The 288358-nt window shown below is 44.6% G+C and overlaps 4 protein-coding genes, 2 non-coding genes and 3 pseudogenes across 8 annotated transcripts; 8 read left to right on the top strand and 1 right to left on the bottom strand.

Moving 5' to 3' along the window:
* Positions 1 to 10787: 10787 nt before the first annotated feature.
* On the top strand, positions 10788 to 11390 carry LOC142431481 (eukaryotic translation initiation factor 1 pseudogene; annotated as a pseudogene).
* A 4527-nt stretch (positions 11391 to 15917) lies between these two features.
* Positions 15918 to 16081, top strand: LOC142432803 (U1 spliceosomal RNA). Its single transcript, XR_012780913.1, has one exon. It is a non-coding gene; the product is annotated as a U1 spliceosomal RNA (small nuclear RNA).
* Positions 16082 to 21585: 5504 nt separating this feature from the next.
* On the top strand, positions 21586 to 60717 carry FA2H (fatty acid 2-hydroxylase). Its single transcript, XM_075536737.1, has 7 exons — positions 21586 to 21855; positions 47913 to 48011; positions 55624 to 55766; positions 56515 to 56621; positions 58468 to 58640; positions 59265 to 59517; positions 60638 to 60717. Exons 1-7 carry the CDS (start codon positions 21586 to 21588, stop codon positions 60715 to 60717), a joined length of 1125 nt encoding a protein of 374 aa, XP_075392852.1.
* A 5960-nt stretch (positions 60718 to 66677) lies between these two features.
* Positions 66678 to 92004, top strand: MLKL (mixed lineage kinase domain like pseudokinase). Of its 2 annotated transcripts, XM_075536384.1 has the most exons (11): positions 66680 to 66941; positions 70840 to 71274; positions 73165 to 73227; positions 73592 to 73772; positions 77903 to 78000; positions 80543 to 80678; positions 81477 to 81558; positions 83631 to 83782; positions 84276 to 84325; positions 84567 to 84707; positions 91235 to 92004. In XM_075536384.1, exons 2-11 carry the CDS (start codon positions 70842 to 70844, stop codon positions 91267 to 91269), a joined length of 1371 nt encoding a protein of 456 aa, XP_075392499.1. In that variant the 5' UTR covers positions 66680 to 66941; positions 70840 to 70841; the 3' UTR covers positions 91270 to 92004. The 2 variants fall into 2 exon arrangements, with proteins under 2 accessions (XP_075392500.1, XP_075392499.1); XM_075536385.1 differs by lacking the exons at positions 83631 to 83782; positions 84276 to 84325 and having other exon boundaries at positions 66678 to 66941.
* Positions 73782 to 77893, top strand: LOC142431447 (iron-sulfur cluster assembly 2 homolog, mitochondrial pseudogene; annotated as a pseudogene).
* Positions 92005 to 98883: 6879 nt separating the features above from the next.
* On the top strand, positions 98884 to 131909 carry RFWD3 (ring finger and WD repeat domain 3). Of its 2 annotated transcripts, XM_075536544.1 has the most exons (13): positions 98884 to 99107; positions 108395 to 108776; positions 109829 to 110031; positions 111686 to 111777; positions 113463 to 113654; positions 113753 to 113844; positions 116065 to 116179; positions 116644 to 116878; positions 122127 to 122277; positions 123785 to 123961; positions 126205 to 126419; positions 128116 to 128327; positions 129955 to 131909. In XM_075536544.1, the coding sequence occupies exons 2-13, from the start codon at positions 108406 to 108408 to the stop codon at positions 130096 to 130098; spliced, it is 2199 nt and encodes a 732-aa protein (XP_075392659.1). In that variant the 5' UTR covers positions 98884 to 99107; positions 108395 to 108405; the 3' UTR covers positions 130099 to 131909. The 2 variants fall into 2 exon arrangements, with proteins under 2 accessions (XP_075392659.1, XP_075392660.1); XM_075536545.1 differs by lacking the exons at positions 98884 to 99107; positions 108395 to 108776; positions 109829 to 110031 and adding an exon at positions 110054 to 110340.
* Positions 129522 to 129628, bottom strand: LOC142432821 (U6 spliceosomal RNA). Its single transcript, XR_012780926.1, has one exon. It is a non-coding gene; the product is annotated as a U6 spliceosomal RNA (small nuclear RNA).
* Positions 131910 to 144583: 12674 nt separating the features above from the next.
* GLG1 (golgi glycoprotein 1) lies at positions 144584 to 282838 on the top strand. The gene is made up of 26 exons (XM_075536242.1): positions 144584 to 145019; positions 222556 to 222588; positions 225617 to 225703; positions 228770 to 228985; positions 233175 to 233378; positions 234684 to 234755; positions 235484 to 235667; positions 237043 to 237257; positions 246547 to 246668; positions 248102 to 248203; positions 252364 to 252520; positions 254935 to 255072; positions 259399 to 259485; positions 260762 to 260824; positions 261535 to 261648; positions 265407 to 265495; positions 267077 to 267194; positions 268310 to 268402; positions 269735 to 269872; positions 270827 to 270950; positions 271420 to 271562; positions 271759 to 271860; positions 273633 to 273740; positions 275070 to 275190; positions 275746 to 275852; positions 277407 to 282838. Exons 1-26 carry the CDS (start codon positions 144612 to 144614, stop codon positions 277572 to 277574), a joined length of 3513 nt encoding a protein of 1170 aa, XP_075392357.1. The 5' UTR covers positions 144584 to 144611; the 3' UTR covers positions 277575 to 282838.
* On the top strand, positions 164665 to 165120 carry LOC142432335 (large ribosomal subunit protein uL23-like; annotated as a pseudogene).
* Positions 282839 to 288358: the final 5520 nt, after the last annotated feature.

The raw sequence follows: 288358 nt of genomic DNA, 5'->3' as shown, positions 1-288358 counted from the left end.
ATACATGGCTCACCTTTCTAGTTCTCAGATTTCTTGGTTTCTGATGGTCGGACCAGGGTGCAGCTGCTTTAGCCAGTTCCCTGTTTCAGCTGGTAAGACTTACTTCCTACATGGCATCCCTGAGGAGAAGCCACATGGACCCACCCTGATGCAGCCCTGGGTGTTGGAGAAGCCGTGTGGAGACCCCTGCCAGCGCTGAGATGCTTACACACTCACTGATTCGGCTTTCCTCCTGCAGTCGGTGTCATTGCATGTGTTTTTGTGAAATGGAGGAGGTCTTTGTGGATTGGTGTTGGACATATGGGTTAATGTTGGACTTGTGGGCTTGGGCAGCACTGGGTTGGGCTACTTTCTCAATGTACACTTACCCTTTATATAAAACTCTCTCTTATACAAAGGAGTTTCTGTGGAGTTGTTTCTCTAAAATACCTAGACTAACACACACGAAGAAAGCAAAGGTCATTTAAAAGATAGGAAAGAAAGAAAATGTCAAAATGATGTCAGAAGAGACTCTGAAACTTGCTTTTAGTCATAGAACTAAAGCAAATGCAAGAAATGGTGAAGTGACAATGTTGAGCAGAAAATTCCAGTGGACGGTTGTCAAAGAACGTCTTGAAATGTGCAAAGACTTTTAGTTAGAATTTCAAAAAGAACACTCAGCATATCTCACCCTGAAAGAACTGAAGGGGAAAAAAATCCAGCTTAGAATGAGCTGATTCTATGAGCAAAGTAGTGAATGATGTAGGAAGCATTCGAAGAAGGATGAAATACACAATCACTGTACCAAAAAGAACTGGTCACCATTCAGCCTTTTCCAGAGGTAGCATATGATCAAGAACCGCTGCTATTGAAGGAAGAATTACACGTTTCATTGAAGGCATTAGCCAAAAGTAAGGCCCACGAATTGCTGGAATAACAACTAAAATGTTTCAACATGTTGATGAAGCTCTGGAAGTACTTACTCGCCTATGCCAGGAAATCTGGACGACAACTACTTGTCCAACTGACTGGAAAAGACCCATATTTGTACCCATTTTAAAGAAAGGTGACACAACGGAATGCGGAAATTATTGAATGTAACTAATATTACAGGGAAGTAAAATGTCACTAAAGATAATTCAACAGTGATTGCAGCAGTATATCCGCAGGGAGCTGCCAGAAATTCAAGCCCGATTCAGAAGAGGGCACGGAGCAAAAGGATATTATTGGGGACATGAGCTGGATATTGAAGCAAAGCAAATAATATGAGAAAGATGTCAACTTGTGCTTTAAAGACTATGCAAAGGCTGTCACTTTGAGGACTAAGGTGGACCGGCCCTAAGCCACCGTATTTTCAGTTGCCTCCTACACATATGAAAGTTGCTGTTCTCAGGTTGATCCCATAGAGATAGTTCTTAAAAGAGATAGTGCTCAAGGGAGAAAAGTTTACTTTTGATGAAGTACCATTTCTTTCCTCTTGTGTGGCGCGTGCCTTTGGTGCCCATGAGCGGTTCCATGGGGAGAGTGGTGGTCTATTGGATTATGTGTTAGGCTGCTAACCAAACAGAGCAGCCATGCCGTGGCAGAAAGATGAAGCGGTGTCTGTTGTTAGGTGCCATCTTGTCAGTGCTGACTCACCGCAACCCTGCTTACCACAGAAATAAACACTGCCAGGTCCTGCATCATCCTCACAATTGTTATGCTTGAGCCCATTGCGGCAGCACCGTGTCAGCCCACCTGATCAAGACCTTCCTCTTGTTCCCTGCCCCTTCATCTTCCCAAACATGATAGCCTTCCCCTGGGACCGATCTCTCCTGATGACATGTGCAAAGCACGGGACACAGAACTCCCCATCCTTGCCTTTAGGGAGCACTCTGGCTGTACTTCTTCCAAGACAGATGTTTGTTTCTTGGAAGTCCATGGAACATTCAATATGCTTTACCAATGCCATAGTTCAAATGCATCAGTTCTTTGGTTTTCCTTATTCAATGTGCAGCTTTCACATGCATGACAGGCAATTGAAAATACCATGGCATGGGTCAGGCTCACCTTAGTCCTCAAAATGACATCCTTGCCTTTCAACACATTAAAGAGGTCTTGACCGCAGGTTTACCCAATGCAATGTGTCATTTAATCTCTTGACTGCTGCTTCCGAGAGCATTGGTTGTGGATCCAAGCAAGATGAAATCCTTGACAACATTAGTCTTCGTCTCCATTTATCATGATGTTACCTATTGGTCACGCTGTGAGGATTTTTGTTTTCTTGACACTGAGGTGTAATCCCTGCTGAAGACTGTGGTTCTTCATCAGCAAGTGCTTCACTTGCAGCAAGCAAGGTTGTGTCATTTGCATATAGCAGGTTGTTCATAGACCTTCCTCCAATCCTGATGCTGAATTCTTCTTCATGTAATCTAGCTTCTCTGATGATTTGCTCAGTGCACAGATTGAATAAGTATGGCGAGAGGATGCAACCCTGACACCTAGCTTTCCTGATTTGAAACCACGTAGTGTCCCTTTGTTCTGTTCGCACATGGATCAACTGTCTCTTGATCCATGTACAAATTCCACATGAGCACAATGAAGTGTTCTGGAATTCCCATTCTTCTCAAAGTTATCCATAGTTTGTTATGATCCACACAGTCAACTGCCTTTGCATAGTCAATAAAACACAAGTAAACATCTTGCTGGTCTTCTCTGCTTTGAGCCAAGATCCATATGGCATCAACAATGATATTCTTTGTTCCATGTCCTCTTCTGAATCCAGCCTGAACTTGTGGCAGCTCCCTGTCAATGTACTGCTGCAATCATTGATGGATGATCTTCGGCAAAATTTTACTTTCCTGTGGTAGCAAAGATAGTGTTCTATAATTTCTGGATTCTGTTGAGTCACCTTTCTTTGGAATGGATAAAAATATAGATCTCTTCCAGTCTGTTGACATACTGACTGTCTTCCAAATTTCCTGGCAAAGACAAGAGAGTGCTTCATCAACTGTTTTAAACATTTTAATTAGTATGCCATTAATTCCTGGAGCCATGTTTTTTACTAATGCTTTCAGTGCAGGTTGGACTTATTCCTTCAGTATTGTTGATTCCTGTTCATATGCTACCTCTTGGAATGGTGGAATGCTGACTAGTTCTCTTTGGTACAGTGACTCTATATAGTCTTACCTTCTTTTGGATGTGTCTTGCATCATTCAATATTTTGCCAGAGAATCTTTCAATATTGCAACTCAAGGCTTGAATATTTTTTAACAATTTATTGTGGCTCATACAATTCTTTTCACAGTTCATACATATACATACATCAATTGTATAAAGCACGTCTGTACATTCTTTGCCCTAATCATTTTTTTCCTCCTCTTTTCTTTTTTTTACATTTTATTAGGGACCCATACAACTCTTATCACCATCCATACATATACATACATCAATTGTATAAAGCACATCCATACATTCCCTGCCCCAATCATTCTCAAGGCATTTGCTCTCCACTTAAGCCCCTTGCATCAGATCCTCTTTTTTATTCCCCCTCCCTCCCCTTTCCCCCCTCCCTCATGTGCCCTTGGTAATTTATACATCGTTATTTTGTCATATCTTGCCCTATCCGGAGTCTCCCTTCCCCCCCTTCTCTGCTGTCCCTCTCCCAGGGAGGAGGTCACATGTGGATCCTTGTAATCAGTTCTCCATTTCCAACCCACTCACCCTCCACTCTCCCAGCATCGTCCCTCACACCCTTGGTCCTGAAGGTATCATCCACCCTGGATTCCCTGTACCTCCAGCCCTCATATGTACCAGTGTACAGCCTCTGTCCTATCCAGCCCTGCAAGGTAGAATTCGGATCATGGTAGTTGGGGGGAGGAAGCATCCAGGATCTGGGGGAAAGCTGTGTTCTTCATCGGTACTACCTCACACCCTAATTAACCCATCTCCTCTCCTAAACCCCTCTATGAGGGGATCTCCATTGGCCGACACTTGGGCCTTGGGTCTCCACTCTGCACTTCCCCCTTCATTTAATATGGTATATATATATATATATATATATATATATATATATATATATATATACATATATACACATACATATATACATATACACATATATACACTTACATCTTTTTTTTGCATGATGCCTTATACCTGGTCCCTTGGCACCTCGTGATCGCACTGGCTGGTGTGCTTCTTCCATGTGGGCTTTTTTGCTTCTGAGCTAGATGGCCGCTTGTTCACCTTCAAGGCTTGATTTTTTTTTTCTTACATTCTTTCCATTTAAGATACACTGAGTGTGTTCTTCCATTTGGGATTTCCAACACTAGGTCTCTGCACAGTTCATTATTATACTTTGTCTTCTCAAGCTGCCCTTTGAAGTTTACTGTTCAGCACTTTGCATCATTTCTTCCATTTGCCTTAGCTACTCTACAATTAAGAGCAAGTTTCAGAGTCTCTTCTGACATCCACTTTCTTTTTTTTTTTTTCTGACATCCACTTTCATCTTTTCTTTTTTCCCCCCTGCCTTGTAAATGAATTTTGCTTTTTTTTTTCTTTCATTTTTTATGTAGTGAGACTTTATTTCATTCAGACATAGTGATCCTGACTGTTCAGGTTTAGCCAACCTCGCTCATTTTAAAAATCATTTTATTGGGGACTCATACAACTCTTATCACAATACATACATACATCAATTGTGTAAAGCATACCTGTACATTCGTTGCCCTCATCATTCTCAAAACATTTGCTCTCCATGTAAGCCCCTGGCATCAGCTCCTCATTTTTCCCCTCCCTCCCCGCTTCCCTCTCCCTTTTGAACCCTTGATAATTTATAAATTAGTATTTTGTCATATTTTACACTGTCCGACATCTCCCTTCACCCACTTTTCTGTTGTCCATCCTCCAGGGAGGAGGTTATATGTAGATCCCTGTAATCAGTTCCGCCTTTCGACCCCCTCTCCCTACACCCTCCCAGAAGTTTGCTTTCTTCATGTGTGATGTTCTTGATTTCATCCCACAGCTCACCAATTCTTCTGTCATTCATACCCAATGTATCAAATCTGTCTTGAGATGTTCTCAAAATTCAGTTGGGATGGCCTCAAGGTTGTATCTTGACTCTTGTGGACTTGTTTGATTTTCAGTCAGCCACTGACCTGGTTTTCGCTGCTGGATATTGAGCTTCTCCATTGTCTAATCCCACAAATGTAGTCAGTTGGATTTCTGTGTAGTCCATCTGGAAAAATCCATGTTATAACACTTTTTTTGTGCTGTTTTAATAGGTATTTGCTATGAACAGTTCACTGGTTTTGCACAATTCTATCATGTGATCTCCTGATTCATTGTTAGTACCAAGACCATATTTTCCAACTACCATTTCTTCCTCTTTGTTTCCAACTTTTGGGTTCCAATCATCAATAATTATTAATACATCTTGATTGCATGTTCAAGACTGAAGACATTGGTAGAATTCTTTAACTTCATCATTAGTTCTTGTATATGGTGCATAAATTTGAATGATACCTTTAATGATTGGATTTCCATGTATTTGGTTAGACATTATCCTATTAAAGACAGCATTGCACTTAAAGATAGATCTTTTTTAAAAAAAATCACTTTATTGGAAGCTCTTATAGCTCTTCTAACAATCCATACATACATCCATTGTGTCAGGCACATTTGTATATATGTTGCCGTCATCATTTTCAAAACATTTTCTTTCTACTTGAGCCCTTGGTATCACCTCATTTTCCCCTCCCTTTCCCACCACCCTTCTTCCCTCCCTCCTTCACGAACCCTTGATAATTTATAAATCATTATTTTCATGTCTTACACTGACCACTACTTCCCTTCAGCCACTTTTCTGTTTTTTGTCCTCCCACCCTCAGAGGAGGTGTTATACATCGGTCATTGTGATAGATTCCCCCTTTCAACCCCCACCTTCACCTTACTATCCTGGTATTGCTACTCCCATTATTGGTCCTGAGGAGTTTATCTGTCCTGGATTCCCTGTGTTGTGAGCTCTTATCTGTACCAATGTACATGCTCTGGTGTAGCCAAATTTGTAAGGTAGAATTGGGGTCATGATAGTGGGGGCAGGAAGCATTAAAGAGCTAGAGGAAAGTTGTATGTTTCTTTTAAAAAAATTAGTTTATTTTTTATCATTTTATTGGGGGCTCTTACAACTCTTTTTTTTTTACATTTACTTTATTTTTTTTAACACTTTATTAGGGGCTCATACAACTCTTATCACAATCCATACATATACATACATCAATTGTATAAAGCACATCTGTACATTCTTTGCCCTAATCATTTTCTTTTTTTTTCCTTTTCTTTTTTTACATTTTATTAGGGGCTCATACAACTCTTATCATAATCCATACATATACATACATCAATTGTATAAAGCTCATCCGCACATTCCCTGCCCCAATCATTCTCAAAGCATTTGCTCTCCACTTAAGCCCTTTGCATCAGGTCCTCCTTTTTCCCCCTCCCTCCCCGCTACCCCCTCCCTCATGTGCCCTTGGTAATTTATACATTGTTATTTTGTCATATCTTGCCCTATCCGGATTCTCCCTTCCCCCCCTTCTCTGCCGTCCATCTCCCAGGGAGGAGGTCACATGTGGATCCTTGTAATCAGTTCTCCATTTCCAACCCACTCACCCTCCACTCTCCCAGCATCGTCCCTCACACCCTTGGTCCTGAAGGTATCATCCACCCTGGATTCCCTGTGCCTCCAGCCCCCATATGCACCAGTGTACAACCTCTGTCCTATCCAGTCCTGCAAGGTAGAATTCAGATCATGGTAGTTGGGGGGAGGAAGCATCCAGGATCTGGGGGAAAGCTGTGTTCTTCATCGTTACTACCTCGCACCCTGACTGACCCATCTCCTCTCCTAAACCCCTCTATGAGGGGATCTCCAGTGGCCGACAAGTGAGCCTTGGGTCTCCGCTATGCTCTTCCCTCTTCATTCAATATGGTATATATGTATATATATATATATATATATATATATATATATGTATATATATATACACACACACACACACACACACACATATACACACACACACACATATATATCTTTTTTTTTTTTTGCATGATGCCTTATACCTAGTCCCTTTGGCACCTCGTGATCGCACTGGCTGGTGTGCTTCTTCCATGTGGGCTTTTTTGCTTCTGAGCTAGATGGCCGCTTGATCACCTTCAAGCCTTTAAGACGCCAGACACTATCTCTCTTGATAGCCGGGCACCATCAGCTTTCTTCGCCACATTTGCTTATGCACCCATTTGTCTTCAGTGATCCTATCATGGAGGTGTGCAGCCAATGATATGAATTTTTGTTCTTTGATGCCTGATAACTGATCCCTTTGGGACCACTCGATCACACAGGCTGGTGTGTTCTTCGATGTGGGCTTTGTTGCTTCTGAGCTAGATGGCCGCTTGTTTATCTTCAAGCCTTTAAGACCCCAGTCACTATCTCTTTTGATAGCTTGGCACCATCAGCTTTCTTCACCACATTTACTTGTTTACCCGCTTTGGCTTCAGCAGTTGTGTCGGGAGAGTGAGCATCATAGAGTGCCAATTTAATCAAAGAAAGTATTCATGCATTGAGGGAGTGCTTGAGTAGAGGCCCAAGGTCCTTCCGCCACCTTAATACTAAACCTATAAATGTAGACACTTAGATCTATTTCCCCATCCTCATATATATGTTTGCATGTACATGTCTTTGTCTAGACCTCCATAAATGCCCCTTGACTCCCAGCTCCTTCCTCCATCTCCCTTGACTTTCCTCCTGCTCCACTACCATGCTCCGTCCCCACCTGGGCTACAGCTATACCTCTTGATCATGCAACCTTACCCTTGATCATTGCTCACCTTACCCTTGATCATTGCAACCTTACCCTTGATCATTGCTCACCAGGCCTGCCACTCCCCCCTCACTACCACTTTGGGTCCCATGTTGTTCCCTTGTCCCTGTGTTTGTTAACACCACTTCCTTACCCCCCTACCCCTCCCCCACCCCAAGTCCCCCCGGAACTGTCTGTCCCATTGTTTTTCCTCCAGATAGTTCATCCAGCCTGTCCTACTCAGACAGACCTGTGGAGACACTAACATGCACGAAGACAAGACAGAGGAAAACAAAGCAACAGTATACAACCAGACAACAAAACAACAAAAACAAACCACTGACAAAGAACAAAACAAAACACTTCACAAAAGAAAAGCTTGTAGTTTGTTCAAGAATCGTTTGCTGGCCCTTAGGAGCGTTTTCCAGTCCAGTCTGTTGGGGCACCACGCCCTGGCCCCAAAGTCCACTTTCAGCATTCCCTGGGGACCTTGCCACTCCATTCCCTTGCTGTTCCGCTGCACTCCCCCAGTGCTTTGCCTCGGTATGGTGGGATCAGGTCAGGTGCCATTCCCACACTGTGTCTCCGGTGCTGTCCCCTGTATCGCCCTTAGTCACTGAGGGGCATCATATCTCATAGTAGGGCCAGCCATGTTGTTTGTTACAACTCTTATAACAATTCATACATACATCAGTGCTATACAACATCCTGACTGGCTCGTCTCTTCCTTGTGACCCTTCTGTAAGGGGATGTCCAATTGTCTACAGATGGGCTTTGTGTCTTCACTTATTGCTTTCCCCTCCCCATTCACATTGATAGGATTTTTTGTTCTGGGTCTTAGATGCCTGATACCTGATCCCATCAACTCCTGATGATCACACAGACTGGTGTGCTGCTTCCATGTGGACTTTGTTTCTTCTCAACTAGATGGCCGCTTGTTTATCTTCAAGCTTTAAAAAAGACCCCAGACTCTATATCTTGATAGCTGGGCACCATCAGCTTTCTTCACCACATTTGCCTATGCACCCATTTTGTCTTCAGCGATTGTATGGGGAAGGCCTCACCATTGATTTTAGATCACTTGTTGTTCCCTTGTCACTGGGTTTGTTGGCTCCCCCTTCCTTTCTCCTGACTCTCCCTCTCCCATGTCCCCCGAAAACATCAGTCTTATTGTTTTCTCCTCAGGATTGTTTATCCCACCTATCTTAGAAGTCCTATCTTGAAATGTCTTTTTTTGACGATGAACGCAATGCCATTCCTCCTGATTGTGTCATTCCTGGCATGGGAAACCATATGATTTTCTGATTCAGTCTGGCCACTACCAGTCTATTCAGCTCACCGACACCTAGAATTTTTAATGACTTCCTATTTTCTTAGGTTCATATTTTGTATTTTCCAAGTTCCAATTTTAAAATGATGTTTGCAGCTGCTTTGTTCTCATGTTGAGTCATGCCCCCTTTGTCAATGAAGGTCCAAAAGGTTTTACTTTCCCGTGTTTTACTCCATCCATGTCATTATGGTAGACTTTCTTGAGAAGGCAGATGTTTCTCAGTCATATTTTGAGTGCCTTCTGACCTAAGGCATGCATCTGCTGGCACTATTTGTGACAGTGCTCTGCTTCTGTTCATTCGATTTCAATATCTGACAATATTCCGATACCATCCATGAGGTTTTTAGTGACTAATCCCTCCAAGTGGATAGCCTCTTCCTTCTTCATAGTCTATTCTTAGTCCGGAAGCTCCACTGAAGCCTGTTCATTTTGGAGTGACCCTGATGGCATTTGAAATGCCAGTAACATCGCTTTTAGCATCATAGCAACATACAAGCCACCATATTACAGCAAGTGGTGAGACGAAGCAGTATCTTCTATAAAGATTAACAGCCTCGGGAGTCCAATGGAGTCATTGAAATGGGCTCGGCCACAGTGGGTAATGGGGTCATGGGGACAGTGGGGGTCAGTGGTAGAATCCTTGCCCTCCTTATGGGAGACTTCCACTCATCTACCAGTTCATTGTACTGTGGTGGCCTGCATGTTGCATGAAGCTGGGCACCTATGAGGAACAGGTTTCAGTGGAACTTCCAGCCAAAAAACACACTTGGGAAAATGATTTGTGGGATGTCATCAAGAACACTGCACATGAAGAAAGTGTAGGGTCATGAAAAAGACAGGACGGGAAGAAAAGACCAAAGGAGATGTCAGAAGAGACTCTGGAATTTGCTCTTGGAAGTATACTAGTTAAAGCAAATGGAAGACATGAAGTAAAAGAACTGAGCAGAAAATCTCAAAGGGCCGCTCCAGAAGAAAAGTAATCTGTCATAATGCAATGGGCAAAGGCTTGGAGTTAGAAATCAAAAGTAAAGAACATGCTCAGCATATCTCAAGCTGAAAGAACTGTCCAATCTTCATGTTACACGAATGAAGGATTCAATGGGCACAACATCAAAAGACTTAGCATTGAAAGAAGATGGAAAGGATAGGGAGTCACAGTACCAAGAGAATTGGCCGGCTGTCAATCATTTCAAAAGGTGGGGTGTGTTCAAGAACCAATGGTCTTCAAGGGAAAAGGCTCCGCTGTACTGACGGCATCAGTGAAAAGCAAAACTCCAGGAAAGGATAGAATACCACTTGGAATGTTTCATAAACAGATGCAGCTAGGGGAGGGAGGGGAGAAAAAAAAAGAGGGCCCGATGCAGAGGGCTTAAGTGGAGAGCAAATGCTTTGAGAGTGATTAGGGCAAAGAATGTACGGATGTGCTTTATACAATTGATGTATGTATATGTGTGGATTGTGATAAGAGTTGTATGAGCCCCTAATAAAATGTAAAAAAAGAAAAAAAAAGAAAACGATTAGGGCAAAGAATGTACAGATGTGCTTTATACAATTGATGTATGTATATGCATGGATTGTGATAAGAGTTGTATGAACCCCTAATAAAATGTTTAAAAAAAAACCAAACAGGCCCAGTCACTGAGCCGCCGCCGAGGACTCAGCAGCCTCCCCCTCGAGCCCCCTCGCTTCCCGACGCTCCGTCCCCCCTGCCCGCCTTCTCCAGCCGCCGCCTTCCGCAGGCCGTTTCCACCAAGGAAAAGGAATTGTATCGTATGTCCGCTATCCAGAACCTCCACTCTTTCGACCCCTTTGCTGATGCAAGTAAGGGTGATGACCTGCTGCCTGCGGGGACAGAGGATTATATCCATATAAGAATTCAACAGCGCAACGGCAGGAAGACCCTGACCACTGTCCAAGGGATCGCTGATGACTACAACAAAAAGAAGCTAGTGAAGGCCTTTAAGAAGAAATTTGCCTGCAATGGTACTGTGATTGAGCATCCAGAATATGGAGAAGTGATTCAGCTCCAGGGTGACCAGTGCAAGAACATATGCCAGTTCCTTGTAGAGATTGGACTGGCTAAGGACGACCAGCTGAAGGTTCATGGGTTTTAAGTGCTTGTGGCTCACGGAAGCTTAAGTGAGGATTTCCTTGCAATGAGTAGAAAAATTCCCTCTGTCCCTTGTCACAAGTTTAAAACCTCACAGCTTGTATGATGTAACCATTTGGGGTCCACTTTTAACTTGAACTAGTGTAACTCCTTCATGCAATAAACTGAAAAGAGCCATGCAAAAAAAAAAAAAAAACAGATGCAGCTCTGGAAGCACTCACTCACTAATTCATCGATGCCAAGACCATTGGAAGACAGCTACCTGACCCACCAACTGGAAAACACCCATGTCTGTGCCCATTCCAAAGAAAAATGACCCAACAGAATGCAGAAAATTTTGAACAACACCATTCAAATCACATACACATAAAATTGTGTTGAGGATTGGTTTTAAAATAATTGCAGCGGGGGCACGGCGCCGTGCCGGCAGCTCCCGCTTCCCTTTTCCCCTTGCTGGGTGAGAGGTGTCTATGGGGCACCCGCCGCCGCCGCCGCCGGGTGCAGTCTATGGCGAGGAGGAAGAGGAGGAACGAGCTCAGCGACACAAGTACACAAATAAAGGATAAAATACTTTATGAATCAGATCTTCAATCAAGTATAATATTTTGATGCTTGGCATCTAGACCCTTTCTGCCCTCACTATGCCAGCAGCAACCGTAGATCATAGACAAAGAATCTGTGAAGTTTGGGCTTGCAGCCTGGATGAAGAGATGAAGAAAATTCGTCAAGTTATCCGGAAATACAATTACGTTGCTATGGACACCGAGTTTCCTGGTGTGGTTGCACGGCCCATTGGGGAATTCAGGAGCAATGCTGACTATCAGTACCAACTACTGCGATGTAATGTAGACTTGTTAACGATAATTCAGCCAGGACTGACGTTTATGAATGACCAGGGAGAATACCCTCCAGGAACATCAACGTGGCAGTTTAATTTTAAATTTAATTTGACGTAAGTAGAAAATAAACATCACCTAAAAAAGAATTAAAGAATAATTGCAGCGGCACATCCACAGGAAGCTCGAGCCAGATGAGAAGAGGATAGGGCATGAGGAATATCATGGCTGATATCAGGTGAATTTTGACTAAACGCCCAGAATACTAGAAAGACGTTTATTTGTGTTTTACTTGCCATACACAGATATTTGGGGATTATAACAAACTAAGGAGAACACAGACAAGAATGGAAATTGTAGAGCACTTAATTGTGCAAAGGCACCAGGCACTCTGTGGGATAAAGATGAGTCTTTCGCTCCCAGGAAGAGTTATGGTTTCAGAAACCACAGGGGATGCTCCCCCCCCTACCCTGTAGGTTCACTGTGGGTCGCAATTGACTTGATGGCAGTAAGTTTGGTTCAGTCTTTTGTTTTGTGCTCAATGCAGAACCTGAACATAGAAAAAGTCAGTCGTTTAAATAGAATGAGAGGATACTGCATAGTTTCAAATCAAGGAAGTTATACATCAGGACGGTTGCGTTTTCGCCATCCTTACCAATCTGTTTGCTAAGCACATCGACCTAGAGGGTGGCCTACGTAAAGAACTCAGCAACAGGATTTCAATACATAGGCAAAGGTGGGAGACACTGTTGTGGGGGGAGGTCAAATGCTCACAGGCATCTTTCCTGGAAGCAGTCCCTTCCAGACTGCTGTCTCCCCACACCACAGGAGTGGGCCTGCTCCCTGCTGCTAGAGACAATGGATCAATGGTCTCTATCAGTTGAGCCAGGGAACAGGCCAAGTGATCTGTGGCATCCAAGGTTAGGCTGCCATCCTGTACCTAGGATCCACCCATCTTGTCACATCCCAATCCCTCCTCTTCCTATTGTGTATATGTCCCTAGACCACCCTCTCATTACTGTATTACCTATAGCACAACCTCTTACTGTGACGTATGTCCTCACCTGTAATTAGGGGGCTTGCATGTCCCCAGAGGATATAAAATGCCTGGGCTAGCATTAAACTCTCTCCCTCCATGTGGACCACCAAGTGGGGCTGAGGTGAGCATGCTCCCATGAATCGTTTTTGACTCCATTTATTTCAATACTTCTATCTCTCATGCTCTCTATAGCTTTACTATGATCTTTACTTATTTTCGCTCTACAATTGCACCTACCGGACCTGTGATGATGTGTTCGGGGCGGGCTTCCCCTGACACACTGTCTCACGTATTTGGGCTATGTTATCAGGAGAGAACCCAAACCCAGTGCCATCGAGTTGATTCTGACTCACGATGACTCTAGATAGGGTTTTCCAGGCTATAAGACTTTACAAGAGCAGGAGTGGCTGGTGGATTTGAACCTTGGATTTGGCAGTTCACAGTCCAATGCTTACTTGACAGCACCACCAGAGTTCCATTAGAAAAGGCCAGTCCCAGAAAAAAAAAGACATCGTGTTTGATAAAGTGTAGGATCAGCGAAAAGGAGGAAGATTCTCAACGAGATGGATTGGCATAGTGACTCCACCAATGGGCTCACACGTAACAACTCTGAGGAATGCTCAGGACCAGGCAGTGTTTCATTCTGTTGGGCATCAGGCCACTACGCGTTGGAACGAACAGCAGCAGCACCAATGTGGGAAGCCCCAGTTTGATTTTCGGCTAGTGTACCTTACAAGAACAAGTTTCTGTACAGCTTCCAGACCAAAGTCGCCATGAGTTTGGAACAGACTGGGCAGCAGGCAGAGCAATAATTTCTTAATGTGAAGTGTATGGGTAGAATTCATGGGTTCTCGAGCATCAGTGGGGAAAGCTGTGAAATCTTTGTTTTCACTAACCTCTCAACTACGAATGTAGCCAGTAAACAAAACACGGTAGCATTAGCAGCACCAATAGGAACCAAAGATTCTTTCATGATATGCTTCAGTTCTTGAAGGGCCCTAGAAGAGTCCATTGTGCTCATCACTGCCAAACTTACTAGATCTTTTCTTTTTAATCATTTTGTGGGGCGCTCTTACAGCTCTTATCACAATCCATACATCCATCCATTGTGTCAAATCTATTTGTACATTTGTTGCCATCAGCATTCTCAAAACATTTTCTTTCTACTTGAGCCCTTTGTATTGGCTCCTCATTTTTTCCCCTCCTACAACCTCCCTCCCCTATGAACCCTTGATAATTTATAAAAAAATTTTTCATGTCTTACACTGACCGATATCTCCCTTCACACACTTTTCTGTTGTCTGGCTCCCTGGGAGGGGGTTATATATATAGATCATTGTGATCAATTCCCCTTTCTCTTCCCACTTTACCCTGACCCTTCTGGTAGTCTCTACTCTCATTATTAGTCCTGAGGGGTTTATCTGTCCTGAATTCCCTGTGTTTCCAGCTCTGATCTGTACCCATGTACATGCTCTGGTCTAGCCAGATTTGTAAGGTAGAATTGGGGTCATAATAGTTGAGGGGGGGGAAGCATTAAAGAACGAGAGGAAAGTTGTATGTTTTCTTGGTGCTATACTGCATCCTGATTGGCTCATCTCTTCCTTGTGACCCTTCTGCAAGGGGATGTCCAATTGTCTACAGATGGGCTTTGGTTCTCCACTCCGCCCTCCCACTCATGCACATTGATATGATTTTTGTTCTGAACTGAACTAGATCTTGTTAAAGGAGCCACGGTGGCACCGTGGGTAAGCATTTGAGGGCTAAACAAAAGGGGGCCAGTTCAAACTTACCAACTCCTCCATGGGAGGGACGTGAGGCAGTTGACCTCTATAAAGATGACAGGCTTGGAAACCCAGTGGGGCAGTTCTACTCTGTCCTAAAAGTCGCTGAGTCAGAATCACCCCCCCCCCTGCGACACACACACACACACACACACACACACTCGCAACAGACCTTGCTGTTGTCAGAGTCCACTCTGACTCGGGGAGACTCGTGTGTGGATGAAACTGCTCCACAGCATAATGGCAGCTGTGAACTTTTGGGAGCAGATGGCCCCGCCTGCCTTCCTGTGCCGCTAGTGGAGCTGAAGCCACCAACGCTTCCAGCTACTTAGCCATTTGCACCACCCATCTTCCTGCATGTATTTTAAAACAATATTAGCAGCCAAGAGCCACAGCTTCATTAGGCTGCGAAAAGAATTGGTGACACACAAAAAATTAAGAATCCCCATGAGGGATTTGGTTTTGAAGAGAAATGAGACTGACTTCCTGGAGCCTTGTCTCCCCTCCTCAGGAGGCCCACAGTCTTCCCAGGCTGGGGAAGCGAGTCCTCCAGCTATTGACCAGGGGTGGGCACTGTGCTCCAGGCCTTGGGTGGTGCTTCCCAGACTCAGCCTCGAGCTACAGCCATCCATCGCACCATCATTCTGCCGTGACGTTCTCAGGAGCCTGAATGCTGATAATCCCATCCTGCTCCTCGCAGGGCCTCAAATTCAAGCCTATTTCTCTGTGCCTTCCAGCAGGCTCCGGCACGCGTGCCTCAAATCACATGGTTCAAATCACATTGCCTCTGTTCAGATGGGGCTAAGCTATGCTAGGCCATCTGCTGGGCCAGGGTTGGAGAGAGCTGAGCAAATTCCTGAAAGAATGAAACACATTAAGCAGTGTGTTCCTAATTAACACAGAAGAAAGTAGAACATCCAGGAGCCTAAATGGAATCAACAAAACAACCCAGCGGACTTCGAAAGTGACTTCTTCCAACTACTTAAGCAAGAAATAATAACCGAATACTTACCTGGCAAGGGAGATACCATGATCACGAAGGTGGTTTTCCCAGGGCGAGGCTTATCCATTGCACTCCGGATGTGCTGACCCCTGCGATTTCCCCAAATGTGGGAAACTCGACTGCATAATTTGTGGTAGTGGGGGACTGCGTTCGCGCTCTCCCCTGAAAAAAAAAAGAAAGAATAACCGTCTTATGCAGACATTTCCAACGTAGTGAACAAGGGGACAAGCTTCAACTCATTTTATGAGGTGAACCTTGATATAAAAACCTGAGCATATTACTAAATTCCCTCTCAGGAGACTAGTACAAAAACCCTAAACAAAAATGTGAGCAATCCCAAATACTGAGATAGAAACAAAAGGGTAATTTATATGAAAGGATTTCCAAAAGTTCATGGAAAAAGTCCATGATCTTTTCATCCCATTTTCCCACAAACTTTTTTCCCCCAGAACTAAGATATGTCTTTTTAAAAAATCATTTTATTGGGGGCTCGTACAACTCTTATCACAATCCATACATACATCCATTGTGTCAAGCACATTAGTACATTTGCTGCCATCACCATTCTCAAAATATTTGCTTTCTACTTGAGCCCTTGGTATCAGCTCCTCATTTTCCTCCCTCCCTCTCCCACCCCCCTCCCCACTCCCTCATGAACCTTTGATAATGTATAAATTATTATTATTTTGTCATATCTTACACTGTCCAACGTTTCCCTTCACCCACTTTTCTGTTGTCCATTCCCCAGGAAGGTTATATGTAGATCTTTATCATTGGGTCCCCCTGTCTACCCCACCTTCCCTCCACCCTCCAAGTATCGCCAGTCTCACCACTGGTCCTGACGGGATCATCTGTCCTGATTTCCCTGTGTTTCCAGTTCCTATGTGTGCCAGTGTACATCCTATGGTCTAGCCAGATTTGTAAGGTAGAATTGGGATCATGACAGAGGGGAGAGAATGTATTTAAGAAGTAGAGAAAAGTTGTATGTTTCATCGTTGCTACCCTGAACCCTGACTGGCTCGTCTCCTCCCCGCGACCCTTCAGTGAGGGGGTGTCTAGTTGCCTACAGATGAGCTTTGGGTCTCCTCTCTGCACTCCCTTTCATTTACGATGATATGACTTTTTGTTCATTGATGCCTGATACTTGATCCCTTTGACACCTTGTGATCACACAGGCTGGTGTGCTTCTTCCATGCGGGCTTTGTTCCTTCTGAGCTAGATGGCCGCTAGCTTATCTTCAAGCCTTTAAGACCCCAGATGCTATATCTTTTGATAGCCAGGCACCATCAGCTTTCTTCACCACATTTGCTTATCCACACGTTTGTCTTTAGTGATCATATCGGGAAGGTGGGCACCCACTGATATGATTTTTGTTCTTTGATGCCTGATACCTGGTCCCTTCAGCCCCTCGTGGTCACAGAGGCTGGTGTGTTTTTTCCATGCCTCACATACTTTTTATAGATCACCACCAAGTAATATTTTTGAGAACACAAAAGTTATGGTTAGTGAACTATAATTAACCACATTAAAAGGCATAAAAGGGGAATCTCATACTTATCTCAGTAGATATACAAAAATCGTATTTGACAAAATGCAACATCTACTCTTGAAAAAACAACTCAACAGAGCATAAAAGAGAACTCCCTTAAAGTGAACCACAACGGTGACTGTCACTCATAGGACCCAATGGGCTAGAGTAGAACTTCTTCCCCAGAGAGTTTTTGAAACTGTAAATCTCTGTGCAACCAGACTGCCTCATCTTTCTCCCTCACAGTGCCTGGTCACTTTGCACTCACCTTTTTTTTTTTCTCTTCCAAAGTTGATTTGATTTTTATTTATTTTTTTAATCATTTTATTGAGGACTTGTACAAGGCTTATCACAATCCATATATGCATGCAGTGTGTCAAGCACATTTGCACATATGCTGTCATCATCATTTTCCAAGCATTCTCGTCCCACCTGAGCCCCTGATATCGGCCTCCCATTTATTCCCCATCCCTCCCTCCCCGCCCACCCTCCCACATGAACCCTTGATAAGTTAGAGATTATTTTCATATCTTACATCATCTTCCATTGCCCCTCACCCACTTTTCTGTTGTTCATCCCCCTGGAAGAGGGGTATAGGTTGATCCTTGTGATCAATTTTCCCTTTCTCCCCCAACCTTCCCCTAATCCTCCTGGTATCTCTACTCTCCTTGTTGGCCTTGAGCTCTTATCTGTAGCAGTGTACACGTTCTCCTCTAATCTGATTAGTAAGGTAGAATTGAGGTCATGATAGTGGGGTGAAGGAAGCACCAAAGAACTAAAGGAAAATTGTGTGTTTCATCGGTGCTGTACTGCACCCTGACTGGCTCACCTCTTCTGCACTGACCTTCTTATGTGCCATCAGTGCACTTTTTAAAAAGTGGGTACAGCAATATCATATCCAAAAGTGACATTCTGATAGAATTTACCAATCATTAAAAAGACAAGAAGACGATCCCTTCAGGACCAAGGGTGTGAGTGGCGATACTGGGAGGGTAGAGGGACGGTGGGTTGGAAAGGGGGGACTGATTACAAGGATCTCCATGTGACCTCCTCCCTGGGGGATGGACAACAGAAAAGTGGGTGAAGGGAGACGTCGGACTGGGCAAGATATGACAAAATAATTATTTATAACTTATCAAGGGTTCATGAGGGACGGGGGGAGCAGGGAGGGAGTGGAAATGAGAAACTGATTCCAGGGGCTTAGGTGGAGAGCAAATGTTTTGTGAGTGATGAGGGCAACGAATGTACAGGAGTGCTTTACACAATTGATGTATGTATGGATTGCGATAGGAGTTGTATGAGCTCTTAATAAAATAATTAATAAATAAATAAAAAGACAAGAAGAAATTATAGGACATTTCATTCAATATTGTATTAAGTTAGTGTAATGAAGAATGAAACAGAAAAACACTGTCTTCATCTGCCTGATTCTAACTCAAAGCAGCCCTCTGTAAGGTTTCCAGAGCTGGAAATCTTCATGGGAGCAGGATAGCCTCATCTTTCTTCCAAGGAGCAGCTAGTGGCTTTGAACAGCAGACCTGGCAGTTGCTATGAGTCAGAACTGACTTGATGGCAGTGAGTTCTTTTTTATTTTTAAATGTTCTTTTTCTTTTTTATTTTTAATTCACTTAATATAGATGCAGGAGTTTACATACAGATATTTATATATATGTATATGCACATGGATTAGTATACATACACACACGTGTTTCGTTGCTCCATCCTCTGAGAGGGTCTCTAAGCAGTTACATCCCAGTATCAATGAGCAAATGAACCTTCATATTTTGGTTTCTAATATGATTTCCCAATAAAGGGAACCTGTTGGAAGACTCACTGATTCCAGGACCGATGCAGGAAATATGTAAAATGAGCCTGAGGCCTCTTGTAGTGCCAGAAAGTAAGGAAATACTAAAATAATAAAAACCCACAAAACCACACAACACACACAGCGATGAGAGCATGTCAGAGACACCAGTGTCTTAAGTGGAGAGCAAATGTTTTGAGAATGATGAGGGCAACGAATGTACAGGAGTGCTTCACACAATTGATGTATGTATGGATTGCGTAAGAGTTGTATGAGCCCCCAATAAAAGGATTTTTTTTAAAAAAGGATTGAGGCATTAGGAAGGTTGAGAACCACTGAGATATGATAACAAAAGCTTGAACAGTATAAGACAAAACAGAACCTCATAAAAAATACTTTTGCTCATCAAAGAACTTTATCAACCAGGTGGAAAGATGTCCTACAGGCTGGGAGAAACATTTCTGAAGCCATTCATGTTATAAGGTCCAAAAGTATATGTAAACCTTCTACCATTGAGCAACAAAAAGACAAACCCAACCAAAAAATGGGACTTAGTTCAGTGAACAAGATAGTCGAGCCAGCAAGCACCTGAAAAACTGCTTAACATCATTAGCCAGTACTCACTGCCACAGGGTCAATTCTGCCTCCTCTAGACACTACATAGGGTTTCTGAGGCTGGAAATCTTTATTGGAGCAAACAGTCTCATCTTTCTCCTCATGAGCAGCTACTGAGTTTGAACTACTGACCTTGAGGTTAGCCGCCCAATACTTACTAACTGGGCCACCAGTACTCCTTTCAATAGCCATCGTTATTGCTGCGGCTAGGCACTGAGTCAGTTCCAACGCATCGCGACCCTGTGCACTACAGAACGAAACACTACCGGGTCCTGCACCATCCTCACAATTTTTCCTATGTGTTCAGGAAGATACAAACCCAAACCCCAAATGAAGTACCTAACCGTTTGCTGCTGCCGTTTGAATGATCAAAACAGGAAACAGGTGTCGGTGAGGTTATGGAGAAACCGGGACCCTCATCCACATCCACTGCTGATGGGAATGTGACGTGGTCCGGCCACTGTGGAAGGCGGCTTGGCAGTTCTTCCAAACGTTGTGCAAAGACTTAGCTGATAGTCTAGCAACCCAAGTCCAGAAGTGGAGAAAGGAGCACTCCTGTGCATTGCAACACGTCTCGCAATCCGCAAAAGGTGGCATCAGCCGCTGCCCAGTGGACGAGAGGGTCAACAGGATTCAGTGTGTACATAGAACAGGACACGATTCAACTGTGATGAAGAACGATGCTCTGGTGGCCAAGCGTGAGAGTCTCGGGGGCCGTTCTACCCTGTCCTCGATGGTCGCTCGCTCACGGCCCACCAGTCGATTTCCACTCATGACAGCCCTATAGGCCAGGGTAGAACTGCCTTGGTGAGCTTTTCCAAGACTGTAACTTCGAAAGGCGTAGAAAGTCCCCTCTCTCTTCCGTAGGGCGCCAGGTGGTTTCCCCAAGTCAGGGTGGGCCCCAGAGCAATGAGTGGAATGAGGGGTGGGGGTGGGGGAAGTAGAGTTTTAGTTTGCGGGCACTGAGTTTATGTGAATGATGGTGGGATGTTTTCGACTCTAAAATTTAGAGGAAGATAGGAATCATGGGGGCACCACACGAAAAATGTCACGAAGTGTAAACGCGGAAGCCGTGCTGGGGAATGTTTGGGTCTGTATATTGGAAGGACAATAAAAATATTTTCACAATCGATGCCCAAAAGGCAGTTGCAGACGTGATCGCAAAACTGCACCGCGATCCTGCCTCACGCAACCAACCAAAGTTGCCTTTGCCAGACCAGGTGGCCAGCCTGCGCTGTGGTTTGTAGAGGTGGTTTAGTTTTAATATCAAAGTAGTGTTTCTCACCGGCACTGAGTTACTGGCGCCCCACTACATTTCGCATTCCAAGTGAAGCGCCCCGCACCCCGCCCCGCCTTTGAACAAGCAGTAGTGATTCCTATGATGACTGACCTGCTCCGGGCCAGCCCCCGCCCACCACCTTTGCTTTCCACCCGCAAGGGGACACACCCTGCAGCGCGCTCTCTACCTGCTCAGGGCCACCTGTGGATGGCACGTAGCGCCCGTCTGGCCCCTCTAGAGTTTCCTGCCGGCCAATGGGGCGGGGCCGCCTCCCGATTCAGGCCGCGTTCCGTGGAGCGGCCAATGGGAGCGCGGCATGCAAATGAGCAGGTGCGGTGGCGGCGGGCCCGGCGCGGCTGCCTGGGTTCAAGGGCTGTTAGAGGCGCGCTGGGCGGCCGCCGAACAGACGCCGGGCTCCGAGCTGCGAGCAGTCAACTCCTACCATGGCCCCCGCTCCGCCACTGGCCGCCTCCTTCTCGCCCGCCGACCTCCAGAAGCGACTGGCGACCGGCGACTGCTGGGTCCGCTGCGGGACCCGCCTCTACGACCTGAGCGACTTCGTGCGACACCACCCGGGAGGCGAGCAGCTGCTGCGGATGCGGGCTGGCCAGGACATTAGCGCCGACCTGGACGGGCCGCCGCACCGGCACTCGGCCAACGCGCGCCGCTGGCTGGAGCAGTACTATGTGGGCGAGCTGCGACGGGACCCGCAGGTACACCAGGGCTGGCGACCCTCCGCACGCACCGCCACCCCTCCCCCCTCAACCCCTGCCCCCGTGAACCCCGTTCACCAGTTTTCCAGAAGGGACCCCAGGTGCCACGCTCCTCCCCGCAACCCCTTCCTCTCTCTCCAGTTAACAGGCCACTCGCCGCCCCTGTCGCTGTCTCCTGCTGCTGTCTGCGACCCTCCTCCATCCTCTAATTTAACCCCATCACCTATTAGCTAGTCCCCTTCCCCGCCTGCACCTCTGCCATCGGACAACCTGGTGTTGTTTCTTGCCACAGCCCCTGACGCCCTCTGCCCTGAGCTGCGCCTCCTTAGCAACTGCTCCTCACTGACATTCAGAGGAGGGGTCCCAAGGGTCCCGTGTCTTCCTTCCCGCTCCCACTTCATGAAGCGCACTTGGGCAGCTCCCTGCAGCTCGCCCGGATTTCTCAGGTGCACTCAGGCTCAGCTGGGTGTGTTCCCTGGACCTCCTAGGCTCCACCATCTCTGGTCCTCAACGCTGGTCTGGGGGTCTTAGAGAGGGCAAGGGGTCAGTAGGTTGGCGCAGAGGTGAAGTCCTCAACCTCTTTGAGCTCAGACTGCATGCTGCCTTGTACCTCACTGAGCAGTACCTGTTCATTGGTATGGGAGCCACCAAAGACCCCGGGGGAGATACAAGTGGAGTTTTTATATATATATATATATATATATATATATATATATATATATATATATATATATATATATATATATATATATATATATATATATGTTTTTATTCCCAATTTAGATTGTGGAAACTGAGGCTCAAAGAGGCTGGATAATTTGCCCAAGGTCAAACAGCTAGCTAAGGGGAAAAGGAAACATATCTAGCTCCCAAATGGATCCTGTCTCCATCTCAAGGACTTTCAGGCAGGAGAGATAGACCCCATCCCCATTCCCAAGACTCCTGGTAGACATGGTCCACTGGCAGACAGACTTCCAGATCTGGCTGTAGGACTTGAGATAGTGGGGCCACCGTCTTTGGATATGAATCAATGACTGGTTGAATCTGGCTTTCGAGATGGACTTAGCAAGAGTTGTCAAGTCTCTGGTGAAAGTCTCTACCTCTCTCTGCTCCATGTGGCTCCTCCGTGAGCTTGCCTAAATCTGGAATCATTCATTCCTCGTTTAGTCATTTCGTGGTGAGGGGACTGTGCCAGGCACTGGGGAGATACCAATGAACAAGACCAGGAGCTGACAGGCTAAGGGGAGGGGAGGGAAGGTGTTAATTGCATGGTGCTGTCAGAATATGGCTCAGGGGTACCGTCCCCAGATTGGAAGGGAAGTGTTTAAGGAGAGAACTTTCTTGGAAAACGAGCACTTATGTCTAGAGCTAAATGATGGATAGGACTTGGGTGGGGGGTGTCGACATTCCAGAAGAGGGAGAGAACAGCATGTGTGAAGACTGAAGGGAAAGACTCTAGTACAGTGAAGTCACAGACAGACTGGTGTGTGTGACTTTGAGTCTGGTGAGCGAGGAGGGAGGAGGATGTGTGACAACACCCATACTCTAACCATGCGGGGCCGCCAAGGCTGTGGTTTGGGACTGGATTGGAAGAGGAAGCCGGGGTGTGGCCTGCTCATATTTGCATCTCTGGAAGAGGGCTCTGGCCACAGTGTAGAAAGAGTACAGGCCCGGGGCAGAAGCAGATGTCAGGAGGCCAGGACCCACTATCCAGTCCAAGCAAGAGGTCACAGCAGCTTGTGTGTGGAGACTGTGACCAAGGGACAAGAACTCCCAGCTAGAATGCCAGGACTTGTCATTCTGTGGCAGGAGCCCAGTGTAACCTTGGAAGTTGATATTTGGAGTCCACTCTGGCAGACGGGATTGAAGGCTTTGCCGTAATTGCAACTAATGTCAAGTGCAGGCAATCAGGGATGTTGGCGACTAGCAGACTTGAGACTGCCTAGCTCCAAGGCCTATGCTGGCTCTGGTTGGCCCCACCTTCCTGTTTAGCAGCTACCCAGTACCAAGGTTTGGTTTTCTTGGCTTGGCTTTGCCTTCTGTGTCCCGTGAGAGGACTCCAAGAGAATGCTGAGCCCACATTTGCTTCCTACCCTTGAGGTTCTGGTGGGGCCATAGTGTGGCACCATTGTGAGGGCTGTCAAGTTAGCGCCAACTCACAATGATCAGAGCGGAACACTACCTGATCCTGTGCCTTCCTCACAATGGCAGTTTACTTGGAGCCCAAGGTGGCACCACTGTCACAGCCCATGTCTTTAAGCATATTCCTCTTTTTTGCTGACCTGCTACCAGCCATGATGTCCTTTTCCAGGGACTGATCCCTACTGATAACTTGTCCAAAGTAAATGGGACAGTCTCACCATCCTTGCTTCTTAGGACCATTCTGACTGTCCTGCCCCCAAACCAGGTTTGTTTGTTGTTCTCCTTACTCCTGGGCCCCCAGTCTCAGGCCATGGGAAGAACCATACGTGAAGACTGCATCTGAGAGCCCACCACCCAGTACGTCCAGTTGTTTACCGGCATCTGTCAGTCACTTTCTCCTCCAGAATCCTACCTAAGGCTGTTTTTAAATTGGAGGAGGGGAGAAATACGGGATAGGGTTATCCTTTTAGAAGGATACCCTTTCTTAAAACTTGAATGCGGACATGACATTTGTGCTCATCTCTAGCTAAACCTTTCTAGTACCTGCCAAACTGCCCTTCACCTTCCTTTCCCCTCCTGGAGGCCCAGTACTGCTGATACCTGTGGAGCCTGGAGCCTGGCTCCTGCAGTGTGAGGAGCCAGACGGTGGGGTGGGGCACTGATGGGGCAAGGGAGTGCCATTCACTGGCTCTGCTGTTTGGGCTCATATTGTCATGGCTTTCCAGCCAGGACACGTCTTTCCTAGCTTAGTCCTTGGTCATCTGGGTTATGGAGCCAGGCTGTGACGTTTCCATAAGGTTTGACCTCGTGTGTTTCCCCTCTTCCCCACTTGGACACACCCCACCCGTAAGCACACTGACACATACATTCACACTCACAAGGCACACATACGAAACGAGTCAAACTTGTTTGAGGATAAGGTCTGCCAAGGTCTTGGACTCTGGGAAGCCAACAAGGGCAGCTGATCCCTCCCTCTCCCTGTCCTGGAGGGTCAGTGGAGGCTAGCTCCTTGCCCCACGCTCCTGGAAGGACAGGGGAGGCACAGGGAGTGTGGAGCCCATTTATTGAGTTGTAAACAGTATTTTTTTTTTTTTAAAGAAAAGAACTTGGGATCTGAAAGTCAGAGAGAGTGTCTTGCAGACTTTGGCCATCACAGAATCGCTGACACAGGGTGGTGGTGGGTGCTTTCTCCTCTTGAACTGCAGTGCAGTAGGTTAAGTGTTGGGCTACTAACTGCCAGGTGGGAGGTTCAAAGCCACCAGCTGCTCTGCAGGAGTCCGGTCTGCTCTGACAACATGTTGTCCAGCTGCAGAGACTGCAGGGAGCAGTTCTCTGTCCCCGTATGGGGCCACTCCGGGCAGAATCGGCTCCACAGCAGTGAGTTTGGCTGAGTTTGGTTTGACCCACGCTAGTGAACATGTATCTTTACATCGGTTCCTTCTCAGCAATCGTGCCGGTGAGACCGCCAGTTCTACTCCCGGATGAAGCTGGGCGGGCCTGTTGGCTGCCTCTCAGACGGCCTGTGTACAGGAGAGGCACAGGCCGCCCTTGCAGCCCTGCCACCGCCACAGTTGCTGGGAGCTTGGGCCTGTGGTTGGGGACACTGCATGTCTGAGGTGCCTCCCAGCCTGTGGGCCTCCCCCTCCAGCACAGCCCCAGCCTCCGATCCTCTTGTGGTTCAGAGGGTCTCCATTGGCTAGTTGTCGGCAGGTACTCTCCAAGTGTTTCTTCTTCTTCTCCACTTTTTGGTTGTTGTTTTTTTTTAATCATTTTATTAGGGGCACATACAACTCTCATCACAACCCATCCATACATCAATTGTGTAAAGCGCATTTGTACATTCCTTGCCCTCATCTTCTCCATTTTTTCTAAAGAGTTTTATTGGCACTTCAACCAGTTGTGCAATTGTTACCACAGCCCATTCTAGAACATGTTCTTCCTTGTACTCATCTTCCTTGTACTCATCGCTGTTATAGGGGAATGATTTTTTTTTAATTGTGGCCAAAATATGCACAATAAAACATTCTCGAGGGAGGGGGGAGCGGGGAGGGAGGGGGAAAAAAAAGAGGACCTGATGCAAAGGACTTAAGTGGAGAGCAAATGCTTTGAAAATGATTAGGGCAAAGAATGTACGGATGTTCTTTATACAATTGATGTATGTATATGTATGGATTGTGATAAGAGTTGTATGAGCCCCTAATAAAATGTAAAAAAAAAATATTCTCCAAATCAACACTTTCTATATGTCTAATTTGGTGCCATTGATTAGACTCTTCTTGTTGTGCAACCATTATTGATGTCTTTTCCTAAATTATTCCACCACCATTACATAAACGCAGTGTCCCCTAGACAAAAACTCTGTCGTTCACCCAGGGTCAACTTTGGTTTCTTTCCTTCTTTCATTTTTACTAGCTTTCTGGATATAAAATTCACATATCACACACTTCTACAGTTAAGTTGCTGTAAAAAGAGTTGTATATACATCATCACAGTCAGTTTCTACTGTTCCCTCCCCCTTCCCCACATTCATTGTTTGTTTACTCCTTGATTTCCGCCCCCCCCCCCCCACTCCTACTCTCATCCCCAATAAACCACTGCCACTCCTGTGCTTCATCAACTGGGAAACCTAATAAACAATAAAAAAGAAAATGAAACAAAGGAAAAAAATTAAGAATAAGAAAGGAAAGACCACCTACAATATGTAAAAAGCAGGAGAAGAAATTTCTGTCGTGGAACAAGTGAGAGATAGTTAAGCCTTGAACAAATTCAGGTTGGGTGAACAGGGAGGTCAGCTTACCCAGTATCACATTGTGCCATTGTTTGGTCCACCCTAATGCAGTTTACAATACTCTCTGTCTGGTGGTAAAGATGCTTGAGTCCCTCGCCTGTGACTAGAGGAGATCTGCCAGAGGCCTGATCTGACTAGACACTCTGCAGATGGATTTGGGGCTCCCACTGTCCTCCATAGCCTTCTACAAATTGGGTGTTCACAATTTAAGCTCTGATAGTTTTCCCTTCACCCTATTTGGGTTTTGTTATCATCATCTTTGAATCGCACAGGCTGGCGTACTTCTTCGATGTACACTTAGTTGACGCTTCATTTAGCTGGCTGCTTGTTTGAATACAAGCCTTTAAGACCCCAGACACTATTCCACTTGATATCCAGGCACCCTCCGGCCCTTTCTTCTTAATCCGGCATCCTCTGGACACTTCCCTGAAACCTGCCCCGCCCAGCAGGGGTTACCCAGGACAAGCAGCTTCCGGCATCCCAGACCTGCAGGCCACCGCAGCAGCTCACACTGAGAGGCAGGAGTGGGACATGCAGAGCTATGAATGTGGCAGATGCTCTTGCCTGCACCCCTAAAATCACCCTGCTCCCCACCAGTGGAGTACGCACCCCACTTTGGAAAGTGTTGGTGGTCTGTGGGCCATGTCTGGTAGCTCTCATCACAGTCCCAGAGGGGGGCGAAAACTGTCAGAACATGGCCCCCCTGGCCTCTCAGACACACGGAGCCTCATGAGGCCTTCCCACGGGCAAGCATTGTACCCCACCAGTCATAGGAGACCTGTCTGTCTCTGAGCAGATTCTGTCACCTGGGACTCTTGTCCCTCTGAGCTTCAGGACATGAGCATTTAAGCAGGGACAGGAGATGGATGCAGGAAGATGTGGCGTTCCCATCCCACCCCAGGCTCTGGGACTTGTCAAGTGGAGAACTCAGCTCCAGGCTGGTGCTTGGGAACTGGCTGAGCCTGAAGAGTAGAGTGGCTGTGAGGCGTCCGGGCAGACGGCTTCCTAATCCAGGCTGCCAAACCGCCTGGCACTGCCAGGGTTGTTTTCTCTTAGACGGGGTGCTGTGGTGGGTCACAGCACTGGGCTGCTAGTCACAAGGTCAGTAGTGTGGACCCACCAGCAGACCCGCAGGGGGAAAATGAGGTTGTCTGCTCCTATACAGATTTCCAGCATTGGCGATCCCATAGGTGAGTCTTCCTTGGAGGTCAGCATAGGGGACAGTGAGGCTGTGAGTAGAACCTCAGGGACAGGGTTGTTGTGGTTCCATGGTCACCCTAAGTCGAGCATGGCCTTCAGCAGCCCCTTAGACTCAACCCTGAGTCAGGGGTGAAGGGACTCTACGACCCAGAATTGGAGGAAAGTCAGAAATTAGCGTCCCCTAGGAGCTCTGTGCATAGTGGTATGTGTTGGGTCACTAACCATCAGCTGCTCGGCAGGAGAGAGATGCGGCTTTCTACTCCTGCAGAGAAGTACAATCTCTGAAATCCACAGCGGCAGTGCTCCCCTGTCCAATAGGGTCGCTAGAGTTGGAATTAATTCAATGGCTGTGAGCTGGGGGGAAATAAGAAGGCAACAGGACCCCCAGGAACACGCGAGAGTGATGGGCTTTGGGAGAGTCAGAAGGGTTCTCCTTTATTTGGACAGACAGCGGAGCCCTCATGGCACGGTGATTAAGCGTTGGGCTGCCAACTGCAAGGTCAGAAGTTCGAAAACACCAGCCACTCCTCGGGGGAAAGACAAGGCTTTCCAATCCCAAGAGTTGCCCTTCCAATAGGGGCAGTTCTACCCAGTGAGTTGGGGTTGGGTTCTCGCTTTCCGCTTTGCTCTGAGTCAAAAATTAACTCACAGCAGGGGGTCTCCGTTGTTCCTGTTTGGGATTCTCTCTTTGTTCCCCTCTAGTCTCTCTTAAATCCGAGTGCCCTAGTCAGGGACCCCGGCACCTTCACCTTGCTAAGCCTGATGGCTGGCAGCATTTCTTAGCATGGCTGACACTTGGCTTCCTTCCCTTGGCTCCTGGATACTAGACTTTGCCTTTCTATCCGTCTTAGCATCTTACTGCCTGCTAGGATAAATTGCCACCAGTTTACTCACTGAAAGCAGCACAAACTTGCCCTATTATCAAGATAGCTTGCTTGAGTTCTGGAGGTCAGAGGGCTAAAATGAGTCAGCAGGGGAATGCCCCTTGGTGGGGGCACAAGGGGGAAATCCATTCTCTTGCCTTTTCCAGCTTCTAGAGGCCGCCTTCTAGAGCCCATTCCTTGGCTCAGGCTCCCGCCAGCTATCACATTCCTCTGATTCCAGATTTTGTGGTTGTCTCATCTCCCTCACTGCTTCAGTCTCCCCCTCCCTCCTGTCTCCCTCATTTACTGGTCTAAATAGCCGTGTCACTAATTCAGGCACCCCAGTAAGAGTACATGATCATCTGCCCAAGCCCACTAACTCATCGCATCTACAAATCCACTTGGCCGTGCCAGATAACAACATTTCTAGATTCCAGGAATTGGGATAGAGACCTCTTTGTTGGATTATGATTCTGCCTGCCATGCCGCCTACCACCCTTGTCATTACTTCGCAGCCTCCACTGCTGGCTTCTCACTTTTCGCATCACAGAAATGGGCACAAATCCAGCTCAGTGCTACTGCTCCCTCTGTTGTAGGTATCCCCTTCTGTTGCTCCCACTCCAACCAAAATGGTGAACAGCTCCATCAGGTTCACGCCTCCACCCAGTTGACAACTTCTCCCTAAGGTGCCTGCTGTCTCCACCTCGATCACCTGTCTCTGAGCATCATGTAAACAGAAGGGTACAGCCTGGCTTCCCACACCCACGCCCTGTCTGGGGGATGATCCACCGCTTTCCTTACTCTTAATACCAACTGCCTCCATTGCCTCCTGTGGCTCAGAGACTTTCTGAGGCTGCTGTGATTGTTGTTAGCAGCCAAGGGGTCGGTTCCGACCCATAGCGACCCTACGTACCACAGAACGAAACACTGCAATCCTCACAATTGCTCCTGTGCCCGAACCCATTGGTACAGCCACGGCGTCAACCTAGCCTGTGGAACGCTTCCCAATTCTTGACTGCGCACGCCTCTGTGTCAGCATCTAGGCCTTGCTTGCTTACTTATTGGACTCTCCACTACATGTCTTTTCATCTCTGCTACACTGGAACCTCTCTGGGGCCTGGCATGTTGGCTTCTCTGGAACGCACCAGCACAGCGGTGGGTGCCAACAGAAACTAATACAAGTTGGGCTGGATGGATGAGCCAGCTGCTTGGAAAGCCGGAGGGTGTCCACGATGAAAGAGGAAGGGGGCAGTGTGAGCACGCACACAACGCCCCGAAGGATGTGGGGCTGTCAAGTGATTCACTCATTTCTGTCTTTGCCCTTGGTGGTTAGGGGCCACAGGGAGTGGCAAAGGTCTTTGGTGCCAAGCCACTGCAGTTCACCCCTCTCCACGAGCCACCTACCAGTGTGAGGAGTCAAGCTGACTGTAGAGATGCCCATTGAAAGCCCACAGTGCCCATAGTAGGTGAGGCTGTAAGGACCCGGATGACTCGGGCCGCCTGGATTTCCTGTCTCTTGTACTTCACCTCTGTGTTCAGGTATCTAGGAAACATCAAGGCCCAGAGCTGTGGTCCTCCTGCACCTCTAGCCATGGTCCATCTGAGGTGGTCGAAAGACTCTCCTGACCATTTTGTCCGCAGTCTTCCTTTCCGATGCAAAGAGAGCTCAGTCATAATCATGAACTGTGAACACCCAAACTGGTACCCACAGCCCTCACAGAGTTATCACTGAGCACCATCAACTTCGTGCTGAGGATTTTACTCTCCTAAACATTGCCCTAAAGCACAATTTTCCAAATACCTGGGGTTGGTTTGCCTTTGTAACCTTGATCGGAAATTGCAAGGTATTTAAATACCCGACCCACACAGTGAATCTGGGAGGGACCTGTGTTTGACTTACTGGAACTACTACAATTCATTCAAAGTGTCTTGAAAGCCTGCGGTCAGACAAGGAATCGCTGGAAATTCGGGCGCTGTGAGTCCCCGTGTCTCGGAGGGGACTAGACAATCTGCATAGATCGTCGTGGGGAGCAGTCATAGCAAGCCCCGTGTGCTCTGGCCTCTCAGAGGGAGAGTCGGTTTCTAGTGCTCACCTTTCAATATGGCCCGGCAGGACCTACCCAACATTGCTGACCATCGTACGGTGCCCCTGTTTCCTGCTGTGAAATAGAGTTAGAGTTCTGAGGCATCTCCAGTTAAGAACTTGCTTTAGGTTATAAAATTTCAAATGTTAATAATCTATAATCCCAAATAAGTAGCCCTGGTGTTTCATAATGATGAAAGTGAATGCATGGCAGCATCGTTCACTAATAAAGATCAAAGGAAAATATCCAATTAAATCCTTTTATTGGGGCCTCGTACAACTCTTATCACACACAATCCAAGCATCTATCCATTGTGTCAAGCACATTTGTACATTTGTTGCCATCATCGTTCTCAAAACATTTGCCTTCTACTTGAGCCCTTGGTATCAGCTCATTTTTTCCCCTTCCTCCCTACCCCCTCATGAAATCTTGATAATTTGTAAATTTTTATTATTTTTTTTATGTTTTACACTGTCTGTTGTCTCTTTTCACCCGCTTTTCTGTTGTTCATCCCCCCATGGAGGGGATTATATGTAGATCATTGTGTTCGGTTTCCCCTTTCTCCCCCACCTCCCCTTACCCTCCTGGTATCAATATTCTCATTATTGGTCCTGAGGGGTTTAGCTGTCCTGGATTCCCTGTGTGGTGAGCTCTTATCTGTACCAATGTACGTGCTCTGGTCTAGCCAGATTTGTAAGGTAGAATCGGGATCATGATAGTGTGGGGAGGAAGCATTAAAGAACTAGAGGAAAATTGTGTGTTTCATCATTGCTACACTGCACCCTGACTGACTCATCTCTTCCTTATGACGCTTCTGTAAGGGGATGTCCAGCTGCCTACAGATGGGCTTTGGGTCCCCACTCCGCACTTCCCCTCATTCACAATGGGAAAATATCCGATTTTTAAGTCTCTGCCTTGGAGAGAGAAGGACGCCTGAGCTGAAGTTGTTCCCTGAGCCCAGCACAGAGAAAAGAGCACACTGGCCTGATGACAGGGTCGTTTTCTCTTAGACGGGGTGCTGTGGTGGGCCACAGCACTGGGCTGCTAGTCACAAGGTCAGCAGTGTGAACCCACCAGCAGACCCGCAGGGGGAAAATGAGGTTGTCTGCTCCTATACAGATTTCCAGCATTGGTGATCCAAGGGGTCGGTTCTGCTGGGTCGTGTAGGGTTGCTATGACTTGGAACTGACTCATTGGCAGTGAACTTGGTTTTCGAGTTTTCTGTTATCTGAGGCAAGATCTTTTGGAATGCCAAGGGTAATGACTTGTGGGTGGAGGTAAAGGTGATGTAAACAGAAAATATTATTTCCTCCTGGAGCCTTAAGTGAAGAGTACTTGTATCCTAGATACTAGATTGCTTAAAGTGAATCTTCTTAAAATTAAGACCAAAATTGCACAATGGGAAAGGAGGTGTGTGTGAGGAGGGTAACCTTGATGCTCTTCAAAAACAAACAGAACCCAGTTTTTCCGAATCTTCAGACTATGATCCATTGATTTGGGAAACGTCTCTGTGTTTGCCAAGGAATGGGGTTGCCCTTTGCCACTTGATCTTCAGGAAGTCAGATTAAAACTACTCGGGTCACAGTGACCCCCGTGAGCTAAGAGAAACCCATGAGAAGTTTACCTGGCAGCTTCCACGTCTTCCGAGAGCTGCCCTGTCCATTTCCATTTGACCCCGCAGTGGACGGGGCAGGCGGCAGCTCTCCCATTCCACAGCTGAGGCACGTGCACCTCGGAGAGGTCCTGGAAGGTGGATCGTCAGGTGCCCGGCGTTCCACCGCATAATCCACAGCAACGAGCCTTAGGGGTGAGATTAAGCCAAGAGGGGACCAACGCCTCCCTGAGTCAGAATCGGCTTGATGGCCGTGAGTTTGGTTCTGTTATTGCGTTGTTTGTTTTTCCGGTCTCTCCGACTGGCTCCAACTGAAGTCAGGCGTCTGACGAGAGGAGTTTCAGGCCCGGGTCTGGTCTTGTTTGCTTTCCGGAGCTCATGAACTCCTTCGGTCTCCAAGGATGGTGTGTGGCAAGGCGTGCACGTCTCTGTGAGGGAGACTGCCAGAGGGAGCATGCGTGCCTTGGCCTGCACGTGATCCCTTCCCTGCCCACTCAGTTACCCATTAACCAAAGGGTCAAACACTCTGACCTCCCGGCTGCTGCTCTTCCCGGGGTGACTGTCTGGAGGTCACCGTGTGAGATGGTTGATGTGTTGGCTTGGAAAGGTCCCTCGGGATTACAGCCATCTGGAGGTCCCTGTTTGCTGTGGTTGTACCCTGAAGCCTTTACGTTAGATGTGTGTCATTTACCTGACTCAGAGGAGTGCTTCCTTTATGGGCAACAGAGAGGGGAGGCCCCTCCAATGTACGTGCAACCTGAGATCATGGTGACCCCTCAGAATGCACCTCCCACAGGACCTTGTACTCACGAGGGGTGTCTGATCTGCTGGGGGTCATTCCCCACTGACTAAAGCGAATAGGGAGGGAGGATTCTAGGGGGTGGACAATTCACTCTCTCCCTTTAAGTCCAGAAGGACATTGGTGGGTCAGGAAGGCAGTAAACTAAAGTCTTTCTCCTGTGTCTCAACTTGCTGCCATTGAGTCAACGCTGACCCGGAGTGACCCCCTGGGAGTGTCTGAGATGGTAACTGTTGAGGGGAGTAGAAAACCCAGTCTTTCTCCCGAGGAGCTGCTGGTGGTTTTGAACTGCCGACCTTGGGGATCGCAGCCCAGCATGTGACCACCACACTACCAGGGCTCCATGAGGGGCTTTTTAAGACCAAGTGATTTCACCGTCTCCCGACCTCATCATCCTTCCCAGAAAAGCTGTCGGTACCAGGAGCCCAGTGGCACAATTTCACCAGTGCCCCCCGGCAGAGCCGGCCGGGAAGGGGAGCACCTAGGTGGTGGCGGCTGCCTCTCCTGTCCAAGATGGAGGTCACAGGAGTAAGCATGTTAAGCAGGACAACTGAGGACTGCAGTTACCTCTGGAACACCAAGCTTGAAGAGGTGCCCTTCGGAGGGAAAGAGCCTTTCAAAACCTCTCCAGGTTTGCCTCGGTTGGCCCCCTTTAAAGGGAGTCGCTGAAGTGCCTGCTGGGACCCGTTCGAGGCGACGCTGGCACATTGGAGCCCCTCACACAGGTTTCTGAGCAGAGTGTGCTGTTTCACAGGACTCGGGGGAAAGGAGCGGGGGGGGGGGGGTTGTGCTTTGGCTTCTTCTTCTGCCCTTTAACTCGCCCACAGAGGTCCTTCCTCTGGACCTTGGATGGAGTCAGAGCTGCTCCCCCATAGGTTGGTATGGTAGTCCCTAATCTGGTGTCATTTAAGGATGAAGAGTGTAGGGGTGGAGTCTAGTCTGTCAATCTGGAGATGGCCAGTGAGACTTCTGTGGACATGGCCTTCTCCTGAGAATTCTGGGAAATCTCCTTGGAGGCAGAAGACGACACCTCTCTCTCGCTGCGACTCCCTGGGAGACATTGCAGAAGACAAGCCACATGGACGCAACCAGACCTCGGAAGCCGGAGAAGCCACAGAGAGACCCCTGCCGGCACTGAGAAGCTTACAACGTCTCTGGACCCAAAGACTTCCTACCCACTGGCTTGTGCTCGTCCTGCCTTTGCCTTCATTGCATGTGTTTCATGAGTCTGAAGAGGCTTTATAGATTGATATCGGACATATGGGCTAATATCGGACTTATGGACTTGATCTGGACTGAGGTGTTTTCTCAATGTTCAATAGCTCTTGTATATAAACCTCTCATATATATATATATATATATGGTGTTTATGAATTTGGTTCTCTAGTCTACTGAGACTGACACAGTAGGAACAGCCTAGCGGCCAGATGTGGTGCCCTAAAGGTCAGGCAGTCTCCTCAGAATTGACTGGTCTGTCTGAGAGGGATGTGGCAGAGATGGTATCATGGAATTCGCACCTGCAGAACACCTGTGCGTTGAGAGAGATTACAGACTGGTTCAGAAGCCCCCTGTTTCTACTACCTGGTCCCAGCTCCACTGAGCCCTGATAGGAGTATAAAGAGACTCCTGGGTCAAGGGAGATACAGCCCAGGGGCTGAAAGGTGGAGACACAGGATAGAGAGGCATGGATGTTGGGGAGACAGTGAAGAGAGAGAGAGACACTTTCACAGGGCCAGGCTGCTGAGACCCTGTGGTGATGTCGACTTCCCCTAGGTGTCCATGGTGCAAGACTTTCCCCAAGAGTCAGGGAGGAACTAGATCCCGGCCTCTTTCAAGTCCAGTGCATCCCAGGCACTGTCAATTTTATTAGCATTGATTAATGTTCATGAACAGCATAAGTGAATACTCATTAAAGGTACACTAATTAATGCTCATGAGAGGCATTTCATCAGAGACCAATGACAAAGGTTTCTCACATTCAGCAATGTTCTCTGTGTAAAGGAAGGACAACACAGTTGATTATTAATAATAGACTTGCTTCCCCGCCCTTTTCTCTATCAGGATAATTGCAGGTGAGCATAGTTTGCAGAAATTAAGAGTTCTACAAAAGGTGAGGAGAAAATGGGTTTCTCTTCATTGCATGTCCTCCTATAAATACCATCAACAGTGTCCCGTGAAACTCATAAAGGCATTTCACACAATATTCCCGCTCGTGGCAGCCAATCCACAGAGAGGACCATGTGGCCGGCCCTACTATGAGACACAACATCCCTCACTGACCCATAGCTCTACAGGGGACAACACTGGAGACAACATGCGGGAATTGCACCCAACCTGATCCCACCACACCAAGGCAAAACACTGAGGGCGTGCAACAGAACAGCAAGGGGAGCAGAGCAATGTAGTCCCCGGGGAATACTAAAACTAGACTTTGGGGCCAGGCCTTGGCACCCCATGAGAGTCAACCGAAACCACTCCTAAAGGCCAACAAACAGTCCTTGAACCAACTACAAGCTTTTCCTTGTTGTTGTTGTGTTGTGTTTCGCTTTGTTTTGTCATTGGCTTTTTGTTGTTGTTGTTTTGTTGTATACTGTTGCTTGGTTTTGCTCTGTCTTGTTTTTGTGCATGTTATTAACTCCACAGGTCTGTCTAAATAAGATAGGCTGGATGAACAATCTGGAGGAGAAAACAATGTGACTGGCAGTTCCAGGTGGACATGGGAGAGTGGGAGGTAGGGGAAAGGAAGTGGTGTTAACAAACCCAGGGACAGGGAACAACAAGTGATCCAAATCGATGGTGAGGAGGGCTTAGGAGGCCTGGTAGGGCGTGATCAAGGGTAATGAAACCAAGAGGAATTGCTGAAACCCAAATGAAGACTGAACATGATCGTGGGACAAGAGGAAAGTCAAAGGGAATAGAGGAATGAGGTAGGAGGCAAAGGGCATTTACAGAGGTCTAAATACAGGCATGTAAATATGTAAATCCATTTATATATGAGGATGGGGAAATAGATCTATGTGCATATATTTATAGGTTTATTATTAAGGTAGCAGATGGACATTGGGCCTCCACTCAAGTACTCCCTCAGTGCAAGAATACTTTGTTCTATTAAACTGGCATTCCATGATGCTCACCTTGCCAACACAGTCACTTATGAACAGAGTGGGTGCATAAGCAAATGTGATGAAGAAAGCTGACAGTGCATGGCTATCAAAAGACATAGCACCTGGGGTCTTAAAGACTTGAAAGTAAACAAGCAGCCATCTAGCTCAGAATCAACAAAGCCCACATGGAAGAAGCACACCAGCCTGTGTGATCACAAGGTGCCAAAAGGATCATTTATCAGGCATCAGAGAAAAAAATCATATGATTGTGCGCTCACCTTCCCAATATGATCGCTGAAGACAAATGGGTACATAAGCAAATGTGGTGAAGAAAACTGATGGTGCCTGGCTATCAAAAGGTAGAGCGTCTGAGGTCTTAAAGGCTTGAAGGTAAACAAGCAGCCACCTAGCTCAGGAGCAACAAAGCTCACATGGAAGAAGCACACCAGCCTGTGTGATCATGAGGTGTCGAAGGGATCAGGTATAAGGCATCATCAGAACAAAAAAATCATATCATTGTGAATATAGGGGTGTACAGAGTGGGGACCCAAAGCCTATCTGTAGCAACTGAACATCCCCTCACAGAAGAGCCGCAGGGAGGAGACAAGCCAGTCAGGGGACAATGTAGCAACAATGAAACATACAACTTTCCTCTGGTTCCTAAATGTTTCCTCCTCCCCACCCCACCACCACTATCATGATCCCAATTCTAACTTACAAATCTGACTAGACCAGAGCATGCACGCTGGTACAGATAGGAACTGGAAACACAGAGAATCTAGGACGGAGGATCCCTTCAGGCCAGTGGTGAGAGTGGTGATACTGGGAGGGTGGAGTAGAAAGGGGGAGCTGATTACAGGGATCTACATATAACCTCCTCCCTGGGTGAAGGACAACAGAAAAGTGGGTGAGGGGAGACGTCGGACAGTGTAAGATATGACAAAATAATAATTTATGAATTATCAAGGGTTCATGTGAGACGGGGGAGAGGGAAGGGAGGGGGAAAATAAGGAGCTGATGTCAGGGGCTTAAGCGGAGAGCAAATGTTTTGAGAATGATGAGGGTAGCGAATGTACAAATGTGCTTTACACAATTAATGTATGTATGGATTGTGATAAGAGTTGTATGAACCCCCAATTAAAATTTTTAAAAAAGGAATTTCATACATGGATGTACTTAGTTTATTTTCCCTCTTTCCCATGTGAAGGAAATACACAATATACTGGGCTTTTCAACTTACTGCCTCCCCCTGCAGATCCCGCCTCCCCCACCCACTTTGTGCTTCTTCCCGTATCAGCAGTGTAGGTTGACTTCATTCTCTTTAACAGTTGTTGCAGGTTTCATCTAATGCTGTAAGAGACATTCATGTATAGGCAGTTTCATGTTTTGCATATATTTTTAACGTAGATCCTATGAAGGAGCCTTGGCGGTGACATAGAACTAAGCATTGGGATGTTTGGTCATCGTAAGGTCAGCCATTCAAAACCACCTGCTGCTCCTTGGGAGAAAGACCAGGCTTTCTACTCCTGTGAAGGTTAGCCTCAGAAACCCACAGGTGCAGTTCTACTCTGTCCCCTAGGAGGGCTGTGAGTCTCACTGACTCGGTGGCAGAGAGTTTGGTTTTGGCTTATAGATAGTGCACATTTTGTACTTTTAATAGACGTTGCCAAGTTAACATCTTAAAAAGGTGGTTCCAATTTCAACTTCCTTTAAAAGCACCTGAGAATGCCCTTTTGCCTATGTTTGCTAATGGGAATGGAGGTTCCCTGTTAGCATTTCGTTTGTATGAAATGCCTGTGGCTCTGTGGGAGAAAAGGCCTTCTGATTCCCTTCTGTGAAGACTGGCAGCCTGGGAGCCATCTGGGGCAGGTCTAGTCTGTCCCGAGGTGCCACCATGAGTCAGAATCCACGCCATGGCGCATGGTGCCACCTGAAGCATGAGAGAGGTGGAAAGCATTTTTACCCGTGTATTTAAACTACTTGCACCTTTTTGGCAAACTGCCCGTTCATGTCCTTTGCCCATTTCTCTATTGGATAGCTGTTTTTTTCTGAATGATTTATCATTCCACCTATCTAGAAAGAGTATTAGCCCATATTACTGTGTTTCCTGCAGTTTCGTTTGCATTTTGATTTGTTTCATGTTTTCTGTTTCCCCATTTCTAGAACCTTCCCATTTTTCATGTAGCAAAATAGACCATATTTCATTATTCATAGAAAGACTAAGATTTTTTTATATTAGAAGCAGAAATATTTTAATGGCTTTATATCTGTTTTTGAATTTGTGTATATGATTTTTAATGATTTTTTAAAAATCATTTTATTGGGGGCTCATACAACTCTTATGACAATCCATACATACATCAATTGTGTACACTTTATATTTTAATGATAAACTTTTAACTTACAAGGGTATTTTTAATATATGGATCAAGGTAAGAATTTTATATATACACACACACATATATATTTTTCCTTTTCCATATGATTGATTTGTGTTCCTATCACAGTTATGGAACAATTTCTCCTTTCCCACTGACTTAAAATCTACCTCTATCACCTATTGATCATTCTGGTTTTGAAATTGATTCTGTACTGGTGTACTGGTGGCACTGTTTTGTCTGGGGTTTAGCCTTTGGTTTTTCCCACTCTGTTTCATCCCAGGCAAGAGTCCACTCCATGCGCAAAGGCGAGAGGTAGGACAGGGCAGAGAGTAAGTGCTGGCTGTGCTGCTGGTGCCTTGGAAGCACAGTGAGCTGACTTGCAGAGGCTGTGGTCCCTGAGGCCAAGTTGCTGGAGCAGGGACCAAGGGCCTCAGGGAGCCCACGCAGCCAGGGACCCCAGAAGCAGCCCCAGGAAGGTTCCCAGTGGGTGTCCAGGCAGTCCTGGAATGTAGCACCTTCAGCCCAAGAATGCCATTGGGTTTGGGATCAGGAGGGGAGCAGACAGGCAGCAGCTGGAAGGCAGGAGGCCGTTGGGTTCTGTGAGTCTTTCCTGCTCAGTGACCACAGCTGGAGGAGGAGGAACCTGCAGGTCCCTTTTGCTGTGTCTGAGCTACTCTAGGCGAACAGTGAAAGGACGCTGGTGTGTTTGCGTCACCGGGAGCCTGGCCCCGTTCTGGAGAAGCCCGGGGATCTTCTTGTCCCTCTGGCAGAGGGAACTGGATGCCTGCCCCACCATTCTCTTCATCCAGATTGCACGAGGGACTTATGAAAAACAGATTCCTGGGACTTTCTAGAGTGGTGGAACTCTGCTCTATCTTCATTTTGGGCTTTTGGCCAGAAGGAGGTGAATATTTGACACAAACCATCAAACATCTACTTACCATCTGTGTTTTTTATTACACAAAGGTGATGCCTAGTTGTTGGGTTTAGTTTAGTTTTTTAAAGGAAGGCAGATTGATACAAATTTGGTAATCACCCCAAAGGATATGTTTTCTCAATTGCAGGTTAGATGTTATTACTTACAAGCCTCTTAAAGATTGCTTTAAAAAGTCACATTGAATGAAAATAATAAATCTGTAACTGATCAAGGGTTCGTAAGAGAGGGTGGGTGGGGGAAGGAGGGGGAAGAAATAGGGAGCTGATATCAAGGGCTCAAGTGGGAAGAGAATGCTTTGAAAATGATGATGGAAGCATATGTGCAAATGTGCTTGACACAGTGGGTTGTGATAAGACATATATGAGCCCCCAATAAAAGCATTTCATAAAAAAATGTTAAAAGTCACGTTGAAGTGTGAACAGTAGACTCTAGGTAGTGAAGGTACAGATGTTCATGGTGATCATCTTTCAGCTTTGCTGAATGTTCGAAATGTTCCTTTATGGAATATTAGAAAAGAAATACCACTGTGTAGTGGTATTGTGGACATCACATGTAGATAAGCTTTCACAGGATGAAAATGAAACAAAATAATTGCACCTGTCTGGTGACTTGCAGCCGAGTCACAATTCCAAGGGTGTCACTCAACACTTCTGTCACTCAGACATCTTCCACCCAAAGTCAAAACCAAACCCAGTGCCATCAAGTTGGTTCCAACTCACGGTGACCCTACAGGACAGAGTAGAACTGCCCCGTGGGTTGCTGAGGCTGTACATTTTTATCAGAGCAGAAAGCATCGCTTTTCTGCCGTCGAGCAGCTGGTGGTTTCAGGTTGCTCACCTGGAGGCTAGCCGCCCAAGATGAAACCCACCGCGCCACCAGCCTCCGCGTCACCACCGGAGCTAGTTTCTAAAACTGAATATGCCCCTCCAGAGCACATCATTTTCTTTCTGCCTAAGTTGCAGCCAAATAGGACGGATTCACACAGAGAATCCCGTGTGAAGCATTTGATGATTCAATTGAGTGGAGAGAAAAAAAAGCAACAAAAACACACATGCACGTATCCAAGGAGTAGAAACCACCCACGTGACCTGCACAAGATGGACAATCTGCCAGGCTCGTTCTTGTTGCCGTTACTTTGTTGTGACACTTACTGCTCTCCATCCCGTCGTTGGCCATTTGGTAAATAAAATAATAGCTGTTTCCCCCATTAAATGATTACTGTGCATACTCGAATATAAGCCGACCCAAATATCAGCTGAGACATCTAATTTTACCACCAACACTGCATTAAAGATGTGCTGAAAAACTCGGCTTATACGCGAGAGTATATGGTAGATTATAAAAGACAGCCTTGTCTTAATCTTCTTTGCCTAGACACCTCCAATTCACTCCAAAGTCCCCAGTGGCTTATTGGGGAGCACTATGAAGTTGCGTATCATATCCTTGCGTTATCTGAGTAGCATCTACCTGGTCTGAAGTGATCTTTTGTATATTCCTGAGAGTGGTCCTGTTTTTGTCTCGGTCATGCTTTCGGATACACTAATTTCTACCTTTTTTTTTTTTAACAACCAAATTCCTAATCTGATCATTTTCTCCATTGTACATCCACTCCTGTTTCATTGGCCTGCGGTTTTCTGTTTTATATTACTGTTCTGGCACCCACTGGGTTAATTTGTTGATTCTTTGTTCCCTTTTTCAATTTTCCCGAGAAAAACTATCTTAGATCACTGGTTTGACCCCTTCCCCACCCCTTCCAATGTACGCATCTAAAGCAGGGGTAGGGAATCTTTAATCTGCCGAGAGTTCTTTGGAGATTTATAACGTCTTCTGATGCCATTAACCCACTCCTAATGTGATGGTTGGGATGGCTTCTTGGTGGTGAGACCTGTGATGTTAGCTGGTCTTTCTTTTTTTAATCATTTTATTGGGACTCGTACAACTCTTATCACCGTCCATCCATCCATCCATCCATCCATCCATCCATCCATCCATGTGTCAAGCACATTGGTACATTTGTTGCCATCATCATTCTCAAAACATGTTCTTTCTACTGTGTTAGCTGGTCATCTGACCAGAGATGGCCCTCGGGCCAGGTGTTCCCTGACCCTGATCTAAAAGGTATGGATTTCCCACGCAAGAAGTTTGGATGACCTGCATTTTTATTATTTTATTATTGAAGTCACTGTTGGGTTTTTGCCTTGTTTTTTAGTGCCCAGGGTAAATGTCTTCCTTGCTCCTGAAAGGCAAATGTAGGACGCTGTTCCTGGCATGGTGCTGCTGCTGTCCTTGTTGGGGCCACACTGACCCTCTGGTTTCCTAGGCTGCAGAGCCACACCCCTCAAGGGTGGCAGGGCCTGGCTTCTGCAGGGAAGGTGGGCAAACCCAGGGCAGGTCTATTGCTTCTGGAGGACACGGGGTCCACTTGTTAACGCAAAGCCTTCTCTACCAAGCAGCACCTGGGCCAAGGAAGGCCCCCTGGGCGAAGACGTGGCTGTGTCTTTGCTCTCGGCTCTGCCTCTTCTACCTGTCCACTGAGCCACCTGGTGCCCCACCTTCCTTCGGACCCTGCATGGGGTGGGGGTGGGGGGCAGCTGAGCACCAGCTCCCTTCCAAGAAGGGGTTTTCAGGCAAGAGGCGGGCTGGGGGATAAAAGGCCATCTGTCTGTCCAGTGGTGCCCAGCCCCGGCTCTCCCAAACAACATGCCTTTATGTGGCGCCCCCGCCCTCAGCACACTGCCTCCTTTCACGCCGCCACCGCCACTGCCACCTCTATGGTGGACTTGTTTGTCTGCAGGGTCCAGCGCAGGCTTTCTGTTGTTCTCTCTCTCTCTCTCTCTCTCTCTCTCTCTCTCTCTCTCTCTCTCTCTCTCTCTGCTCCGCTCTCCCTCCCCCACCCTCCCCAAGCAAAGCATCTCTAGGGACCTCAGGGCCTGGGGTGACAAGGAGGACTTGGGCGTAGTGGAGGTGAAGGTCAGGGGCTCAGGAGCCCCCCAGAGAGCAGAGCATGAGGGTGCCAGCGGGGGCAGGTCTGGAAGCTGTGCCTACGGTCGGGGAGCGCTTGAGACCTGGAATGAGTGACTTGGTCTCCTTGCCTCAGTTTCCCCCACTGCTCCACACTGGCCTCTCAGGGAGAGTTGTGCCAGTATCCATGGCATCAGTGAGCTCACAGTGGAAGTGGCAGGGCTCCCCAGGAGCCGCATGATGTGGGTGGGGAAGGAGAAGAGGTTGGCAGCGGTGGTCAGTGGGACCACATCCACCGGGGGACAGCTGTGCCTGGAGATGACCTGAGATGAAAGAAGGCTTTGCCAGCTGCCAGGGCTGCCATTGGGCGCGGAGAAGCCAGGGCGGGCACTGCCATCTCGCTGGCTGCTTTCCCTCGTGGCCCCGGCCTGGGGAGAAGGGTCTCACCAGTTTGCTTTCAAGTTGAGTCCAGCTCCCGGTGACCCCTCGAGTGTCAGTGGACCTGGGCTCCACAGGATGGCCTGACTTTACATGATCTTGCTCCTGTTGAGAACACTCCACAGCAAAACACACTCCAGTCCCATCACCGGCGTGTACAATTCCGGGACGCCGATGACACGCTTCGAGTCGTGTGGCCATTGTCACCTCCGAGTGGTTCCTCTCCCACTAATGCCAGCTCGCTGCCCACCAAGTTCCTACTGAATCTTGTCCATTGGTTCCCAGAGAGATGCTCTGCAGAGAGCAGACTCCTCGGGCAGGCAGACAGCTTTTACTCATTAAGTTAAACTATCGTCGGGTTTTAAGAAGCCTTCGGGGACAGTTTTGGCTTAAGGTTTAAAGATCATCTAGGGACAATCGCTTCAGGAGTTCACCCAGCCTCCATGCTGCCCCAGAATCCTCGGGGTTTTCAGTGGCTGATGCTCGGGAAGGAGATGACCAAGCCTCTGGGTAGACTCGAACCCCTAACCTTTTAGTTAGCCGCCGCGCACGTTACCAACTGGTACCACCCAATGACTCTGGGAGACTTCAAAGAGCACAGATAACCCTCCGTGCACCGCCACGCTGCTCCACAAGCCTGCAACTCCTCCGAGGGAAGAACCCGTCACCCTTGCCCCTTGCTGACCTTCACTCCTCATGGAAACACAGGTTGTGGAAGACTGGGGACAGCTCCATCCCTGCCTGCACTGTCCACATGGGGTGACCTCTGCAGGCCTTGGGCCCCAGCATCGACCCGGCGCGCTTCCCCGATGTCAGGTGTAAACATTCACCAAATATGGAACCCTGTGCTCTGGCGGCCTCCTTGCCACCAGCCCGGGCCTGACCACATGCTGCTCCGTTTACCTTTGGCTTCCCTTCCTGAAGTGGAGAGGCCAGGAGAAGCCACGATCTGGGGGCCGCACCAGTCTTCAGAACCACCCCTGTTGCCCTAGGACGGCAGCCTCACGTCCCTAAGGTGGACTCCACCCATGTGACGGACCGGTGGGTTGGGCATCCCTGTCAAGCCGCACTCGCTAACACGTGCACTGAGCACTCGTATGCACGCCAGCATAAGGCTCACAAAAGCACACACTTCTCTTTTTGTCGTTTGGTGCCATCAAATCATTTCTGGCTCTTAATGACAGGCTCCCGGTGTACAGAAGAACCAAACACTGCCGGGTCCTGCCCATCCTGCCCGGCCTCGCTGTGTTTCTGAGCCACTGAGCCAAGCTCACCAACACGCATTGTTCCATCAGAAGAGTGTCCAAGACCTTGAAGAGCGAGCCCTTCGCAGGTTTTTCTTTTGAACTTCCCCTTGGCTTGCTTCCACCATCGGGAGAGGCTATTAAATAATGCAGTGTGGAAGTTTCCAGGACGCTTTTTTTTTTTCTAAGTCTTCTGAAGTTTGGGTTGTACCCCAGTGCCCAGGAATGACCTTTCCACATTCTGATTCACGGATATTGTGTGTGGAATTTAGGAGTGAGCCCAGCTCAGCGGTCAATAGACTAGGAGCAGGGCGATCTGGAAGGCCCGGGCCAGATGGCCGGGTGGGTGCCTGCAGAAGCCCTTTCCCGAGGTTCACAAGCGGGGAGCTCCGGCATGGACTGGGACCCCCTCATTGCACGGGAGAGCCCTTGTCTTGTCTGCATGTAGAGAGTGCTTCTTGCTGCCATCAGGGGTAACCCTAGAGGACAGGGTGGAACTGCCCCTGTGGGTTTCCCAGGCTGTCAGTCTCTATGGAGTAGAAAGTCCTTCAACCTCCTGAAATCTGGTAACTTGACCCTGGGGAAATAGCCCGTGAAGTCACCCCAGGGTGCTTCTTCGGCCCGAGAGAAGCTTGCTCCCAGTCTCCTGGCTTATTGGAGATGTGTGAAGTCACGTAATAATGACTCGGGCTTCTGTCCGGGGAGCTGCGGTCTCCATGAGACCACTCGGCAAACACTGTGCATATGCGCCCCCCTGGGAATTTGTGTGTCAGTCATTTCTCTCACAGAGTTCCTCCCTAGTGACCCTGCGGCCTGCAAGCTGTGATTAAGCTGGGGCCAGAGGAGGAGTGGTCTCTGGGACTCTGGTCTTAAAGAAAAGAACATCTTCCCCTCTGTCCCCATGGGCAGTCGTGCCCCAATCCTCCATCTCAAACTTGGGCTGATTGATGATTTGAGGGAACCCCCACCCGGGACAATTCCTGACTGCTCCCTGCTGGGCACATAAGCCTATGAGCCACGCTTCTGCTCTGCCTCGTTTCTTCCAGAATATTCTAAGTTGAATGAATGAACCTCTTTTAGGAATGCACTTCCCATTTTTTAGCCAGCAGATCTCTGTAATTTTTATAAGAAAAATTGAGATCAAGCAAACATTGAACAGATTTCCTGTTGCATGTCAGTTAGAGAGGCCCCCTATCAACACACTTGAACCAAAAAAGCACATTACCCAACACAACAACAAAGGATGCATAGGGTCATTCTCCTGCATGAATAAAGACTTTAAAATAGAAATTATGGTCTTTAAAATACCAGTGTAAAAAAAATACCAGTGTAAAGTTGACACTCCCCACCCTTGGAAAGAACTACCTTTATTCTGAAATCATGTATTCCTTTGATATTTGGCATGAAATTTTCTTTTCATTAAATGGGGAATCTTGGTAAAGAAGCGGCCATCTAGCTCAGAAGCAACAAAGCCCACATGGAAGAAGCACACCAGCTTGTGTGATCACGAGTTGTTGAACGAATCAGGTATCAGGCATCATCAGAACAAAAATCATATCGGTGTGAATGAGGGGGAGTGCAGAGTGGAGACCTAAAGCCTATTTGTAGGCCATTGGACATCCCCTTACAGAAGGATCTTGGGGAGGAGATGAGCCAGTCAGGGTGCGATGTAGCAACGAAGAAAACTACAACTTTCCTCTAATTCCTAGATGCTTCATCCTCCCCTTATATCATGATCCCAATTCTACCTTACAAATCTGGCTAGACCAGAGGATATACACTGGTACAGATAGGAACTGGAAACACAGGGAATCCAGGGTGGATGATCCCTTCAGGACCACAGGTGTGAGTGGTGATACTGGGAGGGTTGAGGGAGGGTGGGTTGGAAAGGGGGAACTGATTACAAGGATCTACATGTGACCTCCTCCCTGAAGGACAGACAGCAGTAAAGTGGGTGAAGGGAGACGTCGGACAGGGCAAGATATGACAAAATAACAATTTATAAATTATCAAGGGTTCATGAGGGAGTTTGGAGTGGGGAGCAGGGAAGGAGGGGGAAAATGAGGAGCTGATGCCAGGGGCTTAGGTGGAGAGCAAATGTTTTGAGAATGATGAGGGCAACGAATGTACAAATGTGCTTTACACAATTGACGTATGGGTTGTGATAAGAATTGTATGAGCCCCTAATAAAATGATTTAAAATGTTTATAACCAACCTAACCTTCTACATATACAAAAAATAAATGGGGAATCTTTTTTTAAATCATTTTATTAGTCTGACAGACGTTGGCTTTGTGGAGAGCGAGAAGGGGAGGCCGTGAGCAGGGCCCCCTGGGATGTTCTCAGAGTAAAGCAAACTGAGAAGGAACAAGATGACCGAGCAGGGGAGATGCCATGCTGGGATATTTAGGACGTTGCACTCAATGATGAGCTGTGCACCCCTCTTCCTTGTCTTCAGAGAACAGCGTCGCCACACCCACTAAACAGACTGAGACCCACAAGCCAGTCAGCACCTCCAGCGCCCCCTTGATCTGGCCTACCTATGGGTTTTTCTGGAACATGCCAGCATAGGCCACTAGCACCCTCAGGTCCCCATGGGCTCCTCTGGAAGCAAACGTAGGAATCGTCCCAGTAGCAATTTCATCTGGTTGCTCTCTTGCACCCAGTGCCCAGGACCCCTCCTCTGTTGTTCATTAGTCACGGGGCCTCAGCGGGCAGGACCCATTGGCAAGGGCTCTGCCCGCCCTGCTGACAGGGAGGCCTGAGTTTGACTTGCGTGCTGGCCTTGACTGCCTGGCCTCACCCCCTATGACGACAGAGCCAGCTCAGCCTGAGTGATTTTCCCAGCACATTCCATTTCCTTCTGATTTTACCTCGTCTCCAGTTGGGTTTAACCTTGAGCCCACTTGGGCCAGCCCTGCCCTGTGGGTCCTGTCCCACACAAAGCTGCTGGAGAACCTCTCTCTCAACCTGCTGGAGAGTGTCTCTGTCTCTTTCTCTCTGTCTCTCTCACTCTCGCTCTCTGTCTCCTGGCTGTGGCTCCTTAGAAGCTCCTGCCCATGACCCCTCAGACTTTATTGAATTAACTGAGGAGGAGAAAGGTAGACAGTCAGCAGGCATGACCCAGTGATCCCTGCCAAGGGTCCCGGTTGCCACCCTGTAACTCCTGGCCTGGCACCAGTGAGGACTGGGCTGAGCCCCGCTAGTAAGCCCCCTTCCCCAAAGCATTCCCTCCAACAGTTTCCTGGGCCGACAGCCCCGCCCTCCTCGCTGCTGTGGGCGGAGATCCACTTCAGACTTCTCTGCTTCTGGGGAGAGGAAGATGCTGAGAAGCATGTCACCCCCAATGTTGTCTGTGTCCAGAAATGCTCGGTGTCCTCTGCCCAGGCATCCACCTGCCTCCCAGCGCATTCCATCCCCCTGGGGTGCAGCCCCCCCGGGGCTCAGCTCTCTCCCCACCCACGGTCAGTAATCGCCCTGTCTTCTCTTCTCTTCTCTTCCCAGGGTTCCGCGGAGAACGAGGCCCCTGCCCCATGCTCTGCAGAGAAGCAGAAGGCAGGCCCCAACATGGAAGCGAAGCCTTGTGAAGCAGAGTGGGAGCAGGTAGCTGGCGCAGGATGGAGTGGGGTTGGAAAGAGTGAGAGAAACCCAGAGGTAGTATGGGGCTGGGGATAGAAGGTTCTGGAAGGAGGAACAGAAAGGGGCCAGGCGCAAACCCTGGGGGAAGTGGAGTTCTGACTTCAGACTGCGTGGAATTCTAGTGGAGGAATTGGCGTCCCTCCCTTCATCCACTGGTCAGCCTGCACACCCTCAGCCCCACCGCACCCCTACCCCACCCTGCCCTGAAGCGGGCAGCCTCTGCCATTTGCCACCCCCACCTCCCTTTCCACCGCCTCACCCTGCCTTGTCAATCCCCATCTGCCTTCCCACTCTTGGGGCCAGCCTCCTAGGAAATGGTATGGAAAATTGCCCCGCCCGGTCCCCTGCCCCTCAGCCATCCAATTCCTAGCGTGACTTTTACGGAACTCTTAGCCAGTGCCCCAGACTCTGGCTCTGACCAGTTCTATTGTATCAAGTCAACAACGGTGTGGCTGGGTTATATTTATCCTCATCTCACCCAGGAGGGAGGACCATGAAGTGCCTGCCCAAAGCCAGGCTGTGGTTGGCTGCTGAGCCCCCTGGTCCCCTCTCCCCTTTACCTTGCTCCTGCCCACTCTTCTGTCCCTGCTACCGCATGGGGTGGGGGTGCGGAGACAGATGGGGACTGTGGCCACTAGTCCTCTGGGTTAAGCAGGGGGACACATGGGAGAGGAGGCTGTTGGTCTTGAGTCTGTCCAGCTCGGGAGTCCCAGGTAGACTGCCTAGGACAGACCTGCAGCCAGCCCCCAAATTCATCAAGAGCCTCCTTCCAAGCACCTCCGAGCCAGATACTTCTGTTGGCCCCTTGAATGCTCAGAACTTGGGGAGTCACAGCCACAGGGATCTAGTCTACCTGGCTGCCCTAGGTTCGGGCCCTGCTGCAGCAATCAGCTGGGCACTGACCTTCCTCGCTCAAATGACCGACCCACCTCTCAAAACTAAGGCTCAAGAAGGACAATAAATATGCCACTGGGGCCAGTGACCAGGTCTAGGGGGATGTCGAGCGAGCTCTCTCTGAGCTGCTGGTACTCAAAACCCCAGCATCCAGCTCCAGCCCAGAACAGCCCCTGAAGCTGGGGTCTGGGCTTTGGGTGGACAGTCTATAAACAAGAGCTTTCTCTCTGGCATGGGAGGGGCTGCTGGCAGCAAGGAGTTTCCCTCTCTCCCCACATTTGTTGGGTGTCGCTGGCTCATCTGAGCTCCCCACGGCTGCCCTACAAAGTGTTCCGGGCTCCTGGCCTTTCTGCTGCTTGGGGGAGCTGGGGAGCAAGAGGCCCTCTCCCCACCCCAACCACATGCCCTTCCGCCCACCCTCATGCCAGGGCCAGCCGCCAGCCACATTCTTGGCACAGCCCTTCTCCCTGGGGTAGGGATAGCCCCCGCTGGGGCTGCGGGGCTGGGGGACAACTGCAGGGCAGCATACTGAGGAAAGGGCTTTGGGCCACACTTCCCCTACCCTGAACCTGCTTCCTGGACCCAGACCTGTTGCTTGGGGGTCTTCTGTTCACCAAAGGACACCCCTCACCCACACCCTGGCTTATCAGCCTTGCCCAGAGCAGTTTCTAGCCACCGCCTCACCCTTTTTCACATCACTGCTGTTTTTCTGCTCAACCTTCCCGGTGGCTGGGTCTCTCTAGACCTCAGGTTCCACAAGGGAAAGGAGCGCCCAGGGGTCCAAGGTAGCCGCGCCTCCCGCCACCCACCCAGCCTTGTACAGAGACCAGCAGGCCTTCCCCACAGGGCCCCTGTGTCCCCAAGCCTCGGGGGAGGAAGGCTGAGACAGGCCAGGAGCAGGTGCTGGCCCAGGAAGAAGAGATATTTGTGTGACCAGGCCAAGGGGCCCTCGGGCGCAATTTGTCTTCAGTCTCTTCCCTCCTTGTGGCACCCCAAGCTGCCATCTCCTGCTGTCCTCTCCTCTGAAAGTCAGTTCCCCTTGGCCAGTTGGCACCAGCAGTCCCTCCTCCCGGGATCAGGACAGGCGAGAACCGAGAAGGTACTCCATGGCAGTGCACGTGCCAACTCACCCAGGGTCAGGCACACGGGGGAAGTTGCAGCTCTCACGAAGGGTCTGGAGGGGCTATTAGCTGGTTGCTAACTGCAAAATCCGACAGTCCGAAACCACCCGCTGTTCCTCAAGGAGGAGGGGTTTATCTATCCTGATTTCCTGTGTTGCGGGCTCTTATCTGTAGCAGTGTGCATGCTCTGGTCTAATCCCATTTGTAAGGTAGAATTGAGGTCATGATAGTGGGGGAAGAAAGCACCAAAGAGCTAGAGGTCAGTTGTGTGTTTCATCGGTGCTATACTGCACCCTGACAGGCTCATCTCTTCCCTGTAAGCCCGCTATATGAAAATAATAATCTATAATTTGTCAAAGGTTTGTGAGGGAGGGTGGAGGGGAGGGTGGGTGAAGAAATGGGGAGCCAATATCAGGGGCTCAAGTGGGAAAAGAATGCTTTGAAAATGATGATGGCGAAGGGATCAGTTATCAGGCATCAAAGAACAAAAATATCATATCATTGTGTGCTCACCTCCATGATATGATTGCTGAAGACAAATGGGTGCATAAGCAAATGTGGTGAAGAAAGCTGGTGGTGTCTGGCTATCAAAAGATAGAGTGTCTGGGGTCTTAAAGGCTTGAAGGTAAACAAGCAGCCACCTAGCTCAGAAGCAACAAAGCCCACATGGAAGAAGCACACCGCCTGTGTGATCATGAGGTGTCGAAGGGATCAGGTATCAGGCATCAAAGACCAAAAAAATCAAAGCATTGTGAATGAGGGGGAGTGTGGAGTGGAGACCCAAAGCCTACCTGTAGGCAACTGGACATCCCCTTACAGAAGGGTTGCAGGGAAGAGATGAGCCAGTCAGGATGTATTGTAGCACTAAGGAAACACAACTTTCCTCTAGTTCCTAAATGCTTCCTCCCACCCCACTATCATTATCCCCATTCTACCTTACAAATCTGGCTAGACCAGAGGATGTACACTGGTACAGATAGGAACTGGAAACACAGGGAATCTAGGATGGAGGATCCCTTCAGGACCAGTGGTGAGACTGGCAATACTGGGAGGGTGGAGGGAAGGTGGGGTGGAAAGGGGGATCTGATTGCAAGGATCTACATATAACCTCCCCCCTGGGGACGGACAACAGAATAGTGGGTGAAGGGAGACATTGGACAGTGTAAGATATGACAAAATAATAATTTATAAATTATCAAGGGTTCATGAGGGAGGGAACAGCGGGGAGGGAGGGGGAAAATTAGTTGATACCAAGGGCTTAAGTGAAGAGCAAATGTTTTGAGAGTGTTGAGGGCAGCAAATGTACCAATGCACTTTACACAATCGATGTATGTATGTATTGTGATAAGAGTTGTATAAGCCCCCAATAAAATGATTTTTAAAAAGAAAGAAAGAAAATGATGATGGCAGCAAGTGTGCTTTACACACTGGATGAGTGTATGGATTGTGATGAGATGTAAAAGACCCCAATAAAAGCATTTAATAAAAAAAAATTTTCAGAGTTACAGTCTTGGAAACCCACCAGACAGTTCTACCCTGTCCTATAGGGTCGCTGTGAGTCAGCAGGGAGGAACTCGATGGCAGGGTCAAACCAAGCAACCGGGTCTCGAGCACGTAATCCCTCTGGCCTCAGCTTCAGGGTTCTCATCCGAGAAATGGGGAGAAGGTGAGGGGCCCGGGTTCTGTGGTCAGGTGCCAGGGTCACGTTCCTTGTGCTGGCAGGGACCACCCCAGTGAGCAGGCCTCTGGAGTTCCAGCAGGGTGTTTCAGGGAGGGCAGAGAGGCCTCCTTGGGATTCTTCCTGGATGATCCTTCTCTGGACAGCAAGGAGGGGACCTCACGGGCAGGCCCTGGTGGTTTAACACAGGAAAGATGTGCCCTGGGGCTGTCGCCTTTCACCATCCTCATTCAGTCTGTCCACTGGACTCTTTGAAGACGAGTGTGGCTTCAGGATCGGAGGAAAGCTTATCAGCCATCTGCGATACGCACATGACACAACCGTCCTTACGAACAGTGCAGGCCGAAAACCCCACACTTCAGTGTGGACTGCAGCTCGCCGTGAAGAAAGCCAACGCCCCCAGCTGGACTAACAGGCAGCAGCGTCGTGAGAACTGGAGACAACGTGCAGCCATCGAGACGTCCATTTTGATTCGAGCCACCATCAGTTCTCCCAGAGACAGTCGTTAGGAAATCACATGATGCCTTGCGGGGGCAGATCTGCTGCACAGGGACTCTTTAAAGTGTTACAGAGCAAGGACGTCACTTTGGGGATTACGATGCACCTGACCCAAGCCCTGCTATTTTCTGTTGCCTCCTATGGACATTGAATAAGGAAGGCAGACAAAGAATGGATGCCTTTGAATTCTTTGTTGATGAAGACTATTGAAAGTACCAGAGGAGGAACCAACTCTGCCATGGAAGGAGTACAGCCAGAATGCTCTTTAGAAGCCAGGATGATGAGACTTTGCCTCAAGTGCTTTGTCCATATTATCAGATGATGCCATTCTCTGGAAAAGGGGGCATGATGCTTGGTGTATCAGGCTTGGGTTACCAGAGAAACCAATCCAGGACACTCATGTAGTAAGAAGTAATTGTATATCAAGAAAGTATCCAGAGCAAGTCCATAAGTCCAACCCCTCTCCAGACTTATGAAGCCACGTGAAATGTAGCAAGATGGCCGGAAGATCACAGTGGGAAGTTGCATGGGCCCGACGGTGGTGGTCACAGGGCTGGCACAGGCCTCCAGGTGGCCCGACAGCAGGAAGGTGAAGCCTCAAGAGAGAGGCCCGCCTCCAGAGAGCCATTCATCTTGGTAGCACTTGCAATCAAGCTGCGACCCACCTGGCAGACTAGACTCCTCCCACATGTTCCTGTGGGCGCGGTGTTGGCCCAAAGAAACCTAACTCTCACCCTGGGTCAAGGAGAGGATCCGGAAAAGAAGACCTTCATGGAGCCGGGTTGACACCACGGCCTCAAACACAACACTCGTGAGGAAGGCGTGGGGCGGTGCAGGCCCCAGTCAGTCGTCCGTTGATAGGGCCACTAGGAGCCCCAGCTGACTCAAAGGCACTTGGAAACACCAGCCTCGTTGGGGAGCTGGTAAGGACCAAAGGAGGTGTGTGTGTGTGTGTGTGTGTGTGTGTGTGTGTGTGTGTGTGTGTGTGTGTGTGAAGTGATGCCACCCAGGCTTTACCCAGAGCTAATGTCCTGTGAGGAATAGGTCTTGATTTGATTGCAGGTGGAGCGGAACTTCAGGTACCTGGTGACCATGACCCAGCCTCTTCTCAGGTTTGGCGACGGCCACTGTGTGATAAAGTGTAAACAAAGACCTTGAGCTGGTTCCTCCAGTTCTCTTTCCTGGGAGGTGGTGAGGGAGGGAGTGTTGTGCTGTGGGGTGGGGGGTGTATATTTAGGGACCTAGGATAGTAGAATGGAAGGAATGAGCCAGAATTATCTCATTTGCTGCTAAGAGTCTACAGGCCCGCGATGAGGCCATGGAGACATGGGCTAGGGCCAAGGAGAGATCAGTGATGGTGACGAGGCTGGCTGGGGCCTGATGTAGCCGGTGCTGGGATGCGTGGCCCCAGCTGCTCTGGGTCCAAAGCAGGAAGTGGCTTCCTATTGGAAGGCAGCCCACGCCTAGGACCTGCCAAGTTCTCATGGCAGGAACCATAACCATCTTTTGGCCTTTCTGGTTACGGGCACACACCAACCCCCTGCCCAGCTTGCTCTGGGACCCCACGTTGCTGCTCCTGGGCTTTAATCAAGGGCAGGGCTTCCCCTCCAGTAGGGTGGGGAAACACCTCGGGGCTGGCGCCTCAGTGGTACTCGGTGGGGCAAACCAGCTTTGTCCCAGAGTGTGTGGGAACATAAGATTCCTGACAAAGTGACAGGAAGGCAGGTTTTCCAAATCCCTGTTGGCTCTTTTTCCTAAGTGGGTGTGTCCCTCCATCTATAGCTCTTGGTTCTCACCTTCTCTGTCACTGCCACCCCTCCTACCTGCACAGGCCTCCTAACTCGTGCCCTCACATCAGAGCCTCGTGGGGCCCCCACTGTGTGTACCCGATGCTCTGGAAATCTGTCCTGACTGCTAATGAGGGTGGTGGGGGGAGGCCTACCCGGCTTTCTAGATGAGAAGACAGCGTCTCCCCGAGGTAAGGACAGGGTCCAGGGTTCCACGCTGAAGCATGGCAGAGGCAGCCACGAGGAGCTGCCTGAGGCCCAGTTCATCGTTGTTCACTTAAGCTGTAGTGCTTGGTCCAGACTCCTCTTCCTCAATCCCCTGCTGTTCTGAGCTCTTCAAGGGCACCCCATGATAAAGAGCTGTGGATCTTGTACCCCAGCAGGTAAAACTTTTTGAGCTCACCTTCCATTATATGTTTATTCTCATTATTCATAAATTATTTGCATATACTATTGTTCCTCTGGAATTATGGGCATTAGAAAACACACAGAACTGGTTTTAAGGCACTAAAACAAACATGAACAAACTTACTGCCATCAACTGATTCACATTTGCAGTGACCCAAGAGGACAGAGTAGAACTGCCCCCTGTGGCTTTCTGAGACTAAATCTTTACAGATGTAGAAAGCCTCATCTTTCTCCTAGGGGGCTGCTGGTAGTTTAGAACTCCTGACCTTGTAGTTAGCTCAATGCATAACCCACTACACCACCGGGAGTCCCTTCATTTGAAGGTGAGATAAATATAATTAGGAATACAGTCTGATTTTTTTTCCTCCATGTTTCCAGGGATTGGCCTCGGGCCAGCCCCTATGCCTGGCACAGGTGTCTGTCTTCTAAGTCCCTCATCAGCTTTTCTTCCTGCCACTTGCAAGCACATTCCAATTCCAATGGGCCAGTTGTTCTCAGTCCTCATCCGGGTCCTGATGCCCTTTCTTGCTTTTCCCTCTCCAAATCCTCTGTGTTATACAAGCTCCACTCCAGAACCCAGGTCCCCCCCCCCCCCAACGCTCTGTTCCACATGCTGGAGCTAACCCTTGTGCCCGTCTTCCTGCCAACCCATCTCAGCCTGCCTTGTCTCCCCACTAGTCTCCCTTATGATCGCTCACCTCGCTGGTGCCATATGGTTACCCACAGCTCATCCCCTTGGAAACTGAGCCTCGAAGATCTGAAGTCATTTGCCCAAGGTCACAAGGAAATTGGTGGGGCCAAGACTGGTCCCCAAGCTAGATCCCAGTGCCTGAACCCCAAATGAGCAAAGATGGTCTCTGACACATCTCTTGACTCTTCCAGCACCTTGATTAGAAGCATGTACATTTGAAACAGCATATTGTTGCATGGATGATGGTGGGAGTGGGTAAAGGAGTGAATCATCCTGCCCAACACCCAAAGTAAAGGCAGGCTCTGCTGGCAGCTTCAGGCTCATGAGCCTGTCCTAGACCCTGCCCCCCCCACCCCCTGTGGCCAGGGCACCGGGTTAAGTAGGTAGGCGTGCACAGAGCACATGACTGAAGGGATCTTGAGATGCTGCCATCAGGCGTTGGGAGACAGGTGTGGCACGCAGTGACTATCAAGTGTCCATTCTACCTTGTTTCTCACAGGACCTGGTGGACTGGCAGAAGCCGCTGCTGTGGCAGGTGGGCTACTTGGGAGAGAAGTATGAGGAGTGGGTCCACCAGCCGGTGCTCAGGCCAATCCGCCTGTTTCACTCAGACCTCTTTGAGGCCCTCTCCAAGGCTGTCTGGTGAGCCTTGCTCCAAACCCATGGTACCAACCAGATCAGAAAGGGGAAGGCACTGTGGGGTCCCTCCTCCCAGCTAAGCTCTTAGGGATGGTGGGGTGTGCCTTACCTACAATCCAATCCTACACATGAGTTTGGCCTCTCACTGCATGACAAGCCAACATGTAGCCAGAAACTGTCTCTGGTGCCACCCACGTTCCCTTCCAGACCCTCAGTCCAGGTTTTCCACCCTCTGATGGCCACGGGGAGCCCTGAGGAATGCAGATGGTTAGGCACTGACTACTAAGTAAAAGGCTAGTAGGATAAACCAACCCTGAGGCACCTCAGAACTAACGCCTGGCAATCGCCATCTGAAAGGTCACACAACCTGGAAAACCCAACGGTGCAGTTCTACTCTGCACCTGTGGGTCCCCGGGAGTCACAATTGACCCGCCAAACCATACCTTTGGCAACAATTTTGCCTGCAATTTGTTGATCTGACACAAGAGGTAGGTGCTTATCCAGCTAGTAGCCTGTGGACAGACACAGTTCCCTTCGGCCAGGAATTCGTCTCAGAATCAGGGGCTGTGGACTTAACCGCCTTTCTCCTCATTTTGCCTCTTCCCACACCACAGCCCCATGACCCCCAAGTCTCCATATGCCTTCTGCATATGCTTCGGGCTCAGTTTGACACCTAGGGTCAGTAGGTGGGGAAGCCCGACCCATCAAGCCCCCATGCGAGTGTCTCTCCACCCTGCTGTCCATCCTGCAGGTACAGTGTTCCCATCATCTGGGTTCCCCTGATGCTGTACCTTAGCTGGTCCTACTACCGAATCCTCGCCCAGGGCAACGTGCGGCTCTTCACGTCCTTCACCACAGGTAACTCCACCCCCGGGCCTGCCTGATTGGCTCCCGCGGCCCCGGGAGGTGGAGCCCTCGGTGCACGCCTAGTCCTGAGTTTCTGAGCACCCGATGCCCCATCTCTGGCGCATTGAAGGGAGCCCTGGCTGGAGAGAAGAGGGAAGCCTGGTGACGCAGCGGTTAAGCACTCGGCGGCTAACCGAAAGGCTGGTGATCGCAGCCCACCAGCCGCTCAATGGGAGAGAGAGGTGGCCGCCCACTTCGAGAACGACGACTTGCAGCCTTGACAAGCTCTGGGCTCCTGCTCGGCCCCACAAGGTCGCTGTGGGTCGGAATCCACTTGACCACAGTGGTTTGGGGTCTGTAGAAATAAAAGGTCCCCGCGCTCTAGTTCCGGAGCATCGTAGCGACACATTGGGGTTGGTGTTTCGACTTTAGAAATAGTGTTCTCTAAGGAAAGCAATTGCTAGACTCTTCACCACCGCCACCACCACCAAACGGATCCACAGAGCCACCAACAAATCGGGTAGTTTCGTCAGGGGCCCATGTCATGAAAGGGCTTTCCGGAGCACCTGGGGGACCACACCCCCAAGCTGGATGACAGCACTCTGCTGGGTGAACGCTGCTATGCTAGTGCCAGTCCATCCAGGGGCTGCTAGAGGCAGGGAGGGGAAGGCAGCCCCTCTCCTGCTTTCCCAGGGACCTCTCCTTGCCCGGGGCCGAAGCCCACGCCAGACGCTCTTCTCCCCTTTCAGGACCAGGAAAGATGGGGCCTCCGGAAAGCGAGTGAGCAAGCCAGGGTGCCCTCCGCTTGGATGCTAGGGCCAGGAGACAGACAGGGGCCAGCTGGGGATGCAGGGAGGGGGGGAGGGAGCGGAGTTTCAGGGTGGCCCACAAGGCGGCCCACAATGTGTGGGGTGTGACCTCTCCCACCAGCCTCCTCCGTGGGCTCACTGCCTACTTTGGGCAAGCCGGATGGCCTGTCCATGTTGGCATAGCCAGCCTGGGGAGGTGCCAGGTGTAGGGCCAGGATGGAGAGGGTGCTAGGACTAGCCCGTTCCCTAGGTGGGCTCCCACCTCCCCTTGTGGATGCCCCTTGGGGAGGGGCCCTGGCTTGTCCACAGAACCCAGGTTGGGGGGGCAGTGTGAGCGAGCTGCAGGAGCCACTTCCCCACCCCACCCCACTCCCCAAACACCAGCCTCTCCTGACCCCTGAGGGTTAACAGGCATTCTGAGAGTCACCCTTCTCAGCCCACACTGAATAGCCCAGGCACAGCACAGGGCTTGTTGCTCCCAAGGCCCGCAGGCTGAATCACCCACTGTCCCCCAGCTCCCCTAACAATTGCCAACAGTGAAGGGGACCGGTGGCCCAGAGGGGGGAGGGGCAGGCCAGGCTAAAGCCTTGGCCCAGGGCCCTTGGCGGATTCTTCCAGAGATGCCATGCGGTACCAGCTCCATCCCTACAGGCAGGCAGGGCCAATGGTGGGGTGAGGGGGTGGGCAGGCACTTGACCTATCGGAGGGGACCATTCTAAGTGGGGGAGAGGGTGGGCTGAGCCTGGGTCAGCAACCCTGGCCTCTGCAGAGAAAGGCAGCATGTCTGCCTCAGCTGTCCTTCCCCCTCCCCCAAACACCTCCTGGCTCCACTGACTGACTCACTGCCCTGAGGCAAACAGGTGCTTCCCAGGGCAGGCTCCTTGTCCCTCCATCATGCACCCAGAACAGCCTTGGAAGCCTCCTCATTTTGACCCCCAAGCCCCTCAGGGTGACCAGCCCCCAAACTGCTGAATCCAGGCATCTGGGACTCCCCACATGGTGGGGCTCAGGGCCCTTTGCCCTGACGGCCCCTCCTGGCTGCCCTGCAGAATACTCGGTTCCTGTGCCCAAGTCCGTGTTCCCGGGCCTCATCCTGTTGGGAATGCTCTCCTGGACCATCCTTGAGTACCTCATCCACCGCTTCCTGTTCCACATGAAGCCCCCAAGTGACAGCTACTACCTCATCATGCTGCACTTCATGTTGCACGGGCTGCACCACAAGGTGAGGGCCGGCTGCCACCTGTAGGTGACAAGGTTGCACCAGAGAGGTGGGGAAACCTCTGACCCAGGGGGTTGTTTATGGCATTGCTCAGGGGTACAGGCTACTCAGGGGGTGCATTCCATGCATTAGGCTCTCTGATCTTCACTACAAGGTACTTCCTAGTTCCTTCAGCACTGGGTGGGGACCAGGCATGGTTCTAGACTTAAAGGAACACAATGGAGGAATGGCCCTGCCCGCCACCCCCTCCCCACGGCCACCGTGAAGCATCCCCATTAAGGAGACACTGTGGTTCCCCCCGAGGCTGGGGTCTCATGGGCGTCACCCCTTTCTGTGGGCCCCACACTCCCAGCTACTGACCAGAGTGGCTTCTACGCCCCCACTGGAAGTCCTATCCAGCAAGATATCTTCTGGGGGAGAGGGACTCCCCTTTGGAGAGACAGAAGGTGTGAGGCAAAGCCCAGAGTTTGGGGCTCCCCAGGGTGGGGGAACTCGTCTTCCCCCTCCAGTCCCCAGCATCTGGGCAGCCCTCCCTGAGCCACGGGGGCATCCAGCCTCCCCAGGAGAGGCATAGCCTCCCCCGCAGGGGACTGCCTGGCCGGGTACCATCTCCCCGGCCCCCCGCAGGCTCCCTTCGACAGCTCCCGTCTCGTCTTCCCACCGGCACCTGCGTCCCTGATGATCGCCTTTTTCTACCTGCTGATGCACCTGGTCCTGCCGGAGGCGGTAGGGGGCACCGTGTTCTCTGGGGGCCTCCTGGGCTACGTGATCTACGACATGATACACTATTACCTGCACTTCGGCTCGCCGCACAAGGGCTCCCTGCTGTACAACCTGAAGGCCTACCACGTGAAGCATCATTTTTCCCACCAGAAATCAGGTGAGGACAAGGGCACCCGCAGCCTCCAAGTGTCTGCACCCTGCCCTGCCCCTGGGCTCTGGACCCTGGAGACATGGGGGCACTAAGCACCAGCTGCTCTACCTGAGAGAGCCAGAGACACCCCCATAATGAGTCAGGGTCTCGGAATCCCAGAGGGGCAGTTCCACCCTGGCCCCTGGGGTTGCTGTAAGTCGGAGCAGACTCCCTGGCCATGCATGTGGTTTTATGTATCAGACATGGTATCATTTCAGCACATGGGTATGATCAAGGTCAAGCCAAGCGGCCAGTGAGAGAGTCCACACGCTTTCTCACACCACGTCTGCGTCCATTTGGGAGCTCAGCTGTGGGGGGAGAGCTGTCCTAAGACCCCTGCCCACCGCAGGTTCACATGCCTCAGTTGCCAGACGTGCTCATCGCTTTCCACTAGCCCCGGGCTCGGCACACTTGCGAGGCGAAGAATCAGCCCTGACTCTCACAACAATGTCAAAGTCATTGGATAACCATAAAGATATTTTTGAAGATATTTTTACCAACAAGTTAAATCACCATTATGCAAATAATAGTTTTATCTTCATTTTCAACCATACTCCAGAGCCACATGGACAGACTGAGGGAGCTGCAGTTTGCCGGCTCCAGCAAAGTACCCATTCTTACAATGAGATTTAAGTTCACGGCATCAAAGGGGATTTGGCCTATGAGGGGGCTTTGAAAAGTTTGCGGAAAAGGGGGGGGAATTAAACGGTCATGGCATCTTCCCACATATCGCCTTCCTGCAATGCTGGGTCTCGGTCACCTCGTGGGTGGCTGGCGGCCACCATGCTGGACAGCACAGCTGGTGACTAAGCCGCCCGGACAGGTGGCGCTGCAGGCCATGGTTCTGAGGGGTATATGAAGAGGCGAGGCTGGCAGGGCCAGTCCTGCCTAGGACCTCTGCCAGACAGGATCAAGGGGCTCTTCAAAGGCACCCCTGAGAGACTAGACACCCCTGTGCCCTGCCCCTGGCTGGTGAAGTGGTTGACACGGTCCCCTCCTGCTCACCCTGCCTAGCTCCTCCCCCGACACATGGACCTGGCTCACTCCACAGGACCCCTGGCACCAACCTGTCTGTTTCCTCCTCTAGGATTTGGCATCACCTCCAAGCTATGGGATTACTTTTTCCACACCTTGGTCCCAGAAGAGCCCTATCTGAAGACACAGTGACCACGGTGCGGTGCCCAGCCCTCGGTCCTACCCCACCCCCACCCCTGCTGGGAAGGTTTGCTTGGCTACACAACAACGCAGGCTTGGTGGCAGTTGCTGGGGAGACCTCGAGCCAGGACTGACCTCCTGACCCACCTCGGGATGGCAGAAGGCCCTTGGGGACAGGCTCTTTCCTGGAGGGAACATCTCAGCCTCTCCGCCCAGAGCCTCAGGCCACAGGATTGTTCCAGGCCCCTTCTGCTAAGGCCACTCCCAGGGACATGAAGGGAACTGATCCCCTGGCAGTGGACCTCCTAATAGATCAGCCCTGGATGGGGGCCTCCGGAGGACCAAACCCCTACCCCTGCCTCCTGGTCTTCCTGGCACTTCCTGGAGAGCTTGGTCCTCCTGGGGAGGGGGTGCTGAGGTGAGGTGGGGCTCTCACAACAGGACACCTCCAGGGAGAGCCACTTGGCCAGCTCCAGAGCTGTCCATGGATCCAGCTGTTGGGCTAGATGCCTTCCAAGGGCACCACCACCCACCTGGCCTCGCCAGCCCATGCAGTGGGCTGAGGTGCAGCATGGTGGCCTTGGGGCTGAGGGGAGCCCAGATCCCTGTCTTTCGGAATCAACAACTGCTCCAGAGGGAACCACGTGAGGCTGAAGGTGGTCTACCTCTCGGGCAGAGCCCTCACCCAGCTCTGGCTGGTCCTGGCCGACACCTGGACAGGTGGCCCATCTCCTTATTCAGGACCCTCCCTGCCAGGACCGCCTTTCACTGACAAGAAGCCTCTTGGGTGCCTTACCCCCCCCCACCTTTGCATCCCTGCCCACCCACCCCCACCCCGACCCTGCATATGAGATCCAGCCTCTGTGGCTTCATAACCGAAGCCCTCTCTGCACAGAGGGTCTGCCGACAGAGGGTAGGACAGCCGGGCTGACCCCAGGCCAAGTAGCTGGTCAGAACTGCCCCCTTTCTAATTCTAAGTGTTGGTCCAACATAAAAATTAAATAAAAACTGCTTTGCCTTAGTTTGGTCCCCCAAACGATTACTACTTGAATCTTTTTAAAAACAAAAACAAAACTTAATGAGTGTAAAACCTAAGGAGAAGCTGTTTCATCCTGTGATTTGTAATGTTTACTGCAGAGATATTTAAAGATTTTGGAATAAGTAATCCATGACAACCGTTGTGAAATAAAGATGTCAATAAATTGTATATTTTGAAAATAAAACATTGAAAAGAAAAACAGCAAAGCCTGGTTGCTGCCTGTAGGTGGTGGCCCGTCTGACCACGTCATGACTTGAGGTTGGGGGGACAGAGGGAGAGCTGGAGGGGGTGGGGCGGGGCTCCCTGAGACCCTGTTGGATAGCTGGGGCCTGGTAACAAGAACAAGCTGGCTGCTTCCCCCTGGGCTTTGTTACTATTACATGTTCTCCACAGAGGCAGCCTGAGCAAAGGGCATCGTGCTCCCCCTCCCCAACCTTGGTACATCACAGAAGAGGGCTCTCCCCTGGATTTTTGGAACCCCACTGAGACCCCAGTTGGTTCTCCTAACCCCAGGAACCAGATCTTCCAGGCCTGAAGCACTTTTGGGGGACAAGGGGGTGACCGGGAGGCAGTGGGGCAGGTGGGCAGGTAGAGCAGGTCTGGGTCGGTCTGCGTCAGCCTGCACCTTCCACGGAGGAGGCCTGGCTCCGTGGCTGGCCAGTGCTGCTCCAGGCGTCCCAGGCACCACCGGCCTGCTGGTGGAAGCTTTCGGCAGAGCTTCTGGCAGACTAGGAAGAACAGGGTGGCAACTTACTTCTGGAAACCTGCCCGTGGAAGGCCTGGGTCTCCCTACAGCGCCCCACGCCCCCCGGTCCCCACTGATGATAGTGGCACGGCAGCACTTCACTCCATTGTGCACGGGTCACCCTAGGCAGGAGGGACAAGATGGCAGCTCACCATCTGGCAGAACAAACCTGGCTTGCTGGGCCACACTCAGGGTCTGGTTTAGTAAGGCTGGGCCTGAGGTCACTGGTACATGAGAAGGCCTGGCCAGGAGGGTGCCTGCCCTGTCCCCCTCCCTGTTCTCACACCCAGGTAGTTAGGAGGTTTTACCCCTCCTGAAGGGATGTGGGGGTCCCTCCCTTCAGCTTCTGGAACCTGGGCCATCTGCTCAGGTATAAGACAAGTGTTTGGGGCTGGAGCGGAAGTCAGACCCCCTGGCTGTGACATAGACACACAGGAGGAGCAGGAGGTGGATGCTCTGAACTTGCACATTCACAGAGAAGAGTCTGCTTTGAAAAGGACAGACAATGCTTCTTTAAAAACAAACAATATTCTAAAGAGACACACAAATCTTGTAAGTGAGTCTGCAGGGTGGAAATGAGATTTCAGGGGGAAAGTTGAGAAGCAACTCAAAACCAAGCTAACCCCCTCAAGAACTGGGAGTAGATGGTGGCCCAGTAACTGCCCATGGCAATGCCCTCTGCTGGGTCTGCCCCAGACACCTGAGAGAGGCCCCATCGAATGGGGATGCAATGGGTGTCCAAGGAGAGAAGCACAGGCAGGTGTCCCAGCACCTAAAGCTCCGGCTGATCAGCATTGACCTGGCTGTCACCATGTCCAGAACCACCCAGCAGAAGGATGATTTATCAAGTGCACAAGACATTCTCAGTAAGTGTCCAGGCTTACACCCTAAGGCGAGTGAGAAGGTGCATTATAAAACACGAGTACTGTGGAACCAATTACAAGGATCTGCATGTGACCTCTTCCCCGGGGGGACAGACAACAGAAAAGGGGGTGAAGGGAGACATTGGACAGGGAAAGATATGACAAAATAATAATAAATAAATTATCAAGGGCTCATGAGGAAGGGGGGAGGGAGGGGAAAAAAAGAGGACCTGATGCAAAGGGCTTAAGTGGAGAGCAAATGCTTTGAAAATGATGAGGGCAAAGAATGTACAGATGTGCTTTACACAATTGATGTATGTATGGATTGTGTTAAGAGTTGTACGAGTCCTTAATAAAATGTTTATAAATAAATAAATAGAACACGAGTACTGTCCATCTGGAGGGGCCCTGGTGGCCTAGTTGGTTCCGTGTTGGGCTTACTAGCCACAAGGTGAGTAGTTACAAACTACCAGCCACTCCCTGACAGAAAGACGAGGCTTTCTATTCAGTCAAGAATTAAAGTCACAGAAACCCACAGAAACAGGTCCACCCTGTCCTGACAGAGTCGCTATGGGTCTGAAGCAACTCAGTTGAGTGTTTTTTGAAGTGAAAGGAAAAACCCAGAGCCACTGGTGCCTGATGGGGGTCATCGCCATACCCAGAGACAAGCCTTGCAGCTGAGGCCACCCTGACTCACGGCGACACTACAGGAGAGGGTAGAACTGCCCTGTAGCAACCCCAAGGCTGTACGTCTTTAGGGCAGCAGACTACCTCTTCTTTCTCTCGCAGAGTGGCTGACTCACTAACAGAGCACCCCTGCGCTTTAACCACGGCACCACCAGACCTCCTTGGAAGGAAAGAAGATACCAAAAATACCAAAAGATTAAGCACACTCGCAAGGCGGTGGTTCGCTGTGACCCAGCAATTCCCATCACCTGCTGCTCTGCCTTCAGCAGGGCCTGCAGCCATGGGGTTTCCTTTGAGCCACTGTGCTTACACTTAGCAAATGAGTATTTCTTGGCTGGACTAAATAAAGCGCTGCTTTCTCACTCTGCCTTTGAACTCGGTAAGGTTTCTTATGGGGCCGCGCACAACATACAGCTTGTAGCAGGGCTCACTAAAGGTTAGTCCCACCCTTGACCAGCCACTTAAACATCGGGGCGGCATCACCACCTGTGTCCTGCCTTCTGCTGCCCTCTGATGGCAGCGTGAGGTTCTGCCCTACTCGGCCTGCTTCCACTGTGATTGCGGTGATTTTTAAAGCAGGGCTCAACTGGTTCATTCACAGCCGATGCAACAAAATCAGAACTGACCAGAATTAGTAAAAAGTGACTGGATGGGGAAAGTTACGGGTCGAAGCTCTGGGTTGGGAGGCACAGAAGAGGCCCGGTGAGCCTCTTCCAGGAGCTTGCTCTGGGAGATTGGATTGGTGCCAGGACTTAGGGGAGACACACATTGAACACAGCAAGTTCAACAGCCATCTGTGGGCAGAGCATTGTGATGTCTGATTCTGCTTCCCGTGAAATTTGGTTGCTATGCACCGTGCATACTGCCCTCATTTCCTAGGAGGGGACTGAGTTTCTCACAGGGACTCAGCCTGTAAATTTTCCCATTCCAGTTGTTGTCCTGGTACACCATGTTTTACACATTCGGGTCCATTCTGGTTTTGCTTCATCAGACGAGATTGAATTGGGAAGGACCTGCTTTAAACCCTGTTCCTAAATTTCAGCATTTCCCACCCTACTTTATCTGTCTGAGAGGACTGTTTAACCTAAGCCTTTCCCATTTCTAATTTTCCATGTAGCACTGGTGGCTGCAGAATCTCGCTGATAACTTTCACTGCAATTAAGTGCTTTACCCAGTGGATATATTGTATCTATGATAAAACTTGTTACAAGATGCATGTAAAAACTGGAAATTCCCAGAACTCTCACTGTTGCTCCATACAAGATTCCTTATTAGCCTGTATCTAAGGTGAGAGAGAGTTAGTCAGTCAGTCAGTCAGTCAGTCAGTCAGTCAGTCAGTCTGGGTAGACTAGAAAAACAAATCCATGGAGACTCATATGGGTATAAGAGAGAGTTTCATATCAGAGAGAAATTATACATTAAGAAAAAAAAAGCCCAGTCCAGATCAAGTCAATAAATCTGATGTTAGTCCATATTCCTGATACCAATCCATAAAGTCCTCTTCAGGAGGGTGGAGGGAGGGTGGGGTGGAAAGGGGGAAGTGATTACAAGGATCGACATATAACCTCCCCCCTGGGGGATGCACAACAGAAAAGTGGGTGAAGGGAGATGTTGGACAGTATAAGATATGACAAAATAATAATTTATAAATTATCAAGCTCTTATGAGGGAGGGGGAGCGGGGAGGGAGGAGAAAATGAGGAGTTGATTCCAAGGGCTCAGGTAGAAAGCAAATGTTTTGAGAATGATGATGGCAACAAATGTACAAACGTGCTTGACACAATGTATGTATGTATGTATGTATGTATGTATGTATGGATGGATGGATGGATGGATGGATGGATGGATGGATGGATGGATTGTGGTAAGATTTGTAAGAGCCCCCAATAAAATGATTTTTAAAAATTCTGCTTTTGTACACTGTAACTTTTAGGAAAACCACATGCTGGTACAAGCAGTTGTGTTTTTTTGGGGGGGGGACCCTACAAATTAAAGATAATGCAAAGTTCGCCTTAAAAAAAAGGCACCTGTGTGTGTTATGCCTATAAAAGTTTGTTCCAGGTCGAAGCTCGTGGTCCATACTTAGTACTCGACAGAGTATGCTGCCGGACAGAGCGTAAACACTTCTTTAAGCAGTCCTCGGTCTCTGCTCATTTTATTTATTCAACAACCTGCTTACAACAGACATGATTGAACTAAGGAGTGATATGTATTAACTCCCAATTCATATTTTTTCAAAAATTAAAATAATAACTTATTTTTTATTTTCTAATAATAACTTTTTTAAAGACCAGAGGTACTGGCCTGAAAGAGACTGGAGGAACCGGAGTCGATGGCCTCAGACGCCCCCCCCCCCCCAAACTGAAGACTCAATCACCCTGCAGACGTGCAGCAGTTGAGCTGCACGGTAAGCGGTCGCACCTGCAGGAGCGAGCTCCCGTAGACCCAACCGGGCGGCCCCAGCGCGAGGCTTGGCCCAGCAAAGTCCTGGAGGCTGGCAGAGGGAGGGAGAGCGACGGGACACTGCAACTCGAGTCCGGAAAGCGAAAGCAAGGCGCTCGGAGCGTTGACTGGGGACTTGAGTGCTCTGTAAAGGTCCACACCCACACCCCAATAAAATGAGTGGGGCGGGAAGTGAGTGCGGGAGCGGAAGAGGCGCCCATACCCCCACGCCCTGGCGCTCCCCCCGCCCGCCAGCTCTGTCCTTTCGGGAGCAAGGGCGCCTGCAACGTAGCAAGTGCAGCCGTCCGTGGTCCCGAAGGTCGCGCGGGGCCACACCTGACCCTAAGGAGGTGCCTCCGGCCTCGCCCGCGCGGGGTCTGCGCCCACACTCCCGGCCAGCACCGCTCCCGGCTCCCGCGGGTCTCATCTGGGTGACCGTCAGCAGCGCCCCGGAAAACGAGGTGGGCCCCTTCTTTGCTGCATCCCCAGCCGGGAGCGGCGCGCCGCCCTGGGGACACCGGGAGTGGCCGCGGGCGCAGACAGGGCAGGAGCAGGACAGGGGGCCGGGCCCCGAGCCCAGCGGTGACTGCGCGGACGCAGGCCGGGGCCGGGCCGGGGGCGCTGGCCGGCGGCGGGGAGCGTGCGGGGCGCTGGCGTGCTCTGGCCGGGGTGCGGCCCCGGGGCGGGCGGGGCGGGTTCGAGGCCTGGGCCGGGGCGGGAGGTGGTGGCCGAGGTTCCGGGAGCGGGGCGCGGACCCGCGGGGCGCCCTGGCTGGAAGTCGGGGCCCCCACGTTGGCGCCGCCTGCTCCCGGGCGGGAGAGCCGGCGTTCGGGGCTAGGGTCCTCGGGAGCGGGCTCCGAGGCCGGCCGGCGCCCGGGGCGCGCGGGGGAAAGAGGGGGCTTCCAAACGGGGTGATGCCACTCTTACAGGAGAGCCGTTTTAGGCACTCGGAGGGCCCCCGGAGGTACAAATCGCCCCCTCCCTCACCGGGAAAGAGTCGCTGTTGCCTGGAGGACGGGGCGGGGGCGGGGGTGGGGGCAGGGGGATAGGAAATGGCATTGTTTCCCCTCTTTCATGAATCTCTACTGTTATTACCATGGTACGATCTGTTAAAACGTTTAAAGCTAGTCGGACACCCCTGCCCTCCCGCTCGTTACAAGGAACACGTGACTGCCTTCCTTAAAAAGTTATTCGCAATTTTACACTATTTTAAATAGCATTGCCGTGGCTGTCTTGACGGGCTTCTGTATCATAAAGTCCTATGAATTCAAATTGCTTATAGTCCGCATGTGTGTGTGTTTGAACTGCTCTTCAACCCTTTGATCTCGGGATTAGCCACTCAGTGACCGCTGGTGCTTTGACTTGCTTATTTTGATGCCAACCCCCCAAAAACTTTGAGTTATTGCAGTTCTTAGAATATTTTCCTATGTTATCAGGGCTTACGCTGATTTTTTCAAACAAGTCCTTTTTTAAATTTTTTTTCTTTTACAATTCCTTTTTTTAAACAAGCTGGAGAAAGGGCTTTCCAGTCCCGTCAAGTTCCTGTCTCCGGAAACCCACAGGGAGTGACTGTGAGTCAGCATAGAATTTGGGTTTTGGGTTTGGTCACCTCGACTTATATTCTCTTCAAAGTCAGTTTCAGGAGCATTTGGTGGCAAGCCTGGCTAACTACCGTTAGGAGGTTGTTTTTTTCCAGCAACTGCATTAGATCCTGTTTACACAGGGGAAGGATCGCCTGGCTAGTGATTGTTTTCATTTTCCGTTTCTTCAAGCTTGCTTCCGTGGTTTGTTTTCTACCACACCAGCACTTTTTCTGTAAAAATGTATTCCTAAGGAGCTTGATACTCACCACCCCTTGTCTATAGGACAGGGGGCGGGGCCCGCATTTTCCCTAATTGTCTTTTCTGACTAATAACTGCTGAGAAATGGCTTCCTGGGTGAGGCTGGTAATAAAATGTAAAGCAGGTGTTCCTGCTGAGAAAGTGAAATCTGCCAATTCCTTGGGGGCAAAACAGAAAGGCAGGGTGCACTTGGCTCTAAAGAGGCGGCCCAAGAACCGGCCTTTAAGGCATCTGCTCTGGCACTAGCTGCTCGGTATGGGTTCCCAGTGCGACTGTATTTCCACCTTAATACCTGTTCTTTCACAAGTACAATGCCCTGTTACAGAATTAGTAGACAAATCCCGCTTGAAAGAGCAGGAGCCCTGAGGGTGTGCTAGCTGGGTTAGGTGCTGGGCTGCTAACCAAGAGGTCACCAGTTCAAAAGCACCCACGACTGGAAGGGGGAAAGATGACACGGCTCTATTCCCACTAAGAGGGAGAGTCTCAGAAACCCACAAAGGCAGTTCCACTCTTGTAGGGTCACTATGAGTCGGAATGGACTTGGTGGCTGTGCCTTTGGTTGGGAGTTTTTGTCCTGGAGGAAGTGCACCTGGGATGCGCCTTTGGAGTGAGGTTGGAAAGACGTCACCTCATGTCATTTGGATATGTAACCAGGAGAGATCAGACCCTGGAGAAGAACATCATGTTTGGTCAGCTAAAAAGAGGACGCCCCTCAATGAGATGGATGGATGCAGTGGCTGTGCCAATGGGCTCAAACTTCCCACTGATAGCGAGGGCAGTGTTTCATTCTGTTGCACCTGGGTAGCTATGAGCCAGACAGAGCTGACTCTATGGGACCACCCCCACCCCACTCCCACCCAGGGGACCAAAATAAATGTGTACCCGTCGGGGTAGAGGAAACAAGGGGCCAGGTACTAGGGGGACAGAAAAAACAAAACCACATTGAGACTGCAGGGACCAAGGTCTATGCAGTCCTTAACATCCCTGGTTAGCCTTGCAGATGAGGTATTCATGGACAATGTCCAGTGGGCAGATCTGTCTCATTTGGTACACACAGTGCTGGACCGCAGAGTTTTTAAAACTTTTGGAAAAGGACTTTGACATAGAAAGAAAGTGGACCTAAAAGTCCAGCCTTCAGGGCTCTTTTGAAAGCTGGAAGATCTCCCATCCCTGCATGCTTGACCCGTGAAGAGGTAGCAGTTCAGTGGACAGGGCGTGAGCTCTCCAGGCTGCGCTCTGGACAGCATGCTGCTGAGACCAGGGGTCCGTGGCCTTTATCATTACACATATGCTGCTTGTCTTTCTTTGTTTCTTTCAAAATCATTTTATTGGGGACTCTCCTAGCTCTTATCACAATCCATCCATCATATCCATCCATTGTGTCAAGCGCCTTTGTACATATGTTGCCATCATCATCATTTTCAAAACATTTTCTTTCTACATGAGCCCTTGGTATCAGCTCACTCCCACCCCTACCCCACCCCACTCCCTCCCTCATGACTCCTTGATAATTTATAAACAAAAAAATGTTTCATGTTTTACACCGACTGCTATCTCCCTTCACTCACTTTTCTGTTGTCTGTGATTGGTTCCCTCTTCCCCTCCCGATATCGCTACTCTCATTATTGGTCCTGAGGGGTTTATCTGTCCTGGATTCCCTGTGTTTCCAGCTCTTATCTGTACGGTGTACATGCTCTGGTCTAGCAGGATTCGGAAAGTAGAACTGGGGTCATGATAGTGGAGGGGGGGAAGCATTAAAGAATTAGAGGAAAGTTGTGTGTTTCGTCTGTGCTATACTGCACCCGCTTTTCTCCTAGAGGACTATAGTGAGCTGTTTGGTTGATCGGTTGCTTGCTTGCTTTTATAGTCTTGCTTTTATCCAAAAATGGGGACATGAAAGACTAGAAGGTCCACGTATCCCAAGGAAAATGGGAGGAAGACTAGTTCTTTGTGGCTCTAAAGGCTATTTCTATGCCAGCTCCTTTCACTCGGCTGAGGTATCTGCATGCCCTCTGAAAGCAGCCCCTGTGAAGCTGGACGTGTGGACAGGATGGATTTGGTATCAGATGTAAACTAAGCTGATGTAACAAGTAGACTTCACAATGCAATGGCTGAAGCACAGTAGAAATATAGTCCTCTCTCACTTAAACAGTCGATGGTAGGTATTTCAGGTTTGTGGGTGACTCTCCTCTAAACAGTGATTCAAGGATCCAGGGTCCTGCTATCTGGGGGTTCTACCATTCCTATGGTCACATCATCCCGGGCAACAAGGTAGCAGATGGGGAACCAGGAGACAAACTGTCTTCACCCAACCACTTACATCCCCCAGGGCTGTACTAAACTACAGGAGGGACCAGGAGATACAATCCTCTTAGGGCTGACTCTCCCTGGCTCTGATTTTGTGAAGAAGAAAGATATTTTAGAATGGCAGGAGACCACTTCAGGGCCCCCTAAGCTGAGCAGTAGTACGTAGGCAAGAGATTCCTGAACTCACACGCCTCCCTTCATTTCCGCGCAGGCATGAACCTATTGGAGAATATCATCTCCTTAGGCCAGTTCGTCTACAACCTGTGTGAGGAGAAGCAGCACTGCAAGCACCAATGCCAGCGCCTCGGGAGCCGTGTCCAGGGCCTGCTTCAGCCTCTGAAGGTGCTGCAGGCCCACGGAGCCGCGAACCTGTCTCCACAGCTCACCGCCGCCTTGTGCCATTTACAGACAGCCTTAAACCAAGCTAAGAGGCAGATGGAAACGTTTAACAATAAATCCGAGATCCTGAGGTTCCTAAGAGCGAGGAATGACATGCTGCTCTTTAAGGAGGTGAACAAGAGGCTGAGAGATGCCTCCGAGGAGCTCTCGCTGCTGCTGCAGGCTGAACAGCGAATCGTTGTTCCCAGCTCCTTCCAAAGAGAGTCCTGGCAGAAGGAGGACCAGCAGGACGCAGAGGAAGACAGAGGTATGTCAATAATAGGTTGCTCTTTGACTTTGATTTCTGAAACAACAGGAAAGAGGCAGAGGTGTAAGCAGCTCTCTGCTTGAGGCCCAGGACCCTGGGGGGGGGGCTCCTCAGCTGTTGGGGTGCCCTTGAGGCCATTTTCAACTCACAGTGGCCCTGTGCTGAGGGTCGAGCTGCCCCACTCCCATTTTTAGGCTGGAACCTTTTGTGGGTTGGAGCAGCCTGCCGCACCCCGCCATCAGGAGCCTAACGCTTTCACTGTTGTGCCACCAGGATTCTCAGCAACTAATCTGAAAAGGTTGGCGCTTCAAGATGTCACAGGGGCCAGAGGCTCAGTCTGCCGCTATAATCATGGCCCCTAGGAAACCTCCTTGGTGCAGTTCCACTCTTTAACACCAGGGGTCACCAAGAGTTGAAACCGAAGGCCTGCTTTGGACATGTGGCCATGCACCCAAGGCCCACTTAGGGTGGGGGCTGCTGACATTTAGGCAAAACTGGGGGGCTGCAAATGCTTCCTTAGCCTGTGCCTCCCCCTTTGATATACAATGCCTGGAATTCTCCCAGCTGAGTCCCTCCAGGGGAAGAAGAGGACTGGTCCCAGCCAATCAGTGCTCCTGGGTCTGCTTTTTAATGGGGTTGCAGACACACTTAGGCCCATCAACCTGGGACATAGCATTAGCTTCCTGCACTTACTTGCTTCGACAAAATCTTTTGAAAACATTTTTTCATTAGGTAAGAGTCACACTGGACAAAATTTAAAAGGTGTAAACAGGGCACAAAGTGTCAACCCCCCTGTGAACCTTGACCTCAAGCCCCCCCATTCCTCTTCCCAAGCAATCTCTCCACCAGTTTCCTGACCTGCTCTCCAGAAGGCGATTCCTAGACAAACTTCCAAGAAGCAGGCTTAGTGAGTCTGAGGGTGGAGTCCATTGCACATCTTGATAGAGGGGGTCTGAGCCCCTCCACAGTGCTTGGACAGATCCCCCTCTGACCATCACTGGGTGACACAGGCTGTTTCTCATGATGTGTTCCCACTGGAAATTCTCTTGGGTTTAGCAGTGAAGGTCCCCTATCTGGGGGACCTCTCAGTCCTAGGGCAAAGTGGGGTGCTTGGTATCTATACAATAGAGTGTCATGTGATTTTAAAAATATTTATAACTTGGATTTGATATGGAAAATGCAAATATAAGAGGATGGTGGAGAGAGAAGGAAGCAAGACTGACGTGAAAGGAAGAATGATTTCTGAGAAAACACCCAGGCAGGGTGGGAAGAGAGAAAGACAAGACAGACAGAATGAAGGAAAAAATAAACAAACAAACAAAACATTGTTCCTGAGCTCATCAGAAGGCCAATCTATTTTCAGTTCTGAACCATACGTACAATAAAACTTGATAATAAACACTCTTCTTATGGAAAAAAATAAGTCAGGATAGGTTAGATTCTGATAGTTTAAGTGGGAAGATTTCAATACCTTAAAGAAAAAAAAAAGTTGCTTTCTCATTGAGGCATATACAGTCCAGGACACTTACCAAGGCAGCTGTCCTGCGCGGGTTAGCCTGCGAGGATCCATGTCATACTATCACACTTTCTTGTTGACACAACTTTCCTGTTGACACAACTTTCCTGGCCCCCCAAGCAGTCACTTTAGAGCCCCAAACAAAGTCAATGTAATGCTCCTCGTGGAAAGTGGTGCCCACCTGTTTGTTGGTTTTGGCCAAAGCAAGTCACGTGCCCAAGCCGTTCACGCTGTGTGCTTTAGAAGTAGAAAGCCGAGGCTTGGCAAGCAAGAGTAGTTCCCATCGTAGTGAATAACACAACAGGTAAGACAGTGCCCCAATGTCATTCCTTCGCATTACTATTTCTGACTATTTGCTGTCCTTTCACCTGCAGGAAAGGAAAACATCGACTTTTTACTGGAGCAGCTAGAAAGCATCATTCAAACTTTGAGGCAATGTAAGTTATGTGCTGGCAGCTTCCGCTTGTGCCCAGTCTAGAAGTCACTCTACTTAGCAGACCCCCAGGCTCCTTCAGCCTGCCTTTGTCTGACTTCTGAGCCAGCAATGGGTGTTCAGAGAACTCGGAAGTGAGAGATGGGTGGGATGGAGGTGAAGGGTCAAGAGAGAGGTGGATTTGAAGTGGAGGGAAGTTCTTGACACATGTTTGCTAACCCCACAGCCGTGTCCCTGCGGGTCAGCCCAAGGTATTCGAATCACTCCCAGCTGTGGGTCATGGTGTAGAACCCACTCACTAGCCTTGAGATGCCTCTCGCCTCATCTCATCGACACCCTTTATTCCTTCTCTCCCGGGCGGAGTTTAGGCTTGCGGAAGCCCATGAAGCAGCTCCCCCACGAACACATCAGGGAGATTAAGAAGGAGCAGCTCTCAGAGTCCCCGTGGATAGAGCTCAGGAAAAGTGAATCCAGCGTCCTGTATAAAGGAGAATACAGCAAATGTCCCGTGGCCATAAAAGTGTTCAACAACTCGCAGTCCAGCACTGAGTGAGTCCTTCTGGATAGTTTTCTCCTGTGCATCCCTGCACTTACTCCTTGTCCCACACTGTCTCCAGGTTTAGGTGGGAAACTCAAGAGCCTGAAGGGTTAAATTACTTGCCCTCTGCTATTAAGAAGCAAACAAGTCTTGATTAAGTATTAGGCTGTGATCCACATGGTCAGCAGTTCAAAACCACCAGCAGCTCCGCTGGAGAAAAACTGGGCTTTCTACTCTTATAAATAGTTACGGGCTCCGAAACCCACAGGGAGTCATTCTGAATCAGCACCGACTTGATGGCAGTGAGTTTGGTTTGGTTTATTAGCAGTAAGCCCCATTCAGCTCTGTCCCCACACTCCCAGATCTGTGTAATGACTCTTTCGGTTTTCAATGGGTTTGTCTGTTCTGGGTATTTCATGAAGGAGCCATGGCGGTATGGTGGGTTAAGTGCTTAACTGCTAAGGACAACTGCGATGGGGTCTATTCCAACTCCGAGTGACCCCCTAGAGCAAACCGTCTAGGACAAAGCTCCTTCGGGTTTCTGAGACTGTGCAGCTGGACAGGAGCAGAGAGCGAGAAATGTCACCATTACAAACATGTTTGTACTTCACCATGGAGCTTCAGAACACGTGAAGCAGAAGCTGTCAGAACTTAAGGGAAGGAGAACATTTCAGCAGTGCTACTTGGGGACTTTGAGACCACGTCTTCAACAATGGCTAGAACAATTAAGCAAACATTAAACAAGGAACTGAAATACTTGAAGAACAGTGTAAACTAACTAGACCTCGGGGACATTTTCACACACTGTAGCCAACAGCAACAGAGTATGCATTCTTCTCCAGGGGACATGGACCATTCCCTAGGATCCAGCATCTGCTAGCTGGTAAAACTACGTAAAAGGATTGAAATCATGCAAAGCAGTGTAGTTCCACGTGGAATCAGAGAGCAGGAAGACATTTTTCTGTTTCTCCTTGCCAAAAATGTCAGCATTTGATATTGTTCCAGAGCCGTGCCCCTCCCCCACCCAGGCTTTCAATATGTTATCTTCTTGGTCGCCACTGGTTTTGTATTGTTAATTATGTGGTTATTTTTTCCTCTTCTAGAGTATATTTTGTTGGTTTATATCTTAGACCATTTTCTTTTGATTACTTTTTCCAGGGGTCTATCTTACTAGTATTTCCAAAGGGCCAAAAACATGCATATATTTTCAAATAATTTGTCAAATATTTTGAAGCTATTATCTACTTTATTTATTTGTACTTCTTTATTATTTTCTGTACTTTGTTTCTGAAGTCCAAGTTTATCTTTAACATTTCTTATTGCTGAGCAAATATATTTAAACTAGAAATTTCCATCCAACTTCTTCCTTACTTGTCCCCAATATATCCCGACATTTAGTCTTTTCATCAATCAATCCTAAGTATTTCTTAGTTTCCCTTATGATTTTATTTTCAATCCAGAGATTATTGAGTAGTATTTACTTACTTAACAAGTATATGCAATTTCTTAGCTCTTTCTCTGTAATTAATTTTATTGTATTAACATTAGAAAAGATAGTTCAATTATATTGATACTTTGGAAGTCACTTTTCCCCCCACTTTGACTCAATACATTGTATGTTTTTATAAATGGTCCATCTGTGCTGAAGAACAATACTCAGACTGTAACTACTAGGTAGAGTGTTCGCTATATATTTAATAGTTCCAGTGTAGGGATATGAGGTTTTGTTATGGTTCATTTCTGTAATCCTCTTCCCCTCTATTTCAGAACTGTCTCCAGGGTTTACTTGAGTGGGGGGAGACAGCAGCCCATTCTAGTTAACATCTCAGATGCTACACCCTCTTCTCTACACTGATTCAAACTGCTCCATTTGGAGGTTGGTGCTGGGAACACAAGGGAAAGCCAACTGTCAGACACAAGGTGTGTCTAAACTAAACTCAGTTATTGGCAGATGGTTTCAGGGCTGCTTCCTTTATTTTTTTAAATTAAATTAATTTTAAAAAATTTTATTAGGGGCTCATATAACTCTTATCACAGTCCATACATACATCAATCGTGTAAAGCACATTTGCACATTCATTGTCCTCCTCATTCTCAAAACATTTGCTCTCCACTTAAGCCCCTGGCATCAGCTACTCATTTTCTCCCCTCCCTCCCCCCTCCCTCATGAGCCCTTGATAATTTATAAATTATTATTTTGTCATATCTTGCCTTGTCCAACGTCTCCCTTTACCCAATTTTCTGTTGTCTGTCCCCCAGGGAGGAGGTCACATGCAGATCCTTGTAATTGGTTTCCCCTTTCCAACCCACCCTCCCTCCACCCTCCCAGTATCACCACTCACACCACTGGTCCTGAAGGGGTCATCTGCCCTGGATTCCCTGTGTTTCCAGTTCCTATCTGTACCATTGTACATCCTCTGTTCTAGCCAGTACCCTCCATTGCAACCTTACTTAGATAGTAAAAAAAAAACAACCAAAAAATGGAAGCCACCCAAGTCCATCAAAAGATGAATCAAGGCAATGTACAAACATACAAAGAAATATTATTCAGCCATCAAGAGAAATGTAGTTCTGATGCATGCTACATCATGTGTGAACCTTGAAAGCATATAGCTGGGTGAAATCAGTAAGATCTAAAAGGACACATATTATCATTTTATTTATATTAAATTTGTAAAATAGACACATATTAAGAGACCAAAGTTTGGCGAAGAAAGATGGCGGCCGCCTGGGGATTATCCCTGGTGGCCGCTGCCCTGAGAGAGGTCACTCGCTGGCCGAGGTACAGGCTCCCCGCGGCCTTCCCCTGGCCTCAGGTGCATCAGGAAACGTCATTCTCCAGCCCCCAGGCCAATGCGTGGCACATCCATCTCACCAACAGCAGTGTCCAGAGGCTTTTGGAAATCACCGAAGGGCCGGAATTCCTCAGACTGCAGGTGGAAGGGGGAAGAGGCTCCGAATTCCAATACAAATTTTCACTGGATACAGTTGTCAACCCGGACGATAGGGTGTTTGAACAGGGTGGGGCAAGAGTGGTGGTTGACTCTGATAGCTTGGCCTTCGCCAAAGGGGCCCAGGTGGACTTCAGCCAAGAACTTATCCGAAGCTCCTTTCAAGTGGTGAACAATCCCCAGGCACAGCAGGGCTGCTCCTGTGGGTCCTCGTTCTCCGTCAAAGTCTGAGGTGAGGAGGAGGGACCCGGACAGGGCCACCGCTTCAACCACCTGGAGGGACCTGGCATTCATAGGACCCTCGCGGTCTGTCTCCTAATCATGGTCCTTTCTCAGATAGACTTCCCTCAGCCCACCAGTGCTATGTTGTCACTCCAGTTTTCAAAATGTGAAGCTTGTACTCTTAATTCCATCCCCCAACCCCCGGCCCCCAGCCCTTCATTTCTAAGCTCCTGTCTCCAGAGCTGTTTCTTCAGATTGAACCACTGGTGGAAACCCAGTATAATCTACAGAGCCTCCCAGGCTCCAAAATTTGGAGTTACTGTTCTGGCCTTCAGAGCGGCTTGTACATATGTGGACTGCTATATATTATATAAAAGCTATCTTTAGAAAGGAAAAAAAAAGAGAGAGAGACCAAAGTTTATTAGTGCTTGCCAAGAGTCGGGGGAATTGGGGCATTATTGCTCAAGGGGTACTGAATTTCTGCTTCGGGTGAGGAAACTTTTGAAACTAATGGTGATGTCACACAGCATTCTAATGTCACTGAATCATACACATAAATACGGTTAAAATGTCAAATTTACAAGAGCTGTAAGAGCCCTCGATAAAATACTTTTTATATGTCAGATTAATGTACTGTGTTTATCTTAGCACAATGAAATTGTATATAAAAGAAAAATAATTATAAATACAATTCTACAAGGCTGCTCAAAATCCTGAAAAGGATCTACAAGCCCCATTACTATCTTCTCATTGCTAATGAATCTTAAGCTCCCAGCTGCCTGAGCACCTCTGCATACGCCCTGCCATCAGTAGCCGGCTCGGCACAGCACCACATTCTAACCCTGAGCAGATGCTGACAATCCCCCCCTCCCCCCACACACACACACATGCACAGAGGATGGCTCTAGTCAGAGTTCTCTGGGGGCCCATTCAGTTCTGAATTCTCATTTCCTCTTTTACTCTTATAGACTAGTGAGGAGTACTTTCAATAAGGAGATTGAAACCATGAAGAAATTTGAATCCCCCAACATCCTGCGCATATTTGGTATTTGCATTGATGAGAAAGGTAAGGGGTGCTTCTAGGATTGTCGTTCAGTGACCTGGAGGACACCTTCTGTTGTGAGTGTTGTTGTGGTTGCTGTTGAAGAACAGCCGAAGGGGTGGAATCTGCATGGTGTTTTCTTTTCATTGTAAATAGTTTTGCACCCAAGATGTAAGTGCCATCCTTTTTCAGGAGAGTAGGGCTAAAGTTGGTCACATCAGCCCGAGAGTTGGTTTGCATCAGTGTGAGCCACATCTCCTCTTGACATCCCACTGGGGGTCACGAGGGTTCCTGTTCAGATGCCAGCCTAGGGAGTGGGTACATTTTGTTGCTGTAAAGCATTATGAAGCAGATTGGTCCAAAGAAGGAGTCCACACATGATGCCCCTCAGTGACTAAGGGCGAAACAGGGGACAGCACCGGTGTCACAGTGTGGGAATTGCACCTGACCTGATCCCACCACACCGAGGCAAATCACTGGGGGAGTGCAGCGGAACAGCAAGGGAATGGAGTGGCAAGGTCCCCAGGGAATGCTGAAAGTGGACTTTGGGGCCAGGGCGTGGTGCCCCAACAGACTGGACTGGAAAACGCTCCCAAGGGCCAGCAAACGATCCTTGAACTAACTACAAGCTTTTCTCTTGTGAAAAAAAAAAAAAAAGAAGGAGTCCACACTGGCTCATCATCAGTGTAGATCTAATTTAAAAATTAATATCAGAAGGCTATTTAATGTTCAGCAATGGTGCTTGGGCATTATCTGGTTCTTCTGGTCTCGTGGCAAAGGAGGCAGTTCACGGAGGCCGTATCCACACATTCCATAACTTGCCTGTGTTTCACTGACAGTGCAAAGGCTTTCCACTGTGTGGGTCATAATAAATTGTGGCTAACCTTAGAGGAATGGAAGTCCCAGAAAACTTCACAGTCCTCATGTGGAACCTGCACATCACCTGAGAGGCAGTCATTGGAACTGACGAGAGAGATAATGTGTATCAGGGTTTTAGCTTTTCACCATACTTTTTCCGTCTGGATGCTGAGCAAATAGTCTAAGATCAACTACATGAAGAAGAATGCGGCGCCATGATTAGAGGAAGATTCATTATCAACTTGCAATCTGCTTGCTGAAAGTGAAGAGGACTTGAAGCATGTACTGATGAAAATCAAAGACTACAGCCTTCAGTATGGATTAAATAATATAAAGAAAACAAGTCTTTAAAATTTTTAAAAAATCATTTTATTGGGGGCTCGTACAATTCTTATCACAATCCATTGTGTTAAGAACATATGTACATTTGTTGCCATCATCATTCTCAAAACATTTGCCTTCTACTTGAGCCCTTAATATCTGCTGCTTACCAAAGTCTTTTAAACTGGTCTATCACGATAAATGTACACAAGATTGAAGGATTTCATTTCACTTGGATCCACCATCAATACCCATGGGAGCAGCAGCCCAGAAATCAAGCGACCTATGGCAAGGTACAAATCTGCTATAAAAGACTTCTTTAAAATGTTTTACAAGGCAAAGATGTCATTGACTACGGTGCGCCTGACCCAATGTTCAGTTGCTTCCTATGCACGCAAACGCTGGACAATGAATAAAGAAAACTGAAGAAGAATGATGTGTTTGAATTACGGTGTTGGCCAAGAATATTGAATATATTACAGGCTGCCAGAAGAATGAACACATCAATGTTGGAAAAACATAGTAAAGCCAGAATGCTCCTTAAAGCCAAGGCCGATGAGGCTTTCTTACATCCTTTGAACATGCCAGGAGAGACTAGTCCCTGGAGAAGGCCATCATGCTTGGTAAAGGAGAGGGTCAGTCAAAAAGAGAAAGCCCCTCAACCAGATGGACCGACAGAGGAGGTGTAACAATGGGCTCAAACCTAACCACTGTGAGGCTGGGGCAGCCCAGGCCGTGTTCTGCTCTGTTGGGTGTCAGGTTGCTGGGAGTCAAAGGCACTAACAACAACAACAACAACCAAATGTAAACACTAAATGAACTTGTCCTTTAACTAAAGAGTCCGTGTGTTAGGCTCTTTTTCATTTCTCAATGTGGCTGCATTTTCTCTCCCAGCCTGGACTTTCTCTTGCTGTTCTTACCCTCAGAAAGGACCAATCTACTCTTGTCTGAACCTCCTGGATGCTGCTCCCCAGCCTCAAGCTGACCTGAGTTTGGAGTCAAATCCCTGTCAGTCCTAGAGGAAAGCTTTCAGTGATGTTTATTCTCCTGGGGAGCAGCAGAGGTCCTTGACTTTAGGCCTTTGTGTCTGTCCTTCCATCTCAAGTCGATGACCCAAAACGTTGACTTCTTGTCCGGGTTTCCTTATCCAGCCCCTGTCATGCAGCCTCATTGTTGCATTGACTCTTCATCTAACGACTCAAGCAAATGCAGAATTATCACATAGCAAAAACCATCCAGAAGAATGGTAACCATGGGGCGTTTGACCCAAACTGGGTGAGATGGGATAGGGATAATAAGGTGGGGAATGAGGCTCTCTGCAGAGAGGCAGGGAGAGGTGGACTCTGAGCTGGATGGATCTTCTGAGTGTCCTACTCCTTTGCCTTAGAGAATCTCCCTCAGTTCTGCATCGTCATGGAGCACTGTGAACTGGGGACCCTGAGGGAACTGCTGGATAGGGAACCGAACCTGGAATTTGGTGTGCGCATCTTCCTCTCTCTGGAGGCCGCCAAAGGCTTATACAGGTACCAGAGTGGGTGGAAAGGGTGCCAAGAAGAGCTGGTTGAGACTGTCTGGCCTATTGATAACCCCAGAGATGACAGAAGCCTTACTTAGCCTCTCCTTGCCCAGGCGGTTTTACTTTAGACTCTGATTATAGAACCTTAGATTAGAGAGGAAAAAGAGTCCTGGCCCAGTGAGCACCGCCTCACAGAGCTGGTTGTTGAATTTTATGCCTAGCCTGCTCCCAAGCACTGCGACAGGCTCTTCTCTTAGGGCTGCCAGATTTAGCAAATACAAATCCAGACTCCTAGTTCAGTGTAAGTTTCCGACACAACAATGATTCGTATAAGTAATCGTTGTAGTCCCAATGACTGCCTGGGCGGAAGGTACCGGTGAGCAGGCAGAAGCTCTCCCTGGAGAAGGACAGCATGCTGGGTAAAGGACACGGCCAGCCAGAAAGAGGGAGCCACCTCAACAAGACGGACTGACACAGTGGCTGCACCAGTGGGCTCTGACATAGGGAGGATGCTGAGGAAGGCACAGGACTGGGCAATAGCTCATTCTGTCATGTGTGCACAGGAATGTATCGCAGGTCTTTTCTCCTGCTGTGGAAGTGGCTTGTGGGTCCATACCATGGACAGTTCAGTTAGCAGTCGAATGTTTAGTGCGCCACCAGGGCTGCTTTTGCCCCAGACAAAATCCATGGATCGTTATATATAAGGACATCACGGTAGGGGCCAGCCGCCTTTCCCAGTAGTGACCGTCAAGCCCCTTAAGAGATCTGCACACGGGTTGCTGATGTGCTCTGCCTTTGATCCCAGGCTGCATGAGTTTGAAGAACCTGAGCTCCACAGAAACATCACCAGCACAAACTTCCTGGTCACTGAGAGCTACCACGTGAAGGTGAGCGGGACTTTCACGGGCCCCTTGATCTAACCTGTGTGACTGTTCGGTGCAGGAGGAGGGAAACAAGTATCCCCCCAAAGCTTTTTCCTGCTGTTTCTCTGCCTCACTTTTAGAACCGACTCCTTCCCTGCCCACATAGGGGGACAATCACACAGTAGACTCAATGCCGGCCTCCTGTTCTTAGGCAGAGATGGGTTACAAGCCCCATCTTGTTACACCAGAGGATCTTCTTAGATCCACGTACATATTTAGATGAAAAGGATTTCCTGTGGGCAAACTTGGCAATCAGGGCCACTTCAAAGGATACTGTTCAGAAGCAAAGTTTGCCCACAAGCAGCATCAAGCCATCCTTTCCAGTGGGAGTGCTCCCAGCCCTCCACACAGGTGCCATATCTACTTGAGTGTAAGACAACCTGAATATCAGCCGAGGCACCTAATTTGACCACAAAACTGCATTAAAAATGTGCTGAAAAACTTGGTTTATACACAAGTATATACAGTACCAGGAAATCTTCTCTTTGCCCCCTCTCCCCATGTGCAAAGGAATAGACTCCTATCACATGGTGCAGGGACATGCTGGCCTAAGAAGCCTCATGACCCCCAGGAGTCCCTATCTGTTTGAATAACTCTAGAGGCAATGTTTCCAGTGTCCCTGCAAGGGACAGACGCGGCCAGTGACAAGAAGTACCACCAAGCAGTGTCCTATCAGGTCTGTAGGCCCCTTACACCCCTTACCATCCAGAAGTAATATTCTAATCAGGGGTCGTTTTTATCATCCGCACTGTTGCTTAGACATAGACTGTCTACCTGGATCGTGCTTCCATGGGAACAGAGCTCAACAGGTAAGCAAGGTTTAGATTTTCACATAGAAGAGGAAAGGGTTTTGGTAAGTCTGTGTCCGCCCCTCCCAAAGGTGGAAAAAATAGTTTGTTCTTAGGGTTAGCAGCTGAGCACGTCCCAAGGGCACCACCAGGGCTCCTGAAGGACTCCTTCTAGAGCCTTGTCCTGGCCATGCAGACCAGTGGGGATAACTCCGAGTCCAGGTAGAAAGGTGAGGCACTTGACTGCTGACCCAAAGCTCGGCTGTTTGCACCCCCCACCTGCTTCCATAAGGACTGCAGCCTTGGAGACCCCGGGCAGGGGCCAGTTCTGCTCTGTCTTACAGGGTTGCTATGAGTTGGAATCTACTTCCATGGTACTGGGTTTGTTTTTGAGTAACTCAAGAATCGTTGCTTAAAATCCAAAGAAACACGCTGGCTACTCTCTAGGATCGGATAGGTCTGGGTGAATGATGCCCCGAGTCCCTTTTCTTCTGCTTCGGAGAGAAAGCCAGCCCTGTGGTGCCATGTACCCCTCCACCCTCAGCAATCGGACATACAGTGTCTAACACCAGGACACTAGCAGCAATTCACCAAGCCTCACAGGTGCTTAAACCCGCAGCTTCTGAGTTTGCAGGCTTGTGGGCTGATAAAGGAAAAAGGTATCGGGACAAATGGCAGCATCGCCCCACAAGCTGTTTACTGAGGCCAGTGCACTGACATGGGCTGCTTGTGGAGGGTCCAGGAGAGGGAGGAGCCTTCCTCGGGAGCAAGGTGGGGCCTCTGGGGTGGAGGGCTCCAAAGGCACCCTCTTTGTAACCAGGGGTGGTCTTGTCTTCTCGATGGTTACAGACACTGGTATACATTCACAGGGGATGCGACACATTTCAGCTCCAAGTGACTAAAAACAACTTGCTTCTTTAGGTTCTTTTTAAAACACTGGGTGTGTGAAAACTTGAGGGTGGTGTTGGCAGACCTCAGCCTATTCTGAAGAAAGAAACCACCAACCAGAGGCTGAGAGACAGAGGTCAAAGATGAGTCAAAGATGACTCATTTACATTCCCGTGTAGAAATCCCTGGGTTTCTCACGGTCGTTGCACCATAAGAAGGTGAGCACATACATAGCCACAGAGGCAGATGACATCCCTAAAGTGAAAGGCCATTCCCTAAGGCTCATGGGTAGTACCAATTCCATGCCCTCCAACCCCCACCCTAAGGAGCTTCCTGTCTCCAAGTCACCTCTCTCTCTAGCTTACAGGATTTGAGTTGAGCAAAACACAGACTTCCATCAGTCGGGAAGCTAAGCAAAAGAGAGCGGAGAGAGTCAATGTGACCGCATACGTCTCACCCCAGGGACTGAAAAATGTGTTTCACAAATACGACGAAAAAGCAGAAATATACAGGTAGATTCATGCTCCCATGCAGATTCTTATGCAGATGAAGAAGAGGAGAACTCAAGTCTAGCTCTACCTAAAATGGGTGGTGGAAAATGCACTGAGTTTTTTGGACATGCTTGTGGGGCGGAGAAGAGGGGAAGGGAAAGGTGAGGTGGGGGGAACCGATCACAATGATCTACGTATAACCCCTTCCTAGGGGGATGGACAACAGAAAAGTGGGTGAAGGGAGACAGCGGTTGGTGTAAGACAGGGGGAAAAACTGACAAACTAGCAAGGGTTCATGAGGGAGGGAGAGGGTAGAGGGGGGGAAATGAGCTGATATCAAGGACTCAAGTAGAAAGAAAATGTTTTGAAAATGGTGATGGCAACCTATGTAGACATGTGCTTAAGACAATGGATGGATGGATTGTGATAAGAGCTGTACGAGCCCCATTAAAATGATTTTAAAAAGAAAAAGGAAAACTTGTTATGATGTTTCCATGTCCTGGTTTTCTTTTAGCTTTGGAATCGTCCTCTGGGAAATCGCCACTGGGAACATCCCATTTGAAGGTGACAAGTGCCCAGGCTGGGCAGATGGTGCTGGCAGGGCTTGGGGCTCCTTCTGATGAATTGGTAACTCCTCCCTAGGGCTTCCTGGGAGCTTTGTTTTCCAATGTGGGCACTGCCTGGACCAGCCTGAGGAGTGCCTGGAAGCTCAGTAGTTTCCCAGTGCTGAAAGTCCCTCGTCCTGATGCCAGCGTGCATGCCGGAGAAGGTTTTTATGCCTTTCATCCTGTTATTTCCATGCCAGGCTGGGAGTCTAAGAGGATCCAAGAGGCAGCAAAGGATGAAGGGTACCAAGAGCCACTGGGTGAAAACTGCCCTCCATTGCTGCAGGAGATCATCACGCAGTGCCGGGCCTATGAGCCCTCCAAGCGGCCCTCTGTGAAGGGTAAGGCTCTTTCTCTTCTCTCCACATCCTAGCTCCAAGGAGAGCTCCTCAGACGGTGGGTCACATTCAGGAGTGACTTGCCCCCAGGGGACAGTTGGCAATGTCCGAAGAGATTTGGGGTCATTATGGCTGGGTGTGGGGATAGATGATGGGTCTAGTGGTTAGAGGCCAGAAACGTTACTGGGTACTCTACAATGCACAGATCCCACCAACATCCACCAGAATAAAACACTAAGAATGATCCACCCCTAAATGGCAATAAGGGATGCCTGCTGGTGCAGTAGGTTAAATTAAACATTGCCCTGCTAACTGAAAGGTCATCAGTTCAAACCCAGCAGCCACTCCAAAGGAGAAAGATGAGGCCGTCTGCTCCCATAAAGATTTTCAGTCTCAGAAACCCCCTGGACCAGGTCTACTCTATCCTATCAGATCACTATGAGCCGGAAGTGACTGGCCAGTAAGTAGGTAAATGTCAATAGGGAAGGAGTTGAGAAACCCTGCTCTCTGGCCATTAAACAACTCCTATTCCTCCTCACTCTTATTGAACTGACTTTCACTCATAAGGACTGACCCCTTAGAGACTATACATCTAAGACTATACATCTAAGGCATTGCTTAGGTCACAGTGAGTTGGGAAGGGGGGTTGCTTTTCTTCAGCCTGTTTTTCTCCTTATTTTCCCACTCTCCCTCATTGTCCCCTCTACCTCAACCCCCATTCCTTCCTCCTGTCCTCCATCTCTACCTTTTTCAACATCCCTGGGACACCTTTTACAACTCAGTCTTTTTACGTCGTTGTCAGTTGCTTCTCTATAGCTTCTTTTACCCTCTCCCTCCCCCGGAGCATGCGTCCCCTTTCTCACTTAGATCCAGATCTCCCATCAATTTCCAAAGCACCAGATAGACAAGGGAGTGGGTCACATGCACCATCACTGGATTAGACAAGTGTTTCCAGTGAAGCCTCTACAGAGTTCAAAGGCATGCTTTTCTTTAATTTCATCATGATAGGTTTCTGATGACACAAGTGTATGCAATACACATGTAGCTTTAAAAATTGTAATCACATGACAGCACACAGTCACCCCTTGGTTAAGGAATAGAACCCTGCCACCAACTCAGAAACCACCGATGAGCCCTGGCTTCCCCCGAGGTCAACACTACCTTCCTTTTTTCTAACTAGTAAAATAGTTTATTTTTGGCACAAACGTAAATCTCAAGTTTTATAAGGTTAGGCAAGCGAGATGTCCTCAGAGTCTGTGATAATATAACACTGAGATGAACAAATTAAGTGACATTTGACTTTTATCAGAACTGAACTTTTCAAGTTATTTTAAAAGCTAGTTTATTTTTGGTTTCCCTTATTATTTTTTAACCAAAGTGAAATTTTTTTTAATTTTATTATTGTGAATTAGGTGATGGGTGGATTACATTTCAGATCATCAATTTTGTGTTCACCAGTTTAAGTTACTTTTCACCCCTCCCCCCAGTCAGGACCTTACCCTCTCCCTTCTTAGATTTTTCTTCTCCCTCTTATGAGTTAGAAACCCTCTTCACCCAAGTAAACACCTGTCATCTCTCTAGCCTATTGCTTCTTTGGCCCTCCCTTACCCTCCCTCCCTTGGTAACCTCCAAGTCTGTTCTCTGGGGATAAAAGTCTGTCTCATAACAGTGGACTCTGGGGTCTTAACAGCTTGAAGGTGAACAAGTGGCCATCTAGCTCAGAAGCAACAAAACCCACATGGAAGAAGCACACCAGTTTGTGCGATCACCAGGTGTCGAAGGGATCAGGGATCAGGCATCAGAACAAAAAATCATATCATTGTGAATGAGGGGGAGTGCAGAGTGGGGACCCAAGATACATCTGTGGGCACCTGGACATCCCTTACAGAAGAGTCATGAGGAGGAGGAGATGAGCCAGTCGGGGTGCAGAGTAGCAACAATGAAACATACAAATTTCCTCTAATTCCTAAGTGCTTCCCCCCCCCCACTATCATGATCCCAATTCTGCCTTACAAATCTGGCTAGACCAAAGGATGGACACAGGTACAGATAGGAACTGGAAACACAGGGAATCCAGGGCAGATGATCCCTTCAGGAGCAGTGGTAAAAGTGGCAATACCAGGAGGGTGGGGTGGAAAGGGGGAACCGATCACAAGGATCTACATATAACCTCCTCCCTGTGGGATGGACAATTATCAAGTGTTCATGAGGGGGGTGGGAGAAATGAGGAGCTGATACCAGGGGCTTAAGTGGAGAGCAAATGTTTTGAGAATGATGAGGGTAATGAATGTACAAATGTGCTTTACACAATTGGTGTATGCATGGAATGTGATAAGAGTTGTATGAGCCCCTAATAAAATGATTTTTAATTAAAAAAATAAATGGAAACAAAAAAAGAATTTTATGAGCCCCCAATAAATGATTAAAAAATAGTGGACTCACATAATATTTGTCCTTTTACAGTTGACTAATTTCACTCAACATCATAACCTCCAGGTCCATCCATGCCACCAGATGGTGGTTTCATCATTTTTCAGTGATGTGTAGTATTCCACTGTATGGACCAAAGTTTCTTTATCCATTCTTCTACTGACGGTCATTTGGGCTTTTTCCATCTTCTTCCTCCGATGAACATGGGTGTGCATACATCTGTTCATGTGATGGCTCTTACTTCCAGCAGATTGCTGGGTGGTCTGGAATTTCCAGTCCCAGTTGTTTGCGCTAATGCCGTATTGTTTCCCACAGTAGCTGCTCATATTTGCAGTCCTACCAGCAGGGTGTGAGTCTTCCACTCTCTCTCTGTACCATCTCTAGAATTTGTTGTTTTCTTTCTCTCCTCTTTTAATTTGACTCTCATTGTCGGTGTACAGTGGTATCTCCTCGCTTTGATTTGCACCTCCCAGATAGCTAATGATCATGCGCGTCTTTTCATGTTTGTTAGCCATTTCGATGCCATCTTTTATGAACTGTTTATTCATGTCCTTATCCCATTTTTTAAAAATTGGGCTATTGATCTCTTTCTTGCTGTGGCGTTTCGGTTTTCTAAACGTTATAGAGATTAGTCCCTAGTCCACTGTCATTGTTGGTTTTTTCCCCCAAAGTCTATGGGTTCTCTTGAACTCTTTTGATAAAGTCTTTTGATGCACATTAGTGTCTAATTTTTAGTACTCACAGTCGTTTGTCTTGTCTTCTGTGTGTGCGTCCTTCCTTATGTTTGATAGTATACCTAGACCCTGCAGTAGGGCCCTGAGTTGGTCCCTGTTTTCTCACTGATCTTTATAGCTCTGAGATTGACATTTAGGTCTTTGGCCCGTCTTGAATTCATTCTGCGGGTGAGACATGGGTTCTGTTTCCTCCTTCTGCAGATGGAGATCCAGTTTTGCTAGCACCATATGTTGAAGAAAGTATCTTTTCCATTCAATTTTTTTGCGGGGGCTTTAAGGGCACTATAAGTCAGCATCAATTTGATGGCAGTGAATTTTTGTCTAAGATCAATTATCTATAGGTTGATAAATATATTTCTGGTTTTTCTACTCTGTCCCATTAGTCTATGTGCCAATCATTGTACCAGTGTCTGACTGTTTTGACCACAGTGGCTATGTAATAAATAGGTTTTGAAGTCGGGAAGTGAGAGGCCTCCTTTTTTGTGTTTCTTTTTTCTTTTTTAATAAATCATTTTATTGGGGGCTCGTACAACATTCCGTACATCAATTGTATCAAACATATTTGTACATATGTTGCTATCATTATTTTCTAAACCTTTATTCTCTATTTGAGCCCTTGATACCAGCTCCTCTTTTTTCTCCTCCTTCCCACTCTTCTGACCCCTTGAGAAATTATACATTATTATTATTATTATTTTCATATATGACACCAACCTCTGTCTTCCTTCGTCCACATTCCTGTTGTTCATCCCCCTGGGGGAGATTATACATTGATCTTGAAATCGGTTTCCCTTTCCTCCCCTTCCATGCATACCTTCCCCCTCCCCTCCTGGTATCACTACTACCATTTCTGTTCCTGAGGGCTTTATCTGACCTGAATTCCATGTGTGGTGAGCGCTTCTCTGTACCAGTGTACATGCTCCAGTCTAGCCAGAACTGAAAGGCAGGACTGGGGTCACGATAGTGGGGGGGTGGGGAAGCCTCAAAGAACCAGAGGAATAGTGTGTGTTCATTGGTGCTATTCAGCTCCCTGGTTGTCTCATCCCTTCCTTGTGCCCCTTCTGGGAGGGGATGTTCTATTGTCTACAGATGGGCTTGGGTCTCTGCTCCGACCTCCCTCGTTTGTTTTGGGTCTTCTGGTTTTGGGTTTTCTGGTGCCTGTTACCTGACACCTCATGATCGCACAGGCTGGTGTGCTTCTTCCATGTGGACTTGTTGCTTATCTGCTAGATGGCCACTTGTTTAACTGCAAACCTTGAAGACCTCAGATGCTATATATTTACTTCTTCTTAAGAAATTGTTTGCTTATCCTGGGTTCTTCCCTCTCCAAACAAAGTTCATAATTAGTTTTTCTATTTCTTTAAAGAATGCGGTTGGGATCTAGATTAGAATTGTGTTCTATTTATAGATGGTTTTGGTAGCATTGACATTTTCATAATGTTCAGCCTTCCTCTCCATGAACACAGACTATGCTTCCATTTATGTAAGTCTCTGTTGGACTCTGGTATCAGTATTCTAACACTCCCTTAACGTGTGTGGCAGAAAGGTACTTACAGTTTTACCACCCAAGTATCCTACGTTACTGTATTTCTCATGTACAAAGACTTTATGTCAATTATAGAATACTATATTCTACCATGACTTGCTTTATTTGCTCAACATTATGATTTGGAATTGATCCATGTTGGTGTGGTAGCTTCAACCCCTTCCTTTTCACTGCTGTGTGTGTTGTTGTTGTTGTGTTGTTGCTGGGTGCCTACTCACAGCATCCCTCTGTACATACAACAGGACAAACCATTGCCTAGTCCTGCACCATCCCCACCATTGTTAGGTTTGAGCCCAGTTTCAGCCACTGGGCCAAGCCACTGCTGTACACTAGTCCTTAGATCCCATCTTCTGTTGATGGACATGTAGGTTACCACAGAACTTGGTTCTTAGGAGGCATACTCCTTTCAACATTCGGGTGTGTGGGCTATAAAAAGACTTTTCCCCAGCTTTTCCCCCAAATATATATGTCAGACCTAGGACACTGCTTGCAACTAATGGTAAGTGATTGTCACGGTATCTCCCTGAAGGCACCAGCCATCCAGAGCAACAGACCCTATTGTCTGTCCCACCATAGATGGGGCTCACTCGATACTGTGAGGGAAAGTAGATTGCTTTCCTTGACGGGCTCAAAATAAATCATGTCTCTAGCTCAAGGACAATCAAGGTTAGGCCACCATCATGAATCTAGGATCCGCCCATCTTGCTAGATGTATGCCCTTCATCCCCTCTTCCTATAGCGTGTACACCCCTAGACCATCCCCCTCCTATTACTGTATTATCTATAGTACAACCCCTTCCTGTGACATATGTATTTACCTGCAATTAGAGGGCCTGCACGCCCCCAAAAGATATATAAGCCTTGGTTAGAAATAAATCTCTCTCTCTCCTGCCCTCTGCCCACGCTGTGCGTGGACCCGGCTGATGAGATCATGACCGTCCAGGAGGTGAGCATGCTACCATGAAATGTGTCTGACTCCTTTATGTTACCTTTTCTTCTATCTCTCTTATTCTCTATGACTTTAGTATACTCTTTATATATATTTTAACCGTACCATTGAGCCTACCAAACCCATGATTAGTTGTGGGGGGCTGATTTCCCCCCACAGGAGTGCACGTGTCTTGGAACATGTGTCTAGGGACCTGTGAAGTTACACGCTTGGGTGTGAAGCTCACTGACTATTGCAGGAGAGGGCAAGTAGAGAGAGAAGCTTCCGGCCTCTTGTAGGCTGCTCTCCGCACATATCCGCAATGCTTACCCAAGTCTCTGGCACAGGGCCTTGCTTCTTCACGGCCTTCTCCCAGGTGGTCCATTGGGAAACAGACACCCACCCCAATCCATCCCTACTTTTACAAGTGAAAAATTCAAATCACAGCAGAGCTGCTGGTTGAAGCTTTCCTCTTCACTGCAGAACTGAAGAAAATCAACTGTACCTCCTGGAGAATCAGCTTTTAGGAGAGAGGAGGCACTGAGAATGTTTTCTTTAGTGCCTTCTCCTACCCTCTCTTTTGTTTCTTTCCGTTCTCTTCCAGGCTCCGTTATAGCCCAAACCCCTCCTGGTATTAAGAGAATCTAGTACCATAAACTCACTCATACTCACACTAAGATGTGGGCTTATCCCGACCCTTACCACCAGGCATTGTGCTTTGAAGACTGCCGGACTGGGAGGGGAACTTCTTACACAAAGGCACGAATGAAAATGGGGGGATTTCAGACCAGAGGGAACATTTTCTCCACAGGATAGGGAATACAGACTTTGTATTTCTAGCTTGATTCTTAGCTCTCTGCTCTCATTTAACTGTTTGTTTCTTTGTTCACAGACATCGTAACGAAACTAAATGCCATCGGAATCTAAACCAGCAAGTCTTTGGACACGAAGCTGAGAGAGGCATCGCTCTCTTAGTTGCTTTTGCAATGAATTATTCCTTCACTCCTGATAGACAACAAACCCAACCACTCAGCACATCCTTCTCCAAACAGTGTTTCCAAACTGTATCTCTGATGGTAATTATGGTAGATGTTTTCCATACACCTCTGGACAATGTTACTTTGCAGCCCTCGTCTACCAAGAGGTGGTGTTTACCCACCCACCCCCATGTGAACTGAAGTTGGTATTGCCATTTTTTAGCCAGTACCATATGAAGAATTGCAGATGTAGCAATTCTGAGCCAAGCTTCAAGAGACCTTACCAACACTGCAGCTCTTTCTCAGGAGCCTCCCCAGGCATGAATGAGCCTGGCTGACACACTGGAGGGTGAGAGACAAAGTGGGACAAACCTGCTCAGTGACATCCAAAGTTAGGCTGCCATCCTGAATCTAGGATCTACCCATCTTGTCACATGTGTACCCCCCAATCCCTCCCCTTCCTATTGTGTGTATATCCCTAGATAGTCCCCCCCACTACTTTATTACCTATAGTCAACCCCTTCTTGTGACATATGTAATCAGGGGCTTGAACACCCCCAAAGATATAAAAGCCTTGATTAGTAATAAACTGTGCTCTTTCTCTCCTGCCCTCTCTGCCCGCGCTGTGCGTGGACCTGGCTGTTGAGATCATGGCCGTCCAGGAGGTGAGCATGCTACCATGAAATGTGTCTGACTCCTTTATTTTGCCCTCTCTCTATTATTCTCTATGACTTTACTATTATACTTTTACTATAATCTTTATATATCTTAACCGGACAATTGTGCCTATCGACCCCATGATTAGTTGTGGGGGGCTGACTTCCCCCACAAGAGACAAAGTGGGACAGGGCCCAGCCATCCCAGTTGAGATCATATGCGGCAGCTAATCCAGCAATTAACTGTAGTCACATGAGTGATCTGAGTCAAAAGCAGAACCATTCAACTGAGCCTAGCCCAACTGGACCATCCACAAAATCATGAGATAAATAAATGAGCATTGTCTTTGGCCCCTATGTTTTGGGGTGGTGGTAGGTAAAATGAATGTAACAGAGTGCTATGAGTTGAATTCCCCCTCCCCAAATGGTGTTGTAAATCATAACTCCATACCAGTTGAAGTCATCCCATTTGGGAATAGAGTTTTCTTTGGTCTGCTAATGAGGCCATACCAATGCAGGGCGTATCTTAAATCAATAACCTTTGAGACGTAAAAGGAACAGATTAGGCAAAGAAGAAACAAAAAGCCCAAAGTGGGGAGAGATTGACGATGCTGAAAGATCACCAACAAGCCAAAGAAGAGACTACAAGAGACGAGGATTTTCACTATAGTACACAGCACCTTCCTCCTAGAGCCAATGCCTTGAATTCTGACAAGAGAGAACAAAGGCCTGGTGGAGTGAAGGTGGCCAGCAGCTTGAACCCAGGTGAGGCTGGCTGCTCCTGCAAAGATTGACAACCTGAGGAACCACGGAGCAGTTGTACTCTGTCCAAGGGTTCCTGTGAGTGAGAATTGGCCCAATAGCAGTGAGTTAATCGATGACAGAATGAATTTCTGGTCTTTACAGCTACCCACTTCTGGTACCTCTACTTTAGAAGCAGTAAGAAACTAAACCACTGTGTAAATGTGCTTCAGTCCTCCCCCCTGCCAACCGAAGGGCATACATGGCCTCCACTTGGATACCCAAGGGTATGTGCAAGTATCTGAAATTCCAGGGTTCCCCAGGTTACAAACTGCAGTGCTTCTTGGGTCTAAGCAGGAACCTAAATGAGTGAGTTGGACCTGGAGGGGGCTTCAGGTTTCTTAGTCAGCCTCTGCTAAGCTCCAGCCAATTTTTATCAAGAATGGGAAGAATGGGATCCAGTGTTTCCAAGCTTTATATTTTATTAAAAGAACCACACACAAAAAACCCCACAAAAATGGGAAATTCAGATTTTCCTATGAATCTTCTATATCTTTAAAGGCTGGCAGATCATTAAAAAGAAACAGATTCTAGAAAAAAATTTTTTTAATTAAAAAAAAACAAAAAGAAATAGATTCTATTGCCTGGCAAGACAAAACACAAAACTATTGTGTTTTATTATATGGATTAGTCCTGGAGCTGCTTGTTTTGAATCCCCACCAGACAGGAGCTGTGGCCTTGTGTTCCTGATTGGCGTGCCTTTGCTCACGGTGTATGCCTTGCCTAGGACACACGGACCTCTACTTGCAAAGGTTGCATTTTAACCCAGAACGCATCCCCAAGCCCTCAAGAGCAAATTTGCCCGGCACAGGTCCAATTACAGAGAAGCCACCAGTAAACAAAATCAAGTTGGGGCTTCTATTCTAGACATCATCTCTGGGAGGCAAAATGGTTAATTTGTCTTTTTTTATCTTCCAATTATCTTTAGCCTAGAACATATTATTATTTCTTACTTTTATTGGGGGCTCTTACATCTCTTATTATAATCCATACATTCAGCCAGTGTGTCGAGCACATTTGCACATATGCCACCATCATCATTTTTTAAAATCATTTTATTAGGGGCTCGTACAACTCTTATCACAATTGATATATACATTCATTGTGTGGAGCACATTCGTACATTCATTGCCCTCATCATTCTCAAAACATTTTCTCTCTACTTAAGCCCCTGGCATCAACTCCTCATTTTTCCCCTCCCTCCCCGCTCCCTCCTCCCTTATAAGCCCTTGATAATTTATAAATTATTATTTTGTCATATCTTACACTGTCCAATGTCTCCCTTCATCCACTTTTCTGTTGTCCATCCCCCAGGGAGGAGGTTATATGTAGATCCTTGTTATCGGTTCCCCCTTTCCACCCCACCTTCACTCCACTCTCCCAGTATCGCCACTCACACCACTGGTCCTGAAGGGATCATCTGCCCTGGATTCCCTGTGTTCCCAGTTCCTATCTGTACCAGTGTGCATCCTCTGGTCTAGCCAGATTTGTAGGGTAGAACTGGGATCATGATAGTGGGGGAGGAGGAAGCATTTAGGAACTAGAGGAAAGATGTATGTTTCATCCTTGCTACACTGGCCGTCATCATTTTCAAAGCATTCTCTTCCCACTTGAGCCCCTGATATCAGCTCCCCATTTCTTCCCCCTCCTTTCCTGCCTGTCCTCCTTCACAAACTCTTGGTAAGTTATAGATTATTATTTTTACATCTTATATCGTCCTCTATCACCCCTCACCCATTATTCATCCCCCTGGGAGGAGGTTCTAGGTTAATCCTTGTGATGGATTCTCCCCTTCTCCACCCACCCTCCCGTAATCCTCTTGGTATCTCTATTCTCATTGTTGGCCCTGAGGGGTTTATCTATCCTGGATTGCCTGTGTTGCTGTCTCTTATCTGTAGCAGTGTGCATGTTCTGGTCTAATTCCATTTGTAAAGGCAAATTAAGGTCATGATAGTGGGGGGACGGAAGCACCAAAGAACTAGGGGAAAGTTGTATGTTTCATCGGTGCTATACTGCACCCTGACTGGCTCATCTCTTCCACATGAACCCTTGGTGAGGGGATGTCCAATTGTCTACAGATGGGTATTGGGTCTCCACTCCATTCTGCCCCCTGGCCCCCCATTCACACTGCGTATGATTTTGTTCTGGGTCTTAGATGCCTGATACCTGATCCCATCGACACTTCATGATCACACATAACCTAGAACATATTATTGGGTTTTCCTCCCTCCCCCTGATAAATAAAAAATAATGCAGAAGAATACGCACAGGATTTTTAAGATATTTCTTTTCTAGAGTTATCATTCAAACAAACAAAACAAACTCACTGCCATCGAATTGGACCCAACTCATAGTGACTTTGTAGGATAAGGTAGAACTGGCCCTGTGACTTTCTAAGACCGTTACTCCTGTGGAGCAGCCAACCTGTGGATAGTAGCCCAATGGGTAACCCACTATTTCATCAGAGCTTATTATCAGATGCCCTTGGGTAGTTTCACTTTTACATTCTTTTGTTCTCTTTACTTGTGGGAATTTGTACCAATTACATAATCTACTGTCAACTTGAGTAAAGGGATGGAGTCTAGCCTGTCAATCAGGTCATAGGCAACCATGCCTCTGTGAACATGGCCTTCTCCTAAAGATCCCATCTTCCTCCCTGGACACACACTCTTTCTGCTTGACATTCCTGTTGACAAGCCACATGTAGCCATGCTGGTGACAATGGGAGCCCTAGAACTGAAGAAGCCATGTGGAGACCCATGCCAGCACTGATATGCTTCCACCACCCACTGGTCTGTGATATTCCTGCATTTGGTATCATTGGATGGCTGCGTGAGTCTACAGAGGAATTTATGGACTAGTATCGGACATATGGACTTGATCTGGACTGGCCAGGGATGTTTATTAATATAAAATAAATATACAATGGCTCTTTGATATAAAGAGCAATGTCAACCCAGACTAACACAGAGTTACAATGAAAATTTTTCCTTGTAGATTAATTATTCCTATTTTGGGCAGAGGTAGATTTATGGTGAAACTAGTAAAGCTTAGTTTTTAAGGTCAATCACTTGGCAGAGGGCACCCTTGAAAATGTACCAAATCTCCCCAACATTTACTTAGGAACATATTTAAAAGGCACAGAAAAGCCGATAGAGTTGATTGTACTCTCAGTGCCTATATACCTCCCACCTAAATTCTAAAACAGGTACCTGTATAAATGAAAAAGCAACCCACTGCCATCCTGTGGATTCCCACTCAGAGAAACCCCATCGGACTGAGTAGACTGTTCCTTAGGAGTTGCTGAGTTGTCACCCTTTCTCTCACAGAGCAGCTGGTGGGTTCAAATTGCTGACCTTGCAATCAGCAGTCAAAGTGGGACTTACTATGGCATCAGGTCCTTTGGACCCATAGATACCCACCACCTAAGTCTTACAACAACTAACATTTTACTGTATTGGCTTTATTATTTACCACATACCCATGCCTCTTTCTATCCATATCCCATCATAACTTTTTATGGATTTGAAAGAAAATCACACAGCTCTCTCACATTTGTCCCAAGAGCCTTCCAAGCCCTCTGACATCAGTGGTATCTGGAAACTGATCAGCAGTGACAAGTTCTTGCCGGCCCTTGGTATGATCTGCCATTCAAGTTAGCCAAACTGCTCAGACCTTAGGAAAGCGATTGGGCATGGTGGGCATTCTTTCACTTTCCCCAGCTATCAGGGCAAGTTCAAAAGTCTGCTACTGATGTTCCAGTTCCTGCATGCACAGTTAGTCCAAATAAAAATGTGTTTAGATACACATTATGTGTATTTAATGTGATGGTTAGGTTTGTGTCATCTTGGGTGGGACAAGATTCCCAGAGGTTTGGCAGTTAAGTTCTAGTAGTAGGATCATGACAACGAGGAAGATCCTTGACAAGATGGATTGACATGGACTGCAACAATGGGCTTGAGGCATGACAACAATTGTGAGGATGGTGCACAATCAGGTGGTGTTTTTTTCTGTGGTGCATAGGGTCCCTGTGAGTTGGAACCAACTTGATGGCATGTAAAAATACCAACAATCACCCAATATGTGACCTAATATAATGTAATCAATTCCATAATAGGATCAGTGGTGAGCAGCCATTCAGTTGTAAGAAGATTGGGATGGATAGCAATCCCCTTACTCAGATCACAGTCATGGTGCAATTTAAAGGAATTTTCCTCAGGGATGTGGACTACTTTTTTTTTTTCCAAAGTGAATATTCTCTTTTTATTCCCAATATATTGGGGGCTCTTACAACTCTTGTTACAAACAGACTACTTCTTATATAAGTGGACACTGTGGAAAAGCTGTCTTACTTTATTCTGGGTCTGAATTCTGCACCTGGCTAATCAACCTTGGATTCTTTGGACTTTAAGCCAACAGCCTGCCATTCGTAGGAAGTGATCAGCGGCCTGCCATCTAATCTGTCATCTCACCCACCATCTTTGGAGTCAATCAATCTATCGAGTCACAAGTCTGGCTTGCTGTAGCCACAAGCTTGTGGTGTTTCTGCCAACACTGAGTTCATCAGCCTTTAAAGCTACAAAAGTCAGGAGAAGCCTCCAGCTTAACATCTGACTCGTGGATGTGGAACTTACCTGGACTCAAATGGGACCTGCCTACTTCTACAACTACAAGCCATTTTCTTGATATAAATTTATAGGTTTAGCTCTTATTATATTTCTTGTTTGCTTGTAGATTACAATACACATTAACTTTTCACAATCTACTTAGAAATATTATAATGTTTTGCATAAAATATATTTTTTCAACTATACAGGTCCATTGGTCCTCCTATCCTTTGTACTATAATTATTATGCATGTCACACTGCATACATCATAAAGCCCGCCACACGATGCTAGAATTTTTTCTGTTAGCATCTCTTTTAAGAAAAATAAAAGGTTATATTCACCATGTTGGTGGTCTTCATTCCTACCTGGAGTTTTTAACTGGTATCATTTCTCTCAACCCCAAATTTTATCCAAGAATTTGTCATGTAGCTCTATGGCACTTCTCTGCATTGTTTAATTTTTCTGTGTTGGCTATACAGTACTTAAATAAGAAGTGAGAATCACTAAAAAATTCAGTCTACTACATAATGTAATTATGCATCTTACCCATTCTATAGATCAGCAGCAGCTCCCTTAGATGGCGGGAAAAGGAAGGCATACATGTTATTACTGCTTTGGTGACAATGAGAAATATATAGAAAAGTCAGTATTTCTTTCGATGGTAGGTGACTTTTGATTGATTCCTGCTCTCCTCTTCTATCAATCACACTGAAAACTGGCTCGAGACAAGAAGATTCCGGCAATGTGCAAGAGTTTTGTTCTTTAGGGCTTCCTCCTGAAAGGGAAGGGTGGCTGTGTGGAGTAGGCTTGGGGCTGCCACAAGTTCAGTGGTTCAAACCCACAAGCCTGAACCTCAGAGAGGGTGAGGGAGGTTGTCCTCATAAAGACTTGCAGTTTCAGAAACCTGTTAATCAACTCGATGGCAGCGAGTTTGGCTTTTTTTCCCCTAAAATTGCGATTTTGTCACGTTCTCAACGAGGTGTGTGTGTGGGGGGGGAAAAGTTTGCTGTTGAATGCTGTGACTTTAGCAGGCAATTCACTGCAGTGGTCTGGGGCCGAAGAAACCCTGTAGGTAAATTCTTTTCCCTGAGCTCCCCACCCCCATACAGGTAAGGTATCGTGGAGTGTCCCATTTCTTCCGAATCCTAAGGACAATATTTTGAAATATCCATTTAGTTACTGTCCTTTGGCTAAAAATAACTCTTTCACTAACATGTTGGGGAGAAGAAGCACGAGGCCGTTTTAATATTTCCATTCTAGAACAGCCCACAATACGCAAATAAAGTTTTTCTTTTTTTTTTTTTGGCGTCCCTGGGTGGGCACGAAAAAAGTTGTTTTTCTTATCATTTTCACCCGCCAGGAGTTCAAAAGAGAAAAAAAAAGCGGGGGCGGTAAGAAACTTTCCGCTCTTTTCCTCAGGTTGGACGCGACGTGAATAACAGATACGTTCACCAATCGCATCAGGCCTCCTTGAACGTGATCCCTGAAGATCTAGCCAATGGGAGAGCTTCTCTTTCGGCCATCGACGACCCGCGGAAGAAAAAAAGAAGGCATTGGCTAGCGACTGGTGACTGCTGACCAATGGGAGGAGGGTAGCTCGGCGGCGCCCCGGAGGCGATTTAACCGCTTATGGAGGTTGAAGACCCGCGGTCGGACTTGTGCTGAAGTGCCCGCTGCAGCCGCGGCAGGCTGCCCTGCTCCATCGCGTCCTTCCGGCGTTAGGTGAGGTGGACACGCTGTCCCGTGGCCTTAGGCATGTAGCGCCGGTGTGACTTCCCCGGTCTTGGCCCCTGCATTTAGGGGCCTAGAACTGAGCCGTGAACTCGGCTGCGTGTGGTCATAGAACCCGGCAGCCTGAGGAGGTCCGGCCACTCTCCGCGACCCAAACGATGGAGACGGCGCCGCCCGCAATTCCCACTCCTGGGAGGCTGCTGGGCAGGCACCTAGGATTGGCGGGAAGGTTGGAACTGCTGGCAATGCCGGAACGTGCCGAGTCCTTCCCACTTCAGGGCTCGCCGCCGGGCTTAAAGTTTACGGGCGGCAACTGTAATACTTTCGTTATCCGTATTTCGTTGAATAAGTTGAGATTCGGACGCCCGCCGAAGGGCCCTCGGCTATGAAAGCCCGAGAGCAGGGATGTGAACCGAGGTCCGCTAGCCTCACGCCGCCTCTTAGATTCCCAACAGCGGCCCGTGGTGAGCATTGATTGAAATCCGAGTGCCGGAGCGGTGTAAGCGCCAACATTGGTGGAGGAAGGTTGCGTTTTTATACCTCGGCTTACATAGTACTCCTAGGAAAGAGCGTTTCTCTGGCGTGCTGGAGAGAAGAATGCCTAAGGCCAGGGGTGGGCACCCCTCGTTGTCTTCTTCCAGACTCCCAGAGGGAGTCCCAAGGGTTGGAAGAAGACGACCTCTTCACTGCGTTGGGGAATCCGATCCAGAACAGCGATAGTCCATCGAGTTTTCTGCGATGGCAGCAATGTTGTTGTTTTTTCTCTCCCTGTATCTGAGTGCTTTATTCTGTACAGTAGTCACTAGACATGAGCAGATAATGTGACTCGTGTGACTTTGGAAACAGTGATTTTATTAATGAAATTCACATAGCTTGTAGGTACTATTGCAGAATCTGTGGGCAGAATCTGTGGTTTCCCCTTATTTTTAAAAAATCATTTTATTGGGGGCTCGTACAATTCTTTTCTCAATCCATCCATTGTGTCAGGAACATATGTACATTTGCCATCATCATTCTGAAAAACATTTGTCTTCTACTTGAACCCTTAATATCTGCTGCTCATTTCCCCCCTCCCTCCCCACTCCCCTTCCTCCTGAACCCTTCATCATTCATATATTTTTATTATTATTTTGTCATGGATTCCCCTTATTGGTTTATTTATTTTAGTTCCATCGCCCCCCCCTTGTTCTAGAAGGTTAGTTGGCGTTTTTTTGCAAATCGCAAGGGATACCTCTAGCTTTCTTCTGTGAGCCACAGATTTCCAAGGAGGCTCTCTTTGTACAAGCACAGACGTAAAAAGCTCTACTTTAGCATGAATTCAGAGAAGTACTGAAGAACTAAGGAATTGATGAGATTTTAGAAGAGTAATTCCTTTCTTGGCAAGTCTGTAAAATCTCTGGGTCTTTCTGTAGAGCTGTTAACTATTCTATTTCAGTGACACAGTATAAATAGCACCTGCTATTCTTTGTGGGGGTGTGAGGGGGAGGTGGTTGTTTGTTTTTGTTTAGCTGTGTGGTGAATAATTCAGGTTTTGCACCTACTAACAGGGTTGTCTCAAGAAACTCTGGTGGCACATTGGGTTAGGCACTGGGCAGCTAATCACAAGGTCAGTGGCTCAAATGCATCAGCCGGTCTGCAAGAAAAAGATGAGGCCATCTGCTCCCGTGTTGAGTTAGTCTCAGAACTGATGCCATAGCAGTGGGTCACTGGGTTGAGTTTTATGTACTCGTTGCTGTGGGATGATACAGCGATGAATCAGACTACATTTATAAGTCCATAGTAACATGGTTTTTCCCTAAAAGTGAAACCATAGAGAATTCTTCCACAAACTGCCTTTTTTGGGGGTTGTTTTTGAAATTATTTAGGGGCAGGGGGATTCACCGTGTTAAAGGGACCCTGGTGGTTAAGCACTCCGCTGCAAACTGAAAAGCTCTAACCCATCAGCTGCTCAGAGAGAAAGATGTGACAGTCTGCTCGTTGTCAAGTCAGTTCCAACTCACAGCAACCTTCTGTACAGTAGGAAGAAATACAGTTGGCCCTGTACCCTCTCCTCACAACTGTTAGGATTCAGCCCACTGAGTCAAGCCTATTCAAGGGTGCGCCCCCCCCCCCCTTTTCTGTTTTACCAAGCATGATGGCCTTCTCCAAGGACGGGTCTTTCTTGGCAACCTGTCTAAACTATGTGAGAGAAAGGCTCTCCATTCTGACTTCTAAGGAGCATTCTGGCTGTACTTCTTCTGGGACAAGATCTGTCTGTTCTTTTGGCAGCCCGGTTTCTAATACTCTTTGCTGGCACCACAGTTCACATGTTTTGATTCTTCTTTGGTCTTCCCTTATTCAGAGTCCAACTTTCATTTGCAGATGAGACAATTAAAAACAACCTTGATGTAAGTGACAACCTTGTTCTTCATCACTTTAAAGAGGTTTTGTGCAGCAGATTTACCCAATGCATTGTGTTGTTTAATCTCTTGACCGTGATTAACATCACAGTTAGTTGTACTGTTGTGGCCTGGGTGTTGCTGTGATGCTGGAAGCTATATTATTGGTATTTTAAGTACTGCCAGGGTTATACAAGGTGAACAGGTTTCAACAGAGCTTCTAGACCAGCAATTCTCAACTTGTGGGTCGTGACCCCTTTGGGAGGTCCATTGACCCTTTCACAGGAGTCACCCAATTCATAACAGTAGCAAAATTACAGTTATAAAGCAGCAACAAATATCATTTTATGGTTGGGGGGTCATCACAACATGAGGAACTGTATTAAAGGGTCGCGGCATTAGGAAGGTTGAGAAACACTATTCTAAACTATGACCAAGCTTTGAAGAAGGAATAGCCTGTTTAATTGTGAGGACTTAGCTACTGAAAACCTTAAGAATAGCAGCTAAGTAAGTTTGTTTAGTAAAGAATAACTACAAAACCAAACCCACTGCTGTGGAGTTGATTCTAACTCTACAGGACAAGACAGAGTAGAAATTGGTTTCCAAGTTGTATCTTTGTTACTCAGCAGACTGCCTCATCTTCTGCAGAGTAGCTGGTGGCTTTGAACCAACGACCTTTCTGTTGGCAGCTCAATGCTGCATACTGACTGCACCAGGAGGTTTCTTCTGTGCCCTGGTTTCTTCCACCAGAAGCATCCCCGCTCTTTAATGGCCCGTGTCTTTTAGTTCTTCAGAGAGGCCTTCCTTCATTATTTTATCTAAGTGGTGGTCCTTGCCCCTCCTTCCAAAACCAAATCATCACAATCTGTGATGTTCTCATTTCTTTGTTCAGTTACTGGCTTGCTCTCACTGCAACACTGTAAACTCAGTTACTTGGACTCTTCTTACCTATCTCTGCCTGGCTCCCTAACCAAAACAAACCCAATGCCTATAATTCAATTCCAAATCATAGTTACCGTATAAGGGTAGAGTAAAACTGCCCCGTAGGATTTCAGGGGTTATAAATCTTATACAGGGAGCACTAATGGTTACGAATTGGGTTGTTAACCTCAAGGTCAATGGTTTGAAACCAACAGTAGCCCCTTTGAAGAAAGATGGGGCTTTCTACTCCTGTAAAGAATTACAGTCTCACCCCTCCCCCGAAAAGAATTTGTTCCAAAGGACGACATTGACTCTGCAGCTCTGGGAGATGGACATATCTGATCAGAGCACACGGGAGCAGATGAAGGGGCAGGAGGAGAGAGTGGAGCACAGCCTGGCCCACCAGGCCATGAGGATGATGTTCCTGAGTAGAGCAGCCAGTCCACAGAGAGAACAACATGACTGGCCCCACTATGAGAAATGATGCCAATCAGTGACTAAGGGCGATACAGGGGACTGCACCGGAGACACAGTGTGGGAATTGCACCTGACCTGATCCCACCACACCGAGGCAAATCACTGGGGGAGTGCAGCAGAACAGCAAGGGAATGGAGTGGCAAGGTCCCCAGGGAATGCTGAAAGTGGACTTTGGGGCCAGGGCGTGGTGCCCCAACAGACTGGACTGGAAAACGCTCCTAAGGGCCAGCAAACGATCCCTGAACTAACTACAAGCTTTTCTCTTGTGGGGAAAAAAAAAAAAAAAAGAATTACAATCTCAAAAACTTACAGGGGGTAGTTCTACCTTGTTCTATAGAGTTTCTATCGTTTTAAATCTTTTTTTTTTCTTAAATCATTTTATTGGGGGCTCGTAAACTCTCAGCACAAAATCCATACATACATCCATTGTGTCAGGCACATTTGTACATTTGCTGCCATCATCATTTTCAAAACATTTTCTTTCTACTTGAGCCCTTGGTATCAGCTCCTCATATTTTTATCTCTCCCTCCTCTATCCTCTTTCCCTCATGAACTCTTGATAATTTATAAATTATTATTTCCATGTCTTACACTGACCAATGTCTCCCTTCACCCATTCTTCTGTTGTCTCTCCCTCTGGGAGGGGGTTATATGGAGATCATTGTGATCAGTTACCCCTTTGGACCCCCCCACCTTCTCCTTCCCTTCCTGTTATTGCTGCTCTCGATATGGGTCCTGAGGGGTTTATAGGTCCTGAATTCCAGGTGTTTCCAGCTCTTATCTGTACCCATGTACATGCTCTGATCTAGCCGGATTTATAAGGTAAAATTAGATTTGTGATAGTGGGGGAGGAAGGAGGAAGCATTAAAGAACTAGAGGAAAGTTGTATGTTTCAATGATGCTACACTGCACCCGGATCTGCTCATCTATTCCTTGTGACCCTTCTATAAGAGGATGTCCAATTGTCTAAAGATAGGCTTTGGGTCTCCATGCCACAGCCCCCCATTTACAGATTACTATATATACTCAAGTATAAGCCAACTTGAATATCAGCTGAAGCACCTAATTTTACCACAAAACTGCATTAAAAATGTGCTGAAAGCGTGGCTTATATTTGAATATATATGGTACCTTGTCTTTTGTGGAGCTCTTGGGTTTTCTACTGCTGACCTTTCTGTTAGCAGGCCAATGTTTAACCCACTGACAACCACAGCCCTTTAAAATGTACTCGGTAAGTCTTTGTTACGGGGGCCAGAATACAGAATGTTGTCTAATTAGCTCTGACTCAGTGCCCAGTGTACACGAGAATGAAACATTGCTTGGTCCTGGGACATCTTCACAATTGTTATGTTTGAGCCCATTGTTGCAGCTACAGTGTCACTCTGTCACCATCTCATTGAGGGTCTTTTTTTTCCCCTCCCACTGACCCTCTACTTTGCCAGGCCAAACCAAACTCATTGCCACCAAGTCAGCTTCCACTCACTGTGACTCGGTACAACAGAGCAGACCAGCCCCAGTGGGGTTTTGTTTTTAATGTTTCTGGGTGGGTTTTTGAGATTCTAAATCTTTACAAGAGTAGAGAGCCTCCTCTGTGTTCTGCAGTGACGGGGGACTTGAAACTACTGACTGTATGGTTGGCAGCTCAACTTGTAACCCACTAAGCCAGCAGGGCTCTCTTAGTACCCTTTTCCAGGGACTGGTCTCTCCTGGTAATGTGTGCAAAGTACGTGAGACAAAGTCAACCATCCTTGCATCTAGGGAACATTCTAGCTGTATCACCTAAGACAGCTCTGCATGCTCTTTTGGCAGTCCGTGGTACTTTGAATATTCATCAACACCATAGTTCATAGTCATCAAATTTTCTGCGTTTTCTCTCATTCATTGTCCAGCTTTCACATGCATATGAGGCAATTAAAGATATAGTTTGGGTCAAGCGCACCATAGACCTCAAAATGACATCTTTTTGCAGCAGGTTTGTTCAATGCAGGACATCTTTTGACTTCTTAACTGCTGCTTCATGAAAATGAAATTCTAGACAGTGTCATTCCTTTCTGTGTATCATGACAGTTCGGTTTTTAGGATTTCTGTTTTTTAGGCCTTCAGGATTTCTATTTTCTTTTTATTGAATTGTAATTCCAGCTGAAGGCTTTAGAAGCTGCTTGTCGTCAGTAAGTGCTTTATGTCTCCCTCACGTCCAGCAAGCAAGCTTGCACCTTCTGTTTCACAGGTTGTTACTGTGCCTTTCTTCTTGTATGGTCCTGCTTTTCAGATTAGGTGCTCAGCATACAGATTGAGTAAGTGTGGTGGAAGGAGACACCACCGATGCATACCTTTTCTGATTTAAAATCATGCAGTAACCTTTTGTTCTATTTGAACAACTAACTACCTCTTGGTCTATAGACAAGTTTCTCATAAACTACCATGAAGTGTTTTAGAATTCCCATTCTTCTCACTGTTATTCAGTTTGTTATGATCCTCACAGCCTTTGTGTCGACAGGGAAATAAACACACATCTTTCTGGTACTCTGCTTTTAGTCAAGATCATCTGATGTCAGCAATGATAAACTCAGTTCACATTTTCTTCTGACGTTGGCTTGGATTTCTGGTCGTTTCGTGTTCATGTATTGCTGCAACTATTTTAAAATTATCTCTAGCAAAGTTTTACTTGCATGAGCTATTACTGAGGTTGCCCTACACTTTCTGTATTCTGTTGCGTTGCTTTTCTTTGGAATGGGCACAGATACAGATCTCTTCTGTATTTGCTGTCATAGACCAGTGAGCGTTTCTCATACTTCCTCAGTTTGGTGAAACATTCCCATTGGTATTCTGTCACTTCCTGGAGCTCCGTTTTTAACTTACACCTCAGTGCAGCCGAGACTTCGTCCTTCACTTTTCTGTTATCCGTCCCCCAGGGAGGAGGTCACATTTAGATCCTTGTAATTGGTTCCCCCTTTCCAACCCACTGATCCTGAAGAGATCATCTGCCCTGGATTCCCTGTTTCCAGTTCCTATCTGTACCAGTGTACATCCTCTGGTCTAGCCAGATTTGTAAGGTTGAATTGGTATCATGATAGTGGCGGTGGGAAAGCATTTAGGAATTAGATGTTGTGTGTGTTGCTGCATTGCACCCTTACTGGCTCGTCTTCTCCCTGAGACCCTTCTGTAAGGGGATGTCCAGTGGCCTACAAATGGACTTTGGATCTCCTCTCCACACTCCCCCTCATTCACTATGATATGATTTTTTGTTCTGTTGATGCCTGATACCTGATCCCTTCGACACCTCATAATCACACAGGCTGGTGTGCTTCTACCATGTGGGCTTTGTTGCTTTTGAGCTAGATGACCACTTGTTTATCTTCAAGCCTTTAAGACCCCAGATGCTCTATTTTTTGATAGCCAGGCACCATCAACTTTCTTCACCACATTTGCTTATTCACCCACTTTGTCTTCAGCGGTTGTATTGGGAAGGACTGGATCATAGAATGGCAATTTAATAGAAGAAAGTATTCTTGCATTGAGGGAGCACTTGAGTGGAGGCCCAATGTCCTTCTGTTACCTTAATACTAAACCTATAAATATATGCACATAGATCTATTTCCCTATCATATGTACATGCCTTTATTTAGACCTGTATACATGCCCTTTGCCTTCTAGTTCTTTCCTCTATATCCTTTGACTTTCCTCTAGTTCCACTATCATGCTCAGTCTTCATTTGGGTTTCAATAATTCCTCTTGGTTACATTACCCATGATAACGCCCTACCAGGCCTCCTACACCCTCCTCACCACCGATTTGGATTATTTGTTGTTCCCTTGCCCCTGGGTTTGGTAACACCGCTACCTTTTCCCCCACCTCTCCCTCTCCCATGTCCCCCTGGAACGGTCGGTCCCATTGTTTTCTCCTCCAGATTGTTCATCCAGCCTATCTTATTTAGACAGACCTACAGAGATAATAACATGCACAAAAACAAGACAGAACAAGACCAAGCAACAATATACAACAAAACAACAAACCAATGATTAAAAAAAAACACAACAAGAAAGAAAAGCTTGTTGTTAGTTCAAGGACTGTTTGTTGCCCTTTAGGAGTGTTTTCCATTCCAATCTAGGGGCACCATGCCCTGGCCCCAAAGTCCACCTTCAGCATTTCCTGGGGACCTCACCACTCCATTCCCTTGCTGTTCTGTTGCACCCCCTTAGTGTTTTGTTTCCGTGTGGCGGGATCAGATCAGGCGCAATTCCCACACTGTTTCTCTGGTGTTGTCCCCTGTAGGGCTGTGGGTCAGTGAGGGACGTCATGTCTCATAGTGGGGCTGACCATGTGATCCTCTGTGGACTGGCTGCTCTAATCGGGAACGTTGTCCTCAAGGCCTGGTGGGCAGGAAGTGCTCCACTCTCTCCTCCTCCCCCTTCACCTGCTCCCTTATGCTCTGATCAAATATGTATGTCCCTCTCCCTGAGCTGCAGATCCAGTGCCGTCCTTTGAAATAAATTCTTCTGGGGGGAGAGGCAGCCATTTTGTCTCTCGGGATCATGTTGGAGGATGAGCATCAGAGAATGACTCGACTTTAAAACAAACAAACCTTTTTATTGTGATTTGAGTTAAAGTGTACAAAGCAAATTGGTTTTTTCTTTTAGTCCACACACATTGTGTTTTTTGACACTGATTGTAATCCTCACAATGTAATAGCCTACTTTCTCCCTGTGTTTTTCCTTTCTGTTCATCCATCCTATCCCTTCCTACCTTCAGTGCCATATCTTTGAGCAAATGTGCCCTTTTGATCTTGTGAGGTTGATTGTTCCCTGGTGGTGTTTTTGTTCACCTTATGGAACGACTGTTTTGAAAGTTGACCCATAGAGATGAGTGTAGTTTTAGGCCTGCAGGGTGTCTGAGGGCATTTGTCTCAGTGTAGGCTATCAACTTTATGGGAACTGATCACTAAGGCTTTTCTTCTGTGAAGCTCTCAACCAAACCCAAATTCACTGCCATCGAGTCAGTTCCGACTCACTGAGACCCTGTAATAGAACGGCCTCCATGGGTTCCCAAGACTAGCCCTTTATGGCAGTAGAAAGCCTCATCTTTCTCTCCTTGACCTTGTAGTTAGCAGCCCACTGAGTAACCATTGTCCCACAAGGACTCCTCCCCTGAAGCTCAAACAATAACAACAAAATCACAGTAACGGCCATTGAGCCTGCACTGATGCCTAGCGATGCTCTAGAACAAGTTAGGAGGACTTCCTCTGCGCGTTTCTGAGGCTGTAGCTCTTTATGAGAGCAGAACGCCCCCCCCCCCCAGTCTTCCTCCCAAGGAGCTGCTGCTGGTGGTTCTGACCTTACAGATTGCAGCTCTTCCTATGAAGCTACGTGAGTTCAAATAGCCAGCATTTTTGTTAACAGCCATTGTGCTGCCCAGGCTCCCTCCCCCACCCCACAGATTAGGTTGTATCAGCATCATGACAGGTTTTGTCTTACTAATGCTTTTTACAAATACTGCCTTCTCCAGCTCTGGAAGCCATGGAGGAGCAGTCAGATCCCCCTGCTGCAGAAGAGCCACCACCTCCTGCTGCAGTGATCCGCAACCATGAAGGGTTGCCTGTGGCCCAGCCTGCACCTCCCCTTTTGATTGACTTGATTGCAGAAGAGCGAATGGAGAGAGCTGATCCAGGGGCTTCTGCAGGATCTGGTGCCAGTGCCACCGTCCATGTGACTTCACAGGAGCCCAGGAGCGCTTTCATTAACGGGCCGCAGGGGCTTCATGCCATGCTGGAATTCCAGAGGCTTCCACCTTCAAACCACCGTGTGGGACCGATGAGAACAAGGAGACGGGCTGCCTCCGCTCCACGCAGGGCAAGGTCTGGAGGGTCTCAGAGGACAGACAGTGCCAGGTAAACAGATGTATGTAACAGGATTAGTGCCAGACTGGGAATTATGGCAGTGGGGCTCTGGTCATAGCCCTGGTGCCACCAAGGACTGGCATTGTGACCTTTGGTAAGCTTGGTAACCTTCTGCACCTTCATTTCCTCATAATTCAGATGGAAATAAAAGTGCTTGCCTTGCCTCCTTCTCAAATTATTGATAAGAACACTACAGTGCTTTGAAAACTAGGAAGGCAGATCTTTTAAAGACGTTTTGTTGGCATCAATTTTTATGTTTTTAGGTGCCATGAAGTCAGTCCTGACCCATAGTGACTCTTGGGCACCACAGAATGAAACACTGCCCAGTCCTGCGCCGTCCTCACAACTGTCCCTGTGCCTGAGCCCATTGTTGCAGCTTCTGTGCTGCCCCTCTACTTTCCTCGTTTCTGTAGAGGTTGGCTTTCTAGATCCTGGATAGCTTATACCAGAAAGTATTTCTTACTTTACAAGTTCACCGCCGTCATCCAAGATGTATTGTTTACTCCCACCTCATTTGGTGGGGTTTAAAGAAACTGTAAAAAGTAGGAGTCCTGGTGGGCTGTGGGGTAAGCATTGGGCTACCCGTGGGAGAAAGAGGACACTTTCCGTTCATGTAAAGATTTAAAATCCTAAGGGACAGTTCTCTTCTGTTCTATAGAGTCACCATGGGTTGGAATCAACTCGATGATGGCTGGTTTGTGTGAAATGCAGAATGTGACTTAAAGGTTTATATGCCTACTCGTCGTTTCCATCTGCAAGCCAGACAAATTGCTGGGCCACGTTCTGTAAAAGATATTGACACATGACCCAAAACCAGGAAACTAGAATAGCCCTGAGCAAAAGAGCTAATAAAATGATGATTGGCTGGAAAAGACAAAGTCCAGGCTCAAGTCTGATATTCCTGCTTCCTCTTCCAAAGGCAGCATTGAACTGCTGGAAATGGGTTGATCTGCGTGACTAGGATTTATCTTCATCCTGCTGTGAGTTATTCTTGGGAGGGTGAGCCATGGTACTATCAGTCTTATGTCTTGTTGGATACATAGACCAAGATCATCTCTGGAAGCCTTCTTCCAAATGAGCAGGACCCAGCCTCCCTTGCCAGCTGACTCTTATGCTGAGGCGAGCGATCCTGCTTCTGAAGACTTGGAGGAGGCGGCAAGTGACTCTAGTTCAGACAGTGACAGCACCACTGCAGAGGATGAAGAGGCTGTCCAAGGAGAGGAACCCAGAGCTGATGTTTTGGAAGGTATTGTTGTCCAATTTTGACATGAAGCCACAAACAGAGTGTCTCGAGGGCTGTATTTGTGCTGTAATACTTTGTTTATCTCCCACGAATGTCATAGGGCTTTCCCTGACCATGGTCCAATAGAAAGAATTTTTCTGCCTCATGTTTGTGCTCTTTAAAACTCATTATATTCATAACCTATGACCCAGCAATTCTGTTTCTAAGTGTACAGCCCAGGAAATGAGTACGTAAGCTCACATGAATAAGAGTGTGGCAGACCTTCTTGTAAGATATCCTGAGAGCTACACAAATGCCCGTCAGTGACAATGGGTAAGTAAGGGTTCATTTACGCAAAGAAACACTATACAGCGATGAATCTAAAAAACACAAGAGAGCAAAATACAAAAATGAAATGTCCCTTCTCTAGAGCCTTTCCCTGAGCTGCTGCTGCTACCAGCAATCCTTAGTGTCCTTTGCCTTGAAGATACGTTGTTCTAGTCCCTGCTTTCATCGTCGTATGGTATTTGTCTCTTTCCTCTTTATAAAGGGACCCTGGACTAGGGTCCGCCCTAGTGGTCGCATCTTGTGTGCATTTGCAGAGGCATTTCCAAATGAGTAGCTGATAATGCCTGGGAAATTGGCACCCTTTTTGCGGCAGTAGTAGAAATGAAATGCTGCCGTGACCCAGTCTTTCTCCTACGAGCTTCTCACACCTAACTGGGGGGGAAGGCCCAGTCCCCTACAGCTAACCGCGGGTTCAATAGGCGCAATTGTATAACACATGTATAAAGTCATAGAGAATAAGGAGAGATTGAAATAATGGAGTCAGACACATTTCATGGTAGCATGCTCACCGCAGCCCCGCTCAGTGGTCCACAGGGAGAAAGGAGACCTTGAGATAGACCAGAGGGCAGGAGAGAGGAGGAGGGGAAGGAGGGCAAGGGAAGTGGTGGGGGTGGGGGGAGTGCCAGGATGAGGGAGGTGAAGGAGAGAGCGAGCTCTATTGCTAAACCAGGCGTATATATCTTAGGGGGGCATAGCCTCCTAATTACAGGTAAAGGAAGGGGTTACATCACAGGAAGGGGTTACACTATAGGTTATACAGCAATGAGGGGGACAGTCTAGGGATCTACACACAATAGGAAGGGGAGGGATTAAGGGTATACATGTGACAAGATGGGCAAATCCTAAATACAGGGTGGCAGCCTAACTTTGGATGTCACTGCAGGTTTGACCTGTTCTCTGGCTCTCCATGGAAACCATTATCAGTAGGGTGTGAGCCCCTACAATGGACCAGGTGCCTTCAGAGAGAATATCTCTAAGCAGCTGACCTCCCACCATGTGTTGGCAAATAGCCTCTAATGTTTGGCTTATCTATGGAGGAGACAAAGCTGGGGGAAATTTTCTTTATAATCCCACACCTATGTATATATTAACTTTTTATTGTGAATTGGTGAAGGTTTACAGAGCAACTCATCAGTTTTCCATTCATTTCATAGACATTTTGTTTCAGCTCATTGATGACAAGCCCTACGATGTCATATCTTTCCTATTTCCATTCCTTTTCTTTCCCCTTAACCCTTATGAACTGTTCTTGGGTGTAAATGCTGCTCCTTTTATGTCAAATGGGTAAGTAGTGTAAGGTTTGTCTTTTATATTCTTGTCTATGCTGTAGCTTCTGGAAATGACCTGGCAGAGCCACCAGGAGATCCCTCAGCAGAGCCAGAAGTTCTATGTATGGATACAAAAGAGGACCTCCCAAAACAGGTGAGGTGAACATCCTTTTACATAAAAGTTCTTAAGTTTTGGGTTTTTTTAAATCATTTCATTGGAGGCTTGTACAACTCTTATCATAATCCATCCATGTGTCAAGAACATTTGTACATTTTTTGCCCTCGTCATTCTCACAAACATTTGCTTTCTACTTGAGTCCTTGGTATCAGCTCCTCTTTTTCCCCTCTTTCCCTGCTCCCCCCTCCTTCATAAACCCTTCATAATTTATACATTATTATTACTTTGTCATATCTTACACTGTCTGACGTCTCCCTTCACCCACTTTTCTGTTGTCCGTCCCCCAGGGAGGAGTTTACATATAGATCCCTGTAATTGGTTCCCCCTCTCTACCCTACCTTCCCTCTACCCTCCCGGTATCTCCACTCTCAGCACTGCTCTGGATTCCCTGTGTTTCCAGTTCCTCTCTGTTTCAGTGTATAACCTCTGGTCTAGCCGGATTTGTAAAGTAGAATTGGGATCGTGATAATGGGGTCTGGTGAGCAAGCATTTAGGAACTAGAGGAAAGTTGTATGTTTTACCGTTGCTACACTGCCCCCTGACTAGCTCATCTCCTCCCCGCTAAGGTCTGAGTTTTTTCAGATGAAAAAGACTACAAATTAAAGGGAGTCTTTGGGTTGTACCAAAGGTATTGCTAACCAAAAGATGGGGGTTCCAGTCTACCCAGAGATGCCTTACAAGAAAGGCCTGGCGATCTACTTCTTAAAAACCAGCTATTGAAAGCTGTGGAGCACCAATTTTGCTCCAACACACATGAGATCATCATAAATCAGGATTGATTCGAGGACAGCCTATACAACTTGGAAAGTTTGTCATTATCAGTTCATACAGTTGAATCTTGTTATTATTTATAGTTGCATAGTGTTCTATTACAAGTGACCATGAGATTTTTGTTTAACAAACAATTTGAAACACCCTTGGATATGCAATTTCAATTTGATATCTAATGCCTAATTGCCTTCTAGTTTAATGGCAAGATAATGCCATTGCCTGTGTCAGCTTCTCCTTGTGGCAACAACTAAGCCTGCTGTTTTCTTCTGTGCTCTCACCAGGGCTTGGTGTCTGCAGACACCCAGGTAGACCAAGCCAGTAGCATTTCATTCATTTTCCATGGGGTATGCATACATTATAGGGCTGATTCAATAGTAGCCCAAAACAATGCTCTCTTTTCATTTTTATTTCTTTTAATTAAAAGTGAATTCTTAGTGATCATTTATTTTCTGTAAAGTTTATATATCCTTTTTAAATTTTTCATGGAGTGTTTTCCCCCTACTGATTCACATAAGCTGAATTATTTCACAGCCACTTACATTTGCCAGTGAACGTACAATGGATCCACCATTCCATATTGTTAGTTATCTGGGCTGTTGTCAATTTTTTTGCTTTGGTGTTTGGTTTTGATAATTTTGTTTAAATGGCTTCTTTTCTTGAGGGGGAAAAATAATTTTGTTAGATCAGAAAGTTGCTAATTAGCTACATTAGCTAATGACCTTTGTTACATTTTACTGATTGCCTTCTAGGAAGAATGACAAGTGGCTCAGAGCTATTGCAATTTTTCTGTAGCCTTCTCTATTGTTTTACTATTTTTGTGTACCTTTGTTAATTGGATAGGGGTACAGGGTCTTCTTGAAACTTGTTTTTTCATCTTTTCTAATTTGCAGTCTCCCCCAAAGTCAACTCCTCTCCCCACTGTTGAGTGTGCGGATGATGAAGATGGAGACACTTGTACAATATGTTTGGAGCAGTGGACCAATGCTGGGGAACACCGGCTCTCAGCCTTACGTTGTGGCCATCTCTTTGGGTATACGTGCATTTCTAAGTGGCTGAAAGGACAGACACGAAAATGCCCCCAGGTAATAAATGTGGACAGGACTGTTTCTGCTTATAGTTGGCATATTAAGTCAGGAAGACTCCTAGAACTACACTAATTATGTCCCACTGGACTCCTTAGTGCAACAAGAAAGCCAAGCACAGTGACATCGTTGTCCTCTATACCCGAACCCTGAAAGCTGTGGACACTACTGAGCAGGAGCACATGAGAAAGTAAGTGGTGGGGTCGGCGTACCTGGAGCTTACCCTTTGTATTTCTGTATGGACACCTGAGAGAAGCACTCCTCGACCACTTCAAGGCTGCCTGCGCTCCTTGACAGCGGCTCTCCCAGGATGCAGCACACGTTCTGGCCAGTCTTTGAAGGAGGGCCCATGCTTTGTTTGTTCCATCCAGCCTTGATAATGAGAGTCTGCCACCTTACTAAAGGGCTTCTGTCTCTGCCGTTTCTGTTTGTTAAGCCAACCTCCATTAATGTTTTTCATTGAATGAGTAGAGGCATGAGTTTCTCTCCTTTTTAGTGAGACTATCGACAGGCAGAATGAGAGACTCTTTGCAATGTTTTAAAAGCCTTTGATGTAGTAATTCTACTTCAGGCTTTAAAAAAAATTTTTTCCCATAAGAAATGGTTATGGCTGTGTGCAAGAATATTTATGAGTTTTCATTTAGCCAAGTGATTAGTTGATCGAGTAAATTGATGTGAGACAATACTGTGAATTCATTAAACTTGGTCTTAGAGAAGAGCAGTATGCAATGTACTTTGGAGTCGGACTGTGCACACAGATTATTAGCAGCACACATACTGTTCTAAGCAGCTATTCATAACTCAAGTTCAGTTAAATAGCAACAGGAAAAACCAATCCACTTCTAAGTGACCCTGCACAGTTCAAATCCCTATTTAAGGGTCAACTGTAAATTTTAGACACAAATTTTTAACTGTCCACCAGTAGGACAGGGTAGAACTAACAACCCTTTGAGTTTCCAAGGGCAAATCTGTACATGAGTAGAAAGCGTAGTCTTTCTCCCGAGGAATAGAGTCCAACTGGTGACCTTTTGGTTAGCAGCCCTGACCCCCTGTACCACCAGCGTTCCTTACAGAGAGCCACTCCCTGTCCTCAAAGTTATTCCAACTCGCAGCGACCCTGAGCAGGGTTTGCAAGGCTTTGTCAATCTTCACCTGAGCGGACCACCTCCTCTCTCTCCCACAGCGCTGCAGGTGGGTTGAGTGCCCACCTGTCGTTAGCAGTCCAGTACTCTTTGGTTAGAGTGGACAGGTTTTTTTGTGTGCGTGAAATTCTTCATTCCATCTCTTTCTGAGAGATTACCATTCTTCTCAGTGGTTCATTATCCCAAAGAATGATGATATGTTTGATTTCTATATAAAATTGTTACATATAAATATCTATAAATATATGGTTTAGAAAATTTTCATACTTTATGCAAATGTTATGCTGGATTCTATTTTTCATTTTCTAGTATGCATTTTTGTGTTCTTAATGTTCTTGTGCTCTAGTTCATATGTTTCCATTGGGTAATGTTGATCTAATTTTCTTGGTTTCAACAATCTTGTTGAACTCTGAATGGTTTATGGAGTCTGTTGAACATTCCATGAAGATACATAAGGACAGCTTTGTCTGTTTCTTTCTAATTATAGTTTTTTTAAACTCCTGTCTCATTAGACTGGAAGGCTGCCTTTGTAGTTCATATTTTGATGCTGTTTATAGATGCATACAAATTCTTCTTGGTGAATGTGCCCTTTTATTCTGCATCCTTCCTTTCTCTGCATGCAAATTCATGCCTTTTGTTTCCATTCTAATTGGTCTTTTGGTTAGCTTTTGCCTTTCTGTTTAACTCTTTCTGGTGATAACATTTGAGTATCTGACAGTACAATAAAGAGCCTGATGGTTACTGTTTTTTAACTGACCGATAGCCTTGGTCTTGTAATATGCCAGCTCAATGTTTTTATAATTTGCCCTGCCTCCAGTCAGCGACGGGAGCCTTGGTGGCTCAGTGGGTAAGCTGTGCACTGCTTAATTGCAAGATCGGCCTTTCAAGCCCACCAGCCACTCCGAGTGAAAGAGATGAGGCTGCCTGCCCCCATAAAGATTTACTACCTCGCTTTAGCCAGCAGCTTTAGTATGTCCTATATGGTTACCGTGCCTCGGAATCGGTGGCTGTGGGTTTCCAGCAGTGAGTTGGGCATTTTCAGACCCTGTTCTCCAGTCGGGACCAAGGTGCCGGAGATGATTGCCTGCTTAAACACCAGACTAAGCCCACAGGTTCCAGAACTTGAACTCTCTATGGTTCTTAGACAATTTCCCCCCTTTTTAAAAATTTTACTACTATCATAAATGTTCATAGTTACTGTGCCATCTTGATGGGAAGTCTTCGTGGCCTTCCTAATACTACCGCTTCTTGTGATTTCCCCTCCCTAGTTCCTTACTGCAGGAACAGAAGATCAGGAAGCAGGCTGAATTAGAATCAGCACAGTGCCGCCTCCAGCTTCAGGTCCTCACTGAAGAATGCAGCAGGCTTCATGGGCAAGTTCGGGTGAGCCTGTCCTCCTTTAACAGACTTGTAGCATAGGAACGAAAAAGGAATGTGAACATTTAGGGCCCTTTCAGAATCAAATAGGAGCTTCCAGGTGCTTCAGGAGTATGCATGACCAGCTCTCTAGTTCTGACTCAGTCCTTTCTCATAGTCTTCCACTCTGTGATGAATTCTGTTGTAGTCAGGGAATTGAGAAAGTTCTGAAGATGATGAATCTGTCCTTGCTGAAGTCATTTTCTCTCCCTCAGTCTGCCAGGAATTGTGAGAGCTTTAGGCTGGGTCACCACTGAGGACTCCCAACCTTTGTTAGTATTTTATGAGTTGGTGCTCTCAAAACACTGTGAAAACTGACTGATGAGAACATTAGAATATTTGATATGGAATCGTGTTTCAGATCAAAGATAAGCGCTTGAGGGTAAAGACCAATCTAAAGAGCTTTCTTTATGAAAACTTCTTCTTTTTAGGAACTGCAAGATCTCCTTGTACGTCACCAGGATCAAGTTACACAGCTCCCCAAGCATTCCCAAGTATATTCGCCAGGAGGCCTGCCCTCCAGCCAGAGCAAGGGTCAGCACCAGTACCACTTCCAGAAGACCTTCTCAGTCTCTCACACAGGGAGCTGCCGTACCATGGCTCACTGCAAGACCCTGAGCTGCCTGGTGGTCTCACAGCCTTCCCCACAGGCCGCCTTCCTGCCAGGTGAGCAGTCCTGACACCCTCATCTCCGTGCTCAATGTCAGACACACTTCCTTTTTCTCCTCACCCTTTGTGAGGGATCCAGGTCTCACTAATGGGTGAACATTGACCACATCCCACCATCTCGCTTTTTCCCATTAGTTATGTTAATACAGGTGCCCCACTTTGCTCACCCAGAGGGTAGAATTACTGCTAGCATGGTGAAGTGGGCGGAGGTGAGTTATTTGGAAATGTGGGTTACTAGTGTCTCCCAAGCTGGATGTCAATGACCGTATGTCTCATTAAGCTCACAGATTCATTATCGTCTGGCAAAGTTTGAGAAAACACTAGCTGGGAGGCAAATACAAGTCCAAACAAGTTTAATACCTGTTTTCAATAAAGTTCAAATTTACAAATTCCAAAGAATTGGTATTTTGATTAAAGGATACCTGGTGGAAAGGCACAGTGGGTCAGTTCTCAATTGCTAGCTGAAATGTTGCCAACCTGCTATTGGAACCCACTATTGTATTTTATGGCATTTTTAATGAAAGTTTGCATAGCAAATTGAGTTCCTGTTTGAAATTTGCCATACCACTTATTCTGTGGTATTCGTTCACTTCACAGTAAGTTGACATTGTTTTGGTTGTCCTGATTCTAGTGTTTTGGTGGCTCTGTCTCCTAGCCTCTTATCTCCTTACTCCTTTGCTTTGGAGAACTGGTGCTAGATTTTTAACGGATCACCATACTTGTGGGTAACAGCCTTGATTTGTGTAATGTTGTCTTATTTTGGTCCAAGGGTCAAAGACATTTCAGGGTGAAGGAATCCTCTCGTCTTAACTGGTCCAGCAAGTCTGCTCTTTTTAAGAACATGAGTTCTGCTATGCTCTTTTTGTTGTCCTATTAGCAAGTCTGATCGCTAGTAATAGCCAGGCACCAGTTAGTTCCTCTGGGCTCCGAGTAGATGAGCCTGTCTTCATGCTGAAAATCAAATCTCCTGTTGTTAGTGCTGTCAACTCCGTTTGACTCAGAGGAACCCTGGGTCCAACAGGGTAAAACACTGCATCCTCACACTTTCTATGTTCGACTCCATTGTTACAGCCCGGTGTTAATCCATCTCATTAAGGGACTTCATCCTTTTCGCTGACCCTCTACTTTTCTGAGGTGTCCTTTTCCAGGAACTGGCCTCTCCTGATAACCTGTCCAAAGTATCTAAGATGTAGTCTTACCTTCTCCACCTACCACTGAAATCATCCGTACATGTTGCAGATGCTTCTGCCTACTGCTTCGGCATGTGGGGCCACATCACCTCGCCTCTAACTTCAGAAGGAGGAAGGAGAAGCAGCAGCATCAGCCTAAGACTGATTCCTTGTGGCAGAGGTTGGACATGCCTCCACCCTCCAACCTTTTTACCAAACTGCCTCTTCCACGGTCTACTACTCTACTTGATTTGTTACCATGGCCACGCAGAATTTACTACTAGTGAAGTTGCGGGTTTTGTTAAGAATGTGACACGTGATAATTTAGGAGTAGAAACGACTCAGGATATAGGTCTCCTCAGCACTGCCTGCAGGCACACCTGTACCACAAGGTCCTTAGGTCCTTGCCTTGATCTGGCAAGTGTTAGAGAGCTCTTTTAGCTCTGCCCAATAAACCCCAATTCTGCGGTAAGCTTCAGCCCAAAGGTCCTCAACTCTAGCTCCTGCACTCACGGCATCCCTCTCTGCCTGCACGCCGCCTGCTCGGAGGCGCTCTGCTCTCTCAGCTGTTGGGCTGGGATGCTCATCTTTCTGTCTCACTCTTGGTTCTGCTGATGTTCTCGGTTTTCTGTTATTTTGGGTGTCACAGGGCTCTCGCTCCTGGATCACAGAGATTCGGTGCCGTAGTCTTGGGTTCAAAGGATGTGCTCCACTCCTGGCTCTGTCTTGATGCTGGTGAGATCCTCTTTTTCCATTTGCTTCTTTCAAAAAAGTTTTTAAAATTAATCATTTTATTGCGGGCGTTTACAGCTCTTAAAACAATTCATGCATCAATTGTATCAAGCACGTTTGTACATATGTTGCCATCATCCTTTTTAAAACATTTTCTTTCTACTTGAGGCCTTGGTATCAGCTCCTCTTTTACCCCTCACTCCCCCACTCTCCCACCCTCATGAACCCTTGATAAATTATTATTTTCATATCTTACACCATACACTATCTCCCCTCACCCACCTTTCTGTTGTTCGTCCCTGGGTGGGAGGGGTTACATGTCAGTTCCCTCTTCTCCCAAGACCTTCCCCCTACCCTCATGGTATTGCTGCTCTCATTATTGGTCCCGAGGGGTTTATCTGTCCTGGATTCTGTGTGTCAAGAGTTCTTATCTGTACCAGTGTACATGTTCCAGTCTAGCCGGATTTATAAGGTAGAACTAGGGTCATGATGGGTAGGGGTGGGGCGGGCATTAAAGAACTAGAGGAATACTATGTGGCTTGTCAGTGCTATACTGCACCCTGGCTGACTGAGTCCTTCCTTGTGACCCTTCTGTGAGGGGATGTCCAATTTCCTACAGATGGGCTATGGGTCACCACTCCAACCCACCCTTGTTTGTACCAATATTATTGTTTTGGGTCTTCTGATACCTGATCTCGTCAACACCTCATGATCACACAGGCTGGTGTGCATTTTCCATGTGGGCTTTGTTGCTTCCCCGCTAGATAACTACTTGTTTAACTTCAAGCCTTTAAGACCCCAGATGCTATATTGTCTAATAGCTGAGCACCATCAGCTTTCTTCACCACATTTGCTTATACACCCACTTTATCTTTAGCAGTCATGTCAGGAGGGAGAGCATCACAGAATGCCAGGTTATTAGAACAAAGTATTCTTGGGTCTAGGGAAGACTTGAGTAGAGACCCAATGTTCGTCTGCTACCTTGATACTTAGCATATAAATATATGTACACAGACCTGTCTCTCTATTGTTAATTATTAATATATTTATAAATATACGTGCCTGTATTTATACTTCTGTAAAAGTATTTTGTCTCATAGTTCTTTTCTCTATTTCCTTTTCTCCTGCCCCACTATCATGTTCGACCTTCATTCGGCTCTTAGTAATTCCTCTTAACTACATCCCACCAGGCATTCTACGCCCTCCTCGCCATCAGTGTTAGATCTCTTGTTGTTCCCTTGCCCCTGGGTTTGTTGGCTCCCCCTACTTTTCTCCCACCTCCTCCTCCTCCAGTCCGTCCCCCCCTCCACCCAGAACCATAGGTCTCCTATGTTTTCTCCTTGAGATTGTAAACCATCCTGCCTATCTTATGTAGATAGACAGGGTGTGGGGGAGGAGTCTATAGAGCAGGTCTGTCTGCTGATCCTTATGAATGTTTTCCGATCGGGTTTGATGAGGTGCCAAGCCCTGATCCCGAGTCAGAGTCTATTTTTAGTATTCTTTGGGGACTTGCTTTACTCCTCTTGTGGCTCTGTTGCACTCCCATCGTGTTTTGCCGCGGTGGGTGGGGAGGGACACAATTCCCACACTGTGGCTCCAGTGTTGTCCCCTGTAGTGCTATGGGTCAGTGAGGGAACGATGTTGTGTCTTGTGGTGAGGTTGGCCCCCTGGTCCTCGCTGTGCATTGGCTGCTCCAAGCAGGAATGTCATCCTTGAGGCTTGGTGGGCCAAGATGCTGTTCTCTCTCTCTCTCTCTCTCTCTCTCTCTCTGTCCCTCCCTCCTAGTTTGCTCCTGTGTGGTCTGGGCTGACCCGTCACTCTCCCCGGGCTGTATCTTTAGTGCTATCCTCTGTACTGCATTCTTCTGGGGAGGGGGTCAGTGGGGCTTGTCCCACAGTCCTCTCTGTTCACTGCTCTCCACTTGACTCATTTTAAACTTAGCAGAATGGCAGAGCCAGCCAATTCCCACACAGGGTTCCATGTACCTTGTCTGTATGATCCCCACCCCATAAAGGTATCCTATACTTTATTTACATTAGCTATCCATACCCTTGATGGGTCACACACCCCACATTTGCATTGTCCTTCTGACAGTTACAATGACTAGGGCTAGGGGTTCAAGCCAGCAAACCAGCCAGGGACTCGGTGAGCAGGATTATTTGTAGGTAGAATGTCTGTAGTCATCAAGGAAAACCTTCCTCACAGTTGAAGAGCACTGTTTCTCTAGTTGTGCTCTACATGCTCTATGGTATTGTCTCCTGCTCTGGGCAACCGTCTCCATAGCCTGCTGGTATTGGTTTGTCTTGTTCCTTTGATGAACTGAGCCAGGAGTCGTGGCTCCGTGTTGCTCTGCCGCCTGGTTATGCTCTCCCTGCTTCCTTTTCTGGCTCTCCTACTTCTGTTTCAGAAGAAAACCTAACAACCTCTCTCCCACTTGGTTTCTTAGGGAAGCTGAATGAAGTAGAATACAAGAGTATGCTAAATTTGGGATTTCACAAATTTTGTTTTTGTGTGAGATAATAATAATAGACATATTCTAAAAATAAGATAGTCATCATGTCTTATTAAGAGAACAAAGTGCAAATTTGAAAGGATTGATGCTTCCCTCCACCCCCTTTCTAGGAGTGATTGACATTGATCAGGATACTTGAGATGGCATCTGTTTCATGCCACTCCAGGCAGCTACGTAGCTCTTTTTTTGTTTGTTTGCCCCTTGAATGTAATTCAGAAGGAATGTGCGCTCATGAGCTCTCGCCATCTCCCAAGCTCTGTCTCTACTGTTGACTGGCATACTGCCGACATGCAACAAACTGTACCCTTTTGAAGTACACATTTTGCTCTGCTTTCACACAGGTAGTCATCCCTGACACCACAACCAAGACAGCACACCTAGCACCCTCTGCCCTTCTCCCCAGGGAACCACCCATCTGCTTTCTCTCACTATAAGGGAGCATTTTCTGGAATTTTACATAAATTCTAGAATTGGAATCATACAATTTATTTTTGGGGGTCTGGCATCTTCCTACCATTTTTAAAATTTTATTTTTATGGTGATTCATCCATACTGTTCTGTTTATCAGTAGCTCATTCCTTTTCATTACTGAGCATAGAGACTTTCCATTTCACACACACACACATATAGATTTGTTTATTCATTCGCCTATTGATGGTATTGGGAATGTACTTGGGAAATAAATGATCGCCCTGGGAATATTTTCTTTGCTGTTTCCCAGCCAAGAGTGTGAGCAGAGGTGCAACGCACCAGGTCATCGGTGAAAGACGAGATCCCTGGCTTGGCCCACATCGACTTTGAGTGAACTGTTGTCCTCTCTTCCTATTTGCAGGCTTTGGTGTTAAGATGCTGAGTACTGCCAACATGAAGAGCAGTCAGTACATTCCGATGCACAGCAAGCAGATCCGCTCACTGGCTTTCAGCAATCGATCCAAAGACTTGCTGCTCTCTGGGTCCCTGGACAACACTCTTAAACTGACGAGGTGAGTGCTTCCGAGAGGGAGAGGAGCCTGTGCAGCCTGGCACAAGGACCCATGGGGGTGATGTGATAGCCTTAATCTTAGCTCTTATCGTCTTTGAGAAGTGACCACAACAGGCTACAAAGGAGCCTGTGAGGTGTTCTATATCCATAAAAATAAATATTCTAAAATAGATCAGAATCATTGAGATGAAGGCAGCACCCTAGGAGGGTGGAGTAACCACATGTTGGCCACCTTGCTGTCTGATAGTACAGAGGTGTGCCAGCTCAGGACTGCCTAGTCCTTGCTTTCAACCCTGGTCATTCTGTCTGAAAAAATGCCACCAGGTGCCTGCTCTTGTTGGGTTCCATGAATGGCTTCTCTTACTTGTACCCTTAATTAGTTTGGGCATTTTCCATATATTCCCTGGTATGATTCACATCTCTGACTTTTTCCTTATCTTTTAATTGTGAAAACACACGAAAAATTCTGACACCACAACTTCATTGAGTCCTAATAACTCAGTGATACTGGTTATATTTTACATGTTGTAAAATTACCATTATTGCTGTCCTTATCCAAACTCACCCAAACTCAGTACTCCCTCCCACCTCAAAATTCCTTTCTTTCCCTCTTCCTCACGTCTTCGCTTTTTACATGTTTGCAAATTTCATGAGATCATACCATGTCTATTCTACAGTGACTGGCTTATTTCATTCAATGCAATGTAATCAAGGCTTATCCATGTTACTGCATTCATCAGAACATTATATCTCTTTATACCTACACGATTGACCATCATGTGGATAGACGATTATCCATGGGAATTCAAATAGTTTATGGACCATGTGATGAAGTGATGCTAGAATTTTTTCACTAGTTTTTTGAAGGCCCCTCTACCCTGATTTATTTATGCTTTCATTGCATTTGTTTTCACCTTTTGGCTGTTGTGAAAAGGACTGCATCGAACATTGGTTTGCAGGTCTTTAATTTTTCGGGGAGTGGATCAAGTATATGTTAATCAAGTTCCTGTCTAATTTCTGCAGCTACATATCAGGAAATCCTCCCAGCCTTATCCGTTTGAATAAGCCTTCAATATAACTTTGTTTTTTATGGATGTATGTGTTTCAAATAACATTCGTAGGACTGAACAATAAGGTTCAATATTAAAATGTTACCATCACTACCACTTCATGACTGCATGATAATTTTTTCTTGTCTGTACTTCTAATGTTCATAAGTGTATGCATATTGATTGTTATGTAATAGGAATTAGGGGCAGGCTGGAGAGCGTTCTATCTGTAGACCTCTCTTCCTTTACCTTCCCGACAACTCGAGGAACATGTGTGATCCTCAAAACACAACTATTTTAAAATTAAAAGAAATAATCTGCGTGCCGTTCCTGGAGAAAATTGAGTGTGTGGGTGTGTTCTCAGTAGATTTATTGATCATTGAAATGGCAGTCTTTACATCCTGTCAGCCATGTGATGTTCCTACTGCATGGTTGTGAAAGTCTCTTGTCATGCCACAGCCTGGAGACCAATACTGTGGTCCAAACCTACAATGCTGGACGGCCTGTTTGGAGCTGCTGCTGGTGTCTTGATGAAAACAATTACATTTATGCTGGTCTGGCCAACGGCTCGATTCTCATCTATGACCTCCGGAACACGATCTCCCACGTCCAGGAGCTGGTGCCTCAGAAAGTCAGGTGGGAAGCCACGTGCCTCCTGCTGGAGGTAGCAGTTCCCCCTGGACTGTTCCTCGTATTGGTGCTCTCTGCAGAGGGTCTCTCACAGTTGGTCAGAAATACTCATGGAGAGCCGTTTTGCTGAGAATGGCCAACCTCGTCTCACTTCAGAATGATGAAAATCCCTACCGTTTGTGTTTGTGACACTTCAGTGGTGGAAAGTTCTGGGTCTTAGTATAGCCAGGCTGTGGAGTCCCTCATTATCCAATGTGGTAAATGCAATTCCATCCGTGTTCAAATCTCGCCTCTGTTTACAAGCTGGTCACAGTTCTTGGCCTTTTGTGCGCCTTGGGTTAGCAGAACCAACCACACAGACTTGCTTTTAAAAACCACATGTCCAGTATACAGCAAGAGGTAGCTGAAAGATAATTGAATTAAAAGTGACTTTTAAAATTGCCCTTAAAAAAGCGGCGAGGCCAGGGATGCCTCTCCTGCCAAAAGAAGAGTCTCCTTCGTGCCCCTTTCCCCCTCTGTCTAGTGAATTGTGTTTTCATGGTTCACCTCGATTTGGTTTCCCTTTCTGCAACTGTTAATTGCTAGGCTGTAAGCCCCATTCACCCCTTTGCAATGTTGCTGTGGGAGGAGTCCAGGCAGGAACCCAGAGAGCAAAATGGGAATGAACAGACTGCCCTCTTCCTTTGCCTGTGTGTGATGTGTAAGCTGCAAGGCACGTGTAAGGACCAGTTTCCTTACTTAACCCAAGTCCCACTTTTTTCCTTTCTGGTTTCTTGGAAGAAGATGAGAGAAAAAAATACAGGGATTTTTTTTTTTAATTAAAGGATAAGATTTGCATATGTGTTTTTTTGTTTGTTTTTTTTTAACTGCCCCAAATGCAGATCCAAGCCATATTGGTCTGTCTGACCCATCTTACTTTTATTTGTACTCAACTTTAAGGGACTGGGAGGTGTGTAAAGTCATCAAGTTCTAAAGATGGGCGACTCCCAGCACCACTGAAAGTGTTCAGCACCGTTTGGGCTTAATCCCATCCAGAGTTGAAAGTTTTCAGATGGGGAGTAAGGACTAAAACCTGGATCAAATGCAAAATACCTTAAGATAATCTTCCTGTAGGTGTTAAAGAGGGGAATAATGACCTCTTTTTAAAAAGAGGTAGCAATTCCAGCGATTTTCCAGGCTCAACACAAGGGTTTTCCTTTTACTTAGGGGGGGTATGCCTGTGGATTCATGCTGCAGTGATGTGATCCTGGGCACGAAGATGGTTGATCTGTGCTTACATAGACAGGAATCCAGGCGGGCAGGGTATTTGCTGTTGATGTAGAGCAGGGGGACATTTATCCGGCCCGCCGGGTGTTTTTGCCACCGCTGCCTGTCCTGCTTAGCAGCCAACTCGTCCAGTGTGCATAGGAATGTGTTCATAGGTTTTTTTTTTAAACTATAGCCCAGCCCTCCAACGGTCTGAGGGACAGTGAACTGGCCCCTATTTAAAAAAATTGAGGACCCCTGATATAAAGGGGCTCACATAGATGATCAAAATAGATGGTAAGGTTTAAAGTAGTTAAGGGAACAAAATATGTGTAGCTCATTTTTATCTTAGATGGTTCTGGCTGACTTAATGATCACCAGGAAGATAAAGTAAAGCAGGCAGGGTGGTAGTTTTTGGCAACTTCAGCAGACGTGCATCGGTTCCGGCTGGAGACTAATGTTTCCGACTAGTGTGCCATCCTGACCACGTGCACGGGGTCTCACTCACGCCTGCTTCTCGATTAACATATGTTTGCCTGAGGTATTTTCAGTGAGGGTGCTGCCAACTGCCCCTTGGAAACTTTGCACCTGTTGTCAGGTGTCCCTAAGTAGTCCATTCTGTCTCGCTCACCGGGACCCTGTGTACAGCAGAACCAAACACTGCTCAGTCTGGCACCATCCTCGCAGTTGCTGTCTGAGCCGTTGTTGCAGCCACCTGTCAGTCCATCTTCTTGAGAGTCTGCTTTATCACCGCCCCTCCACTTCACCAAAAACACGAGTCCTCCCTGGCTTTCCTTGTGATGGGCAGCCTTGTTACTGCTTGTAGCGCCTCTAGCCTCTTGGGATTGGACTACATGTCTGGCAGTGGGTTTGCACCTTTCATGAGCTACCAGAGGCTAGGGGTCAGGGGACGGTGACAACCTTGCTAGAGGTCAGAAGGTACTAGGGGGCCTCCTGGAGGTGGGGTACTGGAATGTGAGTGTGGCCCCTCCCCTTCCCTGTAGGTGCCCGCTGGTGTCCTTGTCCTACATACCCCGAGCTGCCTCGGCTGTGTTCCCTTGTGGTGGGCTGCTGGCCGGAACCCTGGAGAACGCGTCCTTCTGGGAGCTGAAAACGGGTTTTTCCCACTGGCCTCACATCCTGCCTTTAGAGTCAGGGGGCTGCACAGACTTTCAGACGGAGAGTACCACTCGCCACTGCCTCGTGACCTACAGGCCTGGTAAGTGTGGGGGTGTACTCCAGGGGCTTCCCGTGGTTTGGGAGTGAGTGGGTAAAGGTGAGGGGTGGCACAAATCAGTAAGCCCACCACTGGATAGAGCGCTGGTTATACTGCAGCGAGGGTGGCAATCCTAAATCCCCTGAGGACTGCAACAGATCCTGCCAGCTACTCCCTGGAGGTGAACTGGCTACTTCACCAGCCCTGCAACATAAAGTGATGGCTACGTGAATCGGGAGGCCAGGTTGTGTGGCTGGCCACTGAGCCACCTCAGATCAATTTCATGTCTTTTTGTTTTGTTTTATTGACATAATTAACATGTCATACAATTCAATAGTTCAATCATATTTAGAAGAGTTGCACAATCATTAATGAATAATCAATTTTAGAACATTTTTTTCCCAAAAGGTCTTTCTTTTTTTTAAATCATTTTATTAGGCACTCATACAACTCCTATTACAATCCATACATACATCAATTGTGTAAAGCACTCCTGTACATTCGTTGCCCATGCTCAAAACATTGGCTCTCCACCCAAGCCTCTGGCATCAGGTCCTCATTTTTCCCCTCCTTCCCCACTCCCTCCTTCCTCACAAACCCTTGATAATTTATAAATTATTATTTTGTCATATCTTGCTCTGTCCCACATCTCCCTTCCCCCACTTGTCTGTTGTATGTCCCCCAGGGAGGAGGTCAAATGTAGATCCTTGAAATAGGTTCCCCCTTTCCAACCCGCCCTCCCTATGCCCTCCCAGTATCGCCACTCATAGTAGATGAAGCCAGCCAAGTAGGACCCAGACTAGAGTAATTGGCTAGTAACTCATTTGGAGCAGAAGAAGGTAGTAAAGAGATGAACATCCATGGGCATGTGGGCCTCTCCACCCGGGCAGAGCACCTGATAGCCCCTATGCCTGAAGGTCTGACTCTGCATTCCTGTTGAACCATAAAGGTGGTTGCTCACACTTCTGATCGTTGTGGGTAGAAGCCATGTGTTCTGTTGCATTCGGGCTGGCAAGCTCTCTGCACTCCTCTAACATCAGGTCCTTAGTCCTTCCATGGTCTTTGAATTCTAAGCCTGTGATTGCTGTGCCAAGCATGCTAGATGGCATGAGGACCCATGCTCTTCCCTAGCTTTTCTTTGTTGTTGATAGGTGCTGCCAATGAGACCTGCCGATAGGGTTTCCTGGGTGGGCTCTTTATGCATCTCCAGGTCTTTCTCCTATGTTGGCTTAAATTCACAGGTGGGTTTGAACCACCAACCTTTTGTTTGGCAGCTGAGCACCAAACTGTTCTTCTACTTTCTTGTTAACATCTTTTATTTTATTGAAATACACAATTCCATGGATTTGTGGGGTCCTCACTTGAGGAATGGGGAGTGGGGGAGCCTTTCAGTCAGAACTCAAAGAGCAATAAACCCCCAGAGAGATTTAATGGAATATAGTGATTTTAATAAAAAGATAACTCCTGCTCAGAATTGTTTTCTTCACAGGTTGTGCTTCAACCTCGCCTAGGACTTCTGGATTTCTTTTGTGCTCTATGGTGGCTTGTTATTTTGTTTGTTTGTTTTTTAGCTATCCTTGATAGTTTAATGTACATGACTTTTCTACCCAACTAAATTCTAAGTGTCTGAGGTTGAAGAAGTTGGTTGAATTCTCTTTGTATCGTTTCATAGGACAACATTGATTTCTCTGTCCTTTAGATAAAAACCATAACACCCAACGAAGCGTGCTGATGGAGATGTCTTACAGTCAGGATGACGCTGGAGAGCCAGTCTGCGTATGCCGTCCAGTCCAGACGTTTTGTGGGGGGCCCACTTGCAAACTCTTGACCAAAAATGCCATTTTCCCAAGCCCAAAGAATAATGGCAGCCTCCTGGTGTGTTCTGGTGATGAATCATCAAATTCAGCCCTGGTGAGCCTGTTCGTTTTCATTTGTATGAAAGCAATTGGCATAAAGATTTATTTACTAGCGGAAAGTTGAAAATTATATGTATGTGTAAACATTTTTGCTCACAGGTGTGTAAAACAAAAGAGTTCTCTATCATCCCACATTAGCATTACCGCTAGTGAATTAGCCAATATGACCATTCCTCTTTGATGTAATGCAATATGGAACACCCAGCACCTCCTCAAGATAGCCTTGAATGCCAATCCAATTAGACCTGTATCTGAGCTCTTTGATTAAGTTGTTCCGGCCAGATGAGAACTTGAAGTGTGATTACTCCAGCTGAAGATTGTATTTCATTTGAAAGTCGCTAACCAGATGCCTGAGCAGGCCCAGCCGGCATCACGGGCAGCACCACAGTGGAGCGAGCCTTGTCCTTCCGTGGCAGAGAGCAGAGGAGCCAGCTACTTAAGGGCCCAGAGAGCGGACAGACACGCCCAGAGTTTGTTACCTAGTGCCGCTGTAACACATACCATAAGGGGTGCCTTTAAGAAACACTTATTTTCTTATGGTTTAGGAGTCTAGAAGTCCAAATTTAAAGTGCTGCCTAGTCTCGGGGAAGGCGTTTTTCTGAGAGAAGGTTCTTGTGTCAGCCACTTGTTTCTGACTCCTTGGAGAGTGTGTCTTGGTCCAGTCTTCCCAGACCTCTGCTGGCTTGTTTAACTTCTGCCTTCTTGGGCACACCCACACTCACTAATCCTACCTCATTAACAGAACAAAGAGACAGCAGAGAGGCTAGGGTTTACAGCACATGTTTTGGGGGGAGGGTGTGGTGCAGGACACTCGAATTTGGGCGTTTTATATGAAACAAACTGTCTGCAGAAAGAAGTCATTGGCAAAAGGAAAAACTGGAAGTTTGGCTGTGCTGTAGATTTGAAGAATTATTAGGATACATAACTGCCAAGTGGAATGTCCTTGCTTGGGTTGTGATTGCACAAACCAAACTTTTTTTAAAAATTAAATTTAAAAAAAATTATGCCCTAGGTGTTAGTGTGATGGCTGGGATTGTTCATTTTGTTGTATGTGATGACCTTGAGGTGTAAGAAAATATTTAGGGAGAAAATGACTTGAAGTTGGCAAAGGAAAAATGGGATCGAAAAAGCAAATGTGAGAGAACCTTAATCGTCATTGAATGTGAATGTTTGGGGTTGTTTGTTTGTTTTTAATGTGGAACGCTTCACGAATTTGCGTGTCATCCTTGCGCAGGGGCCATGCTAATCTTCTCTGTATCGTTCCAATTTTAGTATATGTGCTGCCGAATCGAGCACTGTTTTTTTTTTTTAAGGGGAGGAAAACGCCAATTAGAGGTGATATCCATGAGGGCAAAGATGAGGGCTTTGACATACTGAGCCCTAGAAGTGTGGCTTGTCACAGAGATGGAAGGAAGGAAGGAATGTGAATTTCGGTTGCCTATCCGTTTCCTGATGAACTAGTCACTGGTCTCAGTCCCTCAGTGAAGAAGGGTGGAGGCAATCTGCACATGTAGCTCAGCCAGATCAACAACCTGCTGATTGACAAGAAAAGAAAGCGGGTCTGGCCAGCCCCCAGTTTAACTGACTGACCCCTAACGTTTGTTTCTACTTGTCCTCCTTAGCTGTGGGACGCCAGCAGTGGCTCCTTGCTGCAGAAGCTGCAGGCGGATCAGCCTGTCTTGGACATCTGCCCATTTGAGGTGAATCATCACAACTACTTGGCTACCTTGACAGAGAAGATGGTCTACATCTATCGGTGGGAGTGACCGTCAGCCTCACTGCTGGTTATTGCTAACAGTATCTGTGCCAGTTCCTAGCAGCCCTGAGCAAGCTCTTTGCTTATCACCTGCAACCTAGAACTGATGGGCTCGTGATTTCTTTGGATTAGCCTGATTCTCGCACTTCAGGTCACAGAGACACTATGAAATCCAGCTGCTGCATCCATCAGGAGAATGCCTGACCAGTAATCCATCCACAGTCTCCATTTCATGCGTTAGAGGTCTTTCTTAGTCTTTGCTGGGCTGGGGTTTCTTTCTATTGGGCCTAACTTTCACCTGGACCTCAGAAAATGCCCTTCCAGCAAGGGGTATGCACCAGACATTTCCTGGGGGATTGGGCACTCGGGAGTGGTTCTGTCAGTTGGGCCACCTGGCTTGGGAGAATGCTCCTGAAGGGGTCTTGGTGTTACTTGGTGGGGGTACTGTCGTCTCTCTAGTGGAACACCAGAGGGCACTACAGAGCCTTCCACAGGGCTTGATTTGTTTCTGACCTCAGGCTGACCGCAGGTCTGGAGCCTTGGTCTCTCATCCCCAAAGTCTGCGGTGGGCAGTAGTGATGTTCCAGGCATGCCGTGCTGGGGAACTGGCGAACCCGTGGTGGCATTAAGTCCAACACATTCTGAGAGCCAAGCATTCCAGAGGATGCATTATTCCCCCTGGACAGCTTAGGATCTCAGGAATGTTTTCCAGACGCTCAGGTTTTAAAGACCACTATTTCCGCCTCCAGGGGAAGATGAGCCATGCATGAAGATACTGACTGGAATCTTTTCGTGGGAACAGAGTAGGGGCTGAAAGAGGGCATCCCACAGAGGAGCTGATTGCTCATCCTGCTCTTTCCTAGATGGAGCCCTGAGAGGGAGGGGCTATTCCAGACCAGCTGCCTCAGGTTGCTCTCCTGCCTCCACTCCTCCCATCGTTCTACTAGTGAAGTAGTTGTTCTCAAGAAGGCAGTAATGGGGGGACCCTGTAGATGGTGGAGAGCCCCACTCTTCCACTTTAGCCCCAGATTGTTCACATCGGGCCTGTATTTTTCTCCCCTTAGAGGACTTCTCTGTTTCTTTTTGGTAGCAGAGGTTCCCCCAAAGTTTCCCTCACTAGGTAGGGTTTTTGGGATAGATTTCCCCAGACTATTTCAGGTTTCAGTTTATGCTTTTTAAGGAGGCATTTTCCACAAACCAGCGTCCAGGCCTCTTGAAGGAGTTAATTCCTTTTAAAGTATGCTGGTGATTAAGAGTGGCTTCCCAGGCCTGGAGCCCCAGTGGCAGAGCAGGATTTGAAAACTGAGAGGCATGACTCTTACAGGCTCACAGACTCACACAGAGGTTGCAGGCAGTCGGGCCCTGGCTCCCGTAATCATTGGGCTGGACAGTTACTTGATTTGATTCTTCCCTGGCAGCTCCGTGTTTGTGGGGCCAAAGTAGCTTGCTTTGAAGTACACATAGCAGTGATTACTGATTGCCCTAAGCAGAGGATTTGGGTTCTCAAGTCTTGCCAATCCTTGAATTCCTGTCGTAAATTAGGATGCAGATTCATGTGGCCATGACTGATTTCTTCAGTGAACATCCCCCCACACACACAACTTGTCTCCGTAGACCTAGGCTCTGGTGTCCTCTGACCCACCCTATCCCCTCATTCCATGTTTATAAGCTTGTTGCCCTGTTTGAAGTTTGAAGTCCTATGGGCTCCAAATCCATCTACAGTCTCTGTCCTCTGACCCCTGCTTTGAAGCAGGGGATGAGATCTCCATTGTGTTCTGTTTTAAGGTTATTAAGAAAAATAAAGCATTTACATTTGTTAGAGCTTTTTTTGTCTGTTTGTTGTTTGGCTCTTTGACCACCAGGGGCTGGAACACAAACCTGGCCACCCTATGAGATCTTTCTACTTCTTGCAGTACTGTGTCTGAGCTGCAAGGGTTGGTTCTTGGATCTGAAGTGTGCATCTTATTTAAACTGATGGGATGGCTGAGACTTTTGAACTGACGGATGTATTTGACTGTAGCTAATGGGATGCCCTGTGTTTACCTCTTAAAAGCCCCTGTCGGTACTTTGCCTACTTCCTCGTACTTCTGAGTTTGCAGCCTACACGCATTTTCCAGACTTGCCTGCACAGTTCATTTCTTTGACTAGGCAGCACTAGCGTGAGACTGGAAAATAGGGAAGAGAGGAGGATAAGGGGACTTCTTTCCTGTTGCTTTATCCCTTGGCAGCCCGTCATGCAGGGTGGCACCAGTGAACAAGGGTGGGCTTCTGGGTGCCCGCTTAGGCAGCACACTTGTGGCCACTTGCCGCAGTTTCTTTGTTCGAGGTTAGGGATTGCTATTGTCGTGAGTACGGCATTGGGGATTAGGAGGGAAGGCTGAACAAGTTCCAGCTGCGTAGCAAATGGAGCGTGCCAGATTCCAGGAGGGTGGAATGCTCAGGCATGAGCTTGCCACTCCAGTGGAGCCTGTGCCCTGAAGCTCACGGGAGATCTGGTGAACCGAAGATCACTCAGAAATCCAACACACCCGTTTCCTCCCACACAGCCCTCTTCCTTTTGTTTCCCATCCCGGGGTTGACTGTGAGTGAAATCGGAAAGCAGATGCCTCTGTGTCCTCCTCTCTCCATCTTCAACTTCCTTCTCTGACTAACAGCTCTCCTGCCTGAGGGTTTACAAAGGGCCTTCTGTGCCTTCATTAACCCTGCAGCTGTTGTGGCCTGAGTGTTGTTACTCCCTGTGACAAGGAGAGAAACCGGTGGAAAATTCTAATGAAAAGCAGCATTTACTCACCCTCCCGACACAACTGCTGAAGCCAAAGCGGGTGAACAAGTAAATGTGGTGAAGAAAGCTGATGGTGCCCAGCTATCAAAAGAGATAGTGTCTGGGGTCTTAAAGGCTTGAAGATAAACAAGCGGCCATCTAGCTCAGAAGCAACAAAGCCCACATCGAAGAATACACCAGCCTGTGTGATCGCGTGGTCCCGAAGGGATCAGTTATCAGGCATCAAAGAACAAAAAATCATATCATTGGCTGTACACCTCCATGATACGATCGGCGAAGACAAATGGGTGCATAAGCAAATGTGGCGAAGAAAGCTGATGGTGCCCGGCTATCGAAAGAGATAGTGTCTGGGGTCTTAAAGGCTTGAAGGTGAACAAGCGGCCATCTAGCTCAGAAGCAATAAAGCCCACATGGAAGAAGCACACCAGCCTGTGCGATCACGAGGTGCCAAAGGGACCAGGTATAAGGCATCATGATATATATATATATATATATATTTATTTATTTATTTATATGCCATAGTGAATGAAGGGGGGAGTGCAGAGTGGAGACCCAGGGCCCATTTGTCGGCCACTAGAGATCCCCTCATAGAGGGGCTTAGAGGAGATGGGTCAGTCAGGGTGCGATGTAGTGCCGATGAAGAACACAGCTTTCCCCTGGATCCTGGATGCTTCCTCCCCCCCAACTACCATGATCCGAATTCTACCTTGCAGGACTGGATAGGGCAGAGGTTGTACACTGGTGCATATGGGAGCTGGAGGCACAGGGAATCCAGGGTGGATGATACCTTCAGGACCAGGGGTGTGAGGGGCGATGCTGGGAGAGTGGAGGGTAAGTGGGTTGGAAAGGGGAGAACTGATTACAAGGATCCACATGTGACCTCCTCCCTGGAAGATGGACGGCAGAGAAGGGGAAAGGAGACTCCGGATAGGGCAAGATATGACAAAATAATCTATAAATTATCAAGGGCTCATGAGGGAGGGGGGAAAAAAGGACCTGATGCAAAGGGCTTAAGTGGAGAGCAAATGCTTTGAAAATGATTAGGGCAAAGGATGTATGGATGTACTTTATACAATTGATGTATGTATATGTATGGATTGTGATGAGTTGTATGAGCCCCTAATAAAATGTAAAAAAAGTATATTTTGTATTCTTGCATTAACTTATAATAAACTGCTGTTAAATCGAGAGGAAAAAAAGTGGCATTTAGATATCCACCCATTGCCATCGAGTCGATGCCAGCACACAGTGACCCGAGAGGGCAAGGTAGACCTGCCCCTGGGACATCCTTAGACCAACTCTAGGGGAGTAGAAAGCTCCATCTTTCTCACCAAGAGCAGATGGTGGTTTCAAACGGCTGACCTCTCGGATCACAGCCCAACCACTGCCCCCAAGGCACCTAGATGGGATTTAATTGAAATCCTCATGTCCTTATCCTTCCCTTTAACCCCCATTGCTGACAGCTCAGCAGGAATGCTTGCTTACACTTAGGTTGAAGAACCAGGATGCAAAGGACTGGCTCCTTTAGTAGCTGCCTCCAGAACAGCCTAGGCTGCGGGATGCCCCACAATTTATTTTTCTGTATTTTAATTCAAATATAAATAAAGCAGACTATCATGGACATCTCTGAGACATTTATACTCTTCCAGGACCTTCCCTTGTCTTGGGTTCCTGAGGGCTGAAGCTGACAGCACTTTATTTTGTTTTTTAATCATTGGGTACTCATACAACTTTTTTAAAAATCATTTTATTTGAGGCTCATACAACTCTTATCACAATCCATCCATCCATCCATTGTTTCCAACACATTTATACATTTGTTGCCCTCATTCTCAAAACATTTCCTTTTTACTTGAGCTCTTGGTATCAGCTCTTCATTTTTTCCCCTCTCTCCCACCTCCCTCCTCCCTCATGAACCCTTGATAGTTTATAAATTATTATTTTGTCATGTCTTACACTGTCCGACGTCTCCCTTCACCCACTTTTCTGTTGTCCGTCCCCCAGGGAGGAGGTTATATGTAGGTCCTAGTAATCGCTTCCCCTTTTCCACCCTTCCCTCCACGACACAACACTTCTAACGTAGAAAACGGCTCCTAGCGGAATCTGCTGGGACCACCAGGCTCTGTGCTGGGCACACTTCACTTGCACAGGGACTCTTGACTTAACTCTAGGAAGCAGACAGAGGGCTAATTTGCAGAATGCCATGAAAATGATAAATCATTTGGAAAAGATTATCAGTAATGGTTGTACAACACAAAAAAAGTATAATTAGTGGCACTGAATATAGAAGTTGTTGAATCGGAGAATGTTTTGTGTATATTTTTGTCACACAAAAAATAATTACATGCAAGTACGAGGAAAACAACAATGTTGTAGAGTTGATTGTGGTGATACTTGCACAACTTACTGAAATGATTGGATTATATGACATGTATGAAGTAACAATAGTGCTGTTAAAAAAAAAAAAAAACTTTAACCCTGGAGGGTGGTCGTACATATTCAGTTGTATAACTCCCAAGCAAAAGGGCTCACTCAGAAGTTGGACCTGTTTGATAATGCAGAGCCGGGTTTGTACTAAAGGAAGTGTTGAGCATTGAGGAGGAAGAAGTTCAGATCCTGACTTCACAGATGACTGTATAAAAGGACCTTAGTTTTGCCTCCTAAACCAAGCTTTGTATAAACGGATGACGGCTGCATGGGATGTTGGTTAACCAAAGATATCGGAACTTGTCAGACCACTGTTTCCTAGAAGGAAAATATTTCTGCCATGGGTAAAAGTCATTTGATGCCCACCATCTTCCTAACTCTGAGGTTTCTATTATGCCCATCGCCCCCGCCCTTTGTTTACAATACTGTGAGGCTCGGGCAGCGCCGCCACAGGAGCTGAACTCTAGCAGTGGTAGAAGAAGGGGTGTCATAGCCCTTTCTGTTACTATATGAGAGGACTTCAAAAGAGGGACGTTCCATTCTCTTCCTAGCCTTCCCCCCCCCCCCGACCCCCCAAGACATGGTTAGATTAGCTTTTAGGGAACAGATAGAAAGGAATGAAGGATAACATCGGGAAGGGAAGATGAGTCCAGGCTTCCCTGTGAGAGGAATTCCTGCAGAGTCATCTCCATCTGGGCTTGACACCTGACTTGGACCCCAGTGGAAGCTGGAAGGTTGGCCCTGACCGCAATTACTTACTAACGGAGGTATCCACACTGGCGAGACGGAGGGAGTGACTGCTTAGAGAGCCTAGACAAACAATAGGTCCCTACCCTCAGCTTAGGTGAGCCTGTGCCGCATGCATCAAGGGAGGGAAACAAATAGGGCCCCAAAAGGTGTGAAACTCCGTTAGGGATTGGGACTGCGATCTGCGCTCTTGGTAAATTGTCAGAGAGCAGCTAGGACAGCCAAACTTCAGGACGGACTGTGTACAGATTAGAACCCCCGGGGAGTGGTCCATCTTCACCTTTCATCTCAGAAGTCATTCAGTCACTAATATCCTTCTGGCTCCGTAGCCAGTATAGCATTTTTTTTTGTTTCTTCTCAGGATTATAAAATAATCAAAATAGTTCATTATAGATGGACTTGTTTAATATGTGCCCAAGGTGGAATGGGGTGAGTGCCCAATAAACAACGTCAGCACCTGCCGACAGCATCAACAAAACAGACATGAGTTGTCCAAAGCAAACACTGAACAGTTTCAAGTGGGTCAGGCAAGGAAAAGTGAGCTCCACATTGTATGGAAATCAGAAAGGCACTGCATGGAAATGATACCCCCTCCAGAGTGTGTGTGATGGCTGGAAATACAGCAACGTCATGCGGACATCCACACGAAAGATCGTCTATGCTATGAGCTATAAGCTTTTCCTTTGCCACTTCAGCGTATTCGTTGACATGTGTCTCATAGGGTCCCCTCCCTCGTAACTGAAACCACTTAATTATGGTGGGTCTCACGGAGTGCTCTATTTCACTGTAATAAACAAAGAGATCAGGTGAGCAATCCTAACTTTTGCTACATTCAATGTATACAACGGGACCAATATAAGTGGTTACGAGGCCAGGCTGGGTGATACTAATAGTTAACAGGGTCTGGGCCATTTTGAGAAATCCATCTTGCACTGTTTTTCTGCTGTTCCAAGAACCACAGCCATGAGGACTAGCAGTGCTCAACACATCTTGGTAAACCAGTGGGAATGCCAATCCCAGGGAGTGGACAAAAGTGAGGGATCTTTAATAGGGTCCACTGTTGCAAAGCAACAAATCAACTTTTTTAAAAACTATGCCATTTACACAAATGGGCACCCCTCCCCCAAATGGAATTTTTTTAATTTAAATTTATTCCCCCAAAGCTATGTGTGTGTGTTGGTCTGGGTAGACTAGAGAAACAAATTCATAGACAGTCGTGTATAAGAAAGAGCTTTGTATGCAAGAGTGGTTGAATAATGAGAAAACAGTCTAGTCCAGATCAATCCATAAGTCTGATATTAACCCATATGTCCTAAACCAATCTATAAAGTCCTCTTCAGACTCACAAACACATGGAGTGACACTGAATGCAGAAAATCACAAGCCAGTGGTGGGAAGCCTTGTGGATCCAGTGGCATTGTAAGCATCTTAGCACAGGCAGGGGTCTCCAGATGGTAGATGGCTCCTTCGGGTCCAGGGTTCTGGCTGCATCAGAGTAGGTCCACGTGGCTTCTCTGGGATGTCTTGCAGAGAGAGAGAGAGTCTGCGTCTCCTGCCTTCAAGGCGGAAATACAGGAGTTCCTAGAGTCCTCATTGGCTATCACCTGATTGACTGGCTAGACTCCACCCCTACATGCTTAATCCTCTCAAATTGACAAACGACTGTATAACTACCATATATATATATTTGTTTTTACAAAATAACATCACCCTCAAAGTACTCTCCATTACACTAATACATTGGTCAAATCTGTGATTCCATTCTTGGAAAAAATTTTCAAACTCATTTGTTTTGATGCCCGATCGTACCTCCCTTGTTTTTTTCTTGATTGACAGCACCTTCCTGGTTTTTTTCTTCACTTCTACATTTTTGTCAAATCTCTGTCCTTTCATGTCCCTTTTTGTGGAAACAAAAGTTGCGGAGTGAGGTCAGGTCAGTAAGGTACGTGGGGTAAGAGAGGCATGCTGTTTTTTGCCAAACACGTGCACTGAGATGGCTTCGTGCACGGGTGTATTGTCACCAGAACCTCTAAACAGAAAGGTAGATTGACAGTCTGACATTTTAGTCCGTTAGAGAAGCTGATGGATGTCCACTGTCCGTTTTGTTCAGTTTTTGTTTTGTTTTCAGCATATCTCATAATTATCTATAAAACTTTTGGGAGGTTTAGGGTGAAGCCTCAGAATTCTTTGATTTGATGTTGGACTGTGTTAGACAGACTAGCTGTAGCGGATGTGGGTGATGTTACCGTTCCCCAAGATAGGAACAGTTTCTTCCTGGTCCCTACATCTACGTGCTGGCCTCACCTTGATCCAGTGAAGCTTGTTTCAGAGTTTGTTCCAGCTGGTCTATAGCAGTTTTGTCCTTCCCTTTGGGGCAAGGCCCTCTCGCCTGGGGATTTCATTCTGCTGAGGTCTAGCCTGTACTCCTAAGATATCTCAACTGGGAGCTTGCTGTGTTGGCCACGACTCTGCAGTTTACATTAACTTCCCCAGCATTGGTGGGGTGCTGCCCTCTGTCCAGTTGACTGCTCTCTCAGTTCTTTCCTTCTCGGTTTGCTGAAATCTCAACCAGTACACGCAAAACTCTGGAGTCGGTCGATGACGAGAGAAATAGCTTCACAGATTTCTGGCTCTTTCTCCGGGAACTCCTTTTCTGCAGTCCGTCTGAGTCCCAGCCGTTTTGGGTGCTGTGACCTGTGTGTCCTTCGCTCAGCAAGATGGCTGCTTTTTGCGGGGGCTCCATTCCTCAAAGCCACAGCTTGGTCAGTAGATACGCTTGGAGAAATGTCAGTCAGCTCCCCGTGTCATTGCCTTTCCCCAGGGATTGCAGGCCCTCATTTCCTGAACATCTCAGCTGCTGTCTAATCCCTTCCGAAAGATGGTTTATAATATAAAACTTATATACTTCATCTGGCTTTTATCATTTTCTTTTTCCCTATTGGAAATACAAACTCTTAGTCATGGTTGGAATCAGAAGGCTCTCCAATTACAAATACATGGGGTCCTCAGGATCCTATATAATCTGACTCCTGGCTAGCTCTCCAACTCCCCTCTTCCCTCATTTCAATTCATTCTGAATGCCAAGCAGGCCCAGCTTAGTCCCCCTTCGGGGCCTTGAACTTGTTGTAAATCTCTGTCTGGTAAACTTCAGATCCAGTTCTTTACATAGATGTCATATTTATGCCATTGGGCTCTTAGCTATCACTTAGAGATCCTGCCCAGCTGCCTGATTTATATAAAGCTGCTCCCTGTCCCAATCACAGCCACCTCTCTCTCTCTCTCTCTCTCTTTTTCCCATAGCACTTATACAGTCTGAAAAGATCTTCCTTTGTTTATGGTCATACTTCTTTATAGATTGGTTCCCCCACCCAACCCCCGTGGTTTATTTTTGGTGAATACCATCAGCATTGTACACAGTATCACTTCAAAGGTAGCATTTGAATCTTTGAAGCAGGGCACAATTGGAGAGAGGAGGGGTAAAATGTTTTCAGCCTTTAGTCATGAATCTTCTCTGCCTTTAAGACTTTTAGACATTAAGGTATCTGTCTGGTTCGATGTTGGGAATAATACAGGGCTTGCTTGGGGTGTGAGGAACATCAAGTACATGGGAAAACTCAGAAAGTTCAAATGCTTCCTCTTTTGGATACAGTGGCGTGTTTTCTTTGTAATCGGGATTTGTTCTTGCTGATAAGCCCCAAACCCATTGCCATCCTGTTGGCTTAAGACTCATGGTGAAGCATGAGAGTAAAGCATAGGGAGTAAAAGTGCTTCAAAGGGTTTTCAAGGCTCTGACCTTTCCGAAGCAGATCTCCAGGCATCTTCTGTAGATCAGGTGTTGGACAAGGCCCAGCATACTTAAAACACACACACACACACGCACTAAAACCCCCAAACTCAATAGTATTTGATAGGCCCGATCAGACTGTATTTTTTGTTGCACACTTAAACACAATGCCTCCAGTGCTCACTGTGGGAATTTAAAGTTACACTGACCGGAGCATGCACACCGCTACAGATAAAAGCCGAAACATAGGCCATCCAGGATACATAAACCCCTCAGGGCCAACAAGCAGAGTAGGGATACCAGGAAGATTAGGGGAAGGTAGGGGGAGAAAAGGGGAATCAATCAAGGATCAATTAGAACCCCCTTCCAGGGGGATGAATAACAGAAAGGTGGGTGAGGGGTGATGGAGGACGATGTAAGATATGGAAAAAATGATAACTTATAGAGGGTTTGGGAGGGAGGGTGGGAAGAAGGGGGAAGAAATGGGGAGCCGATATCAGGGGCCCAAGTGGGAAGAGAATGCTTTGAAAATGGTGATGGCGGCATAGGTACAAATGTGCTTGACACACTGGAGGAATGTATGGATTGTGATGAGAGATGTAAGAGACCCTAATAAAAGTATTTTTTTTTAAGTTACCCTGAAAAAAAAATCCAACCCAAAACACCCCAAAGCAACCTGTGCCGTGGAGTTGATTCCAGCAAGCAGTGATTTTCGATGGAGGACTTCCTAGGCCGTACTTGGAGGCACCCTGGTGGCGACGGTAGTGGCCTCCGTGTCCGGCTGCTAACAGCAAGGTCTGACAGTAGGCTTGCTGTGAGTCAGCATCGGCCCTGCGGCAAGGAGTCTGGTGTGAGCTTTGAGAGACCACCTCTCTCTACAGAAGTAAATAGCCTCGTTCTTCTCCTGCAGAGTGGCTGGTGGCACCGACCTTGTGGTTAGCAATTCAATGCTTACCCAGGTACCACCAGGCCTCTTTTAAAATCTATATTTTAAGCAGATAGCCAGGATTTGTGAGGCTCTGTGCATCCGAGTCCTGAGCCTAAGCTAGAAGTTAGACTCCTGTGTAAAGGATGGAAAGAAAACATTTCTTTAAGGACCCTGGGTAGGTCTCGCTGTCCACCCGATTCTTGCTGATCTGCGTGTGCCGTGTCTTTTCAGCAATGCGTTCTGCGGGGGGTGGTTGTATTCCCTTCACACCAGTGTCCTTCCCAGACTGTCCTCCTGTCTATTGAAACAGAGCCGTGCTGGGTTGGGTTCAAATGAGCCCTGGTGGCTTGAGCCCATCAACAGCCCATCAGGAGAAAGAAGTGGCACCGTGCTTCCATGGAGATTTCTAACCTTGGAAACTCAGATGTGATTCTGTCCCATAGGGTCGCTGGGAGTCAGAATGGACTTGGCTGGCAGCAGGCGTGTGGGGATGGGAGTGGAGTTCTGATTTAACAGGCCAGGTCAATGCTAACAGCTCTCAAAGTGGTTAGAATTCTGCCAGCCTAAGAAGCCCGGGACCAGAATTCTTGGGTCTTCCCATTGTCCGAGTACCCATTTATTCCACTGGGCCAATACAGCACATTGCCACAGAGAACTCAGGCTCCACTGAGGGCAGTTTGGGATGTGATTCCCTACCAGTCGCCCATGTTCGAAGATTCAGCCTCTGCTCTCCTGGCCCACTAAGGAGCAGGCAAGTCTGCATCAAGAATCTAAGAAATCGTGGTGGGGTCTCAGGGACCCTGGAGGGAGCTCTCTTCCTAAAGCTACTCTGGACCGTGCAAACTGTCCCCTCTGACCGAGGGCATGGGAAAGGGGGCATGTTGGAATCCATTATCAGTCACCAGATTTACTGTCGTGAAATCATTTGGAGGCGCCTGCCAACCTTGAGTGTTGACTAAGGCAGCCCGGGGTGGACCAGAGAAACGTGCCTGATCAGCAGGCACGTGACAAAGATAGGTCTCAGGCTGAGCAACAAGAGTCTTCAGGAAAAGTCATTTGGGGGCATGAGTCTCCAATGCTGGGTCTGGGTGTGTGCGGAGAGTATGTGGGAGTTTATTTTAAACCCGTTTAAGGCTAGAAACCAACAATCTCAGTGAAGCCAGCAGTTGCCTATCTCTCAGTCTGTGCTGAGGAAACACTATACCCAGCTACAGATTGCCTCTGGAGATAGGGAAGAGACTATGTGCCTATCTTGAAATCACAGTGACCGAGAAGCAAGAACCCAAGAGAAATCTGGGAAGCTGGCCAGCTCAGACTGTACTTGGCAAATCCAGTCCTTATACCAGTGGTGCTCAACCTTCCCGATGCCGCGACCCTTTAATACAGCTCATGTTGTGATGACCACCCCCCCAACCATAACATTACTTTCGTTGCTACTTCATCACTGATTTTGCTACTGCTATGACTCGGGTGACCCCTGTGAAAAGGTCATTCGACCCTCAAAGGGGTCGCGACCCACAGGTTGAGAACCACTGCCTTATACAAACAAGCCCCAAGCCAGTGGGATGTTGGATAACCTAACCCAGGTCTCTTGGCTTCATTGAGGTTTCAATATAAAATATGTCATCTCTATCACAAAAGAGGGGTTCACTCTCCCTTTAATTATACCATTTGGTTCCTGATGCACAGAGCCTCACAATTTATTAATACTAGCTTTAAAATAAAAGAGAAAGAAAAAAAACCTGGCGGCATAGTAGGGTATGCATTAGACTGCTGACTTTAAGGTTGGCAGTTCAAACCTACCAGTTACTCCGAGGGAGAAAGATGAGGCTATTTGTTCCTTTAAAAGATTTACAGTGATGTTTTGAGGATGATGATGGCAACAAATGTACAGATGTGCTTGACACAATGGATGGATGGATGGATTGTGATAAGAATTGTACAAGCCCCGAATAAAATGATTAAAAAAAAAGATTTACAGTGTCAGAAACCCAAAGCAGCAGTTTTACTTTGTCCTATAGGGTCCCTATGGGTCAGAGTGACTGCATGGCAATTGGCTTGGTTTTTGTTTCATATTGTAAAAATATTTCTCATAGATATAGATTTTTAAAAGCCCTTGTGGGCACCGACAGTCATTGAACGAACGGTTAACCACAACGTTGGTGCCACCAGTCGCTCTTAAGGAGAAAGATGGGCTGTTTATTCCTGTGAGGGAATATAGAGCCTCTCTCGAATATACACCCCTACATAGAATCACCATGTGTCAAAATACACTAAAATTCTCTCTTGTGAGTCCTGGAGGCAGGGCGATTAAGTGCTCAGAAAGGTCAGCTGTTTGAATCTACCATTTGCTCTGGGAGAAAGATGTGGCAGTTTGCTTCCATAGAGATTATGGAAACCCTGTGGAGCATTCGGTCACTGAGTTTGAATGACTCAGTGACAGTGGTGTTGAGTTTTTATGTGTGTGAAGAATGAAGCAGGTCCCAGCGAAACTGCCATTGAGTCAAGTTTGACTCCTAGCGATCCTATAGGACAGAGTAGAACGTGCACCTCTTAAGAGTTAACACTTTGGTGAAGAAAGCTGACGGTGCCCAGCTGTCAAAAGATATAGAATCTGGGGTCCTATAGGCTGGAAGATAAACAAGGGACCATCTAACTGAGAAACAACAAAGCCCACACGGAAGAAGCACACCAGCCTGTGAGATCACAAGGCGTCCAAGGGATCAGGTATCAGGCATCAAAGAAAAAAAAAATCAAAAATCATAGCATTGTGAATGAGGGGGAGTGTGTGGTGGGGACCCAGGGGCCATCTGTGGGAAATTAGTCATCACTTTGCAGAAGGGCTGCAGGGAAGAGACAAGCCAGTCAGGGTGCAGTGTAGCAATCATGAAACATACAATTTTCCTCTAGTTCTTGAATGCTTCCTTCCCCCTACTATCATGATCCCAATTCTACCTTACATATCCAGCTGGACCGGAGGATGTACACTGGCACAGATAGGATGGTGTAAGGTATGACAAAATAATAATTTATAAATTATCAAGGGTTCAGAGGGAGGGGGAGTGGGAATGGAGGAGTAAAATGAGCTGATACCAAGGGCTCAGGTAGAAAGCAGGTGTTTTGAGAATGATGATGGCAACATGTGTACAGGTGTGCTTGACTCAATGGATGGATGGATGGATTGTAATAAGAGTTGTATGAGCCCCTAATAAAATGATTAAAAAAAAGTTAACACTTTCAGGGATTCTCCTTGCCTTTTTTTCCTTCTTCTTCCAGATGAGAAAAATGAGGTTCAGAGAAGTTAAGATACTAGTCTAGTCTGCCGAAACACAGGATTATAACCCAAGTCTTGAGGTCCGGAACCATAGACTGCTTTATCCAATACGTCTTGATCCTTGGGTAAGACAGACGTTTGCGGCAGATGGTAGGGAGGAGAGATTCGTGAGGGGCAAGGACACCCCAGCCTGTGTAAAGTTCACCTTTATGTACATAAAACTTGCTGCCCATTACTTACTCAAGTGGCTGAACTGGCAACACATCTTCCCGGCCATTTTGGTTAAAATAATCCCAATTCCTTTTAATTTGTCAGTGACGAAAACCAAGGGAATTAGGTCAAGCTGCTGCCCTACCCAGACATTTAACGGTGCATCAGCAACCCCCTCCTGGAAAACACACCGCTTTCCATCCCCCCACGAGGTCCAAGGCGTGGACCTCGCTCCTGAAGCAGCCCTCTCCCAGGTCGGCGCTGGCCGGGGCGGGGCTCATACGGGCCCCGCCTACCCCACGCCGGATGCCCCGCCTTCTCATTTAAATACGCGGCGCCGGCGGGTGCGTCGAGGTGGCCGTGGATCCAAGATGGCGGCGTGTGGACGTGTACGGAGGATGTTCCGCTTGTCGGCGGTTCTGCAGCTGCTGCTCTTTGCCGCGGCCGGGGCCCAGAAAGCCCTCAGCCAGGGCGGCCACGGCCAGGGCCCGGGCCCGGCGGCCAACTTAGTGCCCTTAGGGCAGGTTGGCGGCGGCGCGCCCGCGGTTCCGCAGCAGCCTCATCCGCCTCAGTTCCAGCTCCAGCAGCAGCAGCAGCCGCCGCAGCAGCAGCTTTTCCCGGCGGGTGGGCCTTCGGCCCGGCGGGGCGGAGCGGGGCCCGGCGGCGGCTGGAAGCTGGCGGAGGAAGAGTCCTGCCGGGAGGACGTGACCCGTGTGTGCCCCAAACACACCTGGAGCAACAACCTGGCGGTGCTCGAGTGCTTGCAGGACGTGAGGGAGGTGAGGAGGCGGGCCGGGGCCGGGAGGGCCAGGCCTGCTGCAGGCCCGAGGGTTGAGCCGGCCTGGGAAGGCGCCGGCGCCGGCCCGCTGCCGTTGGCGTCCTCGGTGCGGCACTCCTTCCTTTCCTCTCGGCCCCGCGCATCCCGAAAGGCGCCCGAGGCTCCCAGCCACCCTGGGCCCGCGGCTCCTTCCCCCCCCACCCCCTTCCGCTCTGGTGCTGGGTCCGGAACGGAGACCCCCCGCCCGCCCCGCGCCTGGCCTCCAGCGGCGAAGGCCCGGAGCGTGTGGCTGTTTGCTCGCGTCTTTTGTGCGGCGCTCTCTCTGCAGACGGGCTCCTGGCCGAAGGTCCCCTCCGCGCTCTGCCTTTGCGTTTGGAGCCGGACAATTGGCAGCAGCAGCCCGTTTCTGGACGGAAAATATCAGGGCGCGCTTAAAACTGTTACAGGAAGATTCCCCTGCTTATTGGCAGTCGGATGTGTGTTTGGGTGACCCCGGGTTCCGTTCTGGGTGCACTCTGGGCCGCCCGGAGGCTTCCTGCCCTCGCCCCTTCTTGTGATGGGCAGATCCCTGTGTTCTTGGTGCTGACCCCAAGTGCGTGCCTTCTAACACACACACACACACACACACACATACCACACCCCTTCCCCCAACTTCTTTCTTTTGGTCTGTTTGTAGTGAATCGCCAGGTGACTTGCCACCCCGAAGCCGGCAAACGCGGGGCAGCCTTGCTTTTGAAGCCAGAGTGCAGCCACCGTGTTTGCGATTGGGCTGTGGGGGCTTGCCTTTCTGACGTCTGAAGACGGTTTTCGCAGTAACTCCTAATGAGATCGCGCTTTGCTATTGTCTTGCCTGTGATTCGTTTCCCTGACATTGGCCATGCTTTCTGTCCCGTTCAGGCCGCAGACAGAAGTGCCTTCTATCCCATAAGCAGACTTCGGGGGCTGATCCGATAGGGGTATCTTTTGGAAACGCCATGGTGTTAGTCCCCGGGAGTTGCTTCAGACTCCTGGTGAGCCATGAAATCCCCCAAGGGATTTCCAGGCTGGGACCTTCAGGAAGCGGGCCACCAGGCTTGCTTGTGAGGCACGGTTTGAACCACGGAGCTTTCTGCAGCCCGTAATATACCGAGCATTAGCCCCAGACACTGCTAGGAACGAAGCCGTTGCGGGGTCCGCTTTCATTTAGGAAATTGTGTCATCAGACTGGTCAAAGCTGCAGGAAGACAGCAGGTTTGCAGAAAACTGCTGCTCTTGGCAACTTTGCACCCTTCGCCTGTTATGATGGTTGCTCCAGGCACCCAGCCACAACTCTTCAAAGGACAAGAAGACACAGGTAGTCCGGAGGCCATGAAGGTGTCTCCAGAGGCCCCAGAATTGTGCAGCTTTGGATCACTTCTCATCCACAGCTTTACGAAAGAGAATCCCTTACCGCTCTGTACACTTTAAACGTCACTGGTGGACACAACTGAAGTTCTTCAATTCTCTCAAGCTGGTTGGAATTTTCTGTTTTGGTCTTTGAGGATGTAGACTAGAAGCTGTTTCCTCAAGTCGGATAATCTTGGTGACCGAAAGCAACAGTGAGTTCTAGAAGAAACTAAAAAAAAAAAAATCAAATAAGTAGTTTGCCATCAAGTTAGTTCTTCTGACTCATAGCAAACCTTGTGAATATCTGGGGCCGTCAAAACTTTGTGGGAGTGGAACAACCACATCTTTCTCTTGTGGAGCAGCTGGTGGGTTTGAATGGTAGTCCAATAAGTCCATAAGGCCACTCAGGTATTAGACCTTACCTTTGCCGTATTTCAGAGTACCCAGCACACTGCTTTCTGTTGATTATCCAAAGACCCATTGTTGCCGATTCCAACTCTTAGTGATCCAATCAGATGAAATCGTGTGGCCCCGTAGGATTTCCAAAGCTATGAATCTTTACCGAAGATGGACCTGTTGGGTAGATTTGAGCCACCCACCCTCTGGTTGGCAACTATGCACAATAACCAGTTTGCCACCAGGGATTCTTTCACACCGATGAGTGAGTGTTTTGGTAAAAATGTACACTGATTGTGGGTAAGCTGGTAGAGGCAGTTTTATACTCCGAAAGATGTCATATAACTTAAAAGTGGAGATTACGTCTTTTTGGAGGGTTACCCAAATGTGCAATTTAGTGAATTTTTATTTATAGAAAAATTGAAAGAAGAGTACCATAAACACTCATGTGTATTCTCAAGGAGTTAGAGTTATTTATGACATTTTTATTCTTTTTAGGGACAGCAAAATAAAATGTATTTCAGTTTGTTTTAGAATTAAATTTTGATTTGCGTGTTCAGAATAATTAAAGAATTAGTTATTCAGTTGAAGAGAAATGTATGTAATATATTTTGTATTTATTGTCTAGTAGGTAGGATTGCTTGTTAGAGAAGCAAAAACATACATGCCTTTTTATCTCTTTGGATACAAATTCAGCAAAGATTGGTCTCAAGGCATAGCATGTAAGCATTTAGAGCCCAACATAGTAAACCATATGTTTATTTAGAAATAGCATGAATAAGTATTGTGTTAGGTTAAATCTTAAGGTCAAGGTGCTCTCTTGAAAGTGTGGCTTTTAAATTTACATAGTAACTCATAATCCACTTAGTGATGTTTCCAATTACCTATGACTAAGTCCGGAGATACTTTCAATTTCTCTAATGTATTTTATGTGACCAAATTATAAATCAAATATATAAACTATACTATAAACTGCATGTAGACCATAGCTTAGTTCACAGCCTTTCCTCAGTCTTTTGGATCATTATGTGTTATGCGTGGGATTCTTCTTTTTTAACCTCAGATGAGTCATGCTTTTAAAAAGGCCAAGTATACACAATGGCCCACTATTAAATAGTAGTTTTACCAGGAATAGTGGTGGGATAGCAGGCATGAAAATGGAATTAAAGATTGTGGAATTTTCCACAGTCTTTTTGAAGGTCTGTGGCATGTATGGGTGAGCTCTGGGGGCATAGTGGGTTACACAGTTGCTGCTTAACTGCAAGACCAACAGTTCTAAATCATCAACCATTCCATGTAGAGAAAGAGGAGACTTTCGACTCTGTCTTATAGGCAGGGTATCACTATGAGTCAGAAATGGCTAGATAGGCATTGTGGGTTGTTGGTTTTTTTTCTGTGTAAGGTATAATTTGAAAATAGAAGAAAAAAGGGAACATATTCCCTGGGTGTCTACCAAGTGAAGGTGTAGGAATATCCAAAAAGGAAGATAATGTTCATTCATTAAGATGTGACATATAGTGATGCTTTATGTTGAGAGTAATTTGCTAACATGATAAGGAGTGTCTAGTACAACTGTGATGGTTATCATTTTACTTAGGATTTTTTTGCTTTTGTTTCGTTAAAAAAAAGTTTTCAGTTTAGAAAATTTGAAACATACACTACAGGGGAATAGTATAATCAATACCTATGTACACGTCACTCAGCTTCTTCAGCTGTCTTTACCATATCCACTGTGTGTGTGTGTGTGTGTGTGTACACTACGTGCATGTGCTGAGTTGGGGTCGCTGAAATGTTTTAAAGGAAATCACAGACATTATGTTATTTCACTTAAATATGTCAATGTACATCTCTTATAAAGACTGTAAAAAACCTAGAACCCAATTGTTCTTTCACAATATTTACAAGCATCCTGAAATATTTCTGAAATCTTGGTACATCCTCTTTGCGCAGTGGATACGGTTGGGCTGCTACCTACAGGGTCAGCACGTTGAAACGGCCAATGGCTCCGTGGGAGAAAGACAAAGCTTTTCACTCCTGTGAAGAGTTGCTGTCTCAGAACCCCCCCGGGGCCACTTCCAGTAGGATTGCTACCAGTGAGTTTGGTTTTTTGGTTTCTTGGCATGTTAGGTAGGTTCAGATTATAATTTTAAGGACCCTGCCTATTTTCATTAATAGAGCGCTGGTGGCATAGTAGTTACTGGTTGGGTTGGTACCTGCAAGGTCAGCAGTTCTAAACCACCAGTGGCTCCACAGGGGAACCACAAGGCTTTCTACTCTTGTAAACAGTTAAATTGCCCTGAAACCCACAGTTGCAAGTCTACTCTGTTCTACCGGTCGGAATCAACTGAATGGCAGTGAGGTGCTTTTTAAAATTTTTAATTAAGTCATTAGATACCCTGGTGGCACTGTGGATTATACCTTGAGTTCCTAATTGCAAGGTCAACAGCTGATCCACAGGAAAAATGTAAAGCCATTTCCTCCCTTACAGATTTAGAGTTTCAGAAACCACAGGGGCCAGGGTTGCTGTGAGTGGGAACTGATTTCATAGCACTTGTTTTGGTCTGGGCTTGGCCTAAGTGCTGTGCACAAAGTGACTGCTCTGTGTCTAGGTACGATGGACTGTTTCCTACGTCACGGCGCGCTGGTGGTGTGCTGGGGTGAGCTGTGACTTGATCTGCTCATTCTCACTGCAGACACTCCCAGGGAGGACGAGCAGACTGTCTCCATAGTCTTGGAAACCTTAAGCGCTTTTCTGGTTTGTCCTGTAGGGTCGCCATGAGTCAGAATTGGCTCGATGGCAGTCATTTTTTTTGTATAGAAAAGGAATGAGCATTTCAGCCTTACAAACCATAACTTCTTTTGATATTTACAGGTGAATACTTTTCTTACTTTATTCCTAAACTTTAACTTAACTCAATGCTTGTAGTGGTATGCAACACTATCTTTTGATAACCTTGTGAGATAAGGGTAGTATTATTTTGTTACCTCAGTTAAGAAGATGTAGTAACTTGTCCAAAGTCATGCCCAGACATTCTATGTGACTTCAAAGACCACACTCTACCTAACCTACCATGGGTGATTACAGCCAGGGAAATTATGATGTGACTGTTGAGAAGGCCAGGGGTGGTAAAACGGATACAACATGAAGTAGAATCCTCTTTTCTTCACTGCCAAGAACAATTGAGTGGCAGCAGCTTTTATGCTTTAATGTATTTTAGATTCCTCAGCCAGACAAACCAGTATTATCAGATAAAACTAATGAAGTCTGAGTCCATCAAGAGTAGAATTTCTTAATGTAAATGTGAAGATTTTTCAAACTCCAGTTTACCTTAAGCAGGATTTGACTAGTGTAATGAACGCATGTAGAGGTGCAAAGACAGCAACAACACTGCCACCGAGTTGATGCGGACTCATGGTACGGAGCAGAACTGCCCTGTGAGTTTTCTAGACTTCCCTTGGACTTGCATTGAGTCCAGGGAGCACGAGGAAGTGCATTGAGATTAGAGCCCACCCTGTTAACTGATTGTTTAACTGAGCAAGTCATTTTGCTACTCTGAATCTCGGTTTTCTGATAGGTATGATAAGTGAGAGGCGTGTAACAGTAAAATTTATTACTTGCTGTTTGGCCTCTACTATACATTGTCTATGAGGAGTCTTCAAATAATCTGTGGAAACATGGATTTGAAAGATAATGGAATTTTCATTAACTTTTTGAAGCTCCCCAAATATTCTCTGTATGTTGATAGTGTATATTTTGTATACTACAGTTCATGAGGGAAAGGGGAAGAGTGATAGGAATAATGCCAAACAGTGGTTAGAAGCAGTTAGTGGGCTTTAGATTACGATTGTTTTGTTTGCGCCCCTATGGAAGTTCCTTCTGTGATAACTCCATGATTGTAGGCAATCTAGCCGCGTAATCACCAGGTCTTTATTGATCTCGTATTACGCATTCATTAAGGTGGAAAGTGCCTCCCATGCTTCTTCAGCCTGCCTAAAACATGTCCGTGGGTATTCCACCACTTCCTGGAGCCTCGTTCTCAGGCAGTGCCTTCAGTAGACACTGACCTTCTTCCTTTAGTACCTTGGTTCTTGCTCATAAATGGTGGAATGTCGAGTCCTCTCTCTGGTACAGTGACCCCGTGTGTTCTTACCTTCTCTTGATGCTTTCTGCATATATTATTTTACCTATAGAATCTGCTTTCAAGATTGCAACTCGAGGCTTGAATTTTTCCTTGCGTTCTTGCAGTTTAACACATGCTGAGCACGTTCTGCCCTTTTGTTTTTCCAAGTCTAGGTCCTTGCACATTTCTTTATTGTATTTGGTTTTGTCTTTTCCAGCTGCCCTTTGAAATTTTCTATTTAGCTCCCGGAGTTCATCCTTCCTTCCATCTGCATTAGCTACTCTACGATTAAGAGCAAGGTTCAGAGTCTCTTCGGACATCCGTGTATGTATGCATGTGTTTATTTTGGGGCCACAGGGTGCCACTTAGGGCTCAGACATTGTATTTCTTCTGCCCCCTTTTATTTACTTATTTTTATTTTTGCCACGTTTTAATATATATATAATAGGGTTTTTGACATGTCTTATACAATCCTGTGTATCCACTCATGAACAATTCTGTTGTTCAGCTCCATTGAGTGGAATTATACAGTCATCACTGCTGTCAGCTCCATTCCTTCCTTCCCTCCCCCCCCCTCTTTTCCCATAACCTCAGGGAACCATCACTCCTGTTACTGTTTGCGAAGCGTTATCTATCTTGACTTTCACGTACAATCAGTCTTAAATATGCAAATCAAACATAATTAATGAAGTAAAACAAAAACTTTAATAGTGAGGGGAACAAGTATTAAAGAACTAGAGGTTATTTATATGTTTCATTAGTGCCATATCAAACCTTGGATTTTTTTACCAATTCCAGGGACCTGACATCCATTTTGATCTTTTTAATGACGTTTTGCTTTCTATGCATTATATGCATGTGAAAGTTGGACATTGAATAAAGAAGACCATAGAAGAATAGATTTGAAAGAACTAGGAGGCAAAGGACATTTATAGAGGTATAATAAATACAGCCACGTACACAATAGAGACAGATTTATGTATATATATATTTATATGTTAAGTATTAAGGTAGCAGGTGGACATTGGGCCTCTACTCAAGTACTCCCTCAATGCACAAACACTTTTCTAATAACCTTGCATTCTGTGATGCTTACCTTCCTGACATGATCGCCGAAGACAACATCGGTGCATAAGCAAATGTAAAGAAAGCTGATAATTCCCGGCTTTTAAAAGATACAGTGTCTGGGGTCCTAAAGGCTCGAAGATAAACAAACGGCCATCTAGCTGGGAAGCAACAAAGCCAGCATGGAAGAAGCACACCAGCCTCTGTGATCATGAGGTGTAGATAGGACCAGGTATCAGGCAACAGAAGACCCCAAATAAAACAATCATATTGATGCAAACAAGGTGGGGGTGAGTGGAGACCCAAAACCCATCTATCTGTAGACAGTTGGGCATACCCTCACAGAAGGGTCACAAGGAAGGGACCAGCTAGCCAGGGTACAGTATAGCATCGATGAAACATATAACATTCCTCTAGTTCTTTAATGTTCCCGCCCACCTATTGTCATGACCCCAGTTCTACCTAACAAATCCAGCTACAGCAGAGCATGTACACTGGTACAGATAAGAGCTCTGGACACACGGAATTCAGGACAGATAAATTCCTCTGGAACATTTAATGGGAGTAGCGATACCATGAGGGTAGTGGGGAGAAAGGGGGAACCTATTGCAATCATTGATGTATTAAAACCTCTCCCCCCAGGGTGACAAACAACAGAAACATGGGTGAAGGGAGGCAGCAGATGGTGTAAGATATGAAAATAATAATTTATAATTTATCAAGGGTTCATGAGGGTGGGACAGTGGGGAGTGTGGAAAAACAAATGAGTTGATATCAAGGGCCCAAGTAGAAAGAAAATGTTTTGAATAGGATAATGGCAACCTATGTACAAATGTGCTTGACACAATGGATGTATGGATTTAATAAGAGCTGTAAGATCCCCCAATAAAATAATTTTTAAAAAATGAAAAGATGCATTTCAATTGTGCTGGAGAAGAATATTGAAAATATCATGGGCTTCTAAAAGGACAAACTGATCTGTCTTAGAAGTAAGGTCAGAATGCTCCTTAGAGACAAAGGATGACAAGACTTTGTCTTACGTACTTTGGACATGTCAGGAGAGACCAGTCCCTGGAGAAGGACATCATGTTTGGTAAGGGGGCTTGGGGGTGGGTGGGCAGCAAAAAATAGGAAGGCCCTCAGTAAGCTAGATTAGCACAGTGGCTGCATCAATGGGCTTGTGCACAGGGACAATTGTGAGGATTGTCTGTGCAGTGTTTTGCTCCTTTGTGCATAGGGCCGTTAAGGGTGTGAGCCAAACGATGTTGTTAGCCAGCACCTAACCACAACATGTGGAAGAACACTGTACCTACAGTTAATTTGATAACTGAGATTATGATGAACAATTAGCTAAGAGTGATTTGCTAATCACTTGTAGTCATACAGTTCTTCAGGGCTGTGTAAAGAGCATAATATTAGAATTCTGAAAACTTCTTGGGAATCTAGTGCTGCTACTCTTAGTTTAATTCGGGACTGTCTACTTCTAAGTGAGGATTTACATGTACCCATGAATTTGATATACTAGTCATATCTTTCTAAGTCACATTAAATACAACATGCTGTGAGGTGAAACCAGTGTCTGGAGAAGAAGGCTATCGTGCTTGGTGTGAAGGGGCAGTTAAAAAGAGGAGGCCCTGGACAAGGTGGACGGACACAGCGGCTGCACCAAGGGCTCAAACATAAGAACAGTCTGTGAGGAGGGCACAGGATCAGGCAGTGTTCTGCTGTACGTTGGTTCGCAGCGTGGAAACTCACTAGATGGCACCTAACAACAACAAAATGTACAATATTAACAAATAGCCTCTCGAATTATCTTGCACCAGTGTTACATGCTTTGGAAAACACTGAAATAGGATAATCTCTTAAGATCATTCCAGCTCTGTCATTCTGTGATCTTAGAGGATACAGAGAATGTTCAAGGGAATTACAAACACAGGTGAGAAGAGAGATGTTTGAGGAGGTCAGGAGGTGGCATGGACTAAAGTAGAGTTTTTGAGATTTATTTGAGTTCAGATTATAAAGGTCTTACTTTCATGCACTGTTTGGTTTGACAAACAAAACCCAGACATTTAGATGTGCCAGTCATTCAGCTTGGCATGTAATTTTTTTCTGCAGATAATTGCTTCCTGTAAAAAAAAGTACCGTCATTTATAGAAAATATTTTTTAAGAAGCCTCTTGTCAAGAATGTCCTACAGGATATAGTTGCTTAATAATCCATCATTTTTGGGAGGGAATAAAATACTTGAACAGTCCAAAAGATGAAATGCCATGTTTCTCTTTAGTTTGTTTTTTCCTGATATGTTTAAAACTAATTTAGTCAACAGCATAAACAAACATAGGTCATATATTTTTATACTTAAAAAAGAAGCAGTTAAAATGACTTGTAGAACGTCATGCAAATTAATTTTCCTTCCTGTAGCAAACATTTATTGAATGTCTACTGTATGCAAGACCCTGCTTGATATTGAGGGAAAACACTAGTTAGCATTTACTGAGGGCATTCTGTGTGCCCTTTTCTAAGATGCCAGCTACATTATATCTCAATATTCTTACATAGTGGTTGTAGGCAATCTAACCACATAATCAAGTCAGTATCAATCTCCTATTATGCACCTATTGTGGAACAACTCTAGGACTTTAAGATACCACCATTACTGATAGTTGGTTTGATAAATAAGACTGCTACAAAGAATCAGCTATCTGAGAAATGGTTTGTTAACCACTTTATATCTTGCAGGCAATAAATTCTTTGGGACCATACAAAGAGCATAAAATTGTGGATTCCAAAGATTTAATTGGACCCAAGTGTTGCTACTCTTAGCCTAAACATTTTGATTTTCTTAGGTAGGGGTGTTGTATTGTTATTGTAAAAGAAGAAACTGAGGTTAAGTAACTCAGAGCCAATCAGTAGGGCAACATAGAATTGAAAGCAAATCTGTCCAGTTCTTAAGATTACTCTGCCTCCCTTCTCCTATTTCTAGGCATTTATAACCTAGAACTGCATTTTCCAATGATCGTCATCAGCCATATGTGGCTTTTGAGCATTTTGAAGCATAGCTAATCTGAATTGAGATTTGCTGGAAGTATAAATTATGCACTGGATTTACAAGATTAGTGCAAAAATAGAATGTGCAGTACAATTTTATATGATACTACAATATTTTGGATAGATTGGTCCAAATAAGGTAAGTTATTTAAATTAATTTTACTCTTTATGATCCCTATAAAAACTTACCTCACTGCCATCAAGTTGAGTCTTACTCATAGTGACCCTATAGGGCAAAGCAATAGCCCCTCTGGGTTTCTCAGACAGTAACTCTACTGAGTAGAAAACCTCGTCTTTCTTTAGAGGATCGGCCAGTGGTTTCAAATGCTGACCTTGAGGTTAGGAGCCCAACTTGCAATCCACTACACCACTAGAGCTACTAGATATAACCACTAGGAAACAAAATTATGTATGTGTATACGTTTTATTTCTTTTGGATAGCACTGGTCTATAAAACAGAGTTACCATTTATACTTAAATATAAGCCGGGTTTTTCAGCACATTTTAATGCAGGTTTTGTGGTATAATTAGGTGCTTTGGCGAATATTTGGGTCGGCTTATCCTCGAGTATTTACAGTACTTAAGTAACCATCACAATACAAGTTATAAAGTAGTAAGTAGCATGAGAAGAGTCAAGTGCCTGCGAGTTGACTGACTCATAGCACCCCGTGTGCAACAGAACAGAACACTGCCCAGTCCTGCACCATCCTCACAGTGTCGTGTGTTTGAGTCCACTGCTCAGCCACTGTGGCAGTCTGCCTTGTTGAGGGCCTTCCGTGCTTTCCCCTTTACTTTCTCAAGCACGATGCCCTTCTCTAGGGACTGGTGTCTCCTGACAACATGCGCAAGAGTCTTACCATCCTTCCCTCTAAGGAACATTCTGGCTGTACTTCTTCCAAGACACGATTGTCTGTCCTGTTGACAGTCCATGATATGTTCAGTATTCTTGCTATGGGTATTTGGTAGAGGAAATGGTTGGGAGGAACAGAGTGCTTTTCGTTCGGTCCTTCTTAAATCGGCAGTTCATATCATGACATTCTTAATTTAGCAACTTTAAAGTATCCTAATCTTGCTAATGGATGAATCTTTAGCATGCCGACTCTGAGTTGTTAGGGTAGGAGCTCCTCCACCTTGAGAGGATGATACGCTGATTGATAACACTGGAAGTCATCGGGCTGAATTAGATGAATGGGAAGCTTAAACAAGAGCCTCAGTGATGACCCGCAAGACTGCCATTTCTAACCCTTGTATCTGCGTTACAATTCAGTGTGGACTGGAGTCTGAAAATAGTAATGAAGTAAGAGAATCAGACGTTTGTTTTCATTCAACTTCAATCATTTTACTGGTTAGAAACTTACTCGATTGAATTGTGTAGTGTTTACAGTAACTTTAAATTCTGCTGAAGGCTTTTTAGCATATATAACTATAGGAGGCATACTGATTTCAAGTAACTTATAAAACAGAACAAACTCTTAAAACTTTTGTATTCTTTAAAAAAACAAATGAATTGTAATGCCTATTTAAAATTATTACAAGAGAAACAGTGGATTGAAATGATGAGTGAGAAAAATCCGGAGAATGTTGATTTAAGTTCACAAACAAAAACTAAACTAAAAAACCAAACAAAACCCTAAGCTCACTGCCATCAGCGTGACTAATAGCGACCCTTTGGGACAGGGCAGGGTAGAACTAACTGCCCCTGTGGGTTTCCAAGACTGTAACTCTTCCCGCCACCCCCAACAGTCTTATTGGCATATAATTCACATACCATAGAATTCAGTAGTTCAATCACATCAAGAAACGTACAGTCATCACAACAATCAGTTTTAGAACAGTCTCTTCAATCATGTACTCATGGTTAGCTCCCCATTTCCTCCCAACTTCTGCTGCCCTACCCCCAAGGAACCGTTAATCCAGTTACTGTTGCTGTGGATTTACGTGTCCTGGATTTCATATACAGGAAAACATTAAAAAACAAAACAGCTAATAAGAATAACCAAGTCAGATAAGAGCTTCAATCAAAAAGAGAACAGAAAACATTAAAAACTACAACAAATTTAAATGGATCATAAGGAAACAAATGCAAAAATTTAACTGCAGCTGCAACAATCCACTTTCCTATGCATTTTGTGTGTTAGCGAAGCTGTTCACATCCCTGGTCAGAGGGGCGTCACCAGGTTTTTCATCCACGTGTATTTCCCCTTCACGTAAAAAGAAAAAACTGAAATAGTTTGAAAATGGTCTAAAGGGAGATCAAGTGATAAGATATTACATTTTGACCTAACTATGTCTGCCATAATTGATTTTACAGTGCTCTATGTCTGTTAGCGGCTATTTACATCCCTCAACTATGATATGGGGGGATACACCCAAGACTAAATCCATGTGTGGATCCTGAAAATGGACTTTGTCCAAGATTGTAAGTGACTTTATGGAAATAGAAAGCCTGTCTTCCTTGCTGACCTTGGGGTTAGCAAAGCCCAGCACATACCACTATGTGACCAAGGCTCCTAGCTTTAAATTCCAAATCAGTGCAAATACAAAGGCATAATTAAAAAACAAACAATAAAATCCAAATGGAAATGTTTAAAAAAGAATTTAAAGAAAGTGCATTGGTACTGAGGAAGTTTTCTCTTAATATTTAAGTTTAAAGCGAAAGATAGTCTTCAAGTCACTAATGTAATTCCCAAAGTTCTTGGAATGGCCTACTCAGCTCACTAATGTGATGATACATCACATGCAGTGGACATTAATTTCAGAGGTGGAATGTATTAATCAGGAACAAAATCTGTCATCTAATTAGTATCATCTATCCATATTTACTGTATGAAATGAAAATCAGAAAGATCCTACAGTCCTAGAATTTATAGTAGGAGAAGCAATATAATGGGTGTTTTTCTTTTTAGTGAAATATTAAAAACTAATGTGAAAAAGTATTAACTTTTAACAGAGTATTCCTTGACTTATATAGATGTTGGCCATCTTTCTCACCCAGAAACTATAACTAGGTTTTTTCTCTTTAACATTTATTTAAAATTTTTTCGTATACATTTTTTTCTTAAAAACAGCAGCATGTGTGAAGGAACCCTGTTGGCTTAGTGGTTATACATTGAACTGCTAAATGCAAAAACAGAAACACATACTAATTTTTTGATGATGTCTAACTGTACAGTTCAGTGACACTAGATATACTTACCATGTCTAGTCACTATTTTCAAAAAAATTTTCATCTCTCCAAACAGAAACTCAGTATTACCTAAACAATAACTCGCCACTACCCCCACCCTTATGTCCCTGGTAATCTCTAATACACTCTAGTCTTTATAATTTACCTTATCTAGGATCATGGGATATTTGTTCTTTTGTATTTGGCCTCTTTAACTTCTATTTTGAAGCTTCCTCCATGTTGTAGAGTGTATCAGGACTTCAGTGTTCTTTGTGGGTGAATAATAGTCTCTTGTATGACTATGCCAGGTTTTGTTCATCTAGTCATCCTTCTTGTAGTTCGTTCTACCTGTTGGCTATTGTGACCAAACTACAGTGAACATTGGTTTGCAAATGTCTTCTCTTATTTCAAGTTTTTTGGGTATAACTTAGGAGTGGAATTGCTGGGATATATTGTTAATTAAAAAAATCATTTTATTGGGGGCTTATACAACTCTTATCAATCCACCCACCCATCCATCCATCCATACATACATACATCTATTGTGTCAAGTACATTTGTACATTTGTTGCCATCATCATTCTCAAAACATTTGCTTTCTACTTGAGCCCTTTGTATCAGCTCCTCATTTCCCCCCTCCCTCCCCGCCCCCTTTAAACCCTTGATAATTTATAAATTATTATTATGTTGTCATATCTTACACTGTCTGACATCACCCTTCACCCACTTTTCTGTTGTCCGTCTCCGAGGGAAGGGGTTATATGTAGATCCTTCTGATCGGTTCCCCCTTTCCACTCTACCTTCCTTTCACCCTCCTGGTATCACCACTCTCACCACTGGTCCTGAAGATTTCATCTGTCCTGTATTCCGTGTGTTTCCAGTTCTATCTGTATCAGTGTACATCCTCTGGTCTAGCCGGATTTGTAAGGTAGAATTGGGATCATAATAGTGAGTGGGGAGGAAGCATTTAGGAACTAGAGGAAAGTTGTATGTTTCATTGTTGCTATCCTGCACCCTGACTGACTTGTCTCCTCCCATGATCCTTCTGTAAGGGGTTGTCCAGTTGTCTACACATGGGATTTGGGTCCCCACTCCTTACTCCCCCTCATTCACAGTAATATGATTTTTTGTTCTTTCCTGGTTGAAAGCTGATCCCTTCGACACCTCATGATCACAAAGGCAGGTGTGCTTCTTCCATGTGGACTTTGCTGATTCTGAGCCAGATGGCCGGCCGCTTCTTTACCTTCAAGCCTCTAAGACTCCAGATGCTATTATTTTTTGATAGCCGGGCACCATCAGCTTTCTTCACCACATTTGCTTATGCACCTGCTTTGTCTTCAGCGATCCTGTGGTGAGCATCATGGAATGCCACTTTAATAGAACAATGTGTTCTTGCATTGAGGGAGTACTTGAATGAAGACCTAATGTCCATCTGCTACCTTAATACTAAATCTATAAATAATGCACATAGATCTATTTCCCCCTCATCAAGTATAAATATATTTACATAGGCACATGCCTGTATTTAGGCCTCTATAAATACCCTTTCCCTCCTAGTTCTTTCTTCCATTTCCTTTTACTTTCCTCTTGTCCCATTGTCATGCTCAGCCTGCATTTGGGTTTCAGTAATTCCTCTCGGTTACATTACCCTTGATCAAGCCCTACCAGGCCTCCTACACCCTCCTCGCCACTGATGACATAAAGTTAATTTTTGAGAAACTACCATACTGTTTTTCAAAGTGACTGCACCATTGTGTAGGAGTGTTGATAGTGTAGTGGGATATGCACTGAACTGCTAACAATAAAGTCAGTTGTTCAAACTCATCCGACACTCCATGGGAAATAGATGAGACTTTCTACTTCCCTAAAGAGTTTTGGAAACCAGGACAGATAAACACCTTAGGATTAAAAATGAGAGTAGCGATACCATGTGCGTAGGGAGAAAGTGAGGGGAGAAAGGGAAAACCAATCACAATGATCAACGTATGACCCCCACTCTCTTACCCCTGAGGGGTGGACAACAGAGGCGTGGATGAAAGGAGACAGTGGACAGTGTAAGGAATGAAAATATTAATAATTTATCAAGTGGTCACAAGGGGGAGGGAGGGAAAAAAGAGCAGCTGTACCAAGGGCTCAAGTGGAAAGAAAATGTTTTGGAAATAATGATGGCAACCTATGTACCAACGTGCTTGATACAATTGATGTATGGATTGTTGTAAGAGCCCCCAATAAAATGATTTATTAAACTAAAAATAATAAGAAGAAAGAATAAACAACAAAAGCATCTTGGAAACCCACTGTAGCAGTTATCCATGCCATTTAGGGTCACTGAATAACAGTCAACTTGATGGCAATGAATTTGGTTTGTATCTTAAGTGAAATATGACTTCACCTACAACATGCTGCACCTTTTATAGAATCCTTGCAATACTTTGACCAGGTATTTAAAATGGTGCACATATTGAGATTATGGACTGCAAAAGGGCGCCTATTCTGGGTTAGAGCAATTCAATCATGCCAAATGTTCTCTTTTGTTTTTTCCCCCGGTCATATAATTCAGACACTCATATGTGTACAAGAAAGAGCTTTATATAAAGAGTAATTGTATATTGAGAAAACATCTCAGCCCAGTCCAGATCAAGTCCATAAGTCCGATATTCGCCCATATGTCCAATACCAATCTATAAATTCCTCTTCAGACTCACGCAACACGTGCAATGATGCTGAATGCAGGAAGATCACAGGCCAGTGGGTGAAGTCTTGTGGATCCAGTGGCAGTGGAAGCAGCTCAGTTTTGGTTAGGGTCTCCATGTGGTTCCTCCAGCTCCAGGGCTCTATGTGTCTTATAAACAGGAATGTCTCGTAGGGAGTGTCTCTGTGTCCCGCCTCCAGCGAGCTATTTATCTACTTATTGCCTCTAAATGAGGTCATCAAGCTGCGACCTGATTGGCTAAACTCCACCCCTTCACTCTTAATCGTCTCAAGTTCACACAGATTATCTAACTACCACAGAAGCCCTTTGATGCATTTCTACCCTTTAGTTCGCTCTCTTTCCCTCTGAGTTTGCTCCCTAGCACATGTATTAAAGATTTTGTATTCTAAAACAACAACAAAAAGGAAAAGTGAAAAATAAATAGTAAAAAATAAAATATCATGACTTGAGTCAGGCGCACTGTAGTCTTCAATTGCTTTTCAGTACTCTAAAAAGATATTGTGCAGCCGATTTACTTAATGCAACGTAACTTTTGATCTCTTGGCTGCTGCTTCTATGAGTAGTAATTGTGGATCTAAGCAAGACAAAATCCTTGAGAACTTTAACCATTCATCATGATATTATCTGTTGGCTCAGTGTGAGGATTTACTGCATATACTCAAGTATAAGCCTACCCGAATATCTGCCGGGGCACCTAATTTTACCACAAAAACTGCATTTTAAATGTGCTGAAAAACTCAGCTTATAGTTTTTTTACATGGAATCATAATCATAATCATAATCCATGCTGAGGGTTGCAATCCATCTTAAATCTCTTGAAAATGTTACTATAAGTATTTCTAAAAATAAAAGTTTCTTAGTGCTTTCTTATGTATGTCCTTTACTATTAGGGTGTAGGTACAAAGACTCATCTGGGAGAATTTAAAAACCTCATTCAATTAGGTTTTCATAAAGGAGCCCTGTGGTTACCTGTTGGGCACTGCTAACCCCAAGGTGAGCAGTTTGGAACCACCAGCTGCACTGTAGGAGAAGGACAGGGCTTTCTACGATCATAAAGAGCTAGTCTTGGAAACTCACAGGGGCAGTTCTACCTTGCCCTGTAGGGTCCCTATGAGTTGGAATCGACATGATGGCAGTGAATTTTTTTGAGGATCACATAGATAGACTTCGGAGGAAATTGGGAAGTCATTAGAGGTTTTTGTATAGGCGACTGACATAATCAAATAGCTAAGAATTATTCTGGTGGCGACAATATGTGTTGAGGTGTGGAAGGTGTCTCCAGGAGCTCATTGCATTAGCTGCTGTTGGAACTGGACCTTGAAGAAAAGACCTCACTGCCTTTGTGTTAATAGCAGTGGAGATGAAAATAGGATGGATAGGGAACTTACTGCCTCTGTATTCTAATTTCCAAGGAACAATTTAGTTATTTTGCTCATTCCACAGAATTTGGACAAATTTACTTACGTGCAGAAACTACTCATTTGTTTTGTGACTGGTGATTATCATAGTCCCTTACTCTCATCCCTAAAAGACATGATTCCTGCTTCATGGAGGTTACCACCTAGTGGAAGAGGTTAAAGAATCACAACATAAATAGAAAATTGTAATTATAGTAAGTACCATGAAAGTAGGTTTGTGGATATTTGACTAATTTAGAGAGCTGGGAAATGTTTTTGGTTTTTTTTTCTTTTTATGTGAAAATGATGATTGAAACTGAGGAACTAGATGAAAAAATGTCCATGTTTAACTGTTCGACCACTTCTAAAAATATACAGTTCTTAGCTTGTGTTGGGTTTTAAATGACAGGCAGGCACTTCAAAAAGTTGCCAGTGAAAACCCAAAAACCTACCACGGGTATATATTTGGAACTAAATCTAAACTGCATCTAAATTCTAGAGTCATTTGCTTTGAAAGGCTATAGTTGGAGCTGTGGAAATGGTTGAGCCCTCTTTAAGAATATGTCAATGGAAAAGTAGCATTCCCAGGGCTGAGTCACAATTAAGGGCTGGAAAGCAGCCTGCGGAGAGAATTACAGGAAATGGAAGGAAGGGTTGAAAGTTAAAAGAAGAATTAGAGAAATTTGATTGTGAAAGCCAAGCAAAGGGAAATTCAAAAGGAGCTCTGAATAATTCCTAGGGCAAATAGAAAACATAGCTCAGCTTAATGACTAAGATAAAAGCGTGTTTTTTGGTAAAAAATGTATTTCAGTGTATTTGAGAAGTTTAATAGTGAAAATAAGGTGAAAAGGAGATGGCTTCTAGAAATAAGCATAATTCCAGCTAAATTAAAAAGATTTTCCAAGATAATGGATGTTGTTGGCACAGTGGGGAAGCATTGGACTGCTAACCAAAAGGTGTTTGAAACCACCAGCTGTGCCTCAGGAGAAAGATGAGGCTGTGTGCTCCTGCCAAGATTTAACGTCCAGGAAACCCAAAGGTACCCTCTGCTCCTTCCTGTAAGTTCACCATGAGGTGGAATAGAATCCAGAGCAGTCAGTTTGATAGGGTCACTGTCAGTCAGAATGGACTCCATTGCATTGAGTGGGCTTGAGATCGACCTCAGAAAAGATGCAAGTTTAAGACCAAACTCCAAAAAAACGCAGTGCCAGTGAGTTGGTTTCATCTCATAGTGACCCTGTAAGACAGAATAGAACGGCCCTTGTGGGCTTCAGAAGCTGTGAGTCTTTACAGGAGCAGATAGCCTCATCTTTCTCTCGAGAGGCAGTTGGTGGGTTTGAACTGTTGACCATGTAGTGAACAGCCCAACCAGGACCCCTGGTTTAAAGACAAAGAAAGAAATCAGGATAAAAGATTGGAGAAATTGAATAAGTATAAATGCTCAGAAGCAAAGAAAGGGAGCTGTTAGAAACGTGATGTGGAATTTTAAAAAGAACTTTGGCAAAGATGAAAGCCCTTTTGAATTTCATAAGCCTTATCAGTTCCCAAGAGAATTGCTACATCAGATTTAATTTGTGGTCCCCAGAGTAAAGATTAGATCTTACTTTTTTATTTTTTCTTCAGAACTTTTCACTCTGAAATTAAGTTTAAGCAAAATTAAATAAACCTTGTTGTCCATGATAATTCTGTTGCTATTTTCCTTTTGTTTAAAATATTAATTAAAAAAATTTTGGCCATTTTCTAAATGGTCACCATGTTGATTAATATTATAAGGCAGTTTTAGAATGATGTTAAACAGTTGGGGCTTTGTGCCCACAAGTAGTGCTCAGTAAGCCTGAAGACCTCCAGGAGAGTAGACAAGAAATGGTTTAAATGCCATTCTGAAATAGATGCAGAACAGCGAGGAAGTCACTAGAAGTAGTATCTGTAAAGAAGAGCTATAACTTGGATAGGCAGTTTTAGGAATATAAAATATCAGGACACCAGGAGTGAACATTCTGGCTCTAGAAGTTTTTCTGTAAATTGTATAATGTCTAAACTCTCGGTGTCAGCAGATTTTGTGTATAAACAGAAGCATGAGCCTCCTGGGCTCTGAGTTTATAGACTGGTGCTTGCTTGTATTCCCAGCTCAACAAATGAAAAAGAGAAAATAACTTTCCACTGATTATGAATAAGGAGAAACTTAATTATTTCCCAGGCCACCAGTTCAAAAAGGAGTTTCATACTCTGCATCCAGCCTGTGTTTGTTTTGTTTTATCACACTAGTAACATTAGTCAAAAACAGCACAAACACAAATAGCTTTTCCACTTTTAAACACTTTATTTTGAAGCACTTTTAGACTGTAGAAAAGTTTTAAAGACAGTTCAAAGACCCTTTTCACGAACATGGCGCCAAAGGTGAAGAAGGACGCTCCTGCCCCTCCCAAAACGGAAGCCAAAGCAAAGGCTTTCCATGCCAAGAAGGCCGTGCTGAAGGCTTCCGCAGCCACACACTAAAAGATCCGCACATCACCCACCTTCCCGCGGCCCAAGACCTGGAGACTAAGAAGGCAGCACAAATACCCTGGGAAGAGCGGCCCCAGGAGAACTAAGCTGGACCATTATGCCATCAAGTTGCCCTTGACCACAGAGTCTGCCATGAAGAAGATGGAAGATAACACCCTTGTGTTCACTGTGGATGTCCAAGCCAACAAACACCAGGTCAAACAGGCTGTGAAGAAGCTCTATGACATTGACGTAGCAAAGGTCAACACCTTGATAGGGCCTGACGGTGAGAAGAAGGCATATGACTATGACACTTTAGATGTTGCCAACAAAATTGGAATTGTCTAAAGTGAGCCCAGTTGGCTAATGCGAAATGTAAACTTTTTCAATATTAAAAAAAAAGACAGTTCAAAGAATTAACAACTCCTCCCCCCTTTTAATCAAGTTGATCCCAACTTTTAAAAACCGTATGGAACAGAGTAGAACTGTCCTTTGTGAGCCCCAAGCTGTATTGATTGTCCTATGCAGAGCAGCTGGTGGGTTCAAACCACCAACCTTTTGGTTAACAGCCAAGAGTTTACTACATCATCACAGAACATTTCCAATTATTTCTTAATGTTCGTGTTTTATACCATTAGTTTTATCGTTCTTTTTCTCTTTCTCTGACTCTCACTGGCTTCATTCATGGAAATTGGAATTCAAACATAAGAGGATTATTCCATGAACCTTTTGAAGCCCTCTGCTATTTTACTAAACCTCTCTCTCTCTCTCTCTCTCTCTCTCTCTCTCTCTCTCTCTCTCTCTCTCTCTCTCTCTTTCTTTTAGAAGTTTGAAAATAAGATGCAGCCATGTTGGGTGCTGTCAGGTTGGCTCTGACTCCTAGCAGTGCTCTGTACCACAGAACGAGCTACTGCTGGGTACGGTTGTCATCTCTTGAGGGTCTCCCTATTTTCTACTGACCCTCTCTCTCCATTACCATAGCGTGATGGTTTTTTCTTTTGTAACAGTGATGTCTTTTTCTAGGGATTGGTTTCTCCTGATACCATGTCCAGTGTATGTGAGATGAAGTATCCCCATCCTTGGTTCTAAGGTGCTTCTTACTACTTTTCCAACACAAATTTGTGTGTATTCTGGCAATCCATGACACTTTAAATATTCATCACAAACACCATAATTCAAATGCATCATCAGTTCTTTGGTTTTCCATACTTTCACATGCAAATGAGGTTATTTAGGCGAACCTGAAAGAGGTCTTCTTCAGTAGTTTTGCCCAGTACAAGGCATTGTTAGAATCCATGAGTTCTGCTTCTACTGTTGCTTGTGGATAAGTAAAATGAAATCAATTATTGATATCTTCCATCTTTTTTCCATTTTTCATGAGGATGTGTATTGGTCTAGTTGTGAGGATTGGGGTTTTCGTTTTCTTTACAATGAGTTGTAACCTGTACTGACTGCTGCAGTGTTTGCTTTTCATCAGCAAGCAAGTTTGTATTATCGGCATTAGGACAGGTTGTTAATAAGCTGTCCTCCAATCTTGATGCCCCATTGCAGACATATCATCTAAGAAAATTTAGGTTTTCTTTAATCACAGTTCAATTATTTCATTCTCCAACTAGCTATAGAACTGTTATAAAAATTAGAGTTAACACTGATAAATTATTGTACAATTAATGTCCATTATAGTAAAAAATTCTCTCTTCTAGTACATAAGCCAGACCTTATATTGCTTTTAGTCATTTCTTTAGTCTCTGTCTTTCTTGATCTTGGCATTTTGGAAGAGTATCCACCTACTGCTATTAAGTCAATGTCTGCTGAAGCAGCTAGGCTCCGCTTTTTCCTGGAGTGGCTGATGAGTTTGAACTCTCTCAATCTTGTGGTCTAATGTTTACTTTTAGAGACTGCAGGCCATTTATCATGTATAATGAATGCCTTCAGGGTGGTTTGCCTGTTTATTTGCCTGGTTTCTGGTTATTCATTTTTGATGGGCGTGCACCACGATGGCAGTTTTATATTATTGGTGGTAATAGCTTTGATCACATCGTTTATTTTAGGTGGTGGTGTCTGCCACGCTTTTCCATTGCAAAGTTACTGTTTTCCCATTTCTAGTTAATCGGTAATGGGAGATTTTGGAGACTGTGTAACTGCCCTGTCTGATCGTGCTTGGTGTGAAGTAGAGGGCAGAGAAGAAGAGGAAGGCACTGAACAAGATGGACGGGCACAGTGACTGTAGGAGTGGGCTCAGACACAGGAACAGTTGTGAGGACGGTGCAGGTCTGAGCGGGGTTGTGCGTGGGACCTACCAACAAGAATAGCAACTAGTTTGTAAGCGTTACTGATGATTTTTGCCTTAAACCCATTCTTACCAAATAATAATTTTTCTAATTCCAGTATCAATTTTTATACTTTTAGTTGTCCCTCCTTCAAGAGATCACATACAAATATATTTTATTTCGCCAACGTTCCAACCTATAATATATATAACATGCTACTTGGTGCTCAGCGCACTTTGATTTTTTTTTGTTGTTGTTAAAAGATCATTTTATTTGGGAATCTTAAAACTCTTGTTACAATCCATACATCAATCGCATCAGTCGAGTTTGTACATATGTTGCCTTCATTCTTTTCTAGACATTTGCTTTCTACCGAGCCCTTGGTATCAGCTCCCCCGCCCCTTGCACTTTGATTTTTGACGGTTCATATTGTGTCCCAGAACTCATTCTGTAGCCGTTCACACAAGTTCCCTCATTCTTCCCTATTACTGACTGGTGCTGCCCTTGGTGGAGCCAGCAGTTTACGCACAGCCTCGTGCGTGGGCATTTCAGATGTGCGTCATATTTTGCAGTTTCAAACTATGCCTTATTAAATAACCATGTAATTTATAGTTTCGCTTTGTTGTAGGTAATATTCCTAGAAGTGAGATGGTTTCCATTTTGTTATTGAACCAGCTGAAACGTGTCTGAAGCTTTGTACAATTTACTGCGTACAAATAATTGTTGCTTTTTAGTAGCTATTAATAATTGACTCCCCAAATATTGTTGTTGGATCATGTAAGCTGGCAGGAAAATTCCCCTAAACGGAATTGTTCTAAAAGTAAATGTAACTAAAGTGAACCAGGAAGTGTCACCTTATCTCAGTACATTATATGCAAGTCAATAAACTGTTCCATCTGAGCCACCAAATATTACATAATAGTTCACAATGCTTAATTTAGGGATTTTCATGTGAATTTCTACAAATACTGTGAACTACAAGACTATAGATCCTTAGGGGTGAGGGGGAAGTTAGAAATATAACAGCAAATTTAAAATTTGACAGCTGATAGTACTTTAAAAGTCCGTCCATCTATCTATTGCTCGTGTAGTTTGTGAGTCCCAAGGACTTTCGATGATGCTTTTCCCTAGCAAACCTCTAGATCGACTTACCTGCCAGATCTAGAGAAGTCTCACTAGGATTGGCTCTTATTTCCATTTTGAGCATCATTAATTTTTGGGGGGTTACCATCTTCAATATCTAATAACCTTGAGAAATTAGACCTTCATTAAAAAAATTGATACAACCTAAGACTTAACTGTTTTAGAAAAGCCATGCTAATACGTTTAAATCAAGATCATTTGAGTTTCCAAATACACTTCTGCTTTTAACTTCTTTTTTTTGTGTGTGTGTGTGCTTTTAACTTCTTAAATTCTGGTGTGTTATTGCTTACTCAGCACTCCTGGAACAGCTTTGAACTTGATGGTTCAGGATTTAACTCATTTACTCTTACATGGATTATTAAGAGTCGGGTGCTTAACAATACAGAGCTTTCCGGACACATTTACTTGTTTTTCAATGGTTAAAGATTACCAAAGTGTCATGTAAGACCGTATCATCTTGGAAAAAAAACATTCCTTGAAAGGTCTTGACTTAGATCTAGTTTTAACAGAATCAGTATGCTCTATGCAAATATTGTGTGCATGTGTACAAGTGCACTGAAGCATAGCAGAGTCGTTCAGGAAATATGCCAATATTTGCATGGTACCATACATTCTGACAAGCACAGGGATTTAAGCTCTCTCCCTCTTTTTATTTCTCATGTAATGCATGTATACAGTCAGAGTGCTAGCAGATTGTTAATGAAGAGCTGTAGACCTCATCTCACCTTTCCTTGTTGTTTTTTTTTTGTTGTTGTTGTTTTTTAATCAAAAGGGAAGAAAAGAAATTTATTGGAGCTCATATGGGTCCAGCATACCCCACTCTTTAGGCATGCCCAGGCAGAGAGTCACACTATTCACTATACCCCCTTGTCCCAGAGGGGGATTCCCCTTGAGCAGAGCCCCAAAGCCCCAGGACTGGCTGGGGTTGGGGGGGTGTTTTTAGTTTTTAAATTCTTTGTTCTTGTGTTACCTAATTTTAAAATAGAATGCTTATATTATTCTTGATTTTAATTCTAGACATTTGATTTCTTTTCATTTAATCCGCATAAAACACACTTGGCAGTCTTTGTTCTGAATGGACTTCATAGAGAAGAAATACTACAAAACTAGGGATTAAATAGACCGTGCTGTGCCAAAGTCATAGTCAAGACAGCTCAGTAGTCGTGTACGGCATTAATTGGCTAAGTTCTGCAGAAAATTTTAACCTACTTCCATGAACTCAATTTTCATCCATTTCCTTCTAGTCTTAGTCTCATTAATCACTCATGAGTCATCAATGTATTCATATTATACACGGGTTTTAAAAAATATGTGAAATCCATTACTAATTAGGTCATAGTTGATTTTTTTTTGGAAAAGGTTTTTATTTAGCATTAGCCAGCTGGACTCAGTTTAGATGATTCTGATTTTGTTGGCAACATCGAAAGCGTCACGTCCTATGCCTTGTCCTCACCGTCAGGCCTGAGCAAGGTGTCGACCTGGGCTGTGTCGTGTCACAGAGCTTCTTCCCAGCCTGTTTGACCTGGTACTTGCAGCCTGGACACCCACAGGGAACTCAAGTGTGCTGTTATCTTCCATCTTCTTCATGGAAAACTCTGATCCAGGGGAGCTGGGTGATGGCGCAGGGGTCAAGCTTGTCTCTCCTGGGCGCTCTCCCAGGGCTTTTGGGCTGCCTTCTCACTCTCAGGCTGTTGGGCTGCTGTAAGGTGGGGGCGTGTGGATCTTTTATTTTTTGTGTGACTCTGGACGCCTTTCAGCACAGCCTTCCCGGCCTGTCAAGCCTTTGCTGTGGCTTCTGTTTCAGGAGGGGCATGGGCTTCCTTCTTTGCCTTTGGTGCCTGCCATCTTCGTAAAAAGGTGATTTTTTTTTTTCAAGGCAGAAAATAAGTCTAAGCAGGGACATATTCGTTCTTCTGGTTTCAGTAGAGAACAGTAAACAGATATAAGCTCTTTGAGTGTAGAGTAATAATACTAAAAGCAAAACATGAGATTTGTGCTCTTCCCTTCCTATTTTTAAATTTTCATTGTTATCTACGTGATCATTATTACAGATTACAGCCTTTTAACCATGTCTCTCTTGACACTGTGTGTTCTGTTAGTCAAGCCCCTTTTAAAATGTAGTTTCTTGTTACAAAACATTTCAAGTATATACTTCTGACTGAAACAGCTGATCAGAATAGGTCTACTTAGGTAAGTCTGGTTTTAAATTTGGAAATATTTTCTTGTACATCAGGAAAATTAAAGGTGTGTGACAGGGAATCTTGACAGATTTTATCCTGAATTGCCATTAGTTTCTTCATCAAGCTGACTTGGAAGTGTATCTCCCAGTGTGTTGAAGAGGTGCATACGAGGACAGCACAGATACGAAGCTATTGCCCTGGCCGTGCTCTCCTACTGGGGTAGAGGCTTATTTTCCTATCTTAATTGTCATGGCCTGTGCTGTCAGCAAGAGTGAATAGTACTGTCCTTCCAAAGTTGTTTTTCATGTACCCTTAATGTCAAAGCCCAGGTTTGTGATGAGTCGGGGCTGCCCCAGGTATAAATAACGAATTGTTAGAAAATGGTCTGACCTTCAATAAGCTCACAATTTTGATTCTTGTAAATCAGACTTAGTTAGAATTCACATGCATGTGCCTGTAGGGGCACATGATGTCTTTTGAGAAGTAAAAATATTTCTTCAGCTGCCCATAGAGAGAATCTTTGTTTTAGGTTATATGTTATAGGTCAAATGAAAAAAATAAAAATATTTTCTTCAATAAGAGTCATTGTGTTTTGGCTTAGCAGGTTTGGTTAAAACATTGTAAAATAACTTAAGAAATCTCATTGAGATCTGTTTTCTTATTTCTCCAGCAACATTTTTAGGAAACATGTTAAAAGAAGCAAAGGTTGGCAAACTTGCCTTTCAGACCAATTCGAGGCTACAACCTGTTTATGTGGATGGGAGGGAAGAATAATTTTACTTTAAAAGAAGATCCTGTTGAGATAGTATGTGGACCATATGGCTGAAAATAATCGATGTTTATCTAGTTAGAAAAAGAAAACTTTGGCCCATATCTGTCCATGTCTCAAAGGAGCCTTAGCATTACTACGGACGAGGTTTGGGCCTGCTAACTGCGTACTCCTTGCTGCACGTCCTCAAGCGTTGGGTCCTTTTCTATGAGTGTCTCTTTCTGTAGTCTTCTAATGTGTGCCTGATTTGTTTTTTTGGAAGGGGCACCCTTTTATTGGTGGCATGGCTCGCTAGTCTTTAGTCAGTCTTAGGGGACAACCCTTCCTAAGCGATCAGAATCAGGATGATTCTTAAAATAACGACATGCTCTAATTGTCTTGGGTACATAAAAGGGTGCACCTTAAATGGATGAAGTGTGGCTCATATAAGCTACTCCTTTATATTACCTGTAAGGTGCATTATCTTTTTGTTGCATGCCTTGATTTCATTCCACTTCAACTTTCTAGCCAAAATTTATATTGTGGAAATCTCTTAACATTTAAAGGTTTACTTTGGGGGTTATTTTAATTTTGGAATTTAGATATTGAGTGAGACTTTTACCCATATCAAAGCTCTAGAGGACTAGTGGATTATTTTTTGGGTTGCTAACTGATAGCTCAGCAGTTGGAAACCACCAGCTGCTCCAAGGGTGAAAGACAAGGCTTTCTACTCCCAGAGCCTTGAAAACCCGCAGAGGTGGTTCTGTGTAAGACAGGGTCACTGTGAGTTCGAATTAACTTAAAAAAAAAAAAATGAACGTAGCAATTTAAAAAAACAAATGTTTAACATACAGAAATTGTTTTGAATAAATCAACATCCTAATATGTTACTGTTAGTTAACAGATGGCCTGCAGCCTAGTTTTTCATGTTTTGCTGCGTATACTGCAGAAGAACATTAACCAGAAACTCTGTTTAGCTTACCTTAGTGGAAATATTCTTGGATGGTTGCAGCTGGGAACACCCTGTGAATTTAAATACTAATACCCTGCTAATGAGACATAATTAGAAATTAAATAGTGATTGATGCTCAGACCTTTTGGATTTCCCAAGCTGTGTCATTTTTGTATTAGATGCTGGACATTTAAAAAATATTATTTTTGACAAAATATATATTTGTATGGATTGTGTTAAGAGCTGTAAGAGCCCCCACTAAAATAAAATTTAAATTTTAAAAAATCTTTCAAAGGAGAATCACTAGTCAATAATGTCAGAGAAGCCAACGAAAGAGGAAGAGAGCTAGGGCTGTAATGCGATCTCTCTGCCATCCAGTAGGACAGGGTAGAACTGCCCCCTGGAGTTTCCAAGACTGTTTATGGGGGTAGAAACCCCTGGTGTTTATCCCTTCAAATGTCTGGTGGTTTTGAACTGCTGGCCTTTCAGTTCACAGCTCAATGCATTGCCACTACTAACGGGACGCTACTAGGGCTCCTTTGTAAATATAAAAGCATACCTTTTAAAAAATCATTTTATGAGGGGCTCATACAACTCATCACGATCTATACATACATCAATTGTGTAATACACATTTTTACATTTGTTGCCCTCATCATTCTCAAAACATTTGCTGTCTACCTAAGCTCCTGGCATCAACTCCTCATTTTTCCCTCCCTCCCCGCTTCCCCCACCCCCTCGCTCATGAACCCTTGATAATTGATAAGTTATTATTTTGTCATATCTTGATCTGTCTGATGTCTCCCTTCACCCACTTTTCTGTTGTCCGTCCCCCCAGAGAGGAGGTTATATGTAGAGCCTTCTAATTGGTTCCCCTTTTTCAACCCACCTTCCCTCCACCCTCCTAGTATCGCCACTCTCACCACTGATCCTGAAGGGATCATCCACCCTGGATTCCCTATGTTTCCAGTTCCTTTCTGTACCAGTGTCCATTCTCTGGTCTAGCCGGATTTGTAAGGTAGAATTGGGATCATGATAGGGGGTGTGGGGTGGAGAAAGCATTGAGGAACTAGGGGAAAGTTGTATGTTTCATTGTACCCTGACTGGCTCATCTCCTCCCCAAGACCCTTCTGTAAGGGGATGTCCAGTGGCCTAGAAATGGGCTTTGGGTCTCCACTCCGCACACTTTCCCTCATTCACAATGATATGATTTTTTGTTCTGATGATGCCTGATACCTGATCCCTTCAACACCACGTGATCACACAGGCTGGAATGCTTTATCCATGTGGACTTTGTAGCTTCTGAGCTGCATATCTTTTTTTTTAAGTCGTTTTATTAGGGGCTCATACGACTCTAATCACAATCCATACATATATCAATTGAATAAAGCACATTTGTACATTCATTGCCCTCATCATTCTCAAAGCATCTGCTCTCCACCCAAGCCCCTGGCATCAGCTCCTCATTTTTCTCCTCCCTCCCTCATGTACCCTTGATAATTTACAAATTATTATTTTGTCATATCTTGCACTGTCTGTCTCCCTTCACCCACTTTTCTGTTGTCCTTTCCCCAGGGAGGAGGTTTTTTAGGATAAGCCAGTGATTTGTACCTATGGTGGTTTTAAACGTATCAGTGCCCACCCAGCCTTTTGTCTCGGTTCTTCCCTCAAAGCAAGGTGGGCCATCCAGAGCGCCACCAGAATCACCTGAAAAGCATCGGACAGAGTTCCTCCCGCTGGTGTGCAGACCTGCCAGGTCTGAAATAAATAGATACGTGCCTCCGGAGTTGCCATCAGCACTTGAAGGATATAGGCTCTCTCAAAGTATGCCAAGTGATCCTCCTTGCATGCGTTATCCAAGACTCAACCCAGCAGAAGAAATTATGAGAATTCTTTGTAAATAAAAGAAATAATTTTCAATCGAATCAAATTAATGCCCAGTCTCCACCACGGGTTTAGTAAATCAGAATACCCAGGAATGAGATGCTAACACTGTAAGTTTTTCGTCTTTGGTGAACTGTTTGGATTCTAAAAGCAGTAATTGCAAGATTTATTCACACATTTCATCCTTTCTGTGTGCTGCATACCTTATAGCTCTGATCTTCTTTCTGGAATCTTTTCCCTCTCTCTTAAGTTGGGAATCTCTGTTAGTGTTCAGGAGGGCACCAAGGAGACCTTCCAGTTCTCACACCTTGGAATCAGGACAGCGTTTCTCAACATGATGTTGGCAGTAGAGTACTGGCAACTAGAAGGCTCTCTTGTGCCTAAGTGTGCAGAGTTATTGTTGGCCTCCTGCAGAAAGTCAAGCCTACTTGCTTACATGACTGATCTCAGTCTCTGGTTCTTCCAGAGACTGACTAATAATATCTCCTTGCCGCTGCCCCCCCCCATTCTAAATCACATTGTTAGTCGAGCCAGCATGACCCAAGGCTCCAGGCAAACAAAAATGCTCCTGTCAAACAGGACAGCGACTTAGATATCTCCAGGAGAGAGCAAAAGTCAGACTTATTTGTGGGTAAAGTGAAATGCTTTACTACACAGGTAGCTAGCTACCTGATATATTGAGCTAAATATTTTATTAAAATTAAATTCACCTATGCCTTTTTAATGTGACTATTGGGAAATGTAAAATTACATATGTGACTTATTTTTTTTTAAAACCCACACACACAAACTCACTGACATCGAGTCAATCAATGCCAAGTCATACTGAACCTACACGTCTTAGTAGAACTGCCCCTGTCTGTTTCAGGGACTGTAACCATTGCAATAGAAAGCCTCCTCGGTCTCCCACCAAGTGGCTAGAGATTTCGAACCACTGACCTTGCAGTTAACATTGCAATGTATAACCACTACACCACCATTAAACAAGGGGCTTCAGATATTTTTGGGGAGGATTTTCCTCCAACTTTTTTTTTTCCTCCCCGAACTTTTTGAGGCTCTTTCATATTTCTGTTGAGCAATATGCTGGCCTGTAGACTAATAATGATGCTGAGAAAATTAATGTAGAAGCCATATTTGGTCTTAGTCTTCATCTAATTATATCCTCAGTAAACTTTCTCAAATTCAAAATGTAATGGACAGGCTAATTATTGTATTCTTAGTTACTGATTCAACAGGAAGTTCTTCATGCAATGTGACAAGAACCTGGAGTTGCCGGGCAGTGCTTTTACATCTTGTAGGCTGTTTGTGCTTCAAAATTTACTTGACATTTGGACAAATGGTGACAGCAAGTACATATACAAAACACAATAAAAGGAAATAGATAATGTAGCAATGAAAAATAATTGGATTTTTATCATGACTCGTTATTAAAGACATCTTTTTTTAACAAATCTGTCATAAAATTTTTCAAAAGTATTGCATATTGATTAATGAAAATACAAGAAGAATCAAAGGGAATACTAGAAGCTAGAAACCTTTAAGGATATGTTTGAAATCTGGAGTCAGTATTTGCAAGATGGATATAGTTTAGATTTATGAATGATAGATCAGTGCTATGACTTGAGCATGAACTGCCTCAAATTAATTGTGCATTTTCTTGAGTGAAATGTTTAAGAGAAGTACATCAGAAGGTAAGATAGAAAGTGACTCAAATAGGTGTGATTGTTGTAATTGGAGGCTTAACAGCTGAGCTGTGGTTCTTTCTTTTGTCTCTGCTCATTGAGTCTTGCACTTAGCAAATGCACAATAAGAATACATGTGATTAGGGGGTGTCGAAAGGGAGAACCGATCTTGGAGATCTATGTGTCGCATCCTCTCTGGGAGATGGGCAATGGGAAGGTGGGTGAGGAGAGACACCGGGCAGTATAAGAGAAGATAAAATAATTATTTATAAACTATTAAGAGAGCAGGGGGAAGGGGGGATCGGGGAGGGAGGGGGAGAGGGGAAAAAAAGGGAAACCGAACTGATTCTAGGAACCCAAGTGGAAAGCGAATTTTGAGAATGACGAGTGCAATGAATGTATAAGGGCGCTTTGCTCAATTGATGTATGTATGGATTGTGATAAGAGATGTATGAGCCCCAATAAAAAGATTTATTAAATTAAAAAGAATACATGTGATTATGCTATAAGGAATAATATTTTATGCTTCAGTGTGATTTGACAACTGTATGCATTGTTTTGCATTAAAGCCAACACCAGTGCTTAAATTTGCACAACAAAGTATGACTAGGATTAATGTCAGTTTGAGATACTTTCTATAAAGCCAAACCAGAGTTATTCCAGACCAAAACACCAGCGCTCTGGCTGTTGACCCTTGTGAAAAGGAGACCCACTTTGGGTTTCCAACATTGTAAGTCTTCAGGTGAACAGAAAACTTCTTTTTAACTCTGAGCAGTTGATGGGTTGAAACTGCTTATCTTGCATTTAGCAGCCCATGGCATAACCCACTACACCCTAGAGTAGGGGTGTCAAGCTGGTAATTTTGTTGTGGCCCCCGATGCTCTGAAATAAAATGAAAATAGAAAAAATTGTTATGAAGAAAATAGCGCTTAGGGGAGATAGAGGCAATACAGTACATACAATTCCCTCGTTAACCATTTAACTACTGAAGGCAAATATACACATGACCCAGTACCTTTTTTGGGGGCCTGTGCATGTGTATAAACGCGCTAACTCAGTTCCGGTGACGTGTGGAAGCGATGTGTCTGCCACTCTTAGTGTCACGTAATGTAAACAGATCCCAATAGAGAAAAGGTTAAAAAAGGGCACTCTGGATTGTGCTATTATGAATCACACCTAACGGCAGCGCTAGTTAGCATTTTTAGAGGGAAGCCATTACGATTGTGCATGACGTGTATCAGCTACCCAACATTTTCTGTTTTTTATTAGATACTTTGTTATATTTGCCAGCCACAACATAAGAGGCAAGTGAAAACTAGTAGGAGGAAAGTGCTAGCAAGTTACGGGTAAAAATTTTTTTTTTAGTTTTATAAATACAGTAAATAAATGTTTAAATGAAAGCAATTATGTAGTGTTTTAATTATCCTATCTATATTCCTGAATCCTCATTTCAAAATATAAACTTAACAAATTTGTAAATGTGATGTGACCTGCATAAATCTTGCCTGTTGTACCAAATGGCCTGTGTTTTAATTGAGTTTGACTCCCCTGGAGAATGCTTTGGGTTGAAAATTAGAGCTTGTTAGTATTTACCAGGTAATGAACATTGGCCTAGCACATTTTCATGTCAGCAGTGTAGCATCATTGTTCTTTTTAAGATGAGCACCCATCTGAACTTTGTCCTTGATCTGAAGTGGTTGATTGTATTATACTAAACGTATTATAATAATCAGTCATTATTCTCCTTATGAGCCATGGGAGGTTCATTTCCAGACCTAAGTCACTAAGGGCCATATAGTGTGGTAAAGTTGGACTTTATGAGTATTTTTCTCTCTTGACCTTGACCCTCTCACCTTTGTTGTACTAACATCAGCTACTACAAACTAGTAGCCACAAAACTCTTCTGGCAAACTCTGACAAAGCAAACTTGATTATGTTTTCTTAGACTGTGTACGTGTCATCACTTTCTTGGAGAAGCAGGCATTTTATTTTCAATAGTTCCACAAAATCCCCACCTAAAGTTTTCTGCTGTATGACTATTAATATATAGTAACTACAGCCAGGGATCTGGTAATAGAATTTATTTAATACTGAGATATAAATTTAGAATGTTGCCATCTGCCCATTAAGAAAATAGATGAAACTTCAAATAAAGAGGTGATAATCTAGTAACTCCTAGGCTTTATTGAAAAGAAAGCTAACAAAACCCACTGAAATTAGACAGAGTATATAAAAGTATGGTATGCCATTTTCCTTTTGGAAGATTCTAGCTGAAAGTTGCTGTGAAATGTGCTTGGGAACTAAGTTAGCCGCTTTAAAGAAATAACTAGCTTTCATGTTGTAAAAAGAATTTATGCTCCTTTATGTTATATCCCTTTAAATTTGATTGTATGACGTATTGCATTTAGTAAATAGTGTGCATAACATCACTGGATCTCTTTAAAGAAGACAAACACAAAGCCTTTTTTTAAGTCATTTTATTGGGCACTCTTAGAGCTCTAAAAGTACCTGTTCTTTACTGTATCAATTAGGAGTTGTGATTCTTTTGTAGTAACAGGAAGTTCTTTCTGTACCATCATAAGCTACAAAGGGAATTTAAAAAGAAGGTTTAGGACTGATAGCAGGCTTATATACAAACAGGCTCAGCCTGAAATAAAATGAAATAAATAAATGACTTGAAAATAGGAAAAATTGTTATGAAGAAAATAGCGCTTAGGGGAGATAGAGGCAATGCCATACACACAATTCCCTCGTTACATTTTATTTCAGAGCATCTTGGGCCACAAAAATTTACCCCAGGGGCCACATGCGGGCTGCAGGCTGCCAGTTTGACACTCTGCTTTAAGGTTTGCCTTGGCCTGGAGAAAACTGCCAGCATCATTTCCAAATGCATTATTATTTTCTGTTGTTCAAGCAAGTCCTCAAACAGGTTAGGAATGGTAAGTGTGTAGTCTTAGATTGGAGTGTTTTCTTCCACTTGTTTCTCAGGAATGAGACTGAAGCATTTGAACTGAGAACGGAATGGGTGTGTGAATTCCCAAGCTGGGATACTCAGTGTCAAACCATGAAAGTTCTCCTATGTAGCAGTGTTTGTCTTTTGGAGTTTTACTTCTGAAGTGACCCAAATGCAGGAGAACAGTCCCAGGTCCTAGGGAACAATGTTTGGACAAATTATATAGTAATTTAAGCTGTTAACAGAGTGGAACGCTGGGAAACACAGGTGGAAACTGTTTTATCATAACTTTTCTATCCATCTGAAGTACTTATTTTTACAAATAATTCAGATAGAAAAATTCTGTTTTAGACATACTGCACTTCACGTAGTGGTAGGCTTCAAAATAAAATAACATCAAGAAACTGAAGGAGTATGTCGGGGAGTTTAGAGCTGAAGATGGGAAAGAAGATGATTATCAATAGAGACGTCATAATCTATGAGCGCTAGGTGACACAATGGGCTAAGCCTTCAGCTGCTATCTACAAAATCAGCAGTTGAAACCCACCAGCTGCTCTGCTGGGGAAAGATTAGTTGGTAAGTCTGTTCCCATAAAGATTCACTGTCTCAGAAAACCCTAAGGAACACTTCTGTGCTGTAGCATGGCTTTAGGTCCGACTCTGCTTAGTGGCAGTGCATTATGTTGTTTTGTTTGTCTGTTTTGTTTTGCTTTTAGATCTCTTTCTGGGAACAAGTAATAAATAGGCAACAAAGATGGTATTATAGGGACAGTTCACACTCCAGAACTAACAGAAAAGAGAGGGTTAATGAGGAGAGAGTTATTTTTAAACTTCAAAAGCATCAGAAAACTTAAGTCAAATAGAGGGGATTACTTTTCGATAGTAAAAGTCACATGAAATATAAAATCAAGAACTGTAGTCAGGCAGCTCCCTCGCTGCGATCTATTGAAAGTCAGCCCTCGACACAAGGGTTTGTAAAAAAAAAAAAAAAAAAGAACTGTAGTCAGATTGCATTTAGAAAGTGATGAAAGAGGATAATCAGTTAATGACAGAGAGTAATGGAATTAAGTTTACATTTAGATTGAATGATTGAAGATGGATTTAGCCATTATTTATGTGTTCCCTTCTTAGGACACCCCTTTTTTCCACCTAACTACTTCAGTCTCCCAGAGTACATATAGGGCCACCGATCATGTAACGCTCTCCTCAATCCTTGGCTGGGGCGGAGAGAGCCGCAGATCCCCTGAAAGACTTGCCATTCTTAAGTTCTCAAGTGTATGAGCGTATGTGAGACTGTAACCTGAAGGGGCTCCTGGAAGGAAACACGAATGAAATTTGAACAGTGTAAAGTCATCCTTATGTGGTACAAAGCTGGTGCTCAGTGAGGGAAAAGAAACAGTGCTTTAAAATACTGCGATCCGCTTAGCCTTCTTAGTGCAACCTTCAGTAAATGTAGCTCAAATGTCTGTGCATGTTCTTTCATGTTGTTGTCTTCATAATTAAGTACATGGAAGACTGCCTTCAGACCAAAGGAAGCCCCCTTCACGTGGACAAAAATTAAATGTTGGTGGATAGGCATATAGTAGCTCAAAAGTTGGGCTTGACTTTCTGCAGTGAGGATGGTACTTGTTACCAGACATTGTACATATTTTATTTTATGAGGTTGGTGTTTAGTCTTCCCAATTCATAGACAAGGAAGCAGAGAGAAAGCTTGGAGATTTGCCCACATCACATAGCTGGTAAGTGATTGAACAAAATTTATACTTTGACAACCTGACCCAAGCACCTGCACTCACACAAACCGTTCAAGCCTCAGAAACCCATGGGGGTGTCAACTGTGAGTGGTGCAGTCGGGAACTCTGGTGGTTTCCTGTATGACAGACACACTGGGTCAAGGACAGCAGTTCAAACCCAACACAGGAGAAGGGTAAGACTTTCTGCTCACGTAAGATGTAGAGCTTCCTGAATCTCCAGGGAAGCCTATAGGTTAATTCTGTGTTAGAATTGGTCCAATGGCAGTTTGGTTTTTGTTTTTAAGTGGCATAGTGGGTTATGCACTGAGTTGCTAACCATAAGGTCAGCAATTCGAACCCACTACTTGCTCCAAGGGAGAAAGATTTAGCAGTCTGCTTGAGTGCAGATTCATAGTGTCAAAAACCATATGGAGCAATTTCATTCCATCCAATAAGAGTCAACATGTGCTGGAATGGACGGAGTGACAGTTTAGGTTTGCTTTTATAGGGGAAAAAGCCTAAATAACATAAAAAACCCCATTGCTATTTTAAATTCAAACTCATGTTGACTGTATAGAACCGAGTCGAACTCCTGCGCCATAGGGCTTTCATGGCTGTAAAATCTATAGAAGTAAGCTGTCATGTAGAACAGCTGGTGGGTTTGAACCGTCATCTTTCCAGTTGGCTGTGGAATAGCTAACCGTTGTGTCACAAGCTCTCCCTAATTAAAGGGCCAGGTAAAGACAAAAAGGACAGTAAAAGCTTCCAGGTGGCTAGCTGCAGCCGGCTTCTTTCAGATGCTTCTGAGATGCAGTTTTCTGACCATAATCCCCCCCCTTCCTATATTTGTTCATTCTTAAAATGCATGTCTCGAGTTTTCATACGATGTCTAAACCTGGGTTAGTGTTTTTGAATTAACTCTGTTCAATTTTTAACCTACAACTTCTATTACCCTAAAAAAGAGACAGAACAAATAAACAGGAAGCCATGATGCCTTTTACGTCTAGTCTCTAAGTTACACATGACCGTTTTTTGCCTTTTTCTGTTTGTTAGAAACAAGTAATGAAGCCGGTCCTACACTCAGCAGGAGTGGACTTGAACACCATCTCTTACCACATTTTTTACCTGTGGAGCAACTGGTGCTTCAAACTGCTGGCTCTCAATCAGGGCTTCAGGAACTGAGGAGTGTCACAGAACGTCTCACCACATGTTCTAAGTCACCAGTTATCACTCGATTGCTGTGTGTGAGATTAACTCTCTGAGAGAAGTTATCTCTGAGGGAAGTTATGACTGAGTTCTTTTTTTTCCATTCCTATAAATAAAGCAGAGGAAATGACATCTTTTTATATTAGCATCTCATCTTTATGTAGGCATATATCACTAGGTCTACTGTAGGGCAAAGATCTCAAGTTAAAGTGACTCACAATGATGATATTGAGTTTACAAGCCGAGGAAATGAATATTAATAAGATACATCCATCAAAAGGTGGTTTTTATTCATGTATTTTTACCAGAGTTCATGTCCGTATCTTAGTTATTTTCCTAACTGTTAATTTTCATCCTGATTTAATGAAGTACCATCTGCTCCGTTTCAGTGACCAACTCATACTTAGCTGGAATGTATTGAGAAAAGTGTAGAAATCTCAATTCACTTATTGAAGATATCACACTCTTAAATAATTTGAAAACAAAAGTTTAACTATTTGATGCTGAGGAATTAGTCAGATTTGTGTCTCTGTATGTATGCATGCATGCTTGTGCAAATAATAGTTTCCAGATGTCTCCTATAGATGACTATCTTGTCTTGTTCAGGATTCTTAAGAACTTCTCCACTGAGAGTGCAGATGATAAATTGATTACACATTGGGCTTCTAACTGAAAGGTCAGCAGTTCAAAACCACCAGCCCAAAACAAAACAAAACAAAAAGCCCACTAGCCATTCCATGGAAGAAAGATGAGGCTTTCTGCTCCTGTACAGATTTATAGTTACAGAAATCCACAGGGTCACAATGAGCCACAATCCATTCAACGGCAGTGAGATGGTTGAGGATGTTGGCCGTGTATGCTGCCCTTGATGGTTTTTAATACCTTCTAATAAGTCTAGATTGATAAGTTGTATTTTGTAATATGTGAGTTGTGCTATTATCAGATAGCTACTATCAGTTGTTTACCATAAAATTATAGAATTTGAATATGTACGAAAATGTGGCTTCTACCACAAGATCCATGTCTTACTGAGTTGATTCCAATTTATAGTGCCCCTGCATAGGGTTTCCAAGACTGTAAATGTTTACCAGAGCAGACAACCTCATCTTCCTTCTTGAGACCAGGCAGAGAGTTTGAACCATCAATCTTGAGGTTAGCAGCACAATACCTAACCCACAGAAACCAGAGGAAGACAAAAAGTGATAGCAAAGTGTAAAAACGGAAGTTGAGATTGCAGCACCGCCTATAACTTATTTTAAAGAATGTTCCCCCAAAATACAATTTACTAATAATTGACAGAAAGTCACATTAAAAAATCATTTATTTGGGGCTCGTATAACTCTTTATCACAATCCATACATACATCCATTGTGTCAAGCACATTTGTACATTTGTTGCCCTCATCATTCTCAAAACATTTGCTTTCTGCTTGAGCCCTTCGTATCAGCTCCTTTTTTCCCCCTCCCCACTTCCCTCTCCCTCACGCACCCTTGATAATTTACAAATTATTTTGTCATACCTTACACTGTCTGACGTCTCCCTTTACCCACTTTTCTGTTGTCCATCTCCCAGGGAGGAGGTTATATGTAGATCCTTGTAATCAGTTCTCCCTTTCCACCTCCCCCTCCCTCTACCCTTCTGGTATCGCCACTCTCAGCACTGGTCCTGAAGTGATCATCTGTCCTGGATTCCCTGTGCTTCCAGTTCCTATCTGTACCAGTATACATCCTCTGGTCTAGCCAGATTTGTAAGGTAGAACTGGGATCATGATGTGGGCGGGGAGGGGCAGGGGGGGCGGGAAACATTTAAGAACTAGAGGAAAGTTGTATGTTTCATCATTGCTACGCTACACCCTGACGGACTCATATCCTCCCCATGACCCTCTGTAAGAGTATGATGTCCAGTTGCATACAGATGGGCTTTGGGTCTCCAATCTGCACTCACCCTCATTCACAATGATTTGATTTTTTGTTCTGATGATGCCTGATACCTGATCCCTTCGACACCTTGTGATCACACAGGCTGGTGTGCTTCTTCCATGTGGGCTTTGTTGCTTCTGAGCTAGATGGCCGCTTCTTTACCTTCAAGTCTTTAAGACCCCAGATGCTATGTCTTTTGATAGCTGGGCACTGTCAGCTTTCTTCACCACATTAGCTTATGCACCCGCTTTGTCTTCAGTGATCATATGAGGGAGGTGAGCACAGAATGATAGGATTTTTTTGATCTTTGATGCCTGATAATTGATCCCTTCAGGACCTCGTGATCACGCAGGCTTGTGTGTTTCTTCCATGTGTGCAGAAAGTCACATTTTGAAGAGTTAAATAAGGTCTTGTGACTCAGCTGTGAATTTTTAAAAAAATCATTTAATTGGGGTCTCATATAACTCTTATTACAATCCATACATGTATCCATTGTGTCAGGCACATTTGTACATTTGTTGCCATCATCATTCTCAAAACATTTGTTTTTCACTTGAGCCCTTGATATCAGCTCCTCATTTTTTTTCTCCTTCCTTCCCTGGTCCCCCCTCCCCCATGAACCTTTGATAATTTATAAATTATTATTATTATGTCATGTCTTACACTGTCCAACATTTCCCTTCACCCATTAGCTGTGAATTTAACTACAAGCAAATAGGTTAAATTTATCTGATTAAAAGCATGAATTTGGAAAGCAAAATTTGAAGTTGGATTTATCCAAGTTCTCTATGTTCTTTTGGAATCTTAGAGGAATACTATCTCTCCTAAGGGTGACATCATTTGAGGTGTGGTTACTAGAGAAACCAAACGTTAATCCCAAATGAAACCACCCATATTTTCCCATGTGATTGAAATGACCCCAAGTTTACTTTGAATTTTAAAAGGAAATTGGGATGACCTACTTTATACATTTGTGTCATACTTAGGAGGGATCAAACCCTTCTCCATAGGTGAAGATTTATAGAGCAGATTATAATTTTATATTTAACAGTTCATGTACTTCTGATTTAACTCATCCATTGCAGTCACTTATTTTAATGTTTAGTAGATATTAAAATTTGCATCTAAAAACTCGGTATGTAAGACATTTACTGAAAGAAATTAAATCTGTTAGTAAACAGAGTGAACATTTGTTAACCACTTTGGAAGACCTATAGAATCAGTGCAATCCAGCCCAGAAGGCCTTTAAGATTTTTCTTTCTAGAAACTGAACAAACTGAGTCTAAAATTTACATGTAAACGTAAGGTACCCTGAATAGTCAAAACAAAACAAGGTTGGATGAGTATAACTGGCATGTGTTCATATGACCTCTAATCCTAAAGTACTCTTTAGTCCTTTAAATTTAGATCAATGTATCTATCATAATAGAAAGTTTAGAAGTAGATCCACACGTTTATTATCTATGATTTTAAAAATAGGTGCCAACAGGAAAAGAATATTTATCACACCATCATTTGTTAAAGGATTTATTCCTATAAAATATCTAACTTGTGCGTTTATTTCCAGGTTTAGTATTAAGGTAGCAGATGGACATTGGGCCTCCACTCAATACTCCCTCAATGCAAGAACATTTGGTTCTGTTAAACTAGCATTCCATGACATGATCACTGAAGACAAAAGGGTACATAAGCATATGTGGTGAAGAAAACTGATGGTGCCCAGCTATCAAGGGATATGGCATCTGGGGTCCTAAAGTCTTGAAGGTAAACAAGTGGCCAACTAGCTGAGAAGCCACAAAGTCCACATGGAAGAAGCACTCCAGCCTGTGTGATCACGAGGTAATGAAGGGATCAGGGATCAAAGAACAAAAAAATCATATCATTATGTGCTCATCTTCCCTATACGATCGCTGAAGACAAAGTGGGTGAATAGGCAAACGTGGTGGAGAAAGCTGATGGTTTCCAACTATCAAAAGATACAGAGTGTGGGGTCTTAAAGCCTTGAAGGTAAACAAGCGGCCATCTAGCTCAGAAGCAACAAAACCCACATGGAAGAAGCAAGGTGTTGAAGAGATCAGGTATCAGGCATCAAGGAACAAAAAATCAAATCATTGTGAATGCGGAGGGGTGCAGATTGGGGACCCAAAGCCCATCTGTGGGCAACTGGACATCTCCTTCCAGAAGGGTGGCAGGGAGGAGATGAGCCAGTCAGGGTGCAGTTTAGCAACGATGTAACATACAACTTTCCTTTAGTTCCTAAATGCTTCCTCCCTCCCACTATCATAATCCCAATTCTACTTTACAAACCTGGCTAGACCAGAGGATGTACATTGGTGCAGATAGGAATTGGAAACATGGAATCCAGGACAGATGATCCCTTCAGGACCAGTGATGAGAGAGTGGCTATACCCAAAGGGTGGAGTGAAGGTGGGGTAGAAAGGGGGAACTGATTATAAGGATCTACATATAACTTCCTCTCTCAGGGGAGGACAACAGAAAAGTGGGTGGAGGGAGATGTCGGGCAGTGTAAGATATGATAAAATAATAATTTATAAATTATCAAGGGTTCATGGGGGAGGGCAAAGTGGGGAGGGAGGGGAAAATGAGCTGATATCAAGGGCTCAAGTAGAAAGCAAATGTTTTGAAAATGATGATGTCAACAAATATACAAATGTGCTTGATACAGTGGATGTATGTATGGATTATGATAAGCATTGTACGGGCCCCTAATAAAAATGACTTTTTAAAAACATTTTATTAGGGGCTCATACAACTCTTACCACAAACCATACATATACATACATCAATTGTATAAATCACAGCTGTACATTCTTTGCCCTCATCATTTTCTTTCTTTTCTTTTTTTACATTTTATTAGAGGCTCATATTACTCTTATCACAATCCACACATATACATACATCAGTTGTATAAAGCACATCTGTACATTCCTTGCCCTCATCATTCTCAAAGCATTTGCTCTCCACTTAAGCCCTCTGCATCAGGTCCTCTTTTTTATTTTTCTCCTCCCTCCAAAATGATTTTTCTTAATGTAACTTCAACCCCTACCTCTCACCTCACAAAAATTAACTTGCAATAGATTATGGAACTAAATTGAAAAGCTAAAACTAAAAATTTTTTTTCTTTATGGTTTACAACTTTATTTTTTTGTGTGTGGTTTCTTTTTTTTTAACGTCTTATTAGGGGCTCATACAACTTTTTTTTTTTTAAGTTTAACAATTTATTGGGGCTCATACAATTCTTTTCACAGTTCATGCATATAGGGGCTCATACAACTTTTATCACAATCCATACATATACATACATCAATTGTATAAAGCACATCTGTACATTCTTTGCCCTAATCATTTTCTTTTCTTTTTCTTTTTTTACATTTTATTAGGGGCTCATACAACTCTTATCACAATCCATACATATACATACATCAGTTGTATAAAGTACATCTATACATTCACTGCCCCAATCATTCTCAAAGCATTTGCTCTCCACTTAAGCCCTTTTCATCAGGTCCCCTTTTTTTTTTCCCCTCCCTCCAAAACTAAAAATTTTTAAAGGAAACAATTTTTCTTCATTTCTTCAGAGTAGACAATGACTTCTTTCATTTTATTGGGGGCTCGTACAACTCATCACAATCCATTGTGTCAAGCACACTTGTATATATGCTGCCACCATCATTTTCAAAGCATTTTCTTTCTACTTGGGTCCTTGGTTTAAGCTCCTCATTTCCCTCCCTGTCTCCCTCCCTCATGAACCCTTGATAATTTATAAAAAATTTCCCTCCAAGGACTTCTTAAGGACATAAAAGTCAAAAGCACTTGTTAATCATAAAAGAAAGAAAATGATCAATTTGATCTCATAAAGAAAAACACCTTCCTTTAATAAAGCACTATCAAGAAAATGAAATAGCAAGTTACAAACTTAGAGAAAATATATGTCCCCACCCCCCAAGCTTTTGAAATTTCAGTTTTTACTTCTTGGCTTTTTCAAAAGACATACGTTAGCACTTATTTTTGCCAATTGAGAAAATTCTGTTTTTACGGGGAAGAGCTCATAGCTAAATTATTCTTCAGCTTTTGTTTTGCCAGGGAGTCATTTAGGAGGCAGTGCGTCCAAGTGGTAAGAGTGGTGTTACTAAGCTTTTCTCCTGGTACTACATGGCACATACATGGTTTTTCCTTTCTTTTTAAATAGGTTTAAACCCACCAGCTACAATACAAGAGAGCAGTGTGCCATTCTGCTTTCTTACAGATTTAGGACCAGTATGAGTTCGAATCAGCTATAGATGGCTACCAAGTAATCCTTACGAGGGCTAATCTTTATGGGAGCAGACTGCCATGTCTCTCCTCCCTTTGCGTGGCTAATTTGGTGGAACCACAGTCTTTCCAGAGAAGACCGACCATGCTTCCTTGGCATGCATGTCAGCATGATGGAGTCCTCAGGCATTGTGAATGAAAGTGGACAGACACAGAAATTGTGTGCTAGCCAAATTGTGTTCTTCCATTCATTTGAAATGCTCATATAAGCCTAATTCACGTATAATGAGAGAAAACAAACCATGAATTGCCGGGGCAGGGTAGAAGGAATATTGAGTAAAGTTGTCTGAATGAAGTTTTGTGGGATGGAAATGATGATTACACAATTGTATGCACTTGTCAAAAGCAATCAGTGTGTACACTTACAGTATGTAAATTTCATTATTTTAAAATATACCTAAAAAAATATATACCTCAAAAAGTTTATTTTAAAAGGAATTTCTTGGAAAATTGAGGAATAAACCGTATCTTTTTTAGAAAGAGTAAACTGGATCACGTATATCTTCTGCTCAAGCCCCTTTATTTAACCCTTTCTCCTTATATTTCCAATAAAATTCAAATTCCTTCCTGACTTTATTTTCTAAGCCAATTCCTACCACTTTCTACCTTGCTCCCTGGGCTCTGGCTCTACTTACCTTCTTTTGTTGGTAACACATCCACGCTTTTGGCAGTAGGATTTGCATTCTGCCCAGACCACTCCATTTGTTGCTCTTCCCGCCCACTTTGTCATAGCTCTGTGCTCTCCTTTCCCTGTAGAGCCCAGCTGAAAGGAAACCTCGCAGAGAAGCTGTTTATCACCAGCTGTTCTTTGCTTACCTCCCCACTCCACTTCATGAGGAAGACCATATCACTCAGCACTCTCCCCACCACCCACCCCAGAGTCACTTGTGCTTTTTGAAGGACTAGATGTTGTTTCTTGACCCTAAAATCTCCCTTTCTTTTCTCATCTATTCTTCAGTCCTTTTCAATTATCCTACTCATTTCCCCTAAGAACTAAATTCCTGGCAGTGAATTGGTTTACATACTAAACCTTTTTGAAGAGGGAGAAAATATCACTGCCATTGAGTTGATTCTGAGTCATAGGGCCCCTATCTAGGGCTCCCTATGGGAGGCCGGTCGGTATGAAGCACCATGCTTAAGGTTAGCCGCCTCACACTAACCTGACAGTGCCACTTAGGGCACATCACCCAAACTGGGTCACACAAATTTCTTTGCTATACCTTTTATCTTCAGCTAGAAAAGGGAGAAGGACTGGTAGGAGGAAACCTAAAAGCGGTGTTTACCATTTTCTTCTGACTACCTATGGTAGATTAACTTCTGGTATGTCTACTTGGATGTAAGAGTAAGATTTGTAAGGGCCTTCAGATAAAAATAGGCTTTTAAAAAAAAGTTGCCTTTCTCTTCCTTCCTCCCCTTCCCCTATAATTCTCTTTATTCATCTGGTATATATTTGAAAGTAGCTGAGTAACATCAGGAACCCTCGTGATACAATGGTTAAATGACGTTAGCTGCTTATCTAAGAGGCTGGTGGTTCAAACCAACCAGATGCTCATCGAGAGAAAGATGAGACATTCAATTTTCCTAAAGGTTTACTGTGGGAAAGCCATAGAATTGACACAACAGCAGTAGATGTATAACATCATTATAGCTTTTGGTAATGATTGACACCTAAAGGTAACCCATCAATCGCTCGCCTACACATTCTGCATAAGAACCAACCAGCACTAAAAAAAAAAGAACCAACCAGCACTGTAGTTAAACAATTTCAAAAATAGAAGAAATGAGAAAGTGTAATTTTGTAAAACTGAAAAAAATTCTTAATTCCTTCTGACATTGGCTTGAGATTAATTTAGAACGTCTAGCCATTAGTATTCTAAGAAAATTACACAGAAAGTATCTTTCTGATATAACAAATCAAAGTTAATAAATTGCCTTTCAGAAATAATGATCTACGTGCTAACATGCTTTAGCCTTTTTTTTTTACATCCAAAGTCTGCATAGTTCTTCAGCCTGAGTGTTCTCAAATGTGAGCACCTAGAGAGCTGGTTAAGACAGATTGCTGAGCTCCCCTCCAGAGCTCCAATTTAGGGTCTAGGGTGAGAACCAAGAATTTGTGATTCTGCTAAGTGACACTGCTGGTTTCAGGACCACATTACGAGGATCACCACAGCGTGTATGAATGTTTTTGCATGGACCCAGTGCCTCTAGGTGATTGTTATTGGAGTGTGCAATTCACCTTTTTCTAGGTAATTCGCCTTTTTCTAGGTAATTTGTGTTTATTGTTCAGCAAAGCATTAGATAAGTGAGACACTGGAATTTTCACTTAGAACTTTCATTTTTATTTAATCCTTATCATTAGACAGTTTTTGCCTTATAAAGCAGTTTATAAAATCCAGTAAGCCAGCATGAAACATGAAATGATCTATTTTTATTACCTGTGATTAACCTAATGCAGGAAGTCAGAGCTTGCTTAAGGAAGGCTAATGACATTCAGATAGTAAGTGTGTCGAAGCTTAAAAAGTTTCTTCCAATTAATAATTACCAATCTCATTATCACTTTTAAAACTTGATTTGAGAATCCTGAACCTCGTTGCTCATATTTAGTGCTGAGTTTGTAAGGTTTAAATGATTTGTCTGTTAAATTCAACATGAGTATTTTTTAAAGTTTGCTATAACTTTGTGATAGTTTATTGTGCCAGCCTGGCCGATAAACACAAGTGGGATTAATTGAAGGACGGAGAGATAAATGGCTCTGTGAGCCTCGTCTTTCGTCTTTCTTGTCTTTGCTCTTTAATCATCAGACCAGCATGCGGGTACCTTGCTCAATTTAAATGGTACACTACCTGTGGGACGCCTAGCATGTGGACTGAGTCGCTGTAAGTTGAGGCCCCTTTAAGCCCACATGATTGGAATGTACATCTCCAGAGCTGGGGACCCACAGTTGGTGACTACCTTGCTGTGTGCTGCTCTCTACAGAGAAGGAACTTAAAGGACTGCTAGTGTCTCACAACTCTCTCACGGGAGTGAGTTGCACTGAGCCATTTGTACTGCTTTATAATTTAACAGTTCATTTCTTGTGTTATATATCTATGTCTATATCTATCTATCTGTATACATATATATAATTACTAGCAATCTGGTTTTATCTCTCTAAAGAACCCTAACACAACTTTAAAACAGGTTGTTTGAGTGGCTACAAATGTCTTATTTTGCAGAATTTGTAGAAAACCTGGAGGAGAGATGTAGATTTTATCCCACCTTGCAGCTTAACTTCACTTCTATTGCCCTTGTTTGGTGTTATCAAAATGTAGTATTCCCAAAGATGTTTCTATACATTGTACCTTTATTGCATAACTATATTGAGGTTGGGTTCATTTAAATCTTGAAGGGAAAAAATCTTCCACCATCCTGGAAAGTTCCTGCCAAGTATATTTTTCCATCTCTTGACAATTGAGTGTGTTTTGTCTTATTTAAAAGATTTGAGCTGTTACCCAATTAAGCCTTGAGATATAAAAATATAATACTTTCAAAACCTTAAAAATTTAAAAATAATTTTTAAATTCTTGTTTTAAATTTGGGCTTTATCACGTTTTATGGCTCAAAATAGCACATTCAGTTTTTGGCATCTTCTCTCCTGTCTATGCCAATAAAAGCAGCACCGTATGGTATGCCTGCTGTTACGCTAGGAAGCCCACACACCACAGAGACGTTGCCTGACATTGAAGTAGAGCCTCTGCTCCCATATGCTTATCGTTTTAATGCCAACATATTGACCAAGAAATTTGAAAGACTTGTTTGAAGTTATACTCATGAATATCAAATTAGACTATGAGACTTTCTAGTCCGGTAAAGGTTTCCATTCCAGAAACTTACAGGCCCAGTTCTGTTTTCTCCTACAGGGTCACTATGAGTTGGAATCCACTTTACGACTGAGTGTGAGACAGGAGGGAGTAGTTTTCTCCAGCCATGTTCCAGGTGTTTGGGTACAGGGGAAACAGTTGCTGAGAAAAGTGTTGACTGTGTTTTTAAGCAGAATCAACTAAAAACTGAATTGTACCTAAGGCATTTGTTGTATCCAGTTATGTATCACTTTAATATTTAGAAATTCTTGAAGGAATTATTTGAGTAGAGAAAGCTTATGTGTTAAGATTATCACCATGAGAAAAGAAGGCTCTTATTACATGTTTTCCCCTTCCCTCCCCCCATCCTACTGGTAATCCATTGGTCATCTTCATTTTTATATTAAGTTTATTTTATTGGAGGCTCTTAGATCTCTTATAGTCCATACATAGTATCCATTGTGACAAATACATCTGCACAGATGCCTTCATCTTTTTTTCAAAACATTTTCTTTCTACTTGAGCCCTTAGTATCAGCTCGTTTTACATATTTCCTCCTTCCCCCATATCCACTTGATAATTTATAATTTTCCCCCCATGTCTTATACCCACTGCTGTTTCCTTTCACCCACTTTTATGCTATCTGTCCCCCTGGGATGGGGGCCATAAGTCGATTATTGTGATTGCTTCCCTTATTGGTCCTGGGGGCTTTATCTGTTCTGGAGTCCCGGTGTTGCAAGCTCTTATCTGTACCAGTATACATGTTCTGGTTTAGCCAGATTTGTAAGCTAGAATTGGGGTCATGATAGTGGGGGGTGAGGAAGCATTAAAGAACTAAAAGGTTGTTTCGTCGGTGCTATACTGCACCCTGACTGGCTCATCTCTTCCCTGTGGCTCTTCTAATAGGGGTATTCAGTTGACTGATGGGCCTTGGGTCTCCAGTCTGCGCTCCTCCTCATTCCCATTGATATGTATTTTTTGTTTGTTTTGTTTTGGGTCTTTAATGCCTGATAACATCCCTTTAACACCTCATGATGACACAGGCTGATATGCTTCTTCTATGTGGGCTTTGTTGCTTCTCAGCTAGATGGCTGCTTGTTTATCTTCAAGTCTTTAAGACCCCAGGCAATATAACTTTGGATAGTCAGGCACCATCAGCTTTCTTCACCACATTTGCTTATGCACCCATTTGTCTTGAGCGATCATGTCAGGAAAGGTGAGCATCACAGAGTGCCATGTTAGTAGAACACATTGTTCTTTCATTGAGGGAGTACTTGAGGGAAGGCCCACTATCATGTTAGGCCCTCCTTCGGGTGTTTGTACTTTTTTCTCTTGGCTACACTGACCTTGATTAAGCCCCGCCCCCCAAGCATCCTGTGCCTTCGTTATCAATTTTAGATCACATATTCTTACCTTATCCCTGGGTTTGTTGGCACCTCCCCCTTTCTCTTCCCCCAACAACCTTTAGTCCCATTGTTTTCTCCTCCAGATTGTTCATCCTGTCTATCTTGTCCAGATAGACATACATAGTCAAAAATATGCTTAAAAAAGCAATGCAAAACATAACCAGAAAAAGACCAAAAAGAAATCAACAACAGCTAATATACTAAACAAACAAACAAACAAACATACATACTTACATAACAATAGAAGCAAAAATAGCAAAGCTCTCAAACAGTTCCACATCTATCCATTGACCTCTATGAGTGTTTTCCAGTCGAGTCCACTGGGGTGCCATGCCCTTGCCCCAAAGTGCCCCTTTGACATTCCTCAGGGATTTCTCTGCTCCCCTTGCTGCTTTATTGGTGTTCTTAAGGATTCCCCCTCCCTCCCCCAACTCTTTCTTTCCAAAGCTTTCTCTGGGATAATAAAAAATAGTTACAAGTGTCTTTGAGATGTACACAAAAAATGTAGATCTTGATAGTTGTATTCTCTGCCATCCAAGTGTTTTGGTTTTTTTATTGAGGAAATAAAATTTGTTCTTAAGTACCTTTGAGTTCTTTTTTACTCCTTTTAACCTTAAAGAAACACTACCCACTCTTAAACCATTTTCATATTTACTGCTATGCTTGAGCCCATTGTTGCGTCCATTGTATCCGTCTGTCTTGTTGAAGGTCTTCTCTTTTTTAAGTCATTTTGATTGGGGGCTCGTACAACTCTATCACAATCCATATAGACATCCACTGTGTCAAGCACATTTGTAAATTGTTACCATCATCATTCTCAAAACATTTGCTTTTTACTTAAGCCCTTGGTATCAGCTCCTCATATTTCCCCTGCCTCCCCGCTCCCACCTCCCTTGTGAACCCTTGATAATTTATAAATTATTATTTTGTCTTATCTTACGCTGTCCGACGTCTCCCTTCATCCACTTTTCTGTTGTCAGTCCCTTAGGGGGGAGGTTATATGTAGATCCTTGTAATCGGTTCTCCCTTTTTACCTGACCTTCCCTCTACTCTCCCAGTATCACCACTCTCACCACTGGTCCTGAAGGGTTCATCTGTCCTGTATTCCCTGTGTTTCCAGTTCCTGTCTGTACCAGTGTACATCCTCTGGTCTAGCCAGATTTGTAAGGTAGAATTGGGATCATGATAGATGGTGGGGAGGTTGGGGGTGGGGAGGAAGCATTTAAGAACTAGAGGAAAGTTGTATGTTTCATTGTTGCTACACTCCACCCTGACTGGCTCATCTCCCTGTGACCCTTCTCTAAGAGGATGTCCAGTTGCCCACAGATGGTCTTTGGGTCCCTCAATCTGCATTCCTCTTCATTCACAATGATTTGATTTTTGTTTCTTGATGCCTGATACCGGATCTATTTGACAGCTGATCCTTTTAACACCTCGTGATCACACAGGCTGATGTGCTTCTTCTATGTGGGTTTTGTTACTTCTGAGCTAGATGGTGCTTGTTTACCTGCAAGCCTTTAAGACCCCAGATGCTATATCTTTTGATAGCCAGTCACCATCAGCTTTCTTCACCACATTTGCTTATGGGCCCACTTTGTCTTCAGCGATTATGTTGGGAAGGTGAGCACACAATGATAGGATTTTTTGTTCTTTGTTGCCTGATAACTGATCCTTTCAGGACCTCCTGATCGCACAGGCTGGTGTGCTTCTTCAATGTAGGCTTTGTGGCTTATTAGCTAGATGGCCAATTCTTTACCTTCAAGTCTTTAAGACCCTAGACTTTATATCTTTTGATAGCCGAGCACCATCAGCTTTCTTCACCTCATTTGCTTATGCACCCGCTTTGTCTTCAGCAATTGTGTTGCAAAGGTGAGCATCATGGAATGCAGTGTTCTTGTATTGAGGGAGTTCTTGAGTTGAAGGCCCAGTGTCCTTCTGCTACCTTAATACTAAACCTGTAAATATATGCAAGAGATCTATTTCTCCATCTTGAGGGGGTGATTTAAAAGGCATAGTTTTGGTCTCCACAAGTCTCTATCCAACCAATAAGCCTAGCTTTTATTATGATTTTTCAAGTTTATTTTTTAGAATAGATACTGAACGGGGTTTTTTTGGATGATGAATAAGTTGTTTTTTGTTGTTTTTATTTTCAGAGTGTCATTCCCATGTTAGTACATACATAATGGCCAATTGCAGTCTATGTCAGCCCCCTAAGGCCTAGGATAATGATCTTTATGCATTTCATTTTTAATGGCTTCCAGTGTTCCCAGATGTATTCTCACATTCCACATTTGAGTGATTAATGGATGTTTACAGCTTTTTCTCCTTTTGAGTTGTACCACATTAGCCAATGAAAGTTTATAAAAAGCTTTTTTTCAATAGTAGATTGAAAAGTCTTCCTTCTTTATTCTGTTTTAGTCTGGAATCGCCACTGGACATAGGTTACCCTGCAGGTATGTGAACTATCTGTGGCAGAGCATTTGCCACCATAGCCATAAGCAAGCCACCACAGGATGACAGACTGAGACGGTGTTTTTCCACTTAACAAATTCAACAAAAAAGAAATTTAAAAAATAAAAATTCAATAATGGGCTTAATATTTCTGATATTACTCCTTGAAAGTTTTTAAAATATATTTATTAAATAATTTATGTTCCTCTCCATTTTGAATTTATTAGAAAGTTTGGATTTTGGGTTGATAATGTTAAATGATTAAAATTAAAAGAAGCCTAAATATATACAGCAACTGGAGATCCCCTTGCAGAGCTGTCTAGGGGAGGAGATGAATCAGTCAGGGTGCGATGTAGCACCGATGAAGAATACAGTTTTCCTCTAGTTCCTAAATGCTTCCTTCTCTCTCTCTCTCTCACACACACACACACACACACACACACACACACACACACACACACACACACACCAACTACCATGATCCGAATTCTACCTTGCAAGTCTGGATAGAGCAGAGGATGTACACTGGTGCAGATAGGAGCTGGAGGCACAGGGAATCCAGGGTGGATGATACCTTCAGGACTAGGGGTGTGAGTGGCGATACTGGGAGTGTAGAGGGAGAGTGGGTTGGAAAGAGGGAACCGATTTCAAGGATTTACATGTGACCTACTCCCTGGGGGATGGACAACAGAGAAGGGGGAGAAGGGAACTGTTGGACAGGGCAAGATATGACAAAATAATAATTTATAAATTATCTAGGGCTCCTGAGGAAGAGGGGAGCGGGGAGTGAGGGGGAAAAAAAGAGGACCTGGTGCAAAGGGCTTAAGTGGAGAGTAAATGCTTTGAGAATGATTGGGGCAGGGAATGTGCGGATGAGCTTTATACAATTGATGTATGTATATGTATGGATTATGATAAGAGTTGTATGAGCCCCTAATAAAATGTAAAAAAAGAAAAGGAAAAAAAAAAGAAAATGATTAGGGCAAAGAATGTACAGATGTGCTTTATACAATTGATGTATGTATGGATTGTGATGAGAGTTGTATGAGCCCCTAATGAAACATTTTAAAAAATATATATACATGACAAAAAGAAAGTAGTTTGGGAGATAGTGTTTGTATCGTCTTTACTGGCAATTTGACTTTGGAAGCCTATAGGGCAGATAGAATTTCTGTCAGTCAAATAATAGAAACATGGAATTCTAACATGTGCCTAGTATTACAGTACTCCACTATGTGATTGCTGACTGCAAATAACTTTTTAAATTAAAGATTTGAATATTTTAAGGAAACTTTTCAATATGTGTATATAACTTGGCGGAGCCCCATTTATGCCAGCAAAACCATTTGTGCATGTTGCATTCTCTGTGATGCTTTGAAGGGAGCCGTGGTTGTGTAGTGATTACATATTTGGCAGCTAACCTCAGGGTCAACAGTTCGAAACCACCAGTTGCTCCAATGGAGAAAGACAAGACTTTGTACTCTCATAAAGAGTTAACAGTCTCAGGAAGGGTAGGGGAGGGCAGGAAATGAGGAGCTGATATCAAGGGTTCAAATGGAAATAAAATGTTTTGAAAAATGATGATGGCAACAAATGTACAAATGTGCTTGACACAATGGATGTATGTATGGATTGTTGTAAGAGCTGTAAGAGCCCCTAATAAAATGATTGAAACCACCACAACAATAACAAACAAGAGTTACAGCTTAGAAACCCACAGGGGCATTTCTCCCGTCCTATTGGATTGTTGTGAATCAGCACTAACTCCATGACAGTGAGTTTGGGGTTTTTTGGTTATGGCTGCACTGATTAAAACTGTAACATAGAGTGAATATCTCATTATCTTTGTGCCCTGTTGAGGATATTTTTAGAACATAACAGCTTGAGGGCACACTATGGGTCAGATTCTCATTCAGAAAAAAAAATAAATTGATACGTTGAATTTTCTTTTTGGAATGAATTGCCCTTACGGTTTGAAAAATGCTAGTTGAAGACTTCATCGGTGGTCTGTGATACTCTAAACACTACAAAGGCAGTAGTATCAGTAAAACAGTGAAAATGGTCCCTTTATTTTAAAGTGGCGCTTTTTTCCTCATAAATGTAAGCAGTTGTGAGTTGGAAAGGACACTGTCACAGTTTTCAGAAGGTATCAGAAAAGGTATGGCTCTAATTTTATGCGGGAAAGATTTGGAGAAATTGTCCTTATCTCTTTCCAGAATAGGTTAAATTCAGAATTGTTATTGTTATCAGGTGTCACTCACTTGGTGGTGACTTCTCAAGACCCTGTGTACCGTGTACAGTAGAAGGGAACACTGCCCGATCCTGCACCATCCTTATAACCCATCCCCTCAGTCCCTCATGTGATGCTTAAGCACTGTTGGAGCCACTGTCATTTCATCTGACTGAGAGTCGGTTCAATTTCATTGACCCTCCACACGCACTAAACAAGATTTTCTTCTCCAGGGACTGGTCCCTCCGGGTAACCTGTCCAAGGTACAGGAAACAAGTGTTGTCATCCTCACTGCTAAGGAGCATTCTGGCTGTACTTCATCGTGGAATTATTGATCAGCTTTTCCCAAATTATAGTAGAATAAGGATTGGAATAACAGTTTCATAGTTTTAACATGCCCAGTGACAAATGAAACCTAAATATCCAAGGAAAGCGTCTTCTGAAGTTTATCATAAATGGAAAATTCAGCCTTAAGCCAATACACAGATGCAGGACAGTCTTGTTGTGTCTGAGCTATTTTCGTGACAATTAATTCTGAAAGATAGATCTGCTTAATCTGAAATTCTAAGGCGGATGTGATTAGTCATCTTTGGAATCTGTTGTTTGATTTGTTTTCCCCTGAGACTTTAGAGAGAGCAAGTAAGCCATCGGTGAAACAGAATCAATGCATTAAAGAGGTAACTTGCATTTATAGGCAATTTATTTTTGTTATGTCCTCTTTGTTTGTTTTTTTAACATTTTATTAGGGACTCATACAACTCGTATCACAATCCATATGTTATGTCTTTTTAATCAAGGTCTTTAACCACTTCCAAGGGTTTAGGGGAACAAAACATAACCAGAGTTTTAATGATTCATGGTCAACAATAAGACTTCTAACCAGCGAAGTCGATTTCCTAGTCTTCTGCACTATTGGCTTGTTCTGAAAGCAGGGGCACATTTGATAAAGATGAGTACATTATTTTGGTTAGTCAGAAGTATTGAGCTCATTTTTTTCAGTACCAAGCCTTTTGATAAGGATTGATGCATTCACTTCTCTTTCTTTTCTAACCGCATTAACTTCTATTATGTAAAAATTACCTCATGTTATGCTTTTTCCCCATGTTATTTTTTATTTCAAAATCTCAACTGTATACTTTATACTTTGGTGAAAATATTTTAATAATTAAATTCTGGTTAAACAATTTTTTAGTGAGTTAAGCTGGAATGTACCTTAAAAGCAAAGATGGTGAGACTTTTGTCTCCTATTCTGTGGACATATCATCAGGAGGGACCAGTCCATGTAGAAGACATCCTGCATACTTGGTCAGTGACAAAGAGGAAGACTTCTGGAGATGGATAGGCTCAGTGGCTGCAACAATGGGATCAAACAGAGAAAAGAATGTTTTAAAACTTTTTAGTATGGTTTAGGGGAAGGTTTAGAGAACAGTTTTATATTCAACAATATATACATAGTTGGTTTCAACTCACCCATTTTAACACCCTCCTATCCCCTACTCCCTACCCCCCAGTGTGCCATCGTTTAACTCAGATCCTACCAGTGTTTTCTGTTTCCGTGCCTCTTCGGTTGCCAAGCGTCGTGCCTTGGATAAGCGCAGCCCTTTGACCTTAAGTGGTTGGTGTTCTAACAGCAGCTGAGTTCAGCTCCAGACCATCGTTTTGGAGTTCCATCAGTCTCTCTGACCAGTAAGTGTGGTCTTTAAAAAAAAACTTTTTGAGTCCTGTTCCATATTTTCTTCTCACTCAGTCAGAGCAGTTGATGGTGGCAGCTCTGGACTCAGCGTTGTAGGGACTGCTGTTTGTGTGGTCCATTACTAATCGTTTAACTTAGGGACGATTTTGAAGGCGGTACAGGACCAAGTATTGTTTTGTTGTACATAGGCTCTGAACTAGCGTGATGGCACCAGCAACAGTAGCTTGAGAGGCTAGAAGTGGAGCAGATAGAAATGAAACATAGTTAATCTACACCAAGAAAACTTGGTAGAGTGATGTAAAGTCTTTTCACGCAGTAGAAAAGTTAGCTTTACCTAAAAGATTTGACCTTTGTCTTTAGTTTTTTATCAGTATCCTTCAAATCCTTGGACTTTCCTCAATGATGAGCACTCCAGACCACACACAAGCGTTTTTGACGAGGGTTGTTGGGGAATGAGTATGCCAGAAAAGACCCACCAGCTGGCATGGCGTGCCTGTGATACTCACTTCTGGGGGAAGAGGGTTGGAATTTGATGTACATACTGAGTTCCCAAATCAAAACTCTAGATTCTGAAGCTCCTTGGGCTTCCTGGTTGGTGAAAGACATTAGTACACATGTGAGGGCAGTGCGTCTCTTTCTGGGACTTAGAAACTCTGCTCTAAGAACTGTCTGTCCCAGGAATGCTGAAGGTGGACTTTGGGGCCAGGGCATGGTGCCCCAAAAGACTGCCCTGGAAAACACTCGTAAAGACCAACAAACAATTCGTAGCTAACCACAAGCTTTTCTTTCTTGTGTTTTTTTTTTGTCATTGGTTTGTTGTATATTGTTGCTTGGTTTTGCTCTTTCTTGCTTTTGTGCATGTTATTATCTCCGCAGGTGTGTCTAAATAAGATAGGCTGGATGAACAATCTGGAGGAGAAAACAAGGGGACCAACAGCTTCCGGGGAGAGGGGGAGGTGGGGGGAAAGGAAGTGCTGTTAACAAACCCAGGGACAAGGGAACAACAAGTAATCTAAATCTGTGGTGAGGAGGGTGTAGGAGGCCTAGTAGGGCGTGATCAAGGGTTATATAACAAAGAGGAATTGCTGAAACCCTGGTGGGGACTGAGCATGATAGCGGGACAGGAGGAAGGTCAAGAGAAATAAAGGAAAGAGCTAGGAGGTAAAGGGCATTTGTAGAGGTTTAGATAAACACATGTATATATGCAAATATATTTATATATGAGGATGGGGAAATAGATCTATGTGCATATATTTATAGGTTTAGTATTAAGGTAGCAGAAGGACATTGGGCCTCCACTCAAGTACTCCCTCAATGCAAGAATACTTTTTTCTATTAAATTAGCATTCTATGATGCTCACCTTCCCGACACAGCCGCTGAAGACAAAGCAGGTGAATAAGCAAATGTGGTGAAGAAAGCTGATGGTACCTGGCTATCAAAATATGTAGCATCTGGGGTCTTAAAGGCATGAAGGTAAACAAGCGACCATCTAGTTCAGAAGCAACAAAGCCCACAATGAAGAAGCACACCAGCCTGTGCGATCACAAGGTGTTGAAGGGATCAGGTATCAGGCATCATCAGAACAAAAAATCTTAACCATAGTGAATCAGGCAGGGAGGGCAGAGTGGGGACCCAAAGCCCATTTGTAGGCCACTGGAGATCCTCTTGCCAGAGGGCTCTCAGAGAGGAGATGAGCCAGACAGGGTGCAATGTTGCAATAATGAAAAATATAACTTCCCTCTAGTTCTTAAATGCTGCTTCCCCCAACCCCTCAGTATCATGATCCCAATTCTACCTGGCAAGTCTGGCTAAACCAGAGGATGTACACTGGGACAGATAGGAACGAGAAACACAGGGAATCCAGGGCGGATGATCCCTTCAGGACCAGTGGCGTGAGTGGCAATACTGGGAGGGTGGAGGGAAGGTGAGTTGGAAAGGGAACCGATTACAAGGATCTACATGTGATCTCCTCCCTGGGGGACAGACAACAGAAAAGTGGGTGAAGGGAGATGTTGGACAGGGCAAGATATGACAAAATAATTTATAAATTGTCAAGAGTTCATGAGGAAGAGGGGAACGGGGAAGGAGGGGAAAAAATGGACCTGATGCTAGGGGCTTAGGTGGAGAGCAAATGTTTTGAGAATGATGAGGGCAATGAATGTACAAATGTGCTTTACACAATTGATGTATATATGGAATGTGATAAGAGTTGTATGAGCCCTATACTTAGGATTACTATTTATTACAGCATTTGTGTCCTTTTTGCTGTAATTAATAGTAATCCTAAGTATAGTGCTACCTGAGAGTTCTGAGAGTTGTCCTAGTAAAACTATGTAATGGTCACTAGAAACTCAGAGGGAAGGGGGTTCCTGGGAGTCCCAAAGCGTACAGCTAATAAGGAAACCCCCAAACACGTGATCAACAGGTCAGAAGTTACAGTGCTTTGAGAACTCTTAAGTTTCTGACTAGCATGTGGAACACTGTGTCCTTTAGATGGCTATGGGCAGCTGGTGGGAGAAGGAAAGTAGAGCAGAGAGAACAGAATTGATCATTTATTTTGATTAATCTTGATAGTTTTGTATTAGAGATTAGGGGTTGGGTTTTTTCCAATATAACCTTTTGCTAATATAAGTTTTTCTACCACTTTGCTTAATACATCTTTTTCTTTATCTTATTCTTTTTAGTATAATTTGAACTGAGATTGCATTCTTTTATTAAAATAAGCTTACTCCTAATGGTGAGGCTTCTAAAGAATATCTTTGTATTTCAGGCTTTTGTTTGTTTGTTTGAGATATTTTTGGGTTGGGACAGCACAAAGAAGTACATTATCATTAAAAAAAATGTCAGCAGTCAAGTTGATGTTGACTGACAGCAACCCCATAAGGCAAAGCAGAATTGCTTCGTGGTATCTCCAAGACTGGACTCTATAGAAGCAGATGGATTATGACAGCCAGCCTCTTGGTTAGCAGCCACGTGTTACCCAGTGTGCCACCAGGGCGCTTTACAGTATTATAGTAACTCTGGTTCATAGCAATTCCATATTTATAGGAGCAGACAACCTCAGCCTTTTCCTGTGGAGTAGCTGGTGGGTTTGAACTGCCAACCTTGTAGTTAGTATCCCAATGCTTACCCTACCATGTACCAGGGTTATTATAAACCAAAACAAACTTATTACCTTCAAGTCAGTGCCAATTCATAGCGATCCTACAGGGCAAGGTAGAACTGCTCTATGCGAGTTTTAGTATAGCTAGCATTAATTATAAGTTCACAGTTACTCTTTGCATGTTTTACCTCAATTATGACTCAGAGCAGTCCTATAGGGCAATCTAGAACTACCCATGAGGGTTTCCAAGACCACCTCTTTTTACCCCCAATCTGTTTATTGATATAATTGTCTTTTTATTATAATAAATCATTTAAAAATATTTATTTAATTTTAAAAATACTTTCATTGGGGGCTCTTACATCTCATCACAATCCATGCATTCATCCAGTATGTCAAGCACATTTGCACATATGCCGCCATCATCATTTTCAGAGCATTCTCTTCCCACTTGAACCCTTGATATCAGCTCTCCATTTCTTCCTCTAACCTTCCCCCCGTTCTTCAAGAACCCTTGATAAGTTATTGTTTTCTTCTTTTTTAAAAATATTCATATCTTACATCATCCTTCGTCCCTCACCTACTTTTCTGGTGTTCATCCCCCTTGAAGGAGTTTCTATGTTGATCCTTGTGATGGTTTCCCCCTTCCTCCCCCCCCACCCTCCCCTAGTCCTCTTGGAATCTCTATTCACCTTGTTGGCCCTGAGGGGTTTATCTATCTTAGATTCCCTGTGTTTCGGGTTGTTATCTGTAGCAGTGTGCATGCTCTGGTCTAAACCGATTTGTAAGGTAGAATTGAGAACATGATACTGGGGGGCAAGGAAGCACCAAAGAACTAGAGGAAAGTCATGTTTGTCATTGGTGCTATATTGCACCCTGACATCTCTTCCATGTGACCTCTCTGTGAGGGATCTCCAATTGTCTACAGATGTGTAATAAATTATTTTATCGGGGACTCTTATCACAATTCATCCATCCATACATCCATCCATCCATTGTATCAAGCACATTTGTACATATGTTGCCATCTTTTCAGAACATTTTCTTTCTACTTGAGCTCTTCGTATCAGCTCTTCTTTCCCCATCCTCCTTACCCTCCCACCCTCATGAACCCTTGATTATAAATTATTTTTATTTTCATATTTTCCACCATCTGCTGTCTCCCTTTCCCTTGTTCACATGTCTAATCAGGACTGTAACTCTTAACTGGAGTAGAAAGCCTTATCTTTCTCCCAAGAAGCAGCTAGCTGGTGGTTTCAAACAGCTAACCTTGGGGTTAGCAGCCCAGTAAGTAACCTAATGTGCCACTGAAGCTCCTACCCCCATTTACAGATAAACGAAAATACAACATTTCTCAGCTACTCACCAGAGGAGCTCCCAGTTGATGCTGTTTTTCTCTATTTTTGGGGGAACAGCACCCTCTTTAATAACAGTGGCACACTAAGAGACAGAATGACCAGTGTCTGCAGAACTACCAGATTTGAAAAACAATTTAGAAACTCATCATTGAGGTTCTGCTTCACTAGAACCTGCCTTGCTATCAACTGGGTTGGCCTTGATTTGATAGAGAAGACTTGTGTGTGCGCGTGTGTGCGTGTGTTTGTGTGTGTGTAATGGAGGGCCAGTTTGGTTTAAAGTTCAGATAGTTGGATGTCAAGCTGGAGGCTTCTCTTCACTGGGGTAGCTTCAGGGACTGATGAATCCAGTATTCCCCGGAACAACATGGGCCACACTTGGACAAATTCAGGGTCAGCAAGTCAGACTTGTGATTGGAGAGCTGAAGGAATCCAAGGGCCGGAGGTCAGAGGGCAGGCTGCTGTTGGTTCCCAGGGTCCCAGGCGACATGGTAAGCTCAGCTCCTCTTGAAGGTGCAGGGCAGGAGAGAGGGTTGCTATGTTTTTCAAGTTCAAGGAAATGGTTGGGAGTGGCTTTTGTTTTCACGAATGAGAATGAACATTCCTTACTAGAAAAGTAATGCATTACTACTCTAAGGAAGGCGTGGCCCACTTACCGTGAATAAAGCATTTTTAAACTACCATAGTTCTAGAGGACCTGCAGCTGCTTTGTTTATCTTTTCTTCCATTATTCCAATCATAGCTATAATAATATTTCCCTTCTTCAGAAAGGTAGCCATCTGCTTTTGTGAAAATGTGTTAAATTTGTTAACGGTTGGAGCTAAAATGCTTAACTTTTTAGTTACTGTTTCACTGGTTTTAACCGAAGCCTGAGATTAAGCTCATAGCATGTTGGCTCAGCTGAAGAAGCACTGAATACCCCAGGAGGTTTTTGTTGCTTTGTACTTTGGATCTAAAATAAATTTATTTTGTTTTTTAATAATTTGGCGGGGAGGAGCTCGTACAACTCTTACCACAATCCATACATCCATCCATTGTGTCAAGCACATTTGTGCATTTGTTGCCATCATCATTCTCAAAACATTTGCTTTCTACTTGAGCCCTTGATAACAGCTCATTTCCCCCTCCCTCCCTACCCCCCCTCTCCTTCATGAACCCTTGATAATTTATAAATGATTTTTATTTTTTCATGTATTACACTGTCCAACGACTCACTTCACCCACTTTTCTATTGTCCACCCCTAAGGGAGAAGGTTATATGTAGATCCTTGTAATTGGTTCCCCCTTTCTACCCCACCTTCCCTCCACCCTCCTGGTATTGCCACTCTCAGCACTGGTCCTGAAGGGATCATTTGTCCTGGATTCCCTGTGTTTCCAGTTCCTATCTGTACCAGTGTACATCCTCTGGTCTAGCCAGATATGTAAGGTAGAATTGGGATCATGATATTGGGGGAGGGGGAGGGGAGAGGAAGCATTTAAGAACTAGAGGAGAGTTGTATGTTTCATAGTTGTTACACGGAACCCTGACTGGCTCATCTTCTCCCTGCAACCCTTCCATAAGGGGATGTTCAGTTGCCTACAGATGGGCTTTGGGTCTCCATTCTGCACTTCCCCCTCATTTACAATGATAAGATGTTTTGTTCTTTGATGCCTGGTACTTGATCCCTTTGACACCTCATGGTCACACAGGCTGATGTGCTTCTTCCATGTGGGCTTTGTTGCTTCTTAGCTAGATGGCCGCTTGTTTACCTGCCAGCCTTTAAGACCCCAGACATTATATCTTTTGATAGCCGGGGACCATCAGCTTTCTTCACATTAGCTTATGCACCCATTTGTCTTCGGTGATCGTGTCGGGAAGGTGTGTATCATGGAATGCCAATTTAATAGAACAAAGTGTTCTTTCATTAAGTACTTTAGTGGAGGTTCAATGCCCATCTGCTGCCTTAATACCAAACCTGTAAATTCATGCACATAGATCTATTTCTCCACCATCCTATATAAATATATTTACATATGTACATGCCTGTATTTAGACTTCTATATATGCCCTTTGCCTCCTGGTTCTTTCCTCTATTGATTGTTGTTCCACTATCATGCTCGGCCTTCATTTGGTTTTCAGTAATTTCTCTCTGTTACGTTGCCCTTGATCAAGCCCTACCAGGCCGCTCACCCCCCTCCTTGCCTCTAGTTTTGGATCACTTGTTGCTCCTTTGTCCCTGGGTTTGTCAACACCACCTCCTTTCCCCCACCTCCACCTTGCCCATGTCCCCCTGGAACCATCGCTCCCATTGTTTTCTCCTCCAGACAGTTTGTCCAGCCTATCTTATCTAGATAGATCTGCAGAGATAATAATATGCACCAAAAAACAAGGCATTGCAAGATAATTGACAAAGGAGAACACAACAATGACAACAACAAAGAAAGCCAAGGACCACGAAAAGACTAGATTGATTAATTAAAACAACAACAACCTGTAAATAGATCAAGGTCTGATTTTTGACCTCTGGGTGCGTCCTCCATTTGAATACGATGGGTTGCCTCACTCTGGCCCCAAAGTCTATCCTTTGAACTCCCTCGGGAGCTCCCTGCATTGCTCCCCCTGTTGCTGTGCCATATGCCCTTAGAGTTTTGCCTCAGTGTTGTGGGGTCAGACCCAGCCAATCCTGACACTGAGTCTCTAATGTTGTCCCCCGTAGGGCCGTGGGTCAGCAAGTAAAATAAGTTTATGATAGAAAATTACCACTTAAAATGGAATTTAAAGATATAGGTCATTTAAAAAAATAATGCATTTTATTAATGTTTGTAGCACTTCATCAATATTTCCCCAGGTGTTTTCATTTCTATCACTTAGGCATTTATACTAGCTTGATATAATGACAATTTTATGGTATCTTTTTGTGCCTGCTGTCAATTCTGACTCATAGCAACCCGATAGGACAGAATAGAACTGCGCCTTCAGAGTTCTGAAATCTTTATTGGAATCGAAAGTCTTATTTTTCCCCTCGGATCACCTGGTAAGATAGGTTACCAAGCAGTTGGTGACCTGCCTTGCTGTTTGCTGCCTGTGCTGGGATAGCCTAGCTCTCTACAGAGGACTACCTGGTGGCCCTCAAGACCTGAAGGACTGCCAGTGTCTCACAACTCTCTCACGGGAGTGAGTTACACTGAGCCATTTGTACTGCTTTGCAATTTAACTGTTCTTCCTGTATTATATGTCTGTCTATCTGTACATAATTTAACAGTTCATTTCTTGTGTTATATATCTATCTTTATAAATATATATAAAATTATCAACAATCTGGTTTAATCTCTCTAGAGAACCCTGTCTTAATACATCTAGGTACACAGTCAAACCATATGTATACTGTTGTTTGAAGAATTATAATTACCTAAATGATTTCTGGTGGCAGTTATTTGATTTACCAAATTAAAATTTTCCTGGTCTTATTGGATAATCATTTATTTGTTAGAATTGCTCCATCATTTAATACTCAAATCAGGCATTTGAACTCTGCAATTCAAATAAGAGGGATTGGGACCAGAGTATGTCGTCCACTAAGCCAGGGCACAAGTATGCCCACTTAAAATAAGATTAGCTATAATCGAAAAAGCCTGCAGAACCAGTTATGGGCTATTACCGACTTTCATGATATCTAGTTCTCTTTGATCCATGTTGTTTTTGTTTGGTGCTATCAATTCAGTTCCAACTCATGATCCTGTTATGTACAAGAGATCAAAACACTGCCCAGTTCTTCCAGTGCTTCCTCAAGACGGTTGCTGTGCTTTATCCCACCCACTGTGATCATTCTTTTTCTCTTTCCTTGATCCTCTACTTTACCAATCATGACGTCCTTCACCAAGTATGTGAGAACAGGTCTAGCTACCCTCAATTCCATGGGACATTATGACTATTTCTTCTAAGACATCTGTATGTTCTTCTGGCAGTCCAAGTTATATACAGTATTCTTCACCAACACCATAATTCAAAGGTGTCAGTTCTTTTTTGTCTTTATTATGTATTGTCCAGCTTTCACATGCATATGAGGCAACTAAAAACACCTTGACTTGAGCCAAGCAGCCCTTGGTCTGTAATGGAATACCTTGGATTTTTAACACTTTAAAGAGGACTTTTGCTGCAGATTTGCCCAGTGCAATACATCACTTGACTACTTGACTGGAAGGATCTTTAGTGTGGACTCTAAGTAAATTCAAGAGCCCTGGTAGTGTGGTGAGTTACACATCGGGCTGCTCACCACAAAGTCAGTCGTTCAAACTACCAGCCCCTCTGCAGTAGAACAGTGAGGCTTTCTATTTCCATGGCAAGTTACTGCCTTGGAAAACCACAGGGGGAAGCAGTGCCACCCTGCCCTATAGAGCCGCTGTGAATGGGAATCAAGTTGATGACAGTGAGCTTGAAGGGCTTTTTGTTGTTATTGGCAACTTTAATCTTTGTTACTTTTTTTAAAAGTCACATTATTGGGGGCTCATACAACTCTGATCTCCATCCATCCATCCATCCATCCACCCATCATGTCAAGCGCATTTGTACATTTGTTGCCATCATCATTCTCAAAATACTTTCTTTCTACTTCAGTCCTTGTTATCAATCTTTATTACTTTTGTCATAGTATAACTTATTTGTCCAGTTGTTCAGATTTTTGTATTGAGGGTTTAATCCATCATCAAGGCTTTAGTCTTTGTTCTTCAGCAGTAAGTGCTTCAAATCCTTTTTCCTTTTAGCAGGTAAAGTTTGTGTCATCTCATACTGCAGAGTGTTAGTCATTCATCGTCCAAAGTTGGTGCTGTTCTTCTTCCCATAATCCAGCTTCTCGGATCGTTTGCTTAGCGTGCACATTGAACAAGTGTGGTGGAAGGCACAACCCTATCAGACACTTTCTGATTTTAAATCATGTAGCCCCTTGTGACTGACTACCTCTTGGTCTATGGTTTCGCATGAGCATGATTAAGTGTTCTGGAATTCTCATTTGCATTGTTATCTTTAATTTATTAGGATTTTATTATTCATACCATTGAATGCTTAATAAGAGACAGGTAAACATCTATCTTTGCTTTCATCCAAGATCCATCTGACACCTGCAAAGATAACCTTCATTCTATGACCTTTTTGGAACCGAGCTTGAATATCTCACTGTTCCCTATCAGTGTACAGCTACAACTGCTTATGAATAGCTGCAGCAAAATTTTACTTGCTTGTGATATGATATTGTTTGATAATTTTCTAATACGGCGTATAAGAATTTCCCAAATGTCTGTGCCTCTTAAAAAGTATATATGAAGATTGAGGGCAAAAGAAAGCTGTTCATATTTCCCTTTAAGCGGTTAAGGTTTCAGATCTCAAACTAAGGACCTCTTCTATTTTATTGATTGTGGTAAAATATTTGTAACCAAACTTATTTTAACCACTTAATGTCTATAGTTCTCTCTCAAGGATGTATTTTTTAATTTATTTTTAATCATTTTATTGCCCCCCCCCATTTTTAAACTAAAGTTTTCTAGCAATCTCTTTTTCCCAGGGGTGTAAATATAGAGCAGGATTGCCCTGAAGGCCTGCTTCAGTTTACCAAGCAAACAAGTTCCTTCCTAGTTTCTAGATGTATGCACCACAAGTCTAGTGCCTTTCAATAGGGCTGTACAGTGACCTACCATGACCGACCTGTCACTGTGAAGCTGCTAAATATTAGTGCATAATTTTGTTGCCATTTAGAAGAAGTTAGATGCTAGGGAGGAGAATAGAAAATTGCAGTCAAGTAGATGATAGACTAGACCTGATAATCGGAAGATTCATCTACACTTGAAGAACTTTTTAAAATGCTATAGGCATGACACGTGGAAACCGTTTACTTTCTGGATAGTGTACTTCAAGTGGAGCCGTGAGCCATCTGCCAGTGGAGACTTGCATGTTGCTATGATACTGAACACATTCCCGCTTCTACAGCATTGTTTTCAAATCTCTCAAAACAGTAGTTGGGAGTACTAGGATTTCCAAGTTTCATTTTTATACTTAATTTTCTTTTGTATTTGGTTGCGTTTTTATGAAGCCTTAAGATCATATCTCAGTTGACCCCTGTCTTAGTTACTGCCTATCCCCCAGTGTTGATGGTTTATTTGGTGTTTTCATTGTTATGAGGTGGTTTTGTTGGTTTTTGTATTACATGGCCATGAACATTACTCTTTTTTTATTTTACATTTTATTAGGGCCTCATACAACTCATCGCAATCCATCAATCCATACATATACATACATCAGTTGTATAAAGCACATCCTTACATTCTTTGCCCTAATCATTTTCAAATCATTTGCTCTCCACTTAAGCCCTTTGCATCAGGTCCTCTTTTTTCCCCCTCCCTCCCCGTTCCCCTCTCCCTCATGAGCCCTTGATAATTTATAGATTGTTATTTTGTCATATCTTGCCCTATCCGGAGTCTCCCTTTCCCGCCTTCTCTGCCATCCATCTCCCAGGGAGGAGGTCACATGTGGATCCTTGTAATCAGTTCCCCCTTTCCAACCCACTCACCCTCTACTCTCCCAGTATGGCCCCTCACACCCCTGGTCATGTGGGAACATTACTCTTATAAATATAATATGCTAAATAAGATCCTTTAGTACAAAGTTGACCACAACATCCAACATTGGATTTCCACATTGGAGCCCAAGGTGTGATTCATTAAGGGAGGGAGTGTAGAGCTGGACCAGGCATGTTGCATGAAGGAACCAGAAGTCATGTGATACAGAGTAAGCATGTCCTTCTGAGCTTACTGTGTGCCATGAGAATTAAAATAAACCGCACACACCAAACAACTGCACTGCCATCAAGTTGGTGCCGGTTCACAGAAACCCTATAGGACAGGGTGGAACGGCTCCTTAGAGTTTCTGATCTGTACTCTCTATGGGAATTGAAAGCCTCATCTTTCCCCTTGAGAATTAAGAAAGAGGTCCCAAAAGTTTGAAAATCTGTTGGACCAATTGTCTTTGGGTTACCTTTTCAATTTTTTGGCATTCTGATGATTCTGTTAGCTGCATTCCTTTATAATAATGTGATCAGGGGGTGGGAGAGGGAGGGGGATAAAATGAGCTGATACCAAGGGCTCAAGTAGAAAGAAAATGTTTTGAGAATGATAATGGCAACAAATGTGCTTGTTGTGCATTTGTTGGTATAAATGTACAAATGATGGCAAAATGTGCTTGACACAATGGATGGATGTGTGGAATATGATATGAGTTGTATGAGCCCCCAATAAAAGTGATTAAAAAATAATAATTAAAAAAATAATGTGATCAATACTGCTTCCAGGAATTTCTGTAGCTTGAAGCTAACTCTTGTTTGGTTTTATCTTTAGTTGTTACTCAGTTCTTGCATTCATATTTTATTTTGTCTTTTTTCACATCTACTTTTAATGATTGTTTACTCCCTTCAGTATATCTTGGTTGTCTTTCAAAAAGGGAGTGTTTGCTGCAAGTTTATTTAGATGCCCATCTTAACCCACCCACCCAGGTTACCTTTTCCCAGTATTCAGATGTGCACCATCTCTCTCATCTAATCTAATTTCTTTCCTCCTGGTGCCTGCTTCATGACTTGCTCATCCTGCAGAATTATGTAATTTCATGTACTGACTTAATGCCAACGGGAGGCCATTCTCTGAATCAATGCTGTTCTATTAAGAAACTGCACTAATTTAAACTGGGTTAGACAGAAAGGACTGACAGCTTAGCCCTAGCTGCTTCTGCAGGAGACAATTAAGGTACCCTAATCTTGCAGAAATAACCTACAAGTCACAAGGATCTGGGGAAACTGTGCAACCCTCTCTCGTTTGTCTATTTCCGACCTACCTACCTGTCTGCCTTCCTTGTTACTATATTTATTTTATTGTGAATTGAAGGGGGTGTGGTTTACACTTCAGACCATCGATTCTGCATTGGACAGTTGAAACCGCTCTTCAGCCTTCTTGTTAGTTTCTTACGTGCATAGCTTTGTACGATGTATGTGTGTGGGAGAGAGAGAGAGTGAGATTTACTTGGACGTGTGAAATGGAAAATATGTAAGCTGTGCATTCACCGGTCAGTGTGGGCAAGTGAAATACCTTTAGGTGCCTGTATATTTTATTTAAGAAGTTATACATAACTTCAGGGAAATTTTCCAAGATTACAGAATAGACATACCTCAACTTTGTTGATGCCATTGGACTGCTTGGCATTGAGCTGCTTTATCAGAACCATTCCCAATTTTCCCTAAGTGTAAGCACTCAATGTTATATGTTTGAAAATTTTCTATTTTCATCTAGTTTCTTCTTTGCATTTGGCTGTAGAAAGAGTGCCTTGACAACTTTTTCTCCCCTATTCAGCTGTCTCAAATAATCTGAGAGAGAAGGTAAATAAAAGAGTGTAAAGGGTATGTATCCAAATTTATACTCTTAGTTATTTATACAATGCCTTTCAGAGACTTGCCTCTCCCTCTCATTTTAAAATTCCTACATCAAATTTAGCCATACTAGGAAATCTGGGCTACTGGGTGGTTAATATATGAGATAGTTAAGGTTTATTGTGCCAAGCTCACCCTTAAACACAAGTGTGATTAACTGAAGGACGGAGAGATAAATTTTTATTCTTTGCATGAACTGTGTTCTTCTGGATACTGGCATTTAAAATTAGATTATATACAGAGAGTAAATGGTCTGTACTCACTGCTCACTCAGAGTGATCTTATAAGACAGGGTAGAACTGCCCCTGCGGGTTTTTGAGACTGTAAAACTTTATGGGATCAGACAGCTTCATCTTTCTTCTGGGGAGAACTGAGGGTTTGAATGGCCACCTTTCGACCAGCAGCCAACACCACATGGTCCTCAGTGCCACATAGTCCCTTCACCATGCATGCGGCAGTAACAAGTGCATAAGCCTAGAGTAATCACCATGTTCCTCCCTTGCACTGAAGCCTCTGCCGGCTCCATAAACCATGCCTTCCTAGCTCCTCCCCATACTTATTGTTCATCCCTGCATAACCCTTCCATCATTTCCTTGATCATAGACCCAGGATCACATAATTAATCAATTTCCTGTTACTGCTCATCTCAAATTTACCCTCCCCCGCATAGAAACTTGATTCCCATTCCATCTTGCCTGTAGGATGGTGGTGGTAATGCTTTCATTCTTTAAAATATCGGGCATCCCCCCACACATTGGCATTACATTTGGTGTTGCTTGTGTTTTAGCTTCTGTGACACATTAATCTACTTGAGAGCCAACATCTGCATCTCACTTCATGTATACAGCAAATCCTTTTTGGAAAGGATGAGTAGAAGAATGTTAGAGAGCTAAGAAAAGCAACTCCGTTGAATTGGAATAATCTCAGAGGCATAAAGCTTGTGGATAAACAATAGCCACCAGTTATCTCGGGGTATAGTTAAAAAATAAATGAATTCCAGCCAGAATAAAAGCACTGAAAGCTAAGCATTTGTGGCTCTGACAACGGTTAGGATAGTTTAGACGTGCTCAGGGAAGCTTTGCCAAGGCTAAAAGCCAGGATTTAGCTAATCGTGAGCAGCTGCATCGTATTCCGTTTGTTTGGGCAGGTAGGGCTTAGGGCCAAATAAAAAGGAATTGCTCCTCTGATTGGGCGTTTACTGGGTTCTTTTGTGGATAAGCTTCCAGAACAGAATTTAGTCGCTGCTGCAGCAGAATGCTTTCTAATAATCAGCAGTCATCAGTTGTTGAACAGCTTTCAATTTTTTGCAAGGCCGTAAAAGAACTGATACTGTTGGACTTTTTTGTTTTTCTTTTACCCCAGGTGATTCATAACCAGAGTTTATTGTCAATTAATTTAGTACCAGGTGTCTTAGGAAAAGCAGCCTATTCATTTGTGTGATATGGTAGGTAGCTCAACTTCAGTTGATGAAACTGCAAAATGTTTTCTGTTTTAGAAACAAACTGACTCCCAATCATTTGTGTTTCAGAAACTGGGACAACTTCCAGGTTTGTTTTTTGAATCCTTTAATTTCTCCTGCCAGACTTATTAACTTAGGCTGTTCACCGTGGGGAAATCATAGTTCCAGACTTACACTTCTGTAAAATCCATCCACCTAAGTGAATGCAATGGTTGACTTAATTGAGAACATTCCAACTTCGAGCTTTTCAGTAGTTCATTCTGAAAGCTGTTGTAGCTTTGACCAGCAGGGAATGGTTAATAGGAAATGGTAGAGATTCTTATATGTAAATTACCTGCATTAAAATACTTAAAGCTCCATAAATACTTCTATTTTAACATCCCAGATTTCATAGAATCATAAAGCTGGAAAGAATTTCAGCCATCCAATGTTCCTTAATTTTCTTGTTGTAAGGGTCATTTTGCAGTTATGCAGCTGTGGCTTCTTCCCTCCAGAAAGTGTACTTAAACCTAAAGGTTTTAAAAAACTGTGACCTCCTAGCCCCAATAAAAAGATTTATTAATAAAAACAAAACAAAACAAAACAGTGACCTCCTAAAACTCTGTTTTTGCATGCTAGGGGAAGAAGCTCCCAGTTCTGATCCAGCACTTGCTCATGAGGATCTAGAGAAATTAAGTCACCTAATTAAAGTCATACACTAGATAGAAGCGGAGTGCCCATGACTGTCAGTCCTCTATTGGAGGGAGGTGTAGTCTTAAAGTCAACAGTTTCACCTTTGGGTTACCGTTCAACTAGGAAAGTATAATACAATTACCGTATATGCTCGAGTATAAGCTGACCCGAATATCAACTGAGGCACCTAATTTTACCACAAAAATATGTTGAAAAACCCTGCTTATACACGAGTATATAGGTACATTATTTAGAAAAGTTGTTGAGTTAGGCAGCATTATTGCTTGCTTTTGGTTGACTAAGTGCTTGTCTGATTTAGTTACTATCTAGACTGTATCTGAGTTAATCATACAGCTGCAGACAAATCTCTAAAACCCTCGTTTCATGTACTCATCACATCTTTCTCATTCACCTGCTGAGCCCACCTACCTGTTGCCATCAAGTAGATTGCAGTTTATAGCGATCCCCATGGGACACAACTAGAACGGCCCCTTTTGAACTTCAAGAGCTGTAGATCTTGAGGGAGCAGAAAGCCTCATCTTTCTCTTGCAGAGCAGCTAGTGGGTTTTGAACCACTGACCCTGCAATTAAAGCCAATTCCTAGCCCACAGGGTTTCCAGAGTTTCTTTCTCCTGAAAACCTCCTGTCATTGTGCCCAACCCCACTTACCCTTGCTGCCATTAATTATCATTATTTAAATCCCAGCGTTGTCCTCCCTGGGTCTCATTATTCAGCTTCTTTGTACTTCAATACTTTGATTTGAAAATTGCAAACAGTAGTATTTACCTTTCAGTCTATCGTGTTGTTAGAAATGTGTCAGCTAACTGTTTGTAAGTGGCACAATGACTTTTCTTTTCTTTTTTTTACATTTTATTAGGGGCTCATACAACTCTTATCACAATCCATACATATACATACATCAATTGTGTAAAGCACATCTGTACGCCATTTCTTCCTTTTGTCACATTCTCTGTTGTAGTCAGGCCAGTGTTTCCCAGAACTCAGTGCTGATCTCCTTTACTATGTTGTTGTCTTTGTTCCGACATCATTTATAAAGTGTCCACCAAGTTCTTTTTCTGTTTCAGTCACTGTGGTGTTGGGAGCCACCAGGGAAAGGCATGAGGCCGCCTGCCCTCATACAGAGTTAGTTTCAGACACCTGGAGTGGTTCCGCTCACTGGGCTGCTATGAATTGGAATTAACTCAGTGGGAGAATGTGTTGGGGTAAAGGAGATGCCCTACTTTCCCTTCTTTATATATTAATATTTTCTTTATTGATCCTTATGTATGCAACTCTTATAGAAAATCTGATCTTAAAATTGTCAGGCTATTTGTCCGGCTTTAAAAAGGGTATATTCCCCAGGATGCCATTGTCGTGTCAGTGATTTCATTTTCAGTAAGTATATACTTGAGGCTGATAGAGGATACGAGACCCTACATTCCAAAGTCCAGATTTGCCCGCACAGTGGTAGGTGTTGATATGGTTAGGTTCCACTTACAATTTGGTGCTTCTGTTAGGTTTCTCAAGTGGGTGGTACCTTGGGTCTTGACTTCGCACGATGAAAGAATTCACACTGAAACCTGATTTGTAATCCAAGTGGGTTTTTATGAAGGATAGGACAACTTTCAGGTTTTACAGTCTCAAAGCGTTCACAACTGGGCCCAAACAACCATGTGGAAAAGAGTACCATGTGTGCGGATCTTGGGGGAATCCCGGGAGGCCAGAAGCCCCCAAACCCTAGAGACTGAGAACATTTGGGCCAAGAGGCCTTGGGAGTTGATTCGAACTCATAGCGCCCCTTTGACTTTGAGCAGTTATTCTAACATGAGGATGAATTCGGTCTCAGACATGAAGGGTGACTGAGGGTCTCTGAATGACCAGTGAGCCTGGGCTTATTTTATGCTTTTGAGTTCTGTTCCACATTTTTCTTCCACTCAATCCAAGGTTGTCTGATGTAATCCTTTCGGAGTAGTTGGTAAATGGTACCTGGGGCACCATTCAGTTATTTTGGCTTATGGAGACTGATGTTTGTGTGATCCTTAGTTCATTTGGACTAATTTTTTTTCCTGTGTCTTTTGATTTTTATCACTCTTTTTCTCCAGATGGGGAGAGACCAGTAGTTCTACCTTAAGTGCTTGTTTTGGAGCTTAAACCCCTCCAGCTGCTACTCACCAAAGTGGGATATTGATTATTGTCTTTGGAATATATTTTAGGCCAATTGAACTTGGTGTCTCCCCAAGACAATGGTCCTGATCCCCTTGGCTCAGGACCTCATTCCCTCAAGATGTTTGGTAATGTCTAAGACGTTTTCACAAGTTTAGCCCCTGTGCACAGCACACTGACCAAGGGTATATTTGCAGCAAGGGTAAGTATGCATATACAGATATCTCCTGTACGCCCACCTTCCCTCCCCCACCTGTTCCACCTGCATGTCTATCCAAGCACCTGCTCATACATCACCCCTTTTCCAGGATTGTACTATGTAACAGTAATTGACTCAGTTGCCTTTAACTCTTTCAAATTTCCTAGTGTTTTCCCCTGCATCCTTTCTTTTAAAAAAACCATTTTGTGTGTAGTGCCTTCACTCAAGTTCACACTTGTCTACCTTCTAGTTCATGAATTCCTCTCCCATTCCAGGTAACCACTGAAGGATCTTTCTTTGAATGTGAAAAATCTTTTGTTAATTTTTTTATATAATAGAGGTCTCATCTAATATCGGACCTTTTGTGATCGACTGATTTCTGTCAGCCTGCTGTCCTCCAGAATGGCCTTTTGTTAGCCATTTGCTCCACCTAGAGACTCCTGGTATAATTGGTTGTTGTTCCGTATCGTGACGTTGGTTCTGACCTATAGCAACCTTTTGCACAACAGAGCAAACCACTGCCCAGTCCCGCGACATCCTCACAATTGTTCCTGTGCTGCAGCCACTGTGTCAGTTCATCTCCTTGAGGGCCTTCATCTATGTTATTGTCCCTGTACTTTACCAAACATGATGTCCTTCTCCAAGAGTTGGTCTTCTCACATGTCCAAAGTATGTAAGAAATCTTGCCATCCTTGCCTTTGAGGAGTACTCGGGTCAGACTTAGTACAAGACAGATTTGTTTGTCCTTTCGGCAGGCCGTGGTACTTCCAGCTTTCTTTGCCAGCACCTCCATTCAAACACATTCATTCTTCTTTGGTCTTCCTTATTCAATATCCAACTTTCACACGCATGTGAAACAATTGAAAATACTATGGATTGGTTCAGGTGAACCTTAGTCCTCAAAGTAACATCCTTGCTTTTCAGTACTCTAAAGAGGTCTTCGGCAGCAGATTTGTCCAGTGCAACACATCTTTTGATCTCTTGACTGCTGCTTCCATGAGCATTGACTGTGGATCTAAGCAACAAAACAAAAATCCTTGACAACTTCAATCTTTTCTCCATTTGTTATTGTCTTGGTACCTATTGGTCCAGTTGTGAAGGTTTTGGTCTTCTTTACATTGAGTTGTAATCAAACTGAAGGCTGCAGTCCTTATCTGCATCAGGAAGTGCTTTAAGTCTTCCCTTTCATCAAGAAGTTGTGTCATCTGCATATTATAAGTTGTTAACATGACTTCCTCTCATTCTTCTTCAGATAATCTAGCTTCTCTGATTATTTGTTCTGCATAAAGACTGAATAGGTATAATGAGAGGATACAACCCTGGTGCACGCCTTTCCTGATGTTAAGCCATGCTGTACCCTTGTTCTGTGCACACAAGTGCTGCTTGAGTCCATGTGCAAGTTCCACATGAGCACAATGCAGTGTTCTAGAATTCCCATTCTTCTCAAGATTTTAATGATAGATGTTGTTGCATAAGTTGAGCACTCTTTGGAATGGGTACAGTCTGGTGTAGATGAATGAGTGCTTCCAGTGCCTCATCAGCTTCTTTGAACGTGTCATTTGGTATTCCATTGGTCCATGGAGCCTTGTTTTTAGTTGAATGCTTTCAGTGTAGATTGAACTTCATCCTTCAGTACTATTGGTTCTTGCTCATATACTATGTTCTCTGAAATGGTTGAATGTCAGAATGGGTAGGTCTCTTAGATGGATTAGAAGAAGGATTTTAGTTTTTAATTCTTATTCTTGATCATAGTCCTTTGTCATTTGGAATATTAATATGCATATCTACAATGTGTATATATAATAATTTATTGGTGAAATATACACACTGAAAACATGTTAAAATATAAAGAATTAAGCAAAATAAAGAAAACGGGATCATGTAAAAACTATCTAGTGCTTCTGTATAATTATTTTTATTCTTCGGTCTGAGATCAAGTCCCTACTTTGGTTCAGTTGTTGGATTTTACCATTTTATCTCGACAGCTGGACTTTAAACTCCCAGAGATAAGAAGCTATCTTACTGATTGTAAAATAATAGCAAGTAGGAACAAATTATTCTGCCCCATTCTCCCTTAGTAATTCTGGCTTTTATTCTTTGTGTTTTACTGTTTATCTTCTAAGATTAAAGATAATTAAGCCTATAGATTTAATTCTTTTTTACAGAAATGGATATACAGTATCTGATGAAATATTTCCTTTGGTACAGCACAACAATATTGCAAGCTGAAAACAAAACGTTGTCAGCACCCACATCTGCTTGGCTTCCTTGTGATCTGTGTCCCTTATTAAATATCTCAGTGCTAAATCATAGCATTTTCTTTCATTGCTTTCTCTGGAGTTAATATGTGTTTGTACTGTTGGTGTTCCCATCATTTGGAGATACTTTTTTGTATTTTACTTTGTGGTTTATATTTTGTAGGTCTCTGTTTTGTTTCTCTGAGCCACTACTGTGGTTTTTGGTCCTAATGACCCTTTGAATATCTGACAATAATTTTTTTGTGACAGTATTTAGGAATTCTTCATAGGTAATCAGTTCCATGAATCTCAGAGGCCTAACAGCACGACTATCTGGCTAGAGAAGCTAATGTCATGAAAGAAAAAAATGAGTGTCTACGGGTTCTCTAGTAAACCTTAACCAATAACAGGTGCGTGCACACAACAAAATTAGAATGTTCTGAATTTAACACAGAGAGTGGAGAAGAGAGCAATTTAACTAATTGACCCAAATGGCACACATGCTTGTGGGCTCGTAAGTTCAAAATTTGTCATCCCTCAAAACCATAGATCTGGTGACAGGATGGGGTGTCCTAGTCTTGTGACCCCCAGAAGAGTGGAAAGAGTGACAGCATGTCTAATTATAGTCTGGAGACAGGGTGCACCTTAGGGGAAACTTGTTTATTATTCTTTCATTGGGTTGACTTCTTTATTACTCTTCACCGTGGGTTGTGGCCCACTCACATTATGGAGGTCATCTGCTTTACTTAACTAATTGATTTAATCACATATTAGCTACTTCATAATAGAGATTAGTTAGTGTTTGAACAAATCACAGGGTACCATGGCCTAGCCAAGTACCCCAAAACACTCAAAAAACTAACCATCACAATTGGTTTATAAACCTCACTGCCATGGAGTCAATTCTGACTCGTAACAACCCTATATGACAATAGAATAGTTCCATTCAGTTTCTTAGACTGTAAATCTTTGCTACAGTAGATAACCTCGTTTTTCTCTTGGGTCAGCTGGTGGGCTTGAACCCGTGAACCAATGACTATCTGATCAGCAGACCAGTATTTAACACCCTGTTGCCACCAAGGCTTCTTAGTCAGTTGTAAATTAAGACAACAAAGGAAATGTAAACCCAAACAACTCATGGCCATCGAGTCAATGGCATTGAATCAATGCCATGGAGTCACTGTGGACTCGTGACTACTCTATAGGACAGTGGCGCTGCCTCTGCGGGTTTCTAAGCCTGTAACTCTTCATGGTACTAGAAAAGCCTCTCTTTCTCCTGAAGAGCTGGCTGGTGGTGTCAAACTACGAATCCTGCATTTAGCAACCAAGCAGGTCTCCACTATGCCACTGAGACTCCTAGTGCCTTAATTTGCAGTTCACTTGTGCTTCAGTGGATTGTATCCCTTCATTGTACTGTACTAAATAATTCACTAATACTAGGTCATAAAGTCCAAAAACAAATAGTGCACTCTCCTCAAGCCCATTCAGACTCACAGTGATGATACCCCAGGGCTTCTTAGAATTACATCAGTTCAACTCACTGCCATCTGGTTGGTTCTGACTCATACTGACCCTGTAAGACAGAGGAACTGTCTTGGGTTTCTAAGACTGTAAACCTTTACAGAAGTAGAAAGCCTCGCCTTTCTCCATAGAGTAGCTGGTGGTTTCAAACTACAGACCTTATGGTTAGCAGCTTAACACATAGCCATTATGCCACCAGGGCTCTGGTATCAGAGCATAGCTATAACCAATTATAATGGAAAGGTTTTAGATTTTTTATTATTTCATTTGCTTGGTAAGTATGTTATTTTTGCTTCATAACAAATGCCTTCAAAATTTCAGAGTCGTAAGATGACATTTGTTTCAGTCATGACCTATTTCATCTCATTGGGATGACTCTGCTTCAGCCTGCAGGTTGGATTTAGGTCGACTTCCTATGTCTTTCAACTCCCATATGTGTTCTTCTCAGGGGGACTGACTAGAGCAGAGCTAATACTCCCAGTACACTCAGAGCCACTGCTCATTGCATGCCTGCTAAAATCCATCACCCAGCGCAGGTCAGTGGCCTAGTCCATCAGTCAAGCGAGTGACATACCATGTCCAGGGCCAGGAGACAATACAAAGTTGTAGGACAAAGGATATGGATTTTAAATCTGATTAAAGAAAAATAAGAAACTAGGAAAACAACCAAGTCCACTACCATAGGCAAGCAGTTCAAGTAGTCATTTGCTTTCCGGACAATAGGTCCTTGTGAACTGTGGACAGAGGAGCACCCTTCTTCCATGGGTAGCTTACACCTTAATTTGACTCCATGATTTTGAGAATTCCTTAAGGTTCTGAATTTCTTTCAAGAATGTCACTTTAATCAAAAGATTGCTGTTCAGCATAATTGCATCAAGTTATTGTTTGAGAAAGAAGCAGAATTGCTGATTGATTGGTGAATAAAATTAAGGGGTGGGTTAAAAGGGGCTGTGATAGAAAACCACCTAAACCAAATAAAGCATTCTCGCTAATAAACTGTTAAAAGATAGAATTAAGCACTTGAAGTTCGGTGGAGGGGGAGAATTAAATTAGGTTAACTCATAGTGGAGAGACTGATGTCTGAGACTCAGAAAGCACCTTGCATTGGTATATCTGTTCTTAGATACAACAAGAGACCCTTTAAAAGTAGTGGTATTTTATAATCCCAGGACTACCTTTATAATATTTATTCTTTTGCTTATTGCCTCATTTTTGCCCCTAAAGAGTAAACATCATTTTATTTTGAAAATGTCACATGTTCAGCCTTAATTGGTAATACTTACATAAAGCACACCGAAGTCTGTGTTTTAAAATGCTCTGAAAACTCAAAGGACGTGGTGCTTGGTTGTGATATAATTAGTGCATTGTACGTTCTTTAAAGGTATTGACAAAGAAAATAAACAAGTTCTGTATTGCAAAGTTCCAGAGTGTTAGACAAAGTCTAGTCTACCTTTTTCATCATGGACTTGAAAATTCATTTGATCTCTAATAATTATACATACACACATACTAGAGATTATACACACACACACCTGGCTTTATAAAACAAATTATTTTGCGGTGTACACATCTGTGTGGGGGTAATTTCCAGTTGTTTGTTCAAATTTAAAACCATTATAGACTCAAAAGGAGTTATAAAAAACTAATGTAGAGAATTTCTTCATATCCATCACCTGACTTCCTTGAATGACGTTTGACTAAATTTTAAGCCTGTTTGATTCTTAGAAGAAATGTAATGTACCCAGATCCTCTACTTTTCCAAATTGTGAAAAATCTTCTGTTTCTGTTGCTATATCTCTTTCTCCATTCCCCCCATTTCCAGGTGATGCCTTTGATGGAAAAGGGGAATGTCTCACTTACCTTTCTGATACAGATCTCCCAGCGATTTAAAAAGATATGCCAGACCTAATTTACTAATAAAGAAATATATTTGATTGACTATTCAGATTTTTGTTTTATATTTGTTTTGGTAATGTTTGAGAACTTTTCTTCACATCTGTTTCCTCTTCTTCTAGCCTGAAAATGAAATTTCTTCAGACTGCAATCATGTAAGTCCACTTTGTATACTTCACCAAATGTGCTCTATATGTACCTATATGTATATGTATTAGGGATGCTTTCCTTGTTGTTCTAGGAAACATTATGTTTTTTAGTGTCTTTTAATCTTCACGAGGATGAAGCACCAAAGTCAAATCCTCAGATAGTTCTTTATTGTAGGAACCAGCAAGTTTTGCTGGGTAACATATATAAACATAAACTTAGCATTGTTCTTCAGATACAGCCACTATGTTAAAAAGCCTTTTACTCTGCCTAGCACATTTATACCTTTCGAGTAATGCAGTTAAAGGTCTTTCATGAATCACATCTCTACATGCTCAGCACGTAGTGGTAGAAACTGCAGACACACGGACAAAGGTCTTGAAGGTCAAGAAAGATAGGAGAGGGATCAGATAAGAACTGCAAAATTAATTGACTGATAAAATACATTTAAATTCATTTATATACAAAAGTGATTCCAAAAGTATTGCTACGAAATCATGAAAACCTTTATAACCAAAAACATCAAAATGTGAAACCATTATTTCTAGTCCTATGTTCCATCTAAGTCTGTGTACTTCTGAAGGCAGTGTTTCTACCTCTTTAACCTTCCCAAATGGTGTTCCTTTTCAGTCTCTGTATTAGGAACAACAAAAGAGTCTGATGGGGCAAGAATAAGGCTATAGGGTGTACGGGGGGGATGCTTCCTAGTGAAATTCTTAAAGGACAGCGCTTAAACCCATCAAGGATTGAACAGGTGCTTTGCGATGATGGAGAAAAAGTGGTTCAGTGTAACTTTCCTGACCTTTTCCTCACCAATTTTCAGTCTTCAATTTTTGGTTCAAAAGCAGTGTCTGTAATCTTAGGAGCTGAGCTATGTGTTCTGAATTTAATTGGTCCCACAGATCTCATCAAAAGCTATCATTTTGATTGGACCACTGTTGGGGGTAAGCTGCCCTAATAAGACTAAGACAAATATATCACTAAAAATAGCTGTCTGCAGCCATCCACAGACAGCAGAGACATGCTTAAACACATTGTTGGGAATAACAGCATTTGTATATACACTGGAACACTAGAAGCAATAAATTTTAACTTACTCTCGTATATATTTGACCATATTATATAAAAGTTAAAAGGATACTTGTGTAAAATCAAATTCTTGCAGAAAGCACTGTGTGCTTTGGTAGAAGTCCTTGCAGAGGACAATGAATAAAGGCCTAGTATGCAAAACATGTGAAGAACTTTTACAACTAAACAATTAAACAACTAAACTAGGTTAAAAATAACCTAGTTTAAAATGGATAACTGAAAGCACAACCAAAAAAATGAATAATGGATTTGGATAGACATTTCTCCAAAGAAGATGTATGCTAGTATGCTCATAAAAAGATTCTCAACATAATTTGTTGTTGTTGTTAGATGCCTTTGATTGAACAACAGTAATAGCGACCCTACGTACAACAGAACAAAACACTGCCTGGTCCTGTGCTATCCTCACAACTGCTGTTATGGTTAGGCCGTTACTGTAGATGCTGTGTCAGTCTGTCTTATTGTAGTTTGTCCCTCCATCATTACAACATGTCCTTAGGGAAATGAAAATCAAGCCTAGAGTGAGATACATGCAGTAATAGGATGGATGGCTATAATAAAAATGACAGAAAGTTGCAAAGATGTCACCAAAACTCATCTGTTGCTGATGGGATTGTGAAATGATGGTGGAGCTGCTATGGAAAACAGCAGACACCACTCAGCAATTCCACCCTTCAGAGTTTACACAAGAGCATTGAAAACATATATTCACCAAAACCAAGAATAAGTACACATGAATATTTATAGTAGCATTCATAATAGCTAAAAAGCAGAGGCAACCCAAATGTCTACCAGCTGGTAAATGCACACAGTCCAAGAGTTATTTGGCAATAAAAAGGAATTAAATACCGACGCCGGTTACTGTGTGGTGAAAAACAGACCCAAAACACCACGTAGTGTATGATTCCATCTATATGGCCAGTCTAACATAGGCAGTTCCACAGAGAGAAAGCAGATTGGTGATTGCCGGGATGAAAGGAGGTGGGGACGGGAATGGGAACGACTGAGAATGGGTATGTAGTTTCTTGTTGGAGTATCGTGAATGTTCTAAAACTAGAAAGTCGTATGGTTGCTTAGCTTTGTGAATATACTAGACACACTTAGTTGTTCATTTTGAAATCATAGATTTTATGTTATGTGACTTAGTTCTTAGAATTTTTAAATAAAAGGTAAGCGGTAGATGGCTAGCATTTGGCAGTACTGCCACTCTTATTTGAGAGGAATCTTGTTCATAAAGTGTTTCATATTTAACAAGAAAATCTCTAAATTAAAAGACATTCAACAAAGCTAAGTGGCTATTTCTCTCCAGTCTGTCCCAGGATATCTGGTTCTGGATTACTAAAGTACATTAGTCTTCTTTGGTCCCTACGTGTAGTTTTCTAGTATTGTTGGTCCCTTGAACTCTGGCTGCAGCAGCTTTTCTTCTTACTCCTCCTCAAAAGAGATGGCAATAAGTTAAATTTATGTTAGTAAAGAGGAAAGGTTTTAATTCTGTCTTTGCCTTTGATATACACACAAAGTAGAATATCCTAAAATTTAAAAATAATGATAGAGGAATGTGGCTTTAATTTTTAAATATAAAACTTTGTAGCTATGTAGTGCCAACTTAATTCAAAACACTTTATAGGTAAAATGTATTTGTTCAATTCTAACTTTACCTTTTGAATAATTGGATTTTAAAATAATAGAATTTTTAAATCATCTTCTGAAGAGTCAGGACAACCAAGATCCCTTCAACCAGAGCTAAGCTTCTCCTATGTTCATTCTCAATTTGGATTTTACTCCATTTGTATATTTATCCCCTTTGATCTTAATTTCTATATAACTGAAATGTTTATGTACATGATCAGACTATGTACAGTGGAACTTTGTCATTTATAATACCGATTGATAATGTTTATCTAACTCTAATTGGATGTTCTTTCCCTTTCTTTCCTTTTTATTTAGTTGTTATGGAATTATAAACTGAACTTAACTACAGATCCCAAATTTGAATCCGTGGCCCGAGAAGTGTGCAAATCTACCATCTCGGAGGTAGGTTATAAGAGAATTTTGAGAGTATTTATTGGCTTCGAAGAGAAAAGTCCATCCGTTGGTCAGACTAGTCGCTAAAGGAGCCATGACGACTCTTCTTGGAGCTCACAGGTAGTGGTTGGAAGATAGAAAAGGTGCTGCCGTTTAAATGACTTGACAAGTAAGAAGACAATTCACCTTCACTTAGAGAATGACACTATTGACAAGTTGGAAATCAGGTGGTGTTGGTCCCTAGAGGATACAGTTATTGATGTCACCATTGCCTCTCCCATTCACCTCTTCCATACTTCTGAGACAGATCCAGATGGCGTTTCCCTAGGAGATAGGTAAACGTAATACATTTTCTGGCTGTACAACTGAAGCAGTTGAACCGCAGAGTCATATTCTTTAACTAATAGGCGTGTTATCTAGTTAAGGGTATGATTATGTATCTTGTTAATTTTTGGATATTGAATTAAGACAATAGTAATGGAAATATATAGCCCTATACAAATGCTAAAGGATTTTTAAAGTTATCTTGGTTGAGTATCAGCAACTCTTATCAGTGAGAATTATAGTATATGCAATTTCTTTTTGTTTTGTGTTTTTATAATCAGTAGTTGAATTTACAGGAAATCAGATTTCTGTGTACTAATAGATGAAAATTACAGAGAAAACATTTGCTATTTTTCCACCCAAAGTTATCAGTCATAGACCTTGCAAATATTAGTCACTGTCTGATGTCTCCCATCACCCACTTTTCTGTTGTCTGTCCCCCAGGGAAGGGATTATATGTAGATCATTGTGATCTATTTCCCTTTTTTCCCCTACCTTACCCTTACCCTTACTCTCTTGGTATCACTACTCTCATTATTCGTCCTGGGTGGTTTATCTGTCCAGGATTCCCTGTGTACCCGTGTCCATCCTCGGGTCCAGCTGGATTTGTAAGGTGGAGTTGGGATCATGACAGTGGCAATGGAGGAAGCATTAGAGAACTAGAGGAAAGTTGTATGTTTCATCAGTGCTATACTGCACCCCGACTGGTTCATCATGGTGGGCCTTTTACAGAGTTCTGATTTTAGAAAATTTAAATAACAAGGGTGATTATTACTGGTATCAGGCAAATTAAGCATCAGTGCCAGCTAAACGTTTAATTTCTACTCCTACTTTTTCGCTTCTCCCTCATATTTTGAGTTCTGCTTCCAGAGAGAAAAACACCATTACAAGAATAGCTATAAACTGTAAACCAAAATTTCTACTTACTCTCCATAAGTTGAGTCAAATACTGCTGCTTTCCTCTTGTATCAAAAACACATTCTAAGGCTGTCTTATGAAAATGCTCCCCAACCACCTCAGAATTCACTGTCATTCTTGAATATGTTGATTTAATGCTGTTTTGCTTTTTAATCTTAGAAATTTAGTAAGGTATAAAGAAAAATTGCTATCCAGCGAAATGATTGGGGGCTGGTGGCACAAATTTCTCAATCAAACCCCACACCCTATTGTATGTGGTGGTAAACTAAAGTACAGAGAGATACTAGTACATCCTATTAGGATTTTAATTCCAAATGTGCTCTTGGTTTATGTAACTCATTTCCAGTATTAAGGACAGTATGAATGTTTCTCTCCTTCAGGTGGATGTATGCAACTTACTTTGCTTTAATTTTTTACTGATTTTTTTTCTTCTGTGATTTTATTATACATGCTGGGACCTTCGAGTGCTTTTTCCCTTTTTCACTGTGAAGCCCATCTCTATTCTGCTCAGGACAACCTCTCCCGAGATACATACTCACAGCCCTCTTTTTAGGAGTCACAACAGAAAGCACTGAGATTAAACAGGGAGAATCGGATGCATCTTGACTATTGAAGCTCCCCACGCCCTCTAAACGTGTTTTCTGTCTTGAGTTAATGGACTGTCTGGCTTGCGCTGGATTTCATGTTGTAGTCTGCCTGGAAGAGGCTACTTGTCAACAGGAAAATTAATGTGTGGCTGTCGCTGCACCAGCCCTTCTGGAGAAGGAGATTATACCAGAGGGCCTCAAGAAGCCTAGGAAACATTCCATTGTTTCTTAATTTGATCTTTCCCCCCAAAAAAACTTTGTGAAGCACCCTTTTATTTGTTTTGAACTGAGAAAGAGTATAATAGGGAAGACTTAACCTATCTCTATTGGTTTAAGAAAGAAAGAAAGCAGTCCCTTCTCATTTATATTCAAAACAAACATTTACACCTGTCTTTTTCCTCATAATAAAAATGGCTGCTTTTGTTTATTTTTAATTGCCCTTCCCTGCTTTTTATTTCAAGTTTATCATCCTATAGGTAGATTTTGCTGTTTATGCATACGGTTTTTGACTGATTTGCTTTATTAGCATTTATGGTCAGAGATACCTTGTCCAGGAACACTAGCCACGTGGAATCGCTCTGCTTGATCACGTGTCTTACATGCCCAAATGAGGTTGGCAGTGGTCTTCCTTTTCCCAAGCTTCTTGTCAGGCTGCACTGAATGTCATTTTGAACATATTTCTGTTACAGACCACAGGGGTTAAGCTTGGGTTCTGCTACATTCAAAACACATGTTCAAATCCATGCTTAATTCAGAACACATTAATAGCATGTCAAAGAGTAATTTAATGCCTTCCCTCCTCCCTCCCCTTGGCCTTGTTTGGGTTGGGACATGCCATTAGTGCATTGGCTTGGGACACACAGCTAGACCTGAATCTTGCACCTGTTTCCAGGCTTCCACCCTACATCATCTCCTCACTGTCCACTGCATTCTGCGCGTGGTTGTCTAATGGGTCATTCTAAAGCCGTGTGTGCCAAAAATCTCCCTTTACCCCGCTGAGAAACCGCTTCAGCTGATGTAATGGGGTCTATATTTTCTTGAAAAACTTGTTCATCAGGTACTCCCTAGACACAGCCATGTGAGTACTTACGACACTTTTTTTATTAGAACAAACGTGTTTCTAGGGTTTTTTTGCCCTCTTCACATAACCATTCTGTAGAGAATGGAAATCAACAGGAAAATATTAGACATTTCTCTTTTATAAGCCTGGGACACTCGCATAAAACAGCCCCTTTGTTTTGAGCAGATTAAAGAATGTGCTGATGAACCAATTGGAAAAGGCTACTTGGTTTCCTGCCTGGTGGACCACAGAGGCAACATCACTGAGTATCAGTGTCACCAGTACATCACCAAGATGACAGCTATCATTTTCAGTGATTATCGTCTCATCTGTGGCTTCATGGATGACTGCAAAAATGACATTAACATTCTGAAATGTGGCAGCATTCGGCTTGGAGAAAAGGTATCTACCACATTGACTTTGCCAAAGGGGTGGGTATTGTGAAGCTGATGAACAACCTGCCTGGGAGAATTCCAGGGCTAGAGGTAAACTTAGTGCTGAAATAAAAGAAATTATTACCCAAGATGAAAGACTAGTTGACCTGTGGGCATATTTCATTTACTTGTATGTTTCAAAAAAGAACAATGCTGTCCTCAAAATATAAGTTGATGGTTTCTTGAAACTAAACATTTGTCTCTTTCTTTGCTTTTCCATATGGATTTTATTTTTTAAAATGAATTTTTAAATTATGAATCAGGTAGGAAATTTATATATTTCAACAGCAAAATATTTCTTAGTCTTGTGTGAAACCTACATTTGTACTCTTGTTGTTGTGGTTGTGTGCCATGTCAGTCTGGACCCATGACAACCATGTATGACAGATTAGAACTGCTCCATAGGATCTCTCACCAACCTGTCATGTTCTGGGAGCAAACCTTTACTTGTTTTCTCCAACAGAGCAGCTCCTGAAATTGAGCTTTAACGACTGGGCCACTGGAGCACTCCTTTACTATGATTAAAGTACATTGCAACCACACCGTTGCTCTGTATATCTAAAGAGAGGTGTTTAGAGTTTAGAAAAATTTAAGATTTGTTAAAGATAATTAAAAAGGTCTCTGTGAACCACCAAAATGCATGTTTATTTTTATCTTCTGACAAACCTACCTGTCACGGATTTTTGTGCATGTCACAGGTCACCACTCTAGCCTCGTCTTTATAAGTGTGGTATGGTCTTGTACTAAGAAACCAGGTTCCTCTCCGTGTAATCTACTCTCCTGTGGCACATGGGCTGAAGGGGGAGGGAGTCATGTCATATGCACTGAGCTTTTCTAGGCAAATACCTAAACAACCACTGGAAAACACTGGCGCATCAATTTTGAATTGACTGCTCTTAAAGTTGGAAAATTCTAAATGGCTTTGAACTGACCTCTTCCAAAGATCCGAGGGCCAGGGTCATGATTAATCTGTTTATACCCTAACTGTGAGAACATATAAATAAATTTCAGAGTTTTTAAAATAAAATTTGTTTCCAAATAAATGTACATGTGCTAATATTTATAAATTTTAGAACAACAAACACATTGGTCAAACCTTTTGGATTTTTCTAAATGTCGTTTAAATGAAAGGACAAATCTTCACAAGTGAAAATGTGGATACTTTATATAATCTGAAACAGTATTAAAATGTGCTATCCAATAAAATCTTAATTGTGGGCATGCGCCACACAGTTGCTCTTTTTAATTTTCGCTCAGTAGATATATCATTGTATTATTTCCAGACATTAAACAATTACTTTGCATAATCCAGACCAGCGGTTCTCAACCTGTGGGTCACGACCCCTTTGGACTCGAACAACCCTTTCACAGGGGCCGCCTAAGACCATGGAAAACACATATTTCCAATGGTCTTAGGAACCGAGACACCGCTCCTCTATCCGTCTCCAGACGGGTCCGCCCACAGGCAGATACACCACATAGATGGCGTGAAAACTGTTACCCATGCGACAGCATGCTTCAAGACAAAATTTCATTTATTTGTAATTAGAAATGTTTCACAATATATGACATTGTTTTGTGATTAATCACCCTGCTTTAATTATGTTCAATTTGTAACAATGAAAATACATCCTGCATATCAGGTATTTACATGATGATTCCTAGCAGTAGCAAAATTAGTTACGAAGTGTCAATGAGAGTAATTTTATGGTTGGGGGCGTCCCCACAGCATGAGGCGCTAAGTAAGGGCGGCAGGGCATTAGGAAGGTGGAAAACCACTGGTCTAGACCTTCTTTCCCCTCTGTGTGTAGTGAGGTAGATTGCTCGGCAGAAGAGACCATTTCCAGAGGCAGGAGCTTTGAAACAGAAAATAGTTTGCAGCAGACATTAAAGCTGAGTCTATACACATTATTCTGAGATTAACGTTAGCCTCCTCTGTTCTTTGAAAGGGAAAAGAGAATAAATCTTTTGAATCAATTAGATCATCTCACAGCAGACATTTGTCTGATGAGAATAAAGAGCCTAGAAACCCATTGCCCATTTATAGAACCACTTGTTATATGTCCAGCCTGTATATTAAGACCTTAATTCTGTTAACCTAAGTAATTTTAGTATCTTAGAGGTGCGTGGTAGTTTATCTCCTTTGCTTTCATTCATTTTTGGTAACTAGTCGGATAGTCTCTGTTATCAAATATTTTGAATACGTATCAGCTATACGTCTCAAATGGACTACAGTGAAAGGCTGTCTCTAGAGATTGAGAATTTCTGAAATAGCTTTATTTGAGGAATTATCTATGTGAAAGTTACAATGAATGGAAACATCTAATGGAAGTGATGTTATGACCTAACATCAAGATGTGGTACCACAGTCGGTGTAATTAAAATTAAATCTTTGGAAGCTGCTGAAACTGCTGCTGCTGCTGCTGCCTCCTCAAATATGAAGCAAATGGAGCCATTAAGAAATATAATTGCCCTAGATATTTAATCTTACGGTGACATGTTGAAAACATGATATAGTGAAAACACTTAGCCAAGCTTTTTACACGGAATCTTTTTTTTAACTATTTAATGCCAGGATTAAAGTTTGAATCTAAGAGTTGATTATCATGCTATTATTTTCAACTTCCCCTTGATGCTTCAGAACAAGGATTTTCATCGTCGGATGCACAATCCATCAGATCTTCTGATCAAAGCAAGCCCTTGCTGTGATTCTCATAAGCAAATGTATGGTCTTATAGTCTTTTTTTGGTTTTTAAAAAAAATGTGCCTAAAAGCTAATTGCTAGGGGTCATTTCTATAAGCTATTATAGGATATTAAAATTTAGCATAGGACATTATTCATTTATAACATAAAATCAAGCTTATAGTAATTTTGTGTGCCTCTACAGAAATCTTTGCTATCATAGACTAGTTTTCCCTTTGGAGAAAGAAATAGATTGGCTGTTTCTAAGTGAGCCGGAGTCAGGAAAACTCGAGGGGCAAGTACAGAGAGAGAAGAGGAAGGCACAGACGCCTGGTCTTATAGTATAATGCATCGTCCTTTTGGGGTCACTCATTTCATTTTTACATAATTTTCTAATATATGTTTATGCAAATATATTATCTTAGGTCTCCAACCTTTCTTTCATAAAGCATACTTTATGTATTCTGTTCTGTACCTTGCCTTTTTGACTTACTGTGGTGAAGGCTTTACATACCAAGAGATAGAAAACCACTTTACTTCTTTGTTTCTTCCTTTGTGGTGTTCTATTGTATATATGAACCATAGCAACACAAGTACTTATTGATGAGGCTTTCTTCCATATTGTACTGCAAGGTTACCTGTAGCACCATTGCCTTTGGTCCAAGTACACTAGAAGCCTGTGTATCTGGAGACCCACTCCCTCTGTGTATAACAGTCTTTCTCCCATAGCATCCAGGGAGCTACAGGGTTTACAACGAACCTCTCAAGTTGTTGAAACTTACTTTCTGAGTTTAGAACATTAGGACTGTTGAATAGAAAACACACAGGGAAAGTATCACATTTTAGGTGATTAAATATTTGTTGCTGTGCAGTTGACACAATGTACTATTAAAGGTAATTAGAGAGTTTAGAAAACTCAAAAGTAACTTGTATGAATGGGAGTCATTTTATTACATTTATCAAGGTAAATGCAAAGTCACAAAGCGAGAATTATTACATTAGAGATTATGTATGTTAAGGTGTTTGGGGATGGTATAAAGCAGAAAAGGGGTACAAAGTGGTCTGTATAATATCTTTTTTCAGTGTATTTTGGTGGTTTGGGTTTGTTTGGTTTTTTACTTGGTTATTATTTGAGAAACGTCTAGCACCCAGGAAGATGAGCAGAGGTTTCTGCACTGTTGTTTCAATATTGACGTGAACATTGAACAGATTTCTTTTTCTTTTTTTCCAAGTATTTCAAACTTTAAAATATTCAGAGTCCTCATTTTAGTGTTAACTATAAGATGGCTATTTTCATTTGTACTGTGCAAGTGAAAGGTTACTGTAAGCACTCTCTTTGACTTGAGCAGGTGATTGGCTCCCGCTGGGACTGCAGCAGAACATCCATGTTGCAGAGTGTTTCACATTGCTCTAACAAGTGTCTATGTGGACTCTTAGAGAGAACGCTAAATACCAGACATCTTTGTTATTCTAGGATGCGCACTCACAAGGCGAGGTGGTGTCGTGCTTGGAGAAAGGCCTGGTGAAGGAAGCGGAAGAAAGCAACCCCAAGACTCAAGTCTCTGAAGTCTGCAAGAAAGCCATTCTCCGGGTGGCTGAGCTGTCATCAGATGATTTTCATTTAGACCGGCATTTATATTTTGCTTGCCGTGATGATAGGGAACGTTTTTGTGAAAATGTGAGTCACGTCATAAGCTGTCGTTCTTCTCCTCGTTTTAAAAAGTGTGTTCCAAAAGGGAAGCTACAACAAACCTTCACATGTAGAAAAACCTCTGATGGAGAGCGGATTTGATCCTGGAGTAGCAGAAAATGATAATTAGATGGCTTAACTTCTAGTTGGCATTTGACTTCCAACAGTCTCTCCACACAGTATTTTTTTCTACTCTCTTCATTTCAGTTCCTGAAAGTCAGTTTTATATATCTTCCAATTTTACCAAAGAATCTTATTTGAATCTAATCCATTTCTAAAATTTTGTCACCTACATGTATTTAAAATCAGGTGAAGAATGTGTAGGTGCTTAAGTTTTTTTGTTTCCTGAGGTATCAAAAAGTTAACTTTAGTGTACAGGCAATGGGGACTTTATGCAAGTTTTTAAAATCTTTTTTTTCCCTCTTCAATCTTGTTTGTGCATTGTAGAAAACTGTAAAGTAAAGAATACAAAAGCCATCCTGAGTAATTTTGATGGCTGGATAGTTACAGTTTGGTAGGTCTTTCTGTAGCCTATGTATGTGTATAAATGACGGAGCTTACAGCTTTAGGTGGCTGAGGTCACACAGTATGGATTCATGCATTTTTTCACACATCATGAATATTTACCAATTCAAAGTCCAAAAGCCATGAGTATTTTGACAGGCAAGAATATAATATGCTGGATCAATCAGAAAAACAAACCTCAAGCTATTAAAATATTATCAGGGTGTTTCTACTAAATTTATTGTATTTCTATAGTACAGCCAAGAGATGTACACATACATCAACCGTTACCATCAAAATGCAAGTACAGGCACACACTTGCTTACCTTGGTAAAGCTAACTTAACCACCTTACTTACCTGGCAGGTTGTGTATGTGTTGAAAACATCTTTGATTCCTGCCTGCAGATCCTATAGGACAGCTCGACTTTTGCATAGAACAGTTTCTGCCTTTAAAGCCAAGAAAGCGCTGAGAGCTGTTTGTATATACTTTTTCACTGTGTCCTGATTAAGGAGTTTTCTTGACTGTGGCTTACAATTGTGAAAAGGGAAACTCACTTTCATGCTTCTCTCAATTTCGTAACTAGAAATATCTTAGAACAAGTAAGCAAAATTTATTAGGGGAAAAGTTTTCATCTATGTTGGAGTCACTCGTCTTCTAAAAACTGCTGATTATTTAAAGAGGCCGAGTCATTTATCTAAAGACCCAGGTCTATTATATGCGATTGTGGATAGAGCCTTGCATCTGCTATTAGCCTGGCTAATCATATTGCATGTGTTCTGTCTTATAGACACAAGCTGGTGAAGGTAGAGTGTACAAGTGCCTCTTTAACCACAAATTTGAAGAGTCCATGAGTGAAAAAGTAAGTGTTACTTTGAAATAAACCAGTATTTTATTCACGCCTCAAACGCTTTTGCAAAACCTCAAACACTATTTTTAATCTGCTCAGACCCAGAATATAATGACTAATACACTTTCAGAGATGTTATCCTTAGATAGTGAGCCAAAGCATAGTGGGCTTACAAGAGAAAGCAAAGCTCTACTTTTGAGGCAATAGCTAGCCGGTTTTGAAAATAAAAGGGGAGAATTTTGTAGCACAGCCATACTGAGGCCTCCTCGGCAGGCTTAGGAAGTTTAGGGTGACCAGACTAATGTGTTTCAGAGAGAGCCGTTTCCTTTGTAGCAACGGTCTCATGACTTTTAGTCTTCTCTCCCTAGGTGAACGCAAGAATCTTTTATAACTCTTAGACGTAACTATTTTGGGTTTTACTATCCTGTGTAAAACAGTATTAATACTGTTAAATAACTTAAGCTATTAATAATACTCGAGTAAAAAAGTAATATTACTGTTAATAGTTGAATAACACTACTGATTGTATTTGTGTAAAATGGAACCTCAAAATGGTTAGGCTAGTTGTCAGCCGTTTACCACTAGCAGACTAGTTAAAGCACGCTTGTAGCCCCAAAGTTTAAGACAGGTATTTGGATAATATCCCCAATATTGGAGACCTGCTATGTACTTGGCTGGAAGTCCCCATATTGTCTTAAAGCCACATGTAACAGGTGATCCACACAACTCTCTTTCCTCAGTGTCGAGAAGCACTGACAACCCGCCAAAAGCTGATTGCCCAGGACTATAAAGTCAGTTATTCTTTAGCCAAATCCTGTAAGAGTGACTTGAAGAAATACCGGTGCAACGTGGAGAACCTCCCTCGGTCCAGGGAAGCCCGACTCTCCTACCTTCTAATGTGTTTGGAGTCTGCGGTGCACAGAGGTAAGAGTTCCCTTCTTTGTATTCTCTGTGCTTTGTTTTTGATCCTCACCTACAAATGTTAACTCCCTCCTGTGTTTACTCTTGCCTTCTCACTGAAGGAGCCTTTCTTTGTAGCCACAACTCTAGGACTAAAGAACTGATATCCTTACGTCTAGTTACTTCAGCAATCCCCACTTTTTTTTTAACTTTTTAGCATAAGAAATACATTTCAGGAAAGTAAGGGTAGCATAATTTAGCATGTGGCTTTGAGTCAGAGAGACATGGATTCAAATATGGTCTATCGCTAAATTAACCGACGGGTTGACCATTTCCTACATTTCTTGATCTCTCCAAACCTCATTTTCCCTACTTACCTTTTTAATTAAAAGATCATTTTATTGGGTGCTCTTACAGCTCTTATACCAATCTATACATCAGTTGTATCAAGTATATTTGTACACATTTTCTTTATTTTTAAAACGCACATCTGAAGGTTTGTAAGGGTTGAGTGAGGTTAATTAAGCAGTGATGACATTAGGAATTTAACAGTAATAGAAGAAAGAATTGCCCATAGAGTCTGACCCATGGACATGGGCGAGGGGGGCGGGGGGGTAAATGGTGTTCACAAACTCAGGGACAAGGGAACAATAAGTGATCCAAAAGAGGTGGCAAGGAGGGTGTAAGAGGCCTGGTAGGGCTTGATCAAGGGCATTGTAAAGCAAGAGGAATTACTGAAACCCAAATGAAGGCTGAGCATGATCGTGGGACAAGAGGAAAGTCAAAGGAAATAAAGAACTAGGAGGCAAAGGGCATTTATAGAGGTCCAAATACAGGCATGTACATATCTGAATATATTTATGCAGATGGGGAAATAGATCTATGCATATATTTATAGGTTTCATTTTAAGGTAGCAAATGGACTCTGAATAAGAAATGTGTACTTTTATAATTTACCACAATTTGTCAGTTTGTTGTACCGTGGTGGCTTATGTTTTGCTATGATGCTGGAAGTGATACCAGTGGTATTTTGATACCAGCACAATTACACCTGATGGATAGATTTCAACAGAGCTCCTAGTCTGAGGCCAAGAGCAGAGCCCTGCTTTCTCTACTTGTGAAAATTATCCAGTTAAACATTCGCACAGAAAATCATGCAGGATAGTGTTGGATGATGGGTCCCAGAGTTGAAAGGCACTGAAAATACAACTGGCTGCCACAGTGGACTTAGCTTGCCAACAATCGTAAAGATGAAGCATGCGGTGACAATGCTTACTTGGTCATACATATGGTTACCATTAGTAGGGATCAGCTTAGTGGCAACTAACAACCACTTTTAAATGTAGTGATTCTAATCTTAATGCTGACTCTCCATTGTCCGGCGTGCTTCCTAATTTAGGGAGACAAGTAAGCAGCGAATGCCAGGGCGAGATGTTAGATTATCGGCGCATGCTGATGGAAGACTTTTCCCTGAGCCCCGAGATCATCTTGAGCTGTCGTGGGGAAATTGAACACCACTGTTCTGGATTACATCGAAAAGGGCGAACTCTACATTGTCTGATGAAAGTAGTTCGAGGAGAGAAAGGGGACCTTGGAATGAACTGTCAACAAGCGGTAAGGAGAGATTTTTCCACCGTCCTTCTTCATGTCACATTTTCTCCTTTGATGAACCTCTTCCTGCTATTGCTTTACTTTTGACTGCACAGCGAACCCAAGGTACTAAGAACCAACTCAAGGAATATTGTTTCTTCAGGCTTATCCTAGTAAGAATGTAGAATTTGCTCCGGAGTGAAAGTTGGAACTCATCGTTCATAAAATGAGCTATAGGGATAATTCAACCAAGGTGTAGTACAGCACCAACAAATCCCACATCATCCCTCTAGTCCCCGCCAGTACAATGATCCAGTTCTGCCTTACAGATCTGGCTAGAGTGAGAACACACGTTGGTAGACATAAGAGCACTCTCGACACATGGAATTGAGGACAGATAAACCCCTCTGAAACAATAGTAAGAGTAGTGATATGAATGAGGGTAGGGGGATGGTCGGGGAGGGGGGCAAAGGGGGAACCCATCACAAGGTTGGATATATAAGCCCCCAGCAGGGGACAAATAACAGAAATGTGGCTGAAGGGAGAGAATGGAAATAGTAATAACAATAGATAATTGATCAAGGATTCACATTTGGAGAGAGAGGACAAAAGATGAGCTTATACCCAGGCCTCAAGTAGAAAATGATTTGGAAGTGATGATGGCAACATATGTACAAATATGCTTGATACAATTGACGTATGGAATTTGTAAGAGCTGTCAGGGCCTCTAATAAAATGATTTTTTTTAAGTATATTTACTGAAAAGAAAAATGTTAACATTATAGTGGAGACACCTTACATGTATCATTGTAATCAAGTTACAAAGTTGATAACATGTATCCTCTGATATAATGTGATACATTAGAGTAGTTCAGCTGTATAGTGTTCTTCAGTACAATTCATAATCTTAATATGATATTGAGAGACTATTGTCGTCGTTATTGCTAGGGACTGTTGAGTCATTTCCAACCGTGGAGACCTCTGCACAGCAGAACCAAACACTGCCAGGGCCTGTGCCAGCTCCACAAGGTCTCTTATTTTTGAGACGTTGTTTCAGTCCATCTCAGCTGATGGGTTTTTAGACTGAAGATGTTGGTAGAATTTTTCAGGTTTTAGAAAAATTTAAATCACTGTAATATTCCATCCAAATTTTAACTAAAAGCTCATCTTGCTACAAATTCTGTTTCCTAATATATGACATATTTTAAAATATCATTACCAAAATATTTTTTTTTTAATTTAAAAGGGGTTTAAATGGAGAGCAAATGCTTTGAGAATGATGAGGGTAACAAATGTACAAATGTGCTTTACACAATTGATGCATGTATAAATTGTGATAAGAGTTGTATGAACCCCCAATAAAATGATTGAAAAAAAACAAATAAATAAAAATATACTGATGTCGATAAAAAACATTTGCTAGAGTTTCTAAAGAAAGGAAAACTTGCTAGATTTTACTTACTAACCTCCGGGTCAAGACAAACATTTTTGTAAATTGGGCAAAGCCCTTCTCCATAAGAAAGTGCATATCTCTATTAAGTTGAGGCTAACAGCTAATATGAACTGAACATTTTGAAGAGTTTTTTTGTGTTGTTACTGATAGAGAGCACAGAATGATTTGGCCTAATGACTCGTGAGAGCATGTAGACTTACAACATCGTGTCATCTTTTCTGTGTGTTATGCCAGCTATGCGTGGAAAGCATATACCTCTTCCAGCCACCCCAAAACTTTTCACTCAATTTAGGAAGATAATGGGGGAAATCATTATTTTTCCATGGAAAATAAAGTTATTCTTGATCCAGGTTCATAGACAATTTGAATAACTGAAACTTAGGTACATAATACGAGGTCAAAAAATACTAAGTTTCATTACCATTGTTTGTATTTACTATTATTTACTGGAGAAGAATTTTGGAACAATTAAAAAATACCAAATGCAAAAGTAATAAGCTGTAGAATGAACTACCGTATATACCCGAATATAAGCCACCCAGAATGTCAGCCGAGGCACCTAATTTTATGACAAAAACTGTGTTAAAAATGTGCTGAAAAACTTGGCTTATGCATTTATTATTTTTAATTTTAAAATCATTTTGGGGGCTTATACAACTCTTATCACAAGCCATACAAACATTAATTGTGTAAAGCATATTTGTACATTTCACTGCCCTCATCATTCCCAAAACATTTGCAAAACTTAAGCCCTTGGCATCATCTCATTTTTTTCCTCCTCTCCCTGCCCCTCCCTCCCTCATGAACCCTTGATAATTTACAAATTATTATTTTTCATATCTTACACTGTCCGAAGTCTCCTTCACCCACTTTTCTGTTGTCCGTCACCCATGGAGGAGGTCACATGTAGATCCGTGTAATCAGTTCCCCTTTTCTACCCCACTCTCCCGATATCGCCACTCTCACCACTGATCCTGAAGGGATCATCTGTCCTGGATCCCATGTGTTTCCAGTTCCTATCTGTACCAGTGTACTTCCTCTGGTCTAGCCAGATTTGTGAGGTAGAACTGGGATCATGATAGTGGGGTTGGGGAAAGCATTTAGGAACTAAAGGAAAATTGTATGTTTAATCGTTGCTGCACTGCACTCTGACTGGCTCATCGCACGATCATTCTGTAAGGGGTTGCCCCGTTGCCTACAGATGAGCTTTGAGTCCCCACTCCATATTCCCCCTCATTCACAATGCTATGATTTTTTTGTTCCAATGATGCCTGATACCTGATCCCATCGACACCTCATGATCACACAGGCTGGTGTGCTTCTTCCATGTGGGCTTTGTTGCTTCTGAGCTAGATGGCCGCTTGTTTACCTTCAAGCCTTTTAAGACCCCAGACACTGTATCTTTTGATAGCCAGACACCATCAACTTTCTTCACATTTGCTTATACATATACAGTAGTTTTATATCTTAAATTAGAAGATTGATGTTTCATTTGTGAAACTTTAGAAATCCCTGATTCGTTATGTATGTATGTATGCATGCATGTGTGTATGCATGTACATATGAAGGGACACCCCCCCAAAAAATGGAATACTCACCCCTCAAAGCTATGTATTTAAATTTTTTCGAAAAAACAACAACTTTATCCCCTTGAAAGTATTGTCCAGTACACTTAATACATTTCTCAAATTTGCAATTCATTCTTGGAAAAATTTGTCACACTCATCTGTTTGGATGTCTGACAGCACCTCCCTCGCTTTATTCTTCACCTCTTCTATGTTATCAAATCAGTGGTTTTTCTTGTCTCCATTCATGGAAATAAAAAGAAGTCGCAGAGAGCAAGATCAGGTGAGTAAGGTGTGTGGGACAGAGAGGCATGCTGTTTTGCAAAAAAACTGGCACAATGAGATTGCTGTGTGAGCAGGTACATTGTCGTGTGGCAAAACCAGTCCCCCGTGTGCCACAAATCAGGCCTTTTTTGTCATACCCTGTTAGGTAATCTTTTCAGAATCTCTAAATAGAAAGTTTGATTAACACTCTGACCTGGTGGAACAAACTCCAAATGCACTACAGGTCAACGTTTTCATCTATTCAGGAAGTTGACAAACATCCAGAATGAGGTTTTTTTTTTTTTGGTCAATCAACATTTTACCTTTTGTGAAATGAGAAAACCACTTATACACTTGAGTTTTTCCTATAGCACTGTCCTTGTAAGCTGTGTTCAACATCACAGTAGTTGCTGTGGCATTTTTCCCAAGCAGGAAACAAAATTTCACTGCCACATGCTATTCTGTTAAATTGGCCTTAACAGAAAACAAGGTTCGAGTGAAAAAGCTTTTATGAAAAAATTCACTGTGACCAGGAGAACTTTCCCAGGCGACGGCACAGGGTGTACTCAGGGTGAGTTGCTTGCTGCTTGCCTAGGAGGAAAAATGTGTACTACCAAAGCTCTGCTCAGAAGAACTTTTTTAGGTTTTGTTTTTCTGTGTGTGTGTGGGAGGGGGGTACTGTGTATGTGTGTGTGTGTGTGGTGTAGTTATACATGGTAGAGTATGTAGACAAATACAAAGCCATCTCAGAAGGCAGAAGGCTCCTGGAATCAATTATGGTGTGAGTTTGACATATCTGTGACTTGGAATCAGCTGGATGGCACCAGTTCTTGAAAAGCAAGCCTTGCTGGGGATTGCCCTGGGAAAACTGCATACAAGTGCCTGGACCCCAGCACTAAACTATATCTCCAGCCCAGAAACGGGGAGTAGAGAGTGTCAGGAACAAAGCTTTCTTTCCACAGAGTCTACGGTACTTAAGTATGCAGAAGAAAAGAAAAAGGTTTTGTGTTTGCTCGCTCTGTATGGTTATCATTGGCCTGCAAAGTCAGCAGTTCACCCCCACCCACTCCAAGAGAAAAAGATGCATGTCTACTCCATAATGGTGGATAGTCTCAGACACTAACGAGCAGTTCTCTGTCCTTCATAGGATGGATTCCTACTTGATGGGTTTGACGTGGTTTTTAATCAACCGTGAGTACTGCTACTCAAAGGCAATGGGTCTTAGTTTACCTCTAGGAGTATTATGAGAGATCTTACAAAGGCTAATGACTCAGGAATCGATCACAAGGATCAACATATAACCCCCTCCCAGGGGGCAAACATCGGAAAAATGGGCAAAGGATGACAGGACGATGTAAGATATGAAAATAATAATCTATAACTTATCAAGCGTTCATGGGGGAGGAAGAGGAAGGGAGAGATGGGGAAAATGAGAAGCTGATCGTAAGGGCTCCAGTAGAAAGAAAATGCTTTGAAAATGATGATGGCGGGAGCATGCTCGGACACTCTGATCTGTCCTGTGAGCCTCCCTTACATTTGATTTTGGGGAGTCTTGGTGTTGGCATCCTTGGGCCACACACATCCCCTCCTGCCACAGTTCCCCTGCCCCCCAGACTCTCTGATGTCGCTACTCCCTGGGGGCTCTGGCCTGCAGTTGGGGCCTTTCCTTGCCTCCCACCATGCAGTTGGCATGAGCATGACCAGCTAGAAGAGAGGTGCCACCCTGCCTCCTCCTGACGTGGGACCTGCTCAGGGCCCTGTCAGTGACGACCAGCTGTAAGGTCAAGTGACATTTGGGGACTTTCAGGTTGAGGCTTTTCTAGACACCCTTCATTTGCCAGTGTGCTTGGTGACACTAGATTAGAGCAGACAGGGACCAGGCAGGGGGTCACTGTGGCCCTGCAAATAGGCTTGGGCCTGAGGGGAATGGGCTCTGGAGGCTGGGTCTCCCTGAGAGAAATGGGCCTAGACCCTCACTCAGCTTCCTGCCTTCATTGCCTTCCCAGCTGAGCTCCAGCTCGCCCAGCCCCGCCCTCTCCCTCTCTCAACCCAGAGGGTCCCCAGCTTCAGGCTCTCCTCAGCCAGGGCTGTCTGAAGAAGCTCACCTGGTGGGTCCCTGAGGGAAGCTGGGCCACTTGTTCATTGAACAGCTCCTATGTGCCCAGGCCCCAGCTGTGCCAATGCTTGGGCCTTGGGGGCTTGTGGGAGAGAGGGGTGAGGGGAGAGCATGGGCAGTCTGTTTCATCAGAGTCTGCTTCATCAGGGAAGCTTTCTCTGGACCATGCCACCGCCGCCCCCCCTCCCCCACCGCCCCAGCTCAATCATTAGCTTGGGAGCTCAGGCCCAGGCCAGGACCCCAGCCTCATCCTCCCATTTCTCAGCCCACCCCAGACCTCAGGAGCCTGCTCGCACGTGTGGCCAGCCCCCTCCCAGAGGGCATGTGCAGGCGAGCCCTGTGGGCAGTGACTCAGTGACTAGTGGAGGAGGAACAACCCCCACACACAGGGCCAGGGGCCACAGGAACCAGGAAGGACGGGGGAGGAGACTGTCCCCTCCCAGGAATGAAGCTTGTACCTTTGAAATTCCTTTATGTCCTTGAAGTCCAGCTAATAATGGTGTCTACATGCAGGTGTGTACTGGACCTTGTTGATGTTTTTCTAATGCAATAAACTCATCTCTGCCTGCTAAAAAAAAAAAAAGAAAATGATGATGGCAGCATATGAGCAAATGTGTTTGATAAAATGGATGAATGTATGGATTGTGATAGGAGATGTAAGAGCCCCCAGTAAAACTATTAAAAAGAAAAGCAGGCCAATGACTCACATTTAAACATAACCAAGGACCACACACTTTACCCTGCATGTCCAGAAGAAAAATGCTTTCCAAACTTAGAAAGTAGCCTCTAATAGGGAAATCTGTGGTCTTACCCACCTCAGGTTCAGCTAAGATGAAAGAATCACTTCTATATTTATGGATCCAAAGTTTACTGCTTTTGCTCTTTAAAAAAAAAAATCAAAGAAATTATTCCAGAAGAAAAAACTTCCCTTAGTCTTCTATATTGAGTTACCTATCCTCAATCAAATGGAGGAACATTTTTTAAAAATTTACATTAGGGGGTTTCTTCCTTTGTCTTCCTTAATTCAGCAGACTCTTGATACCTGTTTTTGACAATTAATGTCCCATATCCTATGCTTTTGAATGCTTTACTTATTACTTAACAAATAAACTGTGAAACATAAAGATAATTATTACCTTAATGAGTACATACTCCTCCATATACACCATAACCATGACTGGTTGGTAAAATTCTCAGTTACAGCTAAAAAAGTCCTAGCCCACATTTTCCAGGGTCAAAGATGAGTACCCAGTGTATTTTTGAGATTACTTATTTCTCTGCCCCATTCCTCAGCCTTTTTCTTACCTGTCAGGACTTAGTATGGATATAGAGTTTTGTCGCCATTTGCATTATTTGTGTTTATATCCCAGACCACCTGTTCTGAATTTCAAGAGCCTTTTTCCTGCTGGGAGCTCTAGGGCATTCACTTTCTCTCTTTACTAACTGCAATCTACTGTGTTCAGTCAGTGTGAATGCCCAGAGTTTGCCTCTCAGTCGCAGTATGTTTAATTCACACAATTCCTGCAAAAATTCCAGACTCTCATGTAAGGCTATTTTGGTCATTGTAAGAAAATACCGTAACTAGAACTATGGTTGTGTTATCATACTCTCTCTATCAGCTAAGCACTGCCTTCTGCAGCTTCTCTAAGGCAGCACTAAGATCAATATTACTTCCTTTTGTCTTTCACTCTTCTTGGTGGTCACCTTCTCTGCAGTTAGGGAAACAGACTTACAGGTTAATCAACTTGCCCATGTTCTTAAATATACTTCTGGCAGATCCAAAACTATTTAGAGAACTAAGGTTATTTCCTCACTGACTCTTCCTCCTTAAAGAGGGGAAAAGAGATTCCAAAAACAGGAAGAGAGAAAGTCCAAGGCACTATTTCTATGCCTTTACTATATCCCATGACAAGAGTCTGGGCCAAGCATAATTCAATGTTAAAAAACACAGTCACGTTTTTAACTCTGTAATATTGAATATTTAAAATAAACAAGCTATATTTTACTATTTGGCTGTGTAAAAAGAGTTGGGGGGAAATAGGAAATTCAGTATTTTATTTATTTTTGAAATTGTCACTCCTGCAAGTTGAATGAAATGTGCTTTTAATACAAGAGAATATACTTCATTTCATACCAATGTCTTTGAAGCACGTTCAAAATCTAGGTTCTTCTGTGTCTCCCTATGTAAGATAGGCTGGGCAAACAATCCCAAGGAGAAAACAATGGGCCCCGGGATCCTAGGATGACATGGGAAAGTAGAGGGCCAGGAAGGGGAGCAGGGAGCCAACAAACTCAGGGATAAGGGAACAACAAGAGATCTTAAATTTATGACGAAGAGACGATATAATGCCTGATGGGGTTTGATCAAGTGCAGTGAATCTGAGAAGAGTTTTTGATAGCCAAATGGAAGGTGAAAGGAAAGAACCAGGAGGCAAAAGTATTTATAGAGGTATCGCTGTAAATGAATATATATATAAATTTGTAATGAAATGGATAGAGGCAAATGTACATAAATGACGATGGAAAAATAGATCTATGTACATATATTTATATGTTAAGTATCAGGGTAGCAGAAGGACATTGAGCCTCTACACAAGGAATCCCTAAACACAAGAACACTTTGTTCTAATAGCCTGGCACTCTTTGATACTCACCTTCCCAACACGATTACTGAAGACAAAATGGATCCATAAGCAAAAAGCTGATGGTACCCTCCTATAAAAAGATAAGCATATGGGGTCTTAAGGCTTGAAGAGCCCCAGCCACCTAGCAGGGAAGCAAACAAGCCCACGTGGAAGAAGCACAACAGCCTGTACGAATATGAGGTGTCAACGGAATCAGGTATCAAAAGATCCAAAACAAACAATTAAATCGTTGTGAACAATGGGGGTTGCAGACCCAAAGCCCGTCTGTAGACAGTTGGACTTCCCCCCACATAAGGGTCCCAAGGAAGGGACATTTCAACCAGGGTGCGTTCAAGTACCGACGAAACACATCATTCCTCTAGTTCCCGAATGCTTCCTCCCCCCACTGCCATGACAAATATAGCTAGACTGGGGTACACTCATTGGGACAAGTAAGTGTTCTGAACACATGGAATTCAGGACAGATAAAACCCTTAGGGACAGTAGTGGAAGTAGCAATATCATGTGGGTAGGGGATGGTGGAGAGGGGTGAAGGAGGAGGAGAAAAGGGGAACCCATCACAAGGTTGGCTATATAGCCCCCTTCCAGAGGGGGGCGAATATCAGAATGGGGTCAAAGGAGACAATGGACAGTGTAAAACACAAAATAACAATAATAACATGTAATTGATCAATTATTCATGGTAGTGGGAAAGGGGATAAAAAGGAGTTAATACCAAGGGCTCAAGTAGATCGAAAATATTTGGGAACTGTTGATGGCAACATATGTAAAAGTGTGTTTAATACAATTGAATGATGGATTGTTCTAAGATTTGTATGAGCCCCCCTCTCCATAAAATGATTAATAATTTTTAAAAAATCTAGATTCTAGCTCAATTAGGTCTCTAATTGGAGTGTCTTCTGTTTACTCTGTTCCATCCAATTCTGGTTTGGTCATCTGACTGGTAAATAGGCAGATATGAATATCGAGGCAGCTTTCAAATTGTAAAGGTACTTGGTTTTACGATTCACCAGGGGTAAACCAAAGCAGTTGACTCTGCCATTGAGCTAATAGTTCCAACTCGTAGAGATGGCTAAAACAGAAAAATTCACAATCAAGGTAGAGAAACCAGCGGCAAGGTGTTTGGCTGGTGCTCTTGTGCTTGGCCAGCAGCTATTGTAGACACTGTGTAAGGAGCACTGAGGTGGACCAGGCTGATTATATGGAGAAGTGGTACTACTCTCCCCTGATGCTCACTGACTGTCTTCCTTCTGAAATTATTTTAATCCAGCTTCAGACACTGATTCAGGAGACTGATCCTGGTGCAGATTATCGCATCGATAGAGCTTTGAATGAAGCCTGTGAATCTGTAATACAGACGGCCTGCAAACACATAAGATCTGGAGACCCAATGTAGGTTCTTTTATTTGTGTATTTGGCATGAGTTTTGATTGAACATCATATTTGAAATTTTTTTGAATGGAAACATACATCAGCTTTTAAGACTAGTATTACAATTGAGACTTGGGCTCTGCCTCATTGATCATGTAGACACTTGACCCAGCATTGGAGTGGTGTATGTTGGCAATGGTTGGTCATACATTAGGTTACTTAATGGTGATATAAAAATGGGAGAAACTCTCAGGATAAAGTGACACATGCTGTATTTGTTCATTGGCCTATTTGTTCATTGATGACTTGATAATCATTAGAAAGTGGTTATTTATTGAAAAAGAAGTCAAAATGTGGTGGTAGGAGACTGTGGTGATGGCTTCAGAATGAAGTCTGTGTTGTACCCGCAATCTATGAACATTGTATAAATGCGTCCTGCTCCATAGTTTGTGAAAACAGGCGTCCTGCTCCATAGTTTGTGAAAGCAGGCCTTAAAACTAGGATGTAAATGGGGGAAAAAATGAGCTGATGCCAGCCAGGGGCTTAAGTGGAGAGCAGATGTTTTGGGAATGACGAGGGCAGTGAATGTACAAATGTGCTTTATACAATTGATGTATGTATGGATTGTGATAAGAGTTGTATGAGTTCCTAATAAAATGATTTAAAAAATAGAAAGTCAATGGGATGTAAGTAAGAACGTGTTCCTCATTCTGCAAGTGTCTCTTACAGCTCAGAGCTGTCAGAATGCACAGTGAGCCAAAGGCAGCCATGCTCATCACCATTGGCTTAAAAGGGTGCTTCCTCGCAGCTCTGTGTGGCTGTGAAGACTGGCATACACACTTATGACTGATTAAGAACATTTATCGCTATAAAAACACTACATTAACTAAAAGTTGGGAAGGGGAGAGGCTAGGAGGAAGAAAAGTACAGATTAAAAGATACTTAAATGACAAGATATGAGATGACTGGAAAATTTTGAAAACTGATAGGATATTTATTTTTTACAGTATGATGATGATATTAAGTGTTCATGTTTTAGGAAAACATGCTAAAGTATTTACAAATGAAATTATTTTTCATATTCTAGAATTTCCTTCAAACTATTCAACAAGTAAGGGTGGAATAAAACAAAATGACCATTGTTTCATAAAGTTACGTGAGAGGATGTTGGTATATGATTCTCCTCTTGTGCATGCCGGAATTTTTCATAATTAAAATTTAAGCAACTGTGTACAGATCTCATGTAAGCTGAGTCTATATAAGTGCTAAGCAGCTCTGAAATTGATATAAGGCACAAGATTGTCAGTTAATTTGAGAGAGGCTTTATTTTTTAAAAATTAATTTGGCCCTAGGAAAACAACTAAATGGCTTTTTCTGAGTACTGTGGAAATACCTATGTTGTAAGCGTTCTGAATATGTTGTCAGAACTCATGTTACCATTTCCCCTTTTCCAGGATCCTCTCGTGCCTGATGGAGCATTTATACACCGAAAAAATGGTGGAAGACTGTGAACACCGTCTCTTAGAACTGCAGTATTTCATCTCTCGAGATTGGAAGTAAGCATTTTGGATGTGCCTTGGTTTCTTCTCTTGCATATATCAGCATTGCTGTGTTTTGAAATAATTGGTAGGCATTTGTTTTTGTTGTTTTCTGAGGTGGCTAGCATGTGCTGATTGTAGTATTTTCTTCATTCAGTTGCTCTCAGAACCGTGTCTAAACGCAGACTCGGCACGCTGTGGGTCTTCTGGCAAGCATCCGTGTTCATCATTACTTTAGAAGTCAGGGTCACAATTCTGGTTCCATGAGCATCTATCTCTCCAGGAAGAATTCTAGGACCTATGGGGTCAGAAAAATAACATGCTTTTTTCCAATCTGTCCTTAAGAGCGTAACCAAGCATTTTTGTGATTTTTAATTTATACTGTCTTTATTTCTTTAACTATTCAGAGCTATTGAATTTATTTTGCCCTAAAAGGTTCTTTTCAATAAATGACAAGTTGATTTTCTTCCTTTCTCATCCTGCTAGCCGAAGCAGAGAGGTGGTAGGGTGGAACTTGCGGAAGGCTGTGTATTACTATGCACATGTACTTTTTATCGTGAATCAGGTGAAGAGCTATAGTTTTACATCCACTCATACACAGTTTCAACTCGTTTATAGTAATCCTCTCAATGTACGATCACCTATTCTGTTTTTCCTCTGTCGCCCCCTCTTTTTCTGCTTGTTGTCTGTCTGTGTCCCTCCTCCTTTTCTTGGGGAGACACTGTGCTTCTAGTTTATTCCTAGCTTGAAGGTCAGTCTGAGGGTCATCGTCTCTGGGGTTCTACCTATGTCATTCCAGTCAGTAATCTCATTTATGATTTTGAGTTTTTTTAAATATTTTTCTCCCACTCTATCTTAGGACCTTCTAAGGTTATCCTTTTATAGAGTAATTGGTGGCGGTAGCCAGGAATCATCTAGTTCCTCTGGCCACAAGGTTGTGGAGACTGGTGTTTGCTTGGTCCATTAATCCATTGAATCGATTATTTCCATATATATTGATTTTTAATCACAATTCTTTTCTTCTTTTTTTTTTAGTCCCTCCCTCCGTCCCACAATTCTTTTCTTATGACTAATTGCTATTCACACAAATAGGATATAGAATAGTATCTTGGTAGGCATTAAGATTTAGTTGTAAAAGAAAAAAAGATTTAGTTGTAAATGAAATTCATGGTAACAATACTTAACTGAGCGCTGAAACAAGGAAATGGTCTTCTTTATTTAACTGTAGTTTCGTTAGAAATTTTGCCTTAAATTACACCTTACTAAGTATCTTTCTTAGTAATTATTAGGCTTATTGATATTAAGCATTTCCATATGTTGAATTTAAGTATCCTGCTTACCGTATGTACTCGTGTATAAGCCGAATTTTTCCACACATTTTAAATGCAGTTTTTGTAGTAAAATTAGGTGTCTTGGCTGATATTTGGGTTGGTTTATACTTAAGTATACATGGTATATTATTTAAGTCCATCATCCCATCTATTCTTTTTTAATCATTTTTTGTTGTGAATTAAGTGGGGGCGGGGTTACATTTCAACCCATGGGCTCTGCATTCAACAATTGAAAGCACTCCTCAACCCCCATGTTCTTTCCTGCCCCTCCTCTAGTTTCTCTCCCCCCCAGAGAGCTCCATCCTCAGTTGCTGATGCAATGCTTTTCTGGTCTGGGTTCATCTTCCTCCCCTAACCCTCCTTCCTTCAGGAACCGCCAAAGGTCCTCATCTTGGCTGTTATCCCTATAGGAGTGATTCATGCATTATTTGTCCCTTTGTGATTGACTAACTTCATTCAGCAGAATGTTCTCCATGCCCATCCAATTCATGAGGTGCTTCATAGTTTTGTTACTTTTTTTAGTGATTCATAGTATTCCACTGTGTGTATTTATCAACATTTCTTTATCCATTCTTTTATGAATGGGCATTTGGACTGTTTCCAAATTCTTGCTCTTGAGAATAGTGCTGCAGTGAACACAGAAGTGCATATGTCTGTTCATGTTATGGCTCTTTGGGTTATATTCAGCAGAGGTATTTCTGGATCGTAAGGAATTTCTATCCCCTGTGTTTTGGGATAGTGTCATGTCACTTTTCCTAATGGTTATAAATATAGTTTATCATTTAATGGCTACCGTTTCCCTTCTTTTTTCCTAGTCTTGTTTTCCTTTCCTACCTCGACTGCTGCCAGGAATGGATCTGGCTGCTGCTCCTACCTCCCAAGTGCAGCAGCTTCCTGATTCAGTTGTATAAACCAGCGTGCCTAGGGCATTCCCTTAGGTTCTGATGGTTAATATGGCAATAGTTCTCAGGTCCATTTTTCCATAAACTTTTTGAAGTGTCCTCAACTGTTTTATCCATAGTCTGTACTTGAAAGAAATTACCATATATGCTCATATATAAGCCAAGTTTTTCGGCACTTTTTTTTATGCAGTTCTTGTAAAATTAGGTGCCTTGGCTGATATTCGGGTCAGCTTATACTCAGATATATGGTACTTTATTTCTTTTCACCAAAATAAACTTGAAAATGATGACAGAAAAATTAGTGGGAATTTCCCTATACTTGCTCATGCCAGCCAAACCAAATTTACTGAGTAATTACTTTCTTGAAAAGCATGGCTTTTTAGAAGAAAACAGTTTCGTTATTTTAAACTAAAAAATACTTCATGGTCCTAAGCGTGATTCATTAAAAACTAGTCTCTCTGTTCTCATTTCATTACTCCACACAACCACGTCACACCACACACACTCCCAAGCTGACAGCACAATATAGACCGAAGGGAGCATCCCTTGGTCTGATTTGGAAAAGAGAAGTAGCAGGCTCATTACCGATGCTTTGTCCCCAGATTCACTTTCATGTTAATCTGTATTTTTTAATTGACAAGTGTATTCATGCATATAATAAACGAATCACCAATAAATTATATAAGACTTTCTGTCTGGTTTTGCTTTTAACAAAATGAGTGGGGGGATTTAATCTCAAAGGGTGTTTGGTTGTTTCTCTTGAGAAAAACATTATTACTATCAAATAAATCATCATGTCCAGGCCACTAAAACCCATCATGAATATATCTTTTTGCTATTTAATGGTGTATTCTTTCTGGTTTTGGTACTTCCTGTGATGGCTTTCATCTCATTATTGTTTATCATAGTAATATTTACTAATGAATTTATTCTATTAATTTATAATAATCTAAAAATGCAATCACCCAAAATGTTGTAAGACTGCTTTGCATAGAAGAAAGGAAGAACAGGTTTACTAGGGAGGAAGCAATAAGCTTAATGGAGATTCTGTGTATCTTGCATTTTCTGAGCTTGTAGAATCTACTCCATCTGGTAGGATCTGTACTTAGAAAAAAGCATTTACTGAATAAAAGTAATGAATTGTCTGATGGCAGCTACACCCTAGTTTTGCCGTTTCAACCAAGTCTTGGTTGCGCTGAGCCTAGTTTTCTAATGTTAGGTTTCTGACATAGACAAAATAGCAAGCTTCCCCTTGAGCTAGGTCTAAAATCATCTGTAGTAAATTTAAACAGGAATGTCACGAGATATTAATTACAAAAAAAGTCATCAGTACTTTTACATTCTGCTATTTCCACTACCATCGAGTCAATTCCAACTCAGTGAGCCTATAGAGCAGGTGAGTTTCCAAGACCATAATGCTTTACGGGAGTAGAAAGCTCCATTCTTTACCCCCAAAGAGTGACTAGTGGTTTAGAACTGCTGACCTTGTAGTTAGCCAACTCAATGTGTAACTATCATGCCACAAGAGGGAGGCAGATGAGGTCATAAAGATTTATAGTCCCGAAACCGTAAAGAGAGTCACCACCTATTAGAATAGACTCCATGACTCGAAAAGTTCTTTAGCAAAGGTCAGGAGAGGAGAGGGGAAGGGAGACAGCGGTCGGTGTAAGACATGATGATGATAAGAATTTATCAAGGGGTAGGGAGGGTGGGGAGAGGGTAAAAAGAGGAGCTGATCCCAAGGACTCAAATAGAATGTAAGTGTTTAGAAAATAATGATGGTTAACATATATACAAATATGCTTGAAACAATTGTATGGAATGTAACAAGAGCTGTAAGAACCCCCAATAAAATTCTTTTTTTTTAAAAAAAGTTCTTTAGCAATTGTTCGATTGAAAAGTATGAGGAGAAAAGTATGTTAAGTTGTGACTCTTGACATTCTAGGCTGGACCCCGTGTTATACCGTAAGTGCCAAGGCGACGCTTCCCGTCTTTGTCACACACACGGCTGGAACGAGACCAATGAACTCATGATGACTCCCGGAGCCGTCTTCTCTTGCTTATATAGACATGCCTACCGCACTGAGGAACAGGGAAGAAGGGTATGCAGTCCATACTGGCTTTGTTTCTTTAAAATTTTTATTTTGTTTTTAGGAGGGGGCACAGCAGGTTTATTGAGCAGTAAAGTCAGGATACACTGGGGACAGACCCCCAGCGGGTCTGCATGACACAAAGGGTGAAAGTAGTGAGTCACCGCCCAGAGCTGGCAGACCCTTTTTATATGTTTGCGGTGGTCCCTGCATGGCCGGAATCCAATTATGTCCTCTCCTGGCAAGGTCGTGGCTTGTCAGGCTCTTGGAATCCCCGTTGTGTGTGTGTGTGTGTGTGTGTGTGTGTGTGTGTGTGTGTGTGTGTGTGTGTGTGTATGTGTGTGTGTGTGATTTATTTATAAAATTTATTTTCTCTATTATATTTTGCTTTCTGTCATCCTAGGCAGCCCTGTTTATATATTTGATGAGGAGAGTGCTGAACTGCTAGAAACTTCTATAGTCCATGGGTGCTCAGTTGCTGTACCAGGTTCTTGATGATTGTGCTTTTAGCAAATTGAGTGGGGGGTTATAGATTGCATCTTAAAAGGTTGGAGAGTTTCGGTTGGGGAAGGCGCACTCATAATAATCAGGTCAGTAGCATTGTGCTCCCAGACACTCAAGCATCTTGTTGTTCCAATAGAATTTCTACCAAAATAGAACTTTGCTGCCTACTGGATTATTCACTCTGCTTCTGGTACTTCCCATGGTGACTTATACCTCTGATCATTAGCTTTTTCCCTTGGGATGATGATGATGATTTTGGTCATTGATTTCATTTTCTTTTATTTATTTTTTTATTTCATTTTCTTGAGTAAAATGCTAAACCTGTGTGAACCATTGCAAAACTCAGGATTGCACTACTGTCAAATGAGAAGAATCACCAGTTCTTAGAGATGTCTAGAGGTGCAGAAATACTTAGATTGAATAATTAAAAGGGAGGCAGCAAGAGCCCAGTACCTCACTATGATCTGATTTTAAGTCTGCATATGTTAGGGCCCTTTAAAGCCCTTTGAACTTTGTTTTCAGTGAGTTAGGGGAAGATTCCCAGGAGAAGATTTTCTCCTTTAAATTACCCAAATCTGAGCCATACATGGATAATTAAATTCTGCCATAATTTTGTTTAACTGAAAAAAAATCCATTGGAAGCTCTTATCCAGGACACAAATGGTTAGTATGCATATTAAAGAGCTACCTCTGGCCAGGCACCAGCTGTGGCAGGAGCCCGCATTCCTCAGTCTCTGGGTATGCCCTGGGTTCACCCACATCGCTGGTTTTGGGGGGTGCTTGGCTCTTGGGCTACATTTGCTGCCCAGTGACTTGCTGGGTGCCATGTTGATGTGCTGCTTTACTTCAGTGTAGCCTTTGTACAGCGCCTGAGATACTTCATTGCATTTCATTTCTGCCTTAGTTACAGAAAGTAGAGTTGGAATTCTCTTATATTTATAAGTACTTCTCCTGAGCATAAAGTAAAAGTCTGGCTGTTCAGTAGGATTCCTACTCAAGAGACCCAAATGGAAAGACATGTCATATATGGGAATGTGGTGGTGGTGGTGCTTACCATATAAGGAGCTTTTCATTATCCACCCAACCCACATCCCCAAAAAACTATTTGTTGTTAGGCAATTCCAACCGGACAGAGTAGAACTTGCCCCAAGGCTGAAATCTCCACAGCTGCAGACTATGGCAGCTTTTCTCCCTGGGAGCAAGTAGGTGCAAGCTGTCAACCTTGGGCTTCACAGCCAGCTGTTAGCCCCTGTGTCACTGGGGCTCCTTTCAGTACCGGCTAGCCAAGCCTCACCGGTGTCTCTCCTGGGGCCTTGCTGCTTGTGACAGTAGGAATTCCCTTCTCTGGTAAATGGTAGGTGGGGTGTGGGCGTGCCCCCAGTTCACTAGGGAGGCAGTCTGTGGCTCTCAGTGACAGTTTCCTCAGCCCTTCTCAAAAGATGGTTCTCACCTACTTCACCTTTTGCTGATGCTATATAGCCCACCTAGAAAAGGCGAATCCTACCTTGTAATAACTGTTGCTTCCACAGTTTCTTGCTTGTTCTGAGTTTTGATAAATACCAACTTTCTTCTGTGCTTGTAGAAAGTAGCAAATTCCTTCTAAGCCAAAAAAAAAAAAAATCTCAAGCAAACCTAATATGAATGCAGCCAGTTTACTTTTATATGGACCCTCCCAAGAAAGGATATGGCTTCCTACCATGTTTTAGAAGAAGCCAAATGTATCAATGCATTGCTAGAAATAGTGACTTTTCACCATCCTCCATTTTAGTTGTAAATTCTTATTCTGAAAGAAACTGGAAGTATAAAATTGATAGTTGCTTGTATAAAGTTACTTGTTCATTCCCTGGCAGCAAGTTGGCTTTTTCTATAGTGTCCTCTTGCTTTTGGTTTTCCCCGCTAATGTATGGTTCTTTCTCCCGTAGCTCTCGAGGGAGTGCCGAGCTGAAGTCCAGAGGATCCTGCACCAGCGGGCCATGGATGTGAAGCTGGACCCTGCCCTGCAAGACAAGTGCCTGATTGACCTGGGCAAGTGGTGTAGTGAAAAAACGGAGACCGGACAGGTGGGGACTTGAACCCCCTGCAAATACTGTGTTACTGATTTCGTGTAGAGGGCAGGCTGCATGAACTCACTCTCTCTCTCTCTCTCTCTCTCTCTCTCTCTCTCTCTCTCTCTCTCTCTCTCTCTGCTTCGTGGACATGAGTTATCACATTATTCAGTGTCCTCTTTATAAGAAATTCCCAGGAATAAGCTCTCTTTGTTCTAGACAGCCAGTTCATTTTTGTATTAGTGCACTTTGTAGTTAATTCTATCCCCCTCTCTGTGTTATGTTGTAGAAAGTCTGGTATCAAAAGACAAGTGTGAGAGATTGCATTTTGTGTGCTAGCCTCTCCATTTCCCTGTGATTGACATCTTTTCCTGCCTCTTTTCGTACTGGGTTTTAGTTTATTTTATCTTGCCTTCCCACCCAGTTTTCTCAGTTCCGTACGCTACAGTAAGTCCCTTTCAGGTAAGGCAGAGTATAAATATGCACATGCATGCATAAATGCTGGTGTGCCGGCCTTAAAGCAGTGCTGTGAGGTACATGGGGGGGTTGTTTTTTTCCATTTGGTGCTTGGCAAACATGAGTGAGAGCAGTGAAATGTAGCGGCCGCTCCTCGAAGGCCAGAGGACTGAGCGGTCCACCAGGGGCCCTGCTGGCTGTCCCTTTCATTCTAGTAGGTCTCTTACCGGCAAAGAAGTCCGCTTCGTGCGAGGACTAGCTGTGAACTCAGGTTCCCAAATTGCATTTCTACCTGGCTGTAGGCTTGCCCAGTTTGTTGTTTGAGCATGCAGCTGTGTGCATCTTCTCCCTGGTGAAGTATAGGGCGTGGTGGTGTGGAATCCCAAGGAACAGTCTCTTTTTGTGCTTATAATCAAGTCAAAATTAGAGCACTTCACTACGTAGCAGTTCATCCCTTAGCCATTTATTTTCTTCCCATATGTTTGTTGCAATTTTAAAAACAGTTTTATTGGCTCTTCATCCACATATACAATTCAGTAGTTAAATCATAGTAAGAGTTGTACAAGCATTACCACAATGAATTTTAGAACATTTACTTTTACTTCCTTGTGCCCATTGCTATTCATGTAATTATTTTTTTAATTATGGCTAAAATATACACAACAAAACATTCTCCAATTTAACAACTTCTAATGTATAATTAAGTGCCATTAATTATATTCTTTTTTTTAAATTATATTCTTTTTAAAAAATCATTTTATTGGGGCACATACAACCCTTATCACAATCCATACATTCCTCCCGTGTGTTAAGCACATCTGCACATATGCTGCTGCCATCACCATTTTCAAAGCATTCTCATGGAACTTGAGCCCCTGATATTGGCTCCCCATTTCTTCCCCGCCCAACCTCCCTCATGAACCATTGATAAGTTATAACTTATTTTTTCCATATCTTAAATTGCCCTCCCTCGCCTCTCACCCACTTTTCTGTAATTCATCCACCTGGGGGGATGGTTCTAGGTTGATTCTTGTGATCAATTCCCCCTTCCTCCCCCCACCATCCCCTAATCCTCCTGCTATCTCCACTCTCATTGTTGGCCCTGAGGGGTTTTTCTATCCTGGATTCCCTTTGTCTAGGGCTCTTATCTGTAGCAGTGTGCATGCTCTGGTCTAATCTGATTTGTAAGGTGGAATTGAGGTCATGGTAGTGGGGTGAAGGAAGCACCAAAGAACTAGAGGAATATTGTGTGTTTCATCAGTGCTATAGTGCACTCTGACTGGCTCTTCTCTTCCCTGTGACCCCTCTGTGAGGGGATGTCCAGTTGTCAACAGATGGGCACTGGGTCTCCGCTCCATGTCCCGTTCTCGCCGCCGCCCGCCCCCCATTCACCTTGGGTTTGGTTTTATTCTGGGTCTTTGATACCTGATCCCATCAATACCTCATGATCACACAAACTAGTGTGCTTCTTCCATGTGGGTTTTGTTGATTCTGAGCTACATAGCCGCTCGTTTAACTTCAAGACTTTAAGACCACAGACTATATCTTTTGATAGCTGGGCACCATCAACTTTCTTCACATTTGCTTATGTACCCATTTTGTTTTCAGTGATCATGTTGGGAAGGTGAGCATGACAGAATGCCAAATTGTTAGAACCCAGTGTTCTTGTGTTGAGGGAGTACTTGAGTTAAGGCCCAATGTCCATCTGCATCCTAATTCTTAATATGTAGATATGAGTACATAGTTCTGTTCCCCTCTCATTATATACATATTTACATACGTACATTCCTGTATTTAAACCTCTACAAGTGCCCTTTGCCTCTTGGTTCTTTCCTCTATTTCCTTTTTACTTCCCTCTTGCCCCACCATGTTCAGCCTTCGCTGTTACATTGCCCTTGACTGAGCCCCACTAGGCATCCTATGACCTTCTCTCCATTGATTTTAGTTCACTTGTTGTTCCCTTGTCCCTGGATTGGGCCCCACACCCCACACCCTCCCCTGCTGCCTTCCTTTCTCCCATATCCCTCTGGAACCATTGGTCCCATTCTTTTCATCTCCAAATTTTTTCTCCTGCATGTCTTATCTAGATTGACATGCAAATACATTAATTAGTGCAAAAACCAGGCAAAGCCAAATAAAACAACAAAGGAAGTCAAAACCAGCCAAACAATAACAACAGCAGCAGAAAGCAAGAACAATATAATAATAACAAAAAGAAAGCCACTGACAAAATTGGAAAAGCCTATACATAGTTCAAGGTCTGTTTGTTGCCCTTTACCAGTGGTTTCCAGTCGAGTCTGATAGGGTACCACACTCTGCTCCACATGCTGCTCTGCTGCATGCCCTCAGTGCCTCCCTGCAGCGTGATGGGGCAGACCGAGCACTATTCCCGCACTGGGTCTCTAGTGCTGTCCCCCGCAGCGACATGGTTCAGTGAGGGTTTTTTTTTTTAAAACTAAAGTAGTCTTTTTGATATAGCATTCACATACACTTACATAGTTAAATTGCTTTTGTCAAAAGTTGTATAAACGTCATCGCCTTCGGTTCTAATGCCCCCTCCCACATTCATTGTTTGCTCCCCAATTCCCTCTCCCTTTCTGATAAGCTATTGTATCAGTTATTGTCTGTATGCAACATATTCAGTGCATCATAAACTGCAAAACCTAACTGAAACAATAAAAAGCAAAATGAAACAAAGAAGAAAATAATAATATAAAGATTTTTTTTAAAGAGTAAGAAAGAAAAGACTACCAACAATATTTTAAAAGCCAGAGAAATTTCTGTCATGGAACGAGAAATATTTGAGCCTAGAGCAAATTCAGATTGGGTCAAGAGAGAGGTCAACTGACCAAGTATATTATACCATGGTTTGATCCACCATAATCAATTTAGAATCATCTGTCTAGTGGTAAAGCTGTTCAGTTCCTTCTAGAGGGTTTCTGCCAGAGACGTAATACGACTAAATAGTCTGCCGATGGATTTGGGGCTCCCACTTTCTACAAATCGGGTGCTCACATTTTAAGCTCTGATACGTTTTCCTTCATCATATATAGCTGTTGGTATCATTTTTGGATCCCACGGTCTGGTGTGCTTTGCATATTCTCTATGCCTCCCCACTGCCTATTTACCCCTGTTGTGGGATTCTTACAGCCCTCTTCCTCCTTCCTCATTCTATCAGTCCTTCACAGAGCACTTGGCAGGGTGTATGGCCATGGGCATGCTTTAGGAAAGTGTTACGCTTCCAAGCTCTAAAAGTAGTAGTAATAGACCGTTACTGCAAGGTTGCTCAGGGGAAAATGGATTCTCACAGTGAAGACAAGATAGCTGTCAGAGGCCTGTAGATGAGTGTGGTCACTTGGTTGAGCGTTTCCTTTCAGGGTTGGAATCACAGGTCTGACTCGCAGGAGGGGAAGCTCTGTGACTGTATTCTACACCCTGGGCCCTGGCCTTTGTTGCCCATGTAGTCGTAAAAGAATCTTTCAGTGTGAATGTGCTACTGGTCAGTAAGGTCATTATTGCAATACAACTTTTAAAATGAGAAGAAAAGAGCCAAGCACAAGCTAGCAATGAAATAACAAGGTGTTAATGATTGTATTTTTTGACTCTGAATACACCTGAAAGGTAGATCTTGGTGGTCTTGGAGATGTAGTCTTCTGGTGGATTCGCCTGGCTATTGTACCCCTTATCCATCTTAACGATCTTATTACACAAGGACCTTTCAACAACCTCAGGGTCTAGAATTTAATAAAACTTTATGCTTTGTTCAGTGAGGTATTTCTGCTTAAAACTCAAGAGCCATTGCAAAGGAACAAGACACCAGTGTCTCTGCCCCCTTCGTTATTTATGTAGCACACAGGTGCTAAGGGATTTCTTGTTCCTTTGCAGGAGCTCGAGTGCCTCCAGGACCATCTCGACGACTTGGCTGTGGAGTGCAGGGATATAGTCGGGAACCTCACAGAGCTGGAGTCCGAGGTAAGCAGAGAGAGTCGAGTGCCTGTCTGCAGCTCTCCTTGGTCCTTCCGTAGCGCTTCCTCCTTTCTGAAACAAAAGAAGGCTCGTCATTTCTCCTCACTTATTTTCTAGAACAGTGCATTCTGTTGCTTCCAGAATCCCTTTCCTGCTTGTTGCGGGCAAGTATTGTTTGCATTAGTGGTTTGGTTTTCTTCCCGCACTAGAGTAATCCCAGACATGCCTTTTGTCCTCCTCAGAAAAGATGGTAGTTGTCCTTCCCACATGGAAGAACAACAGTGCTTTAGATCTTACTCACGTTCAAGAGTAGGCTGAGCACGTCTCTTCGTTTACTGGTCGCCCTTTTAGGTCATCTGGTAAGGTTTCTGCATTGTCCAAAATAAAACTTGTGATGTCCAGTTAATCGTGGAAGCTTGAACATATCTGTTGATGTTTATCCCAACTTAAAACCCACTCCAATGATTAAAAATGGACTTTCAAAGCTCACGTACTTAAGAGGAGAGGAGATGTCAGAAGATATGGGAAGGCAGCACACATTTGAAAACTGGAGTGCAAAAGAAAACGTGCTGGTTGAAGAACTCACAAGGAAAGGCCCCACCTCGGTCCTCGGTGCATTTTCCCACTGTGCAGCTGACTGCTCTCCTTGGCAGAAGGAAGAGGTTTCATGTTGGAAGAGGGACTTGAAATGATGCATGGCAGAAGGCAGGGGGCGATTGACAGCAGTGAGACTTATGGAATGAGTTCAAATGGTCAAAATTGGCACTACTTTAAATTACACTGTGGTGTGTAATTATGCTGGAAGACATGAGTTCATCACGGGTTGCACTGCTGAAAGCATGCCATATCTGCTCCAGGAGAGCAGTTTGTCATCTGATTCGAGGGCAGTGGTCTGGCTTATCATCTGATAAACTAAAGACAGAGGTCATTTGTACTTATTTGTGTTTTTAACTGCTTAGCATTTGTGCCAAACTGTAAGATTTTTATATACTCTTAATACTTGCGGGAGGTGTTTTCACACCCACCGTTTCCTAATCCTGCCTTCTCATCTGTTGAGGAAAACAGGGAATCTGCCTTTGGGACATTGGCTATTCAAACTGCAATCTAGAAGCAATTCTATCTATCCTTCTAAATATTAGAATGGCTGTCAAATGTATGCATAACAGTATTTACATATCTAGTGTCACTAGTTCAGAAAAAACTCCCTCTCTCCTCGCACTTCTATTGCACTTACCATTATCCTTTCCAACGCAGAATTAATAATATATTTAATCTTCCACAGGATATTCAAATTGAAGCCTTGCTGATGAGAGCCTGTGAGCCCATCATTCAGAACTTCTGCCACGTAAGTGATGTTTGGAGAAGCAGTGGTGACGACAGAAGCAGAGTCCCTGGGACCTGTCTCTGCCCTCGGTGTTCGTCGCACCTGAGCTTCCATGGCTAAAGGGAAAGGCAAACAAGATCAAGAGAGGGCTGGTGCCCACCTGGACCAGCCTTATTTGATGGTCCGTTGCCAAGCAAATGATTGGCAGCAATTATTTTTGGCTCTTCATAAGGCAACATGGTGCAGGGAAACCCCTATTCGTTGAGTTGAATTGTTTCTGATACATCGGTCCCAATTATTTTTACCAGTAACAGGGTTTCCCTTCCAGCAGTTTCTTCCAGCTCAAGACGGAGTGGTCTGTTGCCTTGTAACAAACTGCACATTGTGACCCATGAGGATAGGGAGCCAGGAAGCTGTTCAGCATTCTCTCTCATGCCCGCTGCTGGCATCGTCTCAGGAAAGGTGTTCAGTTACAGAGTGCAGCACACCACCTAAGGAGGGCTCCAAGCACTGCCGAGAGCCTGTCGTGGTTGGAGTTTCCTGCAGAGCAGCTTGTGACGGAGGGTTTATTCTACTCAGTGCTGACCCCAGGCTTGTTTTCAGACAACGGACCGTAGCTCTGTTTGCCAAGTCCTCTAGAGTGAGGCCCGTTTGCTTTGTCCCGGAGTTTGGTTGCAGGTTTTGCTTCTCATTTGTTACAAATGAATAGAACTGTGCACTGTCTTCCTCAGGATGTAGCAGATAACCAGATAGACTCTGGAGACCTGATGGAGTGTCTGATACGAAACAAGCACCAGAAGGATATGAATGACAAGTGCAGCATTGGAGTCACCCACTTCCAGCTGGTCAGTACCTCGTAGCTGAAGGCATTTCTCCAAACATGTAGCCTCTTTATTCTGCTCTTAACACACGTGGCCTTTCTCTCTGTGGCCATGTGGCCATGCACTTGGTTAAGCTCCCGGGAGTGCAGGGACAGAGAAGACATAGTTTGTCCCTTTGGGAAGCATCAGTCTAGTACGGGCAGGGACAAGGAGAGCAGGGATTTCCCCTTTTAGTGACCTTGCTTGTTTAATTATAAAGTTTTTTCTTCTGTGTTCTAGTTATTGTTGTTAACATACACAGCAGAACATACACCAGTTCACCAGTTCCAAGAGATATAACTTAGTAACATTGGTTGCGTTCTTCAAGTTGTACAGCCACTCTCACCCTCTTTTTCTGAGTTATTTCTGCTTAATTGGATAAGTTCACTGCCCCCCCCCTTTTTTAAATCATTTTATTGGGGCTCATACAACTCTTAAATCACAATCCATACATACATCAATTGTATAAAGTACATTTGTACATTCGCTGCCCTCATCATTCTCAAACAATTGCTCTCCACTTAAGCCTCTGGCATCAGCTCCTCATTTTCCCCCTCCTTCCCTGCTCCCCCCTCCCTCATGAACCCCTGATAATTTATAAATTATTATTTTGTCATTTTACACTGTCCGAAGTTTCACTTCAACTTTTCTGTTGTCTGTCCCCAAGGGAGGAGGTTATATGTAGATCCCTGAAATTGGTTCCCCCTTTCTACCCGACCCTCCCTCCACCCTCCCAGTATCACCACTCTCACCACTGGTCCTGAGTTCCCCATATTTCCAGTTCCTACCTGTACCAGTGTACATCCTCTGGTCTAGCCAGACTTGTAAGGTAGATTTAAGATCATGATAGTTGTGGGGAGAGGGGGAGGAAGCATTTAGGAACTAGAGGAAAATTCATCATTGCTACACTGCACCCTGAACAGCACATTTCCTCCTCATAACCCTTCCGTAATGGATGTCCAGTTGTCTACAGGTGGGCTTTGGGTCCCCACTCTGCACACCCCATCATTCACAATGATATGATTTTTTTGTTCTTTGATGCCTGATAACTGATCCCTTTAGCACCTTGTGATCGCACAGGCTTGTGTGCTTCTTCCATGTGGGCTTTGTTGCTTCTGAGCTAGGTGACTGCTTATTTACCTTTAAGACCCCAAATGCTATATCTTTTGATAGCTGGGCTCCATCAGCTTTTTTCACCACATTTGCTTATGCCCCCTCTTTATCTTCAGTGATTGTGTCCGGTAGGTGAGCATCATGGAATGCCAGTTTAATAGAACAAAGTGTTCTTGCATTGAGGGAGTACTTGAGTAGAAAACCAATGTCCTCCTGCTACCTTAATACTAAACCTATAAATATATGCACATAGATCTATTTCCCCATCCTCATATATAAATATATTTACATATGTGCATGCCTGTATTTAGACCTCTATAAATGCCCTTTGCCTCCTAGCTCTTTCCTCTATTTCCTTTTGCTTTCCTCTTGTCCCACGATCATGCTCAGCCTTCATTTGGGTTTCAGTAATTCCTTTTGGTTACATTACCCTTGATCATGCCCTACCAGGCCTCTTACACCCTCCTCTCCACTGATTTGGATCATTTGTTGTTCCCTTGTCCCTAGGTTTGTTAGCACCACTTCCTTTGCCCCCACCTCCCCCTCTTCCATGTTCCCTGGGAACTGTCGGTCCCGTTGTTTTCTCCTCCAGATTGTTCATCCACACTACCTTATTTAGACAGACCTGCGGAGATAATAACATGCACAAAAACAAGACAGAGCAAAACCAAATAATAAAAGAAAAGAAAACAACAACAAAAAGCCAATGACCCCCCCCCCAAAAAAAAACACCACAACAAAAAAGAAAAGCTGATAGTTCAAAAAATCAAAGCTTGTAGTTAGTTCAAAGACTGTTGGCCTTTAGGAGTGTTTTCCAGTCAGGTCTGATAGGGGGCCACGCCCTGACCCAAAAAGGCTATTTTTGGTATTCCCTAGGGACTTTGTTACTCTGTTCCCTTTGCTGTTCTGTTGCACGCCCTTAGCGTTTTGCCTTGGTGTAGTGGGATCAGATGGGGCAGAATTCCCACACTGTGTCTCCAGTGTTGTCCCTGCAGGGCCATGGGTCAGTGAGGGACGTTGTATCTCCTAGTGAGCTCACTGCTCCTTACGGTCCCTGTCTGATATATTAAGTTGACTGTTGCCAGGCTGGTCCCACCTTGGTAGATGAAGGCAGGTCTTTTTCAGTTTTAAGATCACCTCAGGGCCTATCGTAAGGTGTAAGGTTTAAAGATTATCTCAGGGCTCCTTTCAGTCTAGACTCTATGAGGATCTGCAGTTCTATTCGCTTTCCCCTTTTTGATTAGGAGTCTTGAGTCCACATGCTGGGTCATGGTGGCCAGGCACCATCCAGTTGTGGTCTTGTAGCAGAAGCAGCAGTTGTTTGTAGACATTCCTCCTATTTCTGACTGCTTTCCTTGTGAGGTCCTCGTGCCTCTTCCTTACCAGTTACTGAGGTGTATTGTTTTTACTGGTTAGTACAGTGGCTCAACGGTATGTGAGTGCATCATTGCTGGATGGTAAGCCCCTCCTTTAAAAATAATCATCGTGCTCGGGTCTAAGAAGCCTTGGTGGCACATTGGTTTAAACGTTTGGTTGCTAACTGCAAGTACCACAGTTCAAGCCATCCAGCCGCTCCTTTACAGATTTGCAGTTCTGAGAACAAGCAGCAGAGTGTTGGGTCCTGTAGAGTCAGTAGGGCTCAGAATGCAAACGGGCACTGGACCTCATGCTTCGTTACATTCACGTGTAGTGTCAGATCATCCTCTTTACAGGTACCACATTGCTAAAGGATCTGGAGTACCAGGAGTTTCCACTCCAGAAAGCAGACATCTGGTCCTCTTTGTTAAAGTCACATCTTCTGGGACAGTTTGTGTCTACACGTGATGCTATTGAGTGTCTTCCAAGTGCATGCTGACCAAGATAAAACCCTGACCTTTTGAATTTTATATGAGAGTTAAAGAGGCATTAACAACAAGATGGTTGTTAGGTACTGTCAAGTTGGAATTCATTTCATAGCAAACCTTTGTAGAGCAGAAAAAATACTGCCTAGTGTGTTGCCATCATTGGAACCCTTGCTGTGTTTGAGCCCATCGATGTAGCCACTATGTCCACCATGTCCCTGAGGGTTCTTTCTGCCATAGACTCTCTACTCAGCACAACTCACTGCTCCAGGACATCCAGCGTGTTCCCAACAAGGTCTCCACATCCACACTTCCAAGGAGCAATCTGGCTGTATTTCTTCTGAGACTGGGGAGTAGTGGGGGTGGGGTGTGTGTGTGTGTGTTGGAAAATACGATGGCTTTATTCAGGTACACCTTAGTCTTCAAAGAGATACCTTCACTTTAAATACACAATTCCGGTGGGTCCTGAAGAAATATAAACCAAAGTAAAGGAGGTCCAGCATCGAGGAAGAAGAATACTCTGGGAGAAGACATTAGAATTCAGCCGTAAAGAAGAGGACAAAACTTGCAAAGATCCAGGGAGAATCTTTCAGGCAGAAGGAAAAGCGTAAATGTGATTGGAAGCCTGGGTCCTTAGCGGGAGCGTAACGGGAGGAGTGACGGATAATGAGCTCAGAGAGAGACAGGGCCAACCTTGCGGGGTCTTAGAAACAGTTGAATAAAATGTCACCACACCACTACTGACTAGAACTTGCCACAAAGTGTCTCATTTTCTTTCTTACCTTTCAGGTCCAGATGAAGGATTTTCGGTTTTCTTACAAATTTAAAATGGCCTGCAAGGAGGATGTGTTGAAACTTTGCCCCAACATCAAAAAGAAGTATGTGATTTCTAATTGATCGTCCTGCTTCCCATGTCTCTCTTAGCTACTGAGTCCATCTCCAGGGTGTCACACCACCTCCTCTTGTCTAGCAGGATGAGCCCTGAGACTTCCGGTGTGTCACCTGTGATCCGATAGCCAATAATTGGATAGCATGGACAGATAATTTTTACAGCTGCCAGAGGCATAACTGGTGTTAATTCTTAAATGGAGTGCCTTGATTCTCTCCAGGCTCAAGCTGTCTACTTGATAGATCATTGGATAAGGAAATTTGTGTGTGTGTGTGTGTGTTAGACCAGGTTGACTAGAGAATCAAATTCAGAGATACTCACCCATACATGTATATATATAGCTTATACCAAGGGCTCAAGAAGAAAAAATGTCTTGGAAATGATGGTTCCAACATATGTGCAAATATGCTTGATACAGTTGATGTATGGAATGTTATAAGACCTGTAAGAGCTCCCAATTAAAAAAAAAAAGAGCTCCCAATAAAATTACTAAAAAAAAATAAGAAACCAATCAAATGAAGCAAAACAAAGAGCTTTCTATCAAAGAGCAATTTTAAATTGAGAAGCTATCCCACCCCAGTCCAGATGGAGTCCTTAAGTCCAATATTAGCCCATATGTCTGATACTAGTCTATAAATTTCTCTTCAGATTCACACAGCGCATGCAATGATACAGAATGCAGGAAGATCACAGGCTGGTTGGTAAAAAGTCTTGTGGATCCAATGCCGGTGGAAGCATCACAGGGCTGTCTCCACCACATGGCTTCACAGGTCTCAGCATAGCGCCATATGGGTTGTCCACAGGAAGACGAAGGCAGAGAGAGAGGGGGAGTGTGTTGCCCACTTCTTCCGATGGCAGAATCAAGAGAAAGGAAGTCCCCCAAATCCTCATGAGAAGGCCATGCCCACAAGAAGGCACCATCAGGCTGTGACCTGATTGGCAGGCTAGTTTCCACCCCTAGACGTACTTATCAAGTTGACCTGAAATTATCTAACTGCCACAGTGAGCAACGTTAACAAATCTCCTAGAACCATTCCATAATGTTATCCTTATGAAAGCAACAAAAGTTGACTTATCTAACGAAGGATCCAAAATTGTATTCATTTAAGAATAGAGTTTTCTTGAGAAGAGAGTGATAAGATTTTACAGTATGGCTGCCAAAATTTCTTTGAGAATCCGTGTTTCTAGGACATATTTTCCCTTAGTATCACCCATGTTTCCATGCCTGCCTCTCAGGAATGAGGTCCGCGGCATGTCAGAGGCGCGGTCCCCGCGTCGGCAGCATTCCTCTGTGGTCATGGTTTTTGTTTCTTTTTTAAAAGCAAGTGTTGAATCGGCCTGGCATATGCCCCCTATCTTCCCTGCCCTGCGGTGAGGAATGTAGTGTGCCTCCGGGCTGCTGCACAAACAGTCAAGTGAGGGCCACTGTTCTTCTCCACAAAGCAATGAGAGTGCCAGGGAAAGGCACCTTCAAGTGTCAGGAGTTCGGGGTCAGTCGTGTGGGTTCTGCCCAGTTGGCTTCGCACCTCATGTGTCTCCAGCCACTCAGTCCTTTTCCTTTCCTTTTCAGGGTGGATGTGGTGATCTGCCTGAGTACCACCGTGCGCAATGACACCCTGCAGGAAGCCAAGGAGCATAGGGTGTCCCTGAAGTGCCGCAAGCAGCTCCGGGTGGAGGAGCTGGAGATGGTAAGGCCTCACAGCCTCCGTCCCACAGATGTGGGGTCAGGGTCTGTGGGAAGATGGGTGAGAGCCTAGGGCAAATAGGAAAGCTTTAGCTGCTAGTGGGACGACCACAGCTTGAAGCCACAAGCTCAAATTTTACCTTGTATCCGCTTATTTCTTTGTTTTTTTAATGAATAAAGTCATTTTCAGTCTCACATACTCAGATGCTTAGCTGTGAAACAAGATGTAAGCAGGTGTACAATGGTCGAGTGAATAATGTCCATAAGGAAGGAAGCTCTTTCTCTGTTGTTCTTGGTATCAGCTTCATCCTAAAACTGGTTTCCTTTCTGGTCACAAGATGGCTGTGTGTAGCATTTGATCCACCCGCTCTATTATTCCGATCCAGCAAGGAAATTAAAGGTTCATTTCTTAAGTCTGACTGAGAAGGTTCAGGTTGGGACCTGTGCCCATTCACTGACTGCAGCAGTCTGCGGGGAATGTGTGTACTGACTTAGCTTCTTGGTCATTGAGGTGGAAAGTCAGTCACAATAGAAAGAACCTTATTGCTGATTTTTGAGGTGAAGCCATGTTCAAAGGAAGGTTAAGAAAGATTCTTCCTGTGGTTTGTACCCGAGGCATAGTTATTTTACCACGGCCTGAGCAAAAACTCATGATAAACGCCTAGACACAATTTCTCAAAATTGCGCTATCAGATTATCGCCCACCGTGGCCGTGGATCGGTATTGATTCTGTTTAAGTGAGGGTAGCTGACCTAATTGCTCTGTTACTCAGACTTGATTTAAGCTGGAAGCTTTGGGTCCTGAGCTCTGTGTTGATCTCTTTCTGTAAAATTAGAACAGCACAGTAGTTTTACCTTTCTGAAGTGGTTCCCACAGCGGTTACCCTATTTCATCTCACAGCAGTCCTGTGAAGAGGTCAGGGTAAGTAACAAACAAGCTCCAAGTTCATGTAGCTAGTTAGTGGCAGAGCTGAAACTAAAACCTAATTCTCTGTACTGCGACACCCTGCTGTCACTCTGCTATATAGAAATTGTAGCCCATCAACAAATCAGTGTGCAGACCATTTGACACCTCGGCTTAAAATCCGCTCACTTTTCCATGCTGGCTCCCTTCATGCAGACTGAAGACATCCGTCTGGAGCCAGACCTGTATGACGCCTGCAGGGGGGACATTACGAACTACTGTTCTGCTGTGCAGTACGGTAATGCTCAGGTAACTTGGTTTTATTTTTTCGTTCTCTAAGCAATGTGAAGATAACATTTCAGTCATTCTCCACTGGTAGACTAGCTCCACTACATCGTGCTTGCAAGCCTACCTGTGTCGACCTATCTGAAAATCAACCGTCTCGCAATAGGACTCGATCCATAACTTTCAGCTATGAGGGGCAAGCAAGGGGCTTGTTTTTAATATTCATGTGTTAACTCACTTAGTCCTTGTAGGTAAGGGCATTGCCAGGGTGCCTTCACTTCCAGTAATTTATGTAGATCCATTAGACAACTAGATCATATGAATTGGTCCCCCACGGCTCTTACGTTTTTCTTTTAATATGTTTCCATTTCTTTGTCTCTCTGGACTTTATTGAAAATGGCGTTTCTGTTTCCCAGATTGAGAACCTATTTTTATATGGCTCTGTTTATTCTGTCCTGAAGAGAGAGACCACCAATGGAGTTTTTAACTTCAGCAATTCTTTGCAGTTCTAAGATTTCGTATTGGTTCCTATCACAACTGCCTGTTGTTGGTTATTGTTTACCACCTCATCCTTTATTACTCAAAGGACAGTAAGCTTATTTTTGCCCTTCTCATTTTGATTGCTCTGTACCTCTTTCTCCTCGGTTTTTACAGTTCCTGTCTCTTCTGTGCCATGAGTGTTCTCTCACTCTTTGTTGATTCTTGTGGCTTGATTTCACCGAAGTGTCATGAGTTCATTCTGTAGTTCTGTCTACGGTGACTTCCAATCCGGTTTCCTTCTTAATCTTTCTTTATAACATCAAAAAAATTGGTGTAAGTAAGAGGCGACTTCAGGATTTACCTCACTGATTTACCTTCAGACTCTTCTCTAGGCCCTGCATACTCCCTCCACCCCTCCCTTCAGACTTTATGTTCGTCTTACTTTTCGTGTATTTAAGTTTGTCCTGTGAGACTTGTCAAGGGTAAGGATTGAGTCTGATTCATTAGCATCTGGCACAGTTTGGTCTCATGTGATAAATTATCAATAATCAGTGAAGAATTGGCCCGATCTTCCTGGTTTGTGCCCACTCTGTAGTTAGAGCTTTTGCTCCAGGCCTATGCAGAGTCTAAGGATTCTCCAAAAGGAATCTTCACAAGGAGGCACAAGAAGCCAGGGATTCCAAGTGGATTGCATTAGCCCAACCCTTATGACTGTATAAGCCTAATTCTCCAGGGGATTTGAAACAAAAAGTGCTTGGATAGAACACTGGAGCCAGGTTGGGGGCTGCACTAAGAGACCTGTGTGCTTTGCAATCAGGATATATGGTTAGCAGCCCCTGGCACACCCCTCAACTTGACCTTAATTCTTATCCATAGATTATTGAATGTTTGAAAGAAAACAAGAAGCAACTAAGTGTCCGTTGCCACCAGAAAGTATTTAAGCTGCAAGAGACGGAGATGATGGACCCTGAACTGGACTATACACTTATGCGAGTCTGCAAGCAAATGATAAAGGTAAGAAATCAGAACCAGTGGTTACGTAGGTGAGAGACAACATCCCTCACTCGGAGCAACCCTCTGTACCACAGGGGAGAGCTACCCTTGTATGTTTCCATGACTGTGGTTCTGTACTGGAGTAGAAAGCCCCGCCTTTCTCCTGAGAAGCAGCTTGTGGTTTTGAACTGCTCACCATGCAGTTAGCAGCCCAACTGGAGCAACCATATAAACGTCTTTAAATTTCAGAGGCAGAATAATCTTATAGTTGCAGCACTTTGTATGTAGCTGTTTCGCAGCCTGTGGTCCATAGACAACGGCAGCACCATCACTTGGGAACTTGCAAATTCTTGAGTCCCACCTCAGGTCCACTGCATGAGAGACACTGTGCAGGTAGAGTACAGTCCTATCTTTCTGGTGATTCTGATGCAGACTCAAGGTGAAGAACCACTGAGCTGACTTCAGATTGGATAATTGGATAATTCAGGCTTGACCCCTTGCTGTTGATTTGCCCTGCCACCTCAGATAGACTGAATCAGAAACAGTTTAGCACAGTATCCAAGAAATTATTATGCATACCTCCAGGAATTATAGCCCATCAAATAAAAGAGATGAGCCACACTAGACCCTTATTCCACATGCATTTTTATTAGAATTTCCCACTGGAACTGGGTAGATAAGTCTTCAGTACTACATGGTCATCTGGAACAATGTTATACCTAACATTTCAGCTCAAAATTTACCAAAGCCTTTATAGATGGAGGATCGATCCTGTGCAGAGTCGGAAGTGGTGAGCTAGTGGGGAGAAATGTCATAGCGAACATGTTAAAAAAGATAAGGTCAGGTGCTTATTTGGCTTAGTGATACCTTCACACTTTACTTTAGTAATCTTCTCCAGTAGCTGTAGGAGTGCTCTCAGTTGGTGCTACTTGCCATGTTTGGATCACTATACTAGACAACTTTGTTTTCTTGCAGAGGTTTTGCCCTGAAGCTGACTCCAAAACCATGCTGCAGTGCTTGAAGCAAAATAAAAATAGTGAACTGATGGATCCCAAATGCAAACAGATGATTACCAAGCGCCAGATCACCCAGAACACAGGTAGCCTGGCTTTCCTGTCCTGTTGACTGTACCGTTGAAATAGAATCGAGTGGGCAGAGTTTTGGGTGTTTTGTTTTTTTTCTGCCCGTGGATTTTAAGGGCAAGAGTCTAGATGTAAACAAAATGGCTTCCTCCTTTGAAAGAGCATCCAGAAGACTGGAATCAAAGGTCAGAGAAAATCACTTTTAAAATGCCTGTCAAAAGGGATCCAAGCCAGTGCCCAGTGCAGAGAAACACGTGGAGTTTGTTTTAGAACAGAGCCGCACAGTTGTGAGTTGCCAGACCACAACTTTGTGGAGCTACCAGGGAGTAGTGGGAAGTCTCATTACGGATTGAAAAACTGCAATGGGCGCTCCAGAAATACTCACTGAATAAATGCCCCTTTCAGGTGCCCCGCTGCAATGTTGTTGCAATGTTGTGAATAATAGGTGCGATATATTGTTACATAATTAGCGGCGTTCTGCCCTAGATTACCGCTTAAACCCTGTGCTGAGGAAAGCCTGTAAAGCTGACATTCCTAAATTCTGCCATGGAATCCTGACTAAGGCCAAAGACGATTCAGAGCTGGAAGGTCAAGTCATCTCTTGCCTCAAGCTGAGATATGCTGACCAGGTAAACTGGCCTGGGTGCCCTATCGAAGTGTATGTATGGACCCCCACTCGCCCCTGGGAGTTTGCTTTTTTGAAGTTCCCAACTTGGCCCTACTTTCCCAAGACCATTTCATCCCTTCCCAACCCAGGGAACTAACGGGCCAGTAGGAAGCTGCCATTTTGTAGTAAGCTGATTTATGCTCCGTTCCTCCATGTAGCGCCTGTCTTCAGACTGTGAGGACCAGATCCGGGTGATTATCCAGGAGTCTGCTCTCGATTACCGACTAGACCCTCAGCTCCAGCTGCACTGCTCAGAAGAGGTAGGCTTGGGGCACAAAACAGATCGTGAACTGAACTGGGCAGAAATGCTGTTGCCGAAGAAGACTCCTCTACTCTGCTTTCCCTTGCCTCCATCCCCGAAGCTGTAGGTTGTTAGGGCCACCTGGTTTTCCGTATGGCAAGCCTGTGGTGCTGTCACCCCACAACTCTGTTTCCACATTTCTCTACTGAACAAGAATATTCTCTTCTCTCTCTAGATTTAATTCAGAGAGAATTTCTTCTTGGTTCTCTTTATTCATCGTGCTCAGCCCAGAACACATAAAGACTTGCCAGAAAGATTAAAAACTCCCTTAATAATGCTGAAGATGTGTCTATCCTTGGAAATTGTTAGACTTTCTAGCTGGAAAAAAATATGTGGGAAGCCCTGTTTAATATAACATGTCCATGGGGATAGGGATAAAACATGTTACATATATATACATACATACATATATATATAACATGTTAATTTTAGGGGACCATAGCTAACTCTACTTCTAAGAAGCTTATACAGGACTGTCCAAAACAATAAAAGCTGTAGGGGGTGTGTGTGTGTGTGTGTCTCCAAATGTTTTATTGTGTTCACTCTGGTGGGAGGGGGCTGTGATCAAGGCCAAGTTCTACTAATCCAGCCTGCTTGCTCTTTGGAGCTCCCTCAGAATCTATGAGTACAATCTGGCAGAATGCTAACCAAGATAATAATAAGGTGCTGACCAGTGAACTCCAAGTCAGTGTGACTGTTTATAGTTTGTTGGGGTGTTTTTCCCCTAAAAGAAAGCGAAAGATAATATAAACTGGAACAAATTTAAAATTAATCAGAAGGGGAAAACAAATGATAAGGTGTTAAATCTTAAGCTAACGTTAGCTGCATCAGTCCCGTGCACTCTGAGAGCAAGGCTGTTCACACCCCAGGAAATCGTCAGGGGGTTCACTGGGGGCGTAATCCAAGCAGAGACTGCTAATGGACTTTCACTGTCATTCATAACCTCTGCAGCTCGACTATAATCCCTTTCCACGGTCTTGGGTTTTATTACCTTACAGTCCTTGGATCACACAACCTGGTGTGCTCCTTCCATGTGGACTTAGCTAACACCTTACTTAGATGGCTGCTTATTTAAAGGCCCCAGACATTATTCTCTCTCATAAGCTTTTCATCTTTGCATGAGCTATGCTTTAGGTCTCGTGTGTGTGTGCGCGCACGCGCGCGCACTTCTAAGTTGTGTGTCTCAGTTGACCGTCTTCCTCTGTAAATGGGTAAGTTTGGCTTTTAGTGTTTTGCTTGGCTATATAACCTTCCATATGACTGAATTAGGTAGGTAGAGGGCTTACTTTTCAGACCATCAGCTCTGCATTCAGCAGTTTAAACTGCCCATCAACACCTCCATCACACCCCCATAACCTTCCTTCCTTCTCGGACCAAAAACTAACACAAACCTTGAAACCGTCTGCCTCAAGTCCCAGGGTAGATCGCATACAGATATGCCGACTCTGAGTGCCGGTCACTGGGAAGGAGAGCAGAGCTTAGCATTCAGCACAAGAGGGAAAAGAGTAAAACTTCACCCTGTGTGATCAGGGTCCTCAGCCCCAGGGGTTGGAGCAAATCAACCTGCTTCAGAAACCTTGGACCCTGTGGACGGCAGGATCTGTCCTCACTTAGGAAACAGCAGGGCCGTCCCTAAGGCAGCACCAGCACTGTACTGCTTGTTGGAATCCCCAAACTCATTGGCTTTGTGCTCAGTGAGGTGGTTTTGCTGTGTGTGTGTCTCCTGAGCAGATCTCTAGCCTTTGTGCTGAAGAAGCAGCAGCCCAGGAACAGACAGGTCAAGTAGAAGAGTGTCTCAAAGTTAACCTGCTCAAAATCAAAACGGAAGCATGTAAAAAGGTAAGATCCGTCACCCCCATCCCCCCACCCGCCCACTTGCTCCTTTTATGTCTCTTCTTCCCTCTAATGCTGTAGTCTGCACAGCTCGGTTACGTAGTCCGGCACCCACGCTGACCTTCGCAGCATTCTTCGCTCGTTTGTCTTCCCTCCCTGTAATCTGTCCTTGACCATTGATTGTCTAGGGCTTGATGTGGAAATTGCATCTGTCCACTGCAGTTTCACTCCATCGGCGACCACTCCTCTCATGTATACTAATTAGGTGTGACTGTTTCACCCCATAACTAGACTGTTTTATAAGGACACCAGAGCCAGATTTCGGTTCTAATAAAGCAGTTCAGGAGTCATTCAAATCAGTCAAACTGTCCATTTGAGAACTATCAAGTAAAGACAGATTTATGGAAAACGTGGCTGCTAAACAAATTGTCTTACAAAATGGAAAATGAAATTGGATTTCATCTTTTTAAAAAAAACAATGACATCTCAGAGTCAAGTCTGAGAATGTGGTGGGTTGGTTTTTCACCTGCTAAAAAGTGTGAGCGTGGCTCTTGACAGAGCCACTAGAGGTGATCTGCCAAATGGGTCGCTGCTACCCAGAACACCCCACGAAATCACGCAAATCACCGGGTCGATTATGCATGGTCGGCTTGTGTTACAAAGCAAATCAAGATGTTTTCCTTTGCTCCTGTAAACTCAGAGGAGGACTTTTCAGGTCACCATTTGAGTTTTGGTTTTTTGTTCTGGTTGTTTTTTTTTAAGAACTACAGCCTTCCTATTGCAAGCAAGCTGTAATCTTGGTTTAAAAAGCCTTTCTAGCCAGTCTGCCCTTCCTTAATTCCATCGTTTTTAACTGGAGTGTCTGCAGACTTGTCTTTAGGACTGTCGTGTTAATATTCTGATTATCCAGAAAACCTTTAAGTGAAGAAAATAATTATTATTACCTAGTCAGTCTTCTCATCTTTTGAAGAGAACAATTATAGAATGAGACATTTTGTAAGCAAATATACCTTTATGTAGCAAAAGAACTATCTTTAACACTGAAAACACTACTATTTAGGTATTTTGAAATAATATAGCTGGAAGAAGATACCAGGAACCCTGAAATCAGGTCTTAAGATCACTAAAGGGTAGCGAGGATCTCATCTAACAACTTTACCCACCCTGGGTCTCCAAGACCATCAGGAGCATGCTGTCATCCATCCCAGAGTGATCTCTGTTGGTGACTTCAGCCTCCTCCTCGATTTTCTGTTTGTATGCGACATAGTACTGACAGGCAGCAGGGCTGGTGCACTGACTCTGCGAACTCTCCCCGCCATGGTCTTTCCTCACCAGGAAGTGTTGAACATGCTGAAGGAAAGCAAAGCAGACATCTTCGTGGACCCCGTCCTTCATACTGCCTGTGCCCTGGACATCAAGCACCACTGTGCAGCCATCACCCCTGGCCGGGGGCGTCGTGAGTCTCTCAACTGAGCCCTGTGTTCACCCCGACCCTGCCTGACTTCCTCTTAGACATCAGTTGCAGCTCCTCTATAGCAGCAGTCCAACCACAGAGGAAATCCCTTGGGGACCTGGTTGGTGCCAAGACCAGGCCTGAGTGGCACAATGAACCAAGGAAGGGCCCTGCAGGTGTGAGCTCCTCTTTGCCGTGAGCCACACTGCGGCTATGATGAAAGAGAAGGCCATGCCACTTATTCAGAAAGCAAAAGTGAAGCAAGCATGCCCTCCTTTGTCAAACCAGGAGTGCTTTAGCAGCTTTCCGAGTGGACTCCATAGCCAGGCTCTGCCCACAGTAGACTCCACTTAATAGGCAGCTGTGTCTGAGCTCGGGAGGGCTGGCCCTCGCAGTGGAGTCCAGGGCTTCTCCCTTGGGTGGGGTCTCCTGGGATGAGATGGTGACATTTGTTTTGCTGCCAGATCTGAACTCTAGTGCTCAGAAGCTTCCAAGCCTTTCAGGAGTTTCTGTGTTCTGTAGTTGCAGCCCCTTCTGTTTATCCCGCCTCTTCCACAGAAATGTCCTGCCTTATGGAGGCCTTGGAGGACAAGCGGGTGAGGCTACAGCCAGAATGCAAAAAGCGCCTCAATGACCGGATTGAGATGTGGAGTTATGCAGCAAAGGTAATGACCCAGGAAGTCCCTTCAAGTAGCTTCTTGTGGTCTCCCAGTCTCTCCGTGACCCTTGACTGGCTGGCTTGTCCTTATTATTAGACTGGTGATGAGTGTATCCGAAAACCTGTCGGTGTTCTTTTTCTTTCACGCTCCACAGCCACCCCGGAGACCCATGTCCTTGTGCTTTAGGGTTGTGTCTGCATAGCTCTGCTCAGGCCACTGTTCTCTGCCCCCAGTTACCCTTGGCTAGCCATGGAGCAGTGAGTCCCCCAAAGGAGGGCTCAAGCCCAAGCCAGACAGGGAGCTGTTACCTGCCCAATTCTCCAGAGAAAACAGACCTCAGGCCCACGGGAAAAGAGAGATCGTCTGCCTCTTCTCTCTCTCAGCCTGTCTCTCATTGCACCCAGCCTTCAGGTGGAGAGCATGTCGCGGAGAGTACCCTCAGCTAGCCTGGAGAGCAGTAGTGCTAGGCCATCGGGACGTGCGTGAATGCGCATGATACCCAGGCCGGAGGGTGGGAGAGACGTTTTTCCTATCAAAATTCGGCCTCAGGGAAAAGAATGACAGATCTCATTATATGTTATTTTGTAGTTTGGTGAGTGTATTACCTCATTTGAACTATGAAAGTAACCCATTGAGGCAACTGGAGGATGATTCTCTCACTCGGTGGTGAGGACAGTGACTGCAGAAATAATGCTTTGTTGGAGGTACAAAGGTCACATTGCCGGATCCATGCAGTTTGCCTCACCCCATCATGGGAGAGACATTTCCAGTGCAGAGAGTGACGACCAGGGCCCCCCTGCTTCTTCCTGGACAGATGCCGCTGCTTGGAGGTCAAGGAGAAGTCTCCTATCCAGACAAAAGAAGGGAAGGGGCGGGCATCGCAGCTGTGCTGTCACAGGGAGCCCCGCCCCTTCTCCCCAAGGAAAGACGCAGCTTGTGCACCAAGGAGCCTTTCAGTACCGATTCCTCCTCAGCAGACCGTGGAGGGAAACTGGCTAGGCTGTGCGTGTCCAGCTTGCATGAGTTGGTGATCAGTCACTATTGTTCACTGTTCTGACTGCGAGGGGCTAGGGATACTTCCCATCCATGCTGAATGAACAGAGATTGCAGAGGTAACGCTCAACAGAAGCTCACCCTGCTTGTCTGTATTTTAAAAGTCAGCAGACATAGGAAGAACAATAAGAAGTGTCGGCACCTCTGGCCTCTTGAAGTCACTTAGCTCCCCAGACCCCTGGCTCTTACCTGTGTCATACAGAAGTAATAAATAGTGAAATCTAGGGCGAAATAAGTGGACACATGCCAAGCCCTTTGGGAAAGACTCACCCTGATACTGTTAGCCATGGTGATCCCCATGGGTGGCTGGACCTCTTCATGCTTGTTTATAGTTTCTTATATTTTGGTGGCAGGCATGTACACGTTTAGGATCATGCTGCTAAACGGGTAGCTCCCTGTGTGGTTTTCTTGTTACAGTCCTTCCATCTCTTAGAGGAAGGACATCAATTGAACTAGGAGTTGGTCCAGTTCTTCCTCAGAGGATGACGTTGCTCCATGCCCTTCCAGGTGGCCCCCGCAGATGGCTTCTCTGATCTCGCCATGCAAGTGATGACATCCCCGTCAAAGAATTACATTCTCTCCGTGATCAGCGGGAGCATCTGCATACTGTTCCTGATTGGCCTGATGTGTGGACGTATCACCAAGCGAGTGACACGAGAGCTCAAGGACAGGTAGAGCCCTCTTGACCACCAAAGGAACTACCTGTCCAGTGCCCAGTTTGTACAGCCCTCCTGTATAGTGTACTACTCACCTCGCCCTTCCGAGAGGGCGCACCAAGACCCGTGTTAGAGCAGCAGCAGGTAGCCACCACCTTGTCCCATCTCAGACGTCAGCCATGTCCACGGCGGCCCTCGTCCTCGGCCCTCTGTGCAGCAGCAGCAGCTGACCGCTTCAGTCCCTGCCTTTGTGGGCACACGTTTGTTGACCTTCCTGCAGACAAGTTTCTCTCCTACCAACTCAACTACCAGGACTTCCAGAACCAAATCACCTGACCTGCAACTCAACTGATTTTTTTTAAACACCCCCAAAAAGGAAAGCAATTTTTAAAGAAAGGAAAAACAAAAAATGTATATAGTAATGAATTTCCTCCAGGCTTGTTGTGGGCAATGGGGTTATTTCCTCTGTGTGACTGTGAGGTGAAGGCAGGGCTATAGGGGTAAGCACACCCAGTCTCCTCCAACTCAGAAGCGCCTCAGCTGTCAGACCTTGGACATCAACCACCCACGAACGGGAACTGCTGACCAAGCTGCTGGGGCTCCGGCTTCCTTCTGCGGAAACAGGCCCACCCGCACGTCCCACCCTGGGAGAGCCACTGCTGTTCCAGCGCGTGAGGCCGCGGGGCCCTCGGGGTGGTGCAGCATGAAGCAGCGCAGTCTTTCCAACGGCACCGCAGGCTGACTTCCGACTCTCCAGGTAGCAGGATCCTAGTCTCTTCCTCCTCCACGGGCCACAGCTGGACCTCGCGGGGCTGGCTTCGCCCTGCTGAGGTGGCAGCTCTTCCAGACCGCCCAGTGGAGGCATTGACTGGGAGAAAAGGTTCCTGTGACGCATGGTGGAGGGACTGGCAGGGCGGGAAGATGGGGGCCAGGGTACCATTCTCTCGTTACTTTTCAGGCTGTAAGACAGGTCATAGACAATAGTGCAGTCTTGGCGGGTGACTGGCAATCCCACCAGACCTTTCTGCAGGCTCTAGGCAAGCTCATTTCTGCCTCTCTCTGGAGAGGGCATGGCAAGTGACACAGTAAAAGATGGAGGGCGTGCTCTCCCTCTCTCTTCTTTCCCTTCTCCTCAATGCCTGTCCAGACCCTGAGCTTCACAGAAGCAGTACTCCTGGCCCTTCTCCCTCTTTCCACTGTTTGTCCAGGGGAGGAGTGTGAAGAGGGAGAGCCCAGGCCTCCTGGGTCAGTCCTGACACGCCTCTTGTTGAGTTTGGGGCATGAGGTCACAGTGGCTGCGCAAGAGGGCAGCATGTACAGTAGGAGATATATTTATATAATATATATTTTATTAACCTGTTAGATGTCCACAGAGTGTTAAAAATCATGTGCCTAAAACTGTCCCCTAGACCAAGGCCCATTCCTCGGCCATTCCTTCCCCTGGCACCCTGGGACCTAAGGCAACACTTGTTTTCCCTGAAATGTGTTCCAGGTCGAGGTGGAAGGGTATCAGCTTGTGGGTCAGCAGGTCAGCATGACTCCTCAGCTCACTGCCGGACTGCCGGGTATTTGAATACTGTGGTTTGCTTCTCTCGCTCCCCTCCTGGAGACGTCAGTCCCGGAAGCCAGCTGTATAGTCTACGGACTTAGCTCCCAGGGGGAGCTGCTAAGCTGCTGGGTGCTTGTGCCCTGCTTTTAAAGGCTTCCTGAGTCTCAGAAACTTCCCTGGGATTCTTACAGCTTGAAGCTCTTGGAGGCTGTCCTTGCCCCCACGGCCCCTCACTGCAGGTCAGGTCCAGATATTCTCGCCAGCGGCTCTGAACAGACGGGGTGGCGAGAGGGGCAGGCACTGCTGAGGCTTCAGATCAAGAACCAGGAATGTTATCTAAAGGCAGGTGTCTGGTGTGGTGTACCGGATGGAATTAGTGTTCCCCATGTGATGAGAGTTGGGGATACCACGCCCCATCTCTGCTGTCTCCCATTATATGTGAAGCATTCCTGTCGTTGGCCATGTCTCAATAGTTCTGTCCTTTGTAACCGAGAGGCTTCCATTACTTGTCTGCAACACATTTGGAAGTTTCAAAAGGAGTTAGGCTCCTGAAACATTTGCAACCATTAGAAATGGTGAAAACAGAAACGATAACTCTGCTAGTATCTTCAGCTGCTTGGTGCATGAGAGACTCTCACCATCTGACTGGGAGTAGTTTCATGTTAACTGTCCTTAAAAGGCCCCCAGCAGCATCCTGAGCAGGTGTTTCAAAGCTAAGGGACTTTGAAGCCGTGTGGCAGCCCAGCCACATCCACTCGGACCTCATTTGGCACAAAGTCGGTTTGAAGCGACCTCTAGTGACTGACCTTGGTCAGGCAACCTTCTGAACCAACTAGAGAAGTAGTGGAGGAGAGGATAGAAAGCTTGCCCTGAAGTCAGAGCGGACGGAAGGCCGGCTCTGGCCTTGATCGGGTCTCCTGCCGTCGAGCTCGAGTACTGGAAGGAGTGGGTAGGGTTTTTGTTTTGTTTTGTTGCTCAGGCCAAGCGGTTACTCAAGGCCTCAGGCACTTGCTGGAAGTGATCGTAACTGTCATCTGGCTCTGAGCTCCCTCCAGTGACTCAGAGCCTCCTACACATGGTGTGCTTAACGACACTCCAGAGGGGCCAGGATTCTCCTGAACTGGAGACGCTGTGCTTCAGAAAACCAGAAGTCTGGGCAAAATGTCAAAAACAAGACTGGTTCCCCCTCACACACAACTGCTCACAATCAAAGAAGGCACCTCTGCCAGTGATCCCTTTACCCTGGTGTCACATCCTTGCCCTGCTCCTGCTCTGTCCCCAGAGAACTCTGCTAGCCAGGGCATGGATGGGAACCCCCACCCTGTGTACCCTGGAGGCCCTCCGTCAGTCAGTCCAAGTCAGCAGCCCCAATTCTGCAGACCTAGTCAGCGTGGTCCAAGCACCCTTACAAGTTAGAGGGGTTGTGGGGTTGCGTTCAGTGAGCAAACAGTGACTAGAATCCACTGCAGGCCTCACGTGGTGACCTTGGTTTTTGTGAGCAACGTAAGGCTGCTGTGGTAGAGGAATTCCTGTCGGGTTTCATAGTAGCAGAATCCCGTGTGTAAAGGTCTATAGCATCCCCTTCAGACCACCTGGAAAAGAAGTTCCACGGCTCCTTACCTTCCTCAGAGAAGCTGTTACGCGGTGCTGTGGAGTCAGTTGCCGTTTATAGTGACCTGTGTCCAACTGAACAAAATACGGTCTGGACCTGCACCATCCTGACATTGGTTACTGTGTTTGAGTCCATTATGACTGCCACTGTGTCAGTCCATCTCAAGAGTCTTCCTCATTTTGAGAAATACCCTCCTCTTAACATCTTCAGACTCCTGGAGATGTCTCCCTCTTTCCACAGTCCAGATATCTGGTCCAGCCCCTGCACAAAGATCTGTACTATGGTAGTTAGCCATGGAGGGTCAGTGGCTTCTCAGGGCCTTGTTCACTAGCTGGTCCTCAGTCTCTCTGAGAAAAGGCCATCTTTTCTTCGTCTTTCCCAACAGATGCTACATAAACTTATTCTAAGTCAGGATTAAGAAGGAGGCTGACAAGAGACCCGGGAAAGTCGACCAACCCAGCCACATGGTTTTGTCCCATTAAACAGATATTTTGATCCTAGAGGAGAGATGATCACTTTACCTTTTTTGACAGTGCTCAGACTTGCAGCCATGTGTTTTATTGATCGCATATACTGTTACTATGGAGCGGTAGGACCATTGCAGATAGAGCTGCAGGTCGGGTATCAGTGGGGTTCGAGAACTGGGCACAATGTCCAAAACACATGACTCTGCTCAGTCAGGACATCCTTTCTCGAGTGCCAGCTTCCCGGACAAAAGGCTTTAGTTGCTCACTTCCTATGTGGATGCCTCTGTTTGGAAGTGTTAGTTTACTCTCGTTTCACGTTGTTGTTGTTGGCTGGCTTAGTTATGTGTAAGAGCCAGGTCGTGGGGCCTGACCCCCTGCTGCACACCCCAGAATGCTATTCGTAGCAGAAAAGGGGAGCAGTCCCAGCATTGGGATCGAACCCGGCACGGGAGAGGCTGAGACATGGTACATAGATGGTCCTTTGGAAGCATCCATCCTCTCCAGTCCCCCACACTCCGCAGAGCCTGCAGGGAGCTCTTCTGCTCGCACCAGTCTCCCCAGCACCTGGGTCAAAGGAAATGAGAATGTGGGTGCAGCTGTGAAGCCGCCTGGAGCTAGTCCTGTCCTGGAAGGGGCTCCAGATGGGTCTCCGCAGTGGACGTCTTGGGCTTCCAGCAGTGCTGCTGAAAACAGTGGCTTTTTGAAATGTGTTTTGTCAGAGATTACTTACAGTTCACTTCTTAGGAATTTCAGAAACCTCAGAGATCAGACTGCTTCATTACTTCCTCCCTGCTTCAAAGGCATCGTTGGACTTTTAGAAAACATAGTCTTCTGAGGCTGGGGGGTTCTCTTAGGCTATCTGGGGACACGATCTCTCCTTACTCTGTCTTTGGGGCCACAGGAGCCTGGCCTCGCCCATGTCTGACCATGGCTCCTCGTGATCCCGCTCCCTCCCTGGGGCCAAGGTCACCTGTTAGGGCAAACCCCTCCTTCCCACCCAGACCTCAGACAATAGAACAGATTTCCCCAAACCATCTGGTGAGATGCCTGGGGGGACCCAGGGACCAAGCCTCACTGGAGTACAGAAGTGGAGCAGCCCCCTTGGAGTTGATTGGTGGTGAAGGATCCTTACCCTATCCCCCTTTCAGTGATGCCCCATGATTGAACAGTAGGGGTGTTGGGAGGTGCCAAGGAAGAAGTCTTCCCAGGCAGGAAAGGTTCAGATAGTGCCTCTATAGTCTGCTTTTTGCCTTCCCTCCAAGAGGATTGCTATCTGGACCCAGAGCCCAGCTGGCCCGGTGGCTTGCACAGGTCCCGGATGCCACGCACTGAACGCAGTGCTGGCACCAGGGAGAGCAGCCCCACCTCGCACAATGGCCCGGATTGTCCCAGCAGAACACAGATGCACAGAGAGTGCCGTGAGGTTAGGTCTTTAACGTCTCTCTCTCGCTCTCTCTCTTTTTTTTTTTTAAGAAAAAGTAAAATTAACAAAACTTTTGTAAATGGTTTCCTTTCTATGTATAAAATCCTGGCAGTTCCTTGTTTTTACATGTTCATGCTGTGTAATTTTGAGATGTTACTGAGATTCTGAACATAATGTGCATTTTTTTCTGTACAGATGAAATGGGAGAATTTAATAAAGAGTTTGCAGGTTTTTACTTGTTAAATCTTCTCTGATGACTAGGAGGACTCAGCAACCGACTTCCACTGTCGCCCTCAGCAACCAGTGGCCGCAGCTCACAAGCCGTGCTGACCAGGGCTAACCAGGGCAAGCCAGATACGGCCATAGAGCCTTCTGAGGAGAAGGGAACTCCTCCCCTGGTCTGTGTGCGATGGGCAGGGCTGCCAGTTGGTCCTGTATGACTGCGGCGAGGCTGCTGTGTCCAGAACCATTCAAGTCATGGTCCCCAGTGGGGAGAGCACCCAGCTGGACCCCTGCCCTGTAGCCAAGCCATGCTTGCTGGACCTACAAGAGGCACCTTTGTATTTAGTGCCCTCTCATCCCCCTTCTTAGCCCTTGTTCCAACAACCCAGGCCCCGGGGGCTGTGAACTTCCCAGCAACACTGCCTGAGTGGGTGTTAGAACATAAGTAGCTTAGGGAACTTTCATGGCAGCAGAAACTTCCTGACAGTGTATTTAGGTTTGCATAGCCACATGCTCTCAATGAAAGAGACTGCATTCCCTACTTTCCTGACGTGTTTATGGCCATTTTTGTGCTGCTGCTGCTCTTCACCACCCACCCGCCTCAAATTTTATGGGAAGGTTTTTCTGGAAATAAATCCATAGCCCACTTAAGTCCTCTGAAAATTTGACCTCAAAAAGGACTAAGTTTAAAAAAAAAATGTACTAGTGGGTTAGTAACTTTTAGCCAAAATGGGAGAACCTTAGACCATCCAACTCCCAGTAAGATGAAGAAATGGGGTCCAGCCGAGGGAAGGATCACAGACAGCTACCTAGCTAATGAAACCAGAGAGCCTGCGTTTCCTCTGGCCAGCTAAACTGGCTTTGGCCCCGTATGATCAAAGCCCCAGCATCCATGAGGTTTGGGAAGGTGAATGAGTGCCACTGACCTGACCCAGAGGACTGCACACAGGACCTCTAGCCGTGATCACAACCCACACAACACAGTTGCTTCAGATTCCTTGCAATTGTGGAGAACCAAGGATGTGGAAGAGAGAAGGGGATGCGGCCGGGGGGCGGGGACAGCAGGCAATGGAGGAGGAAGGTGGGTGGAACGAGGCAGTGGTCGTGCGGGCAGCCACTGTTTGGGGGACCTGGGAGCTGCTGGAGCTTATGAGGTAGACTCCAGGGCCCTGGCAGGAGTGTGCCTTCTGCCTGCCTGGGTCCCTGAGCCATCCGGCTGCTCGCTGGTCCCGGGTGCCCAGGCTTAGAAGGTGAGCCCAAGAACATCGGTTCCTCCAGCACATACCCAGGATCAGGCTATAGAGCTCAGCTAGGCCAAGCAGGCCCAGGTTGAGCAGCAGATGGTGGCCGTGAGGGTCTGCTCCAGCTCCACTGCAGGGCCACCAGCACAGGGCAAACGGGGGATCTCGTGCCCTTGACAATGTGTTCATGTGTACCCCATCCCCTTTTCCCAAGAGCTTCCTCTGGTTCACTTTATTCTCCTGAAAATGGTATCATTCCCTCTTCTCCAGGCAAAAAAAAAAAATCTAAGATTCAGTTCAGCCAGGGCAGGGATGGTTGGTTTGGCTCTCTTGTTGCCTCTGAACTGACTGGGTGGCAGTGGGTTGGGTTTTGTTTTGGTGGCTGCAGGCCAGATGTGGTGGTAGGGGACGGATATGAGGCCCAGAAAGTCAAACCACTCACCCAGAGGCCACTGTGAGTTGGGGCAGACCAGGGACTCACCTGGATCTAGTACATACATCAGTCCCAGGACTCAATGCTAAGCCTTCATCTATAGGCACTTCCCAAACCTTCCAGTAGGAGGGTTTCCCGTGTCCCCTCCCTTGTGCACTTCCCCTTGAACCCTAAATGTAGCAGTATCTGACCTCGCCTTTTAGACTCCCTCGTGTTCACTCCACTGACAGATCCTGTGCGCTCCATAAAGGTGTTGCCTGAAGCCGTTTAACAGTGGAAGTCAGGAACCACGGATGGTGTCACCACCTAATAGGTCACAAGTCCTTACCAAGAGGGATATCTCCACCACTCCGTAGTCCCGTTCCAGGTCTTCATCTGCAGCCTTCTGCAATCTGGAACAGATGAAACAGAGGCCCCCACCACCCACCAGGTTACCTCCCTGCTGTAACCCCCCCTCGGAAACCAGGAGCCTTCACCCACAAGGGGATACCATTTGGACATGGAAAAGCAGTTATCGGGACTTTCTGGGTATCTGCCCCACTAGTTCATTGCACAGGCTCCAGCATCCAAGTCCAGGCTCCACTCCTGGGCAGGGCAGGGCAGAGATAAAGGTACCCAGTCACACCCTGCAGTACCTAGGTTGGCCTTCCAGGTAGCCTAGGGACATCCTGAAAGTGCTTAACATGTAGGATTCAGAAAACCAGAGGGAAGATTTGGGGTGTCTGGGTTCGGGTTGTTAGAAGTGGAAGTCTAGTGCACAAACATCCTGAGTATGGACTTCCCTTCACCCTGGGGCAGGAGCAGCTGAACCTCGGGCCTTGGCAGGTCAGAGCCATCCCTGCCATCCCCTGAGGCAGCTGTAGCCAGCTGACCATGGGGCCCCCAGGCCTCGATGTGAAGTCGTCTTCCTCCTGACCCCTAGGGACCTAAGAAACCTTCAGAGGGGCAGGATGGTGTCCCAGGGCCACCCAGACTGCAAGGGAGAGAGGGCCAGAGGAGGGTGAGCAGGTTCATCTTTGGGGGGAGGAGAGCAGGGTGTGGTACCTCTGGGGAGACGGGTGTCACCCTCTTCCTCTTCAGTCCGCATCCCCTTCCTTCAGGGGCCAGGCTCACTCATCAAGCTGGCTTCTGAGCTCATCTCTGTTGTGAGTACCTTCATCGGGGCTTCGCATCGCCTTCCTACAGAGCAGGGCCAGGAGCTGGACTTCAATGTTCTAGGCCAGGCTTTCCCTTGTGGGTCCTAAGTCTGCCTCTGTGGGGTCCAACTGGCCTCAAATCATCCCAGTCAGTTCCCCCAGCAAGAAGTTTGCGCCTCTTCTCTGTCCACATGCCGCCTTTCTCCAGCAAGCATTCTCTTCCCCTCACTATACCAATCAGGTCTTCCTTCAAGGGGGCAGCTCCCTAGACCTTCTTCTGCCAGCCCACCACCCCCCTGACCCACTGCAGCCTTACCCACTGGGGAGTGGGCTTGACACCCTCGGACTCACCCTGAGAGTAGACGGGTACCTTCTCCAAAGATACACTGGCCTGAAAACCACGTGGCACAGTAGTGAATACCCTCATCAGCAGGGCGGGCATTGCCCACAGTGAGATGGGCTCCATTCTGGGCTAGGTCCAGTTCTGCCAGGAAGCGGGAACTCACCCAAGCCATAGGTGGGGGAAGCCCCTTCTCGCTGACTCGGCGGGAAGGGCAGGGCCATGCCCTTTGAGCTGCTGGTACCATGACAAGACATGGCCCGTGGCAGGGCTGCCCCGCACCTGACACCAGATCTGTGGGTTGCTTTGTCCACTCCACACAGATGGCTGGGGCTGAAACAGCGAAGGTTGGAAGACCAGGTCTGAGGCACCTGAGGAGGCAGAGAAAAGCTCCATTTTTGGTTATTCAGCTCAGCCTACGCATGGTCAAGAAACTCTGGTGGCATGGTGAGTTATAGGCTGGGCTGCTAACTGCAAGGCCAGCAGTTCAAAACCACCTGCTGCTCTGTGGGATGAGGAGGTTTTATACTCCAGGAAAAGAGTTCCAGGCTTGGAAACCCACGGGCAGTTCTACCCTGTCCTCCAGGATCACTGTGAGTCAGTGACTCCGGTGGCAGTGGGTTTGAATGCCAGGACCCGCAGGGACCCCAAATGTGGAGCTCCACAGCCACCAACACTCCGTCAAGACAGACACAAGCATTCATGGGTTGGGTTTTGCTTTGGTCGCCTCTGGACTACCACATAAGCGATGGGGTATGAGCAAACAATATTCAAAAAGAAGTACACACACACTCCAGAAATAGTCACTGTCCGTCTAGTACGCACCAGACTCTGGTTTGGGTGCTTGGACTATAGTGGAGACCAAGGGACAAGGAGCCTGTCAGCGAGGGAAAACACGTTGGTAGGAAAAGATGGGTCAGCCTGGTTAACAAACTGAACTACATAGATTAAAACGCAGTGTGTTTCACCTACTAGGTTGGTGAAGATTGAAAAGATGAACGGGCAGGGTTACCGAGAGCTCAGGGACATAGGGGACCCCGGGACTGTGGACCAGCCTGGCCAAGGTTGCTCCCCGGAGACCTGTTTGGCAATGTGTCCAATTTCTCGGCCCTGGAAATTCCACTTCCACAACCAGGCCTTGTAAGACTAGCTGAAGTCACACATGCGTACAGAATGATTGTTCTCATGGTCTTGGTGAGAATGAGAGACTAAATGACCTAATTAGAGAAGTTAACTTTGGAAACGGGGCACCCGTGTGGGTACAATTCTATGCATTCCTTAAAAGGGCGGACTGTCCACCTCTGCGCTGAAGAAGGTTCCCAATGAGGATCGCTAGGCAAGCCAAAGGGGGAATGCTTTCTGTGGTGTGTGTGCGCCCACTGTGGGAGCCACACTGAAGAGGGTGAAGTTCAGACTGCGTGGAGGGGCTGATGGCCTGAGGCTGCCTGCATGTGGATAGGCTGCCTAGAGACGACAGCCGGAACCAGAGCTTCCGGGGGTTCTGGTGGTCTGTGGGATAACACTGCAGGCCTAATGGGCCTCCAACATGAGGGGCCTTCAACACTCATGGTGGGGGAGGGGGGAGCCATCCTCTTGTAATCCCATTTTTTCCACTAATTTTTCGCAGGCCGCTCCTCTATGATGATGTTTCAAGCCATTTGCTGAAACCTGCAGATCTCACTGACTGGGAGCTTTCAGAAGCTACTCCCCCAAACCTCTGCGTTCAGCAGAACTACAGCGCTGGCAAGTCTGAGATTAGGGTTCAAACTCAAGCGAAAGGCAAGGCCCCTGCCCAGGCTTTCAGCTGCCCGCCTAGCACCAGGGAAAACCCTCTCCCAACACTTCCTCACGCAGCACTACAGCTACGCAACGCACCACTACAGCCACCACAGCACCGTGACACGGCAGTGACACCTGCGAGAGCCGGAACTCGACCTGGTTTTTCCAGGTCTCCTAAGTTTTCTCACAAGTTGGGCGCTGTCTGGCCACTTCCCTACCGTGCAAGGCTTCTGGCTTTCGCATAGTTACGGGAATTGTCGCAGGTAAAAAATGTCGAGGGTGATCAAATTCTTGGGTGAATTTTTTTCTTTCTTTTTTTTTTGAGAATCCACATATTTCCAAAGTTAGTGTGCTGTTAGGTCTCAGCCTACTGCTTGTGGCAACGGCCATCCACAACAATAAAGCACTGCCCCTTCTGTCACCCTCCCTCCAAGATTCTTAAACTGCATGTGGATAGGCTGCCTAGAGACGACCAAGAGGAAAAAAGTAATCTCAATTGGTAGATCCCCCAACTTGACCGTCGCCAGTAATCGGGCAAGGGGTCATCGCCGGCCCCCTGAGGTCTGATAGAGGGCACTGGGGGCACAGCGCCCCTCCTGTG

Source organism: Tenrec ecaudatus, chromosome 18, assembly GCF_050624435.1.
Source record: "Tenrec ecaudatus isolate mTenEca1 chromosome 18, mTenEca1.hap1, whole genome shotgun sequence".
NCBI lineage: Eukaryota > Metazoa > Chordata > Mammalia > Afrosoricida > Tenrecidae > Tenrec > Tenrec ecaudatus.
This window is presented reverse-complemented; position numbering and strand designations above follow the sequence as displayed.

What these genes read in the sequence shown, in the direction of transcription:
- FA2H (XM_075536737.1), top strand. Translation starts at nt 21,586, where the DNA reads ATGGCCCCCGCTCCGCCACTGGCCGCCTCCTTCTCGCCCGCCGACCTC. An exon ending in AGCTGCGACGGGACCCGCAG is followed by an intron (nt 21,856 to 47,912) that starts GTACACCAGGGC and finishes TTCTCTTCCCAG; the next exon opens with GGTTCCGCGGAGAACGAGGC. An exon ending in GCCCTCTCCAAGGCTGTCTG is followed by an intron (nt 55,767 to 56,514) that starts GTGAGCCTTGCT and finishes TCCATCCTGCAG; the next exon opens with GTACAGTGTTCCCATCATCT.
- MLKL (XM_075536384.1), top strand. Translation starts at nt 70,842, where the DNA reads ATGAACCTATTGGAGAATATCATCTCCTTAGGCCAGTTCGTCTACAAC. An exon ending in AACTCGCAGTCCAGCACTGA is followed by an intron (nt 73,773 to 77,902) that starts GTGAGTCCTTCT and finishes TTACTCTTATAG; the next exon opens with ACTAGTGAGGAGTACTTTCA. An exon ending in GAAAAAGCAGAAATATACAG is followed by an intron (nt 83,783 to 84,275) that starts GTAGATTCATGC and finishes GTTTTCTTTTAG; the next exon opens with CTTTGGAATCGTCCTCTGGG.
- RFWD3 (XM_075536544.1), top strand. Translation starts at nt 108,406, where the DNA reads ATGGAGGAGCAGTCAGATCCCCCTGCTGCAGAAGAGCCACCACCTCCT. An exon ending in AAGAGGACCTCCCAAAACAG is followed by an intron (nt 111,778 to 113,462) that starts GTGAGGTGAACA and finishes TCTAATTTGCAG; the next exon opens with TCTCCCCCAAAGTCAACTCC. An exon ending in CCTCGTGACCTACAGGCCTG is followed by an intron (nt 126,420 to 128,115) that starts GTAAGTGTGGGG and finishes TCTGTCCTTTAG; the next exon opens with ATAAAAACCATAACACCCAA.
- GLG1 (XM_075536242.1), top strand. Translation starts at nt 144,612, where the DNA reads ATGGCGGCGTGTGGACGTGTACGGAGGATGTTCCGCTTGTCGGCGGTT. An exon ending in AGCTGCACTGCTCAGAAGAG is followed by an intron (nt 271,861 to 273,632) that starts GTAGGCTTGGGG and finishes TCTCCTGAGCAG; the next exon opens with ATCTCTAGCCTTTGTGCTGA. An exon ending in CACCCCTGGCCGGGGGCGTC is followed by an intron (nt 275,191 to 275,745) that starts GTGAGTCTCTCA and finishes CCTCTTCCACAG; the next exon opens with AAATGTCCTGCCTTATGGAG.